General features: G+C 39.4%; 13 protein-coding genes across 23 annotated transcripts; 6 read left to right on the top strand and 7 right to left on the bottom strand.

Annotated features, from left to right (window-relative positions):
• Window positions 1-2,071: 2,071 nt before the first annotated feature.
• Window positions 2,072-10,682, bottom strand: LOC128229747 (COMM domain-containing protein 4-like). 2 transcript variants are annotated; one of them, XM_052941562.1, is made up of 9 exons: window positions 10,634-10,682; window positions 8,222-8,293; window positions 7,698-7,763; window positions 7,225-7,264; window positions 6,970-7,089; window positions 6,500-6,580; window positions 6,213-6,274; window positions 5,897-6,011; window positions 2,072-2,599 (listed from the first exon to the last, which is right to left on the bottom strand). In XM_052941562.1, exons 1-9 carry the CDS (start codon window positions 10,634-10,636, stop codon window positions 2,553-2,555), a joined length of 606 nt encoding a protein of 201 aa, XP_052797522.1. In that variant the 5' UTR covers window positions 10,637-10,682; the 3' UTR covers window positions 2,072-2,552. The 2 variants fall into 2 exon arrangements, with proteins under 2 accessions (XP_052797522.1, XP_052797523.1); XM_052941563.1 differs by lacking the exon at window positions 7,698-7,763 and having other exon boundaries at window positions 10,634-10,651.
• A 997-nt stretch (window positions 10,683-11,679) lies between these two features.
• LOC128229905 (uncharacterized) lies at window positions 11,680-20,019 on the top strand. Its single transcript, XM_052941808.1, has 8 exons — window positions 11,680-11,976; window positions 12,064-12,137; window positions 12,380-13,576; window positions 13,945-14,098; window positions 14,215-14,343; window positions 14,514-14,648; window positions 14,828-14,977; window positions 19,625-20,019. The coding sequence occupies exons 1-8, from the start codon at window positions 11,877-11,879 to the stop codon at window positions 19,789-19,791; spliced, it is 2,106 nt and encodes a 701-aa protein (XP_052797768.1). The 5' UTR covers window positions 11,680-11,876; the 3' UTR covers window positions 19,792-20,019.
• A 4,992-nt stretch (window positions 20,020-25,011) lies between these two features.
• Window positions 25,012-106,175, top strand: LOC128232430 (DNA helicase MCM9-like). Its single transcript, XM_052945973.1, has 18 exons — window positions 25,012-25,120; window positions 30,045-30,141; window positions 41,403-41,544; window positions 42,008-42,119; window positions 43,131-43,219; window positions 47,091-47,184; window positions 57,457-57,610; window positions 58,235-58,364; window positions 58,714-58,860; window positions 59,181-59,244; window positions 59,557-59,666; window positions 60,138-60,284; window positions 76,225-76,305; window positions 76,436-76,677; window positions 89,655-89,755; window positions 93,081-93,163; window positions 102,275-102,353; window positions 103,985-106,175. The coding sequence occupies exons 1-18, from the start codon at window positions 25,069-25,071 to the stop codon at window positions 105,718-105,720; spliced, it is 3,660 nt and encodes a 1,219-aa protein (XP_052801933.1). The 5' UTR covers window positions 25,012-25,068; the 3' UTR covers window positions 105,721-106,175.
• Window positions 106,176-106,873: 698 nt separating this feature from the next.
• On the bottom strand, window positions 106,874-107,728 carry LOC128231109 (uncharacterized). Its single transcript, XM_052943529.1, has one exon. The coding sequence runs from the start codon at window positions 107,726-107,728 to the stop codon at window positions 106,874-106,876; it is 855 nt and encodes a 284-aa protein (XP_052799489.1).
• A 4,500-nt stretch (window positions 107,729-112,228) lies between these two features.
• LOC128229739 (uncharacterized) lies at window positions 112,229-118,572 on the bottom strand. The gene is made up of 6 exons (XM_052941551.1): window positions 118,509-118,572; window positions 117,042-117,107; window positions 115,710-115,754; window positions 114,553-114,798; window positions 113,888-114,364; window positions 112,229-113,356 (listed from the first exon to the last, which is right to left on the bottom strand). Exons 2-6 carry the CDS (start codon window positions 117,100-117,102, stop codon window positions 112,491-112,493), a joined length of 1,695 nt encoding a protein of 564 aa, XP_052797511.1. The 5' UTR covers window positions 117,103-117,107; window positions 118,509-118,572; the 3' UTR covers window positions 112,229-112,490.
• Window positions 118,573-135,173: 16,601 nt separating this feature from the next.
• On the bottom strand, window positions 135,174-165,567 carry LOC128231500 (TNF receptor-associated factor 6-like). 5 transcript variants are annotated; one of them, XM_052944420.1, is made up of 8 exons: window positions 165,509-165,567; window positions 153,048-153,165; window positions 152,447-152,606; window positions 151,412-151,568; window positions 145,386-145,547; window positions 141,490-141,561; window positions 139,762-139,839; window positions 135,174-137,396 (listed from the first exon to the last, which is right to left on the bottom strand). In XM_052944420.1, the coding sequence occupies exons 2-8, from the start codon at window positions 153,133-153,135 to the stop codon at window positions 136,164-136,166; spliced, it is 1,950 nt and encodes a 649-aa protein (XP_052800380.1). In that variant the 5' UTR covers window positions 153,136-153,165; window positions 165,509-165,567; the 3' UTR covers window positions 135,174-136,163. The 5 variants fall into 5 exon arrangements, with proteins under 5 accessions (XP_052800380.1, XP_052800375.1, XP_052800379.1 ...); XM_052944415.1 differs by having other exon boundaries at window positions 165,505-165,533; XM_052944419.1 differs by lacking the exon at window positions 165,509-165,567 and adding an exon at window positions 164,799-164,891.
• An 11,106-nt stretch (window positions 165,568-176,673) lies between these two features.
• Window positions 176,674-198,385, top strand: LOC128231499 (E3 ubiquitin-protein ligase SIAH1A-like). 2 transcript variants are annotated; one of them, XM_052944413.1, is made up of 7 exons: window positions 176,674-176,757; window positions 184,139-184,241; window positions 184,628-184,789; window positions 187,833-187,965; window positions 188,259-188,365; window positions 192,732-192,924; window positions 193,865-198,385. In XM_052944413.1, exons 2-7 carry the CDS (start codon window positions 184,148-184,150, stop codon window positions 194,046-194,048), a joined length of 873 nt encoding a protein of 290 aa, XP_052800373.1. In that variant the 5' UTR covers window positions 176,674-176,757; window positions 184,139-184,147; the 3' UTR covers window positions 194,049-198,385. The 2 variants fall into 2 exon arrangements, with proteins under 2 accessions (XP_052800373.1, XP_052800374.1); XM_052944414.1 differs by lacking the exon at window positions 176,674-176,757 and adding an exon at window positions 176,767-177,133.
• Window positions 198,386-200,491: 2,106 nt separating this feature from the next.
• On the bottom strand, window positions 200,492-205,517 carry LOC128230004 (uncharacterized). 3 transcript variants are annotated; one of them, XM_052941975.1, is made up of 3 exons: window positions 205,416-205,505; window positions 204,022-204,498; window positions 200,492-201,470 (listed from the first exon to the last, which is right to left on the bottom strand). In XM_052941975.1, the coding sequence occupies exon 3, from the start codon at window positions 201,327-201,329 to the stop codon at window positions 200,697-200,699; it is 633 nt and encodes a 210-aa protein (XP_052797935.1). In that variant the 5' UTR covers window positions 201,330-201,470; window positions 204,022-204,498; window positions 205,416-205,505; the 3' UTR covers window positions 200,492-200,696. The 3 variants fall into 3 exon arrangements, with proteins under 3 accessions (XP_052797935.1, XP_052797934.1, XP_052797936.1); XM_052941974.1 differs by having other exon boundaries at window positions 204,022-204,515; window positions 205,416-205,499; XM_052941976.1 differs by lacking the exon at window positions 204,022-204,498 and having other exon boundaries at window positions 205,416-205,517.
• Window positions 205,134-219,020, top strand: LOC128230003 (uncharacterized oxidoreductase YrpG-like). Its single transcript, XM_052941973.1, has 8 exons — window positions 205,134-205,490; window positions 208,471-208,613; window positions 208,728-208,881; window positions 209,988-210,161; window positions 217,335-217,432; window positions 218,016-218,197; window positions 218,406-218,545; window positions 218,757-219,020. Exons 1-8 carry the CDS (start codon window positions 205,383-205,385, stop codon window positions 218,865-218,867), a joined length of 1,110 nt encoding a protein of 369 aa, XP_052797933.1. The 5' UTR covers window positions 205,134-205,382; the 3' UTR covers window positions 218,868-219,020.
• A 5,016-nt stretch (window positions 219,021-224,036) lies between these two features.
• LOC128230294 (protein FAM124A-like) lies at window positions 224,037-227,817 on the top strand. Its single transcript, XM_052942448.1, has one exon. It carries the CDS (start codon window positions 225,373-225,375, stop codon window positions 226,738-226,740), a length of 1,368 nt encoding a protein of 455 aa, XP_052798408.1. The 5' UTR covers window positions 224,037-225,372; the 3' UTR covers window positions 226,741-227,817.
• A 9,910-nt stretch (window positions 227,818-237,727) lies between these two features.
• LOC128229651 (cryptochrome-1-like) lies at window positions 237,728-252,310 on the top strand. 3 transcript variants are annotated; one of them, XM_052941429.1, is made up of 11 exons: window positions 237,728-238,351; window positions 242,695-242,923; window positions 243,154-243,348; window positions 243,563-243,678; window positions 244,306-244,460; window positions 244,896-245,039; window positions 245,316-245,480; window positions 246,454-246,616; window positions 249,619-249,748; window positions 249,976-250,178; window positions 251,585-252,310. In XM_052941429.1, exons 2-11 carry the CDS (start codon window positions 242,709-242,711, stop codon window positions 251,698-251,700), a joined length of 1,602 nt encoding a protein of 533 aa, XP_052797389.1. In that variant the 5' UTR covers window positions 237,728-238,351; window positions 242,695-242,708; the 3' UTR covers window positions 251,701-252,310. The 3 variants fall into 3 exon arrangements, with proteins under 3 accessions (XP_052797389.1, XP_052797388.1, XP_052797387.1); XM_052941428.1 differs by having other exon boundaries at window positions 237,728-238,113; XM_052941427.1 differs by lacking the exon at window positions 237,728-238,351 and adding an exon at window positions 238,398-241,349.
• A 1,643-nt stretch (window positions 252,311-253,953) lies between these two features.
• LOC128232951 (uncharacterized) lies at window positions 253,954-266,337 on the bottom strand. The gene is made up of 5 exons (XM_052946761.1): window positions 265,982-266,337; window positions 259,989-260,051; window positions 256,682-256,885; window positions 255,962-256,507; window positions 253,954-255,043 (listed from the first exon to the last, which is right to left on the bottom strand). Exons 1-5 carry the CDS (start codon window positions 266,013-266,015, stop codon window positions 254,115-254,117), a joined length of 1,776 nt encoding a protein of 591 aa, XP_052802721.1. The 5' UTR covers window positions 266,016-266,337; the 3' UTR covers window positions 253,954-254,114.
• A 17,908-nt stretch (window positions 266,338-284,245) lies between these two features.
• On the bottom strand, window positions 284,246-286,062 carry LOC128232483 (collagen alpha-3(VI) chain-like). The gene is made up of 4 exons (XM_052946057.1): window positions 285,697-286,062; window positions 285,203-285,399; window positions 284,909-285,092; window positions 284,246-284,807 (listed from the first exon to the last, which is right to left on the bottom strand). The coding sequence occupies exons 1-4, from the start codon at window positions 285,920-285,922 to the stop codon at window positions 284,515-284,517; spliced, it is 900 nt and encodes a 299-aa protein (XP_052802017.1). The 5' UTR covers window positions 285,923-286,062; the 3' UTR covers window positions 284,246-284,514.
• Between the last annotated feature and the right edge of the window lie 2,296 nt (window positions 286,063-288,358).

Raw genomic sequence — 288,358 nt, forward strand, 5'->3', positions numbered from 1 at the left:
GTATGATACTGAGACATTATACAGCTGTGTATGACACTGAGACATTATACTGCTGTGTATGACACTGAGACATTATACAGCTGTGTATGATACTGAGACATTATACAGCTGTGTATGACACTGAGACATTATACTGCTGTGTATGATACTGAGACATTATACTGCTGTGTATGACACTGAGACATTATACTGCTGTGTATGACACTGAGACATTATACTGCTGTGTATGACACTGAGACATTATACTGCTGTGTATGACACTGAGACATTATACTGCTGTGTATGACACTGAGACATTATACAGCTGTGTATCATACTGAGACATTATACTGCTGTGTATGATACTGAGACATTATACAGCTGTGTATGACACTGAGACATTATACTGCTGTGTATGACACTGAGACATTATACTGCTGTGTATGACACTGAGACATTATACTGCTGTGTATGACACTGAGACATTATACTGCTGTGTATGACACTGAGACATTATACTGCTGTGTATGACACTGAGACATTATACAGCTGTGAATGATACTGAGCCATTATACTGCTGTGTATTATACTGGGCCAGTATACTGCTGTGTATTATACTGGGCCATTATACTGCTGTGTATTATACTGGGCCATTATACTGCTGTGTATTATACTGGACCATTATACTGCTGTGTATTATACTGGACCATTATACTGCTGTGTATTATACTGGGCCATTATACTGCTGTGTATTATACTGGGCCATTGTACTGCTGTGTATTATACTGGGCCATTGTACTGCTGTGTATTATACTGGACCATTATACTGCTGTGTATGATACTGGGCCATTATACTGCTGTGTACTAGGCCATTATACTGCTGAGTATGATACTGGGCCATTATACTGCTGTGTACTGGGCCATTATACTGCTGGGTATGATACTGGGCCATTATACTGTTGTGTATCATACTGGGCCATTAAGCTGCTGTGTATGATACTGAGCAATTATACTGCTGTGTATGATACTGTGCCATACTGCTATATTATACTCAGCCTACACACAGCAGTGTATGATACTGAACCATTATACTGCTGTGTATGATACTGTGCCATTATACTGCTGTGTATGATACTGAGCCATTATACTGTTGGGTATGATACTGGGCCATTATACTGATGTGTATCATACTGGGCCATTAAGCTGCTGTGTATGATACTGTGCCATTTTACAGCTGTGTATGATACTGAGCCGTTATACAGGGGTATGATACTGAGCCATTATACTGCTTTATTATACTCAGCCTACACACAGCTGTGTATGATACTGAACAATTATACAGCTGTGTATGATACTGAGCAATTATACTGCTGTGTATGATACTGAGCCATTATACTGCTGTGTATGATACTGAGCCATTATACTGCTGTGTATGATACTGAGCAATGATACTGCTGTGTATGATACTGAGCCATTATACTGCTGTGTATGATACTAAACCATTATACTGCTGTGTACGATACTGAGCCATTTTGCTGCTGTCTGTATTCTGCGTTCTAAAAGCGTCTTAAAGCCATTATACTTATGTGTATGATACATTTAAGGAGTACGCAAGTGAAAGACGGCATATTGCCTGTAAGTGCATGCTTGGTGTCAATCAACCTTTTTGAAGATGGAGAAAATGATTGCTACCTGAATGAGGGTCAGTTTGACAATTTTGCTTTGACTGCTTCCTGCAGCTGCATTGAAATGTAGTCGGGATCTGTGTGATCTGAGGTTAATTAGTGCAAGCCCTGTATTATAGTGGCTGTAATGCTGGAACTTCTATAGATCTGACTGGTTGAAAACTGACCTTGATGAACGTTTGTATGATCACTTTGTAGGAGGCCACATTGGTAGGAGGAGCTACTCCTTTGTTTCCTGTCCCGTCACTTCAATCTGTTTGTTTTACACAACCCAAACTTGTTTGGTGATGACTGCAAATTCTCAGACCACTATTACTACATTGTACCATTTTTAATCCAATCAAAACATAACATTTTTCAAAGGCATAATGGGCATATCTGAAACTGTAATACATTTTACCAAGCTGTTATGTTATTACAAATTTTTATTCAATAATATACAAGACACAAAATATTGCACTTTCAGCATTTTAAAATATATTTGACAGCTGCTGCAGCCTAAACAACAAAATAATACAAACATTCATCAGCATTTCAGTTCTAGTTCTTCAGTAATCATTGGATAGAGCTTTTGACTGAACGGATCAGGGTCACTTGTAGGTCAACGGATATTTATATAATAAGACTGAAAACACAAATATTTCTAATTCTTTTCTTTGTGGCCTGATATTCATTCTATGACAATTAAACACTTGCATAATAAATTATTGTTGCTCATACGTTCAAAGATGTATGGTGCAGCTGTCTGCCAACATTTGAAGCTTTGAATGCAATCACATTTGGAATGTAAAAACTGGCACTGACAGAACAATTGTTTATGTCTGCATGTGTACAATATGTGATCATGATCACAGTGAGTCCTTCATCTTAAATCCTACACTTCCCAGATCAGGTCGAGGCTAGGTTGTCCATCATAGCACCAGCCTGCTTCAATTCTGAAAAATGAAGCAAACATGTATAAACTATAAAACTATAAAACACATCACTGTATACAGCAAACACATCATGGTGATGTGTTTGCTGTATATGGTGATGTGTTTGCTGTATACTGTGATGTGTTTGCTGTATATGGTGATGTGTTTGCTGTATATGGTGATATTTTTGCTGTAAACAGTGATGTGTTTGCTGTATACAGTGATATGTTTGCTGTATATGTTGATGTGTTTGCTGTATACTGTGATGTGTTTGCTGTATATGGTGATGTGTTTGCTGGATTCTGTGATGTTTTTGCTGTAAACGGTGATGTGTTGGCTGTATACAGTGATATGTTTGCTGTATATGTTGATGTGTTTGCTGTATACTGTGATGTGTTTGCTGTATGTGTTGATGTGTTTGCTGTATACTGTGATGTGTTTGCTGTATATGGTGTTGTGTTTGCTGGATTCTGTGATATGTTTGCTGTATACAGTGATGTGTTTGCTGGATACTGTGATGTGTTGCTGTATACAGTGATGTGTTTGCTGTATACTGAGATGTGTTTGCTGTATATGTTGATTTGTTTGCTGTATACAGTGATATGTTTGCTGTATATGTTGATGTGTTTGCTGTATACAGTGATATGTTTGCTGTATATGTTGATGTGTTTGCTGTATACAGTGATATGTTTGCTGTATATGTTGATGTGTTTGCTGTATACAGTGATATGTTTGCTGTATATGTTGATGTGTTTGCTGTATACTGTGATGTATTTGCTGTATAAATTGATGTGTTTGCTGTAAACTGTGATGTGTTTGCTGTATATGGTGATGTGTTTGCTGGATTCTGTGATGTGTTTGCTGGATACTGTGATGTGTTGCTGTATACAGTGATGTGTTTGCTGTATACTGAGATGTGTTTGCTGTATATGGTGATGTGTTTGCTGTATACAGTGATGTGTTTGCTGGATACTGTGATGTGTTGCTGTATACAGTGATGTGTTTGCTGTATACTGAGATGTGTTTGCTGTATATGGTGATGTGTTTGCTGTATACGGTGATGTGTTTGCTGTATACAGTGATGTGTTTGCTGTATACAGTGAATTGTTTGCTCTATATGGTGATGTGTTTGCTGTATACTGTGATGTGTTTGCCATATAAATGCCATGTGAACTGTGATAGGCACACCATGTAACTGCCGTGTGAACTGTGATAGGCACACAATGTAACTGCCATGTGAACTGTGACATGCACACCATATAAATGTCGTGTGAACTGTGACATGCACACCATATAAATGCCGTGTGAACTGTGACATGCACACCATATAAATGCCTTGTGAACTGTGATATGCACACCATGTAACTGCCGTGTGAACTGTGATATGCACACCATGTAACTGCCGTGTGAACTGTGATATGCACACCATGTAACTGCCGTGTGAACTGTGACATGCACACCATGTTACTGCCATGTGAACTGTGATATGCACACCATGTAACTGCCGTGTGAACTGTGATATGCACACCATGTAACTGCCGTGTGAACTGTGATATGCACACCATGTATCTGCCGTGTGAACTGTGATAGGCACACCATGTAACTGCCGTGTGAACTGTGATAGGCACACCATATAAATGCCGTGTGAACTGTGACAGGCACACCATATAAATACCATGTGAACTGTGACATGCACACCATATAAATGCCATGTGAACTGTGATATGCACACCATGTAACTGCCGTGTGAACTGTGATATGCACACCATGTAACTGCTGTGTGAACAGTGATATGCACACCATGTAACAGCCATGTGAACTGCCATGTGAACTGTGATATGCACACCATATAACTGCCGTGTGAACTGTGATATGCACACCATGTAACTGCTGTGTGAACAGTGATATGCACACCATGTAACAGCCGTGTGAACTGCCATGTGAACTGTGATATGCACACCATATAACTGCCGTGTGAACTGTGATATGCACACCATGTAACTGCCGTGTGAACTGTCATGTGAACTGTGATATGCACACCATATAACTGCCGTGTGAACTGTGATATGCACACCATATAACTGACATGTGAACTGTGATAGGCACACCATGTAACAGCCGTGTGAACTGTGATATGCACACCATGTAACTGCCGTGTGAACTGTGATAGGCACACCATATAACTGCCGTGTGAACTGTGATATGCACACCATATAAATGCCATGTGAACTGTGATGGGCACACCATATAAATGCCATGTGAACTGTGATGGGCACACCATATAAATGCCATGTGAACTGTGATGGGCACACCATTTAAATGCCATGTGAACTGTGATGGGCACACCATATAAATGCCATGTGAACTGTGATGGGCACACCATATAAATGCCATGTGAACTGTGATGGGCACATCATATAAATGCCATGTGAACTGTGATGGGCACACCATATAAATGCGGTGTGAACTGTGATAGGCACAACATATAAATGCCATGTGAACTGTGATGGGCACACCATATAAATGCCATGTGAACTGTGATGAGCACACCATATAAATGCCATGTGAACTGTGATGGGCACACCATATAAATGCCATGTGAACTGTGATGGGCACATCATATAAATGCCATGTGAACTGTAATGGGCACACCATATAAATGCCATATGAACTGTGATGGGCACACCATATAAATGCCATGTGAACTGTGATGGGCACACCATATAAATGCGGTGTTAACTGTGATTAACACACCATATAAATGCGGTGTGAACTGTGATAGGCACACCATATAAATGCCATGTGAACTGTGATGGGCACACCATATAAATGCCATATGAACTGTGATGGGCACACCATATAAATGCCATGTGAACTGTAATGGGCACACCATATAAATGCCATATGAACTGTGATGGGCACACCATATAAATGCCATATGAACTGTGATGGGCACACCATATAAATGCCATGTGAACTGTGATGGGCACACCATATAACTGCGGTGCGAACTGTGATTAACACACCATATAAATGCGGTGTGAACTGTGATAGGCACACCATATAAATGCCGTGTAAACTGTGATAGGCACACCATGTAACTGCCATGTGAACTGTCATATGCACACACTGTGACTGCCATGTGGACTGTGATTAAACAGGAAACAAAAAGCATTTAAACGATAATTTTGATTGGATAAAAATTATTTTAAGTTGTATACATGAGTTTCTGTTAAGATCATATTCAGAGACAGCTGATGTATTAAATCATAGTAAACACAGTATATATTGAAATACATTTAAAGATGCTTAACTTACCATTGAGGAAGACACGGAATTTGTCGGAGGTGGCTGTGAAGGCGACAGGCTCTGCAGTCCCCGTCGCGACTGACTTCACGTTCATCTTCATCTGTACACAAGGCTCGTTTATCTCCTGAGATGCAAACAATCATGCAATATTTCTCATACACTGCACATTTAGTTATAATATAATCAATGTTACTTAGCAAATGACAAAAACATCTATAAGACTGACGAAACATTTTTATGAAGCGCTGCTGTTTTACAATGATAGTTATTGCTCGTTAACAAAACTTTGTATTATTTATGAAGTACTAGATGGATCATTGTTTACCTGGAGAAGACTGGAGCTGAGGATGTAGTCCACTCGCCACTCCACCCCCTCAAGCTGTGACACTGGAACAACACAAAAGTAGGGCAGGGATGGACGGGAGAATAAAACACCAACCATGCATACACAAGCATATGTGATACCATTGTTTGAAGACTGCCAAAAACATCAAGATAGGTCACCACAATTTTTTCTTTAAGTATAACAGAAATTAATTTCAAAAAAGAAAGAACACAACAATACTATTCTGAAGAGGCTCATGTGATTGTGTGGCACGTTTAACTGCTTACATTTGAGGCTCTCCTTCCCAAACTGCTCCTGGAGCTGGCACAGACTGTCCCCATAGGACTTCCCCAGGGAGGCTGTGTGCTCTATGATAGTTACAAACTATATATTTTGCCGTTACACAGATACAGTTTACAGTCTAGATCACTGTCACAATTCAGAATACAAGTAAATATAAAATTATATATATATATATTTACAGCGGAACCCCATTCCATTGGTTCAAACTCTCTTGGATCAAACACCTGGTAACTTATATGACATATACCAGGTAATTTATACAGTATATTAATTTCTTAATAGTACTATTATTATTATACTCCTAATTTCTATGCACAAGCAAACACTATGATGCCATGTCCTACCTGTTTAAGTGACTGATGACTGGCTTGAAACAGGCAATCCCCCATAACAAACCAAACCAAACTATCGAATACTTTGATAATACTTGTAGCACATATCCAAACACACAAACCTTTCGGAAGGCCGAGCTGCTGCAGCTCGTTGGCAAGGGAGTCTGCGTCAACAGCATATTTGGCAGCGCTGGCCAGTATAAAGTGCAGGGCCGATATACTCGCCTTCACATCACCCTCCTCTGCAACATACAGCTACAATAAAACACACATACACTACCTACACACATTAGCAATACTTTTAATTAGAGTAAAAAAAAATACAAATTAAAATTTATTGTATGACAAACATATGTTGATTTAAAGTGAAAACTTACCAAACTTGGCATCTGCTGTAAGCTTGTACACTTTGTCATACTGTGAAAAAAACACATATCAAATATAATACATGTGGTGCGTTTTTCAAAATTTTCCAGGCAAATTCAATGCAATAAGATGCACATAATAATTTTAAATAGGATGTAAACAATATACTTGTTAAACCATTCTGTCTATCCAGCTGAAACCTGTTGGCTTGATAGCAATATCAATATCAATGTTGATGGATCAATTTCCTCGTTGGCGCGAACTTGATGTTAAGGACTGATTTTGTTTTACTCATTATAAGCATTCCCCGCTTGGCTCGATATTCGTGAGGCTCGAAGTTTTTTAGCCTGTCCCTGGGATATCAACTGTATGGGTTTTCACTCGAATACGTAAACTTGCTTTAATTAACATCATCAACGGAGATATAAAAATTAAAGAAAAAATACCCTCCTGCATGATTAACTGAGAATACATTAAGTCATACATCAATCTCTTGTCCAAGCATCATCTTGATGACCTGCACACATAGCAGCTTCATCTTGATTGATGTCTGAAATAAACAACTTCTCCTCAGCCTATGGAACAAGTTTTACTAAGAACTGAAAGAATATCAAGTATACTGGTCAAGTACATTAATCTCGCCATTTTTTACATTTTTCGTTAACATCTTTCTTAATTTTCAAAGGGTTTAATCAACATTTGCTATGAATAATCTTTGTACTGCACTCATGTCTTTTACTTATTTCATTTGAGAATGGAAATAATATTCAAAAGACTAGCCAGTAAAATTGATGCAAAATCAGTTTTGACGATCTCTTTGATGGTATTTTTTTAAATCGTAACTGAGGCTGCGAAAGCACTCTAGAAGGGGTGATTGCTAGGTGGAAATAACAGTTATTCTATTTAAGATTCTAACTGTAAATCTCTTGTTTCAAACTTGTCTTTGGGACTTTTTCCACTCATAAACTGTAATCAGTATAGTCTATGATCATTATAAAGTTCACCTACCATTTTGGAAAGTATGCTTATTTCTGCCAAGACCCAGTCCGGGCAGTCCAAATCTCCACAAAATCTGAACCTCTGAAAAAATACAGTATTTTACATTTAAAATGTTAATTTTTCAACCAACATAGTTTATTGAAAGCAAGGGGTGGTTAGTCTGTCACTCTGTTTTGTATTTTTTTGAGCCTTTTAAACCCAATGGCCCAAAAAATATTAACAACATGACAACTGTAGCAGGTATCTGATGTTTATTTTACACATATCAGATGTCTATGGCCACTTATTGAAATCCCTGTATCAGACATCTATGTCCACTTATCGAAACCCCTGTGTCAGACAGTGAGGTGCAAACCTAAATGTAGGCTGCAGGTAAATCTGCAGTGTGTCCTGGCTGAATTTTGGTGTCTTTCCATGTACTATTATCTTAACTTGTTATAAAGGCATGATAACTTTTGCATGAGGGTACGGTACATTAAGACACATGACACCTCTCCTGCTCCCATTCACAATGTGACATGAAACACCTCCTCCTTCTCTACGAATTCACAATGAGACATGACACACTCCTGCTCTCATTCACAATGTGACATGACAACCCTCCTCCCCCATTCACAGTGTGACATGAAAAACCTCCTCCCCATTGCTAAATCACAATGAGACATGACAACCCTCCTCCTCCCTTCCCAATTCACAATGAGACATGACACCCCTCCTGCGCCATTTCACAGTGTGACATGACACCCCTCCTGCCCGATTTCACAGTGTGACATGACACCCCTCCTGCCCCATTTAACAGTGCCACATGACATCCCTCCTGCCCCCTCCCAATTAACAATGAGTCATGACACCACTTCCCCATTCACAATGTGACATGACACCATCCTGCTCCCATTCACAATGTGACATGACACCCATCCTGCCCCCATTCACAATGTAACATGACACCCATCCTGCTCCCATTCACAATGTAACATGACACCCCTTATCATCCCATTCACAATGTGGCATGACTACCCTTCTCATTCACAATGTGACATGACACCCTTTCTGCTCCCATTTACAATGTTACATGACACCCCTTCTGCTCCCATTCACAATGTGACATGACACCCCTCCTGCCCCCATTCACAATGTGACATGACACCCCTTCTGCTCCCATTCACAATGTGACATGACACCCCTTCTGCTCCCATTCACAATGTGACATGACACCCGTTCTGCTCCCATTCACAATGTGGCATGACACCCCTTATTTTCCCATTCACAATGTGACATGGTGCCCCTCCAGCCCCCATTTACAATGTGACATGACACCCTTTCTGCTCCCATTCACAATGTTACATGACACCTCTTCTGCTCCAATTCACAATGTGACATGACACCTCTTCTGCTCCCATTCACAATGTAACATGACATCTCTCTTTTGCTCCCATTCAATATGTGACATGACACCTATCCTGCTCCCTTATCAAAAATATTGAAATTGTATTAAGTGAAGTATTTTATGTTTGAAATGGATAATAAGGTTTATATTAATATTTGACCATGTAAGAGCAAAGCTATTTTGCACAAAACAAGCATTAAAACACATGATTTACCTTTCCAATAAAACAGAACTTGACTGACACAGACAAGAATTATGCCAAGCGGAACAACACGACCTAATCGTAATAACTCGGCCACCTCTGACAAGCTTCGAGATAGACCTTGTAAATACAATCATAACAACTCGGCCATGGCTGAAGTGTTCCGATTATTGTAAAGCTGTGAAGTGCAGCCCTGCAGGTTCCGTTCATGTATATATTGTTATGTTTTGACAGAATGAAATGAAGAAAAACCCCATCAAACTCATAATTATTTGTTGGATATTTATTTTTAGTGTACGGAACTTATATAAAATAACATTATCTAGTAATATTTCTTGTTTATAGGATATTTGACGGACGCAATTTGCTTTAACCTGAAATCCCGATCAGAATAACTACCCACTTTTGGTACAAATTGATTGGTATGTGAATGATTTGCCATATCAAATATCGTAAAAAAATATGTCAACGTACAATTATGTGGACTAGACACCCCTACTGCCCTCATTCACAATGTGACATGACATTCCTTCTGCCCCCCTCCCCTATTCATAACGGTACACTTCTGTCCTTTCACATTTGACATGACGATAGGTCCTCGGTCACCTATCGTATTTTTCTAAATACGGATAAACTGTATCCGAGTATAATATCCGAAATCACAGTCAGATGTCAATCTGTCATTATCTAGCACTTAATACAGTGAAAAATACATTATGTTTTACAAAATACTATCAATAAAAACGGCCCACTGGAATATTTTCTTCGTGTTTCCTAACACACACTGAAGAAAAATACTAAAAAGTATATAACTAAATCTTGTTCCACCTACCATTTTAACCCCAAGTAACTTTAACCGAACGAAAGAAAGTCCAGAAAGTAAGTGATGGGGTAGCAGTCAACCAATGAACACCATGTTGCTTGTTGGTCGCCCTGTCCTGTGAAATGCTGTTTTATTTGTCAGCCAGATTCCCATAGACCCACGCCGAACCCAAGTCGGCTGGTACGTTTTGGGCGGTAGACCTGTACCAGGGTACGTGACGTGCGCCGGTGATACACTTTAAACAATCCTTGTAGGCCAACTGGTATTGTCCATCATCATGATTTCCATTGAAAGTACTATTATACAGTATATTCTGTCGGGAAAATACTCCTGCGTACGTGTTAATGTCATTGTTATGAAAGCGGCTTGTCGTTACATGAATATTTTTTCAGGTAATTCTGTTCAAACAATATCACATAAGATTTCAGAGAGATACAATATATGTACAACGTACATTTGAGCAAAAAGTCATAGTACATTCAGGCATATATGTATGATATTAATAATGTGTATGATCTTGGACCAATTTTACTCCCAGGTTTTATATAGTTTTTTTAAAACATTTGGAGATTGAAATCGCCAGGAAGAAATTTTTATTTAAACTTATCTTATAAAAATAACGTAAGACTTTTAACGAACGTCGTCGATGACAAGTTACTTTTATTTGAAACCTATGGTTTTAATGTCTTAACAACGTCAAAGCACGTGCGGTAAGATTTACTGAATAATCAAACATGAACACGACGATACCGTTAGATCTAGTGTAATGATGAACAGGTACATGACATGGGTATATTAATAGTGTTCACGTTTTGGCACACATCCCAGACACATGTTACCTCCGGCTTAATTCCTCGTGCCGTAGACATCGAAAGCGCAGCGCGTATTCTTTTTGCGTTGCCTGTTTTAAAAAGAATTTAAGAACTATCATTAACGTGTTGCGTGGCACGGAAGAAGAAACCAATTAGAAAAGAATAAATATGCCACACAAGTTTGTTCGACTCTTTTCATGATTGTAAAATAAACTCGCACTAACATAGCCTCTTAGGAAATAGTGAGGGCACACGGTATTTCGGCACTGGCTCACCTGTCGGATATGCCGACAGGAATTCCGCGATAGATCTACCGGGGAGACAAGCCATAGGATATTGCGCAATTATTCAGGAATTAATCTCCATGTTAATTACAGTGGAATTTCAAGTGTTAACACTTCCTTGAACTTAACACGGATTTATAACTAAGTGCTAACAGCATGCATCTGGAAATTATGGATACATTTCTGTTAGTTGTGCTTTGTACTTTGACACTTTCTTTAATAGCTGAATCTAAGTCTACAAAATTGGAAAATGAAGGTAACAACAATTAAGTTAATATTTTGGTTTGTGGATTTGTGAAGTTATATGTGTCTGCAATGAAATACATTCATTTGTTATTTTAAGGCAGCGACTTGCCAGCAGTGAACATAGAGCTGAGGGTACTGACCAAACGGGAGGCCCCGGACGACATACACAAGGTAAACTCCACGCAACGCTTCACTGCTTTGGTCATTTACTTTACACACAGAAAATTTAAGCTCAACAAATAACGCATTTTTTTAACACGTGTCTTAACATTCACTAAAAGATATCATGATGAAATTATTAAACATAAACTTAACAAAAATAACTACTACATGTATATTTTATGGACAAAGACTCATGAAGAACTAGCAGTAATATGTATTGTCATTTTTGTAAATACGGTCGTGTGTTTTAGGCCGGATATCCACATGTAACTGGCCGCACATTCCGCGCGTCTGATCCGCTTGACCCTAAGCTTGAATCGGACAAATCTGTACAACAGTCAATTCCACAAGGGTTCAGCGCGTTTGAGACTGTCAACACAATCTTCCAGCCGGAGATAGAGGAGGGTGGGTATGAGGAGAGCGAGACAGGGGCAGAGAGGCGGCTTGCGGACATGGTGGCGACAGACAGGGGGGAGCAAACCGCAGAGCTCCAGGGCATTGACCGTCTCGAGGAAGATGGTGCCAACTCGGCGAGTGAGAATGTTGTTACTCACATAAATCCAAATGCACATGACGACGATGGTGATGGTGATGATGATGATGATGATGATGAAGATGATGATGATGAGGTGGGGGATGAGGAGGAGAAGAGACGCCAACCCTACGCCGCCCAGTATCCATATAGACAAGTCACATCTGAGGAGTACGGTCGGGCCGAGATCTATCCGACCACTGTTGGCGGGGACGGTGGAGATAACTCAGACTCCGTCATCAGAAGACAGGTCGTTGTCACCGGAAGTGGCCATGAACAAGGCGCCACAGATACTCGCTACAGTGGTCAGTCTGGATATGTTTCCGGAGACCGCCGATACAATTACGGGTCATCTGGCTCACAAGGTGCCGGAAATCCATACCAGACCCACAGACAAACCGCGTCGCAATATCCACAAACGAGCAGGACACAAACAACATACAGTGGACAAGATGGAGCCCGTCAGTCAAGTGATGTTTACTCCCAATTTCAAGATAGGAATGTTGGTTACCAGAGCTCCCGATCCGAGGTGAGAGGGTCGTATTACGGTGGGCAAAGATACGTGGACAATAACGGCCACTACGTTGACGCACAGGGCCGGCATCTGGATTCGACTGGTCAGTACTACGATATCAGTGGAAGATACCAGGACGCCACGATGACTCACCATGTCAACTACCCTTCCGGGGATCCACGCCGCACCCAAGGCGGCCGGTACGTCTCGGGCGGCAGATACGTATCGAGCGCCGGAGGTACAAGAACTCCAGAGAGCGGGAGATCACAGCCAGGTTTGGGGGAGGTGGACCCAGCTCGCAGCCGTCCCGTCAACAGCTACGGCGGCACGCAGTTTTACAGCGGCGGTTCCACCTACAGGACCACGTACGACCCCATCGTGTCCCAGATATCCTCAGATCCGGTAACGATCGTATCCGTGAATGTTTTCACAGTATAATACTAGTGGTGTAGCTCATTGATAATTTGATAATAGGATTATGAAAGCAATACTCAATTTATATTAAGGTAATTTGATGGTTATGCAGTTATCGCCAGTAAGTTTTGTCGTTTTAAAAATCGTAAATATTACTGTATATGATTAATTATGGCTTATATGTAGCAAATAGCAGCTTTTGTTTAGTTTCATAAAATATCTTGAAAATAAATTTAGCAATCCTATTAAAATTTCCCAAAAAGTCTTTTTTTCAGTCTCTTACACAACTATAAAACAATGAATAGCTCATTCACTTTAGGATCTGGTCACTCATTCATGCATTGTTTTTCTTTCAGTCGTGCCCTGAGACGGCGACGCGGGTGACGATCAACGGGCTTGAGTGCAGCGCGGCTGTGGCGCAGCTCGGCCGCTACGTCTGCTACAACTACGAGCGCGTCTCCACCGAGTGCTGCCAGAGCTGCATTGCCGTAAAACGTTTTGATGAAGTTGGTAAGTATTAGGAAACTTGTTGCGGTGTGTGAATCATTATCGGTCGATGCTTGTGGCTTGTTGTTCCTACCATTTCTTACATACTGCCACTGCACGTGTGTATGTTTCTTGTGCAGGTTGCGAGTACGGGGACCGGTCGACCCAGTGCAGGGACCTCCAACCGTTCGATTGCTACAACGACCGGAACAGGCAGATCTGCTGCGAGCGCTGCGAACAGTTCCGCTCACAGATGTCGCAACAACAGGGTAATCCGCCACACAATATTACTAACTTAGAGGACTTTGTTTATGCTTTCCTGTCTTTCTAAAATCAGTTGTAAAACACAGGTAGTCCTCACTTTTGTAAACGCTATACATTTTTTGTCATATTTAAGCTTATATGGTTATTAATATGTGTATATACGCCCCGCTCGCAGGTACATCATGTGACTACGGTGACTTGACCCCTCGCTGCCAGAATATCCGACAGATGCCGTACCTGTGTTACCTGACCGAGAACCAGCGTATATGTTGCAGCACGTGCCCAAGACTAGCATACTCAGAACGCTCTGGTACAACCACCCGCGCACCACTGGATCACAACACAATTATTTAATGCATTGGGCTATACTGTAATTAAAATAACTTGAACATCTTTAACTTTACATTCAATACAGTTGGGTACCGTAAACACGTGTTAATTTTGTATTACTTGGATGTCTTCACCCGTATGTTTTTAAATATTGTCCAGATTGTCAGTGGGGCGACCAGAGTCCGGAGATCTGTGAGCCGTTTGACGCGAACCGGAGACTGAAGATCAACTGCTACCTGGAGAGCGTCCGCCAGCTGTGCTGCGCCACGTGCCCCAGTCTTGCCGCCAGGATGCCGGAACAGGTTCCAGGTAATTCCACGCATAGTTGTTGATATGTAGTTGTTCACCTACATTGAACTGTTTTCTAAAAACCAATATCATTTATTCTAGGTCAAAAGTATGTTTCCGTACAAGAATATCCACTGTGTTTTTATTGAGTACTGCATATTCTCCCTATAACAGGCTATGAGAGCGGCTTATTGACCCTATTGCAGGCTGTGTGTGCTGTATATTCTCCCTATTACAGGCTGTGTGTGCTGCATATTCTCCTTATAACAGGCTATGAGAGCGGCTTATTCTCCCTAAAACATGCTGTGAGAGCAGCTTATTGTCAAATTACAGACTGTAAGAACGGCTTATTGACCCTATTTCAGGCAGTGTGTGCTGCATATTCTCCCTATTACAGGCTGTGAGAGCGGCTTATCGACCCTATAACAGGCTGTCAGAGAGGCTTATTGACCCTATTACAGGCTGTGAGTGCGGCTTATTGTCCAGTCCCTATAACAGGCTGTGGGTGCTGCATATTCGCCCTATTACAGGCTGTGAGAGCGACATATACTCCCAATAACAGGTTGTGAGAACTGCATATTCTCCCTATAACAGGATGTGAGAGCGGCTTATTGTCCCTATAACAGGCTGTGAGTGCTGCATATTCTCCTTATTACAGGCTGTGAGTGTGGCATATTCTCCCAATAACAAGTTGTGACAGCGGCTTATTGTCCCTATAACAGGCTGTGAGTGCTGCATATTCTCCCTATTACAGGCTGTGAGTGCGGCATATTCTCCCTATAACAGGCTGTGAGATCGGCATATTCTCCCTATAACAGGCTATGAGTACTGCATGTTCCTCTCTATAACAGGCTGTGAGAGCGGCTTATTGTTTCTATAACAGGCTGTGAGTGCGGCTTATTGTCCCTATTACAGGCTGGGAGAGCGGCTTATTGTCCCTATTACAGGCTGTGAGTGCTCCATATTCTCCGTATAACAGGCTGTGGGTGCTGCATATTCTCCCTATTACATGCTGTGAGAGCGGCATATTTTCCCTACAACAAGCTGTGAGAGCAGCATACGGTATTCTCCCTATAACAGACTGTGAGTGTTGCATATTCTCCCTATAACAGGCTGTTAGAGCAGCATATTCTCCCTATTACAGACTGTGAGTGTTGCATATTCTCCCTATAACAGGCTGTGAGTCTCCATATTCTCCCTATAACAGGCTGTGAGTACTGCATATTCCTCCCTATAACAGGCTGTGAGAGCGGCTTATTGTCCCTATAACAGGCTGTGAGTGCGGCTTATTGTCCCTATTACAGGCTGTGAGAGCGGCATGTTTTCCCTACAACAGGCTGTGAGTGCTGCATATTCTCCCTATTACAGGCTGTGAGTGCTGCATATTCTCCCTATAACAGGTTGTGAGTGCTGCATATTCTTCCTATAGCAGGCTGTGAGTGCTGCATATTCTCTCTATAACAGGTTGTGAGTGTGGCATATTACCCTATAACAGGCTGTGAGTGTGGCATATTCTCCTTATAACAGGCTGTGAGAGCTGCATATTCTCCCTATAACAGGCTGTGAGAGCAGCATATTCTCCCTATAACAGGCTGTGAGTGTTGCATATTCTCCCTATAACAGGCTGTGAGTGCTCAATTATCTCCCTATAACAAGCTATGTGAGCTGCATATTCTCCCTATTACATGCTGTGAGAGCGGCATATTTTCCCTATAACAGGTTGTGGGTGCTTCATTTTATTCCTATTCCATGCTGTGAGTGTGGCAAATTGTCCATATAGCAGGTTGTGAGTGTTGCATATGGTCCCTATTACAGGTTGTGAGTGCGGCATATTCTCTCTATTCCAGGCTGTGAGAGTGGCATTTTCTCTCTATTACATGCTGTTAGAGCTGCATATTCTCCCTATAACAGGCTATGAGTACGGCATCTTTGCCCTTTTACAGGCTGTGAGCGCTGCATATTCTCCTTATAACAGGCTGTGAGTGTTGCATATTCTCTTTATTACAGGTTGTGAGTGTTGCATATTCTCTTTATTACAGGTTGTGAGTGTGGCATTTTCTCTCTATAACATGTTATGAGTGTTGCATATTCTCTCTATTACAGGTTGTGAGTGTTGCATATTCTCTCTATTACAGGTTGTGAGTGTTGCATATTCTCTCTATTACAGGTTGTGAGTGTTGCATATTATCTCTATTACAGGCTGTGAGTGTGGCATATTATCTCTATTACAGGTTGTGAGTGTTGCATATTATCTCTATTACAGGCTGTGAGTGTTGCATATTCTCTCTATTACAGGTTGTGAGTGTTGCATATTCTCTCTATTACAGGTTGTGAGGGTGGCATATTATATCTATTACAGGCTGTAAGTGTGGCATATTATATCTATAACAGGTTTTAAGTGTGGCATATTCTCTCTATTACATGCTGTGAGTGTTGCATATTATCTCTATTACAGGCTGTGAGTGTGGCATATTATCTCTATTACAGGCTGTGAGTGCGGCATATTCTCTCTATTACAGGTTGTGAGTGTGGCATATTATCTTTATTACAGGTTGTGAGTGTGGCATATTCTCTCTATTACAGGTTGTGAGTGTGGCATATTATCTTTATTACAGGCTGTGAGTGTGGCATATTATCTCTATTACAGGCTGTGAGTGCGGCATATTCTCTCTATTACAGGTTGTGAGTGTAGCATATTATCTTTATTACAGGTTGTGAGTGTGGCATATTCTCTCTATTACAGGTTGTGAGTGTGGCATATTATCTTTATTACAGGTTTTAAGTGTGGCATATTCTCTCTATGACATGCTGTGAGTGTTTCATATTATCTCTATTACAGGCTGTGAGTGTGGCATGTTCTCTCTATTACAGGCTGCGAGTGCGGCATGTTCTCTCTATTACAGGTTGTGAGTGTGTAATATTCTCTCTATTACAGGTTGTGAGTGTGTCATATTTTCCATAGTACAGGCTGTGATTGCTGCATATTCTCTCTATTACAGGTTGTGAGTGTGTCATATTCTCTCTATTACAGGCTGTGAGTGTGGCATGTTCTCTCTATTACAGGCTGCGAGTGCGGCATGTTCTCTCTATTACAGGTTGTGAGTGTGTAATATTCTCTCTATTACAGGTTGTGAGTGTGTCATATTCTCTCTATTACAGGTTGTGAGTGCTGCATATTCTCTCTATTATTGTATTACAGACTGTGAGTGTGGCATATTTTCCATAGTACAGGCTGTGAGTGGTGTTGCATATTCTCTCTATTACAGGCTGTAAGTGTGTCATATTCTCTCTATTAAAGGTTGTGAGTGCTGCATATTCTCTCTATTACAGGCTGTGAGTGTTGCATATTATCTCTATTACAGGCTGTGAGTGTGGCATATTATCTCTATTACAGGCTGTGAGTGCGGCATATTCTCTCTATTACAGGTTGTGAGTGTGGCATATTATCTTTATTACAGGTTGTGAGTGTGGCATATTCTCTCTATTACAGGTTGTGAGTGTGGCATATTATCTTTATTACAGGCTGTGAGTGTGGCATATTATCTCTATTACAGGCTGTGAGTGCGGCATATTCTCTCTATTACAGTTGTGAGTGTAGCATATTATCTTTATTACAGGTTGTGAGTGTGGCATTTTCTCTCAATTACAGGTTGTGAGTGTGTCATATTCTCTCTATTACAGTTGTGAGTGCTGCATATTCTCTCTATTATTGTATTACAGACTGTGAGTGTGGCATATTTTCCATAGTACAGGCTGTGAGTGGTGTTGCATATTCTCTCTATTACAGGCTGTAAGTGTGTCATATTCTCTCTATTAAAGGCTGTGAGTGCTGCATATTCTCTCTATTACAGGCTGTGAGTGTGGCATATTCTCTCTATTACATGCTGTGAGTGCGGCATATTTTCCATATTACAGGCTGTGAGAGCAGCATATTCTCCCTATTACAGGCTGTGAGTAAGGCATATTTGCCCTGTTACAGGCGATTAGTACGCCATATTTGCCCTATTACAGGCTGTGAGTGCTGCATATTTTCCCTATTACAGGCTGTGAGTGCTGCATATTCTCCCTATTACAGGCTGTAAGTGCTGCATATTCTCCCTATTGCAGGCTGTGAGTGTGGCATATTCTCCCTATAACAGGCTGTAAGTGCTGCATATTCTCCCTATTGCAGGCTGTGAGTGTGGCATATTCTCCTTGTTACAGGCTGTGAATGCTATATATTTGCCCTATTACAGGCTGTAAGTGTGGCATTTTTGCCCTATTACAGGCTGTGAGTGCTGCATACTCTCCCTATTACAGGCTGTGAGTGCTGCATACTCTCCCTATTACAGGCTGTGAGAGCGGCATACTCTCCCTATTACAGGCTGTGAGTGCTGCATACTCTCCCTATTACAGGCTGTGAGTGCTGCATACTCTCCCTATTACAGGCTGTGAGTGCTGCATACTCTCCCTATTACAGGCTGTGAGTGCTGCATACTCTCCCTATTACAGGCTGTGAGAGCGGCATATTCTCCCTATAACAGGCTGTGAGAGCAGCATATTCTCCCTATAACAGGCTGTGAGTGTTGCATATTCTCCCTATAACAGGCTGTGAGTGCTGCATATTCCCCGGTGTTGCATATTCTCCCTATAATAGGCTGTGAACGCTGCATATTATCTCTATTAAAGGCTGTGAGTACGGTGACTCGCCTATCCAGTTCAACACGGGCCGTGGAGTGTTCGGCTGCGCGGAGTACATCCGTCAGTACGGGGTAGACGAGTGCGACAGCCCGGAACTTAGTCGTGAGTGCTGCTTCACATGCTATCGATACAGGCAGCACATGCGCCGGGGCTGATCAGGAGCGCAAACCATCGTCAACATCTCATCGACTACACCCTATCATTGTTTTTACAAGTCTGTGTTAATCTGGCCTGTGTTAGCAAATGTAAATACTGACATGACCTTACATTTATCATATGCGTATATTAAATGGAATTATAACTTTAACTATTGCCTTGCGATAACGAGATATAATGGCAAGTTGCTGTGATGACTTGTGAAGAGAAAAATAAAATACTTTTGTTTAAAACAAGACTGGGTTGGTATTCCTAAAACGAAACGTGCTGGATCTGTCCGGCTTTAGGATTTGTTCGAGAGCACCGAGCCAATTGGTAGAACTCCGTGCTATTGTTCCAGCGGGCGTGGGTACGAGTCAATTGGTAGAACTCCGTGCTAGTGTTCCAGCGGGCGTGGGTACGAGCCAATTGGTAGAACTCCGTGCTAGTGTTCCAGCGGGCGTGGGTACGAGCCAATTGGTAGCACTCCGTGCTAGTGTTCTAGCGGGCGTGGGTACGAGCCAATTGGTAGAACTCCGTGCTAGTATTCCAACGCGTGGGTACGAGCCAAATGGTAGCACTCCGTGCTAGTGTTCTAGCGGGCGTGGGTACGAGCCAATTGGTAGAACTCCGTGCTAGTTTTCCAGCGGGCGTGGGTACGAGCCAATTGGTAGAACTCCGTGCTAGTTTTCCAGCGGGCGTGGGTACGAGCCAAATGGTAGCACTCCGTGCTAGTGTTCTAGCGGGCGTGGGTACGAGCCAATTGGTAGAACTCCGTGCTAGCGTTCCAGCGGGCGTGGGTACAAGCCAATTGGTAGAACTCCGTGCTAGTGTTCTAGCGGGCGTGGGTACAAGCCAATTGGTAGAACTCCGTGCTAGCGTTCCAGCGGGCGTGGGTACGAGCCAATTGGTAGAACTCCGTGCTAGTGTTCTAGCGGGCGTGGGTACGAGCCAATTGGTAGAACTCCGTGCTAGCGTTCCAGCGGGCGTGGGTACGAGCCAATTGGTAGAACTCCGTGCTAGCGTTCCAGCGGGCGTGGGTACGAGCCAATTGGTAGAACTCCGTGCTAGCGTTCTAGCGGGCGTGGGTACGAGTCAATTGGTAGAACTCCGTGCTAGTGTTCCAGCGGGCGTGGGTACGAGCCAAATGGTAGCACTCCGTGCTAGTGTTCTAGCGGGCGTGGGTACGAGCCAAATGGTAGCACTACGTGCTAGTGTTCCAGCGGGCGTGTGTACGAGCCAAATGGTAGCACTCCGTGCTAGTGTTCTAGCGGGCGTGGGTACGAGCCAAATGGTAGCACTCCGTGCTAGTGTTCTAGCGGGCGTGGGTACGAGCCAAATGGTAGCGCTCCGTGTGTTCCAGCGGGCGTGGGTACGAGCCAAATGGTAGCACTCCGTGCTAGTGTTCTAGCGCGCGTGGGTACGAGCCAATTGGTAGAACTCCGTGCTAGTGTTCCAGCGGGCGTGGGTACGAGCCAATTGGTAGAACTCCGTGCTAGTGTTCCAGCGGGCGTGGGTACGAGCCAATTGGTAGAACTCCGTGCTAGTGTTCCAGCGGGCGTGGGTACGAGCCAAATGGTAGCACTCCGTGCTAGTGTTCCAGCGGGCGTGGGTACGAGCCAATTGGTAGAACTCCGTGCTAGTGTTCCAGCGGGCGTGGGTACGAGCCAATTGGTAGAACTCCGTGCTAGTGTTCTAGCGGGCGTGGGTACGAGCCAATTGGTAGAACTCCGTGCTAGTGTTCCAGCGGGCGTGGGTACGAGCCAATTGGTAGAACTCCGTGCTAGTGTTCTAGCGGGCGTGGGTACGAGCCAATTGGTAGAACTCCGTGCTAGCGTTCCAGCGGGCGTGGGTACGAGCCAATTGGTAGAACTCCGTGCTAGCGTTCCAGCGGGCGTGGGTACGAGCCAATTGGTAGAACTCCGTTCTAGTGTTCCAGCGGGCGTGGGTACGAGCCAATTGGTAGAACTCCGTGCTAGCGTTCCAGCGGGCGTGGGTACGAGCCAATTGGTAGAACTCCGTGCTAGCGTTCCAGCGGGCGTGGGTACGAGCCAATTGGTAGAACTCCGTGCTAGCGTTCCAGCGGGCGTGGGTACGAGCCAATTGGTAGAACTCCGTTCTAGCGTTCTAGCGGGCGTGGGTTCGAAACTCGCAACGCATATCCAATTTATGATTACTTAGCCACCAAATATTACCCAAAGTTAGAATCCATGCTCGAGCGCTCCCATATAACTTTGTGGGACCTAACAATCCACTCTCCAAAAAGAGTGCGCATGTCCCACCACTAGTTTGACCAATGCATGTATTAGCTGGTAATATGGCACCATACAGGAATTGAACCATCTATTTCCCTCGATGGTTGTTCTAGATATACAGATTTGACATCATGTTGATTAGACAAATACGCAGTCGTATTTTTAGGTGTTTATCTCTTCCCCCTACACCGTTATTTTTAACTAACAAACACATTTTTTCAACAAACAAATTCTTTATAATATACAGCGGTATTTTATTATTTCTTTGGTTTATAAGCACGAGATAAAATTTATCTAAATAATTTTCTTAGATTCCTCTTAAGTTATGAACCATAATGCTAAATTGAATACCTGTTGTTTAAATCCCGTACATTAATATAATTGCCAGTCATCCACTACCATACCTTACTTGTAGAATCTGACATTTTATTCTTAATTGTTAAAAAAACATACAAAAATAACAACAACAACCTGGAATGTAAAAGTATTTTTGAAAACATGTATATATATATATATATATATATATGATTTAATAAGTAATATCTGAAAGACAAACATGTATTACTAGTATACAGTAAAGATATAAATTCATATTATGATAAAATATTTCATTTCAGTATTAAAAACATAAGTCTAAGTCACTCCAGTATGGATAACAGAAGTATAGCATGTTATAAAAAGTCTACTATCACATGCATAAGTCGAAGTACCACTAAGGATTAAATAATTAGAGAAAAATAAAAGTGCGTACATGCAACTATGATAAAGTCTCAGGTTATGTTTGATAAAACCCTTAAAATGCTTTTAAAGGGCCTCCCACAATGCAAAGTAGGTGCAGAAGGCAAACAAAACACACACAAAATGTTTCAAAAGTTCATGTGCTATTTAGTTTTGATGAACAATCTTTTCGGGATTAAGCCATACGTTCTTTGTGACATGTTTTTGGGTAATAAGGAGTGGACCAAATTTTTTCGAAAGAAGATTTTTTTTTTATCAGATTTTGGATATTGTAACTACTTAATCAACAATGTATTCTAGGTTCTTGGTGATATATTTTCAAATAAGAAAGATATTCAATCAAATTATGAAAAAGTGGATTAAATTTATTCCTGGTAACAAAAATGCAAACATCTTTCTTTAAAAAGCCGCAATCACCACGAATCCTCAAGGCATTGTAGATTGACAATTCGACACAGAAACATTTACATTTTGTATTAAGACATTTCCGGAAAAATGTAAAAAAAAAATCAAAATCTGATAAATAAATATTCTTTCGTAAAAAAAATTCACGTCCTAATTACCGTTATACATGTTGAAAGGGATTTACGAGTTACACTTGCTAAATATTGTACCTAAAAACTAATTAAAAATCGATTTTTTTTTTAACATTTTTAGATTTAGTCATTTAAATGGCTTTTGCACTGTGGAAGGCGCATAAACAGAAATGAATGTGAATCAAGGGAATCCCTAACTCAACCACTGACCACTATAATTATGCTAATGAGTGAAATGAGCCGCGGGCGGGGCATAGCGCTTCGCAAACAGTACCTAACAAATAACTGTTAGTAATGTTAGTAATGTTTGCTTGTTTGTTTTATATAGAATTGAAATCAGATTGCTCCATCAGTGAAATCTGGGAGTAGGGTTGTTAATGGTCCCAGGTAAAATCCGGAGTGCCAGGAAATAGCCCGGAATCCCACTTGCCAATGGAGTGAACGGGTTGGGTGCGGTTGAATGCTGATGGACTGAGTGTGGGTGACACAAGTTCTTCATGTGCCGTCCCTAAATAAATAAATATTTATTTTAAAACGCATTTCCTTCAAGATATTCTAAAAATGAATTAAGAATTATTAAATTGGTTTAGAGCTTTTTATTTAGGACAAACAACAAAAACAAACACATGTAGGAAATCGTTACGTTTCATACTGAAACGCCATTATAATTCCGCCTCTCAGCACCTCTAGGTACACGTCAACAATGAAATGGGTTGTACTAATCGAAAAACGCCTAAAATTTCACGGATTAGGTTTTTATAAAATATAAGCATCACAAGCATGGCGGCGTCGGTGCCCGCCTGCGCTGATGAACGCAGCACACACAGGTCGGTTCGCCGCTCCCCGCACAGCACATATACACATACACCTCACGACAAGAATGGAAAAAGTGCCCGTCTGAACCCGAGCAAATCTCCTAGACGAGAGGCTATGTCTCAATAGGTCGCAGCGTTGTACGACACCCCGACGCGGAAAACGGGTAGAACTTCATGGTTAAGGCTTTTATTGCTAAATATTTCTAAGTCTATAGCCGGTTCAAAAGCTCGCATGAGCTTATGTTGCCGTATTGTTTGTATGTATGTATGTATTTCTTTAAACCTTACGGTCAAGGATAACCCGTGAAAGTGCAAGCACTTATTTCCATCGAGGTCCTTTGTTTTTGCTGAAGGGACAGCACGCCGAAGAGACAGTGGTGGGATTCAAGAATGTCCGGGAGCTATACCCTAGCTCTTTTTCTTTTTCCTTGGTTCTTTTACGTCGCGGCTCAGCGGTGTAAAGCATCGATACACGGCCGGGGTACAACTTTCTTGGGTCAAACCAGAACTAAGTACACCACTTTTCCAAGCACTACCATTTAAATGCCAGGCGTCAGGCAAGGGAGCTACTTGTACCAACTTTTAACATATTTTGGTATGACGCGGCCAGGGATCGAACCCACGACCTCCCGCTCCGTAGGCTGTAGCTTAACCACTAGGTCACGGAGACGGTATCTTGCCGACTCAAAATAAAAAAAACCCATATCATATCTTATCTTAGCTCATAAACAGCAAAAGCCTCTATTTTGCGATATTTCACTTTTTACATGTATTAATGATATTAATTTGTTATACAAACTGCATAAATATGTGAAATATCACTTTTAAAACTAGTTGTATGTAGCCTAAATCTCCTTCCTTCCATTACTCTGCTTCCGAAGTAATAATTTATCGCACCGGTAGAATTTGCGGGAAAATTTAACTATAAACAAAACTTGACAACATAACAGCTAATGAGTCAATTATTTAAACCGATAACGTCTCTGGATGAAGTGGCCCTTAAAGGTTGGCTTATATCTATATACTTGTTTAAGGTGTAATCTGATGAATGCTATACTGTACCTGGTATCACTTCAATCAAATGAAATATTTTGTCATCCGAATTGGTAACAACATTTTCATGATTTATCTGTAAAAACCATTGCAATGAATAATATAAATGAAAGTGAAGTCATGCACACACAGCTATTTCTTACCCACACACACACTACAGAAGTTATTGATTTTTTACACACTTGACATACCTAACGAATTCCTGATCACTGAGTATAGGTTCTGACCAAAGTAGGAGTATTTTCAGAGCAGCAAGGTATGAATGTTGCAGCGAAACTAAGAGATTTAACTAGAGTAATTTCCAGTTATGTTTCTCCAGTTATGTTTCTTTATGTTCAAAGTAAAGACAAGGCTGCCACCTTTTTCCTAGTCTAAAATAATAGACGTGTTATACGGGATTCTTCCAATCCCTAACGTCTAAACGGGAATGTGCAAAAAACGGGGGTGTTTTAAAAATATTGAAATTGTTTTAAGTGAAGTATTTTATGGTTGAAATTGATCATAAAGAGTTATATTCATATTTTGCCATGTAAGTGAAATGTTATTTTGCACTAAACAAGCATTTAATCCATTAAAACAAGTTGTTTACCTTTCCAATAAAACGAAAGTTGACTGACACAGATAACAATTATGCGAAGGGGAACAACTCGATACAATCGTAATAACTCGGCCTCCTCCGACAAAGCTTCGAGATAGACCTCGTTATACAATCGTAACAACTCGGCCATGGCCGAAATGTTCCGAGCGATTTAAAACTGTGCCCTAAAGCCTTGCAGGTGCCCTTCATGTATATATCGTTATGTTTTGACAGAATGAAATGAAGAAAAGCCGTCAAATTCATAATTATAAGTTGGATAAAAAAAAAATTGTGTACGGAACTAATATAAAATAACATTATCTGGTAATATTTCTTGTCTTTATGATATTTTATAGACGCTATATGCTTTAACCCGGAATCCTGATCGGAACAACTACCCACTTTTGATACTAAACAATTTGTACGTGAAGGATTTGCCATATCAAAAATCTAAAAAAAAATCCGTCAACGTACAATTATTTGGACTACCTTTTTCCTAACTCCTACAAGAAAAGAATTGGCTATAATTTCTGATTGCCCATATTAAAAATCTGTTTTCATAGGATTGCGGCGCTTCTAGTTCTAGTTTGTAATTAGGCGAGTGAAAAGCTTTTGGGCTTAGGTTTTTGCTCAGGTACTAACCTGAAAGGGCTTGTAAATCGAAAATTTAGTCCTGTCGTTTGATATTTTTTTAGCAAGACCAACACAGAAAAAATGCGAAAGATTCACATACATGCCATATTTTCTGGAGACCATTCAGGGGGATTTGTTCAGAAAGGCTGAAATTTAGGGGGATTTTGGTAGTATTCAGGTGGATTTTTTTAGCAGGTTTAAGTTGGCGAAATTTCAAAGTATTTTTAGACACAAGTACGAAAAAATGTATTCACATATGAGCAGCAGGGTTCCCGCTGGCGATCGCCATTGTCGCCATTTGCGACAAAATCGCAAAAGTGGCGACAACTTTTCAAATTTGGCGAATTTATGGCGACAACGATTTTTTTCTAAAATATTTTCTTAAAATGACGTCAGTGGTGATCATGCGGCCTGCATGATAATCGATTCTGTCACTGTCATAAATCAAGCGCATCTGCTGGTGCGACAACAAAAATTAATCCGATAATTAGGGCAAGCAGTCACGGCCCAGTCAACACCTCGCTAATTATTGCAGAATTTTATTGCTTTCACGGATAAACAATGACATCCTTTAACTGTTATGTCTCTTATTAGCTAACAATTTTAATATTTAGCTCAACAGCCTTGTTGTTGCGTAATTATCGTGTTAGTTTTAAATATGCAAATCATAGAATTTTATGTTGTCGGAAAGTCACGTGATATGCAAATTTCGTAATGACGTTTACGCGCTAAAAATAGACTTGCTTTCGGTTTTGTCGCAATTTGTAATTGCTATAAATGCAGCATTCTAAGAGTTCAAAAAGTGTCAAAAAGATTAACAGAAATCAAATAAACAGGATTAAACCCCATTTGATAAGGCTTCTAATATGTTGGCTGGAGTAAAGAGTAGGTAGACAAATTTCTATTAGGAAAGTTATGGCCCTAGTTTGACAATGTATATTTCTTTGAGTTTCCATTTATTTTAAATTTATCTCATAATTTCACAAATGTATTCTTTTATTGTATGCAGGCATTAGACTGAAATCAACATATTGATGTTTATGTCACATTTTTTGCAATATTTTTTTATTTATATACTAGTCCATATACAATGAATTTTGTCAACAGAATAACAATTTGCTATTAATATCTTGTGCTTCATGTACAACAACAACAAAATGTTATGTTTTTGCACGACAATGTGCTAATTAAATGCAATTTAAGGCTCTTAAAATGCTTAAACCCCATGAGCTTCAGGGGGCTTCGCCCCCTTGGCCCCCACAAGGGCGCTGCCCTGGACCCGTAAGGGGGCCTATCACGGCCCCCTTAACCCCCCGCGAAACAGTGGCGACAACTTTTTAGAACCCAGCGGGAACCCTGAGCAGCATCGCGTGATTTTGGGCCTTCGGACATAACTATTACAAATGAAATAATCATAAATAAAAGATGCCAAAAATAATGATTTTTGCTATTTATATCAATTCATTCCAAACTCCTTTCTTTTAAAGGTATTTATTGGAGCATCATTTTCCTGACAATTTATGACCGTTGGTTTACTCATGTTTCCATAGCAACCATGGGCTTCGTCCCAACATATTTTGACTGCATTAATAGTCTTTGTTTATCTATTAAAGATGCAAAAATTATTCATAATTTTCATCTTAAATTATGTTCCTTAAAGATATTGTGTTAAGAAAATAATTTAAATCATAAGCTAGTTGTAATATTGATAGGTTAATTATGCACGTCATTTGAATAATGTCCTTTCATAACGACGCCATATGAATGACGTCAAATTAAGTATTCAAAATGCGCAATACATGGTCTCACTTGTAAACATGTATCTCATGAAATTTAAGTGATTATGTCATGAAGTTTTCAGAATTTCTTTCTGAAATATTATTTAATTTAAATACCATAAAACATTATAATAGCAAGTATATGTCCGAAGGCCCAAAATCGCGCGATGCGGCTCATGTATTTGGCTATGAAAACCTCTTAACTTTTTCATTATACAGAATTATTTTATGTCATGATTTATCATATTCTTATGATACACTGTCATGTCATACTGTAATACTGTAAATTAAATTTACCACCTCCAAAGTCTTTTAAAAAATTCTGCTTAATACTATCAGCTATGATTCATTTATTAATTTCTTCCTTTTCCAAAATAGTAATATTTCTTTGCCTTTGATCATTACTTCAAATTAATTGATCACTTGTTGTTTAGGTTTCCTTTTGGCATTTTTTTAAAACAGTCATTTCACGCTTGCGGAGTTGTTTCTTTACAAACCACTTTGTCATTAATGCCTGATGTAAAATCTCTAAAAAAAAATTTTTTTTTTTTTTTTTTTTAAATTCCGGGGGATTTTTACCTTTCGCCGGGAGACCGGGGGATGGATCGAAATTCCGGGGGATTTTTACCTTCCGCCGGGGGATATGGCATGTATAGATTCAATACAGAGCTTTAAAATTGTTTTTTTTATGATTACACCTCAACTTACAAAAATCTTCTTCATAGAGTTCAATTGCCAACATTACATTTGACACTTACAAATGTCTGTATGTCACCTCACCAAAATATTTCAAAACCTTGTAGCTTTTAAGACGTGTTATTTTACTAGATATGGGAAAAACTCTCTGCTTTGAGGCCAGTTAGGTTTGGAACAGCCTCCCAAAGGAAATAAGGTGCTCCCAAAACTACCTGGTATTTAGAAGGCTGATCTGCAACTGGACAGGTCCCTCTTGTAAATGTTCAATGTGCAAATAATTGCCTATTGCTTTATAATTAAAATTGAAAATTATAAGATGTTTCACTCAATATCTTTTATCCTTTGTCGTAACTGAAAATTAGTTTTGTTTTTAGTGGGATGGCTTACACCCACTGGACAAGATATGGCATCCAAATACCAGAAAAGATTTCAGCGGACATTTTGAATAAAATAACAAATTATCAAATTAAATACATGGGCAAATATCTATTTTTGATTGTTTCAAATTTATATAACATCTGTCAAACACATACAACTACTTGCGTTTTTCTTTTGGCTAGTATTTTGTTTAGGTGTAACAACTTTCCTTTTCAATTAACATTCTTTTACAGTGGTAGTTGTTATGTCAAAATTACATGATTAATATAATGCCTCCTCTAAGCTATACTTTCCAAAGATTTTCCTATCAAGCTAGATTAGTTATAATTTTTTTACCAACTACACATCAATGTACAATGCTGTTATTCCCTTGTATATTTTGCTACTTACAATTTTGTTACCGTATTTCAATGTATAGGATTATCCTTTAAGTTATACTCTTGAAAGAACTAAATGGAGCATGTGTGGATTGCCCGTACAGCCGGGAAAACTTGGTGATGTTATCACTGCTTTCGATGCTGTAATCCAATTTTTACTATTTGTAATTGTATGCATGAATATGATAACGAACGGCTTTTGTAAATACTTGTTCCAATATGTGTTCATATGTTATGTATGTCTGTCACACAAACCCGACTTTAAATAAAGATTCTTGTATCTTGTATCTAAAATAATTGGGACTGTGTCACAAGTTTGTAAGTACACAATTGTAATTTGTATATACTTTAACTACCGTACATTAGAATATTTGAGGACAGAACATCTCAGCGGCTTTCGCCATGTTACCCAATTTCCTATTTTACATTGTTTTCAGAGACTCTGTGCTGTTATGTGCTGGAGAGACATGAGGTGGACATGAGAAGTGTTTTGGCTGCTGATGATCAAGAGGAACATTATGCTGTGAATATTAAGTATGCACCATTTCATCTGTGATTTAAATTATTTAACTGAACTTAGTGAACCATTTAAATGTGTAATATATGATCTTCCTTTATTTCCTAACTTCATGTATAAGTGTAAAGTGTACCCATGGCAATTCTGATGGACACTATTCTTAGGCCTAAAAAAAAAATATGTCTGTTTCGGGTAACCCGACCCTACCTTTAAAAATGTGCCAACCCTAACTATTTTTTTCCGTTTCTGAGCAAAATAAATATTCGTTAGCGAATAGAGAGTTACGAAGGGCGGATAAATGCAGATTTTAATCAGAATTATTGTTTATATGATAAAACAAAGTCAGGCAATGACAGTAATGTAGGAAAGACTGCCATGTGCAAGAAAACACTCTGAACTTACGACAGATTTTGAAAAAAAAAATGAAAAAAAATCCCTACCTACCCTACCTAGAAATTTTGGGAAGGTTACCCTAAACAAACAATTTTTAGCTCTACTGGCCAAAGGCCAGAAGAGCTTATGCGATGGTAATGTGTACGTAGTATGTGCATCCGTGCGTCTGTAAACAATTGCTTGTGAACACTATACAGTCTTCAGTTTTGATTGTATCTCGATGAAACTTGTACAGTATCTAGATATCCATTTGAGCTTGGTTGAGTGGTTCCTTTCGAAAACCAGCCAGATCCAACCATGCATGCCTAGATTATGGCCCTTGAAAGTATTAAAAAATCAGTTTGTCTGTAAACAATTGCTTGTGAACATGATACAGTCTTCATTTTTGATTGTATCTCAATGAAACTTGTACAGTATTTAGATATCCATTAGAGCTCGGTTCCTTTCCAAAACCAGCCAGATCCGCCCATGCATGCCTAGATTATGGCCCTTGATATTATAAAAAAATACTATTGTGTAAACAATTGGTTGTGAACACGATACAGTCTTCATTTTTGATTGTATCTCAATGAAACTTGTACAGTATTTAGATATCCATTAGAGCTCGGTTCCTTTCCAAAACCAGCCAGATCTGCCCATGCATGCCTAGATTATGGCCCTTGATAGTATAAAAAAATGCTCTTGTGTAAACACTAGCTTGTGAACATGATACAGTCTTCAGTTTTGATTGTATCTCGATGAAACTTGTACAGTATTTAGATATCCATTAGAGCTCGGTTCCTTTCGAAAACCAGCCAGATCCAACCATGCATGCCTAGATTATGGCCCTTGAAAGTATTAAAAAATCAGTTTGTCTGTAAACAATTGCTTGTGAACATGATACAGTCTTCATTTTTGATTGTATCTCAATGAAACTTGTACAGTATTTAGATATCCATTAGAGCTCGGTTCCTTTCGAAAACCAGCCAGATCCAACCATGCATGCCTAGATTATGGCCCTTGAAAGTATTAAAAAATCAGTTTGTCTGTAAACAATTGCTTGTGAATATGATACAGTCTTCAATTTTGATTGTATCTCGATGAAACTTGTACAGTATTTAGATATTCATAAGAACTCGGTTCCTTTTGAATACCATGGGTGTTGAAAGTATAAAAAATACTATTTTAAGCTAAGTCTATTTTAAGCCAAGTTGACATGAGCGAAGTCTATTTTTAGCCAAGTTTACACGTAAAGTCACAATTGCTTGTGAAGGTTTGTTCAAATTATGCCCCCCCCCCCCAAACAACCCAGCGACAATGGCGGAGGCCCATGGAAGAGTTCTCTTTTCTTTGTACGGGAAGGACTCCCCCCCCCCCCCCCCCCCCCCCTTACATTGGGTAATTATTATTTTTTTATTTTTTTTGTGTGCTACCTTTTATTTTCCCCCGTACATTTATGGTATGCGTGGTTCGGGGCACACCACAGGAACTGACCTCACAAAACATTTCATAAATATAGGGAATTTTGTACATACTAGTGTATTAAATTTCAGTTATATCAATAATGATACCATCTTAAACAAAACATCATCTATAATTTGAATTATTATATTACATCCTTGTCTTTTTATTTCTATTTCAGATGTTAAAACAAGTATGACATAACTAAAAGGGTGAACACTCATCTAAGTATATATATATATATATATATATATATATATATATATATATATATATATATTTATTTATATATATAAACAAAGCAAAGAGGTGAAAAAAGTAAAGAAAATATAAACACTATGTTCTTGTACAAAGTATATTAGTTTTTACTGTTTTTAAAATGTATGTGGTCTAGATAAACAATTTTACAACTGACCAATTTATAAGTTCTGTTTCATTAATATTTGATTTTTCATAAATATTCCAAGCAAATTTTAAACTACTCTTTAAACCAATAAAGGATGGTCTTATTTTTTTCCTTTTACAGAGATATATGTATTTTTTAATTTCATAACTAAGTATATTATATTTAATTGAATTTTTACAAGTGGTTCCCAACAAAAATGTCTGGCAATTTAATGGGAAAAAAACATTTAGGGCTGATAAAAACTCTTTAACACAGTTTATTAAGGTTTGAATAATCTCACAATTCCAGAATATATGAATCAAGGTTTCCTCTTCAGACAAACAAAATGTACATAATCTATCATTAACAATATTCATTTTAAACAAAAGTGAGTTTGTAGCTAAAATCCTATGTATGATTCTTGTTTGAAACCATTGAATATATGTATCTCTTGTAACACTAAATACCAATCCATAGATCTTTTTCAAATTTACATCCTGGAAAACAATGTCCCATTTAGCCTGACATGTTGGAGTATCCTTATTTTTTATCAATTCATTATAAACTGTTTTACTTCCTTTGGTTTCAAGCAAAATTTCCTTAACATAACATGACATTGATGGGTTTTGAGTTCTATCATTATTACTAAATGTAATTTTACATGTTTTAATGTAGTTCTTAACAACTCTAATTAAACCTTCAAACAATATGAAATTTATATTTGTCCCTGTACAATTCTCTAAGTATCTCTTTGTTACAAATGTGCCTGTATCATCAACAATATCTTTAATAAAATGTATTCCTCTATTATAAAGACTTTTGACAAAAATACCTTTATTACCAATCTTCAAATGATGGTTGTAAAACAAAGGTGTATCTAGTATACTCTCAACAGTATCAGTGGATAATTTATCAATGTAGCTATTAAATATGTTTAGAATTAAAAAATGTTTTTTTTGCATCACGTGACTGAACTGTGAAGACAAGGATTTTACCGTGCTCGAAATAACTTAAATAACAAGGGAATTATCTGTGTTTAATTGTGGAAAATTTTGGATTATCATGTTTACGAATGCATTAGCTTCATGTCAGGTGAAAATTCAAATCAAAATTCTAAACAAGGCAGCAAAAAACAACGAAAAGCAAAACGGAAAGCCACCTCCCCATTGTGTGAAGAAAGCGGACATTTTGACCATCTTTCATGCACGAGCGCATCGAGTGTACCGCGTTATATACCAGCTCAGGTAAACAATAGTACATTTACACCTGAACTTTATACGTCAAATATGAATTTAAACATGACCTCTCCTATTGGAAACTTCCAACAACCGTTCGCCTATGGTATGCAGCAGTCACCAGGGATGTTTCAGCCAGCACCCCCGGCGCCGTCAACGCCGCCAAGTTGGGCTATACAGATCATGGAAGATATTAAATCCATTAAAACTTCACTTCCGAATATTGAAAAGACAGTTAATACCATCAATCTCAAAATATCGGACATGGATATTAAAATCAACAATCTAGAGTCAAAGGTTACGGAAGTAGAAACATCATGCAGCTTTATCAGTAATGAGTTTGAAAAACAGAAAAATGAAGTGAACGAGGCAAAAATTGAAATAAGAAAATTGCAACAAACATGTGGTGACTTAAAAAAATCAATCGCACGAATTTGAAATCCAAAAAGATGAAATGAATGACAAGCTCTTAGACTTAGAATCAAGATCAATGTGGGATAATTTGATTTTCTACGGAATACAGGAACATGGTCCCGAGGAAAACTGTGACACTCTTGTAAAGGATTTTATAGCCTCTAAACTCGGCATTGAAACAAAAGACTTGTTATTTGACCGCATACATAGATTAGGTTCAAATAAAGCACCAAAACCCCGACCGATCGTGGGTAAGTTTCACTATTACACCGATAGAGAAAAGATATGACAAAAATCGTACGACGAAGGCGTAAAAAAACAACTCAAAGAGGCCAGGCAGGGGGTCGGTGTTCAGAGACCACAACAGACCAGGGATGCCAGGAAAGCGTTATTTGATATCATCAAAGCCGAAGAATCAAACGGGAAAACTGTAAGGCTTGCTGGAAATAAACTTTACGTAAACGGCAACCTCTTCAAGACATACGTCAACGGGAAAGTATGCGATCCTCCACGTTACAACGCACAGGGCAATAACTAGGGATGTCAGGAGAGTGATTTAAAGATCCTGTCATGGAATATTAATGGACTTTCACGAAAATTAGCAGACCCAGACTTTTTTAATATATTATTTAACTATGATGTAATTTTTCTATCTGAAACTTGGTTATCCAATAACAACAAGATTAATTTAAACATTAAAGGATATCAAAGTGAACATTTATGTGGTAATAAATCATTTAATACAAGGAAAGGTAGATAAAGCGGTGGTATTTCAATTTACTATAAAGACTGTTTAAGGAGTAAAATAAGCATTGTGAAGAAACATCAGTGCGGTATAATATGGGTTAAATTATGCAGTTCATTGTTTAAGTTTGATCATGATGTATACTTCTGTAACACATATATTTTACCGCAAGGTTCCACTGTTTTAAACCAAAATGATAATAGATTTTTTCGATATTATTGAATCTGATATTGAAAGTTTTAAACCTCATGGCAAAATATTTATTTCAGGTGATATGAACTCAAGAACAGCGGATTTATCCGACATATTAGATTTTGACAAATACATTGATTACGATGACAGCTATATGTCAAATATTGTTGATATTAAACCACGTGTCAATAGGGATCAAGTGATCGATTCGCACGGGCAACGTTTGATCGAGCTTTGTAAATCTACCTCGCTTCTTATTGGTAATGGTCGGTTACACAATGATAACGGCGACTTTACATTTCATTCACTAAATGGCTCGAGCACAGTGGATTATTTGTTATTAGATAAACATGATTTTGAATACATAAGTGACTTTAAGGTATTAGAACCGAATGAATTCTCGGATCATAATGGAATTAAAATACATTTACAATGTTATATTTACCAGCAGCCCGCGACTAATGTAAAAAATGCGGAACGATTTATTAAATGGGATGAGTCTAAGATAAATGCTTTCCATGATCTTCTTTTAAATAGAGAAAATGTCGAATCTATGCAAACTCTTACAGAGCGTATTGAAAACTACACTCCAGACGAAAATTTAGATAATATTGTTATACAGTTTACTGATCTCTTGCAAGAAAATGCATTGAATATTTTCGGTAAAACTCGTCGTAATTTTGATAAGAACATAACTAATCATGCAAAAAAGAAAAAATGGTTTAACGAAGAATGTTACAGCGCTAGAAAACAATATACGATTGCAAGAAATGTGTTTTTAAAAAATAAAACAAACGAAAATAGACAACATTTTGTAAACACTAAAGCTAATTATAACCGAGTTAAGCGAAGAGAAAAGAATAAATTTAAAACTAGAGAAAAGAATACACTACGTAATTTAGCAACAAAACAACCAAGACAATTCTGGAAAAAGATCAAACAGCAATACAAAAGCAATAATAGTAATGCCGAAAATCTAAGTGTTGACGACTTATACTCTCATTTTGAGACCTTGTATGGTACTGAATCATATACTAATGCTGACAATGATACCCATAATCCGATTATTAATTATGATGAGGAATTGGATATAGATATAAACTACGATGAACTTAAACACGCCGTTTTTTCTCAAAATAATAATAAAAGTTCGGGCAATGATAACTTAATCGCAGAAATTTTTAAACATTCTTTCGATCAAACATCTGGATTTCTACTCAAACTGTTTAATACTCTATTTAATAACAGCGAATATCCAAACTCATGGGGACTGGGCATAATTGTACCAATCTTCAAAGGGGGGGACATAGAGGATCCCAAAAACTACAGAGGAATCACTCTGATAAATATTATAGGAAAAATATATTCACAGGTACTATTAAATAGGCTCACAAAATGGTCAAAAGAACATGGAAAAAATTATAACGAATCAGTTTGGTTTTCAAAAGGGAAAGTCTACAGTTCATTGTATTTTTATTTTACAGTCAATTATTTCTAAAACACTTAGCTCGAAAAAGAAATTGAATTGTGCGTTTTTAGATTATGAAAAATGTTTCGATAAAATAGATAGATTACATCTATGGCAAAAACTACTAAACGAAAATGTGAGTTCAAAAATGGTAAAGGCGCTTCAAGCTATGTATAGCGTTGTCAAATCTTGTGTACGGTATAATTCGAACACATCACGGTATTTTGAATCAAATATCGGTGTTAAACAAGGGGATCCAAGTTCCACTCTAATGTTTTTATTTTTCGTGAACGACATTATAAATAATATTAACGCTGATATAGCTGGTATTTTTACAGCAAATGAAATCAAGATATTTCTGTTACTCTTTGCAGATGATGCGGTGTTATTCGCTCAAACACCAGAAGCATTACAGTCTATGTTAAATGACCTGGAACGATATTGCAATGACTGGGGACTAAAAATAAATACCACCAAAACAAAAGTTATGATATTTGAAAATGGACGTCACACAAACAATGAATTCTTACTCTGTAATACTATACTAGACGTTGTAAAATCCTTCAAATATTTGGGCATCCACTTCTTTAAAAATGGCAATTGGTTTAGAACACAAAAGCGACTAGCACAGCACGCTTCATACGCACTCCATAACTTATTTATCGTTTTCAACCAAATCGAGTTACATTCAATTGATAAATGCAAACTATTCGACAGTCTTGTTTCACCAATTATTAACTATAGTGCAGAGGTATGGGGAAATCACGAATCTAAAAATATAGAAATAATCCATTGTAAATTTCTCCGAAAAATTTTAAACGTAAAAAAGTCGACCAATTTAGACGGATTATACGGTGAACTTGGGCGCTTCCCTATGATAATAGCTAGGCGATTAATAATGATAAAATATTGGATTAAAATATTAAAATCAAATAATGCGTTATTGGTAAATGCATATACACTTCTCAAGACTGACGCTGATAACAATAACATATATGGAGGCAAAAATTGGGCTAATCAAATTAAAGTAATATTAAACCAAATAGGTATGACAAACATCTGGCAAAATCAATACACTGCTGATATCAGCTTTGAATTAATTAAACAACGCATCGTCGATATATATAAGCAAACTTGGTATGCAAACATTAACAACTCAAGTAGACTATCATCATACGCAAGGTTTAAGCATGACTTTCAGTTTGAAAAATATCTAAACTGCGTTAATGAAAATAAATATAGAATAGCTATTCCAAAATTTAGACTTTCGTCACATGACCTAGCCATTGAAACTGGAAGGTATATAAACATTATAAGATCGGAACGTATATTATGCTTACACTGTAACATGAATGTAGTAGAAAGTGAATATCATTTCTTACTCGTATGTCCTAAATACAAACTCCTCCGACAACAATATCTCAAACCTTATTATAACTCGTGGCCGAATCTTAATAAATTTGACAATCTTTTGTCATCAACATCTGTTCACTGTATTAACAACTTAGCGAAGTTTATCTATTTCGCATTTTGCCTTAGAACAAATGCTACAGCAATAACACTTCATTATTGATCATTTATCTGAATGTAAATCTTAGCGTATTGAAATATGTAAATTGTTACTATATCTTTTTGTAACATGACACCTACTTTCTTGAATGTTTGACCTCTCAAATAATCTGTGTCTTCATTGTTCCATATTGTACTTTATTATATGGCTATAAATGTGCACATGCCGTTTAATGCTGAATAAAGATATGTTATGTTATGTTATGTTACATCAATCCAAAAATTATTTTTTAATTTCTTTATTATACTTTCAGCAAACAATTTTCCTGTATTAAATACTTTACAGACATCAAACAATGAGTTCATTAACACATAACATTTTCCTTCACTATTCACAAATTTTCTAAGCCAAGAGAGTTTTAAGCTATTACAATATGCTACAACATCTATCATTTTTAGACCTCCATTTCTGTACTCTTTTACTAAAACAGAGTTTTTTATCTTATGAGGTCCATCCCAAATGAAATCATAGAACATGTTTATGATTTTATTGAACACATGTGTACTAGGGTTTGGCAATGACATAAAAAGATGTGTAAAAATGGGTAATAGCAATGATTTTACAACAGTGATCTTTCCAATTGGAGTTAACTTCCTTCTTTTCCAATAACTGATACATATCTTCACCTTTTCTAGTTTGCTAGTAAAATTTAATTCTATCATTTTGCTAAGATCTACATCAAAAATTAAACCTAATAATTTAAACTGTGTAGCTCCCCAGATCAATTTATATTTTGTTATGCCCCCACAAAGTGGCGGCATATAGGGTTGCCCTTGTCCATACGTACGTAAACACCTGTTTGTGACCATAATATCTTGATCAAGTTCGAAAGTCATGGAAATCTCTTTAGTCATTTAGGAGTTACGGCCCTTTTTTGCCAAAAATACTTCAAAAATATATGTTTCCAATCTAATTCTTGAAAAGTATGTGTCCAATCCTCACCAAACTTTACATACATGATTGTGACCATAATATCTTGATCAAGTTCGATAGCCATGGAAATCGCTTTTGTCATTTAGGAGTTACGGCCCTTTATTTGCAAAAAAAGACTTGAAAAATACGTCCTGAAGATTGTTTCCGATCTAATTCTTGAAAACTGTTTGTCCAATCCTCACCAAACTTTAAACACATGTTTGTGACCATAATATCTTGATCAAGTTCGATAGTCATGGAAATCGCTTTAGTCATTTAGGAGTTACGGCCCTTTTTTGCCAAAAATACTTCAAAAATCATTATGGCTTATTTTCTGTGACAAAAAACCGAAGTGGGGGCATCCGTGTCCTATGGACACATTTCTAGTTTTAATTGACCTTGTGCTATATTTTAGGGAACCAATCCATATTAAATGTGTCTTATCAAAGTTAATTTTCAAGCCAGAATATAAAGAAAAATCATGTAATAATTTTAAGGTAGCATTCAATGATAAATCTGATCCATCAAGTAACAGAGATGTATCATCTGCAAATTGAGATATTTTGTATTCAACACCGTCCACTGAAATGCCCTTGATAGATTTACAATTTCTTATTTTTATTGATAAAATTTCAGCACACAAAATAAAAATATAAGGGCTTATCTCCCTGTCTACACCCTCTCCCAATTTTAAAGAAATTTGACAGAAAACCATTCATTTGAACAGCAGTTTCAGTATTATTCAGAAACAAAGAAATCCACTGTATAAACATTGGTCCAAAATTAAAGAAAGAAAAAGTTTTTTTAATAAAACTAAAAGACAAAGTATCGAACGCTTTCTCAAAATCTATCATCATTAACAGACCAGGTATATTATTATCCTCAGTGAATTTCATCAAGTCATATAGTAGCCTAGTATTTTCACCAATGTTTCTTCCTTTTATAAAACCAGTTTGGTCTTTTGCAACTAAAAAATCTAATACAGTCTTTAATCTGTTTGCAATGGAACCAGATGCAATTTTATAAACTGTATTGAGCAAGGTAATAGGTCTAAGGTTTTTAAGAAACTTCCTTGGTTTATTATCTTTTGGAATACATGTAATGATACCTTGTTTTTGTGTAATAGACATTGAACCATTTTCTAAAGCAAAATTTACAGCTCTAACTACAAAATATCCAATACGAGACCAAAAAGCCTTAAAATAATTTGCAGTGAATTCATCCGAACCCGGGCTTCTATCATTTTTCATATTTTTTAAGGAAGAAGAGGCTTAAGACCTTCTAAAGACTGTGCCTGATCAATTGACAGTTTAGGAACAGAACTTTCATTCATGTCATCTTCAATATTATAGTCAACTTCTGAAGTACTCTTAGAGTATAATTTTTCATAAAACAAGGATGTCATTTTGCTCATATACAAAACAACCATCTTCCTTCTCAATAAAAGGAATGCATTTACTAATAGAGTAATTCTTTTCAAGCCGACAAAAAAAACCTGTTGGCTTTTCACCATTATCAATAAATTCTGCTCTTGATCGGATAATATGTCCTCTTATTTTCTCTGTTCTTAATGTACTTAATTCATTCTGTAAAGCCCCTAATCTATCCTTATTTTCATCATTCAAATTCTTTTCTATATTTCCAATTTTTGTTAAAATATCATTTTCCTGAGTATTTTTACTTTTAGCTTTATAACTTGAATAGGAAATACTTTTACCCCTAATTTCCATTAACAATGTTTCTAAAAATAGCTGATCATTTATCACAAATTGAATTTCATTATTATTGATTTCGGACAATTTATCCAAGCAATATACAGGTAAACAGTACTGTTGTTTGATTTCTTCAATCTTTTGGTCAATACTATTTAAATATTCTATATCACTTAACAACGAATTAATTAAGACATATTTAAGAAATATTTTCAAAATATTCTTGTTTCAAACCACAAGGCCCATACCTTTGATATTTGTTGTGGAGCATCATATGATGTAATTGAAAACATTTGAAATAATGCCCCTTGGGCAAAAGCTGGCCCCACCCCTTTTGACTTACTTATTAATTTTTAAAGCTACAGTAATGAAATTTTGACTATGTGAACAGTTTTGCAAACAAGCATTAATGTTGTCCTCGGATGTCCTTGACTTTGACCTTTGACCAACTTTTTATTTTTAAAGCTAAAGAAATGAAATTTTGACGCTGAGTACAGTTTTGAAAGCAAATATTTTTTACCCTCAGATTACCTTTACTTGGCACATATTAAAATAGTTCATGCAACTAATCTGCTTACAACACTTCCTGTCCTCAGATGTTGAACGTGCAGCGTTTTCAGCTAACCAAAACTCTAAAAGTCAACTATATATTTGTTGCCTATTACTCAAACGTACATGCTCTGGATTGAAAATGACCACAAGAGCCATGCCAGTAGAGCATAGGCCCTTTTGGGCCTCTTTTTTTTTTTTCCTTATCACTAAAGCAACCATTTCAGATATCTGTTTGACAAACTTCTTTCCTGCTATTTCAGTGCCCTGTCAATGTTTGAGCGGTGTATGGAGATCTGCCCTGTGCTGATCACATCTCCCCTCGTACTGCTCCCAGCCTTCGACTCTGCCCTTGTTCATGCACAGACCCTGCTCCTGGACCAGCTCAGTGACAAAAATGGACATGTATGTGTAACCCAGGGCTGGCTTACTTGTTCATGATTTTGGTCATTGGGAATGTTTCATCTTAGTTCTTCCGTTTATCGCAGAAAAAATTGTTGCCATAAAATTTATGGGATTTTGCCCTTAATTGTTGAAAAACCTGTAATTCTTACGGAATTCATTTGCTGTACATGTAGAGTCACCCTATATTGGAGTTGGGTGAATCAGGATCATTGAACTGCGTTATATTGTTATCAACCCATGAAGGAGGTCAGTTTTATTTGATTTTCAGGGATTTTTTATAACATGGCATAACATATTCGAAATGGTGCAGCGACGATCCCATTGGTTGCAAATTTTATGTGATGTTTCTTCATTCTATAGGCAATTAACACAAATCACATGGATTATCCCAGTCATTGAACTTTGAATTTAGATTCTGAAGAGTTAAATAGTTATCTTCATTGATTGTGCATTTTCTTTATAGAGTGTGAAGGCAAATGTCCATGCGAGGATAACATCACTGCCAGTCCAGCCAGAATTCACCAGATCTACTGTGCCAAAGACTTCCGACATTGGGAACTTTCTCGCTCTCACTGGTCAGTTATATTGTATATCACTATACATATATATGGTCAGGTTTGTCCATTTCAAACAGACACTCTCGTTGGTCTCATTTTGGTGACAATCTGTTTTAAGTGTTTTCATAATGAGTAATTAGATTGTGTTTTAGTGTGTAATAGCCTTGGTGTCATACAACATTGTATGTGGAGGTGGCATGCATAAATTTAACCTTGATACAAGTGTTGCCAGTGTTTATATGTTTAGCAAGGTCCATAACTCTGGCTTTAGAAATTGTTGTTACACACCTTTTTTGACTGAAAAAAGCAACAATAGATAACCATTGGCATTCACCCTGTAGCACTCTTGTTTTATTTAGTATTATGAAAGAAACAGCAACTGATTGCTTATTGGACAGAAGTCTTAGTAGTATAAAATCCTATTTTCAATAATGTCACTATTAATAAACACATTTTTGTAATATTGTCAATTTTTATAAATAAACAAACTCTTATAAGCTGCTCTGTTTATAACTGATAAAGTAGGTCGTGATAGCATAGGTCGTGATAGCGTAGGTCGTGATAGCGTAGGTCGTGATAGCGTAGGTCGTGATAGCCTTCGGGCAGTCGTTGTTGGCTTTGTCCAGCGATAACTTTTCAGGATTCGGACTGAATAACAAGAACAGTCTAGCGTTGGTGTTCACTTGGTAGCACTATTGTTCGAACTTGTAAAGACAATTAACCATCAGTTTGATCATGGTTACATGAAATAAACCCTATTTAATGTGAATGTATATTGCAGAGATTGCAATGTACTTTCCAGATTTATGCAATGTATTTTCCAGATTTATGCAATATATTTTCTAGATGGTTGCAATGTATTTTCTAGATGATTGCAATATATTTACCTTAAAGTAAAAAAAATCTACAAGTTACTACTAAGTATCCAGTTCATTATGTTTTTAAGATAATATGCAAGGTTTTTTATATACCATACTTATCCATGTGCGAAGCAGATTTTAGAATATTTTTAGAAAATATATATTCCAGGCACTGTTATAAGGACAACAGTTGTGAAAGTACTGGAATATGAGAGGGACTACATCTGTGCCAAATGCAAGGCTGTTATCACTCAGAAGGTGACGTTCTGTCTTTATTCTGTGATTAATAGATAATTGAAGAGTAACAATATGCTACATTGAGAAGGAAACACTGAACATTTTTTGGTTAATTTTCGAATACTTTGTGTTTTAGTAGATTAACAAATATGATACCAACATATTGGTTGCAGACATTGGCTCCTTGTAAAAGTCTAGATCATTCAAGCTATTTTGTTGAGTTACATGTATTGCGGTGAGCGAGACATTGTTGTCACAGTGGCTGTTCCGTGTATGTGCTTGCGTGAGTGTCTCGGACTAAATTTGTCCAGGCTGTATCTTGACCTGGCATTTTAGAATGTTCATAAAAATTGCGTTAAAGGTTCACAATGATGAGGTGGCGTGTTGCCTACCCAGGTCTGTACCTTAAAGGTCAGGGTCATGCTTAGGGGTCATGCTTAGGGGTCAAAGGTGGAAATGATCCTTGTTCGGGCTGTATGGTGACCATACATTATAGGATTTTCAAAAACTTTTCATGAAGGTTCACCATGACAAGGTGTCACAAGACCAAGGTCTGTACCTCAAAGGTCAAGGTCATGCTTAGTGGTCAAAGGTGGAAATGAGTGCTGTTGATAGGAATGGTCTGGACTGAACTTTATGCAGGCTGTATCTTGACCATGCTTTATAGTATTTTCAAAAAGCTTTCCATGGTGCCTAGTGTTGCAGGTTCCATATATTGTTCAACTTCATGTTGTTCTGTGTTGCAATTGCATGGAAGAGCATTGTGTCTGTGTCAAAGGCTCTTTCAAAGGGCTAGACATTTTGCCATTTGGCATCTAGTTTGAACCCCATAATTTAAATGGATATGTATAGGTTAAGGATTGTAGTTTAGTTTGCATTTAGCTTAACAAGATAGCTCAGTTAGTTGCCCTACTAGCTCATAATCTGGGTCAAAATCTGGGTCATAATCTGGGGCTCAGTGGGTCGAGTCTCACACTGTGCACACCTTTTTATGTGATAAAGGTTGACCTATTAAAATTGCACCATTTGTCAGTGTGTTTCTGTCTTTCCATCGTCTTTTGGGGTCCGGGCGATAACTTGTTCATTGTGATTTTGAAATAATATGGCACTGATGTTCAGCACATAAGGACAACGTGTCACATGCAAGACCCATGTTCCTACCTTGAAGGTCATGGTCACACTTAGAAGTTGATCATAATGGAATGCTGCATATATGCACATATGATATAGGATGTCATGTTCGGCCTGAAACATTGTCATGCTCGGTGGTATTTTTAAGAAAGTGGCACAGATGTTTGGCACATAACAGTGAAATGCATGTCACTTTTCTTCTTTAAAAGATAAGGTGTTATTTGGAGGTGAATCCTTGTTAAGAAATGCTGCATTTATGTTCATTAAGTGAAGGTGACTGTGTCTGAGCTGTAATTTTGTCATGCAAGGGAGGATTTGGAAATAACTTGGCACAGATGTTCGGCACAGAAAAGCATGATGTCAAGTGCAAGACACAGGTCCTTATTTCTGCATGTGTTGCGTACATGTTCCAGGACCTTACCTCTCAGTCCTTGCTCACCCTCACTTGAAGTCAACATTCATGGGATCCTGCATATATGCTTATAGTTAGTTTAAACTTATTTAATTTTACAACGATTGTGAAACAAGCTATTACAATTTAAATGAATCACTCTTGTTGACACGATGTTGCGCGAGAGTGTTGTCTTGTGTTGTGGGGGAAACCGGAGTACCCGGAGGAAACCCACTTGTCCGACTTGGTGACCACTAACCAAACTCACATGCGCCCAGGCCGGGAATCGAACCCAGGTCGCCTTGGTGAGAAGCGAGTGCGCTAACCGGACAACCAAATTGAATCTGTAATGCTTATAGTTTATGTTAGCCTTTCCCAAATATAGGCATATTAAATTGATCTGTCCGACACATCATGGACATTTGTCAATTACAGTGACAGCTCTTGGTTGTATCTGAATGTAAAATGTTATAATTATCTGAAATCCTGTTGTATTTAACTAGCTGTTAAAAGAATTGGTAGAGATCCGGAAAATTGACTTCTATGGATTTTTTGAGAAAATATACTTAATCATACAAGCAGGTTTCTCAAATATTCTGGAATAACATGACCTTTTTTTCATTAGTATGTATTTGAATGTTCTGATGCATTATGTGAATTGCATATATTCAGGGGGGACAAGCATGTCAAACCCAAGTCTTTTCCCACATTCAAAAACCTGTCAAGATCTAAAAAAACACTTACAAAATGATATTTTTTTTTTGGAACAAACAAAAAATTAATTACCATGTTTCAATTATCAAAATATGGCGACTGCTATGTATTAATGGAATGGATGATTATAGTGAAATGACAAATACATGTAATGACTGCTCAATGTTCATGTTTAGGGGTGGCACTATGATAATGTAATGACTGCTCAATGTTCATGTTAAGGCGGCACTATGATAATGAAATGACTGCTCAATGTTCATGTTAAGGCGGCACTATGATAATGTAATGACTGCTCAATGTTCATGTTAAGGCGGCACTATGATAATGTAATGACTGCTCAATGTTCATGTTAAGGCGGCACTATGATAATGTAATGACTGCTCAATGTTCATGTCAAGGCGGCACTATGATAATGTAATGACTGCTCAATGTTCATGTCAAGGCGGCACTATGATAATGTAATGACTGCTCAATGTTCATGTCAAGGCGGCACTATGATAATGTAATGACTGCTCAATGTTCATGTCAAGGCGGCACTATGATAATGTAATGACTGCTCAATGTTCATGTCAAGACGGCACTATGATAATGTAATGACAGCCCAATGTTCATGTTAAGGCAGCACTATGATAATGTAATGACTGCTCAATGTTCATGTTAAGGTGGCACTTTTGTTATGTAATGACTGCTCAATGTTCATGTTAAGGTGGCACTTTGATAATGTAATGACTGGTTAATGTTCATGTTAAGGTGGCACTTTTGTTATGTAATGACTGCTCAATGTTCATGTTAAGGCGGCACTATGATAATGTAATGACAGCCCAATGTTCATGTTAAGGCAGCACTATGATAATGTAATGACTGCTCAATGTTCATGTTAAGGTGGCACTTTGATTATGTAATGACTGCTAAATGTTCATGTTAAGGTGGCACTTTTGTTATGTAATGACTGCTAAATGTTCATGTTAAGGTGGCACTTTTGTTATGTAATGACTGCTAAATGTTCATGTTAAGGTGGCACTTTTGTTATGTAATGACTGCTCAATGTTCATGTTAAGGTGGCACTTTTGTTATGTAATGACTGCTCAATGTTCATGTTAAGGTGGCACTTTTGTTATGTAATGACAGCCCAATGTTCATGTTAAGTTGGCACTTTTGTTATGTAATGACTGCTCAATGTTCATGTTAAGGTGGCACTTTTGTTATGTAATGACTGCTCAATGTTCATGTTAAGGTGGCACTTTTGTTATGTAATGACAGCCCAATGTTCATGTTAAGGTGGCACTTTTGTTATGTAATGACTGCTCAATGTTCATGTTAAGGTGGCACTTTTGTTATGTAATGACTGCTCAATGTTCATGTCAAGGCGGCACTATGATAATGTAATGACTGGTTAATGTTCATGTTAAGGTGGCACTTTTGTTATGTAATGACTGCTAAATGTTCATGTTTAGGTGGCACTTTGATTATGTAATGACTTCTCAATGTTAATGTTAATCTGTTCCATCTGTAAATCATTAAATAGACAGCTCTGTGTGATGTTATGACTGCTTTTTTAATTATAATACTACTTTATATCATCAGCTTAATCCAAACCCTTACTCCTTATGGAATTCTTGTGTAAGAGTGATATTGTGATACGGTATGTGTTTGCAGGCAGATGTGGAGCAGTACAGCAGTGTTGGGAGGCCGGCTCGGTGTGTAAACGATGTGTGTAACTCTACCTCCTTCACACCACTTTCTGACAACAGTATGTACTCTCACTACTGTGTGGTAAATAGTATTCAGAATTGAAAATATGCAAACAGGAATCATTCATATTTTGTACACTTACAAGGTTAAAAAAGTGAGACCGCAATGTCAACAAGACTTAGTTGACAAGTGTTATGTATAATGTTTCCCGTAATACAATTTATCCTGTCATTTGCAGGATGTTTATCTACAGCCAGTATGTCATGTGACCGCGAAAACGGACTACTTTCTATTCTTAAATGTCAGAGGAAAAGAACAAATAATGCTTCAGAATCATATCAATAATCTGACATCCAAGAACCAACCTTAACAATCATTCTGCATGATAATGACACTGGCAAAGAAAATCGGCCAGTAAATTTACATGTTCACTTACCCCACCCGCAAATGCGGAAAAATGTTCAGCATTCAACGATAGTTAAAACTATTTTTGTAGTGCATGACAAAATCACACTTACAACAGAAATTAATCTCTCTTAGACAGTGCAATTCTGAATAACCAACAATTTATCCTTTAATATGCACATAATTAAATCCATTGAACATGTTGCGATTGTTTGTAAACACTCGTGATCTTGAACCATAACCTTTCACAGTGTGTAGTCCGTGACTTACTGAATAATTGTGGGTACATGATTAGATAAGGTTTGGTGACTGATCCATATTTTTGCAATTTAAAGTTTTTATGTTTTGAATTAATATTGACACATTAAAATGCAATTACTTTGATAATAAATGTATTGAATACAATTGAACAGTTTTGAGAACTATATTTTTGGGCACATTGAACATTGGTATCCGGTGCGGAGTGATACAGGAATCCAGTGGATTTCACGTGAAATCCACTCAAAATGTGAAATCCACTCATAACTCATTTATTTTAATTAACAAATTATTGTTTTTGTATACATTTTGGAAAGTGCCTTATGAAGAGTTTATATTTCAAATTTTATTGAAATTGGTCTAAAAATGAAGAAGTTAGAGCAATTTTTCGATTTTTTTCAAAAATAGATCGGAAATTGAGGTGAAATCCAGATTTCGAGAAGTGAAATCCACTCATAACTCTTTTATTTTAATTAATAATATTTATTTTTTTGTAAAAATATTGGAAAGTGCCTCATAAATGGTTTATATTTCAAATTTTATTGAAATATGTCAGAAAATGAAGAAGTTGGAGAAAAATTTCGGAAATCGAGGTGAAATCCACATTTTGACAAGTGAAATCCACTTTTTGAGACGTGAAATCCACCCATAACTCATTTATTATGCCCCCGAAGGTGGGCATATTAAAATCGCACCGTCCGTCCGTCCGTCCGGCTCTGTAACTTTCCCTTGTATGGACAGATTTTAAAATATCTTGCCACATGTGTTCCACATACCAAGACGACGTGTGGCGTGCAAGACCCGTGTCCCTACCTCAAAGGTCAAGGTCACACTTAGTGTTTATTCACAATGGAGTGCTGCATATAAGGACATAGAGTATAGGTTGTCGTGTCCGGGCTGTAACTTTCCCTTGTATGGACAGATTTTAAAATAACTTGCCACATGTGTTCCATATACCAAGATGACGTGTCGCGTGCAAAACCCGTGTCCCTACCTCAAAGGTCAAGGTCACACTTAGTGTTTATTCACAATGGAGTGCTGCATTTAAGGACATAGAGTATAGGTTGTCGTGTCCGGGCTGTAACTTTCTCTTGTATGGACAGATTTTAAAATAACTTGCCACATGTGTTTCACATACCAAGACGACGTGTCGCGTGCAAAACCCGTGTCCCTACCTCAAAGGTCAAGGTCACACATAGTGTTTATTCACAATGGAGTGCTACATATAAGGACATAGAGTATAAGTTGTCGTGTCCGGGCTGTTACTTTCTCTTGTATGGACAGATTTTGAAATAACTTGCCACATGTGTTCCACATACCAAGACGATGTGTCGCGTGCAAGACCCTTGTCCCTACCTCAAAGGTCAAGGTCACACTTAGTGTTTATTTACAATGGAGTGCTGCATATAAGGACATAGAGTATAGGTTGTCGTGTCCGGGCTGTAACTTTCCCTTGTATGGACAGATTTTAAAATAACTTGCCACATGTGTTCCATATACCATGATGAAGTGTCGCGTGCAAAACTCGTGTCCCTACCTCAAAGGTCAAGGTCACACTTAGTGTTTATTCACAATGGAGTGCTGCATATAAGGACATAGATGATAGGTTGTCGTGTCCGGGCTGTAACTTTCTCTTGTATGGACAGATTTTAAAATAACTTGCCACATGTGTTCCACATACCAAGACGACGTGTCGCGTGCAAGACCCGTGTCCCTACCTCAAAGGTCAAGGTCACACTTAGTGTTTATTCACAATGAAGTGCTGCATACAAGGACATAGGGTATAGGTTGTCGTGTCCGTGGTGTAACTTTCCCTTGTATGGACAGATTTTAAAATAACTTGCCACATGTGTTTCACATACCAAGACGACGTGTCGCGTGCAAGACCCGTGTCGCTACTTCAAAGGTCAAGGTCACACTTAGTGTTTATTCACAATGAAGTGCTGCATACAAGGACATAGGGTATAGGTTGTCGTGTCCGGGCTGTAACTTTCCCTTGTATGGACAGATTTTAAAATAACTTGCTACATGTGTTCCACATACGAAGACGACGTGTCCTGTGCAAGACCCATGTCCCTACCTCTAAGGTGAAAGATACACTAAGTGTTTATTCACAAGGGAATTCTGAATATAAGGACATAACAGTGTAGGTTGTCAAGTATGGGTGGTATTATTTTATGTTCAGAGGAAATTTAAAATAACTTGCTATATGTATTTGACACATAAAGGCAAGATCAACTTTTCATGTACTGACCTTGTTCGTAGGTCAATGTCACATTCGGGGGCATTCGTCACATACTGTGACAGCTCTTGTTAACAATATTTTTTTTTGTTAAACAAATAATTGAATAAGCTTCATAATAGGTTTATATTTCAAATTTTATCCAAATTGATCCAAAAATAAGAAAGTTGTAGACATATTTTGTAAAAAGATCGGAAATCGAAGTGAAATCCACTTTTTGAGACGTGAAATCCACTCATAACTGATTTATGTTTAACAAATGAATAATTATTGAACATATCATGAAATATGCCGCATAATCGGATTATATTTGAAATTTTATTCAAATTGATAAAAAAAATAAGAAAGTTTAACACAGAAATATTTTGAACATTGATCGGAAATCGAAGTGAAATCCACTTTTTGAGACGTGAAATCCATGTATAAATCATTTATTTTGTAACAAATAATTTTTTAAATTAAACATTTAATTGATTATGCATCATTATCTGATTATATTTCAAATTTTATTGAAAATGATAATACTTTTTTATTCTTGGGCATCTTTTAGGATGTAAATATAATCAACAAATTAGAACAAAAACATGTAAATCCTTGTTTCTTATTTTATTTATATATAAATATCATTATTAGTTGAATAAATTTATAATTTCAATTCAACGGATTACATAAGATTGATTTATGTCATTTAATGTTGATAGAAAATGCCATAACTATCAATTTGTCAATGAATTAAATGCATTTCACACTCCAATAAATTGTCCTATAACTAAACAAACATCGTCACTCGATATGCATGTCTACAAGGTACTGACTAATAATAAGCCGCGATAGTAATAGCTGATTATGTTAACGTACAAACACTTCTATTTTATTAATATCCAATACATGCTTGATTGTATTCATTTCCTTATACTAAGAAAATTTCCTTCTCCAAAACTGGATTTCACTTCTCAAAATGTAGCTTTCACTTCGATTGATCTTTTTTCAAAATATTTCTTCAACATTGGTATGAGACCTTTGCATTTATATGTTCAATTAAAAAATATTTGTTACAAAATAAATTGTTATGAGTGGATTTCAAAATATTTGTTTCAAAATAAATGTGTTATGAGTGAATTTCAATACTTAAAAATTTCACTTCAAATTTCCGATTGTTTTTCAAAACATTTATATATTTCGCTCATTTTTGATCATTTTTTTTTTATAAAATTGAAACATAAACCTATTAAGAAGCCTTTTGCATTTAAATTTTAAAATAAAATATTTGTTACAAAATGAATGACTTATGAGAGGATTTCACTTCTCAAAATGTGATCTACAACTTTCTTATTTTTGGATCAATTTGGATAAAATTTGATATTTAAACCAATTATGAAGCCTTTTCAATTATCTGTTTAACAAAAAAAAATGTTAAAAATAAATGAGTTATGAGTGGATTTCAAGTCTCAAAAAATGGATTTCACTTGTCAAAATGTGGATTTCACCGCGATTTCCGATCTATTTTAAAAAAATTGCTATAATTTCTTCATTTTTTTACCAATTTCGATAAAATTTGAAATATAAACCCTGTATGAGGCACTTTCCAATATGTATACAAAAAATAAAAAATATTAATTAAAATAAATGAGTTATGAGTGGATTTAACTTCTCGAAAACAGGATTTCACCTCGATTTCCGACCTATTTATGAAAAATTGCTCTAACATCTTCATTTTTTGACAAATTTCAATAATTTTTCAAGCGTTAACCCTTTATGAGGCATTTTCAAAAATGTATATGAAAAATAACAATTATAAATTGAAATAAATGAGTTATGAGTGGATTTCACTTCTCAAAATCTGGATTTCACCTTGATTTCAAATCTATTTTCGAAAAAATCGAAAAATTGCTCTAACTTCTTTATTTTTTGAACAATTTCAATAAAATTTGAAATATAAACCCTTCATAAGGCACTTTCCAATATGTATATAAAAAATAATAATTATTTATTTAAAGAAATGAGTCATGAGTGGATTTCACATTTTGAGTGGATTTCACGTGAAATCCACTGGATCCCTGTATCACCCTTTACCCCATTGGTATCTAGTGTGCCAATGTCAACAGAGAAAAAAACAGTTGTCTCCCTTTTTATAAAAGATACTTTAAAATTATTAATTTAATGTGTTTAAATAAACAAAATAATAGGATAAATAGAATAATAGGTTAGTGCCGTGGATATAGATAGTTTATCTGGCTCGGCTGTGGAATTTCTCTATATCTGGGTGGGTAAATCGCCCCAGTACATGTTACAATGCACAGGGAAACTGAAAGCTGTAATTAACTTATTATTATGTCTCCCCCTCTCTGGGGGAGACATATTGTTTTTGCCCTGTCCGTCAGTCCGGTAGTCCGTCAGTCCGTCAGTCCGTCCGTACGTCACACTTCGTTTCCGATCGATAACTGGAAAACCGCATGACCTAGGATCACCAAACTTGGTAGGGAGGTTGGTCATGAGGTGTAGAAGATCCCTATTGTTTTTGGGGTCACTAGGTCAAAGGTCAAGGTCGCGGCGACCCCCAATGTAAAAAACATTTCCGCTCAATATCTTGACAATGGTTTGACCTAGGTTCACCAAACTTGGTAGGGAGGTTGGTCATGAGGTGTAGAAGATCCCTATTGTTTTTGGGGTCACTAGGTCAAAGGTCAATGTCGCGGCAACCCCCAATGTAAAAAACATTTCCGCTCAATATCTTGAGAATGGTTTGACCTAGGTTCACCAAACTTGGTAGGGAGGTTGGTCGTGAGGTGTAGAGGATCCCTATTGTTTTTGGGGTCACTAGGTCAAAGGTCAAGGTCGCGGCGACCCCCAATGTAAAAAACATTTCCGCTCAATATCTTGAGAATGGTTTGACCTAGGTTCACCAAACTTGGTAGGGAGGTTGGTCGTGAGGTGTAGAGGATCCCTATTGTTTTTGGGGTCACTAGGTCAAAGGTCAAGGTCGCGGCGACCCCCAATGTAAAAAAACATTTCCGCTCAATATCTTGAGAATGGTTTGACCTAGGTTCACCAAACTTGGTAGGGAGGTTGGTCGTGAGGTGTAGAGGATCCCTATTGTTTTTGGGGTCACTAGGTCAAAGGTCAAGGTCGCGGCGACCCCCAATATAAAAAACATTTCTGCTCAAAATCTTGAGAACGGTTTGACCTAGGTTCACCAAACTTGGTAGGGAGGTTGGTCATGAGGTGTAGAAGATCCTTATTGTTTTTGGGGTCACTAGGTCAAAGGTCAAGGTCGCGGCGACCCCCAATGTAAAAAACATTTCCGCTCAATATCTTGAGAATGGTTTGACCTAGGTTCACCAAACTTGGTAGGGAGGTTGGTCGTGAGGTGTAGAGGATCCCTATTGTTTTTGGGGTCACTAGGTCAAAGGTCAAGGTCGCGGCGACCCCCAATGTAAAAAACATTTCCGCTCAATATCTTGAGAATGGTTTGACCTAGGTTCACCAAACTTGGTAGGGAGGTTGGTCGTGAGGTGTAGAGGATCCCTATTGTTTTTGGGGTCACTAGGTCAAAGGTCAAGGTCGCGGCGACCCCCAATGTAAAAAACATTTCCGCTCAATATCTTGAGAATGGTTTGACCTAGGTTCACCAAACTTGGTAGGGAGGTTGGTCGTGAGGTGTAGAGGATCCCTATTGTTTTTGGGGTCACTAGGTCAAAGGTCAAGGTCGCGGCGACCCCCAATATAAAAAACATTTCTGCTCAAAATCTTGAGAACGGTTTGACCTAGGTTCACCAAACTTGGTAGGGAGGTTGGTCATGAGGTGTAGAAGATCCCTATTGTTTTTGGGGTCACTAGGTCAAAGGTCAAGGTCGCGGCGACCCCCAATGTAAAAAACATTTCCGCTCAATATCTTGAGAATGGTTTGACCTAGGTTCACCAAACTTGGTAGGGAGGTTGGTCGTGAGGTGTAGAGAATCCCTATTGTTTTTGGGGTCACTAGGTCAAAGGTCAAGGTCGCGGCGACCCCCAATATAAAAAACATTTCTGCTCAAAATCTTGAGAACGGTTTGACCTAGGTTCACCAAACTTGGTAGGGAGGTTGGTCATGAGGTGTAGAAGATCCCTATTGTTTTTGGGGTCACTAGGTCAAAGGTCAAGGTCGCGGCGACCCCCAATGTAAAAAACATTTCCGCTCAATATCTTGAGAATGGTTTGACCTAGGTTCACCAAACTTGGTAGGGAGGTTGATCATGAGGTTTAGAAAACTCCTATATTTTGGGGGGTCACAAGGTCAAAGGTCAACGTCGCTGTGACCTCTAATGTAAAAAAAATATTTCCGTGCAATATCAGGAGAATGCTTTGATCTAGGTTCACCAAACTTTGAAGTGAGGTTGGTCATGATGTCTAGTTGATTTTGCAATCAGTTGGTCAAAGGTCAAGGTCACTGACCTTGAGGTGAAGAACCGGTTTCTGCTCAATAACTCAAGAACGTTTACACCCAGGAACTTCATACTTGGTATGCCAGTTAGTCATGACTAGTTGATGGCCCCTATTGATTTTGGGATCCATCATTGATTATTTCTCACCTACGACCACACAATGGGGGAGACATGCGCTTTTTCAAAAAAGCAATCTCTAGTTAATCAACTGTTACGTATTTGACGAGATACGGGGACAATCGCGGTACCAATACCAAACAATTGAAGACATTATATGCCAAAACTCGCTCAATATCAACCAAACTCGGCCAATAACAACCAAACTCGACTAATATGAGTTTCCTCCATTTTGATTGGCTTCAAAACTCGCCTTATATAGGATTTGGGAAATGGACCATTTTCATTGGCTGTCAAAACTCGCCTTATATGAGAAATATGCTGAAAATTATTTTAAAAGGTAGCCATTTTGTTTTCCGTTTTCTGACTGTTTTAAAAAAATTCTGCTTTGTATAAACCTATTTGGAATACTTGAACCTATTTAATTCTTGAACCACTTTGTACTAATTGATATTGCAGTTGTATTTAACCCATTGTTGGATTTTACGACTATTATGATTTTGTACACCAACAAAATGGAGGATGAAGGTGAAACATTTCACGTTTCGGCAAACGATTTACGAAATTAAGACGAAAAGACATGCTTCCTTTCACTGTACAGTGCTTTATTCATAAGCACGTGCAATGTCACTTTAAGGATGCATGTCAAATCAGCAAAGTCAAGTTAAGAAAAGCAGGGGTTCGAAGGCGACCGGGGTTCGATTCCGGGCCTGGGCGCATGTGAGTTTGGTTAGTGGTCGCCAAGTGGGTTTTCTCCCGGTACTCTGGTTTCCCCCACAACACAAGACCACACTCTCGCACAACATTGTGCCAACCAGAGTGATTAATATAAGTTGTAATAGCTTGTTTCACAATCGTTGTAAAATTAAATAAAGTTTAAACTAAGAAAAGCAGGCACCATTATTGAATAAGGGATAAATACGGCTTCAATGTGAACCTAAGGTAAGTTATTAGAATGTTTTAACCAAAATGGTTTAATATAGTTGATATATAAAATACTTATTAATTAGGTGATTTCATTTTGGCTGAGTTATTTGTCCACGGTTAGCTAACCTTGGACAAATAACTGGGCCAATATGAAATCACCTAATTAATAACATTATAATATCATGGCAGTACATGCATAAGACAGGCAAATTATTTATTTTGAACAAAATCAACAATGAATGAAATGATACATTATACAATTGTGTGGCACCCTTAACGGTAAATTTCCTTTTCTCAAGATGAAAAAGAGGTGCAGGAGATGGAAGTGGTGGTTAGTTGAAAAATTCTAAACAAATTGTCGAATGCTTCTATTTTGCCAAAGTAAACAAAGAATGTGGCTGAAACATTCTGATTGGTTTACAGAGGTCACATGAGAGATCTATTGACCTGATATGCAGATTAACACTGCTTGCCTAAACAAATCTGATTGGCTAATTGTGGTCAGCTTACTGATAAGGCGCTGCTAAAATAAATATTCTTTGCACAATGACATACAGAATTTTTGTTCATAAATTTTTTTTTATATATTGTACACATAAGGTTATAATGGAGACTACAAGCCGCTTGAACTCGAAATGTATGTACAGTCCAACCTGTATTAAGTGGCCACATTTGGTGAAAGGTAAAAGTGGCTGCTTACTACAGGTGGCCACTTAGTCCAGGTTGGAATTTTCTGACACTTTGGCTTTGTTCAAACAGAGGTCAATTATGTATCTTAACCGCCACCTCACACCACAATTAGTATCATCAGCACCATTACGAAGGTTGAATACAAATGCAGAAAAAAAAACTTTATTGCAAAATTACAAATAGAATGCAATAGATAAAAGCTAATACATAGCATAAACAAAAAAATACCAAAAATTAGTCCACACGCCTACATGAACATTTTTAAGTTCATTTTAAAGTAATCCGTCATTTTCGTTTGCTTAACTTTTGTCTTGTTAATTTAAAGTGCATTTACATTGAGCCGACATTATCATGTCAAGCATGTCACTGTGTGTGTAAAAAACCATGAATACACAAGTTCATTGAGTCCTTGTTTCCTGTAATATTCCTCTGTTTTTAGTGTTTGGATTTTCAATTGTTAGCATAAGCAAGAAATTGGCCTATTTTCTAATAATTTGCTACACTCGACATGTTCATTTAGGGTCAAACACTTCCAATTTGTTTTATTGTTAGCCATAATCAAAATTAAAAAGAATATCACAAACAATGCAATGTAAATAGCCGTTCGTCGATAAAGCCGTGCACTTTGAAAAATAATACTGAAATGAATACACATCGTTACTGGTCTGCACCATCAAGTGATGGTGCAAACTGTAAATTTATTATTATTATAACCAGCTTTCTTTGTCGGTATTTGTCGTAATTTATATAACGTATGGGGGAAATTGGGAGTGGCCCGATAAGGCAGGTGGCCCTTTAAAGCAGGTGAACGTTCAACCAGGTTTGACTGTAGTAAGAAAAACAAGAAAACATTATCACTGCAGAATCAGTGCATGACAGACCGTATGTACTGGTCAGAATCAGTGCATGACAGACCGTATGTACTGGTCAGAATCAGTGCATGACAGACCGTATGTACTGGTCAGAATCAGTGCATGACAGACCGTATGTACTGGTCAGAATCAGTGCATGACAGACCGTTTGTACTGGTCATAATCAGTGCATGACAGACCGTATGTACTGGTCAGAATCAGTGCATGACAGACCATATGTACTGGTCAGAATCAGTGCATGACAGACCGTATGTACTGGTCAGAATCAGTGCATGACAGACCATAATATGTGCTGCTAAGGTATACATCTTGGGATATAAAAAAGAATACATGTCTACCAGCTTCTAGAAGATACCATGATTGGATTGCTGTAATAAATATTTTGCTGTGTGTTCCAGGTGGTCAGCCTGTGAAATGCCAAAACTACCAGGAAATCAAGGTACAGGAACAAGTCCAGCGACTTGTCATGGGAACAATTCCCCGATCAATGTGGATCATTCTGGAGAATGATCTTGTGGACAGCTGTAAGGCAGGAGATGATGTGGTCATCTGGTAAGTTGCCATAGGAGCAGTTTCCTGGTCAATGTGGGTCATTCTGGAGGATGACCTTGTAAACAGATGTAAGGAAGGAGACGATGTGATCATCTGGTAAGTTGCCATAGGAGCAATTTCCTGGTCAATGTGGGTCATTCTGGAGGATGACCTTGTAAACAGATGTAAGGAAGGAGATGATGTGATCATCTGGTAAGTTGCCATAGGAGCAGTTTCCTGGTCAATGTTAATCTGGTAGGGGGGTGTATTTATGAAAAGAACCATATTTTTATGCTCCCAAAGGGAGAGCATGTATTTGCTGCTTTGTCCGTCTCTCTGTCCTTCTGTCCCTTTGTCAGTCCATCACACTATTTTCAAGGGAATAACTTTAAAACTACTGATGGGATTGAAATAAAACTTGGTATTGAATTATGAGGGTTATTACACATACCTTGCAGGCTGGTCTAGTTGACATGCTTTTAATTATCACATATCTCAGAAGTCGCTAATGTAATTTGGTTAAATGTCAATTAATTGATCAAGTAGAACAAAATACCTAGCATGCTGTGTTTTGCAGCTCTTGTTTATATTCATTCTTAGTTTTAGTAATCAAGAGAGGATAGCAAACTGACATTTCTGATTCAGTGGTGTGGTAATGCGCCGGTGGCGAGGGCTGGCTGGGGAGGTCAAGTGTGACATAGAACTGGCAGTGAAGGCCAACAGTATCCTGGTCACCAATGAGATGCGGAGTGCTAGCACCATCACACAGGAACTGGTCAGTGTTCATGTACTGTTATGGTTGAGGATTCAGTTGTAATGTTTAAAAATTAAATGTTATGAGCTTTTATTGGATACATTTTCTTAAAAATCAAGTTTCGAGTTAAGATCAAAGGCCTTTTTCTTGGCATTCCACAGGGTGAAGATTCACATCCATTTCCAGTGTGGAAATTGTTTGAATTTTGGTGAAAAAACTTGTTCTCAAATTGTCAAGGACTGAATTATCTTCTTTTTTTTTTATTAGACAATTATGCTCAGGGTTGAGTTTATTAGTGGTTTGATTATAGTGTGCGTAATTAATTTTAAGATATAATTTCTTGATTTAAACATCATAATGTCCTGTGTAGCGTGATGAGGTGGCTGAGTTCTGGCAGGAACATGAGTTTTCTCCCCTGACAGGCCGGAACGTGATCCTGGCCTCCCTGTGCCCCCAGGTGTATGGACTGTATGTCATCAAGCTGGCTGTCGCCATGGTGCTCGCTGGAGGGGTCAAGGTAAGGAGAAAGGCAGTAGGATTGTGTCAAGATACCCTCACTGTGTACCATGAAAGGCATGAAAATGATCATGTATTTCCCAGAGGCTAAACTGTAGTCTGTTAAATGAACGTGTGAATGCCAATGATTGTTGAATTGCCTTTAATTGGAGACATTATAATCCTTCAAAACGTAAGCGTCCATTGAGAGTCAGTATGCACTAAAGTTTATCAATGTGAATTGGGAATGAACATAAATGATAAAAATGATAAAATTGAAATACATTTGACAACACTGCTTATGTGTAAAATGAAAGTTATTACTCATTGCCTCAATTTCAGCGTGAGGATGAGGGAGGTACATGTGTTCGTGGGGAGATCCACATGCTGCTTGTTGGCGACCCCGGTACGCACCTCCATGTAGTGCTGGAATAATGCCTCTGACCTTATCATAATCTATCTACATTCTTATCTGTACATTGATAATATTTCTGGAACATCTTATTTAGATTTTTTTATTATACAGAATTTTGTAAGAAAATATTGTTATGCATTTGATAATTTTGAAGCTTAATGCTGAAAAGAAAAGTCCTGCATTGGTTTTTGTATAAACACTGCAATTGTAAGGCTATTGATGTACCAGAGTTGTGAGTTCGAAATAGGTTTGAAATTTATAAGACTTCTTTACAAGAGATATTGTTATTGTTTATGGTTTCAGGGACGGGTAAGTCACAGTTCCTGAAGTATGCGACGAAGGTGACGCCACGCTCTGTACTCACCACGGGCATTGGCAGCACCAGCGCTGGGCTCACTGTCACAGCTGTCAAGGTACTGAGCTACATGGGCTTGAATAATACTACCAAGTGTTTCAAGTGCAGACAATTATTGTGTTATTTTAAACTCTCCCCTTCGGTATTTTACAAAAAAAAATAAACTTGGCCATAACTTTAAATTGTTTAAAAAATCCAAGTGAAACTTTTTACACATGTTGCGAGAAACAAAAAGCTGACCAACTGTTTTATAATTGTTGAGTTATGCCTCTTGTTCCTCTGAAAAACAACAAGACAAGCATTGTCACTAGATCTGCAGCGCTACCCTTTTTGTCAAAGATCTTAATGAATGTCTTTATTTTGTTATTCTAAATTGCAGACTTTATACTGAGGAATTTCCTGGATATATAAGATGTTAAAAAAATCCTTTAGTTCATGAAGCTATAAGTGCTTAGGTAAGATGTTCTAAAGGTTGATTAATTGACTGTTACAATTGTATGTATGTTTTAATCTGTATAATGTATTGCAGGACAGTGGTGAGTGGCAGCTGGAGGCGGGGGCTCTTGTGCTGGCAGATGGTGGCCTATGTTGTATTGATGAGTTTAACAGCATTCGGGAACACGACAAGGCAAGCATTCATGAGGCCATGGAGCAGCAGACCATCAGTGTAGCCAAGGTACGGGAGATAAAGACTGGTTGACTGTAGACCATCAGTGTAGCCAAGGTACGGGAGATAAAGACTGGTTGACTGTAGACCATTAGTGTAGCTAAGGTACGGGAGATAAAGACTGGTTGACTGTAGACCATTAGTGTAGCAAAGGTACGGGAGATAAAGGTTGGTTGACTGTAGACAATTAGTGAAGGGACTGTAGACCATCAGTGTAGCCAAGGTACGGGAGATAAAGACTGGTTGACTGTAGACCATTAGTGAAGGGACTGTAGACCATCAGTGTAGCTAAGGTATGGGAGATAAAGGTTGGTTGACTGTAGACCATCAGTGTTTTACTAAGGTACGGGAGATAAAGGCTGGTTGACCGTAGACCATCAGTGTAGCTAAGGTACGGGAGATAAAGGTTGGTTGACTGTAGACCATCAGTGTAGCTAAGGTACGGGAGATAAAGGTTGGTTGACTGTAGACCATTAGTGTAGCTAAGGTATGGGAGATAAAGGCTGGTTGACTGTAGACCATCAGTGTAGCTAAGGTACGGGAGATAAAGGCTGGTTGACTGTAGACCATCAGTGTAGCTAAGGTACGGGAGATAAAGGTTGGTTGACTGTAGACCATTAGTGTAGCTAAGGTACGGGAGATAAAGGCTGGTTGACTGTAGACCATTAGTGTAGCTAAGGTACGGGAGATAAAGGCTGGTTGACTGTAGACCATTAGTGTAGCTAAGGTACGGGAGATAAAGGCTGGTTGACTGTAGACCATTAGTGTAGCTAAGGTACGGGAGATAAAGGTTGGTTGACTGTAGACCATTAGTGTAGCTAAGGTACGGGAGATAAAGGTTGGTTGACTGTAGACCATTAGTGTAGCTAAGGTACGGGAGATAAAGGCTGGTTGACTGTAGACCATTAGTGTAGCTAAGGTACGGGAGATAAAGGCTGGTTGACTGTAGACCATTAGTGTAGCTAAGGTACGGGAGATAAAGGCTGGTTGACTGTAGACCATTAGTGTAGCTAAGGTACGGGAGATAAAGGTTGGTTGACTGTAGACCATTAGTGTAGCTAAGGTACGGGAGATAAAGGTTGGTTGACTGTAGACCATTAGTGTAGCTAAGGTACGGGAGATAAAGGCTGGTTGACTGTAGACCATTAGTGTAGCTAAGGTACGGGAGATAAAGGTTGGTTGACTGTAGACCATCAGTGTAGCTAAGGTATGGGAGATAAAGGTTGGTTGACTGTAGACCATCAGTGTAGCTAAGGTACGGGAGATAAAGGCTGGTTGACTGTAGACCATCAGTGTAGCTAAGGTAAGGGAGATAAAGGTTGGTTGACTGTAGACCATCAGTGTAGCTAAGGTACGGGAGATAAAGGCTGGTTGACTGTAGACCATCAGTGTAGCTAAGGTACGGGAGATAAAGGCTGGTTGACTGTAGACCATCAGTGTAGCTAAGGTACGGGAGATAAAGGCTGGTTGACTGTAGACCATCAGTGTAGCTAAGGTACGGGAGATAAAGGCTGGTTGACTGTAGACCATCAGTGTAGCTAAGGTACGGGAGATAAAGGCTGGTTGACTGTAGACCATCAGTGTAGCTAAGGTACGGGAGATAAAGGTTGGTTGACTGTAGACCATCAGTGTAGGGACTGTAGACCATTAGTGTAGCTAAGGTACGGGAGATAAAGGCTGGTTGACTGTAGACCATTAGTGTAGCTAAGGTATGGGAGATAAAGGTTGGTTGACTGTAGACCATCAGTGTAGCTAAGGTATGGGAGATAAAGACTGGTTGACTGTAGACCATCAGTGTAGCTAAGGTATGGGAGATAAAGACTGGTTGACTGTAGACCATCAGTGTAGCTAAGGTATGGGAGATAAAGACTAGTTGACTGTAGACCATTAGTGTAGCTAAGGTATGGGAGATAAAGACTAGTTGACTGTAGACCATTAGTGTAGAAAAGGTACGGGAGATAAAGGTTGGTTGACTGTAGACCATTAGTGTAGCTAAGGTACGGGAGATAAAGGCTGGTTGACTGTAGACCATCAGTGTAGAAAAGGTACGGGAGATAAAGGTTGGTTGACTGTAGACCATTAGTGTAGAAAAGGTACGGGAGATAAAGGCTGGTTGACTGTAGACCATTAGTGTAGAAAAGGTACGGGAGATAAAGGTTGGTTGACTGTAGACCATCAGTGTAGCTAAGGTACGGGAGATAAAGGGTGGTTGACTGTAAACCATCAGTGTAGCTAAGGTACGGGAGATGAAGGTTGGTTGACTGTAGACCATCAGTGTAGCGAAGGTACGGGAGATGAAGGTTGGTTGACTGTAGATCATCAGTGTAGCTAAGGTACGGGAGATGAAGGCTGGTTGACTGTAGACCATTAGTGAAGGGACTGTAGACCATTAGTGTAGCAAAGGTACGGGAGATAAAGGCTGGTTGACTGTAGACCATTAGTGAAGGGACTGTAGACCATCAGTGTAGCTAAGGTACGGGAGATAAAGGCTGGTTGACTGTAGACCATCAGTGTAGCTAAGGTACGGGAGATAAAGGCTGGTTGACTGTAGACCATCAGTGTAGTTAAGGTTCGGGAGATAAAGGTTGGTTGACTGTAGACCATCAGTGTAGCTAAGGTACGGGAGATAAAGGCTGGTTGACTGTAGACCATCAGTGTAGCTAAGGTACGGGAGATAAAGACTGGTTGACTGTAGACCATCAGTGTAGCTAAGGTACGGGAGATAAAGGCTGGTTGACTGTAGACCATCAGTGTAGCTAAGGTACGGGAGATAAAGGCTGGTTGACTGTAGACCATCAGTGTAGCTAAGGTTCGGGAGATAAAGGTTGGTTGACTGTAGACCATCAGTGTAGCTAAGGTACGGGAGATAAAGACTGGTTGACTGTAGACCATCAGTGTAGCTAAGGTATGGGAGATAAAGGTTGGTTGACTGTAGACCATCAGTGTAGCTAAGGTACGGGAGATAAAGGTTGGTTGACTGTAGACCATCAGTGTAGCTAAGGTACGGGAGATAAAGACTGGTTGACTGTAGACCATCAGTGTAGCTAAGGTACGGGAGATAAAGGATGGTTGACTGTAGACCATCAGTGTAGCTAAGGTACGGGAGATAAAGACTGGTTGACTGTAGACCATCAGTGTAGCTAAGGTACGGGAGATAAAGGTTGGTTGACTGTAGACCATCAGTGTAGCTAAGGTACGGGAGATAAAGGCTGGTTGACTGTAGACCATCAGTGTAGCTAAGGTACGGGAGATAAAGGGTGGTTGACTGTAGACCATCAGTGTAGCTAAGGTACGGGAGATGAAGGTTGGTTGACTGTAGACTATCAGTGTAGCGAAGGTACGGGAGATGAAGGTTGGTTGACTGTAGATCATCAGTGTAGCTAAGGTACGGGAGATGAAGGCTGGTTGACTGTAGACCATTAGTGAAGGGACTGTAGACCATTAGTGTAGCAAAGGTACGGGAGATAAAGGCTGGTTGACTGTAGACCATTAGTGAAGGGACTGTAGACCATCAGTGTAGCTAAGGTATGGGAGATAAAGGCTGGTTGACTGTAGACCATCAGTGTAGCTAAGGTACGGGAGATAAAGGCTGGTTGACTGTAGACCATCAGTGTAGCTAAGGTACGGGAGATAAAGACTGGTTGACTGTAGACCATCAGTGTAGCTAAGGTACGGGAGATAAAGGCTGGTTGACTGTAGACCATCAGTGTAGCTAAGGTACGGGAGATAAAGGCTGGTTGACTGTAGACCATCAGTGTAGCTAAGGTATGGGAGATAAAGGTTGGTTGACTGTAGACCATCAGTGTAGCTAAGGTACGGGAGATCAAGGTTGGTTGACTGTAGACCATCAGTGTAGCTAAGGTATGGGAGATGAAGACTGGTTGACTGTAGACCATCAGTGTAGCTAAGGTACGGGAGATAAAGGTTGGTTGACTGTAGACCATCAGTGTAGCTAAGGTATGGGAGATAAAGGCTGGTTGACTGTAGACCATAAGTGTAGCTAAGGTACGGGAGATAAAGGTTGGTTGACTGTAGACCATCAGTGTAGCTAAGGTACGGGAGATAAAGACTGGTTGACTGTAGACCATTAGTGTAGCTAAGGTACGGGAGATAAAGGTTGGTTGACTGTAGACCATCAGTGTAGCTAAGGTACGGGAGATAAAGGCTGGTTGACTGTAAACCATCAGTGTAGCTAAGGTATGGGAGATAAAGGCTGGTTGACTGTAGACCATTAGTGAAGCAAAGGTACGGGAGATAAAGGTTGGTTGACTGTTGACCATCAGTGTAGCTAAGGTATGGGAGATAAAGGCTTGTTGACTGTAGACCATTAATGAAGGGACTGTAGACCATTAGTGTAGCAAAGGTACGGGAGATAAAGGCTGGTTGACTGTAGACCATTAGTGAAGGGACTGTAGACCATCAGTGTAGCTAAGGTATGGGAGATAAAGGCTGGTTGACTGTAGACCATCAGTGTAGCTAAGGTACGGGAGATAAAGGCTGGTTGACTGTAAACCATCAGTGTAGCTAAGGTATGGGAGATAAAGGCTGGTTGACTGTAGACCATTAGTGAAGCAAAGGTACGGGAGATAAAGGTTGGTTGACTGTAGACCATCAGTGTAGCTAAGGTATGGGAGATAAAGGCTGGTTGACTGTAGACCATTAGTGTAGCTAAGGTACTGGAGATAAAGGCTGGTTGACTGTAGACCATTAGTGTAGCAAAGGTACGGGAGATAAAGGCTGGTTGACTGTAGACCATCAGTGTAGCTGAGGTACGGGAGATAAAGGCTGGTTGACTGTAGACCATCAGTGTAGGGACTGTAGACCATCAGTGTAGCTAAGGTACGGGAGATAAAGGCTGGTTGACTGTAGACCATCAGTGTAGCTAAGGTACGGGAGATAAAGGCTTGTTGACTGTAGACCGCAAGTGTAGCTAAGGTACGGAGATAAAGGCTGGTTGACTGTAGACCATCAGTGTAGCTAAGGTACAGGAGATAAAGGCTGGTTGACTGTAGACCATCAGTGTAGCTAAGGTACGGGAGATAAAGGCTGGGTGACTGTAGACCATTAGTGTAGCTAAGGTACGGGAGATAAAGGCTGGTTCACTGTAGACCATTAGTGTAGCAAAGGTACTGGAGATAAAGGCTGGTTGACTGTAGACCATTAGTGTAGCTAAGGTACGGGAGATAAAGTCTGGTTGACTGTAGACCATTAGTGAAGGGACTGTAGACCATCAGTGTTTTACTAAGGTACAGGAGATGAAGGCTGGTTGACTGTAGACCATTAGTGTAGCAAAGGTACGGGAGATAAAGGCTGGTTGACTGTAGACCATTAGTGTAGCAAAGGTACGGGAGATAAAGGCTGGTTGACTGTAGACCATTAGTGAAGGGACTGTAGACCATCAGTGTGGCTAAGGTACAGGAGATAAAGGCTGGTTGACTGTAGACCATTAGTGTAGCAAAGGTACGGGAGATAAAGGCTGGTTGACTGTAGACCATTAGTGAAGGGACTGTAGACCATCAGTGTGGCTAAGGTACAGGAGATAAAGGCTCGTTGACTGTAGACCATCAGTGTAGCTAAGGTACGGGAGATAAAGGCTGGTTGACTGTAGACCATTAGTGAAGGGACTGTAGACCATTAGTGTAGCAAAGGTATGGGAGATAAAGGCTGGTTGACTGTAGACCATTAGTGAAGGGACTGTAGACCATCAGTGTAGCTAAGGTACATGAGATAAAGGTTGGTTGACTGTAGACCATCAGTGTAGCTAAGGTACATGAGATAAAGGTTGGTTGACTGTAGACCATCAGTGTAGCTAAGGTACAGGAGGTAAAGGCTGGTTGACTGTAGACCGTTGACTGTAGACCATTAGTGAAGGGACTGTAGACCATCAGTGTTTTACTAAGGTACAGGAGATAAAGGCTGGTTGACTGTAGACCATTAGTGTAGCAAAGGTACGGGAGATAAAGGCTGGTTGACTGTAGACCATTAGTGTAGCAAAGGTACGGGAGATAAAGGCTGGTTGACTGTAGACCATTAGTGAAGGGACTGTAGACCATCAGTGTAGCTAAGGTACAGGGGATAAAGGCCGGTTGACTGTAGACCATCAGTGTAGCAAAGGTACGGGAGATAAAGGCTGGTTGACTGTAGACCATTAGTGTAGCTAAGGTACGGGAGATAAAGTCTGGTTGACTGTAGACCATTAGTGAAGGGACTGTAGACCATCAGTGTTTTACTAAGGTACAGGAGATAAAGGCTGGTTGACTGTAGACCATTAGTGTAGCAAAGGTACGGGAGATAAAGGCTGGTTGACTGTAGACCATTAGTGTAGCAAAGGTACGGGAGATAAAGGCTGGTTGACTGTAGACCATTAGTGAAGGGACTGTAGACCATCAGTGTAGCTAAGGTACAGGGGATAAAGGCCGGTTGACTGTAGACCATCAGTGTAGCAAAGGTACGGGAGATAAAGGCTGGTTGACTGTAGACCATTAGTGTAGCTAAGGTACATGAGATAAAGGCTGGTTGACTGTAGACCATTAGTGTAGCTAAGGTACGGGAGATAAAGGCTGGTTGACTGTAGACCATTTGTGTAGCTAAGGTACGGGAGATAAAGGCTGGTTGACTGTAGACCATTAGTGTAGCTAAGGTATGGGAGATAAAGGCTCGTTGACTGTAGACCATCAGTGTAGCTAAGATACGGGAGATAAAGGCTGGTTGACTGTAGACCATTAGTGTAGCTAAGGTATGGGAGATAAAGGCTCGTTGACAGTAGACCATCAGTGTAGCTAAGGTACGGGAGATAAAGGCTGGTTGACTGTAGACCATCAGTGTAGCTAAGGTATGGGAGATAAAGGCTCGTTGACTGTAGACCATCAGTGTAGCTAAGGTACATGAGATAAAGGCTGGTTGACTGTAGACCATCAGTGTAGCTAAGGTACATGAGATAAAGGCTGGTTGACTGTAGACCATCAGTGTAGCTAAGGTACGGGAGATAAAGGCTGGTTGACTGTAGACCATTAGTGTAGCTAAGGTACGGGAGATAAAGGCTCGTTGACTGTAGACCATCAGTGTAGCTAAGGTACATGAGATAAAGGCTGGTTGACTGTAGACCATTAGTGTAGCAAAGGTATGGGAGATAAAGGCTGGTTGACTGTAGACCATTAGTGTAGCAAAGGTACGGGAGATAAAGGCTGGTTGACTGTAGACCATTAGTGTAGCAAAGGTATGGGAGATAAAGGCTGTTGGACTGTAGACCATCAGTGTAGTAAAGGTACGGGAGATAAAGGCTCGTTGACTGTAGACCATCAGTGTAGCAAAGGTACGGGAGATAAAGGCTGGTTGACTGTAGACCATCAGTGTAGTAAAGGTATGGGAGATAAAGGCTGTTGGACTGTAGACCATTAGTGTAGCAAAGGTACAGGAGATAAAGGCTGGTTGACTGTAGACCATTAGTGTAGCTAAGGTACGGGAGATGAAGGCTGGTTGACTGTAGACCATCAGTGTAGTAAAGGTACGGGAGATAAAGGCTGGTTGACTGTAGACCATTAGTGTAGCAAAGGTACAGGAGATAAAGGCTGGTTGACTGTAGACCATTAGTGTAGCTAAGGTACGGGAGATGAAGGCTGGTTGACTGTAGACCATCAGTGTAGTAAAGGTACGGGAGATAAAGGCTGGTTGACTGTAGACCATTTGTGTAGTAAAGGTACGGGAGATAAAGGCTGGTTGACTGTAGACCATCAGTGTAGCAAAGGTACGGGAGATAAAGGCTGGTTGACTGTAGACCATCAGTGTAGAAAAGGTACGGGAGATAAAGGCTGGTTGACTGTAGACCATTAGTGAAGGGACTGTAGACCATCAGTGTAGCTAAGGTACATGAGATAAAGGCTGGTTGACTGTAGATCGTCAGTGTAGCTTAGGTATGGGAGATAATGACTGGTTGACTGTAGACCATCAGTGTAGCTTAGATATGGGAGATATATGCTGGTTGACTGATGTATGACAGAAGATAAGATTGTAAGTGATGTATGACACAAAATAAGATTGTTTGCAATGTATAGCATAAGAGAATATTGTATGTGATAAATGACACAAGATAAGATTGTGAGTGGTGAGTGATGTATGACACAAGATAAGATCGTGAGTGATGTATGACACAAGAAAAGATTGTAAGTGATATATGACACAAGATAAGATTGTGAGTGATGTATGACACAAGATAAGATTGTAAGTGATGTATGGCACATGATAAAACTGTATACAATTTGTGACACATATTAAAGTTATATGCAAAGTATGACACAAGATGAGATTGTACATACTATAAGACACAAGATAAAACTATACAATTTGTGACTCATATTAAAGTTACATGCAAAGTATGACAGAAGATAAGAGTGTACATACTACAGGGTTCCCACGCTACCGGGAAAACGGGAAAAAGTCGGGAATATCGAAAAGTCTGTTCCTGGTCGTGAAAATGCCTTGATTTTTGCGATATCGGGTTAAAATCGGTTAAAAGCAGGTAAAAGTACTAAAGTTCGAACCGATTTGGGTACGAAAATAGTTAAAGTTATTAGTCTCGATCATATAGACGCTTGTATCTAATACCGTTCTGTATTGAATTGACTCTGATCAGAGCGGCTGAATGATTGAGACTAAGAAGGTATCTGTTACCACATGTAAGCGTTTATTGATCATGAACAGTAGCTGTGTGCATTGCCGTCTGCATTCAAAAGTTATATTAAACGAGAAATCGGCAGCAGTTCATCGAGATTTGCTTTATATCTGCTGTCAGTAACACTCGTGGATGCTATCTACAACGATCTTTCTAGTCTACAGTATGCTATTGATCATGGATAGTAGCAATCTCTGCATTCATCAAAAGTTATTTTAAACGTGAAATTGGCCGCAGTTCATTGAAATTCACCTTACATACGCTGTCAATAACAGACATGGATGTTAATTACAATTATCTCACTAGTCTGCCTAGTGTTACTCATCTGACCAGCCTGACATTAAAGTCCAAATATTTGCTATTAAAGTGTGATTCTATCAACGATGCCTTGAGACTAAATACAGCTATCGTGAATACTCTGTGTACACTGACATTGTCGTATTTATAAACATTGAGAAGACCACCTTTCTTTGGCCAGTAGACGTCATAAAAGTTTTAAACTTGTGCAAAAAAGTCATTTATTTTGCATTTCCACCCAAATGTATGAAGAGAAGAACATGGATTGATGAAGATTGATGTTCAGATATATAGCTGAATTGCATGCTCACTGATGCAAGTAAATCATAAAACAGTTTTGTTCAGAATGTTAATTTTTTTAAAGAGATTTAAACTCTTTTATAATGACACTGGATGTTATGACAACTTTTTTTTTTTTTTTTTTGGAATGAGCCAATTTTGGCGAAAATCCATGAAAACCAGTGATAATAGATTGCTGACAAAAAATTAGAACGCAGATTTTTATATTTAAGTTCAAAAATTGATGTTTTATGCATTTTTCTTAAACTGTTAGTAAGCCATAAAACATAAATTTTCAAATGGAAATGTGAAAATCTGCGATCTGATCTTTTGTCAGCAATCTTTATCATTGGTTTGCAGATATTTACGCAAAAATTAGCTCTTTCCAAGACAAAAAAAAAAGTTGTTAAAATGGTATATCTGTGAGAGTGCAGCTTTAAAAATTGTTCAGAAAGTTAAAGTTTTTGTTCAGAGAGTAAAACTTTTTTAATGTGATTATATTAGCATGCATTTATCCACCAATTACAACAATATGTATTGTAAACAGAGATCAGCCGGCACCAAACCATGCTGGCTGATCAGGGTTTACACTGCTCTATTCACAGATAGTAGGTAGCAAACAGCCTAGATCCTGATCATGTCAGCTGATCCGTGTCTACACTGGTCACAGAGGCCAATAGTATTCAGCATGCTAAATGTTAATCAAGTAGTTCAATAAATGTCTGAAAAGTTCAGAAAGTGAAAGGTTTTGCCAGAGTTTGAAACCCTTTTAAAATGACATTTGATGTTATTCAACAAGTTGTTTAAAATGGCCAATAAGTTTCGTTGCAAAAACAGTGAAAAAAGGTTGGGAGAAGGTCTGGAATTTGAAAAAAAAACCTTGAACAAGTCTGGAAAAAGTCTGGAATTTTACTTGCAGAAAAATGTGGGAACCCTGATACTATATGACACAAGATAAAACTGTATACATTTTGTGACACATATTAAAGTTATATGCAAAGTATGACAAACGATAAGATTGTACATACTATATGACACAAGATAAAACTGTATACAATTTGACACAAGATGAGATTGTATGCAATGTGTATCACAAGTTAAGATTCTATGCAATATGACATAAGATAAGATTCTATGCAATATGACATAAGATAAGATTCTATGCAATATGACATAAGATAAGATTCTATGCAATATGACATAAGATAAGATTCTATGCAATATGACATAAGATAAGATTCTATGCAACTTATGATTCTATGCAATATGACATAAGTTAAGATTCTATGCAATACATTGAAATCATTTATATTCGTTGGCATGAAATTTCGTGGTTTGCTGAAAAAATACAATTTCGTGGGTACTTGAATTCGTTGTTTTTCATTTTTGAAAAAAAAATCGAATATGCGATCGTCCTAAATTGTCTGCATACCCGCCATGTGCTCGCCCGTGATTTCCGTCTTCTACGTCACACGGTTTATGACACTCGCTATAGTGGTACGTGCATATACACATGTCAATTATCGATTTAATTGGGAATTAAGGTCATAAAAGAAGATGTACCCTGATGATAAATACAGATAGGGGAAGCCATTGAATACCAATTAAGAATTTTGCAAACTGTGAAAACACCGAAAAGGTGCGGATATTTGAGTAAACAAGATCATTTCAATATTTATTCACACGTTTTTGTTTAATAAATATATTGAACGCGTTGTTTTGTACTTTGTCACGTTGGGTGCTCAGTAACCTCAACTGTAATCCATTAATTATTTCATTAAATAAAAAAATCGAGTACCGACACTCATCACGCACATCTTGTAAACCTTGAGATTTTCATTTACAGCACACGTTTAAACACGTGCTTCTGTCATTTGGTTCATTAAAACATATTTAATTGATTTGGTTTATTATTTGTTAAAGGCAGAAATAATATATTAACAAAACAATGATAGTAAAATATACAGTGAGACAGGTATAAACACTGTAAACTGCGACTTTTGTAACGAATAAACTAGTATGTACATAACATGGCAGTTGAAAAAGTGAATAAAGGGTCTATATTTCGTGGGATCTTAAATTTGTGGATCACCCTACCCACGAAAACCACGAACATTAATGCCCCACGAACATTAATGATTTCACAGTATGACATAAGATAAGATTCAATGCAATGTGTGACAGATGATAAAGATTGTTTACAAAGTATACCACTATATAAGATTGTATGCAATGTATGACACAAGATAAGATCGTACACAATTTGCTTAAACCAGAAATGAAACTTCAACTATCAATTTTGTACAACATTTGAATAGATATTAGAATCATGCAATTCCCAAATAAAGCCAGGCAAAGGTAATGGTCAATTAAAAGATTTATGTCGCCTGATCAAGGAACAGAACCTGAGATTCTCAATGAAGAATTTATCTGTATATATCTGTATAATTGGATTGGTTCTATCATTAGAAATATTCTACAGGCACATGTCATATATCATAAACCAGCACAACAGTGCTGTAGTGGAAATGACAAATGGAATATCATATCTACGGCTTTTATCTCTGTTTGTATCCTACTTCATGGTTGAAATTCTTAAGTACATTACTTGTCAGTTGATAATATGGATCAGACATTAGCATGTCAGAAATAATTCATTCTGAGACTTTGTCAAACAATTGAGATAGTTTATGTTGGTACACAGTTGTCAGGGGTCGATAACCTGGAACAGTGTTTGAAACTTAGATGATTTATATCAGAAAATCCATTCATATAACAACTTTAATATTTCTTGATATGTCATTGTCTGAGCAGTGTCTTTGTCTGTGTCACACTTTCATTTGTGGTAAATAGCTTTTGTTTGTTGTCTAGTGCTTTAAATTTTTATGCACATTGACATTAGAGCGTTAATGATTTTGGGGTCAGAGCAGGGCTTCTAAAAGTTTGGAACCTCAATCGGTCTGGACCCGGTGACAAAAAAAAGACCTGTTCAAATAATTTGGTTTATATGGAAATATCACACATTTTCACATGTACATTATGTCAATATTTTTCGCGATGTGACACTTCGTGGGAGGGCTGAATCAAGAGTAATTGATACAAACTTAATTTCAAATGAGATTCTCATGGAGTTCTGTGGTGTTTCTAACAAGAAACGCTGCAAACGAATTAACTGCGGCCGGCGGGAAGCGGTCAGACGACAAATAGTTAAACAGTATTATGATTTATTTGCTTAATGCTACTACAGTGGGTCAACATTCAGCTGATAATCTTGAATAATCTAGATTTATTATCGGGGCTTCTAGCTTTAAGTTTGATATCGACAACGAATTTTTCATTAATTTACAGTTGATTCAAATGACGTAAGCGGCGAACTCAGCTTTCAGACTCTGTAGTTAATCAAGCGTGAACTGTTGATATCCTATAGGACTAGGTTAATTAATTTGGAATTTTAATCCTTTCGTGGATTAACAATTAACACCTAATGAGGATAGCTGTAAGCTCATAATTTGTTTAATTATGTCTTGGGACAGATTGCTAGTGTCTGCTAAATTAGACACTAAATTAAAAGATATCGAAGAGTTCATCGTAGCTAAAAAAGCAGCTGGTCGCATTGGTCTGATGGTAACTAGGACACTTTAATTGGGGGTAATTTTGAATGTGTGAATGACCCAAGAATGTTTGTGTATTACAATTTCTACAGTTTTTACTGACTTAGTCGTTTTGGACAGAAATTAAAAAAAAGAGAGAAAATTTCCAACTGATTTTTTCGACACTTTTTGAAACTGAAATCGGTCTGACTTGGTCAAAATCAGTCAAGGCAAATTGCCGGTTTTTAGAAGCCTTGGGTCAGAGGTTAAGGTCATGTTGACCTTAAATTAAAAAACAAACGGTTTGTGTTAAATAACTTCTGAATGACTTTTGTAGAGTCCTCTAACATTGTTTGCATATTGTCCTGGTAAATAGATGACCTTCATTTTTAGCTCTACTGGCCAAAGGCCAGAAGAGCTGATGCGATGGTAATGTGTACGTAGTATGTTTGCCGTGCGTCTGTAAATAATTGCTTGTGAACACGCTACTGTCTTCAGTTTTGATTGTATCTCAATGAAACTTGTACAGTATTTAGATATCCATTAGAGCTCGGTTCCTTTCCAAAACCAGCCTGATCCGACCATGCATACCTAGATTAAGGGCCTTTATTTTTTAGCAAACCTAGTTTTAGCCAGGTCTGCATGAGCGAATTCTATTTTAAGCCAAGTTTACATGTAAAGTCAGGGCTAGGATGAAAGGGAGACAAGTTGCTTTTTGGTTCTGCAGTTGATTTTGTGAATTACTCTGCCTTGTTCTTGTTGAAAGCCCAAAGGCCATTTTTTAGCTCTGAGTGTCTGTAGTTCATGCATTCATCTAACCAAAATTGGTTGTAAATGTTTTTTTAAATTATGCACCTGGGGTCATTACTGATCAAGCCCAGGGTTCACATGTTTGGTAAACTTAAATTGGGTAATGTTTGAAAATCTTTTTGTGTGTTCCCGCATCCATCTCAGCACAATTGCTTGTGAATGTTTGTTCAAATTATGCCCCTGGCCATCCCCCGGGGTTCACAGGTTTGGTATACTTTAATTGGGAATTTTTGAAAATCTTTTTGTCGGAACCAGCTATGCAGACACTGGATATTTTGAATAAAGCACAATTTAGTGGTCTGCTACCATGGTTGTTCAAATTATGACCTTGGGGTCAAAACTGGCACTGCCCTGGGGGTTACAAGTTTTCTAGAGACTTATTTAAGATTTTTTTCAAAGTCTGCCACAAGGCTCATACCTTTGATATTTGTTGTTGAGCATCATATGATGACTGTCAAGCAAATCAGTTAAAATATGCCCCTGGTGCCAAAGCTGGCCCCACCCCTTTTGACCTTCCTTTTTATCTTTAAAGCTACAGCAATGATATTTAGACCATGTCTACAGTCTTGCAAATGAGCATCAATGTTGTCCTTGTATGCCCTTGACTTTGACCTTTCAACCAACTTTTTTTATTTTTAAAACTACAGAAATTTTGAGCATGAGATCAGTTTTGAAAGCATTTTTTTTGTCCTTTACTTGGCACATATTAAAATAGTTCATGCAACTAATCTGCTTACAACACTTTCTGTCCTCAGACGTTGAATGTGCAACATTTTCAGGTTACCCAAACACAAAACGTGAACTATGTGTCTGTTGCCTTTTACCCACACATACGTGCTCTGGATTAAAAATGACCACAAGAGCCATGCCAGTAGAGCATAGGCCCTTATGGGCCTCTTGCTTTCATTAAGTTGGTCTATGGTAAAGGTTGGGATGACCTTGAGTTGAAAAATGGTTTTGCTCAATTATCCAAGATGTTTAATCCTACAGTCCTCAATTTTAATAGGGTTAGTGGCCATGATTAGCAACTGTTATTGATTTGAGGTCACTAAATAAAAAGTCAAGGTCATAGTGATATGAGTGAAATGGTTCCTGTTTAACATGTCCACATATTTTGGTTGTACAGTCTTCAAACTTGTTTTTAAAAATTGTTTTGACAAGTAGATGACCCTGTTATATTGAAGGTGAGTTGGTCAAACATCATTTTCTCCTTGAGACACAATATATTATGATAATTTATTCTCTCAGCATGTCTTTTATTCCTAAAGGGTACTGGTTAAACAAAACACAACTACAAATTGCAGGTACCTAAACTGCTTGGTTTCAAGGTTAAGCACAATGAGATACCAGTGCGATGTCACTGGTACTGATCGCTATGATAGTTATAAGGTGGACTTTGACAGTATATTCCTGTTGATTAATAGAACTCAGATAAAACTTTTCGGAATAGAAAACGACCAGAATTGTGTCACTGAATGTTTACCATAATAAAATTAAGATATTAAAGTGTGATTTGTGCCAATTTTGCATCACTGCAACTGCTTTCTTTATATTCATAGGCATTTATTGTTATTCCTGTTTACACTCCTGCCTGTGAATAAATATAATAATAAACCTTTTGCCTACAACTCTGCTGTTGTGTTTAAAGTTTGTTTGTCTTGTTTTTACAACGATTTGCCTATACTGCCAGAGATGTGAATGTGATGACAATACATTAAACACGTGTCATATGACATTTAGGGACATATCGTTGGTTACTATAAAAAGTCCCGTAATTTTACAATAACTTGCTATAAGACAAGTGACACAAAAAATTCAATGATTTTTGGTAAATTTAAATGCCTTTGAAAATTAAGGAATAAACTAGTTCTCGAGTTGGTTTGGTTTTTCCATAGTTTTATTTAGTAGAGGTCAATCCCAGATGGAGGCTGCTCATCCTACGGAAGACCCTCAATTGGCACATGACACAATTTGACCAGAAATCCATCTAAGTTCACATTGTTGATAAATATGAAGGCAGAGGAATATAAATTAAAATATTTTTATTTATTTTTGTCTTTCTGAGATGAGGAAATTCTGAGGCTCATTTGGTGAAATTCAGTGTCTGCCTCGCGTAGTGGTTACAACAAAGTAGGGCTATAATGCCCCGGCTATTACTTTAGTGAATATTATAATAGTTTACTACAACTTTTAAAAGATGCATTTTGGTATTTGAAAATTCATTCGAAAGAATTACCGAATATTCAAATATCAATTTTGCCATTCGCTTGCATGCCTGGTATTTATTGCACCTATATGTTGACAGGCGGGGATGGTGTGTAAGCTGAGCACGAGAACCACGATCCTGGCTGCCACAAACCCTAAAGGACAATATGACCCAAATGAGGTAAATGCAGTTGTTGTTTTTTGCTATGAAATCTAAGTTGCTAAGCTGAGTAGAATATTTTATACTCAAATTTATAGGGGAAAGTTTATTTTTCTCCATCCCTTGTACATGTGTGTTGTTGATTCTGCAGTCACTGTCAGTGAACATCGCACTGGCAAGTCCGTTACTGAGCCGTTTTGACCTCGTTCTTGTGCTGCTAGACACCCAGAACGAGGACTGGGACCGTGTCGTCTCTGACTACATCCTGCTGGGCAAGCATCCAGCCCACATTGAGGGAGACAAGCCTCCACTAACCTGGAGCATGGAAAAGATGCAAGGTTACATATCACTGATAAAGACACTCAGCCCAGAACTCACTCCTGGAGCAACCAGGTAAAACATAAGTGGGATAAATTCAACACAAAACAAAACAAAGATCCAGTTTGCACCCTCGTACACTTACCCATAACAACTTTCAGCTGATCAGTCATGTCAATAACAGAAATTATTTGTAAGTCAATGTATCTTAAGCGCTCAAAATAGCTGTTAAATGTTTGATTTCTCTACGAAATTAGACTCCAAGACAAAGAGACTTATATGTTTTTTATCATCTTTTATAAAATTTAGGTTTTTTTTATATTAAAAATCCAACTTAAATGAGGTTTCCATGGCAACCCCATGTTCAATTAAGATTCACTTCAATGTTTATTGTACATGGCTGTCTATTGTTAGCCTTATATAAGTAAAAATTGCAGAATACAAAAAGTAAAGTACATGACATGACAAAAATAATGAAATAAAAAGTTTTTCCTTAATTACTCAAAATGTAATTTAAATCTAGATGGAACTAGATGTATGGCTTCACCACAAACAGAACCCCAGGTGTGCAACTTCACATGCAAATTATTATTGGTGAAACTTTCATGGCTGTAGCTCAAATACCTTTCCACATATTATAATTGTAACTTGTAAACGCCAATATCTCTGCGGTAACTGGAGACAAAACTAGTGTTCTAGTTTTTTATAAAAACTTTTTTTTTACGCAATAGAGGCCACACTTTTAAACCAATGGTTCTAAAGATTGGTCGGACTGATAGTCTTGATGCAATATTCATTATTTGCTTGAAGCTTTTACTATTGTCTTGATAAATAGCAATAATAACACTATGTTTTCCAACACCTCACATCTGTTATAAATTCAGATGGTTCTACCAAACAGTTTTTGTTTCGCCTGAAAAGGTGACATATAGGTGTTACTTTTGTCGGCGGCAGTGGTGGTGGCTGCGGTCAATGAAACTTTATAGGTAGATAGAACTCTGTCAGGCAAGTGCAGTTCACAAGAACCGTAACTCTTGCTTCCATATTTTTAGAGCTATTGCCCTTTGTTGGAGTCAGCGTCCCGTTCCTATATTATTGAACAAAAGTAGGATACAAATGCTGTGGTCATCACTAGGAAATCTAAGGTAAATTGTTATGGAAATAGAGTACTACTCAGGTCAGCTTTCTAGCAATGCTATTTAAAAAAGTTGGTGTCGGATGTTGGATCAATAGTTGATGCATGTTGCACCTCGACCTCTCTCAGCCTCTACTGGCAACATGTTTCATAAGCCTTTATTTCCCCAATGTATTAAGGTGTTGCTATGTGAGCTTGATACTTTATACTTCTATCAAACATACCAATTTGCTTAATACAAAAATATCACAGTTTCCATGGAAATAATACAAACTTAGTAGCAATCTGAAACCATGCATGTATTCCAAGAGAAATTATGTGGTTACCAGGCATTCATGATCAGAAAATGGTTTTGATTTATTTTTTTGAAAATTAGAAGGCAAAAAGAAAAGCCTATGTCCAGCAACAACACAGTCATGGAATTCAAACTATTGTTATGTTTTCAAAAACCTGTATTATAGGTCATCACAGTGTACATGAGGTTGCCTTGGTTTCAAACAAAACAAGCTTGTAAACACTAGTCCTGTTTTTAGATCACTTGAACACTTTATCATAGTTAGTGTTTATTTTTGGTCTTGTAAACAATTAAGTTGGCACTGACTCTTCATTTAGAAGACAAAAATGATTATTAACATTCTTAGTGTTCAGTTGGAAATGCCACATGAATGGCTTTAGATTAGCCAGTGCGTATTGTGAGCTTCTAAATAACACACTTGATAAGACCAATAAATCACTAAATGCAAAGTTGGTAGTTGTATTTTCATTACTTCAGTGAAATTGTGATCGTTTGAACAGGTGGTTGTTTGATAACTAGAATCAGTTGAGATCGAGGCTGTGGCCCGACCATAACTCCTTCTATTTTCATACTGACGATGGACCTCATGAAGTCGAGGACTTCAGCACCATTGCCAGTCCCAAATTCACAAATTCTCGGCAAAACCTCATGATTGCCTTTGTGGTCATGATTTCACACATTTTCCGAAAGCATGTTCCAAAATAAGCAAACACTTGCCAGGCATTAAAGTTTTCACAAGTTCTAAAATGCAATGCCAGATGAAAGGAAATTTGATAAGGTGTGAAAAAACAATTATCACGATTTACACATGACCACTTTTACTTGTGAAGGGCATTTGAAAAGATAATTTTTCATCATTGATTTTGTAAAACTTAAAGTTGACTTATATCATTATATGCATTGTCTTGTTGCTTGTTTAGGAAATATGCTTTTTTTTATTTTAAGTCATTTCATAGACGACTAAAATGGAAACTTGGGTTGTAAGAAACATCGGATCACTCGAGGTTTGAGCTCAGGCTCTGGCGTCCTGGAGATGGAGATTTGGCGGTTTTGAAATCTGCTTAATGAATTTTTCATTGTTAGAGCTCTTCTAATCGATTAAATGTGAATCTGTCAGGAGGTCCCATTGGGGGTGCCATGAGCCTGAACACTAAGGTGTTTCCATGGTGATCACTGGAATGATCCTGGGATCTTCTTGTTTATAAAACAGGGTCGTGATAGCATGACCATAAACATTGTCAATATCTTTGGTAAGGATTGGATACAAAATGTCAATAAAAGAGGGCCAACTACGTGACTGGTAACATTTTGATAATAGTTTGGTATATGGTGTGAAGAATGGGATCTTATTTATCTCTCAACACAGTCACAGTCACACATGGGAAATTTGTGAATTATGCCAGATTTTGGTGTGCCTTGAAACACCTTGAAACGCATTCTCCACATTTCAATATCAATGTGCAATTTTACCAAAGATGTGCATTTTTACATCTTTTTACAACTAATTTTTCACATATTTTTTGTTTAGGCCAAATAAAAAAATAGGTGCGTTTCAGGTAACGCTGCCAAAAAAAATAGGGTAGGTAGGTCGGAATATTTTTTTATTTTTTTATATATTTTTTTACGAGGGGTGATCCAGAATTACGTGGACTTATTACATATTTTCTATATTTTTCGTCCAAATGATTTTTTAATTCATGAATATCTTATTCAAAGTATTCTGCATAGACGGTATGAAATTTAGGTCTGTAAAATTAATGAGTATTGCAAAATTACGGAATGTAAAATAACAGGAACGCACGGTCGGCACACCGTCTTATTTTAACGTTTACAATCTTTTTATGTATCTCTTACAACATGCTTTTCTTCCATGTTTATCTATGAAATTCCGCCAAATTATGTCACGTACTACATTGACTTCATACTAATATACTGTTCAAGTTTCTTACGTTTGAAAGTTGTTATATTCTGACTTGATTACAAGCACAGTCTAGGACACAACATGGCGTCATCAGACTTTGTGGAAGCGCGAGACGATGAAGTTTTGCATTTAATTGGGGAAAACATGGACACAGATTATGATAATGATGGCCGAGGTGAAAATGAAGCAACATGTGTCGTTCATTAGTATTTAACTGGCATTAACGTTTAAGAGAATGATGATATTCCATAGAAGACGATAAGGAAAAATTCAGATGAAGACGAGTGGCACGACGTTTTTGACGTCGGTAAAGAACGTCATCAGAGGGGATCGCCATTTGACGGTTTTTGTTGAAGAAAGCATCGTCGGGGCAGGATACGGAAGTGCAAAGAGTTTTAAGAGACGATTTAGGGGTTCATTTTTTCTATCTATTTATATTTTTATAATATATGCAGTGGAGTACGCGCCATGTGTCAGTGTTGGTTGGTAATACTTCGAAAAAATATAACGCTTTATGAGCACAACGTCATTGACGTCATTGGACTGTGCCGGTCGGGTTCAACCATGTATCGTAATTTGATTGCAATTCAGCGAAAATTCAATGTTTTGCTCTGAAAATTGCAGGAATTATGTAGAATATGTTATATGTATTGAATATGAAGTTTTTATGTTCTATGTGAAATGATGTTTGAATTATTAAAAAAGTCCACGTAATTCTGGATCAACCCTCGTATATATTGATTTCAGTAACTGTTGACTCAGGTAGTTACTACCCATCCTTAACGATTTATTGCCTGTTGAAAAGGATGTGTGATATATTTAATGGAGGATTAAAGAAACAACAAGGGCAATCAAGAGATTAAGAAAACACAGACATGACATGTTTGTAAAACGATCCGCCAATAAACTTTGAAACTTGTACCACACTTTTAATATAGACTTTATGAAGCAATAATCGTACAGTAATACTCATTGTGACATCAATAGAATAATAAAAGTCAACACATTCAATGCTACAGGTAACTATTTAATGTGATGAATTAAAGTTAGAAATGCAATACTTAAGTTACAATCGAAAACACCACTCAGAAACATAAATCCTGCATAGCAATATCCATTCTCTCCATGAGATCCTCGTGGGTATAACTGAGAGTTATGTGACGTCACACAATGTGACTGTTTGATCTGAAGCCGATAAAAGGTGTTTATTCATTTCAATGCATGTATAAAATGGTGTTGAATGGGATTTTAATTAACTTGATGAAGGAGTTACACTTATAGGCGTAATAACCATTGATAACTACAGATACATTAGTAAGTGGTAAAATGCAGACATGAAGAAAAAAGGCAGGTTTACCATACATGTAGATAAAATGTAAAAATGGTTATTTTCTATGAATTCGGAGAGCGAAAAATTAATTATTTTAAGGTGTCGGAACTCTATGGTGAAGTACGGTAAATACATTCAGAAATCTAACTCTAATATTGTCAACTTTATGTACATACATTTCGTAACAAATGCTTTTCGTACCCAAATCACATTTTTTCAGGGGAAAATAGGTTAGGGTCGGCGGGAAAAAATAGGGTCGGTCGGGTAACCTGAAACAGACCTATTTTTTTATTTGGCCTTATAAACTCTGGTTTGATTTTACTGTAGTCGTCTGCATTTATGTTTGTTTCCATAGAAACTATGTAAATAAATTTATAACAAATGGTAAAATAAATATTCCTTCATATATTATTGGCACACACTGTAGGTTGATGCACACACTGTAGGTTGATGCACACACACTGTAGGTTGATGCACACACTGTAGGTTGATGCACACACTGTAGGTTGATGCACACACTGTAGGTTGATGCACACACTGTAGGTTGATGCACACACTGTAGGTTGATGCCAGTTATTATGTTTTTAATTTTAATGTTAAACTCATTGGACTTTTATGATCAAAGGAAAAAATGTGTACCGATAGAAAAATATTAGCCGTTATAATTGTTTTATTTTAGTTAATAGCTACGTAGCCAAAAATTCCAAAGCACAAAAATATCGATAATTTTTTATTTGTACCTAAATCATATGCATTTTTACCTCGACTATATGCAGAATAAGGAGGTTTTACTACTCGCCTAGACGTCGACATCGGCAATAGCGTCTGCTTCAAGTTTTAGTGCAAGTTGGCATTTTCATGTATAACTCCAATACCCTTCTTTCGATCTACTTAATACGTTACACACTTGTTCAGGACCATCACACAATGAGGATACATAACTCAATATTATCCTTAATACAAATTATGGCCCCTGTTTGACTAAGGAACATAGGTGAAAGTTTTAGGGCACATTGTGTCAGGTTCAAGTTTTAGGGCAAGTAAGTACTTTACACAATTATTGAAGTCCATCATACAATAAGGTTACATAACTCCGTATTTACCCTAAATATAAATGATGGCCCTTGAGTGACATTTTTGTTGTTGACTTTTTTATTATTTTTGACAAGCACATTTTTATATTTTAAAACAAGTTTTACAAAGAGAAATCTGGTTATTAGAATGACATGCATCGTTGTTCAGAAGGGTTGTGTATATAGGAAGAGTTTATGGAGACCTTTCATGGGATTGTGTTTGGGGCTCCGAGATTAATGGTTCATGGTCTAGGTCACTTTAGCTTAAAATGGTTAGTACTGAATAACTGAAGTTAGGGTTGACCTATTGTTTACTTTTTAATTTGACATTTTTTATTGCTTTTTACAGGCACATATGACATAATAATTTTATTAATTTCTATGATAAAGCAGCGTATAGAGTTGAGTGCTCTGTCCTATGACAGCTGTTATTTCTGTTTTGACATTTAAGTCGAATGTGTAAAACACGATTATGGATTAAAGTTAGATTTTGGCATAAACCTATATTCTGCGCCGTTAATATTGAAAAATCACAGCATACCACTCGCTTGTGACTCGATATGACTGGCACATGACCAACAATGCATACAATGCATGGAAAGTGTTACTGGCAAATGACCAACAATGCATACAATGCATGGAAAGTGTTACTGGCACATGACCAACAATGCAGACAATGCATGGAAAGTGTTACTGGCACATGACCAACAATGCAGACAATGCATGGAAAGTGTTACTGGCACATGACCAACAATGCAGACAATGCATGGAAAGTGTTACTGGCACATGACCAACAATGCAGACAATGCATGGAAAGTGTTACTGGCACATGACCAACAATGCAGACAATGCATGGAAAGTGTTACTGGCACATGGTATTTATTATCAAATTTAATGGATTAAAGCCGCACTCTCACAGATTGAACTTTTTAACAACTTTGTTATTTTTTGTCTTGGAACAAGCCAATTTTTGTTAAAATCCACGGAAACCAGTTATAAAAGACCGCAGACAAAAAATTGATCGCAGATTTTTATATTTTAGTTCAAAATTTGATGTTTTGTGCATTTTTCTTAAAACATTAGTAACGGTTTAAGCCATAAAACATTAATTTCGATCGGAAATATGAAATCAGTGATCTGGTCTTTTGTCAGCAGTCTTATATCACTGGTTTGCTGATAATTACTCAAACATTTGCTTATTCCAAGAAAAATAATGAAAATGTCAAAACTGTGAGAGTGCAGCTTTTACTGTTTGAACAAACATGCCATCACTTTAAGCCTCTCTCTAATTGTTATCGTTATCCATGTATACATTTTAATGCATTTTGATTCAACATTTGCATAAAATATTGAGCTGAGTGTTTTTCTCAATGGATGAATTCTTACAAATTTCAAAAGCTGAGTACCGGTAATCTTGAGAAGGACCCTGTACAACTGGGAGGGGCGGGGGCTGATATCTAGATCAACAACCCCAAAGGTTTCTGCCTTAAGAACTAAAGGGAAAAAGAGAACACTGCTTAATATTATCTTGAGAAGTATGAGGCCATAATGGCTGTTGAAAGAGGACGAACATCTAAAAACCAAAATGCAGAAGACTTCAGCATTCTGCAGAATACTCTTTCAACTTGGTTGAAAAACAAAGATCAAATTAAAGCCAGATTTCTCGCCGGTAACATAGAGCCCGAAACGTAAGCTAGCTCTTTTTTGTGGAGATAGCATAGCAAATAGTTAACGAGGTAACAATTCTGTAAGTAATCCCTGTTGGCTCAACATTCTCGAGGCTCGAGGTATTTTGGCCGGTCCCTAGAATATGGAGCCAACAAGTTTCGACTGTAAATCTTTTAGGCATTTTTTAATAAAATCTACTCTTCACCACACACATGACTTAGTCATATTAAATTATCTACCATGGTATACTTGCTAAACCAAATGCATTCAACAAAACTTATTGGACATGTTTATAAAGAGTGTGTCTAAGGTCTTTTTCTACAATGACAGGATATTCGCGCAAAATTCCTCTGGATCAAATCAACCACATTCTATTTATTCTCTGTATGTTGTCAAGTTTTACCTATACAATGGAACAGGCGAATGTAAATATTTTGTTAGTGATAGGCCCAAGTGGATCATTGTCACTTAGTGAAACCCCGAGTGGCTCATTGCCACTTGTAAGTTAGTGATAGGTCCGAGTGGATCATTGTCACTTAGTGGAACCCAGAGTGGATCGTTGCCACTTGTAAGTTAGTGATAGGTCCGAGTGGATCATTGTCACTTAGTGAAACCCAGAGTGGATCGTTGCCACTTGTAAGTTAGTGATAGGCCCAAGTGGATCGTTGTCACTTGTAAGTTAGTGATAGGCCCGAGTGGGTCATCATCACTTGTAAGTTAGTGATAGGTCCGAGTGGATCATTGTCACTTGTAAGTTAGTGATAGGCCCAAGTGGATCGTTGCCACTTGTAAGTTAGTGATAGGCCCGAGTGGGTCATCATCACTTGTAAGTTAGTGATAGGCCCAAGTGGATCATTGCCACTTGTAAGTAAGTGATATGCCCGAGTGGGTCATTGGCACTTGTAAGTTAGTGATAGGCCTTAGTGGGTCATTGGCACTTGTAAGTTAGTGATAGGCCCGAGTGGGTCATTGCATACATGCCATATCCCCCGGCGGGGGAAAAAATCCCCCGGAATTTCGATCCATCCCCCGATCTTCCGGAATTTAAAAAAAAAAAAAAAAATTTTTTTTTTTTTTTTTTTTTTTAATTTTACATCAGGCAATAATGACGAAGTGAAACCACAGTATGTGAGTGAAACTCTCCAAAAGGAAACTTTTACAACAAATGATCAATTAATTTGTAGTAATTATCAAAGGCAAAGAAATATTACTCTTTTGGAAGGAAGAAATTAATAATATTTATTCTATTCTCTTATTGTCTGAAAGTCATCAAAGCTGATAGAATTAAGCACAATTTTTTTAAAGACTTTGGAGGAAGGTAAATTTAATTTAATTGTCTCGAAAACATATTTTTCCAATGACGTATTTTGTTCTGCAAGTGCATTACAGTATGACATGACAGTGTATCATAAAAATATGATAAATCATGACATAAAATAATTCTGTATAATGAAAAAGTTAAGAGGTGTTCAAAGCAAACTATATGTGAATACATTTTTTCATACTTGCGTCTAAAAATATTTTAAAATTTAGCCAACTTAGACCTGCTAAAATAATCCCCCTGAATACAACCCAAATCCCCCTGAATTTTCAGCCTTTTCAACAAATCCCCCTGAATGGTCCCCAGAAAATATGGCATGTATGGTCATTGGCACTTGTAAGTTAGTGAAAGGCCCGAGTGGATCATTGGCACTTGTAAGTTAGTGATAGGCCCGAGTGGATCATTGGCACTTCTAAGTTAGTGATAGGCCCGAGTGGGTCATTGCCACTTGTAAGTTATTGATAGGCCCGAGTGGTTCATTGCCACTTGTAAGTTAGTGATTGGTCCGAGTGCATCAATGTCACTTGTAGGTTAGTGATAGGCCCGAGTGGTTCATTGCCACTTGTAAGTTAGTGATAGGTCCGAGTGCATCAATGTCACTTGTAGGTTAGTGATAGGCCCTAGTGCATCAATGTCCATTGAAAGTTAGTGATAGGCCCGAGTGGGTCATTGCCACTTGTAAGTTAGTGATAGGCCCAAGTGGTTCATTGCCACTTGTAAGTTAGTGATAGGTCCGAGTGCATCAATGTCACTTGTAGGTTAGTGATAGGCCCAAGTGCATAATGTCACTTTTAAGTTAGTGATAGGCCCGAGTGGTTCATTGCCACTTGTAAGTTAGTGATAGGCCCAAGTGGTTCATTGCCACTTGTAAGTTAGTGATAGGCCCGAGTGGGTCATTCCCACTTGTATGTTAGTGATAGGCCCAAGTGGTTCATTGCCACTTGTAAGTTAGTGACAGGTCCAAGTGGATCAATGTCACTTTTAAGTTAGTGATAGGCCCGAGTGGGTCATTGCCACTTGTAAGTTAGTGATAGGCCCAAATGGTTCATTGCCACTTGTAAGTTAGTGATAGGTCCGAGTGCATCAATGTGACTTGTAGGTTAGTGATAGGCCCAAGTGCATAATGTCACTTTTAAGTTAGTGATAGGCCCGAGTGGTTCATTGCCACTTGTAAGTTAGTGATAGGCCCAAGTGGTTCATTGCCACTTGTAAGTTAGTGATAGGCCCCAGTGGGTCATTCCCACTTGTAAGTTAGTGATAGGCCCGAGTGGTTCATTGCCACTTGGTCATTCCCACTTGTAAGTTAGTGATAGGCCCGAGAGGTTCATTGCCACTTGTAAGTTAGTGACAGGTCCAAGGGGATCAATGTCACTTGTAAGTTAGTGATAGGCCCGAGTGGGTCATTGCCACTTGCGAGTTAGTGATAGGCCCAAATGGTTCATTGCCACTTGTAAGTTAGTGATAGGCCCGGGTGAATCATTGTCACTTGTAAGTCAGTGAAATGCCCGAGTGGATCAATGTCACTTGTAAGTAAGTGATAGGTCCGAATGGATCTATGTCACTTGTAAGTTAGTGATATGTCCGAGTGGATCAGTGTCACTTGTCAGTTAGTGATAGGTCCGAATGGATCTATGTCACTTGTAAGTTAGTGATATGTCCGAGTGAATCAATGTCACTTGTCAGTTAGTGATAGGTCCGAGTGGATCATTGTCACTTGTAAGTTAGTGATAGTCTCAAATGGATCATTGTCACTTTTGAGTGAAAAACCTTTAAATACTTACCGTATTATATCATGTATAGGACGCTAGCATAGATAGGACGCAGGCAAAAAAATTGTTGAGAAAACGGGTAAAACCCCTTAATATATAAGATAGGACGCAGCGGAAAAATTTCAAAATCGGAGCCGAAAAATTGAGGTTGGTAAAGTATTAATAACATATATTGAAGTAAAAAAACAAACAAAAATTGTATATTAGGCATATTTCGATAATTGTCTTGTGTAGTTCGATAATTATCGTCCTAATTCGGTAATTAAGCGTACACAACAATGATATATGTCTTGACATTTTGAGAACATTCACGCATAATATAAGACTTATACAAATGCTGTAATAGACTAGTTCTGACTGACAGTCAACCGTTGCATCTCCCGACATGCCTTCTGAATGACAGTCAACCGTTGCAAAACTGTGTATTGTCAAAACTAATGTTTGTTTTGATAAGGCTTGTCGCTGCGCGGATTAAAGCATGTCAGCATAATTATTGCGTGTCGGTAATTAGCCTTGCCAGCAGAAGGCACCTCGGGTCAAGTGCGAACAAACAAACAACAATACGGTATTACCATCGCAATAGTTTGTTCTATTGATGTTTTTCTAATGACAGACAGCGGGTGTTTTTCACACCTTCGCACATTTGAAAAGATTTGATAGTGACAATAATGCTACTTTGCGTTATGCACATTCCTTTATTAATTTTTTAAAACAGTAACATACAACAAAATGTTTTGTAAAATATCGAAACATTAAAATCATGAAAACGATTAATTGATAAATACCTCCTTTCCCGATTTTCCGTTGCCGTTATAACTCAATCCAGTTAAAGTGCTGACTCACATCGAGTTTTTGTGAGTAGCGTCCCTTTTGTAAAAAAGTAAACACTGGTGTTTGTTTTCAATTTATTTCTCAATAAATCATTTTAAAGTAAACATTCAATATATTTCTGCGTGTGTTAACTTGCGTGATTTGACCTATGTCAGTTGTTCTCTTCGGTGACGCAGTACAGATACTATTATTACCGCGTTCTTCCCCGGTTCGATATTTTCGACCTGAAATGGACTTGGAAAAAAACAGATGAAATTCTAATAGCATAGAAAGGACGCAGGCACTTTTTAAGACGAGAATTGGGGGTAAAAAATTGCGTCCTATGCATGATATAATACTAAATTATGCATTTATAGAAAATATTTATAACTGATAACAAGATTATAACTGTGTATTTAATAGCTGAAAATGCAATTATTGGTGAGTGCTAAAAGATTTACTCTGATCAACTATCGTTTCATAAGGTAGAAATACCGTCTTTTCTGCAAATTAAACTCAGTTTCCTTCATAAGAAGCATTGTTTCCGACATTTTTTGCATCTGTATTGATATCTTTAAACAGTTTTATTTATTTTGGTTAATCTTATCTGGGAGTAAGAGTGCATCTTTAAGTAAGGAAGCTTGTAGTGAATTGGTATAGTAGTAAGAAAGTTGGAGTCCAATTTATTGTGTGATGGGTTGGGGAAGCAGAAATAGTTCATCTGAGCATGTTGCTATGGCATGCTGCAAGGTTTTTAAGCAAATTAATTACTTTATGACTCCTAGTAGCTATTTGGACAATTCTACATTTGTAACTTTCTCAATCAGTAGAATTATTGTGCATTTTGCAATGTAATAAATTTCAAATAGCTTCATAAAGCCTGTCAAGTGTTTGACAAGTGATCACCACTGAATGGGCATTGTGTATGGATATTAAGTGAGCGGGGGATGCAGTATTACCATAGCCACCATGTAACAAAGATAAAGTGCCATATTATGGGTTTCGAGATAACTATGTTATAATTTCCTCATTACGGTTTATCTAAGGACATTCAATTAAGCCAGTGAGAGTGTGCACTTTAAGCTGAATGCAGACTCATAAATATGTTGGAATTGTCCTTAAGAATCATTTTAATGGAAAGCATAATCATTAATGATAACCAGACATTTAATAAAGCTGAAATGATTGTAAACTTGTAGGAGCAAGGTCAACCTGTTTATTAACTGTTTAATGTTTTACATTGGGCTGGGTGATGCTAGTTTGGCTAATGAAAACTTTGAATGAGTATGATTTTGAAAGGACCGGGCGCATATTCATTACTCTCTTAAGTCTGAGTTTGAAATCTGGGCTCAGAAAAGTGATTTCTAAATATTTCAAAAAATCTTTGTAATAACCATTCGAATTTCTGTCATAATTACTCTTGAGAGTTCAATTTTACAAAAGATTTAATATACGGTATGCAGTTTGAAGATTTTAGATTCAAAATCAAACTTGTGACGTTAGTTCATATTATGGGCCCTGGTCACAGGATCTGAGTTTAACCCCTTTCCTAGCTTGTACTCAAGCTGGGCCTATGCGAGTTTGGTTAGTGGTCAACAAGCGGGACATGTGGGTTTCTTCGGAGTGCTATGGTATACCACACAGCACAAAAGCACATGAAAGTGTGCTATTGAGCTTGATTATGACAATGTTATAAGAACTTGTTCACCCCTGGTTCTCTCCCCTGACAGGGTGTTGCGGCAGTACTACCATGCCCAGCGAGGCTCGGATGACAGGAACGCCGCCCGCACCACCATGAGGCTTCTACAGAGTATCATCAGGCTCGCCCAGGGTGAGATATCTGGCCCCAAAGTTACAAAATACTAAATCGCAAGTCATTTTACCACTTAAAACGTTGTTCAAAATCGTATTTGGTTTTAAAATTGCACTGTCAGTCCATCTGGTTTTCCATGTCCAGCCTGTATTTTTGTCAAGCAGACAGGGATTTTAAAATCACTTGGCACAGTGTTCAGTACAGCAAGACCCATATCCCTACCACAAAGGTATAGGTCACACATTGGTTTCTTGTTATGGAATGCTGCCTATATGCATAAACAGAACAGTATGTCATGTCTGGGCTGTACATTTGTCATGTACAGAAGGTTACAATTGACTGGTGCATTATATAATGCTGCACTTACAGGTTTATCATCATTTATGGAATGCTGCATATATTAACATTGATAGAACATCCACCTGCGTCATGCCTGGAGATAATTTAATGTTACTTTACACATGTGTTTCGGTACATAAAGGTGACGTGTCAGATGCCAGACCAATGTCCCTACTTCTTAGGCATTGCTCCTCCACACTTCACGTCAACCATCATGGGGACTGGCATATGCTTATAGTTTATGTATAATAACTATTTCCGAATGTATGCTTATTCGTTATTGCATACCGAATTATACTGTGTATAGGACACACTTTTTCCCCCAGAAATTAGTAAAAGAAAATGCCTGGGATAGTATTAGGATTCTGACAAAAAAATAATCAGAGTCCATTTTAGGCTGAATTTTGAACTTGCAATGAGGAAGGGGTAGTACAGTGGTCATCGAAGAAAATAACTGACATAAGTATACACAAGTCATATAAATAGATAAAAAATGGTTACTTCAAATCATTAAATGAGAAATAAATGGAGAACAAATAGTTTGTTTACTTTATACTTTCAAAGGGACATAACTCACATCTCATGGATTGAGTTACATCGACAGTGTAAAATCAGAATATATGGTAAGTGCAGGGTGAGTGAATAAAACATAGTTAATTATTTTAAAGTTTTGATATTGTACTATAGATTTTGTAGTACAATAAATTTCTGTATTAAATTTTAATAAATATACATACATACTGTGAAGTGGAATCATTGTCACTATCAGTGTTGTTCTCAATGTGTGAGGGTACAAAAATATCCCTCTAACTATAACTAGAGTAACATACCAATAGATAAAATTGTTGCAATGCCAAACATGTTTTAATACTTAGCTGAAGGTGTTGACATGTTGAGAACTTTTGCGTACTATATCAAGCTGTTGCTTTACATGGTTTGCCATTGTCATGAGCCAAAGAAAATCATATTTAAAACAAATTCTGCTGATTTTGACATTTTTCCACTGCCTCCTATCTATGGTGAAAAGGATTTTACCTGATTTTCCTCTTAATATTTTTCCTGTGTCCGATCTATGCTAGTCTTCTACACACAGTATAATTTGGTAATCTATTGAACTGTATGGCACTTTGGGGGCATTTATCACTAATTGTAACAGCTCTTGTTTAATGTGCATTCTCCAATAAAATATGTTTAATAAAGACTTAAGTCAAGATTCCAAAGAAAAAATAGTCAACAGCAAAAAATGTAAATGTGTAAACTCATTGTTCTTTAACAAATACTCAAGGACAGTTTTTGCTCTGGAATTATTGAAAACAGTTTTCTATCAACACATTCTGTGAGAAAATATGTTTTTAAAAATGGTAAAATCATTTTAGATTTTGAGTCGTAAAATGCTTCTATGTGGTAAAATGAGTGGAGATTGAGCTTGGGTGATGAGGCCTTTTTTATGATGATACAGAAATGTTGATGAGGCCTGTTGTGATGATACAGAAATGTTGATGAGGCCTGTTGTGATGATACAGAAATGTTGATGAGGCCTGTTGTGATGATACAGAAATGTTGATGAGGCCTGTTGTGATGATACAGAAATGTTGATGAGGCCTGTTGTGATGATACAGAAATATTGATGAGGCCTGTTGTGATGATACAGAAATGTTAATGAGGCCTGTTGTGATGATACAGAAATGTTGATGAAGCCTGTTGTGATGATACAGAAATGTTGATGAGGCCTGTTGTGATGATACAGAAATGTTGATGAGGCCTGTTGTGATGATACAGAAATGTAAAGATCATTTTGAAGGTGATTCTAATAAAGTAATGAAGTAATTAGTACAGACTGCCAGTGATATAGTGCTTAAGGTATATATTCATTTCAATGAAAACAATATACATATGGTTTTAAATGTATTCTGAAATATTATATGACAGTTATCTAGAAGTTTATATGACAGTTATCTAGAAGTTTATATAACAGTTATCTAGAAGTTTATGCTTTGTTAGAGCCATTTTATAATGTAACTAAAAGCTGTAGATAATGTTCGTCTCCATCATATGACACAATGAATACCAGAACTTTATCTGTAAAATAGATTATGAAAGGGCTGTACTGCAGCAAATGATAAAAATAATGAAAATTAATTACTAGCTCAGTTGACAGTATCATGGTATTAAGAATTCCTGTAAAATACCAATAAACTGCAAAAGAAGCCTTCCAACAACACTGCTGTTACTGTTAGAAATGGAGAAAAAAAGAAGAAAAAAATTTGATAAGAATTAAGTGTCGTCTGATATATGTATTGTCAGTATTGTTATTAAAACCTTGACCGGGGAGATTCTTAACTGCGATGTTATTATGTCTATGTCCATCTGTCATCAGTCCGTAGGTCACACTTCGTTTCCGCTCAAAAAACCCTTGCACCAAGGAACTTCATATTTGGAATGCCAGTTGGTCATGACTAGTAGATGACCCCTGCTGATTTTGAGTACAGTACAAAGGTCAGGGTTGCACTGACTTTGAGGTGAAAAACTATTTCCGCTCAATAACTAAAGAATGCAATGACATGCACCCAGGAACTTCATACTTGGTTTGCCAGTTGGTCATGTTAAGTAGATGACCCCTATTGATTTTGAGGTCAAGGTCACAATGACATTCAGGCGAAAAAAATAATTTTGTCACCAGTCTGTATTAATTTAATACTAGGTATGCAGGTTGGTCATGACCAGTAGATGTCCCCTATGTTGGTTAATCTCCAGGCCAAAAGTAAAAATTTCATGTCCATTATTGATTATTCCTCACCTACAACTACACTATGGGGGAGACAAGCACTTTTTCAAAAAAGCAATCTGTAGTTGGTTATTGTGTTTTTAAATTCTCTTAAGTTAAATGTTGATGTTAACTTGAGGTGAGCCCTGTCTGCATCAGATGTATCACTTATTAATGAATGTCCTCATTTGGAAAGGAAAATTGTTATTTTTATTTGTCCTGTCTTTTCTTGTTTATCAGCCCATGCCAGACTGATGTTGCGAGTCCATGTGAGCGTGCAGGATGCAGTGGTCGCCGTGACGTTAATGGAATCCTCCATGCAGGTACAAGATAACGTTCCGACATCCACCACTGATATGCTGATTGTCAGACCTCAATTATCTTAATGTTTCCTGTAAAAATGATTAACATTAGCCCTAATTTGTTTATTGATTCATGCTTTATAGAGGAAGTTCTTAATATGTTGTCTTTATAAGGATTCAGTTTTGACAGATACATACATAAAACATTTTAAATTGATACTTGCAACTTAAAAGATATTTTTAATGTTTAACTGCCAGTTCATTGGTGTTAAAATCAGCTCATAAAAAACGCTTCACATTTCAATATTGTCAGATGAAACAAACATACCTTAAGAATTTTAAATACAGAAACATGATAACTTTGATGGTAGAACTTTGATTCTTCATGACTATTATCTCACATTTCTTCATTATTGATTTGCACATACAGTCAAACCTGTATTAAGTGGCCACCCTTGGGAAATGATCAAAGTGGCTGCCTAAGACAGGTGGCCACTTAATCCAGGTTTGACATTTCCGCCACTTTAGCTTTATTTAGAGATGGAGTATGTTTCTTAACCACCACCTCACACCACAAGCAGTAACCTCTGTATCAATATATTATTGAAGAAGGTTGAAAACAAATACATTTGTATAGATAAAATAACTTTATTTTAAATTTATAAATAAAATACATTAGATAAATGTTGATACAAGGCATAAACAAAACACACCTAATATCAGTCTACACATTTACACAACTACATGTACATTCACATTTTTGAGTTCACTTTTTAAAGAAGTCTGTACATTAGATAAATGTTGATGCATAGCATAAACAAAACACACCACATATCAGTCTACACATTTACACAACTACATGTACATACACATTTTAGTTAATTCAGTTCCTCATTTTCTGTCATTTTCCTCTGTCTTTTTGTGTTTGGATTTCTATTGCTTTCATATTCCTCCACAATTAAGAAAAGTAAGAAATTTATTTGAGTCCTTCCACAGTTAAAATCCTTGGCAGCACTTCTTGCACTACGGCCGTTTTCTAATAACTTTATACACTCGACACGTTCTTTTAGTGTCAAACACTTTCGATTAGTCTTATATTCAGCCATAATCAAAGTTAAAAAATATCAAGAACATTGCATTGTAAATATCCGTTCATAGAAATTTAAATCCATGCACTTCGAAAAATAATATTGAAGTGAATAAAAATCGTAACTAGTTTCACGCCTTCGAATGACAATGCAAACTGTGAATTCATAATAACCGGTGTTTTTGTCGGTATTTAATAATTAACTTCGTAATTATTTAATTATCTTATTAATTGTGTCATTAATTGTGTCAATTCTGATCAAAACATTTGCCTATGTGAAATAAACAATATTTCTCGATGAGTAAATACGCATGGCAATTGTGTGATGCAATATTCATTTTCATTGGATGACGGAGATACCCGAGGCGGTCGTTCTTTTCCGTAAACTTCTATACCCAATTAAAGCTGTGTATTGGAAAAATTGATACGCGGAAGTGTCAGTGACAAGGGATTAGTGGCCGCTAATTAGTGTTTATATGGCTTCATGGGGACAAAAATTAGTGGCCGTGGCCGCGTTAGACAGTTGGCCGCTTAATACACGTACATTATATAGTAAAAATGTATGGGGGGAATTTGGAGTGGCCCGTTAAGGCAGGTGGCCATTTTAAGCAGGTGACCGTTCAACCAGGTTTGACTGTACTGTACATCAAACATTGGAAGTTTTAAGACGCTGGAAGGCCTCAATGATACCTCCTTATTAAAAAAGTGTGCAAATAGGTTTGCAAATTTCAGTTGGAGCGTAGATCAGTTGCAAGACAAAGTCAGCAAAATAACCAACCATGTCCCTTGGTGAAACCTTTTAAATTTAAACAAAAAAAAACTTTATTTTTTTCTTATAATCCTGTAATTCACCTTCCAAACCTTGAGATTGTTTCACTCAGTTTGCTGCGTCGTTTGGGAGCAATAAGCATGACATTGTATTGAACTGTTCACTTGTGAAAACAGTGATTTCATACAACAAATATTGATTGAATTGCATTGTCTTTATATTTTAACCCTTTTTTGAACATATTCAAGAGTAATGGTATTTGTGACACCACAAGGATATGAATCTATTCTTTATGGTACTTTTAGATTTTTATGCCCCCTTTTGAAAAAAGTGGGGTATATTGTTTTGCACATGTCGGTCGGTCGGTCGGTCGGTCGGTCGGTCTGTCTGTCTGTCGGTCGGTCGGTCGGAATACCAAATGGTTTCCGATCAATAACTTGAGAACGCTTTGACCGAGGGACCTCATACTTGGTATGTGTATTGGTCATCACCAGCAGATGAACCCTATTGATTTTGAGGTCAGTGGGTCAAAGGTCAAGGTCAGTGTGACCTTTACATGAAAAACGGTTTCCGATCAATAACTTGAGAACGCTTTGACCCAGGAACCTCATACTTGGTAGGTGTATTGGTCATGACCAGCAGATGAACCCTATTGATTTTGAGGTCAGTGGGTCAAAGGTCAAGGTCAGTGTGACCTTAACATGAAAAACGGTTTCCGATCAATAACTTGAGAACGCTTTGACCCAGGGACCTCATACTAGGTAGGCTTATTGGTCATGACCAGCAGATGAACCCTATTGATTTTGAGGTCAGTGGGTCAAAGGTCAAGGTCAGTGTGACCTTTACATGAAAAACGGTTTCCGATCAATAACTTGAGAACGCTTTGACCCAGGGACCTCATACTTGGTAGGTGTATTGGTCATGACCAGCAGATGAACCCTATTGATTTTGAGGTCAGTGGGTCAAAGGTCAAGGTCAGTGTGACCTTTACATGAAAAACGGTTTCCGATCAATAACTTGAGAACGCTTTGACCCAGGGACCTCATACTTGGTAGGTGTATTGGTCATGACCAGCAGATGAACCCTATTGATTTTGAGGTCAGTGGGTCAAAGGTCAAGGTCAGTGTGACCTTAACATGAAAAACGGTTTCCGATCAATAACTTGAGAACGCTTTGACCCAGGGACCTCATACTAGGTAGGCTTATTGGTCATGACCAGCAGATGAACCCTATTGATTTTGAGGTCAGTGGGTCAAAGGTCAAGGTCAGTGTGACCTTTACATGAAAAACGGTTTCCGATCAATAACTTGAGAACGCTTTGACCCAGGGACCTCATACTTGGTAGGTGTATTGGTCATGACCAGCAGATGAACCCTATTGATTTTGAGGTCAGTGGGTCAAAGGTCAAGGTCAGTGTGACCTTAACATGAAAAACGGTTTCCGATCAATAACTTGAGAACGCTTTGACCCAGGGACCTCATACTAGGTAGGCTTATTGGTCATGACCAGCAGATGAACCCTATTGATTTTGAGGTCAGTGGGTCAAAGGTCAAGGTCAGTGTGACTGTAAGCTGAAAAAAGGTTTTCTGATTGTCCATATTTTTTTAATGCATGCACAGATGATTGGGATTGATGTATAAATGTTTGTATAGAAATGATTTTCTTTTATGTTACTATTTTAGTTGGGCATTTATTTGCCTTCTTAAGTTATCATAAGTAGATGACCTGCCTCATATGCATCCAATGACAAATCAGCTGTCATTTCAGTCCATGCATATTTCATTCAATTGTCCAAATATTTCTGGCAACTTGGCGCTCAGGGGGCATAATGTTTGACAAACATCTCTTGTTAAATATTATCTAGCAAAAGTTAAGCAATTTTCAATGTTATGAAAATCCTCATTCTAGTCTTCATACAACGATAGAATATACTGAGAGGAAGTGCAGTGTACAATAACCTTAACTGTATTTTAGCTAATTACAGAGTTTTTGCCCTTTATTACTCTTTCATGTCCGGAGCATAACTTCAGAACTACTGGATGAAATGCAAAAAAACTTCATACAGTGATAGAAAATAATGCAAGGATGTGCAGTATGTAAGAATTATAACTCTATTTTAACTTATTACAGAGTGATAGCCCTTTGTTACCTTTTTCTTGTCTGGAGCATAACTTGAAATCTACTGAATGAAAATCAATAAGACTTCGTTGATAGAACATACAAATGCGAGGAAGTGCAATATTATTGTTTAATACAAAGTTATTGCCCATTGTTACTTTTTCTTGTGACTGTCCAAAGTATAACTTAAAATCATGATGGAATTAAATTAAACTGCAAACAGTGGATAAGCACAATGAGAGGAAGTGCAGTATACAAGAACAATAACTCTGTTCTTCCTTATTACACAGTTATTGCCCTTTGTCACTTATTCTTGTCCCAAATATAACTTGAAAACAAAATCAATGGAATTAAACTGTCTACAATGGTAAAGTACAATGATAGGAAGTGTAGTGTCAAGAATCATAACTATATTCTACTTGATTACAGAGTTATTGCCCTTTGTCCCTTTTTCTTGTCTGCAGCATAGCTTAAAAACTACTGGATGGAATTCATTCAAACTGTATTCAATGTTGAAGCACAGTGATAGGAAGTGCAGTGTACAAGAACCATGACTTTATTTCAGCCAATTACAGAGTTTTTGTCCTTTTTCTTGTCGGGAGCATAACTTCGAATGGATTTCAATTAAACAAAACACTTTGGTTAAGCATGATAAGTGGAAAAGCTGGTTAAGCATGATACGTGGAAAAGCATTGCACAATAGCCTCCAAGTTATGGCCTATTTTCAAAAATAGTTTGCCATTCTTGTGTCCAGGCGGAATTTTGGGTTTTTCATCTGTCCTGTTACAGCTCTAGTTTTATCCAACCTCTGTCTGTTTCTCATTCCAGAAACCATAGAATTATTGTAGGAATTTCGAGAAATCATCCTGAAGCAACATTATTTGGCTGAATTTTAACTTTTATAAAACTTATTGTATCACCACACAAAAAGTTGTGGGTGGGGTGTATACAGGAGTGAGTTTGTATAGCTTCTGATTTCTGTTTTTATACCCCCGACAAACGAAGTTTGAAGGGTGTATATTGGAGTCACCCTGTGGTCGGTCGGTCCGTCTTGTTTGTCGGTCGGTCCATTGCAATTTACCTTGTCTGGAGCATAACTTAAAAACTACTGGATGGAATTGGATTAAACTCCATACAATGATAGAGCATAATGAGAGGAAGTGAAGTGTACAAAAACCATAATTCTATATTTGCTTATTACTGAGTTATTGCCCTTTGTTACTTTTGTTTGTCTGGAATTCATTGGAACTTCATACAATGGTAAAGCACAATGAGAGGAAGTGCAGTGTTCAAGAACCATAACTCTTTTTTAGCTAATTACTGATTTATTGCCCTTTATTTGTTTTTTTTGCTGTCAAATATTTTTCCAGACATTAACTTGCAAACTACTGGATGGAATTTATTAAAACTTAATGCAATGGTAAAGCACAATGAGAGGAAGTGCAGTGCACAGGAACCATAACTCTATTTCAGCCAGTGACAGAGTTACTTCCCTTTGTTACTTTTTTTCTTGTCCGGAGCATAACTTGAAAACTATTGGATGGAATTTAATAAAACTTCATACAGTGATAGATCATAATGAGCGGGAGTGCAGTGTACAGAAACCGCAATTCTATTTCAGCTAATTACAGAGTAACTGCCCTTTGTTACTTTTTCTTGACCGGAGTATGACTTAAAAACTATTGAATGGAATTTAATAAAACTTCATACAGTAATAGATCATAATGAGAGGGAGTGCAGTGTACAGGAACCGCAATTCTATTTCAGCCAATTACAGAGTTACTGCCCTTTGTTACTTTTTCTTGTCCGGAGCATAGCTTGAAAACTATTTGATGGAATTTAATAAAACTTCATACAGTGATAGATCATAGTGAGAGGAAGTGCATTGTACAGGAATCGCAATTCTTTTTCAGCCAATTACAGAGTTATTGCCCTTTGTTACTTTTTTATTGTCCTGAGCATAACTTGAAAACTACCGGATAGAATGTAATAAAACTTTATACAATGGTACAGCACAATGAGAAGGAGTTCAGTGTACATGAATCATTACAGTATTTTAGCAAATTACAGAGTTATTGCCTTTTTCTGTGTTTTTTTTTGGTCAAACTTTTGTCCGTACAGTAACTTGAAAACTAATAAATGGAATTTCATAAAACTTCATACAATGATAAATCATAATAAGAGGCGGCGTTCTGGGGTATTAATCACCTTCAGTGATAGCTCAAGTTTAAAATTTGTCAACACAATTCCAAAACAGTTTGACCTTGGACCATAAAAAATTCACTGGAAGGCTACCCTAGGCCAGCAGATATTTAAGGTCAGTAGGTCAAGCCACAGTCATCAGACTTATGAAAATTTTGTTTGCAAAATAAGCTGAGAACAGAGAAATAGGACTATGAAAATTCAGTAGTTTGTTGCCACTGATCCCTTTATGACCCCTATTTTTATATTGTTTTTAGTTCAGTAAATAAAATGTGTCTCATATTGCAGAGGTAGGTTTACACAATTAATAGTCCTAAAGCTTTCCTGCTGTGTGTCACTTATTGCAAAGGTAGGTTTACACAATTAATAGAGTCCTGTAGCTTTCCTGCTGTGTGTCAAAAATTGCAGAGGTAGGTTTACACAATTTATAGTCCTGTTGCTTCACTGCTGTGTGTCACATATTGCAGAGGTAGGTTTACACAATTTATAGTCCTGTAGCTTCCCTGCTGTGTGTCACATATTGCAGAGGTAGGTTTACACAATTTATAGTCCTGTAGCTTCACTGCTGTGTGTCAAATATTGCAGAGGTAGGTTTACACAATTTATAGAGTCCTGTAGCTTCACTGCTGTGTGTCAAATATTGCAGAGGTAGGTTTGAGCAATTTATAGAGTCCTGTAGCTTCACTGCTGTGTGTCACATATTGCAGAGGTAGGTTTACACAATTTATAGAGTCCTGTAGCTTCACTGCTGTGTGTCACATATTGCAGAGGTAGGTTTACACAATTTATAGAGTCCTGTAGCTTCACTTTAGTGTGTCACATATTGCAGAAGTAGGTTTACACTATTTATAGAGTCCTGTAGCTTCCCTGCTGTGTGTCACTTATTGTAGAGGTAGGTTTACACAATTTATAGAGTCCTGTAGCTTCCCTGCTGTGTGTCACATATTGCAGAGGTAGGTTTACACAATTTATAGAGTTCTGTAACTTCCCTGCTGTGTGTCACATATTGCAGAGGTAGGTTTACACAATTTATAGAGTCCTGTAGCTTCCCTGCTGTGTGTCACTTATTGTAGAGGTAGGTTTACACAATTTATAGAGTCCTGTAGCTTCACTTTAGTGTGTCACATATTGCAGAAGTAGGTTTACACAATTTATAGAGTCCTGTAGCTTCCCTGCTGTGTGTCACTTATTGTAGAGGTAGGTTTACACAATATATAGAGTCCTGGAGCTTTCCTGCTGTGTGTCAAATATTGCAGAGGTAGGTTTACACAATTTATAGTCCTGGAGCTTCCCTGCTGTGTGTCACTTATTGCAGAGGTAGGTTTACACAATTTATAGAGTCCTGTAGCTTCACTGCTGTGTGTCACATAATGCAGAAGTAGGTTTACACAATTTATAGAGTCCTGTAGCTTTCCTGCTGTGTGTCACATATTGCAGAGGTAGGTTTACATAATTTATAAAGTCCTATAGCTGCCCTGCAGTGTGTCACATTTTACAGAGGTAGGTTTACACAATTTATAGAGTTCTGTAACTTCCCTGCTGTGTGTCACATATTGCAGAGGTAGGTTTACACAATTTATAGAGTCCTGTAGCTTCCCTGCTGTGTGTCACTTATTGCAGAGGTAGGTTTACACAATTTATAGAGTCCTGTAGCTTTCCTGCTGTGTGTCACATATTGCAGAGGTAGGTGTACACAATTTATAGAGTCCTGTAGCTTCCCTGCTGTGTGTCACTTATTGCAGAGGTAGGTTTACACAATTTATAGAGTCCTATAGCTTCCCTGCTGTGTGTCACTTATTGCAGAGGTAGGCTTACACAATTTATAGAGTCCTGGAGCTTCCCTGCTGTGTGTCACTTATTGTAGAGGTAGGTTTACACAATTTATAGAGTCCTGTAGCTTCACTGCTGTGTGTCACATATTGCAGAGGTAGGTTTACACAATTTATAGAGTCCTATAGCTTCACTGCTGTGTGTCACTTATTACAGAGGTAGGTGTACACAATTTATAGAGTCCTGTAGCTTCACTGCTGTGTGTCACTTATTGCAGAGGTAGGTTTACACAATTTATAGAGTCCTGTAGCTGCCCTGCTGTGTGTCAAATATTGCAGAGGTAGGTTTACACAATTTATAGTCCTGTAGCTTCCCTGCTGTGTGTCACATTGCAGAGGTAGGTTTACACAATTTATAGAGTCCTGTAGCTTCACTGCTGTGTGTCACTTATTGCAGAGGTAGGTTTACACAATTTATAGAGTCCTGTAGCTCCCCTGCTGTGTGTCACATATTACAGAGGTAGGTTTACACAATTTATAGAGTCCTGTAGCTTTCCTGCTGTGTGTTACTTATTGCAGAGGTAGGTTTACACAATTTATAGAGTCCTGTAGCTTTCCTGCTGTGTGTCACTTATTGCAGAGGTTGGTTTACACAATTTATAGAGTCCTGAAGCTTTCCTGCTGTGTGTCACTTATTGCAGAGGTAGGTTTACACAATTTATAGAGTCCTGTAGCTTTCCTGCTGTGTGTCACTTATTGCAGAGATAGGTTTACACAATTTATAGAGTCCTGTAGCTTTCCTGCTGTGTGTCACTTATTGCAGAGGTAGGTTTACACAATTTATAGAGTCCTGTAGCTTTCCTGCTGTGTGTCACTTATTGTAGAGGTAGGCTTACACAATTTATAGAGTCCTGTAGCTTCACTGCTGTGTGTCACTTATTGCAGAGGTAGGTTTACACAATTTATAGAGTCCTGTAGCTTTCCTGCTGTGTGTCACTTATTGCAGAGATAGGTTTACACAATTAATAGTCCTGTAGCTGTTGTTTGTCACATAATGCTGAGGTAGGTTTACACAATATTAAGAGTCCAGTAAGTTTTCTATAGTGGCTCTCTAATTGCAGAGATTAATTGGCACAATGTGTTCTGCAGTGAGGTATTATGTTACCACTGTGTGTCTGTTGTTTCAGGGATCTGCCTTACTTGGTGGGGTAAACGCCCTCCATACGGCCTTCCCTGACAACCCAGAGCAGGAATACAGGGTGCAAGGTAAGATAGAGTGTGTAAACATGGTTAGTTATATAAACAATATCTAGGCTATATTTATATTGAGCTTTGAAGCTGCACTCTCACAGATTAACCATTTTTACAACTTTTTAGCTCTACTGGCCAAAAGCCAGAAGAGCTTATGCGATGGTAATGTGTACGTAGTATGTGCGTCCATGCGTTCGTGTGTCTGTAAACAATTGGTTGTGAACACGATACAGTCTTTAGTTTTGATTGTATCTCGATGAAACTTGTACAGTATCTAGATATCCATTAGAGCTCGGTTCCTTTCGAAAACCAGCCAGATCCACCCATACATGCCTAGATTATGGCCCTTGATAGTATTAAAAAAATGCTATTGTGTAAACAGTTGGTTGTGAACACGATACAGTCTTCATTTTTGATTGGATCTCGATGAAACTTGTACAGTATCTAAATATCCATTAGAGCTCGGTTCCTTTCGAAAACCAGCCAGATCCACCTATGCATGCCTAGATTATGGCCCTTGATAGTATAAAAAAATGCTATTGTGTAAACTATTGGTTGTGAACACGATACAGTCTTCATTTTTGATAGTATCTCGATGAAACTTGTACAGTATCTAGATATCCATTAGAGCTCGCTTCCTTTCCAAAACCAGCCAGATCCGCCCATGCATGCCTAGATTATGGCCCTTGATAGTATAAAAAAATGCTATTGTGTAAACAATTGGTTGTGAACACGATACAGTCTTCATCTTTGATTGTATCTCTATGAAACTTGTACAGTATCTAGATATCCATTAGAGCTCGGTTCCTTTCCAAAACCAGCCATATCCGCCCATGCATGCCTAGATTATGGCCCTTGATAGTATAAAAAAATGCTATTGTGTAAACACTAGCTTGTGAACAAGATACAGTCTTCAGTCTTGATTGTATCTCGATGAAACTTGTACAGTATTTAGATACCCATTAGAGCTCGATTCCTTTTGAAAACCAGCCAGATCTGCCCATGCATGCCTGGATTATGGGTCTTGAAAGTATAAAAAAATGCTATTTAAAGCTAAGTCTATTTTTAGCCAAGTCTATATGAGCTAAGTCTATTTTTAGCCAAGTTTACATGTAAAGTCACAATTGCTTGTGAAGATTTGTTCAAATTATGCAAACCAATGATATAAGATTGCTGACAAAAAATGAGATCGTAAATTTTCATATTTCTGTTTGAAAATTAATGTTTTATGACCTAGATCATTACTAACGGTTTAAGAAAAATGCATAAAACTTCATTTTTTTAACTTAATAATAAATATATGTGATCTATTTTTTGTCAGCAGTCTTATTTTAATAACTGGTTTCCACGGATTTTTCGCAAAAATTGGCCCGTTCCAAGACAAAAAATAAAAAGTTCCAAAACATTCAATCTGTGAGAGTGCAGCTTTAAACTGAATGATTATGTTTAGTAAGGTGGTTGTCTTTAAGGATTGTTCAAATAACATAGGCAACTGCCATTTTAACTGATCCTTGTCTGTAGGTTGCAATGTAGCTTATTCTAGCAAATGATGAATGTAAAATTAATAAAAATCACAACCAAGTGTTAACATTGCATTAATGAGCTAAACCATTTATTTTCTGAATATAATGTGTTGTCAATTTCAGCCCAGCTGATACTGGAGAGGTTGGGCTGCCCTGATCTGCTGGAGGAGGAAATGAAGGCTATTGATGAGCTGGAGAAAGTGCATCATGAGAAGGATGCTAATTCTGCTGTTACAAACCACACAGGGGAGAGGGGCTCACAGCCAGACCAGGTAGAGGTCATTGACTTGGACACTGTTAAAGGTACTAAACTACCTGAAGCTGTGACTGGCAATGAACAAACAGTAAAGACTTTGGATAGTAAAAGTAATGGAGTGTATGGTTTTTTAACACCACATGCTGATGGAAAACAGACAAACAATGGAATGCATCCACAGAATGATTTGAATGTCACTAATGTTTCTCTATCTGATATTTTGGAATCTAGCAATGAAAGTAGCCATGAAAATGTCATGGATGGAGCACATGAATTTCCAAAAATTGTACCAAGCTTAGGGGAGATTTCTCAAAGCCAGAAAAGTATCAGCATTCACAGTTTTAATGTTTTGCCTTCCAATGCGTCCACTCCAGTAAGAAAGTCCGTGCAGAACGCTGGTGATGCTGCAGTTGTTCTAGAACCTGGAGTGGAGACAAATGTGAATAATGGGAAAAGTTTGATCAGGCAGACAATAGAAAACAGATTGACTCAAGTTCAGTCTAGAGAAACATTAAAATCTCCTGAAGAAGAATTGCTGGACACATCTAATATTGACTTAAGGAATGTTCAAAAATTGGTGTGCATTAAGAAGCCAACATCAAAGAAGCTTGGTGGATTTATTAAAATAAAAGGTAAAACAAAACATCTCACAAAGAAGTTGAACAGGCGTGAAGATACTGGCAATCATGAAGGCAAGGAATGTGAGGGACAGAATGGCAATCATGAAGGCAAGGAATGTGAGGGACAGAATGGCAATCATGAAGGCAAGGAATGTGAGGGACAGAATGGCAATCATGAAGGCAAGGAATGTGAGGGACAGAATGGCAATCATGAAGGCAAGGAATGTGAGGGACAGAATGGCAATCATGAAGGCAAGGAATGTGAGGGACAGAATGGCAATCATGAAGGCAAGGAATGTGAGGGACAGAATGGCAAGAAAAACACAGAAAAGAAGAAAAGAGCTGTGATTAGTGACTCTGATGATGATTGTATCAATGTGCAGAACACCAAGAGGTCAAGGTCAGACACAAATCAAACGGTCGATACGAATAAAAGATGCTCTGGAGACAGTAAAACAAGTGTTTTGTCTTTACATGGTGGTGTTTCAAAGTCAACGTTGTCCAAGTTAAAACAGTTCCAGTTTGATGAAAGTAAGAGTAGTTTTATAAATAATCCTACAACTGACATTGGATTGTCTGAAAGTATACTTTCTGGTAGCATGTGGGTAGATGAGGATGATAAACTAGGTAGGTCTGAAACGTCTTTAACAGATACTGATGATCTGGTCAGTGAAATGAATAACACTAAAGGTATCTCAGGTATCTCAAAAAAACAACACATTAACAATGAAAATGACATATCTAGAAGTAAATCTGGCAGTGGTCCTGCCTGGTTGCTTTCCCTCAAAAAGAAGTTTTCTCCACAGTCTCAAGGTGTAAAAACACTGATAAGGCCCTCCTGTGAGCTGCAAACTTTTAAACCTCAGAGTGGCATACAGGTCAGTGCTGGTGGCTGCATCCAGCCAAACACTTCACATGCTTCTGTGGCAGGGAAAGGGACATTGTTCTCCATAAATGATGAACTGGACTTCGATGATCTGTGATAAAAGTTGTTGATATTGTTAAGAGTGATTGTAAATCTTTTGTATTATTGTATTTTATAAGAATACTGGTTTAAGCTCTTCATATTACCATGACAAACTGGATGATATGATCTGAGTGTTGTTTCCTAAACTTAATAAAGAGGGGTACAATATAAACCGAGCAATGCCCCACTATTGTGAACCTATCATAAGTTCTAACAGCCATGTTTTACCAAATCTTTGTGTAGACTCTAGGTGATGTTCGATTTTAGATCATGGGCATTCAAAACCTAGCTCCTATGTTCTAAATCTTAGATTTGTTTCACTTGATAAATAATGACTAGCACTATCTGTATGCGGAATTATTTTGTTTCCGTTACTGTTTTCTGTAGATACTGTACCAATTTTAATTAAGTCGTGTTTTTCTTCAACAATAAATCATGGTAACCAGAATCACTGTTGTCGTTTTTGGCGAAACTTTTGGGGCCTGTCTGCTTATGACAAAAGTGTTTGTTTTTTCATTATTTCCTTTTGGTCATAGCATATATATAATTGTGCATGTAGTTAATATTTAGCCTTTAATTGATATAACAATGTTGTATTTTTATTTAAAATATTTAGAATTGCATTGTGTTGCAAAGCATACCTTTGGAAAATGTGTCAATCATAGAAACATCTATGAACATATACCTACAGAGTTGTAAGTAATTAATTTTTACCAAAAATTTAAACATGAAATATTTTGCAAAAGCATACTTTTTATAGTTCAAATATTTAAAAATATAGTTTTGAATTAGAGGTAGGCAGGAAAAAAAATGGAAAAAACTTATGAAGGCAATTACTCTGTCAAAAAATAACGGATTTAAAAATAATTTCAAGCATATGCGAATTTGTAATGGTTTAGCCTCAAACATAATGTATCACATGACTATAGCACTTTCAATATTTGTTACATTATCATTGATACTGTTAGGCGCCTACAAAGCATAATCGACATCGGGGTATTTCCGTTGTCCGTGATACAACTTCAGACTAAACTCCTTGAAACTTGACAGCAAATCTAATTGCTTTTTGAAGTCAATACAAAGTTAACAATATTGCATGTATAACGATTGAGTTAAATGTATTGCCCTTTAGATGTAGCAATATGCCTTACCTTACGGCGTTCTGGTTCTTAAGTGTTCACATGTAAATATTGCCGTACCTCACGGTGTTCTGGTTCTTCAGTGTTCACAGGTGAATATTGCCTTACCTCACAGCGTTCTGGTTCTTCAGTGTTCACAGGTGAATATTGCCTTACCTCACGGGGTTCTGGTTCTTGTGTGTTCATAGGTGAATTATGCTTCACCTCACAGTTTAATGATTCTTCAGTGTTCACATGAGAATAGTGTTTTACATATCGTTGTTTGGGTTCTTCAGTGTTCATAGATGAATAATATTTGACTTCACGGTGTTCTGGTTCTTCAGTGTTCACTGGTGAATATTGCCTTACCTTACGGCGTTCTGGTTCTTCAGTGTTCACAGGTGAATATTGCCTTACCTGTGAATATTGCCTTACCTCACGGCGTTCTGGTTCTTCTGTGTTCATAGGTGAATTATGCTTCACCTCACAGTTTAATGATTCTTCAGTGTTCACATGAGAATAGTGTTTTACATATCGTTTTTCGGGTTCTTCAGTGTTCTTAGATGAATAATATTTGACTTCACGGAGTTCTGGGTCTTCAGTGTTCACAGGTGAATATTGCCTTACCTTACAGCGTTCTGGTTCTTCAGTGTTCACATGTGAATATTGCCTTACCTCACGGCGTTCTGGTTCTTCTGTGTTCATAGGTGAATTATGCTTCACCTCACAGTTTAATGATTCTTCAGTGTTCACATGAGAATAGTGTTTTACATATCGTTGTTCAGGTTCTTCAGTGTTCATAGATGAATAATATTTGACTTCACGGTGTTCTGGGTCTTCAGTGTTCACAGGTGAATATTGCCTTACCTTGAGGTGTTCTGGTTCTTCAGTGTTTAGAATTGGCATGTAAATAATGCCTCTGGTGCTTCAGTGTTCACAGGTGAATATTGCCTTTCCTCACAGTGTTCTGGTGATTCAGTGTTCACAGGTGAAAATAACCTTACCTCACAGTGTTCTGTTTTTTTTTCAGTTTTCACAGGTGAATATTGCCTTACCTCACAGTGTTCTGGTTTTTCAGTGGTCACAGTTGAATATTGCCTTACCTCACAGTGTTATGGTGCTTTAGTTTTCACAGGTGAATATTGCCTTACCTCACAGTGTTATGGTTCTTCAGTGTTCACAGGTGAATATTGCCTTACCTCACGGCGTTCTGGTTCTTCAGTGTTCACAGGTGAATATTTCCTTACCCGTTTTGTACTGGTTCTTCAGTGTTCACAGGTGAATATTACCTTACCCGTGTTGTTCTGGTTCTTCAGTGTTCACAGGTGAAGAATGCCTTTGGTTCTTCAGCATTCTAAAGATATCATTGCTCTGTTCTTGTTCTTTAGTGTTCTCTCCCACCTATTATTTCAAGTGTTTGTAATCACTAAAGTACTATAATTATCAAAATAACCTCACATCTTAGTTATTAATGGACAACGCGTTTCTTTGAATGAATTCATATGGATGAATTGGTAATGATGAAATGGAAAGGACTGCAAAAGAGATTAATACACGTAATCCGATTACCTTAACGATTCGTCTTCGCAATCTGCACCAATATAGACGTTGATGCATCGAATTGGATGAAAGCAAGTTTGAAACGTAAATGAAGCATTGGCGTATTTCTGCTCTGCTGTCTAGTTAGCTTAATTAAGTAGTGTCCATATCTCGATTGGAGTTGAGCGGACATTTGCCGCTGGTGACGTTACCTTTATTTTTCAAGAAAAGAATATAGTTTTTTAGTAAGACTATTCGCGTAGTTCATTATGGTATCCCCAACATGTCAGAGTATGGCGATTGCCTCTCTAATGTATGTGTTTTAACATTTCTCTTCTGAGACACTCCAGTGGCACCAGCACCGGTTTCTCAAAATGTTTTGGACGGAAATCTTTATCTTAGGCCAATTTTTGTTATGTGTTGTCGTCATATTGCAATTGTTTTTTTAATGTATCGTTTATGGAAGTAAAAATGGCCACCACTTTGGAGGTCTTTCAGACAAAACCAGTAACCATCGTTGGTAATAAAACATTATTTCAGTTGGAATACTTAGGCTTTAATCATGTATTACGTCTTATTAGTAATCTTCATGTATTCTATTTTACGAATTGAATTGAAAAAACTTAAATATTGCCGCGTGTTTAACTGTTTCCATGACAACGGTCCCCAGTATCGAAGTCATTTTAATGAATGGAGTGTAATAAAATAAGCATATTTTAGAAACTCTTCGGAAATGACGTTGCTTCAGTCTGTTTAGTGCGTAATTACATTCGAACATGCCAATATTTTATTGCAGTACCGGCCTGTGCACGATGTTAACAATTAACCGCTCATATGCAAACTGTATCTGTTGGTCTTCACTGGACTTCTCTACCACTGGACTTCTCTACCACTGTACGAGGAATGATCCAAAATAACGAAAATAAAACGAAGACTTTTCCAACAAAACCCAATTGTTTATATCCAAGGTAAAATAATTTACATCATTGTAAACCGGAACATTGCTAAGACATTAGGGAGTATAGTCAGCACATTTGTTTAAACGGACTCGCTTATGTTTATCCGTAAATAAAAAGACTAATGCCACGTAAGTTTTTGTATTATCAATCGTTAGATAAGCGGCATTGTTACGTTATATAATTCATGTAGGAAATGTGAAAACACATCTGGACTACAGTGCATGTTGACAAAACACTCTACTGCGGACGATGACTGTACGTTAACGTTATGATACGAGATGATCGAAATCATTGTATACCTGATGTAATCATTGTATACCTGATGTAATGAAAATACCTTTAAAGGAACTCGCTCATGATTTTGGACCAAACATACCATCATTAGCGCTAATGAAATATTTGGTTTTCAAAGACGATATTTGAGCAAATATGAACATTGTCTGAAGGGTTGAAGCTTTTAATGTCTTAAGTTTTAACACTCCTTATGAGGTACCACACACTGTCGGTATTCAACAAAAGTGCACTTTAATGTAAATGTGTAGGGTTATATGTAGGTTCGCACATGGACATCATATGTATGTAAACGGGGGGAATATAGTACTTCGACCCAACACTTCTCAGGATTCGATATATTTATTTCTCAATGGTCGTATAGAAAAACCTATAAATATAATAACATTATGACAGAAACAATAAACATTTGTAAGACACAATACAAAACATACAAGATAAAAGCAAGTGCCATGCCCTTCATGAAATTCAGTAAATACAATTAAGCAGGTTATCTCTAATTACAGCTTTTCGGATTAAATACAAATGAATACTAATATGAATGTAATAAAGAAATACACTCACCAGACTGTGAAACAGTACACTATTAAATATGAATATATAAACTATAAAGTTTTGTAACAATATAGAAATGACTTTGAAGGAGAAGCGGACCTCGCAGTCTGACTTCTAGAAAACAAGTGATAGCCAAAATGAAGGAAATTAGTAAGGGCGGTGAGATAAAAATAGGAGAGCCAATGAAACTGTTAGTTAAATATAAATATACCCGTTTGACCACTTTCATACGTAACCTCATACACTCATTTACATAAACATGAGAATCACATGGACAAACAAGTGGCAATAACAAACAGGACAGTTGGGGTGGAGTTATAGTTGAAAATGGCCTATTCTACATGTATGTTGTTCTGCTTGGGCTTTGTGCACTTGCCAGTTTTGTCAAATTTCACTTGGCTAACAAGAGTTATGGCCTCTGACTTAGTAAACAATGGAATGAAACGTAGTGTGGCATTTCTGTCACAGTTATGTCTCGGTGTAACAGGAGTTATTGTCCTTTAATTGATCAATCTTTTTCGCATGTTCCTCCATAAGTATTGCACATACACACATGAAACTTAAGAATAATGTTAGCCATCACGTAAAATTGTGCACCTCTAATTTTTAGACTTCACTTTGTTTAAAAATTTAAGAGTATAGTCCTTTAATCATTTGAACAAAAATGGTATAAAAAATGTTTATGTCGGAGTTACAAAAACATTGCATCTACACTCATGGAACTTTACAGGCATGTTGGTAAGCAAGGGAAATTGTGCACCTGCGATGGTTTTGACCTTTTAATTATCTTACAAGAGTTTTGTTCCTCGACATAAGTCGCGTGTAGCTTCCAAGGTATGGAACCTGTACATATGGGACTTCATAGGAATGTTGGTCACCTGTCATATATTACACTTTTTACTCTTGAACAAGTTTTAGTCCCCAAATTAGTAAAAAAATGGTGTGAAACATATTGTGTCGAATGAATCGCCACAGTTAGTGCACCTAAACTCATGAAACTTTATAGAAATGTTAGTGGATATAGGCTGCTGTGGACCTGCCATCTCTTTCACATTTTATTCCTTAATTGCACATCTCAACACATAACCATTCCTGTGTCCAAGCATCTTCTAGGAGTATTAACATCGACCGTGATTGCTCTAGTTAACATTTCGTATCAAAATCAAGACCAATGCCTTCTTCAACGACTGTTCTGATATGTTATCTATCACGATATTGGTTTACCGTTTTTCCCTTATATTCTGATTAATTCTAGTCAATCAAATAGTCGAACTCTGTATGCTTCATTAGGAAAGATCCTTTAGGGCAGATCTTTTCAAGTTGTAATACAGAAGCAATTAGCTTGGCTTGGCCAAATATATCTTGCCTAGTTTACTAATTAGTAAGCCGATGGATTTCGAAGTACTTCTCGGTGATGGTAATCCGTGTACATGTCATATGGACGAGTTTTCACACGCGTTTGGAGGAAAACGGTAAATATAATTTAATCACCCGTGGAGAGCATCGGCGTCCATTGACGTTGTCCGCTCTTTTTCTTGCCCATTTTTCATCTAATCTTTACCAAATTTGGTCTTAATATGTATTGGCATTCTATCACAGACAACGAGGCGGATAACTAGCCTAATCTCTCTAGTAACAGCATGTAGTTATATACATGTAGTTATATACATGTAGTTATATACATCTGACCAAATTGATTCTGTCCGCTTTGTAACTATCCAATCTAAACACAACTTGGTTAAACTTTCAATAGGCATCCCGACTCGGACGAGTTCAATAACCAGACAAATCACTCGTTATGACTCTTAAATGGATCACGTCCATGTACACATATAAAATCTAGTTTGAATCACGTATTGTATGAAATGGTGTTCTGTCTACTCATGCAGAGGCCACCCTTGACGCGCCTTGCGAGTTTGTTTGGTTTTATATCACTCAAAAGTTAAAAAAAAATACACAAACGTTTTTGTCATTTATTCATGTACAAACAACCTGCGAGAGACAAAACGATGGTATGACAATGATTGCAAATGTACGAAAGAATGCTTGTAACTTCTTTTTCTATACGGAATCGCGATTTCAGTATGAAATATGAAGTCACCGACGGTCTTGCGTGCAGTCAACAATGTGTCGGTTCACTAACTGCATTTAATAACATAGGATTCATCATGCATCTGTGCTTAAACTTCAGAACGTCAAAAAGAAATAACTATACTATTTTGATTTCTTATTATAAAACTTATCATTATCCTTTGCATATTTTCGGACTCTAAATATACAACCAAGTATTAGCTGCCTTTTAATCGTAGTTATTTAAAACTCAGTCAGCAAATCGGCGTGACCCGAGAACTGCTAGCGCTTCTGCGGACCTTCTCCGCCAACAGCATGCCGCCAATGAAACAGACGACCGCCGTAATGGCCACAGATATGGAGATGACGATGCTGATGACGGAAGTGGAAAAACCGGTATCCTCCGGCTCGCTGTTTCGCACGTGGTACTCCCAGGGCGTCTCCCGGACCGCCCCTTTCACCACCAGCCCTGAGTAGCGCACGTCTTCGTCTACCCGGCCGTCGCCGTCGTCGTCAACGTGGTTGAGCGTCTCCTCGTCTATGACGTTATCACAGTCGTTGTCGAGGCCGTCACCATTACCGCCGTTCGGTCGCGGGGAGCAGGCCGTATATATTCTCGTTACCCGGGCACTTAAGGCGTACATATAAGCAGACACGTTCGTCCTGCTGTATACACTACCGTGAAAAGGCACTGAACTTTGTTCGGAAATCTTTAACTGATTTGGGGGCAACAAATTTATATTTTGAGAAATAAAATAATTCCAATAAAAGAGCATGACCTGGTCAAATGGGTTTGACACAGTTTTGTTCAAGGTCACGAGTGGAAATGTCTCCTGAGTCAAGATAAGATTGACTGAGACTGTGGCGGCCTCGTTTTGGAGATTGAAGTTCGAACGAGTGTGGTAGAGGGCTTCGGGTGTCAAGTAGATCAGGGCTGGGTGGCGACCGGAATCGGCGTCTAACAGTTCGTGGACGATCGCACACAATACTGATGCCGTGCTTACCACCGACATGAAGCCATTAAGTTCTAGATCGAAAGAGACTTTGACAGGATAACTTAAGTTTGTTCTTATCGTATTATCACCGGTGGAAATAGTAATTCCTGCATTCATCTCCGCTCCTGAAAAGATAGATAGACGCGTTCTATGCGGGCCTCGAATTTCAAAGAAAGCTGTTATAAACCATAATAATGTCTGAAACTTCGCGTAAAAGTCATGGAAATAAAAGTGGTACATAGCATTGTTTTTTAAAGCATCGGATCAGGTTTTCGCTGAAACTTCAAAAGTCACTTTCGTAGAAAATAATGCATTTTATTACACCAGACCGCACCATTTTATACTGATATATAGCACTGTGCATTAGGGCAAATACACGATTTCCAGCTTATAGAAGTCTTCACAATCGTGCTAAAATATATCAGTACAAACTAGCTTGGTCATTTAGTCTAAATAATCGGTTTCTGAATATGACCTTTTCTGTCTCAAAATAGCAGTTATATCAAGATGGCTTTGTCTGCAACATATTACTTTAATTTCGAAATTGTATGAAATTATCCATTTAGAACTCAGCACGAATAGACATCATACGCGTTTCAGCTGATGTAAATGTAAGTTAATGTTCAATATTACTGCGACGCAATTTTTGCTTTTACCTGTAATTATCACAGTAATGTTTGATCTAATCCACGCATGCGCAGAGTACAGGAACCTCCTGCCGGCCGTGTATAGTGGGGGCACCTGTTCAATCATGCCGCCGGACACACTCGCCCGGTTTGTGGCTCCAGAAAACACTTGTGTTGGAAGATCAGACTTGATATGAGCACCAGTAATATCACAATTAAATAAAATCCCCAAAACACCATTATCAGGAAGAACAACTGTCAATTTTGATTGTCCGGCTATCGTCTGACCGTCAATCTCAATCGTTGACGACACACAGTCGCCAGGAAGCGTTACATTCACAGTAGTTTTATCACCGTGAATCACCACGAAAGTCTCATTTAACATTGACGTCAGACGTGACGTTACAACGTACTCCGTGCCGCTGACGTCTGTGGGCAGAAGAGCGAGATTGTCGTGAAGGAAGTTGATATACACGAACACCTCCGCCGTGGACACAAGCTCGTAACCTGGAAAACCCCAACAAGTAAACACAGTCCAGACCAGAACAAATTCGACTACTGATTAAGTTCCTTCTATAGCCATCTAGGAAATTCGAACACGTTATGTTTTTAATAATTAAAGAACGAAACGCTAGTAATAGACGAAATGTTTACAAAAGAAATGTGTGAAGAATCGGGACCATCCTCATTCTTACCCATGGATGTGTATACGCCCCATTGGAAGTCATGACAGGGAAGGTCCACACTCAGTGACATGTCTGCGTCTATCAAGTAGTGTGTGCGGTCGGATGTGACTGTGGGGTCAAGGGATATAAGGGTTACGTTGACGGCCTCGGTCGTCTGGGGAACCACGTGAACGATAGCCGGGGTGTCCTTGCTACACAGGGGGGCTGAAAACCGGAAATGTAGGCCAGCACTGTCAGGTACGCTTTTTTTGTCAACTGAAATAGAAGATGTTGATAAAAGTGAAAATCTTTGATCAGGTCCTGGTTTCTGACTCAAACTGACTCGGTGTATCAGGCCCTGGTAACCGACTCAAACTGACTCGGTGGGGGTACCGACTCAAACTGACTCGATATATCAGGCACTGGTACATACTCAAACTGACTCGGTGTATCAGGCCCTGTTACCGACTCAAACTGACTCGGTGTATCAGGCCCTGGTACCGACTCAAACTGACTCGGTGTATCAGGTCCTGGTACCGACTCAAACTGACTCGGTGTATCAGGTCCTGGTACCGACTCAAACTGACTCGGTGTATCAGGCACTGGTACCGACTCAAACTGACTCGGTGTATCAGGCCCTGGTACCGACTCAAACTGACTCGGTGTATCGGGTTCTGGTACCGATTCAAACTGACTCGGTGTATCAGGTCCTGGTACCGACTCAAACCGACTCGGTGTATCGGGTCCTGGTACCGACTCAAACTGACTCGGTGTATCGGGTCCTGGTACCGACTCAAACTTACTCGGCGTATCAGGTCCTGGTATCGGACTCAAACTTACTCGGCGTATCAGGGACTGGTACTGACTCAAACTGACTCGGCGTATCAGGCACTGGTACCGACTCAAACTGACCCGGTGTATCAGGTCCTTGTACAGACTCAAACTAACTCGGTGTATCAGGTCCGTGTACCGACTCAAACTGACTCGTTGTATCAGGCACTGGTGCCGACTCAAACTGACTCGGTGTATCAGGTCCTGGTACCGACTCAAACTGACTCAGTGTAACTCATGCCTGCGATATGACTTACGAGAAATAGTGCAATGACACACTCCAATGCCCATGGATGGTTTAGTCAGTGACACAAACGTATCATGATGTAATATAACGGACAACTGCGCCTGTATACCTGTTAGGGCGACGTGGATCAGCATCAGCAACACCGCCACCACTCCTGCAACCAAAACACGCAACTGACATTAGCTAATTAAAGGTAAAAATCAACGGAATTGTTCAGAGGTAACGACTTACAGATTTGAATGTGGAACAGCTATATTGTTTTGTTCAGTTTTCTTACAGACAACTGAAATGGTCATTTTACTGAGGAGTTGGTTTGGACATGCTGCATTACTTTTTAAACATTTCTTAGGGGCACTTCAAGATGTCACCTTGATATATGACTACACGTAAAACAACTAAGTATTTTCTTGAAAATCGATGAAACAAAGTGATAGTAGGTAAAATGTTTTGTACGTTACTGTTACTAGGATTGTATAAGAAATGCCTGCGTATAAGAGGATAGTCAAGGTCAATTTGGTCAAAAGCTTGTTTTATTAAGGGCCTTCGACAGAATTTGCACATTGTGCTGCTATACTTTTTTAATATAGTGTTCATATATATTCTCTCCAAAACCCCTACGGATTTATTGGTGTAAATATAAGGAATGAATAACTTCGGACTCCACACACTTAGACCAGCCCAATTGCGTTCATACCCCGATAATGACATCAGCCCTGCATTTCATTCCTTAAATGAAAATAGCCTGACATGCATCCCTAGACTCAATATACTTAACTCCTGTGAAGTTACATTCAGATCTGGCCCGCAGAGGTTTTGGAGAGAATATATATGAACACGATATTGAAAAGAGTGTAGCAGCACAATGTGCAAATTCTGTCGACGGCATGTACCACTCTGCTTGGTACCAAACACCATTATGAGGTCGAAATCCGGCCAGGGATTTTAGAGATGAAGTGCGCACAAGATTGTATCTACAGATAGACAGACAGACGGACAAGTCGAATCCAGTATACTCTACCACTGAGGTATCACCTTGAGGTGAAAGTAACCCCAGTATGTAAGGCAGCGCCGTTTTACATATAGTAAATGGCACAACAAAAACACATATGGTGCAGACTGTTATACATATGGTGCAGTATGACTTTTAAAATAGTTCAATCATGGTGGTTTAATTACAAATGGTGCAGCGTTTACATATGGTGCATTTAACATACGGAATCGTAAAATACATATATACATATATAGCAACATGAGCTATCGTAACACAGCTGATCGTATTTCGAGCATGCCCAAGGCGTATATTACGTTAAATATTTAATGTTTATATTATATCGATGGAGCGATTTTAAAACCAACCAACAGTGGTGAACGATGAGTATGTGTGTGGATACTGTTATGAATGCCTTTTTGTATTTGTCTGTAATGAGAACAGCACTTTTACCTAGCACGTATGTACCGCTATGTAGGAAGTAATGCTGGAACTGGCGCCGGCGTTTACTCATGCTCCCTGCAATTATACAAAACCTATGTCCTCAAATTAAAGCAAATACACGCGTACATAAATATGTAGGGAAACAAAGTGTGATTCCTACTGGGTTAACAATAACACAAATATAGTAGTTTAGACGTCACTGTATTCTATTGTTGAGGGACTAATTATTATTCCACATGTTATTGCCGGATGGCACGCCAGTCTCCACCACATTGCACATTGTCATTCGGCCTCATTTACATTGAAATTTCCATATTAAATAATCTGGGAAGTGCGACTGTATATTCATTCCGGTTATGGTATTAATTTCCTTGGAGATATTAATAAAATCCGTAGGTTTAATGGCCTGGTTTTCGTTACAACATTTATTGACGTACACAATAAACCTACTGAAGGCAGCAAGCGGTAACTGTTGGCTACGAGTACGATATTATTTGCCATGTTGAATCCGCCTTAATCCCGAAAGCTGGTTAAACATCGTCATATCTTTGCATCATGCGCAACTCTATTTGTAGACGTGCTAAAGTAATATGCCAATCGGTGTGTTTGCATCTAATATTATGACAACCAGATGATCTGTATTAAAACTGATGTACTTGAATGATAACTTAATTATTGATCACGAATACAAATTGTTTAAAGACGTTGCTATGCGACCGTTATTTTCTGATCTGACGCAGTTATTCTACTAATTTGCAGTGACATAAAACAATGCAAAATCCAATTAATTTGCCAATTATTAAAGACACAATACGAATAGTTTACTGAATTGAAAGGTAAAATAATGGTAAATATATGGGTTCAGATTCAACACTACTTTAGCTCCCTCGTAGAAATTGCATGTACGTATTATACGTTTGATTTTAAAATTCAGATGGGAATGCCCGCAGACATAAGAAACTATGTGATGTTTGTTTGGAAATGACCACTTCCTACGCAATCATAATCGATCAGTTTCCGCAGGGACCAGAGAGTGCTAATGAAAATATTTAGCGAAATGCAATCATGGCGAGCAAGTTTGCTGGCTTGTTTACTGAAAGGAAAATGCCAATACTGGTTCATGTACGGCAACAGCCTAAATACTAATACACGCATCTTAAGACGCAGTACTAATCACAGGTCTTTTAATCAGTACGTCGGTGCAAAATGTATCACTGCCCCTTATACTCATGCGAAGCGGTGTAGTTATTCTAACACGTATAGACACTTTCCATATTTGGATCATTTGAATATACAAGATCTAGAGTCCAACTACCAGGTAACTGCTACAACACGTATTCTGTTGAACCATTTCAAAGAACAGACACACTTGAATAAATATCACGACAAGCGTTGCCTTTCAATATCAACTGATATTGCTTAATTTCTATATATTCAATAAAGAAAACAACAAGAGAAAGGTAAAGCTAAACAAACCTCTGTATCCTTCAGATGGAATTCACAGTGTCAATTATATCCATCGAGAGCGTGAATGTTGGAGCGGACGTCGCGAGATATTAGCGCGGTATGGAGTCACCACTATCTTCGATGGCTTTATACAAGCGCGGTAAACCGCACACCTGGCTATCGATATAACGGATACTGTATTGTAATGAAAGCATTTGCACGGGCAACAAGGGCGAAATTGTAATTATTAGTTCATACACTGTGACATGTGATGATGATACATCTGACTGTGTCTTAAATAAATCGCACATGGAAAACTTTGGTTTGGTTGTCTTTACACCTTATAATACATATTCTTGGGACCTGTAAGTCTCAATGGATCGAAGCACCGACCCCTTAAAAAAAACCCAGTGAGCAGCACAGTGACCTAGGTTTTGATTCAACAAGACCCATATTGGTACTGGACCTAGACGCACGCAATCTTTCAATCACTTATTGACTTGATAGTAAATGCTGCCTTTAAAACAAGCGCCAACAATTCCCATCTAAGTATCATTACCAATCGTTCGAACTGTTCACCTAATGACCCAGTGAGGACACAACATAACCTATGACCCAGTGAGGACACAACATAACCTATGACCCAGTGAGGACACAACATAACCTATGATTGAACTTGACCCAGTGAGGACACAACATAACCTATGACCCAGTGAGAACACAACATAACCTATGACCCAGTGAGAACACATCATAACCTATGACCCAGTGAGAACACAACATAACCTATGACCCAGTGAGAACACAACATAACCTATGACCCAGTGAGGACACAACATAACCTATGACCTAGTGAGGACACAACATAACCTATGACCCAGTGAGGACACAACATAACCTATGACCCAGTGAGGACACAACATAACCTATGACCCAGTGAGGACACAACATAACCTATGACCCAGTGAGGACACAACATAACCTATGACCCAGTGAGGACACAACATAACCTATGACCCAGTGAGAGCACAACATAACCTATGACCCAGTGAGAGCACAACATAACCTATGACCAACATAACCTATGACCCAGTGAGAACACAACATAACCTATGACCCAGTGAGAACACATCATAACCTATGACCCAGTGAGAACACAACATAACCTATGACCCAGTGAGAACACAACATAACCTATGACCCAGTGAGGACACAACATAACCTATGACCCAGTGAGGACACAACATAACCTATGACCCAGTGAGGACACAACATAACCTATGACCCAGTGAGGACACAACATAACCTATGACCCAGTGAGGACACAACACAACCTATGACCCAGTGAGAACACAACACAACCTATGACCCAGTGAGAACACAACATAACCTATGACCCAGTGAGAACACAACATAACCTATGACCCAGTGAGAACACAACATAACCTATGACCCAGTGAGAACACAACATAACCTATGACCCAGTGAGAACACAACATAACCTATGACCCAGTGAGAACACAACATAACCTATGATTGAACTTGACCCAGTGAGAACACAACATAACCTATGATTGAACTTGACCCAGGCTTTAGGGCTAAGGCTTAGTAGGTGTATGATACAGTTTTCAAATAAGTGGTTGCAGGACTTCGGCAAATGCTAACAGTGCTTTAGGTGCATTTGAACAATCGACTTCATTTTCATATCCGAATGATTCATGCGCACTCTGGAATACAAAGACCAAGTTTCATAAACGTGAGACACAGAATGTGGCCAAGACAATACGTGTAGTATTGACATAGAACTCATGAAAGCAACCATTTTGAAATAGTAATTTAGGGACTGATTCTCATTTCTAGTTCGTTCATGAACGTTTGGCCGCAATTCTGCAAATTTTCCGAAATGCGTGCGTTTTCATGCGGTATAAACGTTCGCCCGTGATTTTGCAAATCCATAAAGCACACTTACGTGTCTTGGAAAATTTACAAAATCTCGGCCGAGCGTCAATACTGCATTAACGGACAAAATACGAGAATCAATCCTTATGTTTACATTTCCCCTTTTCATTGCTTCATTAATTATTTTACTTAAAACCATTCGCGAACAAAAAGCCAACATCTATCAGTAATGTACGTTACTATATTTAGTAATGCGGTAGATCTTAGTACTTAAGATCTCTTCGCGTGCTGATTCACAAGCGTCCAGCCAGAGCTCTGCTTTCTTGCGCAACTCCATTCGGAACTCCTCGGCCATTTTATCGAAAACAACTTTTTTCGATAAAATGGCCGAGGAGTTCCGAATGGCGCAACTCCGCCTTAACAGATGTCACGAAAGATCAAACGGTTCATGCAATAAACGCAGATTTTCAGAAAATCAAGTGTGGATGTAAATATAAACTTGTGGTAGAGAATGTGGCCTCCAGAATGTTATTAAAGTTCTATGATTAGTTAATGTTCATACAATTATCACCATATGATTAGTTGAACAAATTTTAACAAACTAGAGCTGTAATAGGAGTGACGAGTGGGCTCGGATTCGGCCTTGACACAGAAATGGCAAACCATTTCTTTAAACAGATGCCATAACTCCGAGGTTATTGTACACTGCATTTCCACTTATCATGCTTAACCATATTGTGTTGTTTAATGAAAATCAATTGAAAATTTCAGAAGTTACACTGCTGACAAGAGAAAAGCAAATGGCAATATGTCTGTAGTTACCTGAAATAGTGTAATAGTTTTTGTAAACTGCACCTCGTCTTATTGTGCTTTACCATTGTATGAATATAAATAACACCCAGTAATGTTCATGTTCTGCACACTGCATTTCATCACTATGTGATTTACCGCTGTGTAAAGTTCGTTTAAATTCCAACAAGTAGTTTTCAAATAATGCTTTGAACAAGAACAAATAACAAAGGGCAATAACTTTTTAATAAGGTTGAAAGATGTATGGTTCTTGTACACTGCACTTCCTCTCATTGTGCTTCACCATTGAGTTTAATTAAATTTCATCTAGAAGTTTTTAAGCAATGTTTCGAACAAGAAGAAGTGACAAAGAGCGATAACTGTAATAAGGTAGGATAAAGTTCTTACATGGTATATCCTCTCATTGTGCTTTAACATTGTATGACGTTTAATTAATTTCCATCAAGTAGTTTTCAAGTTATGCTCAGACAAGGAAAAGTAACAGAGGGCTTATTGTTCTGTGATTAGATGAAATAGAGTTATGGTTCTTGTACACTGCAATTTATTTCATTGTGCTTTACAACGGACAAACAAACTGACCAACCAACCACAGGATGACCCCAAAATACCCTCTCAAACTTCGTTTGTCACGTCAAAGGTATTACCATGGTCCGCAATGAAGTTTGACATTGATCATGAAGACGAATAGTATTCTATGCAAATTTGATGAAGTATCCTATTTTACCTGACATGACCTGCAATCAAATTGGACGTTGCAGAGTCAAAATAGCTCACCAAAGCATGGTCACAATAGTACAGCTAGGTCAGGTCACAATAACACACCTAGGTCAGGTCACAATAGCACACACACCTAGGTTAGGTCACAATAGCACACACACCTAGGTCAGGTCACAATAGCACACACACCTAGGTCAGGTCACAATAGCACACACACCTAGGTCAGGTCACAATAGCACACACACCTAGGTCAGGTCACAATAGCACACACACTTAGGTCAGGTCACAATAGCACACACACCTAGGTCAGGTCACAATAGCACACACACCTAGGTCAGGTCACAATAGCACACACACCTAGGTCAGGTCACAATAGCACACACACCTAGGTCAGGTCACAATAGCACACACACTTAGGTCAGGTCACAATAGCACACACACCTAGGTCAGGTCACAATAGCACATACACCTAGGTCAGGTCACAATAGCACACACACCTAGGTCAGGTCACAATAGCACACACACTTAGGTCAGGTCACAATAGCACACACACCTAGGTCAGGTCACAATAGCACACACACCTAGGTCAGGTCACAATAGCACACACACCTAGGTCAGGTCACAATAGCACACACACCTAGGTCAGGTCACAATAGCACACACACCTAGGTCAGGTCACAATAGCACACACACTTAGGTCAGGTCACAATAGCACACACACCTAGGTCAGGTCACAATAGCACACACACCTAGGTCAGGTCACAATAGCACACACACCTAGGTCAGGTCACAATAGCACACACACCTAGGTCAGGTCACAATAGCACACACACCTAGGTCAGGTCACAATAGCACACACACCTAGGTCAGGTCACAATAGCACACACACCTAGGTCAGGTCACAATAGCACACACACCTAGGTTAGGTCACAATAGCACACACACCTAGGTCAGGTCACAATAGCACACACACCTAGGTCAGGTCACAATAGCACACACACTTAGGTCAGGTCACAATAGCACACACACCTAGGTCAGGTCACAATAGCACACACACCTAGGTCAGGTCACAATAGCACACACACCTAGGTCAGGTCACAATAGCACACACACCTAGGTCAGGTCACAATAGCACACACACTTAGGTCAGGTCACAATAGCACACACACCTAGGTCAGGTCACAATAGCACACACACCTAGGTCAGGTCACAATAGCACACACACCTAGGTCAGGTCACAATAGCACACACACTTAGGTCAGGTCACAATAGCACACACACCTAGGTCAGGTCACAATAGCACACACACCTAGGTCAGGTCACAATAGCACACACACCTAGGTCAGGTCACAATAGCACACACACCTAGGTCAGGTCACAATAGCACACACACTTAGGTCAGGTCACAATAGCACACACACCTAGGTCAGGTCACAATAGCACACACACCTAGGTCAGGTCACAATAGCACACACACCTAGGTCAGGTCACAATAGCACACACACCTAGGTCAGGTCACAATAGCACACACACCTAGGTCAGGTCACAATAGCACACACACCTAGGTCAGGTCACAATAGCACACACACCTAGGTCAGGTCACAATAGCACACACACCTAGGTTAGGTCACAATAGCACACACACCTAGGTCAGGTCACAATAGCACACACACCTAGGTCAGGTCACAATAGCACACACACTTAGGTCAGGTCACAATAGCACATACACCTAGGTCAGGTCACAATAGTACAGCTAGGTCAGGTCACAATAGCACACACACCTAGGTCAGGTCACAATAGCACACACACCTAGGTCAGGTCACAATAGCACACACACCTAGGTCAGGTCACAATAGTACAGCTAGGTCAGGTCACAATAGCACACACACTTAGGTCAGGTCACAATAGCACACACACCTAGGTCAGGTCACAATAGCACATACACCTAGGTCAGGTCACAATAGCACACACACCTAGGTCAGGTCACAATAGCACACACACCTAGGTCAGGTCACAATAGCACACACACCTAGGTTAGGTCACAATAGCACACACACCTAGGTCAGGTCACAATAGCACACACACCTAGGTCAGGTCACAATAGCACACACACCTAGGTCAGGTCACAATAGCACACACACCTAGGTCAGGTCACAATAGCACACACACCTAGGTCAGGTCACAATAGCACACACACCTAGGTCAGGTCACAATAGCACACACACCTAGGTCAGGTCACAATAGCACACACACCTAGGTCAGGTCACAATAGCACACACACCTAGGTTAGGTCACAATAGCACACACACCTAGGTCAGGTCACAATAGCACACACACTTAGGTCAGGTCACAATAGCACACACACCTAGGTCAGGTCACAATAGCACACACACCTAGGTCAGGTCACAATAGCACACACACCTAGGTCAGGTCACAATAGCACACACACCTAGGTCAGGTCACAATAGCACACCTAGGTCAGGTCACAATAGCACATACACCTAGGTCAGGTCACAATAGCACACACACCTAGGTCAGGTCACAATAGCACACACACCTAGGTCAGGTCACAATAGCACACACACCTAGGTCAGGTCACAATAGCACACACACCTAGGTCAGGTCACAATAGCACACACACTTAGGTCAGGTCACAATAGCACACACACCTAGGTTAGGTCACAATAGCACACACACCTAGGTCAGGTCACAATAGCACACACACCTAGGTTAGGTCACAATAGCACACACACCTAGGTCAGGTCACAATAGCACACACACTTAGGTCAGGTCACAATAGCACACACACCTAGGTTAGGTCACAATAGCACACACACCTAGGTCAGGTCACAATAGCACACACACCTAGGTCAGGTCACAATAGCACACACACCTAGGTCAGGTCACAATAGCACACACACCTAGGTCAGGTCACAATAGCACACACACCTAGGTCAGGTCACAATAGCACACACACCTAGGTCAGGTCACAATAGCACACACACCTAGGTTAGGTCACAATAGCACATACACCTAGGTTAGGTCACAATAGCACACACACCTAGGTCAGGTCACAATAGCACACACACTTAGGTCAGGTCACAATAGCACACACACTTAGGTCAGGTCACAATAGCACATACAGCTAGGTCAGGTCACAATAGCACACACACCTAGGTCAGGTCACAATAGCACACACACCTAGGTTAGGTCACAATAGCACACCTAGGTCAGGTCACAATAGCACATACACCTAGGTCAGGTCACAATAGCACATACACCTAGGTCAGGTCACAATAGCACACACACTTAGGTCAGGTCACAATAGCACACACACTTAGGTCAGGTCACAATAGCACACACACCTAGGTCAGGTCACAATAGCACACACACCTAGGTCAGGTCACAATAGCACACACACTTAGGTCAGGTCACAATAGCACACACACCTAGGTTAGGTCACAATAGCACACACACCTAGGTCAGGTCACAATAGCACACACACCTAGGTCAGGTCACAATAGCACACACACCTAGGTCAGGTCACAATAGCACACACACCTAGGTCAGGTCACAATAGCACACACACTTAGGTCAGGTCACAATAGCACACACACCTAGGTCAGGTCACAATAGCACACACACTTAGGTCAGGTCACAATAGCACACACACCTAGGTCAGGTCACAATAGCACACACACCTAGGTCAGGTCACAATAGCACACACACTTAGGTCAGGTCACAATAGCACACACACCTAGGTCAGGTCACAATAGCACACACACTTAGGTCAGGTCACAATAGCACACACACCTAGGTCAGGTCACAATAGCACACACACCTAGGTCAGGTCACAATAGCACACACACTTAGGTCAGGTCACAATAGCACACACACCTAGGTCAGGTCACAATAGCACATACACCTAGGTCAGGTCACAATAGCACACACACCTAGGTCAGGTCACAATAGCACACACACCTAGGTCAGGTCACAATAGCACACACACCTAGGTTAGGTCACAATAGCACACCTAGGTCAGGTCACAATAGCACATACACCTAGGTCAGGTCACAATAGCACACACACCTAGGTCAGGTCACAATAGCACACACACCTATGTCAGGTCACAATAGCACACACACTTAGGTCAGGTCACAATAGCACACACACCTAGGTCAGGTCACAATAGCACACACACCTAGGTTAGGTCACAATAGCACACCTAGGTCAGGTCACAATAGCACATACACCTAGGTCAGGTCACAATAGCACACACACCTAGGTCAGGTCACAATAGCACACACACCTAGGTCAGGTCACAATAGCACACACACCTAGGTTAGGTCACAATAGCACACACACCTAGGTCAGGTCACAATAGCACACACACCTAGGTTAGGTCACAATAGCACACACACCTAGGTCAGGTCACAATAGCACACACACTTAGGTCAGGTCACAATAGCACACACACCTAGGTTAGGTCACAATAGCACACACACCTAGGTCAGGTCACAATAGCACACACACCTAGGTCAGGTCACAATAGCACACACACCTAGGTCAGGTCACAATAGCACACACACCTAGGTCAGGTCACAATAGCACATACACCTAGGTCAGGTCACAATAGCACACACACCTAGGTCAGGTCACAATAGCACACACACCTAGGTTAGGTCACAATAGCACACACACCTAGGTCAGGTCACAATAGCACACACACCTAGGTCAGGTCACAATAGCACACACACCTAGGTCAGGTCACAATAGCACACACACCTAGGTCAGGTCACAATAGCACACACACCTAGGTCAGGTCACAATAGCACATACACCTAGGTCAGGTCACAATAGCACACACACCTAGGTCAGGTCACAATAGCACACACACCTAGGTTAGGTCACAATAGCACACACACCTAGGTCAGGTCACAATAGCACACACACCTAGGTCAGGTCACAATAGCACACACACCTAGGTTAGGTCACAATAGCACACCTAGGTCAGGTCACAATAGCACATACACCTAGGTCAGGTCACAATAGCACACACACCTAGGTTAGGTCACAATAGCACACACACTTAGGTCAGGTCACAATAGCACATACACCTAGGTCAGGTCACAATAGCACACACACCTAGGTCAGGTCACAATAGCACACACACCTAGGTCAGGTCACAATAGCACATACACCTAGGTCAGGTCACAATAGCACACACACCTAGGTCAGGTCACAATAGCACACACACCTAGGTTAGGTCACAATAGCACACACACCTAGGTCAGGTCACAATAGCACACACACCTAGGTCAGGTCACAATAGCACACACACCTAGGTTAGGTCACAATAGCACACCTAGGTCAGGTCACAATAGCACATACACCTAGGTCAGGTCACAATAGCACACACACCTAGGTCAGGTCACAATAACACATACACCTAGGTCAGGTCACAATAGCACACACACCTAGGTCAGGTCACAATAGCACACACACTTAGGTCAGGTCACAATAGCACACACACCTAGGTCAGGTCACAATAGCACACACACCTAGGTCAGGTCACAATAGCACACACACTTAGGTCAGGTCACAATAGCACACACACCTAGGTCAGGTCACAATAGCACACACACCTAGGTTAGGTCACAATAGCACACCTAGGTCAGGTCACAATAGCACATACACCTAGGTCAGGTCACAATAGCACACACACCTAGGTCAGGTCACAATAGCACACACACCTAGGTCAGGTCACAATAGCACACACACTTAGGTCAGGTCACAATAGCACACACACCTAGGTCAGGTCACAATAGCACACATACCTAGGTCAGGTCACAATAGCACACACACCTAGGTCAGGTCACAATAGCACATACACCTAGGTCAGGTCACAATAGCACACACACCTAGGTCAGGTCAGAATAGAACAGACACTTAGGTCAGGTCACAATAGCACACACACCTAGGTCAGGTCACAATAGCACACACACCTAGGTTAGGTCACAATAGCACACACACCTAGGTCAGGTCACAATAGCACACACACTTAGGTCAGGTCACAATAGCACACACACCTAGGTTAGGTCACAATAGCACACACACCTAGGTCAGGTCACAATAGCACACACACCTAGGTCAGGTCACAATAGCACACATACCTAGGTCAGGTCACAATAGCACACACACCTAGGTTAGGTCACAATAGCACACACACCTAGGTCAGGTCACAATAGCACACACACTTAGGTCAGGTCACAATAGCACACACACCTAGGTTAGGTCACAATAGCACACACACCTAGGTCAGGTCACAATAGCACACACACCTAGGTCAGGTCACAATAGCACACACACCTAGGTCAGGTCACAATAGCACACACACCTAGGTCAGGTCACAATAGCACATACACCTAGGTCAGGTCACAATAGCACACACACCTAGGTCAGGTCACAATAGCACACACACCTAGGTTAGGTCACAATAGCACACACACCTAGGTCAGGTCACAATAGCACACACACCTAGGTCAGGTCACAATAGCACACACACCTAGGTCAGGTCACAATAGCACACACACCTAGGTCAGGTCACAATAGCACACACACCTAGGTCAGGTCACAATAGCACATACACCTAGGTCAGGTCACAATAGCACACACACCTAGGTCAGGTCACAATAGCACACACACCTAGGTTAGGTCACAATAGCACACACACCTAGGTCAGGTCACAATAGCACACACACCTAGGTCAGGTCACAATAGCACACACACCTAGGTTAGGTCACAATAGCACACCTAGGTCAGGTCACAATAGCACATACACCTAGGTCAGGTCACAATAGCACACACACCTAGGTCAGGTCACAATAGCACACACACCTAGGTCAGGTCACAATAGCACACACACCTAGGTCAGGTCACAATAGCACACACACCTAGGTCAGGTCACAATAGCACACACACCTAGGTCAGGTCACAATAGCACATACACCTAGGTCAGGTCACAATAGCACACACACCTAGGTCAGGTCACAATAGCACACACACCTAGGTCAGGTCACAATAGCACACACACCTAGGTTAGGTCACAATAGCACACACACCTAGGTCAGGTCACAATAGCACACACACCTAGGTCAGGTCACAATAGCACACACACCTAGGTTAGGTCACAATAGCACACCTAGGTCAGGTCACAATAGCACATACACCTAGGTCAGGTCACAATAGCACACACACCTAGGTCAGGTCACAATAGCACAGACACCTAGGTCAGGTCACAATAGCACACACACCTAGGTCAGGTCACAATAGCACACACACCTAGGTCAGGTCACAATAGCACACACACCTAGGTTAGGTCACAATAGCACACACACCTAGGTCAGGTCACAATAGCACACACACCTAGGTCAGGTCACAATAGCACACACACCTAGGTCAGGTCACAATAGCACACACACCTAGGTCAGGTCACAATAGCACATACACCTAGGTCAGGTCACAATAGCACACACACCTAGGTCAGGTCACAATAGCACACACACCTAGGTCAGGTCACAATAGCACATACACCTAGGTCAGGTCACAATAGCACACACACCTAGGTCAGGTCACAATAGCACAGACACCTAGGTCAGGTCACAATAGCACACACACCTAGGTCAGGTCACAATAGCACACACACCTAGGTCAGGTCACAATAGCACACACACCTAGGTTAGGTCACAATAGCACACACACCTAGGTCAGGTCACAATAGCACACACACCTAGGTCAGGTCACAATAGCACACACACCTAGGTCAGGTCACAATAGCACACACACCTAGGTCAGGTCACAATAGCACATACACCTAGGTCAGGTCACAATAGCACACACACCTAGGTCAGGTCACAATAGCACACACACCTAGGTCAGGTCACAATAGCACACACACCTAGGTTAGGTCACAATAGCACATACACCTAGGTCAGGTCACAATAGCACATACACCTAGGTCAGGTCACAATAGCACACACACCTAGGTCAGGTCACAATAGCACACACACCTAGGTCAGGTCACAATAGCACACACACCTAGGTCAGGTCACAATAGCACACACACCTAGGTCAGGTCACAATAGCACACACACTTAGGTCAGGTCACAATAGCACACACACCTAGGTTAGGTCAAAATAGCACACACACTTAGGTCAGGTCACAATAGCACACACACCTAGGTCAGGTCACAATAGCACATACACCTAGGTCAGGTCACAATAGCACACACACCTAGGTCAGGTCACAATAGCACACACACCTAGGTTAGGTCACAATAGCACACACACTTAGGTCAGGTCACAATAGCACATACACCTAGGTCAGGTCACAATAGCACACACACCTAGGTCAGGTCACAATAGCACACACACCTAGGTTAGGTCACAATAGCACACACACCTAGGTCAGGTCACAATAGCACATACACCTAGGTCAGGTCACAATAGCACACACACCTAGGTTAGGTCACAATAGCACACACACCTAGGTCAGGTCACAATAGCACACACACCTAGGTCAGGTCACAATAGCACACACACCTAGGTCAGGTCACAATAACACACACACCTAGGTCAAGTCACAATAGCACACACACCTAGGTCAGGTCACAATAGCACACACACCTAGGTCAGGTCACAATAACACACACACCTAGGTTAGGGCACAATAGCACACACACCTAGGTCAGGTCACAATAGCACACACACCTAGGTTAGGTCACAATAGCACACACACCTAGGTCAGGTCACAATAGCACATACACCTAGGTCAGGTCAGAATAGAACAGACACCTAGGTCAGGTCACAATAGCACACACAGCTAGGTTAGGTCAAAATAGCACACACACTTAGGTCAGGTCACAATAGCACATACACCTAGGTCAGGTCACAATAGCACACACACCTAGGTTAGGTCACAATAGCACACACACTTAGGTCAGGTCACAATAGCACACACGCCTAGGTCAGGTCACAATAGCACATACACCTAGGTCAGGTCACAATAGCACACACACCTAGGTCAGGTCACAATAGCACACACACCTAGGTTAGGTCACAATAGCACATACACCTAGGTCAGGTCACAATAACACACACACCTAGGTCAGGTCACAATAGCACACACAGCTAGGTTAGGTCAAAATAGCACACACACTTAGGTCAGGTCACAATAGCACACACACCTAGGTCAGGTCACAATAGCACACACACCTAGGTCAGGTCACAATAGCACATACACCTAGGTCAGGTCACAATAGCACACACACCTAGGTTAGGTCACAATAGCACACACACCTAGGTTAGGTCACAATAGCACACACACCTAGGTCAGGTCACAATAGCACACACACCTAGGTCAGGTCACAATAGCACACACACCTAGGTTAGGTCACAATAGCACATACACCTAGGTTAGGTCACAATAGCACACACACCTAGGTCAGGTCACAATAGCACACACACCTAGGTCAGGTCACAATAGCACACACACCTAGGTCAGGTCACAATAGCACACACACCTAGGTCAGGTCACAATAGCACATACACCTAGGTCAGGTCACAATAGCACACACACCTAGGTCAGGTCACAATAGCACACACACCTAGGTCAGGTCACAATAGCACACACACCTAGGTCAGGTCACAATAGCACACACACCTAGGTCAGGTCACAATAGCACACACACCTAGGTCAGGTCACAATAGCACACACACCTAGGTCAGGTCACAATAGCACACACACCTAGGTTAGGTCACAATAGCACACACACCTAGGTCAGGTCACAATAGCACACACACCTAGGTTAGGTCACAATAGCACATACACCTAGGTCAGGTCACAATAACACACACACCTAGGTCAGGTCACAATAGCACACACAGCTAGGTTAGGTCAAAATAGCACACACACTTAGGTCAGGTCACAATAGCACACACACCTAGGTCAGGTCAGAATAGAACAGACACCTAGGTCAGGTCACAATAGCACACACACCTAGGTCAGGTCACAATAGCACATACACCTAGGTCAGGTCAGAATAGAACAGACACCTAGGTCAGGTCACAATAGCACACACACCTAGGTCAGGTCACAATAGCACACACACCTAGGTCAGGTCACAATAGCACACACACCTAGGTCAGGTCACAATAGCACACACACCTAGGTCAGGTCACAATAGCACACACACCTAGGTTAGGTCACAATAGCACACACACCTAGGTCAGGTCACAATAGCACATACACCTAGGTCAGGTCAGAATAGAACAGACACCTAGGTCAGGTCACAATAGCACACACACCTAGGTCAGGTCACAATAGCACATACACCTAGGTCAGGTCACAATAGCACACACACCTAGGTCAGGTCACAATAGCACACACACCTAGGTTAGGTCACAATAGCACATACACCTAGGTCAGGTCACAATAGCACACACACCTAGGTCAGGTCACAATAGCACACACAGCTAGGTTAGGTCAAAATAGCACACACACTTAGGTCAGGTCACAATAGCACACACACCTAGGTCAGGTCAGAATAGAACAGACACCTAGGTCAGGTCACAATAGCACACACACCTAGGTCAGGTCACAATAGCACATACACCTAGGTCAGGTCAGAATAGAACAGACACCTAGGTCAGGTCACAATAGCACACACACCTAGGTCAGGTCACAATAGCACATACACCTAGGTCAGGTCAGAATAGAACAGACACCTAGGTCAGGTCACAATAGCACACACACCTAGGTTAGGTCAAAATAGCACACACACTTAGGTCAGGTCACAATAGCACACATACCTAGGTCAGGTCACAATAGCACACACGACTAGGTCAGGTCACAATAACACACACACACCTAGGTCAGGTCACAATAGCACACACACCTAGGTTAGGTCACAAGAACACACACACCTAGGTCAGGTCACAATAGCACACACACCTAGGTTAGGGCACAATAGCACACACACCTAGGTCAGGTCACAATAGCACACACACCTAGGTCAGGTCACAATAGCACACACACCTAGGTTAGGTCACAATAGCACACACACCTAGGTCAGGTCACAATAGCACACACACCTAGGTCAGGTCACAATAGCACACACACCTAGGTCAGGTCACAATAGCACACACACCTAGGTCAGGTCACAATAGCACACACACCTAGGTCAGGTCACAATAGCACACACACTTAGGTCAGGTCACAATAGCACACACACCTAGGTCAGGTCACAATAGCACACACACCTAGGTTAGGTCACAATAGCACACACACCTAGGTTAGGTCACAATAGCACACACACCTAGGTTAGGTCACAATAGCACACACACCTAGGTTAGGTCACAATAGCACACACACCTAGGTTAGGTCACAATAGCACACACACCTAGGTTAGGTCACAATAGCACACACACCTAGGTCAGGTCACAAGAACACACACACCTAGGTCAGGTCACAATAGCACACACACCTAGGTTAGGGCACAAGAACACACACACCTAGGTTAGGTCACAAGAACACACACACCAAGGTCAGGTCACAAGAACACACACACCTAGGTCAAGTCACAATAGCACACACACCTAGGTCAGGTCACAATAGCACACACACCTAGGTTAGGGCACAAGAACACACACACCTAGGTTAGGTCACAAGAACACACACACCTAGGTCAGGTCACAATAGCACACACACCTAGGTCAGGTCACAATAGCACACACACCTAGGTCAGGTCACAATAGCACACACACCTAGGTTAGGTCACAATAACACACACACCTAGGTCAGGTCACAATAGCACACACACCTAGGTCAGGTCAGAATAGCACACACACCTAGTTCAGGTCAGAATAGCACACACACCTAGGTCAGGTCACAAGAACACACACACCTAGGTCAAGTCACAATAACACACACACCTAGGTCAGGTCACAATAGCACACACACCTAGGTTAGGTCTTAATAACATACCAACAGCACCAAATGTTCAGTTGAGCTAAAAACCCGTAATGTCTCTTTTTGTTTTACAATTTATTTCAAGGATGAATAACAAGTTTTAGCCTGTATGATCCAGTATAAATACTAAAATAATTATGTAAATGTAATAAAATGGAACAAATGATTCAAAAACATAAATCTTACATACATACTAACATGGTTAGTAACATATACATAAAGGTATCACAAAGATTATATTTATTTTACATGTTTGATGCCGAGCCCCACCTTCTCTCCAGTGACCCCCACCTTCTCTCCAGTGACCCCCACCTTCTCTCCAGTGACCCCCACCTTCTCTCCAGTGACCCCCACCTTCTCTCCAGTGACCCCCACCTTCTCTCCAGTGACTCCCACCTTCTCTCCAGTGACCCCCACCTTCTCTCAAGTGACCCCACCTTCTCTCCAGTGACCCCCACCTTCTCTCCAGTGACCCCCACCTTCTCTCCAGTGACCCCCACCTTCTCTCCAGTGACGCCAGCTATTTGGTATTAATAAATTATCAGCCAAAGTTGATCAATGCTTACATGTTTATTGCCAGAGTCAAATACATGACAAAGAGATGGGTTTTCCAGGATAGAACATTCTTGTGAAGACAGACCTACTGTTGGACATCATTACAGACTAAAACTCTCATACAGGCTACATACACATAGCAGTGTTTTCCACCACCATTTTGGGGCTGGGGCCTTTCTAATTGGGAAAATGCATCATTTTATATCAACTATACTTGGGAATTTCAAGGACCTCAGTCACTATATATGTATGATTCTGCCTATTTTTCAGTGCACAATATTTCAATATATGAAATTAAGCTCAAAATATTGAATTAAGTAAAATATACCTTCATCCGTGTTCCGCCTATACATATTAAAGGGCATTTAAAGAGTTCTGGTCAATCCCACAAAATATCCTTAAACTAATCATTCTATAAGTGTAACAGTGGACAGTCATGTATGCTATAGTTACTCAGTTGTTGGACTTATGCCATTGAATAGATAGCTATCATTTACTCAGTTATTGGACTCATGCCACTGAATAGATGGCTATCATTTACTCAATTATTGGACTTATGCCACTGAATAGATTGCTATCATTTACTCAGTTATTGGACTTATGCCATTGAATAGATTGCTATCATTTACTCAGTTATTGGACTTATGCCACTGAATAGATGGCTATCATTTACTCAGTTATTGGACTTATGCCAGTGAATAGATGGCTATCATTTACTCAGTTATTGGACTTATGCCACTGAATAGATTGCTATCATTTACTCAGTTATTGTGTTTATGCCACTGAATAGATTGCTATCATTTACTCAGTTATTGGACTTATGCCACTGAAACTATGGTTATTTCAATAAAAACAAATTCATATAGTGAAACATATCTTTAAGATGTAAAGTTATTGCAATATATTTCATGTTCAAAGTTTTAAATTGTTTGAATAATACTTGGTTTATTTAATGTAATATTATAAAAGCCTATCATTGTAAAGGTTCACATTTTATATTTATGATCTAGGCAAATTCATGTAGTGACCGACCAAGGTCTCTTCGCCTCGAAATGAACAAGAATGCTGTTAAAAAGTAGACAGAAAAGTTTAAAGAATGTGCTAAAGTTTGTTTATTTAAGAATACACTAACTTTTCCATAAACAAATGGTTTGGTGTCTAAATCTTTATTTGTTTTTTTTCAAAACAAATTTTAAATTTTATTTTTACATTTTATTTTTACATTTTGGAAATAAATATTTGTTTCAGCATGGAATGGGGCCAAAATCGGTCAAAAAAAAACAATATAGCGGGGAATAAGTGAACCTGACTGCAAACGTGCAGCTGCGTTTTGTTCTCGCAGGTACACAGAATCAAAAATGAACAAAAACTTCTTGAATTGTAAAGGTTAGTTGTTATCTTTGTAAAATGACCAGAAATCTGACAATCATAGTGTTCACTGTTTGCATAACAAAATCGGAGACATTATACAAGTCCAGTTCATGCACAACTTCCAGTAAAACAGTCAACATACACGATATCTCTCATTCCTTCCCTGATCCGTTGTAACACTCAAGTACAAGTGTGTATACAGCACACAGCACAAACAATGCAAATACAGTTTGGAAGGAATGTTTAGCGAGCTCAAAAATTATCTTTAGAAATAGTCATCACAAATATATTTATCACAGAAGAAATCAAGGATTTGGAATGACCATAGCTCTTATTATTAAGGTATCATTTCTAACATAAGTTGAGCCGTCAATAACATTGAGTGGCAAGAACTCCATGTAACCGAAGCCTTTGTGATTTCTGTTACTTGTTGGTTTCTGGAAAGCTGCCAGGTTAGGTTTGGACATGAGGGTTTCAGAGATGTGACTGCGCATCTCACAGATAGGGTTTTGGTCCATCACTGTGAGCACAATCTTCCCACTGAATGGCCAGTCCAACATCTCATCATACTCTCCCTGCATAAAGTGAATGAATAATGAAAGATGCGTGCCTTTGGCTGAGTCCACTCCATTTAAGTTCACCCGTATACACAGTTTATATCCATAGAAACTAGAATAAAATGATCCACTATGAATGGCCGTCACATCACCCTTTTCTGCATCTCTTCGCAGCTTCATGTAATTCTTTATCTTCCACACATACACACCATTACCATTTCTGCCTTCAAAGTCCTGCACTGTACTCTCAAGGGTTTTCACTTTTGATTTCAAATCACGAATGATTTTTTCATGATACTCACACTGGTGCGATATATCCATCAACTGTTGATCATGGCGAGCTAAGCTTTCATCCTGAATGTCATTTTGGCACTTAATCGAGAGCAGCTCCTGCATGCTGAGTCTCGGCACTTCCTCATTGTTCTCGAAGTCTGAAGCCTTGGGATGTGAGGTAAAACTAGTTTCATTCACTCTAGTTCGTGTGGAGCTTGTTGTTTGTTCGTCAGTTTGAGGGGAGTTGTTTCTCTGCTCTGTTCGAATTTCTGTCAAAGCAGTGGGTTGAGGGACAAGGCTGTCTACCAGAGAAGCATGCACTAAGCCCTCTGCTGTACATGTTACAGAGGAACACGTAGCCTCGCTGGTGAACGATACAGTCTGTACAGGAAGGCTGTGTGCAGGGCTTGAACTACCAGGACTTGCCTGTCCATGAACATGAGACAATAACTGCTGCAGTGTGGAGAGGGTATTGCTTGAAGGCTGGGCCCCAGGCCGGAAGTATGAGGGGAAGCTGGCAGCCCCCGAGCCTGTCATCGAGTTCTCTGTCGGCAGGAAACCCAGGGATGACGGATGTCGTGGACCTGATGTGCCCGGGTGTGGTTGGAGCCCAAACAAGATACAAAAACGCATCAGGGTCTGGTTGATAAGGGACATGTGGTACGGCATCACAGACGCCTCATGATCCGGCAGGCCCTGTCTCTCTCCCTGCAAACAACAAAAAAACATTTACACCTATATTTTTCATAACCTCTTAGTTTTTAAACCTCCACAACAAATGATGTATGGCTAAAAAGCTTAAGAATTAGAATCTCCTTTGTTCAATAGACTTCAAGGCCTAGTTTAAGGAATGTTTGGCATGATAATCCCCTGCTGTGCATCTCCTGCTAATTGCACTGGTGTCACAGTAAGGGCCAATTTCCTGTGTATTCGTTTATTGGCTCAGGGCCTTTTAGGGTCCATTTCTATAATGAAACTTCTAAAACTGCACAGCAGGATACACAGATCGGAGATCTGATAAGAGGGATCAAGGCAAATAGATTAAGATCAATAAACGTACTATACACAGTTGTTGTTTTTTTTGGTTGTTTTTTATGGGGGGGGGGTCACTTATAGAAGGCTTAAACTATGCCTTTAATTTGCAAGAATTTAGCGGTTACACTGTAACAGTAATGCATGATGAATATGCTGCTTCTAAACTTCTAAAGGTGACATTTATCTTCCATCCATAACCTTGTTCTAGCACAGACAATATTCAAAGCTCAAACAAAGCTTAGACCACTAACGGAGGTTATTCATCTCAGAAGAAAATGTACTCTAGGGCAACAAAACTTAGTATGAAATTAGCTTGTGCAGATTTTGCCCTTATTTGAAATGAATGAGAATACTAGTGCAATGCATAAAGTTAAAATTTATGAGGGGGACAATGGGAAATGAATTTCATTTTGTAGCGTCTGTGCGCTCTGATGGACAGCGAAACCTTGATGGCAGAAACACTATTGTATATTTTTAAGATTTATAGAGTGTACAAAAGTATATATTGCAATACACAACAAGATTAACAAGATACATACTATGATTTACTGCGATACCAAGCAAAGTATCCCAAAACATTTTACCTTATATTGCAAAACATAAGAATAATACATGAATTATGACCTTAGGCGCAAAACAAAACATGGATAGAAATAGCAAACAGTAATACACTATAGATTGCTTTTTAGAAAAAGCGGATGTCTCCCCCATTGTGTAGTCATAGGTGAGAAAAAATAAATGGACATAAAATTTGTACTTTTGGACTGAAGACAAACAAACATGGAGGTCATCCACTGATCTTGACCAACCACCATACCAAGTATTGAGTTTTTATACTTGGTTTGCCAGTTGGTCATGACTAGTAGATGACCCCGATTGATTTTCAGGCCAGTAAGCCAAAGGTCAAGGTGACCTAGAGGTAAAATAACGTTTTCTGCTGAATAACTAAAGATCGCTTGGGTCTAGGAACTTATACTTGGTTTGCTAGTTGGTCTTGATAAGTAAATGACCCTTATCTATTTTGAGGTCAGAAGGTCAAAGGCACAGTGACCTTCAGTTGAAAAAACAATTTGTTGGTCGCCAGTCTGTAAGTCACACTTCTTTCTGCTAAATAACTAAAGCACGCTTGGGCCAGGAACTTCATATCATTTTTCACCCGACGGTCACCTCGACCTACCTTTGACTTACTGATCACAAAATCAATATGGGTCATTTTTCGTCTTGACAAACTTGCATACAAGGTATAAAGTTCCTTGGCCTAAAGGATTTCAGTAATGGAGCTAAATCGTTTTCCACCTTATGGTCACTGCAACCTTGACCTTCTGATCTAAAAATCTATAGGTTATCTACTGGTCATGACCAACATGCATTCCAAGTGAGAAATTCCTGGGCTTTAGCGTTCTCAAGTTATTGAGCGGAAACAAAGTGTGATATACAGACGGATCGACTGACGGACAGAGCAAAAACAATATGTCTCTGCAAATATTGCAATCTGTAAAATTTGCACCACAAATGTACTAACATAGTGGTGGTGGAACTAGCAACACCCCTATAACACTCATTGTCATTTACATCTTAATGGATTCAAAGTGTTGCTTTGTTTTTAAGTGACATTCTAGTCCAAAGTTCCCCATAATATTTTCATTTCAGCCTTTTTGTTCCGAACCAATTTCTTTTTGGTGTTCTTCTTTTCAGATCTATCATTTTTATCAGCCATATTGGTTACATTCCAATTCTTGTCACTAAACATGTGTTTACCCGTAAATTGCAACAGTTACAAACATCTGCATGACCAGGGATAAGATCCAGTTGGTTTATGTAACTGACTCAAAATAATGTTATTTCTCTCCAAGTACCATTTTAAGACCAAAGACTTTCTAATTTACTTTAATAAAGGAAAGTTACATGAGAAACCATCAAATTTGAGCTTGTACAATATATTTTGCTTCATACCAAATATACTTGTATGCTGGTATATCGAGAAACCCCTAATATACAAACATAGAGGCTGCATGTATTGTTCGTATAACAGTTTTACCTCAAAGTCACATCCGAGCATGTTGTACTGACACTTGGTGATAGCGCGTGGACATTCTGACAGCATGTGACTCGTCAACTGAAACACAAACATTCATAACTGCTACTCACTTTTATATGTCTAAATTATCAATCAAATCATTAAAAAATTTAAATGTATATTTTGTAGAGAAATGTAAGGGACTTTCATTTTATTTTCAATACTCATTTTTCTACTATTTTGGAAAATAAATAAAAAATAATTCCAACTTGAAGACCAAGTGTCAGAAATACTGCTGGCATAGAACAACTGAAGGGATCAGAATGGAACGTGTTTCACTGAAGGTCAACGTGCCACAGAATTGTCAATAATGTAGAGACATGAGGAAGATTGGAAAATACTGGTACTGTTATGTGACCTTGACCTTGAAGGTAGGGAGATGGCTCTTGTGGTCAACACATCCTCATGCTATATTTAAAATCCTACCATGGATGGGAAAGATACGGACCTGACACAAACTATTATCGGTAAGGCTTATATAGGAAAACATTCTAAGTTCAGAAGATTGCTTTGACCTTGACTTTGAAGGTAGGGACATGGGTCTTGTGCGCGACACATCATCATGCTATGTTGGTCACTTCTGCCATACAAATTTAAAACCTGACAATGAATAAGAAAGATATTGACCAGACAAAAATGGGACCTCCTTGACAACATACATGATTCCTATATAGCCCCCAGTTCATTCGTTAAGTGGGTGTATAATTTTTTTATCTCTTTGTGACCCACAACGATGCACAATAGCTGGTCTTATAAAAATCTTATAAAAAATTGTATTTGTTTTAAGTCACCTGTCAAAAAACAATAGGTATATTTTGACAAAATGGCAAATATATATTTTTTTTCTTTTTATCATTTTATATTCCCCCCCCCCCCCACCCCCCCAGGACAATTTATTTACATGTTAGAAAGAAAAACAAGAAATGCCACAATGTGACGAAACCTGGTTCTCAATGATTGACAGAAGAACTTCATGTGTTGTGAGAATTATAACTAAGCTGATTTGTTGCATGTTGGGTGTATTTAAATGAACAAGGATTAAGTATACCAAATGAACAGTATCTAAAGATGTTTAGTTTCAACTGTATGTTCTATTTTTAGTTACAGTGACATTGACCTCTTCCCTATGGGCCTCATCAAATGTTCCTATAAGTTGGTCCACAATTAGTCAACCCACACGAAAGATAATCAGTTTCATAGGTGAGTTAGATGTCACCTGCCCATCCCAACATTAACATACGTCATGCTAATAACCAGGTTTCACAAAAGTGACTATAGGAAAATCTGGTTAAAGTTGTGTATTTTCTCGGGTGTGTCTGTCTCTCATTTGTCTCTGGTTATGTGAATATATTTTTGGGATAACATTTCCCACTTCTAATTGCAGTGGATATGATTTGTTCCTGTTTTTCCATTAAATGATACATAACAAGTTTTATTCCTCTAACATACACTTACATTTGTTTGGAGATATTAATTGTGAACTTCGTGAAGCATCTTGACATTAATAAACAGATTCTGAAACAAGTTTTTACTCAAGATGCTTCTACCAGTGCTGAAACTAACTATAAATTAGTAAACAAAAATAGAGTCATGTTATATTGAATACATGTATCAAATACAGGGCCATTGCTTGGCCACTTCTGATAAATGCAACTTGAATAGATAATTCACAGAGGAAATAGTTCTTACCGTGCTCCTGATGAGTGACTGTTGACAGTTGGGGCACAACATTGAGGCCTCCGGGCAGTTCTCTCCATGATCCTGAAACACACACACACACACACTGTTCTACAATGGAATTCACAAACCATACACATTACAAATAGAAATTTCATATTGTTTCAGAATGTTTATTCTCAATCAAAGCTTGTATATTCCATTTTTTTATCTTGATTACTCATGGATTCTTACAGCATTATGAATGGAAAATTGACATTAGTCAGGGCAAGCTGACTGTTACCAGTGTGATAAAACTATAAGCACTGCCCAAAGAGAGGCAAAGCATTGCATACATCAAACATTGTAGAAACAAAGCATTGCATAGACCAAACATTGTAGAAACAAAGCATTGCATAGACCAAACATTGTAGAAACAAAGCATTGCATACATCAAACATTGTAGAAACAAAGCATTGCATAGACCAAACATTGTAGAAACAAAGCATTGCATAGACCAAACATTGTAGAAACAAAGCATTGCATAGACCAAACATTGTAGAAACAAAGCATTGCATACATCAAACATTGTAGAAACAAAGCATTGCATAGACCAAACATTGTAGAAACAAAGCATTGCATACACCAAATATTGTAGAAACAAAGCATTGCATACACCAAACATTGTAGAAACAAAGCATTGCATAGACCAAACATTGTAGAAACAAAGCATTGCATAGACCAAACATTGTAGAAACAAAGCATTGCATACACCAAACATTGTAGAAACAAAGCATTGAATACACCAAACATTGTAGAAACAAAGCAAACATTGTAGAAACAAAGCATTGCATACATCAAACATTGTAGAAACAAAGCATTGCATAGACCAAACATTGCATAGACCAAACATTGCATAGATAAAGTATTGAATAGACCAAACACTGCATAGACAAAGTATTGAATAGACCAAACACTGCATAGATAAACTATTGAATAGACCAAACACTGCATAGATAAAGTACTGCATAGACCAAACACTGCATAGACCAACCATTGCATAGACCAACCATTGCATAGACAAAACACTGCTAAGACCAAACACTGCATAGACCAAACATTGCATAGATAAAGTACTGCATAGACCAAACATTGCATGGATAAAGTACTGCATAGACCAAACACTGCATGGACCAAACACTGCATAGACAAACCATTGCATAGACAATACACTGCTAAAACCAAACACTGCATAGACCAAACATTGCATAGACCAAACACTGCTAGGACCAAACACTGCATAGACCAACCATTGCATAGACAAAACACAGCTAAGACCAAACACTGCATAGACCAACTATTGCATAGACAAAACACTGCATAGACAAAGCATTGCATACACCAAACATTGCATAGACCAAACATTGCATAGACCAAACACTGCATAGACAAAGCATTGCATAGACCAAACATTGCATAGACCAACCATTGCAAAGACCAACCATTGCATAGACACAACACTGCAAGGACCAAACACTGCATAGACCAAACATTGCATAAACAAAACACTGCATAGACAAAGCACTGCATAGACCAAATATTGCATAGATAAAGTATTGCATATACCAAACACTGCATAGACAAAGCATTGCATAGACCAACCATTGTACAGACCAAACATTGCATAGACCAACCATTGCATAGACCAACCAATGCATAGACAAAACACTGCTAAGACCAAACACTGCATTGATCAAACATTGCATAGACAAAAAATTGCATAGACCAAACATTGCATAGACAAAACACAGCTTAGTAGTGTTGGGAATCGGACAGAAAAATTACTATCGATAATTGGTTTATGGAACAGCTCAATAGGCTCTAATTTTTGTCATACATTTAGTATTGTAAACATGTGTAAAATAAACAAAGAAAGATATCAATTTCTTTAACAAGTGTAACGGTCTGCTGTAGGCAGCGGATGTGCGATCATAGTAGAACATTCCGTTATAGACGGAAGTACGTTCATACGTAGTACGTATGTTTACTTGGTTGGTGAAATGTAAATTAGCAAAGCCCAGGCTCTGTGTGATTAGAGAATTTAGTGTATATAAAGACCAGTGGACCCCTTCAGGGTCGAGCATGCTTTTCTCTGAAGGGATCTGTTGGTGTTTGTTTGGTCTCGCACGTTACACAAGTACAAGCAGTTAAATATTCAGTATGTTTTACAAGAACAGTTTCTTTGAGAAAACTGAGAAAACTAGATTCTTACATGGTAAGATATAAATGGTAACATGTTTTAAAAATTACTTTTAAACCACAAACATGAGAAGTTAAAAACCAATCCTTGAGCAGTTACAAAGAAAATTTGTAATAAGGTACTTTAGTGACTACCTGACTTGATAAGAATATGAGTACATAACTTAACATACCTTAACATTTCAACATAAGCTAGCATTTAACAAGATATAAATAAATTAGTCAGCAGCGGTTATGTCCCTTGTTTCTATCATCGATTGTTGAAATTTCACTATCGATTGTCGCCGACGTAGGCCTTTCCGATCAGTTGTCGATTATAATCGATCATCGGCACAACACTTCTGCTTAGACCAAACACTGCATAGACCAAACATTGCATAGACCAAACATTGCACAGACAAAGTATTGCATAGACCAAAAAATGCATGAAGAGATAAAACATTGCATGAGAGAGACAAAAACATTGCACAAGAGAGACGAAACATTGCACAAGAGAGATAAAAACATTGCACAAGACAGAAAAAAACATTGCACAAGAGGGATAAACACATTGCACAAGACAGACAAAAACATTGCACAAGACAGACAAAAACATTGCACAAGAGGGATAAAAACATTGCACAAGAGAGACAAAAGCATTGCACAAGAGAGATAAAAACATAGCACAAGGGAGATAAAAACATTGCACAAGAGAGACAAAAACATTGCACAAGAGAGATAAAAACATTGCACAAGAGAGATAAAAACATTGCACAAGAGAGATAAACATTGCACAAGAGAGACAAAAACAGTGCACAAGAGAGACAAAAACATTGCAGGTAAAACAATCTGATTGCTTATTAAACTCATATGTAATATCATGCTCAAAATATTTGTCACCAAGGTTAGCTAAGAGTGTATGAACTGTTTAAGTTTGTAGATGCCTCCCACATATGCCCCATTAAATGTTGGGCGTATAAAAGAAATAACTTCAACCTACAGTTTGACACATTTCTTTAGTAACTGTAGAGGCATATTCTATTTCAAATCAAATCGTATTGCTGTGTTTCAAAGAATTCTTGTTTAAACTCAATTATGTTGAGCAAATACCCGTTCATATCTGGTTTCTATTCATGGTATCACATTGCGGGGTATGCTTTATAACTAATACCTAACAAATGGTCTGAATTTTACCTAGTTCAACTTCCTGTTTCATATAATCTTTACACCACTTTTACCCTGTGGGTATAAATATATCCGTGCTCTGTGGAGAGGCTTTTTGTCTGCACTCCACAGGGCAAACACATTTTAAACAAACCCAAATGTTGAACTACATGGAAAGCCAATGAGTGCTTTTTTCAATACCGTGGTTTACCTAAATACATGATGTAAACTTTTGAGTAGTAAATTATTAGATTATGTATAGATAAATGAACATTGTGTAGATGGCATATAAAACACAATTTTTTCTTTATCTCTTATTCTTTATCTCTTATTCTTTATCTCTTATTCTTTATCTCATTTAGAGACGTGTGCAAAGCAATATTTCTGTTTGAAAAAAAGCCTGTGAAAAAAAGAATGCAAATTGTTCCATAAAATTATAAACATCAATACAACTAGAACCCCTTCTCCCATTCTTAAATATCCCAACAGACCAGTTTTAAGTCCTGTCAATCTTCACATCCACATACCTTCTCCTTGTCTGCAGGCATTTCCTGGTGACATCGTTCACATTTGAGGCGTCGCCGGGTACACAAGGTGGCAAGATGCTCGGCCAGATCCCCACGAGCCATCCGCTCCGAGCAGCCATTTATGCATAGTACCTGCGTATAGCTACACTCCTGGTAGTGGGACTGAAACATGTGAGACACAGATATAGGCTACCATTCCCGGATAAGGGGGCCAACCTTTCACAGATACAGGCTACCATTCCTGGGTAAGGGGGAAAACCTGTCACAGATATAGGCTACAATACCTGGGTATGGGGTGGGGGGGCAAACCTGTCACAGGTACAGGCTACCATACCTGGGTAAAGGGGGGCAAACCTGCCACAGACACAGGCTACCATACCTGGGTAAAGGGGGGCAAACCTGCCACGGATACAGGCTACCATACCTGGGTAAAGGGGGGCAAACCTGCCACGGATACAGGCTACCATACCTGGGTAAAGGGGGGCAAACCTGTCACAGATACAGGCTACCATACCTGGGTAAAGGGGGGCAAACCTGTCACTGATACAGGCTACCATACCTGAGTAAAGGGGGGCAAACCTGTTATAGATATAGGCTACCATACCAGATACAGGCTACCATACCTGGGTAAAGGCGGGCAAACCTGCCACGGATACAGGCTACCATACCTGGGTAAAGGGGGGCAAACCTGTCACAGATACAGGCTATCATACCTGGGTAAAGGGGGGCAAACCTGCCACGGATACAGGCTACCATACCTGGGTAAAGGGGGGCAAATCTGTCACAGATATAGGCTACCATACCAGATACAGGCTACCATACCTGGGTAAAGGGGGGCAAACCTGCCACGGATACAGGCTACCATACCTGGGTAAAGGGGGGCAAACCTGTCACAGATACAGGCTACCATACCTGGGTAAAAGGGGGCAAACCTGTCATAGATATAGGCTACCATACCAGATACAGGCTACCATACCTGGGTAAAGGGGGGCAAACCTGCCACAGACACAGGCTACCATACCTGGGTAAAGGGGGGCAAACCTGCCACGGATACAGGCTACCATACCTGGGTAAAGGGGGGCAAACCTGTCACAGATACAGGCTACCATACCTGGGTAAAGGGGGGCAAACCTGTCACAGATACAGGCTACCATACCTGGGTAAAGGGGGGCAAACCTGTCACAGATACAGGCTACCATACCTGGGTAAAGGGGGGCAAACCTGTCACTGATACAGGCTACCATACCTGGGTAAAGGGGGGCAAACCTGTCACAGATACAGGCTACCATACCTGGGTAAAGGGGGGCAAACCTGTCATAGATATAGGCTACCATACCAGATACAGGCTACCATACCTAGGTAAAGGGGGGCAAACCTGTCACAGATACAGGCTACCATACCTGGGTAAAGGGGGGCAAACCTGTCACAGATACAGGCTACCATACCTGGATAAAGGGGGGGGGGCAAACCTGTCACAGATACAGGCTACCATACCTGGGTAAAGGGGGGCAAACCTGCCACGGATACAGGCTACCATACCTGGGTAAAGGGGGGCAAACCTGTCACAGATACAGGCTACCATACCTGGGTAAAGGGAGGCAAACCTGTCACAGATATAGGCTATCATACCAGAAACAGGCTACCATACCTGGGTAAAGGGGGGCAAACCTGCCACAGATACAGGCTACCATACCTGGGTAAAGGGGGGCAAACCTGCCACGGATACAGGCTACCATACCTGGGTAAAGGGGGGCAAACCTGTCACAGATACAGGCTACCATACCTGGGTAAAGGGGGGCAAACCTGTCAAATATACAGGCTACCATACCTGGGTAAGGGGGGCAAACCTGTCACAGATACAGGCTACCATACCTGAGTAAGGGGGAAAATAACCAAACCTGTCACAGATATAGGCAGCTCTGGCTACCATACCTGGGAAAGGGGGACAAATCTATTAAATATGAGAATCTGTCAAAAGATTTGCATAACTAGTTAAACTAAATCACAAATAAATTGTAAAGTTTACATCAATACACATACATAGTCTCCAACATAAGGTCAATAGGATTAATGGTACACATATATGCGACTTTTTTAGATATTATGACCCTGCAGTGTTTGTATCAGACAGTAATATTTAGCTTGATTTTTGTTTACTTTTAAACTTTTAATTAGCCAAGTAAACTTGTATTTCTATACTTTTTGTTTCGATACAGTAATGAAGAAAATATTGATTTTACTGATGCAAGGAAAAATATTAAATATTTATATTAAAGAAATCAGGAAGAATTTCCCATAAGCTTTCATTTATCCTATTTTATGAACTGTTAGATCATAAAGGTATTTTTTCAGATTATATAATAATTGTACAAAGCAGATAATTATACAAATCTGGAAGAATGACGCTCACTCACAGGTCTTATCCAATGGTTAGGATTTGTGAGCTCGCAAATTCCAACTATTCATTTCCCGTTTAATATTAAATTCAACCAATAGCAATATTACTGATCACTTCCTTGTTATGATAATAAAACCATGTACCCATAACTGACTACAGAGCATTCAGACTGACTTGCTATCACTTCCTAGTTCACACATTAACATTATCACTGTCAAATACAAACTTTTGAGAGATTGCGTGTGTATTGAGTTTATATATTAGGCAATTTGCAAGTTTGTAAATTAATGGAATGTTTAACAAAAGAAATTTTGTTGATTCATCATAATACCAAGGCTCAAATATTTACTGTTCATATTGACTTGTATCCTGTCACATTTTCTTTCTGTGATTAAATGAACAAGAGGCCCAAAAGGGCCTATGCTCTACTGGCTGGGTTTGTGTGGTCAACATTACTGTTTTCGAAAAGAAACAACCCCTTATGGGTATCTGAATACTCAAAACTGAAGACTGTATCATGTTCGCAAGCATTTATTACACAATATCATTTTTTTTATACTATCAAGGCCCATAATCTAACCATTTCTAGGCCCATAATCAAGTCATGCATGGGCAGATTTAGCTGGTTTTCGAAAGGAACCGAGCTCTTATGGATATGTAGATACTGTACAAGTTTCATCGAGATACAATCAAAAATGAAGTCTGTATCATGTTAACGAGCAATTGTTTACTGACACACTGATTTTTTTTATACTATCAAGGCCCATAATCTAGGCATGCATGGCCGAATCTGGTTGGTGTTCGAAAGGAACCGAGCTCTTATTGATATGTAGATACTGTACAAGTTTCATCAAGAAAAAATCAAAACTGAAGGCTGTATCGTTTAAACAAGCAATTGTTTACAGGATTTTTATACTATCAAGGGCCATAATCTAGGCATGCATGGGCGGATCTAGCTGGTTATCGAAAGGAACCGAGCTCTAATGGATATGTAGATACTGTAAAGGTTTCATCAAGATACATGTACAATCAAAACTGAAGGCTGTATCGTGTTAACATGAATTGTTTACAGACGCACGGACGCACATACTACGTACACATTACAATCGTATAAGTAACCCCCTTTGTGCTGTGACCTATTTCAGTGTGTTTTCTTACCATTTGAAGAATGGGGGCTGACTCTGTTTGATAGGGAAAAATGCGTCATTTCAACTAAAATTAGGAATTCCAATTTTTCACTAAAATAAAACACACTGGGTTTCCAAAATATCTCTTCCCTGGCTGCTAGGCCATCCTGTGACGTATTTCTCCACAAAACTGCCCCTGGCTGCAACAACAATGACCCTGGCTGCTGGGCCTTTTTATGTTATATTTCCCCCACAACAATGCCCCTGGCTGCTGGGCCTTCCTGTGATCTATTTTCCCCACAACAATGCCCTGGCTTCCACAACCATGCCCCTGGCTGCTGAGTGATGGGCCTTCCTCTCAACGCCCCTGTGTGATGGGCCTTCCTGTGCCCTAATTCCCCACAACAATGCCCCTCTCTGTTGTGCCTTCCTGTGACCTCATTACCCTACAACAATGCCCCTGGCTGTTGGGCCTCCTGTGACCTCATTCCACCTCAACAATGCCCCTTATTATGGAATAAGGGCATAAGAAGGCCCATTAGCCTGGGGCATTGTTTTGGGGGATTAAGGTCACAGGAAGGCCCAGCAGACAGGGGTTATGTTGGAGGTGGGGGAGTAGGGCAGAGGAATGCCAGAAGGCACAACAATGTCCCTGGCTGCAGGGCCTTCATGTGTCCTTAATTCCCCACAACAATGCCCCTAGGTGATGGGCCTTCCTGTGCCCTAATTCCCCCACAACAATCCCCCTGTGTGATGGGCCATCCTGTGAACTAGTTCCCCCACAACAATGTCCCTGGCTGCTGGGTGTTTCGGGTGCCCTAATTCCCCCACAACAATGTCCCTGGCTGCTGTGCCTTCCGTTTGCCCTATTCCCTCACAACAATGCCCCTGTGTGATGGGCCTTCCTGTGACCTATTTCCCCACAACAATGTCCCTGGCTGCTGGGCCTTCCTGTGACCTATTTCCCCACAACAATGTCCCTGGCTGCTGGGCCTTCCTGTGACATATTTCCTCCACAACAATGTCCCTGTGTATTGGGCTTTCCCGTGACCTATTTCCCCACAACAATGCCCCTGTGTGATGGGCCTTCCTGTGACCTATTTCCCCACAACAATGTCCCTGGCTGTTGGGCCTTCCTTTGACATATTTTCCCATCAACAATGCCCCTGGCTGTTGGGCGATCCTGTGACCTATTTCCCCACAACAATGCCCCTGTGTCGGACCTTCCTGTGACCTATTTCCCACAATGCCCCTGTGTGATGGGCCTTCCTGTGACATATTTCCCCACAACAATGCCCCTGTGTGATGGGCCTTCCTGTGACCTATTTCCCCACAACAATGCCCCTGTGTGATGGGCCTTCCTGTAACCTATTTCCCACAACAATGTCCCTGGCTGTTGGGCCTTCCTGTGACATATTTCCTCCACAACAATGTCCCTGTGTATTGGGCATTCCTGTGACCTATTTCCCCACAACAATGCCCCTGTGTAATGGGCCTTCCTGTGACCTATTTCCCACAACAATGCCCCTGGCTGTTGGGCCTTCCTGTGACATATTTCCTCCACAGCAATGTCCCTGTGTATCGGGCCTTCCTGTGACCTATTTCCCCACAGCAATGCCCCTGTGTGATGGGCCTTCCTGTGACCTATTTCCCCACAGCAATGCCCCTGTGTAATGGGGCTTCCTGTTACCTATTTCCCCAAAACAATGCCCCTGTGTGATGGGCCTTTCTGTGACCTATTTCCCACAACAATGCCCCTGTGTGATGGGCCTTCCTGTGACCTATTTCCCCACAGCAATGCCCCTGTGTGATGGGCTTTCCTGTGACATATTTCCCCCACAACAATGCTCCTGTGTATTTGGCCTTCCTGTGACCTATTTCCCCACAGCAATGCCCCTGTGTGATGGGCCTTCCTGTGACATATTTCCCCCACAACAATGCTCCTGTGTATTTGGCCTTCCTGTGACATATTTCCCCCACAACAATGCTCCTGTGTATTTGGCCTTCCTGTGACCTATTTCCCCACAGCAATGCCCGTGTGATGGGCCTTCCTGTGACCTATTTCCCCACAGCAATGCCCCTGTGTGATGGGCCTTCCTGTGACCTATTTCCCACAATACCCCTGGCTGCTGGGCCTTCCTGTGACATATTTCCCCCACAACAATGCCACTGGGCCTGGGTGATGGGCTTTCCTTTGACCTTATACCCCCTGGCTGCCACAACAATGCCCATTTTTCCTTAAAATATCAGTTGTACATGTATGTCCAAGCATCTTATATAATATTTAGTTTACAATTGATTCATTGCAGCAATTTTATCTACATTTAAGACAAACACATCATCTCCCCAACAAAACAAATCAAACTAGGTGAACATTTGCACCGCATAAACCATCTAATTTTAAAAAAGATTGTGTATTTTTTTGTTGATGATTTTATATGAGATGAGCCAACTTGAAGTGATGCTATATCTGCCCAGGGACTTAATGACTAGAGACTTGCCTGTAATTGTTTTAGGATTATGATCTGGTCACAGCCGTCCTTGTGGTTTGGGCAGTGGACGGTGAGCTGGAGGATCTCACGCTTCGCAAAGTTGTCCGGGAACAGTTGACCTTCATCCAGACGCTGATTGTCCACTGGGCACCGGCTGTCTGACTCCCTGCAAACACCAACACCATCAACCAAATATACTGATAATACTCAATGTCGGTAAGTATCAATGAAATAGTGGTGTGATATACCTTAACTTACAGATGTCACAAAGTTTGTACGTGTGAAATCTCCAAACCTGCAAGAGTGATTTTGATGAAACTTCATAGGAATGATTGATCCTACGACTAGTTTTGCATTAACAAGAACATTTTCACAGATCTATGGCCCTTTCTCTTTAACATAGCGTGCACATAGAGATAAACTTTGTTTGCACAAAATCTCCCAAAATTTCAAGAGGGATTTTAATGAAACTTCACAGGAATGACAAGTACCAAACATAGTATTGTATTTACGTTGTTTTGTTCCGCTCAAGTAATCTTTTTACAGAGCAATGACCCTTTTATTTCTTTTTCCATATCAAGAGGTGCCTGCAAGACTGTAGTAAATCCTTCTATAAATTCAGATAGTTACTACAGTCATGCAGGTATCCCTCGATATAGCGCACATAGAGATGAGTTTGTTCTCGCATTATCTCCAAAACTGCTGTAGGATTTTCATATAACTTTCCAATAATGATAAGTATAAGCTTAGTTGTGCATAAACATTTGTATCTTCTGCTTGGGAAAATTTTCATGGAGTTATGGCCCTTTGATTTTTTTACATAAAGGGCATACTGAGGTTAAGTGTCTGCACATTCTCTCCAGAACATGATTTCATTAATTTTTTTCTACCTTGGCACAGTGACTCAACCTAAGTTACTATAAATGAACATTACATAGAAAGTACCTAGAAAAAACTCTAGTCTTCATTCTTCTGACTCTAGTTCTGACTGTTCTCCAGATATGCTACATGTGGCAACATGGGTGAATTGGGTGAGTGTGTTACCTGAGCCATCTAGTGATGCAGGGTCGACAGAAACGGTGTCCACACTCAGTCTGTAATGGCTCGCGCAGCAGGAACATGCAAATCACGCAGGTGTACTTCTCGGAGATAGACGGCACCACCTCCACATCCCAGCCTCGGGACGTGTCAAACACAGGGTTGTCTGAGTACAACAAAGAATACATGTTCACATCATTCGTTATAAAGGTTTTACTAATCAAGTCATAGATTTAAATTTACTAATCATTTAATTAAAAGTTTCAAATAGTTGTTCCTCCAGTCATCTAAATAAGACTTTTGGCTGAACAAGCCGGAGTTCTTACACTAGTGCTTGGCACAATTTATTAACAAGTCCTGCTATTAAAAAATCTTTAATTTGAGCAAGCATGGTAAACATTTAACCAGCTAATGCTTGTGGGCTTGTACTATTTTTTACCACTGTTTCTCACGATGACATCTGTGCTGACATACAAGCAAACTGTACAATTCTATCCTCGCCTTTGTAAATTGAAAAGTGAATATTAAATGACTCCAATCCTACGGGATAGCAATGTAGTTTTGTTCGTACTGCGCTTCAGTAATAAAGGCTATGAGACTGTGTTACCTGGAGAGAAGGTGGCACTGTCATTGCTGCTGCTGCTGCTGTATTGGCCTGTGATGGGCGGCGTCCACGTGTGGCTGTTGCCCGACATCACACTCAACTCTCCCACCCGCCCTCCGGCCTGGAATCCAAACATACACACTACATGTAGTTCCCAGTGAAATGACACAAACAGGAATGTGGATAGAGTTCGTCAAATGAATTAATATTCTTCTTAATAGCTTTTGTTAAAAACATTTAAATATAAATTTTTAATAGTTTAATTTCTTTATGCCACTCACTGGTTGATAACCATTATAAATATGACGGGAAACATAAAATTGGTTTACATTTGCCCCTTGATTTTTTTCCTTTATTTGTTTCCAATGTTCTATGTATCATTTATACAATGATTGCTTCATTCATATCAATTAGCATGTCTTGCTCCATGATTGCCAACAGTAAGATAATAACCAACATTTCTAGCCATTGCCCTACAAGATGTACTGAGCTTAATTGTTATATAAAATCAAACATTAAACCTAAACAGACATGATGGCATGATTTGGTTCCTGGCTGCTGAAAACACACATTCGAATATAAGTCAGTTAAAACACTTCATTATACATTGTCAAATCTTAATGACTAAGAAGGGTTCAATTACTTCGCTCGGTCCTTCATAATCATTAAGACTTTAGATTATATGTTAAAACAATTACAAAGCATTTAAAGACATTTGGTATTGAAGCTCTAGTAAGATCTGAAGGCAATACAGCAGCAGACCTAGAGCCGGTCATTTGTTGAACGTGATGCTATCTTAGTAAAGCAGTTTGTACAGTGCATGTACATTGTAACATTCACTTATTAACTGAAAGAGGAAACTATTATAAACAATGTATCATGGGGAAATGACCACGACCTTTGAAACATTGTCTTGATATACAGCCAACTGTTCCGACCAATGATGAGCTATATAATCTTGGTTGAACAACCACTGAAGTGCATTTCATTCTGTTTCAAAGGAGTGCTTTACAGTGAGTTATTCACTTACAAACATCAGTAAGCTATAAAGCAAAAATATACCATAGTTAACTGTCAAATTGTGAATAATAATTATTATAGCCGAGATTTTATAGCCGAGATTTTAAAATTATTTTTTTAAATTTCAGTTTATTTTTCAACAGAAAAGTTGAAAATAAAACTGCAGTACATGTATATATAAAGATTTCAAATGAATGACATGGTAAAAACTATATAAACAATAAACATCTGACCTTGTATCACATGTGAAAACTATTATTTCTCCTACAAGAATATTGAATCATTCAACCCAAACACTCAAATTTCAGATAATGTTCATGGAAGCACAAGAGTTGTGTAAAATCAGCACTGTCTCTCTCAGTCACTGCAGCCAGAAAGCTTGCATTGAGTATAAACAAAACTTAAAAGAAATTATTCCCATTTACGATTGTTTACAATATTGCATCAGCACTGTGAGCTTCATAACAAACCATTCTACTCTCTGGTCAGTTTTCCTTGTTGAGAAATGTTATTTAACTTTTCTTTGCATTTTGAAAAGAAATTAAAAATTTCCCAATTCAACATAGCAAAAGTAGACGTATATGGTTTAGGTAAACAAAAATTGATTTGTCTTTTATTTGTAAAAATCTTTCTTTCAGACAAATCAATAAACTTTATCTATGAGTCAATGACAATGTTAAAGTCAGAATTACTTCCTGTTTAAAGATATCAGCTATTGACAGCTGGCTTGTAGACAATGCCAGCTAGTATAGAAATCATACCATGCTCAATTTACAGATATTATCACAATATGTAAAGTTTAACATTCAATTTCTAGGATATTCATAAATTTAGGTGTCAGATACAAAACATTTCATCTTTGTATAGCAAACAAATAATTGATGGGTTTGATATAGGAATAAATAATTTGTGTTGACAACATAAGGGCCATTATTGACAGCATAAGGGCCATCATTGACACCAAATTGACCATCATTGACAGCTTATAGGCCATCATTGACAGGTAAAGGGCCATTATTGACAGCAATGGCAAATAATGACAGCAAGGGCCATTATTGACAGCAAGGGCCATTATTGACAGCAAGGCCATCATTGACAGCAAGGGCCATTATTGACAGCGATGGCCATCATTGACAGCAAAGGCCATCATTGTCAGCAAATGCCATTATTGACAGCAAGGGCCATTTTTGCCAGCAAGGGCCATTATTGACAGCAAGGGCCATTTTTGACAGCAAGGGCCATCATTGATACCAATGGCCATTATTGACAGCAAGGGCCATTTTTGACAGCAAGGGCTATTATTGACAGCAAGGGCCATTATTGACAGCAAGGGCGATTATTGACAGCAAGGCCCATTTTTGACAGCAAGTGCCATTATTGAAACAAGGCTATCATTGGCAGCAAGGGCCATTATTAACTGCAATGGCCATTATTGACAGCAAGGGCCATTATTGAAACAAGGCTATCTTTGACAGCAAGGGCCATTATTGAAACAAGGCTATCATTGACAGCAAGGGCCATTATTGAAACAAGGCTATCATTGACAGCAAGGGCCATTATTGAAACAAGGCTATCATTGACAGCAAGGGCCATTATTGAAACAAGGCTATCTTTGACAGCAGGGGCCATTATTAACTGCAATGGCCATTATTGACAGCAAGGGCCATTATAGAAACAAGGCTATCTTTGACAGCAAGGGCCATTATTGAAACAAGGCTATCATTGACAGCAAGGGCCATTATTGAAACAAGGCTATCATTGACTGCAATGGCCATTATTGAAACAAGGCTATCATTGACAGCAATGGCCATTATTGAAACAAGGCTATCATTGACAGCAATGGCCATTATTGAAACAAGACTACCATTTACAGCAAGGGCCATTTTGACTGCAATGGCCATCATTGAAACAAAGCTACCATTTACAGCAAGGGCCATTTTTAACAGCAAAGGCCATTATTGAAACAAGGCTATCATTGACAGCAAAGGCCATTATTGAAACAAAGCTATCATTGACAGCAAGGGTCATTATTGAAACAAGGCTATCATTGACAGCAAGGGCCATTATTGAAACAAAGCTATCATTGACAGCAAGGGCCATTATTGAAACAAGGCTATCATTGACAGCAAGGGCCATTATTGAAACAAAGCTATCATTGACAGCAAGGGCCATTATTGAAACAAGGCTATCATTGACAGCAAGGGCCATTATTGAAACAAGGCTATCATTGACAGCAAGGACCATTATTGAAACAAGGCTATCATTGACAGCAATGGCCATTATTGAAACAAAGCTAACATTGACAGCAAGGGCCTTTTTTGACAGCAAAGGCCATTATTGAAACAAGGCTATCATTGACAGGTAAAGGACCATCATTGACACCACATGGACAATCATTGACACCACATGGACCATCACTGACACCACATGGACAATCATTGACAGGTAAAGGACCATCATTGACAGGTAAAGGACCATCATTGACACCACAAGGACCATCATTGACAACACAAGGACCTTCACTGACACTGCATGGACCATCATCAACATCACAAGGAACATAATTGACAGCAAAGGGTCCATCATTGACACCACATGGACAATCATTGACACCACATGGATCATCATTGACACCACAAGGACCATCATTGACAGGAAAAGGACCATCATTGACACCACATGGACAATCATTGACAACACAAGGACCTTCACTGACACTGCATGGACCATCATCAACATCACAAGGAACATAATTGACAGCAAAGGGTCCATCATTGACACCACATGGACAATCATTGACCCCAAAAGAGCATTCATTGACACCATTAACGCCATCATAGACTTGAAAACAGCTAATTGACACCATCAGGGCAATGGTGTACAACACAAATTACCATCATTGACTTTTGCAAGGGCAATCATTGCCACCATAATGAACATCCTTAACACCATAATGACCAGAACAGACATACTTAGGGCCATCATTGACCCAATTATTACAATCAAATACACCATAAGGGCCATCATTGACCATCACTTATATCAGATATGGCTTCATTGACAAAAAAGACCATCATTGACACCATAAGGGTTAACACGTTAACACTGACACCATAATCAACATAATCAACACTTTAAAGAAAATTAATGAAAGCATCAGGGTTGTAATTGACAACATAATACCTGGCAATGACATCATAATCACCATCACTTACACCATTGGGGCCAACATTGACTTCATAATCACCATCACGTACACCACTGGGGCCAATATTGACTTCATAATCACCATCACTTACACCACTGGGGCCATCATTGACATCATAATCACCATCACTTACACCACTGGGGCCAATATTGACTTCATAATCACCATCACTTACACCACTGGGGCCAATATTGACTTCATAATCACCATCACTTACACCATTGGGGCCATCATTGACATCATAATCACCATCACTTACACCATTGGGGCCATCATTGACATCATAATCACCATCACTTACACCATTGGGGCCATCATTGACATCATAATCACCATCACTTACACCATTGGGGCCATCATTGACATCATAATCACCATCACTTACACCATTGGGGCCATCATTGACATCATAATCACCATCACTTACACCATTGGGGCCAATATTGACTTCATAATCACCATCACTTACACCATTGGGGCCATCATTGACTTCATAATCACCATCACTTACACCATTGGGGCCAATATTGACTTCATAAACACCATCACTTACACCACTGGGGCCAACATTGACTTCATAATCACCATCACTTACACCATTGGGGCCAACATTGACTTCATAATCACCATCACTTACACCATTGGGGCCAACATTGACTTCATAATCACCATCACTTACACCATTGGGGCCAACATTGACTTCATAATCACCATCACTTACACCATTGGGGCCAATATTGACTTCATAATCACCATCACTTACACCATTGGGGCCAATATTGACTTCATAATCACCATCACTTACACCATTGGGGCCAATATTGACTTCATAATCACCATTACTTACACCATTGGGGCCATCATTGACTTCATAATCACCATCACTTACACCATTGGGGCCAACATTGACTTCATAATCACCATCACTTACACCATTGGGGCCAATATTGACTTCATAATCACCATCACTTACACCATTGGGGCCAATATTGACTTCATAATCACCATCACTTACACCATTGGGGCCAATATTGACTTCATAATCACCATCACTTACACCATTGGGGCCAACATTGACTTCATAATCACCATCACTTACACCACTGGGGCCAATATTGACTTCATAATCACCATTACTTACACCATTGGGGCCAATATTGACTTCATAATCACCATCACTTACACCATTGGGGCCAATATTGACTTCATAATCACCATCACTTACACCACTGGGGCCAATATTGACTTCATAATTACCATCACTTACCCCATTGGGGCCAATATTGACTTCATAATCACCATCACTTACGCCATTGGGGCCAATATTGACTTCATAATCACCATCACTTACACCATTGGGGCCAACATTGACTTCATAATCACCATTACTTACACCATTTGGGCCAACATTGACTTCATAATCACCATTACTTACACCATTTGGGCCAACATTGACTTCATAATCACCATTACTTACACCATTTGGGCCAACATTGACTTCATAATCACCATTACTTACACCATTGGGGCCAACATTGACTTCAAAATCACCATCACTTACACCATTGGGGCCAATATTGACTTCATAATCACCATCACTTACACCATTGGGGCCAATATTGACTTCATAATCACCATCACTTACACCATTGGGGCCAATATTGACTTCATAAACACCATCACTTACACCACTGGGGCAATATTGACTTCATAATCACCATCACTTACACCATTGGGGCCAATATTGACTTCATAATCACCATCACTTCCACCACTGGGGCCAATATTGACTTCATAATCACCATCACTTACACCACTGGGGCCAATATTGACTTCATAAACACCATCACTTACACCATTGGGGCCAATATTGACTTCATAAACACCATCACTTACACCACTGGGGCCAATATTGACTTCATAATCACCATCACTTACACCATTGGGGCCAATATTGACTTCATAATCACCATCACTTACACCATTGGGGCCAATATTGACTTCATAATCACCATCACTTACACCATTGGGGCCAATATTGACTTCATAATCACCATCACTTACACCATTGGGGCCAATATTGACTTCATAATCACCATCACTTACACCATTGGGGCCAATATTGACTTCATAATCACCATCACTTACACCACTGGGGCCAATATTGACTTCATAATCACCATCACTTACACCACTGGGGCCAATATTGACTTCATAAACACCATCACTTACACCACTGGGGCCAATATTGACTTCATAATCACCATCACTTACACCATTGGGGCCAATATTGACTTCATAATCACCATCACTTACACCATTGGGGCCAATATTGACTTCATAATCACCATCACTTACACCATTGGGGCCAATATTGACTTCATAATCACCATCACTTACACCACTGGGGCCAATATTGACTTCATAATCACCACCACTTACACCATTTGGGCCAACATTGACATTTTAAAAATCATCATAAGCGCTCTAGGGGTTATAATATACACCCCAAGGCCCCTCATTTACACCACTGGAGCCATCTTTGACACAATAAGGGCCATTTTTAACACAACAAGGGCCATCATTGACAACATAATGTGTATCCTGGACATTATGATAGGCATCGTAGACACCATAATGACTATAATAGGCACCATTAGGGTCATCATGCTAAATGTTTTTCAAATTTGGCATACAAATTCAAAGCATGGCATGACCAAAAAAAACTCAGATTTAGAAAGAAATGTCAAATTGGAAGAAGGTGAGACAAACATGATGAATGGTCTCATCAGATATCACTGTCCCCACTCAGATTGTGGACAACATGAAGCTATTGGCTAACATTATTGTTTTCTAAATAACCAGAGTCACTACTGAATTCAATGTTCATCTAACATCAACACAAACTCCTATAGATATATTCTTTGCTCCCTCATAAACCTTCATCACTTCCTAGTTGGTTATCTTACAATTGAACTAGCCAATTATCTGATACAGGTTCTAGATGGAACAGTACTATAAATATAGTGTCCTGTAACACCAGTATTTTCTGTATTTCACATTGACGATTGAAAATTAAGTTTTAACACATTTGAGATAGTATGCCCATAAACATAATAAGTAACTGAAAATGTCTTAGTTTGGTATAAATATCTTAGGCTAAACCACTAAACAGAATAACAAGTGTCCATTAATATTTATTTATAGAAGTTTCTTAACATTAATTTCGGTTGAAAACAGATGAGGAAAAGAAAAAACACTATTTGTCAAATAACTGCAACATTTCTACAGATTTAAGATTTTTGAAAATCAATATTCTTTAAGAGGCTTTCAACCTTATTCTGGATGCAGAGGTTTAGGAAATAAATGCTCTGGTTTCCCGAACTACCCTTTTTAATTCTCGCACCAAAACTGAATCTTTACAGCCAGCAGACAAAAAAATCAGAGCATTATTTTTTTCTCCTCTTGGGCTACATTCTTGGTACGATTTCAAGACTTTACTTAAATAAAATTAAAAAAAAAACACAACATATTATTCCTTATATTTTTGGCCGTGAAATTAGAAACAAACACATTTATTCTTTTAAGCCTAATAGAGCAAACTGGATTAGAGTTCCTAAAAAACACACAAGCATAACAAAACTACTTTCAGTTACAAATAATTGGTCAATTTGGCAACTTTTTCAAAGAACACATACAGATTTTTCTCTGGGTAGTGCTTCTGACCACCCCACCCCATAAAACATTTAAACCTATATTATTTTGCTATTCATAATTGGGAAGGGGTATGTTCCAAGTTATCCGACACTTCGAAACATTACAGTAAATCAAGAAATTGTCAGACTAGATATACACAAAGGTTAGGTAGCATTCCCAACTTGTGTTGCTTGCCTGCCATTTATATAATGTATACAACAGAAACCACAGGAACATGCCCAGTATGCAACAATTAAAATATAGACCCTGTGTAGAGGCACATGGTTATGGTGACACTTAACAAAATCAAATAAATCAAATTTACATGATTGCATTTCAAAGGTACACTGTATTAATATTCAACAAATAGTATTTTTTACATACATACTCTACCAGAAAATATGTTACTCATTGTGTTTATTAAACCAGAAAACACTTTTAAGGCATCCTTCGATAGAAATGTTTATGGACCTGTACAATAACTGGCCAGTAACTGCCAAATGTAAGAAATGACCCGAAACAGAGATACGCTCCTTCATTAAAACAGGGCATAGTACTTTAATTTTACTTACAATCTTATGGGAAAAGCAGACATCCAAGGAAGGCATTAAAGATGACTTATCATACCTGGCAAACAAAATCAAAATGAAGGACTCCTCCATAGAAGATTCCTGGGAAACATTAAAGACCACCAAATACAAAACAATTGAAAAGCATGTCTCTTCCAAAATGACGACATAACTGCATACAATGTAAGGATGAACACCAAAATTAAGAAAAATGTCCAAAGAAAACAGCAAGCTAATAGGAAAGGAAGCAGAACAAACAATGAAAGGGACCTAGACTGGTACAAAGAGGCTGCAGAAAGTGCAATACCAAATATGCAAGGCAACAAGAAATATCTTGTGGATACAGTCAGCCAAGACTTAAGGATAACTCCAAGAAGGGACAAGAAGCTTAACTTAAAGAACAAAAATGGTTTCCTCCAGATGGCTCTAACCAATGCAGTACCGGCATACATTCTTAAAAACAGTTTATTTTGCATTTACCCGAGAAAACACCACTAAATCCCAGATATAGGACAGAGCGACATGTAATCCATGGAAAGGTGTTCACAAGCTGCTGATTTAAGACCAATAAAGCCACTGGCCCAGATGAACTTCTAGCTGTCGTCCTTTAAGCACCTGCTACCAAATACGCCCCAGCTTTAGCAAAGCTGTTCCAGCTCTCGCTCAACCTGTATGAAGTACCTAATGACTTTTCAAGAAGGTAGTACACAGTAATGTTTTACGGGACTGTGACACGCACAACGTTACAAGAAACAACCAGTATGGTCCATCTCTCACTTGAGAATGCTGCCACCATTTGAGCCCTGCAAAACAACATCAAAGTAATTTAGCAGGTTCAGCCTAGAGCAGCCTGCTTTGTCTTCAACAACTAATCTACAAGAACCGCTGGATGCATCTCAAATATAACAGAAGTGCTCAACTGGGAATCCTTCAAACAGCGCCAAAAACAGTCTGTTGTCCATGATGAACAAGATTTGCAACAGCATTGTAGACATCACACAGACAGATACCTCCAATATGGCAATGCAGAAACCAGGGGCAAACACCGGATATTCCAGGAGCAAATTACAGACCAGTTACATGTACTTGCAAACTCCTTCGAAAGGACAGTATGGAAATGGTACATTCTCCCAGCCAGCACAATATCTGCACAAGGATATTTATGTCTTATTCTTAATTTTCTATGCGTCAACACAAATTGTTTTGTGCTACAGTCCACTCCATGTGGAACTTCCACTTTCCTCAGTAGCTATGCAGGTTTTACAAGTAAATCACAGAATTCAGCTAAGTACTTAACCCATTTTCTGCGAAAAAATCTGACAAGAATCACCAAGTTGCTGATTTATTCACACCTCTAAGTCACTGATCAGCTGCGGAAGGTGAGAGTGTAAAGGTCGAGGAAATTGGACAACATTAAAATACATTTCATGTCCACTATGCCGAAAATCCGCAGAGTAAAACGAAAAGTGGAAGTTCCACATGGACTGTACTTGTACTATATGCAATATATTTTAGATGTGTATATACTATTTTTTTATCACCATGCATGGCTATTCCACGTAACTACTTATATTTGCTTTTAGGCCAAAAAAATGATTTGGTAAGGGTTTCATCCTTATCAAAAACCGTAAAGGGTCGGTAGACTTTAAAAAACATAAAAATAAACATTATGTAAGAAAGTTTATGTCACCATTGATGAATGGTGTTAAAGTTAGCTTCCGTTAAAAGCTTAAAAGGTTTGAACAACATATTAAAACAAACACTTAAGAAATAAAAATAAATACCAACTGATTATAAAAACAAAAGGGTCGGCGCCCATTACGTAGTTAGGGTCAGGTTACCTGAACAAAATGTAATTTTTTATTGGCTACATAAAGGATGCCTGTTTTACTTTTTACATCAATCAGTTTTTAATATATGTTTACATGCATCGTATAATTGAATATTTTTCTCAAATTATTATGTGTATTTATTTTGTACAATTGGTATCATCAATGCTATTTTTGCTTGTAAATAAACATTAGGTGGATGCCTATTTTACTTTATTTTTCAACCCACTGTCAACAATTTATTACCTTCAATTTAGTCTAAAATATTAGACGTGTTATGCGGGATTCTTCCAATCCCTAACGTCTAAACGGGAATGTGCAAAAAACGGGGGTGTTTTAAAAATATTGAAATTGTTTTAAATGAAGTATTTTATGGTTGAAATTGATCATAAAGAGTTATATTCATATTTATCCATGTCAGTGAAATGTTATTTTGCACTAAACAAGCATTTAATGCATTAAAACAAGTTGTTTACCTTTCCAATAAAACGAAAGTTGACTGACACAGAAAACAATTATGCGAAGGGGAACAACTCGATACAATCGTAATAACTCGGCCTCCTCCGACAAAGCTTCGAGATAGACCTCGTTACACAATCGTAGCAACTCGGCCATGGCCGAAATATGTTCCGAGCCATTTAAAACTGTGCCCTGAAGCCTTGCAGGTGCCCGTCATGTATATATCGTTATATTTTGACAGAATGAAATGAAAAAAAGCCGTCAAACTCATAATTATAAGTTGGATATTTATTTTTTGTGTACGGAACTAATATAAAATAACATTATCTGGTAATATTTCTTGTTTTTATGATATTTTATAGACGCTATATGCTTTAACCCGGAATCCTGATCGGAACAACTACCCACTTTTGACACTAAACAATTTGTACGTGAAGGATTTGCCATATCAAAAATCTAAAAAAATCCGTCAACGTACAATTATTTGGACTAACCTTCAATTATGAAACTATGCAAAATGTTTTCTTTTGTGTTCCCACGATTAACCATGTCACAACTTGATCACACCTTACCTAGACTATCGCCTATATAACTTATATATGGGGTGACTTCTCCGTATATGCCGCAACTTTGTAGTGGTGTGAGTTTGTGTTGGAACGACTTCTCCTGTAACACTTTTAACACGACCGTTTGAATGTGTCATTGTCATTTCGACATTCTCCTTCTTCGAGAAACCATTGTTGAACAAGAACTTATTTATAAGCTTTCACAGTCATTTGTATCGGTATATGTATACAGATATTATAAATATTATGCAATTATTATCCCCAGAACGTTGTTGGAACACTCCATCATACATGTAGCTGTCAAACGGCGAAATACACTAGTCGCGAAATTATATGACAAACCACAGCAGAAGAACTAAAGAATTATATGGATATACAATAAGGACATTATTAATATATTTGCATACTTCCTTAACTGATTGATATACATCATGCACTATTCCACTCGTTTTCGTTAAATAGGATTTTAATTTCAAAGCATCTACTTTCCAATCGATGAAACCCGGAAACAGCCGATCAATGAATCGTCGGTAACCGTGAAGGTCTTAATAGATATCCGGATACTTCCGAAAACTACCGAACTTGCCCATTGGCTGTGGGTTTTCTAGGGTATCCCCCTTCTTCCTTGTTAGACGGGGTGCATGTACACTAAATATTCAACAATGTCAATGATACAGATCCTGTGTTTGTATTTTTCTACATTACCAGGTTTACTGAAGATGAAAATGTCCAGGCGCTGCTGTATTGATCAAGATGTAGAAAGTCTTGATAGATACACAAAAGAAACATATCAATTTTAATGCAATATTCATACAGGGGTTGGGGGTTGGGGGGGGGGGGGGTACTGGTGGGTCGCATTATGATATAATGTTTAACTGTTGAATTTAATGATCGGAAACATTCATATGATTTGTGTTCAGATAAAAAAAAACTGTATTAGCCTGTATACATTGGGTTTTCATTCATAGCTACGTGGCCACAATTTCCCAAGTTAAATAAGCGCCAATATATCCGGCTAATATCTTTTTATCTGTACACAAATCACATGCTTTTCTCGTGTTGATCATTGAAGTGAAATGAATTAAATATAATAATGTATTAAAATTCACTTACATACATTTCTTTTGATGCTGCATATATATCTGAGACCTGGGGTGCCGGGACCGTGACTGCATATATGCGTACGTTGATGCAGACACCAATATAAATAATCGACTTTTGTACCACGAGTTGAAATTAAGTCGCCTATGAAATTAAGTCGCCTAAGTTTAATTGGTGCTCGCAAATATTAGTGGGCCAATGAAAATCGAGGAATTACCAAAATTACTATAGCTCCCGTGACATCATGTAGAGCAGGTCTGACGGTGACTACAAATATTTATTTTCGTAGAGTACTTTGTACGGTCTACATGATTGGTCAAGTTCCCTCTGCACATGCGCGAAAGCATGACTGACAGCTAAGGGTGTCGTTGTTTGGAAGCAGCATGAATATGAATTTAAAATAATTATGTAATCAGCTATCGAATCGTATTGACAACTATTCAGTACACATTTAAAATATAATCCGATTGGCTACATCAATCTTATATCACTCAAACCGTAGTCGGATAAACTTTTACGCTGAAAATTGACCCAAATAGTCGCATACAAGGTACTTATAACCACGCGCTACAAATTTTAGTCGATATATTTTTAGTGAAACGTGTGCCTCAATCTGCAATATATGTTTTTGCATAGCCTATATTGCCATATCCCTGCTGATTCTAGTCAGAAAAGTTAGATAATTGTTGGTTCATGGCTGTTTGATGGTCTTAAACAGAACTAGTGGTGTCTACATTCTGTAAATCCCTGGTCTGTGGATTTCTACGCATTAAAACCCGATCTAGAAAGTTGTAGATTCGAGCTCGGACTCGGCAAGGTCTGTAGAAAAAGGTAGCAAGTAAAATTGCGGCTGTCGCTGGTTCTTTTCAAGTTTTTTCATCGCCGATCTCTGACGTTTATTTTAAATTGTATCAACTATTGCAAATGGCCCCATAAATGATTAAAATTTAGCACTGATCAGTTTTCCACGACTGTTTTTTTTATCAAAATGTAATGTTTAAATGTTGTCATGTTGAAAGATAGCCATTTGGGTCAATTTTCAACGTGCCTCTCCCACCATCTTGTATTTATGCAAGTTAGGCGCTGCTGCGGCTTTCCTACTTTTAGAGGTGGTAGTTCTAGTTGTTTAAGCATGTTGGAAAGTAGCCGTTTTGTCTTGATGGATAGTAATTGTGGATGAATCTTGCAGCTGTTGTTTGAAAACGTTTTAATTTGTCGAGCTTTTTTTCGTGTGGGGATTCCATACCAGGCTGCCACAAGTTTGGACCGTGCAAGTGTGAGATAACCGGTTTTCCGGCATGCTCTTTTCCTGATGTTATTTATATGTGTTCAGATCTTCCGAGAAGCCTATTCCCAGGTATGGTATTACTTGGACTTGATGGAGTTTGTATTTTCCGATGATATAGGAGTGGGTTGATTTGGTCTTTAAAATAAGAAGAACATTTTTATGGAGTTGAATTTCTTTCCCACGCTGAGTGCCCATGCTTAAAGTGTGTTGAGGTCTTTTTGAGGTTGTAGATGGTCTCTTTCTGGTTATTGATGCTACGGGTAGCGTAGATAGTCGTCCGCACATATCCTAGTTTGGGACTTTACTTGGTCTGGGTGGTCGTTCAGATGATTAGGAAGAGCAAATCCCTTCATTGTGCCTTGGGGGTTGATTGTTCACACTCGACTACTACGCGTATCTCTCTTTGCAAAAGGCTGGTAGGCGACCTTTGATAACATATGCTTAGAGCGTATATGAACGTTTCTTGTGAGACACGGTGTAGTTACATTCAGTTAATATTCACAAGATTAGCCGCTTCTGAATCCATGGTTGAAAACAGTTAACGCTTTATGATTTTCAAGTTTAGCCATACCGTGACGATCGATGTCAGAGGCGTTCTTGTAGTTTTGATATTAAAGTAAACGGGACTGTATTTTTCAGTGGCGGTCGCCCCTCTTAAAATAGGTTTTACGGTGGCGTTTCTACAGACAGATGGAAGATGGTCGGAGTTAAAAGATCGTTTGAATATTGTAGTAATTACAGGAGATAATTAAGCCGTCCACTGTACGTTGTTGTAATTCATTTGATAGTTCTTCGGGACCTCAGACTTTGCTCACATCTACGGTTTGTAGTTATTTCTTCTATCCCTGTTAGGAAATAATGTGTTCTGGAAAAGTATCTGTCATTCTAGTTTGTATTTTTGTGATAGGATTTTCAACTTCTTTGGTATATACATATTGGAACTGTTATGTTAGAATTTAAGCTTTGCTTTTACTGTCGATTTGAATTGGCCGTTGTCTTTAAATGAAGCAACTCAATATTGTCTTCTTTTTTCTTACTGCTGTTGTTCTTTTACACTTTTATCCCCTCGGTCACTTCAACAGTTAATAATTTAATATTCGTTATTTTAAGTTCCTTTCTGACGCACGGTATGATGATGATATTTTAATATTACTTGTTGACGTTGTTGATGAAGTACATGCTATTTTGAAGTTTTGGTGTTTTATCGCCCGGCGTCTGAAGGAAGGGACTAAAAGGGCTCAAAGAAACTGCTGTTATGGTGAAATTCCTAAATGTGAAACCAGAGTAACAAATGCATCCCCATAAAGCACATCTTTGCCTTCCCGACTTCGATGTTTGTTTCCAATAGAGCCATGCTTACAAAATATCTTCAAACCATGGAAAATGTTCATTTTTACTTCCAATTATTTTACAAACCTCAGCCGCTCTGTAGCCTTCTTTGATCATTTGAAAATACATGTACAGGTAGATGCTTTTCGCATTCTGTCATTTATTTTCCATACATACACATATTTATAACATGTACAATTTAATTGTAGACAGTCAACAGAAGATGACATAATTTTGAAAAGATATTAAGATTACTAGATTTATTTCACTTTGTTCGATTTAATGAAACATAACTTAAACTGATGAGATAAGCTATTCAATAGCACATGCCACCATTGAAAACGTTCAGTCACCTGCTGAATGGCTTTGTTTATGTTTATGCATTATGCAAGTCGCTAAGGCACCCAAACAAGCCCAACATGGTCCCCGAACGGGTTCCGTGCACGAACCATTTGTCTACGGCCCGAACAGGTCCGACTGTACCCGTATGAACCGCGTCTGGAAGTTGTTCATGTCGCAAGTAAACGTCAACCGTTGTGCCATATGATCGATTTCTAGCACACCGGATAGGCATTTCCGGTGAATTCAGCCATGCTGGAAAACTCCATCTGGCATCCCCCCATGCCAGATGAGTCACGCGCTGTGACGTAATACTTTCAATTTATTTTATTAAACACTTATTGTAACTATAGTTATGAGATTTCAATAGGTGAGTTCCGTTAACATTAACTTTACAAAAATATTCCTTTAAAACAAAAGAAAATAACCCTTTAAAGACGTGATATCGAAGGAACTTATTGACGTATGCAGTGGATAAAAATTACTGCGCGTAATGACGTCAGTAAACATAATCGCATGCGCTTTTTGGTGAAATGTACAAAAAGGCTCTTTCTTATGTATTTTCTACACACAAAAAAATGTAATCTAAGGTATGCTAGAAAAAATATTTATCATGTGTGTCCATTCCGGATAGAAAAATCCGACCCTCGGGCACGCTGCGTAGCCGGTAACTCTGCAAGCCTCGTTACCAGGCAACGCAGGTGCCCTCGGGTCGTATTTTTCTATCCGGAACGGGAACACATGGCAGATATTATCAATACATACGACGCTAAGTGTTATTGGGTTAAAAACCCTCGATTTCCCACTTGTTCTTAGGGTTTGGCCCTAACAAGTTTGTCGATGAGCTGACCGTGGGTCATATCACCTCCGTACGGGCCGTCTTCGAAACCCAAACGGACACCGTGTACGGTTCCCACACAGACAGAATGTCATGATTCATATATGCTTACGGGCCCAGAATGGATGGCCAACACTATGCCACACCGTAAATGCACGGGATATGGTTTTGCAGTTGTTGTTTCGCAGTGCTTCTGTTGATACTTGGACGATGACCGGCTGTAGTTTGAAGAGCATCGTGAGTCTTGAAATGATCGTTTAAGTTAGTCCCTGCATATACGTAGATCATGCACCATCTTGTTGACACAAACTGGGGTTCTAGCAGTGTATGTTTTATGCCGGTCGAGACGAGCTTAGTGCGGCTGTCGAGAGTTGTCAGGTCGCTGAGGAGATTGTTCCCGAAAATGGGAGCTTCACTGACTGAGCTGAATAATAAAGTTTGTTTGAAAATCAAGTCCTTTATTTGAAAGCAAACACACACACACACACACACACACACACACACACACACACACACACACATATATATATATAACCAATTTGGGGAAATTAGTATACAATTCGCTTTTAAAAATGCATGTGAAAGGTTAACTGGTTGACAACATTTCATATTACAATTAGTTTTATTTAATAATTGTTTGTTTAATAGCTTTAATAAAATGAACTTTATAAATACTTGCAAACAGAAATAACATCTGTACATTTCTAAGTGAGTTCATATTTTAAGACAAATAATTGAAGAATATAATTTCCACATAATGCAAACTTCTTATTATATGAATATAACTTCTAAATGTTTTAACAATAAATTCACAAAATATTAAAACTATTATATTTAAAAGTACTTTGATAAAATAAATTGAGTTAAACACAAAAAGTTATATATAAAAATAATAACAACATACCTGAATAATGAAGATGAAGCTTGTTTAAATATCAAGTCCTTTATGATTCTCAGGACACAGGCTTCATCTTAAATACTAAGTTTTTAACAATATGATACAGATCTCAGATTTGATAAGCATCATTAAATCATTAACTTGTCAGTACAAAAATTCTAAAATTGAAGCTGAGTAGCCTGAGGGATTGTGCTACTGTTTTGAAGAAAAATATATGATAGGTTGACATCAATTAATGTAATTAAAGGAAACCACTTAGCCTATGGTGGCCAAATTATTAAACTTAAAAACAAGTTAAGAATCTAAAAAGATATTTATTAACTGCCAAAAATATTATACAGGCTGCAGGCATTAATATGTTTACATGATTTATAGACATGCAAAGTTCGATAAGGAGTTTTTAGTCATAATAGTTATTCTTAAACTATATATAAATAAGTAATTCTGAGTTATTTAACAAAATATACATATTATCCAAATAAAATAAATATTTGTAATTTTCAATTATCATTTTCACATAAATTTATATTTAATTTATGTAACAAACATGTGGGGCATAATATTCCCCCCTTCTACGGAGACTTTGGTCCCCAAAGTTTGAAAAGTGTTGAACATTTAGGTCATAATATTAAACATAAACATAGTAACGCAAAGGCAAATCAAATTTACCTTAAACATGTATGCAGTGACATATATGTAGAGAAACAAAATAATACATAGTTATATATAAATCGATGACTATGGCATGTCGTCTTGTTGGTATTAGTATATCATGTCATGAAAATGTCTAACTTCCTTTTATTCATTTGTTATAGGCAGCATAAAAGTTGAAGAAAACAGGGTATTTTGTAGTGTGACCTCAACAATGAGGACATATTGACTTCTGCATGTGATTTCTAAACACAGTTCGGAATCTAAAATACATATTAGCATATAATTACTAGCATATAATTACTGAAGTGAAGAAATAACAATAGCACAAGAAAAACAATAATGTCAACATGAGAACTGGTAAGATTCATACAACACCTGGTATCACTGAAAGTTAGAAAGGGTTTTAAAACACCAGCAACGATTCTGAGAAAGAAGAGAGAGAGAGCTAGAGCACTTATTTATTTCAACAAGCTTGTCAAAAGCACCTATATATTGCAATAGGTTTGTCAAATCAGAATCATTACTGAGTTAAGATAGAAGAAGATAAGACAGAAAAGCGCCCATAAAAAATAAAGGGGTACCTAGTCATTTGTAAACTTACAGAACATCACGGTATATTGAAATCTTAATGCAACATTGTTTTTCTTCTGAGCTTTTCATTCTTATGATACGTTTGAAGAAATTCTTGCTCGTACTTCATCTTCTCTTCAGCCCATTCAGTGCATCACACTTGCCAGTCTTCTTCCCTGTTCTTTGGGTTTCCAGAAAACTTTGGCAATGTGATTGCTCCCATTTCGGTTTCCTCTTCCCTAATTACCTCAAAGACGATAGTCTCTTCGACAGCCGAGTCACTGATATCACTAAGGTGAAGTGAATCCTCGTAGGCAGTTCCTGTCACAGCGTCTGGTGGCTGTTGCTCACTGACTGTACTGCGCAGGTAATACTGTCGATTTGCTGGCGTTGTCATTAATCGCCGGTTTTCCCACCAAATCTTTTATGCCGGTCGTGACGAGCTTAGTGCGGCTGTCGAGAGTTGTCAAATAGGTGGTTGCGGGAGTTGTCGGGTCGCTGAGGAGATTGTTCCCGAAAATGGGAGCTTCACTGACTGAGCTGAATAATGAAGATGAAGCTTGTTTAAATATCAAGTATTTTATGATTTTCAGGACACAGGCTTCATCTTAAATACTAAGTTTTTAACAATATGATACAGATCTCAGATTTGATAAGCATCATTAAATCATTAACTTGTCAGTACAAAAATTCTAAAATTGAAGCTGAGTAGCCTGAGGGATTGTGCTACTGTTTTGAAGAAAAATATATGATAGGTTGACATCAATTAATGTAATTAAAGGACACCACTAAGCCTATGGTGGCCAAATTATTAAACTTAAAAACAAGTTAAGAATCTAAAAAGATATTTATTAACCGCCAAAAATATTATACAGGCTGCAGGCATTAATATGTTTACATGATTTATAGACATGTAAAGTTCGATAAGGAGTTTTTAGTCATAATAGTTATTCTTAAACTATATATAAATAAGTAATTCTGAGTTATTTAACAAAATATACATATTATCCAAATAAAATAAATATTTGTAATTTTCAATTATCATTTTCACATAAATTTATATTTAATTTATGTAACAAAAATGTGGGGCATAATATTGGCGCTCATCACTGACTTTGTGAAATCTCCAAGAATGAAGATGAATCCCAGGATCTGTTGGACTTGGCAGTTGTCTTGCAGAGATTCTTTTTAAGCTTCAGATTTTCATTCAATGTGACGCCTAGGCTTGTGTCGGTGGTCTGCCGTGGAGACTGTATTCAGTATTGATAGTGTATCGAGAATTGTTTTTGATACAAACAAACATTATTCTCTCTGCCAATCGTGTTACCATTTCTCTGCACATTAGCAGCGAGTTTCAACAACACGGTGGATATGTCGGGATAAGTGTCTTTGCATTTTTTAAGACCAGAATTATTTTTTCGAACACCGGCTGTGACTATTGTAATACAGTCCATGTTTGGGAAAAACGGACTTACATGCGTTATTGAATATCTTGGCCTTTCTGTTTTTGTCACTATGAATGAAGCTATCCAGATTCTTTAGCGGTGAATATCCGGTGTGTTTTTGCTTCTCAACCTTATAAGGCATGTAGACAGTCCCGCGGGTCTCCTAGGGGCCAACAAGTCTACAGCGTGTGACTTATATATGAAACGCATACGTGTATGTCACTGCGGGCCGTGTACGGTTTGGAACCCCAAAACGAGCTCATTTACCGCTTGCGTAGTCAAAACTTTTTGCGGTCGGTTTGCAGATGAATGAATTTACGGACGTTCCTAAACCAATAACGCAATTCATGGTACATGCATGCACATCCGCGGCGTGTGTACACGGATATGTATGGTTTCTGGAGATCACTTAGTCAGATAATCGTAAAGAAAACCCGTAAAACTCACGTATGCATGTGACTACCACATCGCAGGAGGTTCATGTCCCTTAATTCGTCTTACCACGTCGTGCAGGTCATCCGTAGCTAGGTCTCGTCTGATCTGCGAATAAAGTCGTTTGGTGAGATCTGTTTTACGCATACTTGAGCATACGAATGCCACCAAGCCCGTACGAAATCCGCACGAGCTTTTATTGTTCATAACTATATCTTCAACTTTGTTCGTGCCATAACGCTTTAATGAATTATTAAGGCCGTGTCCTATCACCGCCAATGAAAGAAAAGGGGTTGTTCGTTGGCTTGGTATCAACCGTTTGAGCAGAAAATGCTACAAAAACACCATCTCTGACTTGAATGCAATCTAAAGGTCTGCTGCTCTATACTAGTATATAAACGACCTGCCAGACGTCTCAGCAACGTCTATCGCACGCCTCTTCGCGGATGACCGCCTTTTTGTATTGGAAGAAAAGGGTATACCAAATTGAGTCTTCTATTTTCAAAACCAATTTATACAGCAGGCGTTTGGAAAAGCAATAAGGCAATGTAAATCCTTAAAATAAAGCTATATATTTGCATTTTCATAAAAAAAATTAAAGCAAGATACTAGTTTACTCAGTTTAACTTGTTTCATGATTATAATATGATTATAGCTTTAAACACGCAGTTTTCTTAATTTGGTTTTAATTTTAAAAACACTCTGTTGTTTTGTATGGTTCTGGTGGCGTAGAACCTACCAGACCCTGAGTAAATTTGGCCTATAAGAATGACAGACGAAGCTATAAAAGCACTGCCACCTTGATCAGCTTGAGCCTTGGGAAGCCGAGGCATACCAAATGCCATGCCATGCCATGCCACTATGTTTAGCGTCCGGCCTTAATCAGCTTTAACAGTCTCAAGCCTAAATCACTCTCCTCCGAGAGACCAAAGATTTGTGTCATGACATTCAAGGAATATCAATGGTTCCCTCGACGTACAAAAAATACCCCATATCAGATCGAAATGGTTCAACACAGAGCGGCACGAAAAGGTACGGTATTGGTAACTGAGGAAGTCATGCTAAAAACTTGAGTACTCAGAAATGGTTAAACCCAGGAAACTTAACTTGTATCCCGTTTATCGATGCTTTACACCGAACCAATGGGTATATTCGAAAAGAGCTCGAGAATCTCCATGACACTATATATATATATATAGCCGTGATGAAACACGGGATCAAGCCATAATGCGAGTTTGGTTTGTTGACACCAACCCGGAAAAGTTGTAGACAAGAGATTGTTTTCTCGAGGAAGTACCCCCCCCCATGTCACTTCCAACCAACTAGATTTCGGTTCTGAGGAAGGGGCACAAGTCAAAAGGTTACGCCCCTATGTTACGCCGCTATTTACGTCAAATCCTGGACTCGCCCCTGTACAGTTGTCAATTGCTTTAAAGAAGCCCCTATAATCTCACATCGACAATTACTGCGTGTTGAAAAGAACATCCTTTTTTTGCTAACCTTTGCCAGAGCACTTATACATTTTTAACTAATGGCGTCAGCTTTAATATGGAGCTCATTACCAACTTATGGATAGTTCCGATACTCAATTATGGTTAAGAAGTATGGTATTTGTAACAAAATAGATGGCATTGACAACATTCAACTGAATCTCTTTAAACCATTGCATGGCGTCAACATCCCAACACAACACAGCTTTATGTATGGATAATTAGGTAGACTTAACATTATATGTCCATCGCTAGACATCGATCATCAGGTTTTTTATTGAATGTAGCAATGACGAAAGAAAGACAAATGATCAAACTTGCCTATCAAATAAAAGTTAACTGACACACAATATAATGGCGTAAATCAACTGGACATTCAGAGTGAAAACTTTACTAGAATCTCGAGGGATTTTCTGATGTTTAGCTTAGAGTTGGAATCATCAAATTTGTTTACATTTCTTTATGTTAAGGGCTAGATTATATAAAATGCTTAAAGCAAAAATGGAACAAAGAATAATTATCTCGGGAATCATCAAGAACGTGAACATATATACTAGATCTTTTTTCAAACTTTAATGTTCAGTTAATTGTAATTCCATTGCTTGAACGCCTTGGTCAAGAATAACCATAGGCTTCCCGAAAGATTAAACAAAAAGGCGTTTTAGAATACTTGTCAATGAATAGTAACAGCAATATTGGTCAACAGAGAAGTGGTGGAGGTGTCATTGAGCTGATATGGTTGGTGATATGCAAAGTAGCAAAGTAGCAAAGCCAGGGCTCTGTGTGAATAGAGAATTTAGTGTATATAAAGACCAGTGGACCCCTTCAGGGTCGAGCATGCTTTTCTCTGAAGGGATCTGTTGGTGTTTGTTTGACGTCGTACGTTACAGTTGTTAATTTTAAGTTTCTGTAGCATATCAATGTTACATGAATCGTAGCGTTGCATATTTAAACAAGAATACTGTTCCAAATGTAGTTTGTTCACTTCCCTTCAAATTGTTGTATCGGAACTTTTGGTGAAAATGAACATGTTTTCATCAAATCAATGTAACTCGTGGGCGTATAGTTAAATGAATAAATTAATTTATAGATGATGTTCTAGAATGCCAATGAAGAATGCTGAATTGGTTGGCCAGTTCGTTTCGTATAACAAATCAGGCCAACTTCGCTGGAAACTCACATGTATACGGACTGTTCTTAAACGCATGTAAGGCATCTGAGTTGTTATGTTGACCGTCCAGATAGCTTAAATTAGTGGTAGAGCTGTCACTGTGGATATGGAATGTCCCGGTTCAATCCCGAACTGCGTCATGCCGGAAGTTAATATATTGGTACCAAATAGCTCCCTTCCCTGGTGCTTGGCATACGCAGGTAGAGTACTCAGTACTTGCTAAACGTAGGAGGTGCTCTCCGATTTATCGGTCCACGTTAAAAACCAAGAGCTCGAAAACAGCTAGATATCGCACCCGTATCTCACTGTATTCCACTCTGCTTCGTTGACTCTGAAAATATAAAGATGAGACTGGATTCACTTTTATCTGATATGGCATTTACAATCACTTGGAATCGTGATTGCATCGCGGCGGGGTCAAGCTAAAAATTTAAATTGGCGCGGAATGTCCTTCATAAAACGTTCTCAGTATTCCACATGATGTACTGTACAGTCACTGAAGGTATGAGCGATAGTAAAGGTTTAGTACCACACTCTGGTATCGGTAGAAGAAGACAGTACGTATTCATCTCATATGTACTTATTGCCACCTGTCCAAGTGTTTCCTCTCCATTTCTTTGAAAGTTTTCATTTGTGAATGGATTACGTACTACTCCGGATAACTCTTGAAAATGACTATTTTACATCAGGACGTTTTGACTATAAAGGATACACAGCTACTGATGACGTAGAACGCAAAGGAGAATTGTCTCTCGAAGAAGAAAACAAAAGCAAAATATTCCAATAAAAATGTTCTTGTAGCATTTCCCTGGTAATATATTTGGGTTTCTCATTTGTATTTCCATTGATATTTGGCAGAAATGATATTAAAAATTACAGTATAGATTACTAAGTTCTAAAATGTCAGGTGTTTTCTTGCTTCATTGTGTCATTGAAGATGTAGAATCGTTTAAAGTAAGGTTGGACCGCCACTGGCAAGGAGACATGCTGTACCAGTTTTGAGACCTGTATCAACGTTGTCTATGGACAGCTGTAATTTAATCATATATACTCATAACTGTTACCAACAACCTTTACACGATAAGATTTTATGAGCTCCGAAGATAGATCGTGACGAAACAAGTTTAGACGAAGAGGGGTTTAAAAAGGGCACAAGTCCTTATACAGAACCCAAAATCATCCTACAGGTATTTGTACATGTAATTATGTATTGCTATTACCAGTATTTGTTATGAGTTTATGTCCGGTTTGCAACTAAATTGTCCGCCACTTAAGTGCTTCAAAAGGGTGTCAGTATAAGAAATTGCCGGCCGATCAACAGAACGTCCACATTGTATAAAACAGTTCTCCTCCACATTTGGGCACAGGACTTTTCTAGTCTAAAATAATAGACATTTTATACGGGATTCTTCCAGTCCCTAACGTCTAAACGGGAATGTGCAAAAAACAGGGGTGTTTTAAAAATATTGAAATTGTTTTAAGTGAAGTACTTTATGGTTGAAATTGATCATAAAGAGTTCTATTCATATTTTACCATGTAAGTGAAATGTTATTTTGCACAAAACAAGCATTTAATGCATTAAAACAGGTTGTTTACATTTCCAATAAAACGGCCATGGCCCAAATGTTCCGAGCGATTTAAAACTGTGCCCTGAAGCCTTGCAGGTGCCCTTCATGTATATATCGTTATGTTTTGACAGAATGAAATGAAGAAAAGCCGTCAAACTCATAATTATAAGTTGGATATTTATTTTTTGTGTACGGAACTAATATAAAATAACATTATCTGGTAATATTTCTTGTTTTTATGATATTTTATAGACGCTATATGCTTTTACCCGGAATCCTAATCGGAACAACTACCCACTTTTGATACTAAACAATTTGTACATGAAGGATTTGCCATATCAAAAATCTAAAAAAAATCTGTCAACGTACAACTATTTGGACTAGGGACTTTTCAACCACTAGATTTTTCAACCCCTTCTTGAAAGGAAAACTGTTCAACCCTTAGACTTTACAACCCCTAGTTTAAAGACTTGTCAACCAACCACTATCTGGACTTTTTAACCCTTATAATGAAGACATCAATCCCTACTGCAGTGCTCCAGCTAGCCCGTTTTTCAATGGCGCAGCGCCCGTGCCCCTTTTCTTACCGCCCTGCCCCTTTTTTGAGTAGTGCCCTTTTCACAAATGCTCTATTAGCGCCAATTATCCCGTTAGTGCCCTTTTTACTATTTAAATCATTATTAAAGATCGGCAGCCGCTGTCATAATTGAGACAAATTACGTAATATGTCACCATGCTGCCCCATTGCCGACTGCTTAAAATATGCCGTACTGCCCTTTCATCTTCCCATGTGCCTTGACCAAGTCATATGACAGCTAATTGTGTATTTGTGTAGTTAGCAGACGACCTGTGTTTTCATAACCGGTCATCTTTTAATCCGATAATTAGGAAAAGCCAAATAGGGAACATCGGCAGGAGGCGGAGCTATTGAATACCAGCCAATCAGAATATACATTGAGAACTCGTTTATTCAATGCTGAAAGTTCGTAAAATGCTATAGAAAATGTGAGGGGATGGTGAAAAATGTTGTCAAGCACAATTAAATATTTTAAAATAATTGTTTATTAATTTGTGTTGTACAGACGAGACTCGCCATTTTAAACAGTGTTGATTTGAAGCAGACGGTCACTGCCGATTTATAAACACAGGAAAAGTGGCGCTAACACAATCAAATACATCACTTATTCAGTAAATGTTTTGAAAGTTTATTTTTAAAATATTGATGATGAAAATTTCTTTGTAACCCACAAAAATATGTTGATGCTTTATATAGTGTTTACCTATCATGTCCACGATCTTGTCAAAATTCGCCGAAACCGCCATTTTGTCAGACCGAATTTCGGAGTTATTTTATCAATGTTCTATGTTTTATAAGTGACTTTTTAAGCAAGGGCAGTGATTTTTATTGTCATTTTATTCTAAAACATCAGCATATTAAACATTATTTTACTAAAGACAATTAAATAACAGCCAGGCTGAATGTAACATTCGTACCCAATCCTGAACGTACCAAATTAACATTCGTCCCTTACATATTTGTTTTTGTGTGTTTATTTATTTGATTGCTTCAAATGTTTAACTGTCTTTGTTTTTCTCTTCATTTTACATGATTTTTAGGAGAAATATGTGACATTGCACTAAAGATGACTCCAGTCAAGTACAATCACACTATACCACAGACAATAAGACAAATTTTAATTTTGATATTAAAACACACCCTTCTAAATTTTGAGAAAAAGACCCATTTTGTTCAAGTCTGAAAATCATGGAAAATGATTTAAATTGAGTATGAAAACAAAACAAATTCTAGGGTGAGACCTCCCCCCCCCCCCCCAAAAAAAAAACCTTGTGACAGGGGTGGACCCCTCCCACAACCACCCCCAATCGCCCCTACACGACTCATGTAGCTTGCCCTTTTCAAAACTCCACCCTGCCCTTTTCAAATCCTGGCTGGAGCACTGTACTGCTTAGCCACAATAATGCGGGTATAGGGAACTTTTTTAACATTTGGATATTCATTTTCGACTGATTCATACCAATATAAAATATATTCTTTAACTGTAACTCAGCAATATTTATCACTGCATTGTTTAATAAAAACACAAAAGTTAAACATAAATTATTTTTAGCCAATACTCTTATTACATTTAATAAAACACAAATTTAGATTGATCTGTCAACAAAGCATCGCCAATTTTTAACTATCTAGCAAGTGCCTGTTATCTTTCTGCTTGATATACTTAGAGCTGGAATCTGTCATTCTTGGCTAGGAAAACAAGAAGTGGGATATGGACACGTAGAGTCGCCAACACAAAAATCGTCAAAGACTCTGAAGCGGCTGTTTATATCAGGGCTTCCATTTAAGAAAGTTTGGAAGTATATTACTCCCTAGAAATGGGTTAAAACTTCCAAAATTGATTCCTTGGAGTTACAAAAACTTCCATAGTTTTGAAGAAAACTTCCAAAGTAAAAAGATTTGAAGTTCAAAATACCAAAACCATGGTCAATATTACTTACATAGACACACTTTCAATCAGTCTCTAAGTAAAATGAATGATTATAATATAAGTCATTAAATTTGGTGTGTTAAAGTTGCAAGTTATATTTTTTTAACATACTACTTGAAAACTAGTGGAAAAAGATATCGTTTTTGGGAGACTAAAACTTCAACATTTCAGTGAAAAACTTCTAAAATTGATGAAAAGGAAGTTCATACTTCCTGTTTCAAATTCTTAATGTAGGCCCTGTTATATGGACTAAATCCCTAATTGAAATATTTTAATAGCTATATTGATGACAATTGAATTCAACCCCTATATAAAAGACATTTCAACCCCTATTATTTGTTAGTCATCCATGAAACAAGTAAACAATTTTCATATTGTTTTAAACAGTATTGCTTGCTACAAATATGGAAGCGAACAAATTCATATGTATTTTTGACAGAGTTTTGACCATTCATACTTTAGTTTTATAAATATTTTTTTGTATGTATATGGTATAGTTGTAAAAGAAAGTAATTGCATAGAACAATTTTTGGCACAACAAATATCCATATATTATCATTAATGTAGCACAATCCTAAAAAGCTCCACTTGAAACATTTAAAAAAAATCCTTTGTTTAAAAAAAAATGTTACACGTTTAAAACATTGTTAGAATATGGCTATTTTAGTACAGTTTAATTATATTTGTTACTGATGTGATCAATTATGTTTTATTTCTTGAAGCAAATATATTTCTTGCCACACTCATACCAAATTATTACAAAAATGTTGAAAAGTAAATGACATAAAGGATATTCTTTTTTCCATGGGTGATGCCATTTTAATTAATAATTCTGAGATTGGGGTAGGGAAATAAGTTTAAATTAAATTTGATGGTAAGTTTCTATTATATTTTATTTTAAATCCAGGAAATGATACACAGGTATTATATTAATCATATTGTCAAGCTGATTATAGTTTGAAATCATGCCCAGATCTTGCAATCTTAGTTGTTTTTCTGTATTTTTTTTTCAAGACCAATAAAATGTCATCTTTTGTATACAACATTAAACAAACAATGCCCTGAATACATGAAAGAACAGGTTTCTTTTTCCAATAACTAAACTTACATTTTACAAACATCAACTAAAAGGATATTGCGAAAAATTCAGATTTAAAACACAACACATGAAACAATCATTGACTTATTATAGCAGACTCCATAGAACAATTTACCTGAAGATATGCACTCCACTTTGACGGAACAATGTTTCAAATTAAAATACAAGTAATATTAACTTAATGTTAATTATAGTCTGTTTAATTCAAAGTTATCGGACAATAATCTTAGTCATCATGATAACATTATGCCTACGTTTTCTATTTGTTTGTTTGTTAAATTAATACTGGCATGAATTTAAAATACAAATAGGTATTGTCATTATTCAAACACAAAAATACACCAAACAACAACAACTTTTAATATAGATTTGTCAACAGTTTTTATTGTTCAGAGTCCATGTACATATGGGTATTCGTTGCTTGATTATCTATTATGTTGGTTTAATATAGTTGGCCACACAAGATGTGTATGATATTGAATATGTCTGATGATGTTAAAATATTATGTCTTAATATTGTTTTGTTTCAATACAAGGTCCTAATACATTTCACCAAGTGAGTGGGACAAGACAATATTTCACGAGTGGCAAAGCCTTTATTATCATTGTCAAACATGCAAAGCAAATCTAAAGAAAACAACCAAAATGTCTCTGATTGGTTGAATTTCCTTGCTGTTTTTTAATCAGATTGACCAGAGTGTTGTTCGCATTGCATCATCACTCTGGTGAACGAGAAGGCCAGAATGCATACAATAAATATAATATTGTTATTATTTCTATCTTGTGCTGTTTGTATGTCTTTTTAATGTTTTTACATAAAATGGAACTATTAACTCAGAAACTTGGTACGAACGATTTGTTACTGCAGGGCTCATCCTAGACAGAAATTTGAGGGAGAAGTGCGATCGGGGGAGGGTGTTGGAGAGAGTTCCCCCCCCAAAAAAAATTAAAGTCGGAAAATTTTGAGATTTTAAATGTCAAATGGTGGGTTCTTGTGTGTCCTGGACAACTTTTCTATGCATTCAAATAGGTGTTGTACTTGTTTTAAAATGGTCATACTGGTTGTTTTTAGTTGGTATTAATTTGTTGTATATACCTTTTAAAAAATAATTCATGTTTCAGACATTTTGTTATATGCAAACCTATCATGCATACATAAATATATCAGAATTTAAATACTGCATAAATAAATCAAATAAGCTAATACAAACAAAACTAGCTTATTGCAAACAACATGACATCAATAGTAAAAAAAAAAATAAAAAAAAATAGTCAATATATCATCACATCTTAGCTCTCAAAACAAGAAGCACTATATACTCAAGCAGTCTACACTATGTAGGTCTCAAGATGAGAAGCACTATATAATATACTACAGGTCTGCATATGATAAAGTTTTCTTTGTTTAACACTTTTCCACTTGAGTAGGGCTCTGTTGAAATCAATCTGATTCAGGGGTGGTCCATCCTCCCTGATTCTCATCAGAGTGTCCAGGTTTTTGTTGTTCAGCGAGGTTCGAAGCCGTGTCATAATGCGATTCTGTGAAGAGAACCCACAATCGCACTAAACACTTCTCATGGGAATAACTGAATAGCACTTTAGGATAATAACAATGTTTGGCAGTTAGCTGGCAAACTTGCACATACACACTTTGGTAATATCCAACAGTCCAAGCGTAGGGTAGGCCTTGGCCACTTGTCTCTTGTACTCAGAGTACTAAGACAAGCACATCTCTGGACTGCCTATGTAAGGTTTAAAGTGTTCAAACAAGGCACTTAAACTGGACTAATCCATACTTGGCGATTGACACAGAACTGGCAATACCTTTAGGCACCAACACACTCATATTATCCACAATCGGTACGGTATGTCCTGGAAACGTTCCTGCACATTCTCTGCAACTCTGGATATATACTGTGATCCCAGGTTCCCTAACAGTCCTTTCTGTTGAGTGCAGTAGCTCAGCTCTGGCTTGAACCCCGCCTCATCCTGGTCCTCCAGTATCTCCTCGGGTTCATCATTTAAACAGTAACTGATTCTCTGACAGAAGCCAGCATTTTAACAATGCACTGGACAAAAAATGCAACCAAATACAGAGTGACATGATTCAGACCTGAACACTTTAAACTGCTTGAACAACACATTATAAAATAAAGACAATTATAATTAAGAAACATGTTGTTGAAATTCAACTTCTTGTCACTAAACACTTGTTTACACGCAGAGATCACCAGTTGCAAGTGCCTGCATAACTGAATATAAACAGTGGTCGAAATTAGCACAAGCCCGCAAGCCCTGCACTGGTTAAATGTCTTTCGGGCTTGCTCAAATTCTGAATTTTATATAGCAGGGCTTGTTCAAAATTTTGATGCCAAGCAATAGTATAATAATTTGGGCTTGTTGATCCAAAAGTCTAATTTCGATGACCGTATAAATCTAATGAAATTATGTTCTTGACTCGAAATGCTTCTCTCTATCTGAGCAGTACATGAAAAGACGGAAATGTTTAATAATTTACCAATAAATGGAAATTTAAATGAAAATAATGGTTCTGAGTCTGTACTGTATATATAATTTTTTCTTCATAATTATACCGGTAATTCGTGCCATCCCTTATATTGGGTGACCTGGAATATTGTTTTTCATATTTACTTCATTTACACCTGACCAAAAATGTTTCACTTTTTTAATGTTGATTGTGAATCTAAAACAAGGTGGATGCATGACATGTTGCAGTATGTGTTTGCATGCGTAAAACAAGTTGTATGGTAGATCAAGTAGAACACATGCTGTTGAAACACGCAGGTTTTACTTCAACCTGGATTATGCTGAATGAACAAACGCATTTCATCAAACTTTCGGCAATATTTTTTTATGAGTCAGTTGTGGGTGGGAAGACATTTGATGTTTATTTAAATTTAAGTTTATTTTAAAAACGCTATGGTAAGGATAAGGTTGCAAGTTTGGTAGTTTTTGTACCTATATAATGTACACTATCTTGTTTCCTCTGCTTGCAGCACAGGACAATGAGTATGAAGCAAAGTGGATCAGGGAACAAATCACGGGGCCTCCTGCCCCAGCCCCAGGCCTCTGTCACGGCTGCTGCTGTCGCCGCAGCAGGTGAGCAACTAGCCTCAGGGAGCCTCCAAGCTTGTTTGAGGACTTTTTTTGCCCTTATATTTAGAGGTCGTCTATGTTCACTATAAACTGGATAATGTAATGAGTTTACTTGAAATCTAGTTCTGTACGCTTTTAGGATTAACATACAGTAAATTAAAGAGTAACTTTAAATTTTAGCTTACACAAAGTTAATTTGCCAAAATGATGACAGACTTCATTTCAATTTTTTTGCCAGCTTTTGTTAGGGATGAGGTACTTGAATACTCGGAGCTTGTTATTTAAGTAAATATTATTTGAGTAAGACTTGTAAGTACTAAGTAACTGAAAATAAATGTTTTAAATGAAATAAGCATGCAATTCATAAATTTGTATCGATTCACCTTCAGGGAATGCTACCTCGAGCAATCAGGAACTAGCGAGCTACTTTGAGTGCCCGGTGTGTTTTGACTTTGCTCTACCTCCAATCATGCAGTGCCAAAGCGGCCACATTGTCTGCCAGAGCTGCAGACAAAAGCTCACAATGTGCCCAACATGTCGCGGCCCGCTTGGTGAGAATCTTTCATTTGTAGCTGGCTGCTAGGTGAGAACCTTACACACATCGCTGGCTGCAAGGTGAGAATCTTACACATGTCGCAGGCTGCAAGGTGAGAATCTTACACATGTCGACTGCTGCCAGGTGAGAATCTTACACATGTCACTGGCTGCTAGGTGAGAATCTTACACATGTCACCGGCTGCAAGGTGAGAACCTTACACATGTTACTGGCTGCCAGGTGAGAATCTTACACATGTCACCTGCTGCCAGGTGAGAATCTTACACGTGTCACCGGCTGCCAGGTGAGAATCTTACACATGTCGACTGCTGCAAGGTGAGAATCTTACACATGTCACCGGCTGCCAGGTGAGAATCTTACACATGTCGCAGGCTGCAAGGTGAGAATCTTACACATGTCGACTGCTGCCAGGTGAGAATCTTACACATGTCACCTGCTGCCAGGTGAGAATCTTACACATGTTGACTGCTGCCAGGTGAGAATCTTACACATGTCACTGGCTGCCAGGTGAGAATCTTACACATGTCACCGGCTGCCAGGTGAGAATCTTACACATGTCACCGGCTGCCAGGTGAGAATCTTACACATGTCACCTGCTGCCAGGTGAGAATCTTACACATGTCACTGGTTGCAAGGTGAGAATCTTACACATGTCGCCTGCTGCCAGGTGAGGATCTTGCACATGTCGCAGGCTGCAAGGTGAGAATCTTACACATGTCCCAGGCTGCCAGGTGAGAATCTTACACATGTCGCAGGCTGCAAGATGAGAATCTTACACATGTTGCTGGCTGCAAGGTTAGAACCTTGCACACATCGCTGGCTGCAAGGTGAGAATCTTACACATGTCTCAGGCTGCAAGGTGAGAATCTTGCACATGTCGCAGGCTGCAAGGTGAGAATCTTACACATGTCACTGGCTGCAAGGTGAGAATCTTACACATGTTGCCTGCTGCCAGGTGAGAATCTTACACATGTCGCAGGCTGCAAGGTGAGAATCTTACACATGTCCCAGGCTGCAAGGTGAGAATCTTACACATGTCACTGGCTGCTAGATGAGAATCTTACACATGTCACCGGCTGCAAGGTGAGAACCTTACACATGTCACTGGCTGCCAGGTGAGAATCTTACACATGTCACTGGCTGCAAGGTGAGAATCTTACACATGTCACCGGCTGCAAGGTGAGAATCTTACACATGCCACCGGCTGCTAGGTGAGAATCTTACACATGTCACTGGCTGCCAGGTGAGAATCTTACACATGTCACCGGCTGCCAGGTGAGAATCTTACACATGTAGACTGCTGCAAGGTGAGAATCTTACACATGTCACTGGCTGCTAGGTGAGAATCTTACACAAGGTGAGAATCTTACACATGTCGCTGGCTTCTAAATGAAAATCTTACACTTGTTGCGGGCTGAAAGGTGAGAATCTTACACGTGTTGCTGGCTGCAAGGTGAGAATCTTACACGTGTTGCGGGCTACTTGGTGAGAATCTTACACATGTGGCAGGCCGGTAAGTGAGAATATTACATCATGAGTCGTTTTCGGGATTGTTTCAAGTAATGCCAAATGCTCCAAATCACTTATGTGCAATAGTTTGTCAATACATTGCTAATATGTTTAAAGCTGCACTCTCACAAATTGGAAGTTTTGACAACTTTTTTATTTTTATCCCCCGCCTATGAAATAGGGAGGGGGATATTGAAATGGCGTTGTCAGTCCGTCCTTCCGTCTTTCCTTCCGTCCGTCCTTCCTTCCGTCCGTCCTTCCTTCCGTCTGTCCATCACCTGCGTTTTCTCAGTAACTATCCGGTATAATTTCATGAAACTTAAAATAAATATGAACCACTATACTGGAATGATGCCCGTCCAAAAAAAAATTTGATTGGTCAATTGTCCTTGGAGTTATTGCCCTTGATTTTTTGAAAAATGCACATTCACAGCCATTTCTCAGTCACTAGCTGGCAGAATTTCATGAAACTTTGAATAAATATGAATTACTATACTGGGATGATGCCTGTTCATTTTTTTGGATTGGTCAATTGTACTTGGAGTTAATGCCCTTGATTTTTTGAAAAACTCATTTACAGCCATTTCTCAGTAACTAGTTGGTAGAAATTCTTGAAACTTGAAATAAATATGAACCAACATACTGCGATGATGCCTGTTTATTTATATTTTGGATTGTGTAATTTCTATATGAGTTATTTGCCCTTGATTTATTAAAAGATCCATGTTTGCAGCCTTTTCTATGCAACTAGCTGGTAGAATTTCATGACACTTGGAATAAATAAGAACCAACATACTGTGATGATGCCTGTCTATTTTTCTTTTGGATTGGTCAATTTTCCTTAGAGTTATTGCCCTTGATTCATTAAAAAATCATTGTTTGCAGCCGTTTCTCAGTAAAACCAATGTGCTTATCTTATTCTTTCTGAGATTTTTTTTAACCTTCAAGCACAAACAAGCCATCAAGCACAAACAAGCCATCGTTGGCGGGGGATATCTTTTCACTGAAAATGCTTGTTTGTCTTGGATTGAGCCAATTTTTGCGAAAATCTATGGAAACCAGTGATATAAGACTGCTAACAAAAGATCAGATGGCAGATTTTTATATTTAAGTTCAAAAATTAATGTTTTATGCATTTTTTAAATTGTTAGTAACGGTCTAAGCCATAAAACATTAGTTTTGGAACGGAAATATGAAAATCTGCGATCTGACTTTTTGTCAGCAGTCTTATATCACTGGTTGGCAAATATTTAAGCAAAAATTTGCTCATTCCAAGACAAAAAAATAAAAAAGTTGTAAAAATGGTAAATCTGTGAGAGTGCAGCTTTAAGAGAAATACAGAAGAATAACTCACATCAACTTATGAATATGTTGCTGTATGGTTATCATAGAACACTGCTCGATAAATAAATGAACAATAGAATGTATCATTGTTTACCCAAACATTTTATAAACTATAAAATAAATACAGAAATCAATTTTAAAGTAGATAATGATAGATGAATTTCAAAACTAGTGTTTTTTTGCAGGAAATATACGGAACCTGGCCATGGAAAAAGTGGCTGCCACAGTAAACTTCCCCTGTAAATATGCAAACAATGGCTGTCAGACCACGCTACTTCATACGGAGAAACCAGAACATGAAGAAACCTGTGAATTCAGGTATGATCAACACATGAAGGCATGATTTTGTATGATGTGCTTTGATAATTTAAGTGTGTGAATCAGTACTTTCAGTATATTATTCTGCAAGAAATGTCAGATTAAAGCATTCTTTTCAAGTTTTGTTGAGTTTTTTTAAAACTTCAAATTTTGGAATAGTATTCTACTATTGTTAAATTGTTTGTTGTATAGAAATAATTTTACTATGTTTATTTTATTGGTTTAAGAAGTGAAAGAAATCGGAGCATATCCGCTTCATTTTTCTTTCACTTTACTTGGATACTTTATTGCAGACCGTACTGCTGCCCATGTCCGGGGGCATCATGTAAGTGGCAGGGCGGGCTGGAGCAGGTAATGCCACACCTCATGTCCTCACACAAGAGTATCACCACTCTCCAGGGTACGTAACTCACTCACTTGTAACAACAGATTCATCAAGTTTTACTGAAGTCGTCCATTTTTAGCTCGACTATTCAAGAACAAGGAGAGCTATTCTTCTCACCCTAGCTATTGAATGAAATTCTGGTTATGGTTTTGTAGGTAACAACATTAAGGCAATATCTCAGCAAAAACATCATGTATTACATTAGGCCACACCAAATTAATGTTAAGTTCCTCGGATTTTTGCCAAAAAAAAAATTGGAGCGAGCGAGCACAAAAAAAAAAAAGTTTGTCAGTTTTCATAAAAACCGAAGCGAGGGATGAGCGAAAAATATATTTTTCCTTATATTCAATATAAATAAGAAAGATTGTTCAAAATAATTGCCCTAAAACCCATTTTAATGCCATCTTGAACTGCACCTCTAATGGACATTGGGAAAATGTCAGAAAACATACTATTTATTCATCCGTGTTTAGTACAAACATTATATGGATAAATCTAATTTCTTATATAATTCAAACGTACTTTAATATGAGGATCATTCATAATAGTAAATAACCCTGCTTTTAGTAAAAAGTTTGAAACGACTTATATAAATCTACCTGAATCAGTTAAACATCATAATTATGCAACTGTATTTAGACATAAGTTAGGATTGATTTTGAATTTGTAAAAAATGATCACTTACACAGGCATCATCAAACATCAGACTCCATATAACATAGACTAAATTTTGTTTTTATTGTCACAGGAAATGCAATGACATGTGCTTATTAAAACAAAAAGAACAAGGGTATTTTTCAGAGTACTTCTTTAATTATTTAGATGTTTTTATGCACCAGCCAATTGTATATGCCCCCCCCCCCCCCAATTCCGGAATAATAGTTGGGACTTTGACTTCCGGTCTCTCAAAACCCGGGTAAAATACCCGATCTGCAGGGACACACTGCTGGTAAAATCCCTGCCAAATGGCCCCGCAACCCCGAATACCTATGTGAGGCCCATTCCCGACTATTTTCAATATGAAGACAAAACCACATTCACTAGGCACTGCAGGGCCACCTGAAAGGTCAAAACACAGCCCATTGCCTCTGTTGTCCCCGGTATACTCCTGGAACAAGGGCAAGGGGTGGGCGGGGCAGTGGTTACAATTGACAAGTGCATTACAATCCCAGATTATGCTGCAAATAAAAACAAAATATAAGGTGATAAACTTAGGCTTACTTATGTTGAGGTATATCCAGACCAGTGTTTATATCGCTATTTGTGAAGATATTTGTTCAAAACTTGTTTTGTCAGAATTTGATCAAAAATGAGCTTGATACATCAATTTGGACCAAACAATGACTCGTGTTACAGTTAAGTTGACCTGTCCGATTTCCATTCAAAACGAGTCACTAATTACGCAATAAAATCGCAACCAGTCACAGATACACATGCTTTATTGCATAATGATTGCTTTAAATAATGATCCTTTAGTGCATGAGACGATCAACAATGACTTCAAGCATGCTCAAAACATATTTATTGTCAAAAATAAGATTTAATTTCCAAAATTCGAGCCACATTGTTTATACCGGAAGCCGCTATTTTGATTGAATTTATTGAAACCCATGCTAAACCGATCTATATACAGTATAAAAACACTACGCATCGGTAACTTCCCTTTACAAAAACAAGAAAACTAGCGTAGAAAAATTATACTTGATTATTTTTAGCCTTTTAATAAATTATTACCTGAAAAAAATCTGCTTGGTGATCAAAATGAAGGTGCGGGCGCACAAAAAAATAAAAATATTTTTTTACATTTTCAAAAAAATAGGAGCGGTAAATCCGCGGAACGAAATATCAATCTGGTGTGGCCTTAAGACTTTATACATGTATATCAAGTGTGTTAACTCAGTATTGCATATAATGCCAATTACTGCCCTTATTATTTGACTTTGAAATACTGGTTATGGTTTTGAATATTAGCACATTTAAGTCGGTACATATATATAGTTTCAATGCAATACATAATATTATGTTGCCTGTTGATTAATTTCTCATCAAGTACATGATTTATTGCATTGAGACTTAATGCATTTATATTCAACAATCAGAAATGCTTAATTAATCAAGTTAGATAACTCTGTTTTGCATACCATAAATGCCCCTTCATTATTTGATTTTGAAATTCTGGTTAAGGTTTTGCATGTAACCACATTTAAGTCATTATCTCAGTTACTTCTTCATGTATTGCATTGAAACTATAACATGAGCTATTAAACATCTATTATACTTTATTCATGAAGTTAGATAACTCTTTTTTTTGCATATAATGCAAATTATGGCAGTTTATTATTCAGCTAAAAATCTCAATAAGGTTGTGCCTGTAATGTAATTTTACTGTGATCCATGCATGTTGCACCAAAACTTTGCAATCCTTAAACTTAAAAGCTTTCTCTTTGACAGCTCTTGTTCAGGAACATAATAAGCCATGTGCGTACTATCAATTTTAAAATTAGGATAAAAATGCACCTATCTAAATCTTACAACTTAATCATGGCAAATTGCAGTTGTCGAAATTAGCACAAGCCCGCAAGCCCTGCACTGGTAAAATGTCTTCCGGCTTGCTCAAATTCTGAGTTTTATATAGCAGGGCTTGTTAAAATAATTGATGCCAAGCAATAGTATAAGAACTCGGGCTTGTTCATCCAAAAGTCTAATTTCGATGACTGAAAATGTATCATGTAAGTATGTAGCATTTCCTATTTACTAAGAACACCCCAAATCATGGAGTTACACCTGTGACCATATTGACTTGGATTCGACCGGAATATCTTGTGTGTATAATTACAAAACAATTCTGATTTGCAGTTCCACATGTGCAAGATAAGATAAAGTTTATCTCCAATCATGAGTCATTTGAAGAATGACATGCAAATCACAAAATAAATAATGCAGAAGATAAAAAAACACACAATAACTTAAGTTTTTAATGCAAATCAAGCTTAATTCTTATTTTCGAACACAATTTTTTTAAAGATAGTAGTTGGTTAATACCATTATGCATATTTCCCATTATTTCTGTGTAAACCGGGAATGTAATTTAATATATTCATTGTATTAATCTGACTTGAAGGTCTTATATTATTGATATAATTTGTAAATGTTAAGTCAATGTCATAAACTTTTAAATATATAAAGACATATGATGGGAATCATGTTTGATATGTATGATATAATCTGACTTCGATATCAACAGAATCAGGTATCATTACAAACCCCAGAAGTGACCGTCCTAAATTCAGAAAGGTTAAGTAGGACTGATTATAAAGTCTATTTTTGGATACTGGTATGTCAAGTGGCACTTCAAAATGTTAAAGCAGACACTATATAGTCTTAGTGACTACTTGTGATAAATAATCCGACAAATACCTTGATCTATTATTAAAAATAATCTAAGGTGTCATTTCAATCAATCATTGACGTCATAAAGAAGCTGATTTGTGTGTTAAATGGACAGAGATGTTGTACATGAGTTATCTAAATGTTTTATAGAATGACATTCCAGCTCTTGTAGCACGCCAGTAATAGCTTTATGGGTGTGAATAACTGACAACCATGGACAGAAAGCTTATTATAACTGTGTTTTGGTTTGCTTATTTCATAAAATTTCTATCTTAAGATGTCATCGTATTATCACTAGATTTCAACGATGAAAATGTTTGTTATTGTGAACAAGTAAGAAGTGATATTAATTTTTTGAAAATCAAAATTGATTATTGCCAACTAAAGACTGATTTCAACAATACTCGTTCAATCCCTAGTAACAATACCTTATAACAATAACAACAATAAATCACATATATAAGCAATAACGTACACACCATATATAATATACCAGATCTATTGCATTGAAAGATACATGTATATATGCTCTCTGATTCTTGCTAATCTCTATCAGTGACTTCATGGATTTGGCTGGTTACCAAAATTCAAAACTGACAATGCATTTATTTAAACATCGATAGACACTGAGTAATTATTCCCATCTTGAAACCTTGCACAAAATCTCTAGTTGCAGAAATCTATGACACAAACTAATTAATTCAACCAAATGTCAACATTCTGATCAACACATCACAAAAATATGACGAATTAAACAACAAATGAAAATAAATACAGATCATTATGACTTCCTTATTGAGTTCATTCATCAATGATAGAACTTACAAGATTCTTTAAAGTAAGTGGGCAAAGTTATGTGACCAAACTGATTGACTGTCCTCACAAAGGAAGCATTCAATATATTGGAAATACCATGATCCATCAATGGTTGTCTCATATTATCCAAGCTACAATTATACAATGTTCATCTTGTTCCTTTCTTTGCTCACAGGTGAGGACATAGTGTTCCTGGCGACGGACATCAACCTGCCCGGGGCTGTGGACTGGGTGATGATGCAGTCATGTTTTGGCCACAACTTTATGCTTGTCCTTGAGAAGCAGGAGAAGATGGAGGGACAGCACATGTTCTACGCCATTGTACAGCTCATAGGCACTCGCAAACAGGCAGAGAACTTCGCATATAGGTTAATATAGTACCTCTTACATTGTACAGCTCATAGACATACACAAACAGGCAGGGAACTTCACATATAGGTTAATATAGTACCTCTTACATTGTACAGCTCATAGACATACACAAACAGGCAGGGAACTTCACATATAGGTTAATATAGTACCTCTTACATTGTACAGCTCATAGACATACACAAACAGTCAGGGAACTTCACATATAGGTTAATATAGTACCTCTTACATTGTACAGCTCATAGACATACACAAACAGTCAGGGAACTTCACATATAGGTTAATATAGTACCTCTTACATTGTACAGCTCATAGACATACACAAACAGTCAGGGAACTTCACATATAGGTTAATATAGTACCTCTTACATTGTACAGCTCATAGACATACACAAACAGTCAGGGAACTTCACATATAGGTTAATATAGTACCTCTTACATTGTACAGCTCATAGACATACACAAACAAGCAGGGAACTTCACATATAGGTTAATATAGTACCTCTTACATTGTACAGCTCATAGACATACACAAACAGGCAGGGAACTTCACATATAGGTTGATATAGTACCTCTTACATTGTACAGCTCATAGGCGTACACAAACAGGCAGGGAACTTCACATATAGGTTAATATAGTACCTCTTACATCATTCAGCTTATTGGCACACGTAAGCAGGCAGGGAACTTCACATTTATGTTCATATATTACCTCTTATATTATTAAGTCTTCTAATCCATCAGTGATATTAAGTCAGTATGGCCATGCACCAACCAGCGAGTGCAAGTGATAAACTAGTCAAGTCACTGGAGTTAATAAGATAATCTTTATCCATTTTATAAAGCCTTTAGTTATGTTTCTGTCGTCAAAGCACTAAAAGTCCTAAATGTATCTGATGTACTCTTCTTGACAGTCACCTGGTCATTGTTACCTTCCAGATTGGAGTTGAACGGTCACCGTCGTCGGCTGACATGGGAGGCGACACCTCGCAGTATACACGACGGCGTCCAGTCCGCCATCAGTGCCAGTGACTGTCTAGTGTTTGACACTAATATTGCACAGCTCTTTGCTGACCACGGCAACCTAGGAATTAACGTCACCATTTCCATGTGCTCCATGTAAACACCACACATATGTGCTGTTATGTTATTTGTGTAGTGCTTGTTATGTGGCAGTCTGCCTCAGTCCGCCAGGGTGATGATTGTGTCCAACATTAGACCTCTTTAATCTTCATCTTTATGTGAAGCCTGCCGGAATTTACTTGCCTCATCTAAATAACTAATGCATTTACTTCTTGTTGATTCTCAAAGATGTTAAGGCCAATAGAAATTAAGTGCTAGATTTTCATCCATTTTTTTTTTAATGGGGGCGGGGGGTGACATTTTATTTCTTTATTTTTCTAAGATGACTGTTTTACCCTTGAATTTTTGTTCATGCAATTTCTTATGGCAAAAGGGACCTTATGCATTGTTTCTAGATGAACCATGAACAAGATTGTAACAATTCTTTTTTACATGTGAATGTTACACATCAACACCATAGGTATGAATAAACACCATTCCCGGACAGCATAGGACCAATACGCAAATACAGAGCCCAGTTAAATATTTTTATTTGAGTCAATAAAATTTAAGGGTGGCAGCGAAAAAAATAGGGGGCGGTCCGGGATGAAAATTTAGCAATTAATTTATAGTCGCCTTACTAGTCCTACATTTAATTTGCAGTGAATGTTCTATTTTTAGAACACATTTGACTGCAATGTGAGCAATGTCAGCTCAGAATCTTCCTTTGCGAGTGTTTGGAAGAATCTTTCTTGAAACAAAACTTCCCTCATATATAGTTCTGTGGTTAGTTACTTGAACTGATCTGCCAGGCTTGATGAGGCTTATCCGAACATCCACCATGTTTTTGATTTTGGTACAGTAATTACTTGTTATTGCTTGGGCGGGGCCTGAATACAAAACCCGATGAACTCGTTTATGCAGTATTGGTAACAGTGATATGTTGGTGTGTCATGTCATGACGATAAGGTTGCAAGCAATCACCTTTGACTGCTCAGAAAATAGATCAGTGAATAATGTCAGGATATCGGGAACTGATCAGTTCCTCTCGTCTAACATTTCTTCCATTTTAAAAGTTAAATACAGATATTGTAATTATTGGAGTATGTTGAATTATTTTAAACATGTACATATAGACAGGGACTTTTAGATTTCTTTCATTAATAGACTGTGTATGTTAAGAGTAAAAGTATTAAATTAGAAAGGCATCCATTTTCATCCATGGTCTGTGGTGGAAATGGCTACCATCTAGAACTAATGAGACTTATTTCATGGCAAATTGTTAAGTATAAAAATATGTAATAAAATACAAGTTTTAGGTTATTAATGAAGGTGACTTTGAAAGAAGATTATGTGTTGAGCACATTTAGATGTATATTTCAAATCTATGTGACAAGCTAAAGAAATGTGCTAATGTGAATGATTGTTGTTATGTTTTATGTATCTTCGACTTGACCCACTATTAAGTGAAGCATGTTTTTTTAGCATAAATCTAAACGTATAAGGAAACCAACGTTACATGTAGTTTTCACGACCCATTTTTCAGTGGTGCGCTTGTTAAAACCAGATTGCAGTAGTTCTGTTTGGTAACTAAAATATGATCTTCTAGTTTTGTTATCTAACTGTGATATAAATTGGCTGTTGTGAGGGACAGTTTTATAGGATTTTTCTGGTAAATATGCAAGCATGCTCTAGGAAATATAACTTTGTTCTAAAGAGTCAAATGGACAGTGTTGATCATTATTAGCCATTACCTACCTTAACTTTTCAGTGCACATTTCGTTTGAAATCAGTTCATATTCGTGACTATGTACCAGAGAAGCGAGCCTCATTTGGAGTTCAGCTTCACCGTAATCTAATTACACATCTAAAGAATAAACTGTAAATCATGACAAAATAAAATCCTAAAATCCTCTTCAAATTATAGGTGATTTTGTGAAGCACTATTAACACCGTGTAAAACAAAATGTATGAATTTCGATTGCCATATAAGAGTGTTGTTTTATCTCTGACCATACAGGTATCTTCAAAATGAGAAATTTCTGTCAGGCAATTGTGTGTAGAGTGAACGAAAATAATTTTTATAGTTGGTTTGTGGAAATAATTACAGTTCATGACTAGTAGATACTAGATACAAACACAGAGTTCTGGGACGTCTGTAGGTAAGAGTAGGAAATTACCCTTCAAGCACTTCTGTTAGTGTATTCAAATGTCCGTCTTGTGTACAAGCATTTTATTCTGTTGTGTGACATGAATGTGTCTCTTTACGTGTCATGTTACATTCTGTGTTAACTGTTAAGGTTTTTGTAAAATACACATTGTTTTTTTGTATATGAAACTTTGTAATTGTAGATATTCTGTCAATCTGAAAATGTTCAAAGTTGTAAATGGAATCAGTTGTTTATATTTTCTTTTGATATTGGAACGCAGACATGTTTGTTAACTGGTATTTGTATGATATGGCAGTGATGGCACACATGCCATATATTGTCTAAAAATAGCTAACGGCTCATGCATATTCAAAATTGATTAAGTCTTGTTAGAAATTCCCTTACTTTTTTGGCTGGTTTCTCTGAAGTTTTGCTGTTATGTAAATTATGAATGTAATATATACTTAAACTAATTGAGACCATATCTTGCTATTTTTTAGCTCCACTATTAGAATAAGGAAGGCTATACTACTAGCTCCGGCATCGGCATCTGGTTAAAAGTTTGAGGGGAAAGTCAGTTTTTCCTTATAACTCTTAATACCCCTCATTCAATTCACTGATTCTTCATACAGTTGTTCAGGACCATCACACAATTAAGTTCCATAACTCCATATTATCTTAATATGGCCCCTGGGAACTTTGTTAGGGCACATTGTGTCAGGTATTAGTTAAAGGATAGTTGGCATTTTCACTCATAACTTCTATACCCTTCATCAAACAATTAGGTTCCATAACTCCATATCATACTAAATACAAATTATGGCCCTTGATCTACTTAGGAGTTTGGTTAAAGTTTTAGGGCAACTTGAGGTTTAAACTCTGATCTCAAATAACATTCAATCAATGGACTTCGTACTTCACACAGTTGTCCACAAGGTTACATAACGCCATTAGGTTACATAACGCCATATCATCCTAAATACCAATCATGGCCCCTGATCGACTTAAAAAGTTCCAGTTTAGTTTAAGATCAACACAGGGTTTTAATATATTCAAATAATGATCATTCAATGGATTTTATACTTCACACAATGATTGTTGTTCACGGCCACAACACAATACTTCACACAATAACTGTTGTTCACGGCCATCACACAATAACTGTTGTTCATGGCCATCACACAATACTTCACACAATAACTGTTGTTCATGGCCATCACACAATACTTCACACAATAACTGTTGTTCATGGCCATCACACAATACTTCACACAATAACTGTTCTCCATGGCCATCACACAATACTTCACACAATAACTGCTGTTTATGGCCAGCACACAATACTTCACCAATAACTGTTGTTAATGGCCATCAGACTATACTTCACACAATAACTGTTGTTCATGGCCATCACACAATACTTCACACAATAACTGTTGTTCATGGCCATCAGACTATACTTCACACAATAACTGTTGTTCACGGCCATCACACAATACTTCACACAATAACTGCTGTTCACGGCCATCACACAATACTTCACACAATAACTGCTGTTCACGGCCATCACACAATACTTCACACAATAACTGTTGTTCACGGCCATCACACAATACTTCACACAATAACTGTTGTTCATGGCCATCACACAATACTTCACACAATAACTGTTGTTCATGGCCATCACACAATAACTGTTGTTCACGGCCATCACACAATAACTTTTCACAGCCATCAGACAATACTTCACACAATACGGGTTGTTCATGGCCTTCACACAATAGCTGTTGTTCATGGCCATCACACAATACTTCACACAATAACTGTTGTTCACGGCCATCACACAATAACTGTTGTTCACGGCCATCACACAATAACTTTTCACAGCCATCAGACAATACTTCACACAATACAGGTTGTTCATGGCCTTCACACAATTAGGTTATGCAGCTCCATTAATCTAAATACAAATTATGGACCTTGATTGACTTTGTTTTCTTAATTGTTTTTGACAAGCACATATAACATCATTAATGCATTCATGCATTCATTTTTAAGACAAAGCAGCATATAGTTGAGCACACTGTTCTACGACAGCTCTTGTACTAATACTCAATAACATTAAATATTTAATATGAAGGATGAAGAATGAAAATACATTGTTTATTGTGTCATATTTGGATTTCATTATTGTACATTAGAATATACTTCATATTACTTGATTTATTTCTATAAAAGATGAAAATTGTTCAGGGTTTTATCTATATTGGCCTAGTTAGGTATAGAAGCCAGATAGATGTAGAAGACTGCTAAATATAGCAGCCAGTTAGATGTAGAAGCCAGGTAGATGTAGAAGCCAGTTAGATGTAGAAGCCAGTTAGATGTAGGAGCCAGTTAGATGTAGAAGTCAGTTAGATGTAGCAGCCAGTTAGATGTAGAAGTCAGGTAGATGTAGAAGCCAGTTAAATGTAGCAGCCAGTTAGATGTAGAAGCCAGTTAGATGTAGCAGCCAGTTAGATGTAGAAGCCAGTTAGATGTAGCAGCCAGTTAGATGTAGAAGTCAGGTAGATGTAGAAGCCAGTTAGATGTAGCAGCCAGGTAGATGTAGAAGCCAGGTAGATGTAGAAGCCAGTTAGATGTAGCAGCCAGTTAGATGTGGAAGCCAGTTAGATGTAGAAGCCAGTTAGATGTAGAAGCCAGTTAAATGTAGAAGCCAGTTAAATGTAGAAGCCAGTTAGATGTAGAAGCCAGGTAGATGTAGAAGCCAGTTAGATATAGAAGCCAGGTAGATGTTGAAGCCAGGTAGATGTAGAAGCCAGTTAAATGTAGAAGCCAGTTAGATGTAGAAGCTTGTTAGATGTAGAAACCAATTCTACCAGGTAGATGTAGAAGCCAGTTAGATGTAGAAGCCATATAGATGTAGAAGCCAGTTAGATGTAGAAGCCATGTATATATAGAAGCTAGTTAGATGTAGAAGACTGTTAAATGTAGAAGCCAGTTAGATGTAGAAACCTGTTAGATGTAGAAGACTGTTAGATGTAGAAGCCCGATAGATGTTGTAGTCAGCTAGATGTAGAAGCCAGTTAGATGTAGAAGCCAGATATATGAAGAAGCTTGTTAGATGTAAGTCTGTAAGATGTAGAGGTCTGTTAGATGTAGAAGCCAGTTAGATGTAGAAGCTTGTTCAAAGTAGAAGCCAGTAAGATGTAGAAGCCAAAAAAATGTAGAAGCCTGTTAGATGTAGAAGACTGTTGAATGTAGAAGCCAGTTAAATGTAGAAGCCAGTAATATGTAGAAGCCAATAAGATGTAGAAGCCGGTTTTATCTGTTGTTAATGTGCATGTGTTCGTCTGTCCATAAACACGTTCTTGTTGGTACCAGGCTATTGAATTAAGTTGTATTTTTCAAATGAACTGTTGCTATGTTCATGCTCACCATGTTCAACTGTAGCAGCAAGTCATTGCTGGACATGGAACAAGGAACTTATTTAAACCGGGAACTTAGTTGAACCAGGAACATAGTCGAACCAGAGTCTTAACTGAACCAGGGACTTAGTTGAACCTGGAACTAATTTGAACCTGGAACTTAGTTGAACAAGGAATTTAGATGAACCAGTCAAACAATGAACTTAGTCAAATGTGAAACTAAGTTGGGATAGAGACTTAGTCGCAGTTAATTATACGACCACAGTAATATTCCCTGCAGGTTCCTGTATTTATACATTGTTTGACATGTACGACGAATATAAAGGGGTTCTTTATTCAAACGTAATCTACACAATTTGTGCTTTATTTTGGTGTAAGATCTAAATTTAGAGCAATAATTTTACGAATGGGTCAGACACTGATGAAAAAACTATTTTTATGATCACGAGTTTAATAGATTTAATATCACCCCGAAAATAAACAAAATAATTATGCCAAATAAGGCAACACGGGAGCCACGATGTATGTGAAGTGATAATAGAAAAAATCTGTGAAATAAAGTTGAAAACACGGAAAAAACAGGATATTTCAGCATAATGCAAAAAAAAGCATAATGGAAAGTTCTATTAAGTGGTGCTGACCTTTGAATTAGATTAAACAACCTTGGAAGCTAATATCATCATGACTTCCGCAACGTTTTCTCTAACGAAGTTTTGCATCCTTTATACTTTGTAAATTCATATAAAAAATGAATTAATATATCATGCCAAGTAAAAGGCTGCGCTCTTGTTTAATTAAATATATCTACTAACATTGAACAAATAGTAAATTGTCTCAAGATCTCTGAATGTAGCCATGCAACGTTTTCCGAAGACCACGCCCTCGATATATATGGAGTTTAAAAAAAAAAAAAAAAGAACAATCGGAATATTGCATTAACATTGTATTTTCAAAATCCCAATATACAATTACATCCATTAACAAATATTTTTGAGAGATTCAAGTAACAGTTCGAAAGACCACAAGTACTTAATTACCCGAAACAATTTTGGCAGTAAATATGAGATTTCTAGTTCGGTATCATCAATCAAAAAATGTCCTGAAATTGATACTGTCATAGTTCTAATGACACCACTAAGAGTACGTCTGCGTGAGGCCCGCTGACTGTAACACGCACGGGACGGCGGCCACACAACCAACAGGAAGTCTTACTTTTTCATAGCACTGGTCGGGCTCATCCTGGCAGAACCGGCGTTTAAGAGTTATTTCTGAGTAGATCTGCTCACAGACCACCAACAGCTCACCGAGCTGGGTGGTGCCGCTGTTACAGACGGCAACCCGCACACGGGGCGGCTGGAAGGTGGGGTTGACGCGCGTCTCGTATACCCAGGGGCACAATGCCCGCCGCCGTAACCCCGGGCACTCGGCGTGGCGCTTACTCACGTGGATAATCTTAGGCAAGTCGGCCGTTCCGTTCATACTTGCAACTTGTTCTAATGTCGGTAAAGCATTACCGCTGACTGTTAGCACTATAGAGTCCTGCTTACTGTTTGTGTCCCTCCTACCACGTGTAGTGCTCAAACGGTCTGACGTCACATGGCGATGATACTCTTTCAAATTTCGTAGAGATTTTAAACTTTTGTTGTGCAGCATAACACCATTACGTGTGTCGATGAGTTTGGCTGTTTCTTTGGCGAGTAGCTGTTGTCCAAAAAGCACTGGACGAGTTTTCATTGCAAGATGTTTGGTAAGCTCGCGATCGTTCATTTCCTCACTTTTATTGGATCGGTCTAATACATCTTTTCTGTTCTGTGCACGCTGGGGTGAAGACGCGCCCCCGCCAAGGGCTGGTGATCGCAGAGTAGCGCACACGTGCACCAACACCAACAGCAGTACGCACTCGTGAATCTGGAAAATACCATTCTTATTAATCAAGATCATGATACTACATATCGAATATCGCACTCATTTATTTAAACACACGAAAGAAAAGAAAATAAAATACTAAAAAGGTAAGAAACAATAACAATTCACTTTGCAAAATATTACAATAGGTATTACCATTATATTGCTCTTGAGTGAATAGTGACACGAGTAAAAATTAGTTTGTGTGATGTCCTTTTCGGATTTATATTGCAGACAAATGCACCTATCGTCCAATACCCTTTGATCAATTTCTGTTTTGAAATTCATATTCTAATAATAGATCTAGGAAGACAAAAGTGACGAGAGGACTCTAAGATATGACAACAGCGACAGCTCTCCACTTTCCAGATAAAAGCACTACGATAACAGCAGGAAATGTCTATGTCCATCGTAAGCGGAAGGGACGAGCTCTATGTGAAAGAGATGGAGAGGGCACCATCAAATTACCCTCTGACTTTAATCGCTAAAGCGATGATATCTGTTAAGAAAGAAGGAACGGAATATTTAAGTGATATGCCAGGTAATCCCCTTGCCGAAGTGTTGTTGAAGCGAAGGTGATTCACCGACGAAAGCGTTCATATTTTCTATTTTGGTGGATAAACCAAGGGGTCCCGATAATAAAAGAAAGCCATTCATAGCTAATCGTTGATGTGAGCAGTGACCAGGCCATCTTCGACAGGCTGAGCAATCCTTCCGGGGTAGTCAGGACAACGTGTGGTTTTGTTACTGTTGCTTCAGTCCTTCCGGGGTTGTCAGGACAACGTGTGGTTTTGTTACTGTTGCTTCAGTCCTTCCGGGGTAGTCAGGACAACATGTGGTTTTGTTACTGTTGCTTCAGTCCTTCCGGGGTAGTCAGGACAACGTGTGGTTTTGTTACTGTTGCTTCAGTCCTTCCGGGGTAGTCAGGACAACATGTGGTTTTGTTACTGTTGCTTCAGTCCTTCCGGGGTAGTCAGGACAACGTGTGGTTTTGTTACTGTTGCTTCAGTCCTTCCGGGGTAGTCAGGACAACGTGTGGTTTTGTTACTGTTGCTTCAGTCCTTCCGGGGTTGTAAGGACAACGTGTGGTTTTGTTACTGTTGCTTCAGTCCTTCCGGGGTTGTAAGGACAACGTGTGGTTTTGTTACTGTTGCTTCAGTCCTTCCGGGGTTGTCAGGACAACGTGTGGTTTTGTTACTGTTGCTTCAGTCCTTCCGGGGTTGTAAGGACAACGTGTGGTTTTGTTACTGTTGCTTCAGTCCTTCCGGGGTTGTAAAGACAACGTGTGGTTTTGTTACTGTTGCTTCAGTCCTTCCGGGGTTGTAAGGACAACGTGTGGTTTTGTTACTGTTGCTTCAGTCCTTCCGGGGTTGTAAGGACAACGTGTGGTTTTGTTACTGTTGCTTCAGTCCTTCCGGGGTTGTAAGGACAACATGTGGTCTTATTACTGTTGCTACAGTCCTTCCGGGGTAGCCAGGACAACGTGTGGTCTTATTACTGTTACTGCAGTCCTTCCGGGGTAGTCAGGACAACATGTGGTCTTATTACTGTTGTTGCAGTCCTTCCGGGGTTGTCAGGACATCATGTGGTCTTATTACTGCTGCTGCAGTCCTTCCGGAGTTGTCAGGACAGCATGTGGTCTTATTACTGCTGCTGCAGTCCTTCCGGGGTTGTCAGGACAACATGTGGTCTTATTACTGCTGCTGCAGTCCTTCCGGGGTTGTCAGGACAACATGTGGTCTTATTACTGCTGCTGCAGTTCTTCCGGGGTAGTCAGGACAACATGCTGACCCTATACCGCACAGCTGAGTTTATATAAAACAAGTAAACCCTAGGGCGGGGCCTATGTTGAACCCAGTACCACCATTTGAACACACTTTGTAGAGAACCATTTGACAATGTTATATACCAAATATGTTAACTCTAGCCACTGTACATCACTAGAAGTGGAAGATCTTCCGAGTGTTTTGTAAGTCTGTTTAGAAAACAAATGACCCCGAATGGCGGATCAGTTTTAATCACATGGTCATCACTTGAACATACTAATTAGAGGACCAATAGACGATGAAGTATATCAAATATCTTAGCTTTAACCTAAGAAAATGTTCATATGTGTTTCTAAATATAGAATTGGTTGCCCTTAGGCGGTGCAAGTTTTCACCCCAGTATCACTATTACAAATTTGGTAGAGAGCTACTTTACAATGCTTTATTTGCATGAGTAGATGTTGAATGTTTTTCCTAAACAGGTGGTCCAGATGGCGGGGCCAGCTTTGACCCCAGGTTCCTCATTAAAACAAATTTAGTGTTAGACAAGGCTTTGTACCATATATCTTAGCTCGGTTGGAGAGAAGAATATTTTTTGAAAGTTTTTCTCTAGTTTTAGCTCTGTGGTTACTAATGTTTAATGAACAAGAATCATCTGAACAATTTTGGGATCAATACCAGGATATGTTTGAGCCAGATCTTAACGACGGACACAACTAGCTTACATTTACATTTATTAAAGATTAACAACATAAGCAACAACATAATCAAGAATGGCAAAGACTCACCCTCAAGTGCTCTTTCAAAATTGTTCAACGGTCGTGGGAGAGAGTCCAACACCGGGAAAGCTTTTCCTCCCAAATTTACTTTACCAGTGTCAGAAGACAAAGGCAAGCGTGCTGGAGTTCCGGCGGTCGTGGGAGAGAGTCCAACACCGGGAAAGCTTTTCATCCCAAGTTTACTTTACCAGTGTCAGAAGACAAAGGCAAGCGTGCTGGAGTTCCGGCGGTCGTGGGAGAAAGTCCAACACCCGGCAAGCTTTTCCTCCCAGGTTTATTTTACCAGTGTCAGAAGACAAAGGCAAGCGTGCTGGTGTTCCGGTGGTCGTGGGAGAGAGTCCAACACCGGGCAAGCTTTTCCTCCCAGGTTTATTTTACCAGTGTCAGAAGACAAAGGCAAGCGTGCTGGTGATCCGGCGGTCGTGGGAGAAAGTCCAACACATGGAAAGCTTTTCCTCCAAGGTTTATTGTACCAGCGTCCGAAGACTAAAAGGCAAGCGTTCCTAAAAATATTATTGAGGAACAGTGAAGTGTTTTTGTGGGGGGGGGGGCGGTTAAGTGTTCCGGTGGTCTTTGGTTCGAGCCCCTTACCGGTAGCGCATTTCCTCCAAGGTCAAATTAACTTACTAGTGCCGGAAGTTAACGGCAAGAGTGCCTGAATTGGCCTTAAAGTAAGAAATGTTTGATACTATCCAGTCAAAATACCTTGTTGCTTTGTGGTGATTGCTTCAATCTTAAAAAGATATTTGCATTTTCGTAATCAGGAAGTAATTAAAAGATATCATCATAAGGCCACGATACTTTGTTGAATGAAGTCTGGAACATTTTGACCCCAAAACATATTAATATCATCACCAGAAGACCATTATTTCCGGAAAAAATCCAAACGGGTTTCAGCAATTGTCTGATTTTTTCCCCGTAAAATTGGCACAACTCCGTATTACACCAAATTATGTTGAAAAGGGTGTATGTTTTACTCTTTTGAAGAATTATAAGTCAAAACTAAATAATTACAAAAAATCGAACGTCTTAATTTTTGACCTTTCCCCCACTGAAGGCCCAACAATATTTATATTTAACTACAGGAGCATGTAATTTTAAAGTACACTTATACATAAAAATGAACTACTCTGTGTACATGTGCAAGCGGAAATTTTTCCGATTTATCAAGCGAATATAATGACTTGCATTCACATGAAAGTCATGTTTATATAGTACACTAGTAAACGAACACATAAAATAGATCCAGTTTCTTTAATAATTGTAAGGTAGTGCAGGACGTTATCAGTGGTGACATAGATAACAGTGGTGGTGTCATTACCCGTTTGTCACTTTAGTCTGTTCACTTACATTTCTCAAACTCGGATTACATGATGACAGAGGCCCGGTTGGAATATAATTACCTCGGTAATTCGGGGGTGCGGGTCTCGAACCTGTGTCTTGGCACGATGACCTTTGGCAAGACTGCAACAGGAACCGTAAGTACACCAAGGTCGTTAGCTTTGCTTACACATAGGTTCAGTACTTCTGTTCCATCTTATGTTATGCCGCTAGGGGTGGGGGTGGAGACGTCTGGAGTATCGTTATACAAAAGTATATGTATGACGAATTTCTCAAGCCACCTACTTATTGCTAGTACACAAATATTTCCGATCACCCGCCGGGGCCCGTCACAGTGTAGGACACGTGGGAAGTTCTGACCATCTGCAACAGCACTGGTGCATGTAAATGTCGCGACTGTGGAGGGCTCGTGGAAAGTTCTGACCATCTGCAGCAGCACTGGTGCATATACTAGTAAATGTCGCGACTGTGGAGGGCCCGTGGAAAGTTCTGACCATCTGCAACAGCACTGGTGCATATACTAGTAAATGTCGCGACTGTTGAGGACCCGTGGAAAGTTCTGACCATCTGCAACAGCACTGGTGCATATACTAGTAAATGCCGCGACTGTGGAGGGCCCGTGGAAAGTTCTGACCATCTGCAGCAGCACTGGTGCATATAAATGTCGCGACTGTTGAGGGCCCGTGGAAAGTTCTGACCATCTGCAACAGCACTGGTGCATATAAATGTCGCGACTGTTGAGGGCCCGTGGAAAGTTCTGACCATCTGCAGCAGCACTGGTGCATATACTAGTAAATGTCGCGACTGTGGAGGGCCCGTGGAAAGTTCTGACCATCTGCAACAGCACTGGTGCATATACTAGTAAATGTCGCGACTGTGGAGGGCCCGTGGAAAGTTCTGACCATCTGCAACAGCACTGGTGCATATAAATGTCGCGACTGTTGAGGGCCCGTGGAAAGTTCTGACCATCTGCAGCAGCACTGGTGCATATACTAGTAAATGTCGCGACTGTGGAGGGCCCGTGGAAAGTTCTGACCATCTGCAACAGCACTGGTGCATATAAATGTCGCGACTGTTGAGGGCCCGTGGAAAGTTCTGACCATCTGCAGCAGCACTGGTGCATATACTAGTAAATGCCGCGACTGTGGAGGGCCCGTGGAAAGTTCTGACCATCTGCAGCAGCTCTGGTGCATATACTAGTAAATGTCGCGACTGTGGAGGGCCCGTGGAAAGTTCTGACCATCTGCAACAGCACTGGTGCATATACTAGTAAATGCCGCGACTGTGGAGGGCCCGTGGAAAGTTCTGACCATCTGCAACAGCACTGGTGCATATAAATGTCGCGACTGTTGAGGGCCCGTGGAAAGTTCTGACCATCTGCAACAGCACTGGTGCATATACTAGTAAATGTAGCGACTGTGGAGGGCCCGTGGAAAGTTCTGACCATCTGCAACAGCACTGGTGCATATACTAGTATATGTCGCGACTGTGGAGGACCCGTGGAAAGTTCTGACCATCTGCAACAGCACTGGTGCATATACTAGTAAATGTCGCGACTGTTGAGGACCCGTGGAAAGTTCTGACCATCTGCAACAGCACTGGTGCATATACTAGTAAATGTCGCGACTGTGGAGGGCCCGTGGAAAGATCTGACCATCTGCAGCAGCACTGGTGCATATAAATGTCGCGACTGTGGAGGGCCCGTGGAAAGTTCTGACCATTTGCAACAGCACTGGTGCATATACTAGTAAATGTCGCGACTGTGGAGGGCCCGTGGAAAGTTCTGACCATCTGCAACAGCACTGGTGCATATACTAGTAAATGTCGCGTCTGTTGAGGGCCCGTGGGAAGTTCTGACCATCTGCAACAGCACTGGTGCATATACTAGTAAATGTCGCGACTGTGGAGGGCCCGTGGAAAGTTCTGACCATCTGCAACAGCACTGGTGCATATACTAGTAAATGTCGCGACTGTTGAGGACCCGTGGAAAGTTCTGACCATCTGCAACAGCACTGGTGCATATACTAGTAAATGTCGCGACTGTGGAGGGCCCGTGGAAAGATCTGACCATCTGCAGCAGCACTGGTGCATATAAATGTCGCGACTGTGGAGGGCCCGTGGAAAGTTCTGACCATCTGCAACAGCACTGGTGCATATACTAGTAAATGTCGCGACTGTGGAAGGCCCGTGGAAAGTTCTGACCATCTGCAACAGCACTGGTGCATATAAATGTCGCGACTGTGGAGGGCCCGTGGAAAGTTCTGACCATCTGCAACAGCACTGGTGCATATACTAGTAAATGTCGCGACTGTGGAGGGCCCGTGGAAAGTTCTGACCATCTGCAACAGCACTGGTGCATATACTAGTATATGTCGCGACTGTTGAGGGCCCGTGGGAAGTTCTGACCATCTGCAACAGCACTGGTGCATATAAATGTCGCGACTGTGGAGGGCCCGTGGAAAGTTCTGACCATCTGCAACAGCACTGGTGCATATAAATGTCGCGACTGATGAGACAGAGGTGATTACCCGGTCGGGAAACAAGTGGACCACCCTTCTGTATCGGTAAACCCGATTTTAAACTGAGTTCGAGAAACAAAGCCTTCAGTTTCCTTAAATTGTCCTCCGCATAAAGATACATGTCTACGGCCAGTCTCAAACAATGTTGTGTCCTCGGATACTTCTTAATCGCCCAAACCTTGAGAAAATGAGATTTTTTCGTGGTGTTTCACGATCTGGAATCATTAACTTCCCAACCGGCAGGAAAAACAGCAACCATGCAATGAAAACACATATTCAGAATGTTAGGGTCGGAAAAGGTAACCGGTTTGATAACTATTACGACTGATTTTATTTTTAACAAAATACCAAATGTTTGCCCCCAAATAATAGTTTAAACGGTAGGATTTGATATATATCTGTCTATTAAATAATAAATACATATATTTTCCGATCGTACTCCTGATCACTGGTAGCTTAGCAGAGGTTAGGTGGAATATTTTCTTTATTATTTAATGGCTACTATAATGAGCATCGAATGTATTCACAGATGATCCACTCTACCTGTATTACAGAGCGTGCCCTCGACCCAGGCTGATCCACTCTACCTTTATTACAGGGCGTGTCCCCGACCCAGGCTGACGAGGAGTTGTCATTTAAGATCATGGACCGGTTCGCCGAGATGGGCGGAAACTTCCTCGACACCGCCAACGTGTACGGCTTGGGCCTCTCGGAAACTATCGTCGGCAAATGGCTCGCTAAGTATGTTCTCTGTGGATTCTGGCTGAAATGGTCTTCATTGTATGTCGTTGAACGTCGTTGACTTTTTTTTCTTGGAAAGTCGTTAAATCATAGTTTTTTCTTCTCAATATAAAGACACGAGCGGAAGCTGTTCGTATTAGCGACGAAGGTCCGGGGGACGATGGACAAGGACAATGTGAACGCCGTGGGGCTGAGCAGAAGGCATATCGTGGAAAGCTGTGAGGAGAGCCTGGCACGCCTCCAGACCCCGTACATCGATCTGTACCAGGTCAGAATATGATTATTTTTATAGTTAATTACTTGCGTCCGTCTGTTATCTGGTTAACTTGTTGTTTGTAAGGTCATGGGTTACCTTTGGTGTTGAATAAGTCTTGAGTAAGCAGATGAATTACCGGCGATATAAATCGCATCGTCGGATACCCCCCGTCACACACTACGCTTTGCTTCGCTGTGTATGAAGTGTAACAGAAGAAAGTACCGTGGTTGCCGACGATGTATAAATCGATCTCACTCGAATGATCGTTTCCAGGTACATGTACATATTTGTTGATCCGTGGACTACCGTATACATGCCACATTCTGAATTGTTTGTACATACATTGTAATAATTATGGCTCTTGTTTTGGTTAAGGTCCTTCCACAGTGCAAAAATTAGTTTGAAGGACCAAAACATAAATGTTTATAAAAATAATTTTATATTTAGTTTTGAGTTTCAATATTTTGCAAGCATAATATATACATATATACATATATATATATATATATCCGTTGCAACATGTATAGCTGTAATACGGAGTTGAGCAAGTTTTAAATCACATTTTATCCGATTTCAATAAAAAAGTATTTACATTTTTACGAAAATGTCTTTATATAAAATAACTATGTTTTGTGTGAAGATAGTCAGGGCTACTTGATGTCTTGCGGCTTTGTAGTGATTGCAGGTATCTTGAGAAAGATAACTGCATTTCTGTAACTATGAATGGAATTTAATTATATTGCATTATTTTCTCGAATATCTATCTTAATTTAAAAGATGCTACGTACTACCCAATCAAAAATGTTTTGTAACAGACTTTTCCGATGCAAATGCAAATGCTTTATGAACAAAAGTCTGATAAAATCTTCTTTCGTAAAACTAACTTAACCCCTTTTCCCCAAAACATATGTTACAGAATGTTTGTTCTACACCTGAAAAAACTGTTCCTCAGACCTAAGTCAAACATGAACTTTTTTTTATTTTTTTTATTTTTTGGCCTTCCCCCTCCACTTTTGCATTGTGGCCGTTCATCAGTTGAGCACCGGGAGCACACCGAGACTAAGGGTGACAACTTGTAGTGAACTAATTACACGCCTTTCCACGGTTCCTTTCTTCAGTCTCACGTCTGGGACAATGCAACCAACCTGGACGAGACGTTACGTACGTTCGACGACTTGATACGGTGCGGAAAGGTGCGCTACTTCGGGGCAAGTAACGTGTGTGGCTGGCAGCTGCAGAAGATCGTGGACAGGATAGACGCCATGGGCCTCAACAAGTGCGTGTCCCTGCAGGTGAGCGGACTGCTTGACATGGGTGCTCGTCGAGATTATCCTTGTCGTGTTTTGCACAGAACATTTCAGATGTTTATTCATTTCTGGTCAAGGGCATGGTAGTAACATGTGTTGGTCTATGTGGTTGGTAGTAACATGGATTGGCCTAGGTGGTTGGTGTTTGCCTAGGTGGTTGGTGTTGGCCTAGGTGGTTGGTAGTAACATGTGTTGGTCTATGTGGTTGGTAGTAACATGGATTGGCCTAGGTGGTTGGTGTTTGCCTAGGTGGTTGGTGTTTGCCTAGGTGGTTTGTGTTGGCCTAGGTGGTTGGTAGTAACATGTGTTGGTCTATGTGGTTGGTAGTAACATGGATTGGCCTAGGTGGTTGGTGTTTGCCTAGGTGGTTGGTGTTGGCCTAGGTGGTTTGTGTTGGCCTAGGTGGTTGGTGTTTGCCTAGGTGGTTGGTGTTGGCCTAGGTGGTTGGTAGAAACACGTGTTGGTCTAGGTGGTTGGTAGTAACACGTGTTGGTCTAGGTGGTAGGTGTTGGCCTAGGTGGTTGGTGTTGGCCTAGGTGGTTGGTGTTGGTCTAGGTGGTTGGTAGTAACACGTGTTGGTCTAGGTGGTTGGTAGTAACACGTGTTGGTCTAGGTGGTTGGTAGTAACACGTGTTGGTCTAGGTGGTTGGTAGTAACATGTGTTGGTCTAGGTAGTTGGTAGTAACATGTGTTGGTTTAGGTGGTTGGTAGTTACATGTGTTGGTCTAGGTGGTTGGTAGTAACACGTGTTGGTCTAGGTGGTTGGTAGTAACATGTGTTGGTCTAGGTGGTTGGTAGTAACATGTGTTGGTCTAGGTGGTTGGTAGTAACATGTGTTGGTCTAGGTGGTTGGTAGTAACATGTGTTGGTCTAGGTGGTTGGTAGTAACACGTGTTGGTCTAGGTGGTTGGTAGTAACATGTGTCGGTCTAGGTGGTTGGTAGTAACATGTGTTGGTCTAGGTGGTTGGTAGTAACATGTGTTGGTCTAGGTAGTTGGTAGTAACATGTGTTGGTCTAGGTAGTTGGTAGTAACATGTGTTGGTTTAGGTAGTTGGTAGTAACATGTGTTGGTCTAGGTAGTTGGTAGTAACATGTGTTGGTCTAGGTGGTTGGTAGTAACATGTGTTGGTCTAGGTGGTTGGTAGTAACATGTGTTGGTCTAGGTAGTTGGTAGTTACATGTGTTGGTCTAGGTGGTTGGTAGTAACATGTGTTGGTCTAGGTGGTTGGTAGTTACATGTGTTGGTCTAGGTAGTTGGTAGTTACATGTGTTGGTCTAGGTGGTTGGTAGTAACATGTGTTGGTCTAGGTAGTTGGTAGTTACATGTGTTGGTCTAGGTGGTTGGTAGTAACATGTGTTGGTCTAGGTGGTTGGTAGTTACATGTGTTGGTCTAGGTGGTTGGTAGTAACATGTGTTGGTCTAGGTAGTTGGTAGTAACACGTGTTGGTCTAGGTGGTTGGTAGTAACATGTGTTGGTCTAGGTGGTTGGTAGTAACATGTGTTGGTCTAGGTAGTTGGTAGTTACATGTGTTGGTCTAGGTGGTTGGTAGTAACATGTGTTGGTCTAGGTAGTTGGTAGTAACATGTGTTGGTTTAGGTAGTTGGTAGTAACATGTGTTGGTCTAGGTGGTTGGTAGTAACATGTGTTGGTTTAGGTAGTTGGTAGTAACATGTGTTGGTCTAGGTGGTTGGTAGTAACATGTGTCGGTCTAGGTGGTTGGTAGTAACATGTGTTGGTCTAGGTGGTTGGTAGTAACATGTGTTGGTCTAGGTAGTTGGTAGTAACATGTGTTGGTTTAGGTAGTTGGTAGTAACATGTGTTGGTCTAGGTGGTTGGTAGTAACATGTGTCTGTCTAGGTGGTTGGTAGTAACATGTGTTGGTCTAGGTGGTTGGTAGTAACATGTGTTGGTCTAGGTAGTTGGTAGTAACATGTGTTGGTTTAGGTGGTTGGTAGTAACATGTGTTGGTTTAGGTAGTTGGTAGTTACATGTGTTGGTTTAGGTAGTTGGTAGTAACATGTGTTGGTCTAGGTGGTTGGTAGTTATATGTGTTGGTCTAGGTGGTTGGTAGTAACATGTGTTGGTCTAGGTGGTTGGTAGTAACACGTGTTGGTCTAGGTGGTTGGTAGTAACATGTGTTGGTCTATGTGGTTGGTAGTAACATGGATTGGCCTAGGTGGTTGGTGTTTGCCTAGGTGGTTGGTGTTGGCCTAGGTGGTTTGTGTTGGCCTAGGTGGTTGGTGTTTGCCTAGGTGGTTGGTGTTGGCCTAGGTGGTTGGTAGAAACACGTGTTGGTCTAGGTGGTTGGTAGTAACACGTGTTGGTCAAGGTGGTAGGTGTTGGCCTAGGTGGTTGGTGTTGGCCTAGGTGGTTGGTGTTGGTCTAGGTGGTTGGTAGTAACACGTGTTGGTCTAGGTGGTTGGTAGTAACACGTGTTGGTCTAGGTGGTTGGTAGTAACACGTGTTGGTCTAGGTGGTTGGTAGTAACATGTGTTGGTCTAGGTAGTTGGTAGTAACATGTGTTGGTTTAGGTGGTTGGTAGTTACATGTGTTGGTCTAGGTGGTTGGTAGTAACACGTGTTGGTCTAGGTGGTTGGTAGTAACATGTGTTGGTCTAGGTGGTTGGTAGTAACATGTGTTGGTCTAGGTGGTTGGTAGTAACATGTGTTGGTCTAGGTGGTTGGTAGTAACATGTGTTGGTCTAGGTGGTTGGTAGTAACACGTGTTGGTCTAGGTGGTTGGTAGTAACATGTGTCGGTCTAGGTGGTTGGTAGTAACATGTGTTGGTCTAGGTGGTTGGTAGTAACATGTGTTGGTCTAGGTAGTTGGTAGTAACATGTGTTGGTCTAGGTAGTTGGTAGTAACATGTGTTGGTTTAGGTAGTTGGTAGTAACATGTGTTGGTCTAGGTAGTTGGTAGTAACATGTGTTGGTCTAGGTGGTTGGTAGTAACATGTGTTGGTCTAGGTGGTTGGTAGTAACATGTGTTGGTCTAGGTAGTTTGTAGTTACATGTGTTGGTCTAGGTGGTTGGTAGTAACATGTGTTGGTCTAGGTGGTTGGTAGTTACATGTGTTGGTCTAGGTAGTTGGTAGTTACATGTGTTGGTCTAGGTGGTTGGTAGTAACATGTGTTGGTCTAGGTAGTTGGTAGTTACATGTGTTGGTCTAGGTGGTTGGTAGTAACATGTGTTGGTCTAGGTGGTTGGTAGTTACATGTGTTGGTCTAGGTGGTTGGTAGTAACATGTGTTGGTCTAGGTGGTTGGTAGTAACATGTGTTGGTCTAGGTAGTTGGTAGTAACACGTGTTGGTCTAGGTGGTTGGTAGTAACATGTGTTGGTCTAGGTGGTTGGTAGTAACATGTGTTGGTCTAGGTAGTTGGTAGTTACATGTGTTGGTCTAGGTGGTTGGTAGTAACATGTGTTGGTCTAGGTAGTTGGTAGTAACATGTGTTGGTTTAGGTAGTTGGTAGTAACATGTGTTGGTCTAGGTGGTTGGTAGTAACATGTGTTGGTTTAGGTAGTTGGTAGTAACATGTGTTGGTCTAGGTGGTTGGTAGTAACATGTGTCGGTCTAGGTGGTTGGTAGTAACATGTGTTGGTCTAGGTGGTTGGTAGTAACATGTGTTGGTCTAGGTAGTTGGTAGTAACATGTGTTGGTTTAGGTGGTTGGTAGTAACATGTGTTGGTTTAGGTAGTTGGTAGTTACATGTGTTGGTTTAGGTAGTTGGTAGTAACATGTGTTGGTTTAGGTAGTTGGTAGTTACATGTGTTGGTCTAGGTGGTTGGTAGTTATATGTGTTGGTCTAGGTGGTTGGTAGTAACATGTGTTGGTCTAGGTGGTTGGTAGTAACACGTGTTGGTCTAGGTGGTTGGTAGTTACATGTGTTGGTCTAGGTGGTTGGTAGTTACATGTGTTGGTCTAGGTGGTTGGTAGTAACACGTGTTGGTCTAGGTGGTTGGTAGTTACATGTGTTGGTTTAGGTGGTTGGTAGTTACATGTGTTGGTCTAGGTAGTTGGTAGTAACATGTGTTGGTCTAGGTGGTTGGTAGTTACATGTGTTGGTCTAGGTGGTTGGTAGTAACACGTGTTGGTCTAGGTGGTTGGTAGTTACATGTGTTGGTCTAGGTGGTTGGTAGTTACATGTGTTGGTCTAGGTGGTTGGTGTCGGTCTAGGTGGTTGGTAGTAACATGTGTTGGTCTAGGTGGTTGGTAGTAACATGTGTCGGTCTAGGTGGTTGGTGTCGGTCTAGGTGGTTGGTGTTGGTCTAGGTGGTTGGTAGTAACATGTGTTGGTCTAGGTGATTGGTGTCGGTCTAGGTGGTTGGTGTCGGTCTAGGTTGTTGGTGTCGGTCTAGGTGGTTGGTGTCGGTCTAGGTGGTTGGTAGTAACATATGTCGGTCTAGGTGGCTGGTAGTAACATGTGTCGGTCTAGGTGGTTTGTGTCGGTCTAGGTGGTAGGTGTCGGTCTAGGTGGTTGGTAGTAACATGTGTCGGTCTAGGTGATTGGTGTCGGTCTAGGTGGTTGGTGTTGGTCTAGGTGGTTGGTGTTGGTCTAGGTGGTTGGTAATAACATGTGTCGGTCAAGGTGGTTGGTGTTGGTCTAGGTGGTTGGTGTCGGTCTAGGTGGTTGGTAGTAACATGTGTCGGTCTAGGTGGTTGGTGTCGGTCTAGGTGGTTGGTAGTAACATGTGTTGGTTTAGGTAGTTGGTAGTAACATGTGTTGGTCTAGGTGGTTGGTAGTAACATGTGTTGGTCTAGGTGGTTGGTAGTAACATGTGTTGGTCTAGGTGGTTGGTAGTAACATGTGTTGGTCTAGTTGGTTGGTAGTAACATGTGTTGGTCTAGGTGGTTGGTAGTAACATGTGTTGGTCTAGGTAGTTGGTAGTAACATGTGTTGGTTTAGGTGGTTGGTAGTAACATGTGTTGGTCTAGGTGGTTGGTAGTTACATGTGTTGGTCTAGATGGTTGGTAGTAACATGTGTTAGTCTAGGTGGTTGGTAGTTACACGTTTTGGTCTAGGTGGTTGGTAGTAACACGTGTTGGTCGTAACACGTGTTGGTCTAGGTGGTTGGTAGTAACACGTGTTGGTCTAGGTGGTTGGTAGTAACATGTGTTGGTTTAGGTGGTTGTTAGTAACACGTGTTGGTCTATGTAGTTGGTAGTAACATGTGTTGGTCTAGGTGGTTGGTAGTAACACGTGTTGGTCTAGGTGGTTGGTAGTTACATGTGTTGGTCTAGGTGGTTGGTAGTTACATGTGTTGGTCTAGGTGGTTGGTGTCGGTCTAGGTGGTTGGTAGTAACATGTGTCGGTCTAGGTGGTTGGTGTCGGTCTAGGTGGTTGGTGTCGGTCTAGGTGGTTGGTAGTAACATGTGTTGGTCTACGTGATTGGTGTCGGTCTAGGTGGTTGGTGTCGGTCTAGGTTGTTGGTGTCGGTCTAGGTGGTTGGTGTCGGTCTAGGTGGTTGGTAGTAACATATGTCGGTCTAGGTGGCTGGTAGTAACATGTGTCGGTCTAGGTGGTTTGTGTCGGTCTAGGTGGTTGGTGTCGGTCTAGGTGGTTGGTAGTAACATGTGTCGGTCTAGGTGATTGGTGTCGGTCTAGGTGGTTGGTGTTGGTCTAGGTGGTTGGTGTTGGTCTAGGTGGTTGGTAATAACATGTGTCGGTCTAGGTGGTTGGTGTTGGTCTAGGTGGTTGGTGTCGGTCTAGGTGGTTGGTAGTAACATGCGTCGGTCTAGGTGGTTGGTGTTGGTCTAGGTGGTTGGTAGTAACATGTGTTGGTCTAGGTGGTTGGTAGTAACATGTGTTGGTCTAGGTAGTTGGTAGTAACATGTGTTGGTCTAGGTGGTTGGTAGTAACATGTGTTGGTTTAGGTGGTTGGTAGTAACATGTGTTGGTTTAGGTAGTTGGTAGTAACATGTGTTGGTCTAGGTAGTTGGTAGTAACATGTGTTGGTTTAGGTGGTTGGTAGTAACATGTGTTGGTTTAGGTAGTTGGTAGTAACATGTGTTGGTCTAGGTAGTTGGTAGTAACATGTGTTGGTTTAGGTGGTTGGTAGTAACATGTGTTGGTCTAGGTGGTTGGTAGTTACATGTGTTGGTCTAGATGGTTGGTAGTAACATGTGTTGGTCTAGGTGGTTGGTAGTTACACGTGTTGGTCTAGGTGGTTGGTAGTAACACGTGTTGGTCGTAACACGTGTTGGTCTAGGTGGTTGGTAGTAACACGTGTTGGTCTAGGTGGTTGGTAGTAACATGTGTTGGTTTAGGTGGTTGGTAGTAACACGTGTTGGTCTATGTAGTTGGTAGTAACATGTGTTGGTCTAGGTGGTTGGTAGTAACACGTGTTGGTCTAGGTGGTTGGTAGTTACATGTGTTGGTCTAGGTGGTTGGTAGTTACATGTGTTGGTCTAGGTGGTTGGTGTCGGTCTAGGTGGTTGGTAGTAACATGTGTCGGTCTAGGTGGTTGGTGTCGGTCTAGGTGGTTGGTGTCGGTCTAGGTGGTTGGTAGTAACATGTGTTGGTCTACGTGATTGGTGTCGGTCTAGGTGGTTGGTGTCGGTCTAGGTTGTTGGTGTCGGTCTAGGTGGTTGGTGTCGGTCTAGGTGGTTGGTAGTAACATATGTCGGTCTAGGTGGCTGGTAGTAACATGTGTCGGTCTAGGTGGTTTGTGTCGGTCTAGGTGGTTGGTGTCGGTCTAGGTGGTTGGTAGTAACATGTGTCGGTCTAGGTGATTGGTGTCGGTCTAGGTGGTTGGTGTTGGTCTAGGTGGTTGGTGTTGGTCTAGGTGGTTGGTAATAACATGTGTCGGTCTAGGTGGTTGGTGTTGGTCTAGGTGGTTGGTGTCGGTCTAGGTGGTTGGTAGTAACATGCGTCGGTCTAGGTGGTTGGTGTTGGTCTAAGTTGTTGGTAGTAACATGTGTCGGTCTAGGTGGTTGGTGTCGGTCTAGGTGGTTGGTAGTAACATGTGTTGGTCTAGGTGGTTGGTAGTAACATGTGTTGGTCTAGGTGGTTGGTAGTTACATGCGTTGGTCTAGGTGGTTGGTAGTAACATGTGTTGGTCAAGGTGGTTGGTAGTAACGGTATTTACATGTATTACAATACGAATAATATGAATCGACAACCTAAGCTCATATGACGACACATTTTATTTCCCCAGCAACAATACAACTTGCTGTGTCGCCAATCCGAGTTTGAGGAGTTCATGGTGTGTGAGAACGAGGGGATCGGCATCCTACCCTGGAGTCCACTCAAGGGGTGAGACACGAGTAACAGGGGAATGTCCATAACGAAACTATGTAGGGGTGAGACACGAGTAACAGGGGAATGTCCATAACGAGTAACAGGGGAATGTCCATAACGAAACTATGCTTAATTCGTTTGCGAAACTGTTTAATTTAAAGCAGGAACTGGCTTGCCATTCATATGATATCGTAGTATTTTTGAGCTTTATGCTAAAGATCTAAGTAAAATGATGATGACATCTACAGAATTATGTAATCCCTTCTCAGATAAGTAGATCCAAATATATGGCCATGCTGAAAACCCTTTTCATGCACACGGGCAAAAATAAAAAAAGTTTCGATATGTAAAAAATCTAATATTTTCGTTTAACAGGTGTGGGAGAAAAAGCATATACCATTGCCGCTCGAGTAAGAGACAGGTTCACCCCAACCAACGCGCAGGGTGTTCTGCGGAAACTCGGTAAACTTCTACAAGTTGGGGTGAACCTATCTTACATCAGCGGCCATGAAAGATACCTATAATTTCCCGATTGGGTTTAATATACTAACTGTGACGACAACTTGACGTTATTACAATTCGAGTGATGCGATTTCAGTGGGATGCTGACGGGAAAATTTAAGCGTGACTCGAAGCCGGACCCGACCGGAAGCAGGATCGGGTTCGTTCACACGGACGAGGCGAAGGCGATGCAGTCGGCGCCGGCCTGGAGCAAGCTAAACGGCGATGAGGGCTTCTGGGCGCTTATTGATGTTATGGAGGCGGCCGCCAAAAACCATGGTACCGATATATAGAATATTATAAGTTGCGAATAGTCGTTATACAACGTTTCATGAAATAAGGCACTACTGCATATGCCTGGAAGCCCTGTATGGGTTGAGCGAGCGTTTGCGCATATTGACCGGAACGATGTGATGACTCAGTTTCTTTGTAAGTCCCTTGAAATAAGTAATTATGTATTGCATAAGTGCCGCCCTTTGTCGTTCAGGTCAGACTGTACCGCGGGTCGCACTGCGCTGGCTGCTGCAGAAGCCGCGGGTGTCTTCCGTCATCATCGGCGCCACTTCCGTCGCCCAGCTGGAGGACAATGTGGCGGCAAGTAAGGGCTGGAGCCTAACGGAGGAGGAGGTAAGGCTTACATTGAACAGTTTGTTCTCGGGCTAGAATTGCACGCATTGATTGTGAGGATTTTAAAAAGGAATCTGTATACTTTTACCGATTTAGGTAGTCGTATTGGCTTGGCCCTGATCCATATTAAAAAGCATGTAGTTAAATAAATTATAATTGCGATATGCTTTTAAGTTTTCCATTTACACGCATTAACATATCTGTGTTTCAGATGAGTCAGCTGGACGCAGTTAGCCCGCGTGTTACCTTATATCCATACGAGATGATCTGGCGGATCAATGGCCCCCGAAACAACCCATTCGCCCGTTCCTCCCAGCCCTGATCTCACAATTCAGGAAAACACATTCGGTCGGACCCTGTACGGGCAAGATGGACATCACGAAGGCTCTAAGCCTTGTGTGCTTGTGATCCATTAATAAGAATCAGTTGCAATGTAAATAATAATTTATAGAAATAAATTGAAATATTCGTATAAGGCGTGATTTTTTTCTTCTCAAGAATTAGTTAATGTCCTGAGCAAGAAGTAGTTCAGGTACTTAGAACGAAGTAGTCCAGGTACTTAGTTAGAAATAGTTCAGTTTGAATTAGTTCAGGTACTGAGTAAGACGTAGCTCAAGTTCTGAGTAAGACATAGTTAAAGTACTGAGTAAGAAGTAGTTTAGGTACTGAGTAAGGAGTAGTTCAGGTACTGAGTAAGGAGTAGTTCAGGTACTGAGTAAGGAGTAGTTCAGGTACTGAGTAAGAAGTAGTTTAGGTACTGAGTAAGAATTAGTTTAGGTACTGAGTAAGGAGTAGTTCAGGTACTGAGTAAGGAGTAGTTCAGGTACTGAGTAAGGAGTAGTTCAGGTACTGAGTGAGGAGTAGTTCAGGTACTGAGTAAGAAGTAGTTTAGGTACTGAGTAAGGAGTAGTTCAGGTACTGAGTAAGAAGTAGTTTAGGTACTGAGTAAGAAGTAGTTTAGGTACTGAGTAAGGAGTAGTTTAGGAACTGAGTAAGGAGTAGTTTAGGTACTGAGTAAGGAGTAGTTCAGGTACTGAGTAAGAAGTAGTTTAGGTACTGAGTAAGAAGTAGTTCAGGTACTGAGTTAGGAGTAGTTCAGGTACTGAGTAAGGAGTAGTTCAGGTACTGAGTAAGAAGTAGTTCAGGTACTGAGTAAGGAGTAGTTCGGGTACTGAGTAAGAAGTAGTTCGGGTACTGAGTAAGAAGTAATTCGGGTACTGAGTAAGGAGTAGTTCGGGTACTGAGTAAGAAGTAGTTCAGGTACTGAGTAAGGAGTAGTTCAGGTACTGAGTAAGGAGTAGTTCAGGTACTGAGTAAGGAGTAGTTCAGGTACTGAGTAAGACGTAGTTCAGGTACTGAGTAAGGAGTAGTTTAGGTACTGAGTAAGACGTAGTTCAGGTACTGAGTAAGGAGTAGTTTAGGTACTGAGTAAGGAGTAGTTCAGGTACTGAGTAAGGAGTAGTTCAGGTACTGAGTAAGGAGTAGTTCAGGTACTGAGTAAGGAGTAGTTCAGGTACTGAGTAAGGAGTAGTTCAGGTACTGAGTAAAAAGTAGTTCACTTACTGAGTAAGGAGTAGTTCAGGTACTGAGTAAGAAGTAGTTCAGGTACTGAGTAAGGAGTAGTTCAGGTACTGAGTAAGAAGTAGTTCAGGTACTGAGTAAGGAGTAGTTCAGGTACTGAGTAAGGAGTAGTTCAGGTACTGAGTAAGGAGTAGTTCAGGTACTGAGTAAGGAGTAGTTCAGGTACTGAGTAAGGAGTAGTTCAGGTACTGAGTAAAAAGTAGTTCACTTACTGAGTAAGGAGTAGTTCAGGTACTGAGTAAGAAGTAGTTCAGGTACTGAGTAAGGAGTAGTTCAGGTACTGAGTAAGAAGTAGTTCAGGTACTGAGTAAGGAGTAGTTCAGGTACTGAGTAAGGAGTAGTTCAGGTACTGAGTAAGGAGTAGTTCAGGTACTGAGTAAAAAGTAGTTCACTTACTGAGTAAGGAGTAGTTCAGGTACTGAGTAAGAAGTAGTTCAGGTACTGAGTAAGGAGTAGTTCAGGTACTGAGTAAGGAGTAGTTCAGGTACTGAGTAAGAAGTAGTTCAGGTACTGAGTAAGGAGTAGTTCAGGTACTGAGTAAGGAGTAGTTCAGGTACTGAGTAAGGAGTAGTTCAGGTACTGAGTAAGGAGTAGTTCAGGTACTGAGTAAGGAGTAGTTCAGGTACTGAGTAAAAAGTAGTTCACTTACTGAGTAAGGAGTAGTTCAGGTACTGAGTAAGAAGTAGTTCAGGTACTGAGTAAGGAGTAGTTCAGGTACTGAGTAAGAAGTAGTTCAGGTACTGAGTAAGGAGTAGTTCAGGTACTGAGTAAGGAGTAGTTCAGGTACTGAGTAAGGAGTAGTTCAGGTACTGAGTAAAAAGTAGTTCACTTACTGAGTAAGGAGTAGTTCAGGTACTGAGTAAGGAGTAGTTCAGGTACTGAGTAAGGAGTAGTTCAGGTACTGAGTAAGGAGTAGTTCAGGTACTGAGTAAGGAGTAGTTCAGGTACTGAGTAAGGAGTAGTTCAGGTACTGAGTAAAAAGTAGTTCACTTACTGAGTAAGGAGTAGTTCAGGTACTGAGTAAGGAGTAGTTCAGGTACTGAGTAAGGAGTAGTTCAGGTACTGAGTAAGAAGTAGTTCAGGTACTGAGTAAGGAGTAGTTCAGGTACTGAGTAAGGAGTAGTTCAGGTACTGAGTAAGAAGTAGTTCAGGTACTGAGTAAGGAGTAGTTCAGGTACTGAGTAAGGAGTAATTCAGGTACTGAGTAAGGAGTAGTTCAGGTACTGAGTAAAAAGTAGTTCACTTACTGAGTAAGGAGTAGTTCAGGTACTGAGTAAGAAGTAGTTCAGGTACTGAGTAAGGAGTAGTTCAGGTACTGAGTAAGAAGTAGTTCAGGTACTGAGTAAGAAGTAGTTCAGGTACTGAGTAAGGAGTAGTTCAGGTACTGAGTAAGGAGTAGTTTAGGTACTGAGTAAGGAGTAGTTCAGGTACTGAGTAAGAAGTAGTTCAGGTACTGAGTAAGGAGTAGTTCAGGGACTGAGTAAGGAGTAGTTCTTGTACTGAGTAAAAAGTAGTTCAGGTACTGAGTAAGGAGTAGTTCAGGTAATGAGTAAGGAGTAGTTCAGGTACTGAGTAAGGAGTAGTTCAGGTACTGAGTAAGGAGTAGTTCAGGTACTGAGTAAGAAGTAGTTCAGGTACTGAGTAAGGAGTAGTTCAGATATTGTGTAAGGAGTAGTTCAGGTATTGTGTAAGGAGTAGTTCAGGTACTGAGTAAGGAGTAGTTCAGGTATTGTGTAAGGAGTAGTTCTGGTACTGAGTAAAAAGTAGTTCAGGTACTGAGTAAGGAGTAGTTCAGGTAATGAGTAAGAAGTAGTTCAGGTACTGAGTAAGGAGTAGTTCAGGTACTGAGTAAGGAGTAGTTCAGGTACTGAGTAAGAAGTAGTTCAGGTACTGAGTAAGGAGTAGTTCAGGTAATGAGTAAGGAGTAGTTTAGGTACTGAGTAAGGAGTAGTTCAGGTACTGAGTAAGGAGTAGTTCAGGTACCGAGTAAGGAGTAGTTCAGGTACTGAGTAAGGACTAGTTCAGATACTGAGTAAGAAGTAGTTCAGGTACTAAGTAAGAAGTAGTTCAGGTACTGAGTAAGAAGTAGTTCAGGTATTGAGTAAGGAGTAGTTCAGGTACTGAGTAAGGAGTAGTTCAGGTACTGAGTAAGAAGTAGTTCAGGTATTGTGTAACTCATTCACAAGTGGACAACTCCATTCAAAGTACATGCACTTTTTCTGTTTAGATATTTTTTATGTGTACACGCGTTATTTAAAAGTTTAGGTACTGAGTAAGAAGTAGTTTAGGTACTGAGTAAGGAGTAGTTCAGGTACTGAGTAAGGAGTAGTTCAGGTACTGAGTAAGAAGTAGTTCAGGTACTGAGTAAGGAGTAGTTCAAGTACTGAGTAAGGAGTAGTTCAGGTATTGTGTAAGGAGTAGTTCAGGTACTGAGTAAGGAGTAGGTCAGGTACTGAGTAAGGAGTAGTTCAGGTACTGAGTAAAAAGTAGTTCAGGTACTGAATAAGGAGTAGTTCAGGTAATGAGTAAGAAGTAGTTCAGGTACTGAGTAAGGAGTAGTTCAGGTACTGAGTAAGGAGTAGTTCAGGTACTGAGTAAGAAGTAGTTCAGGTACTGGGTAAGAAGTAGTTCAGGTAATGAGTAAGAAGTAGTTTAGGTACTGAGTAAGGAGTAGTTCAGGTACTGAGTAAGGAGTAGTTCAGGTAATGAGTAAGAAGTAGTTTAGGTACTGAGTAAGGAGTAGTTCAGGTACTGAGTAAGGAGTAGTTCAGGTACTGAGTAAGGAGTAGTTCAGGTACTGAGTAAGGACTAGTTCAGATACTGAGTAAGAAGTAGTTCAGGTACTGAGTAAGAAGTAGTTCAGGTATTGAGTAAGGAGTAGTTCATGTACTGAGTAAGGAGTAGTTCAGGTACTGAGTAAGAAGTAGTTCAGGTATTGTGTTACTCATTCACAAGTGGACAACTCCATTCAAAGTACATGCACTTTTTCTGTTTAGATATTTTTATGTGTACACGTGTTATTTAAAACAAGTGTAGCGCTATTGTAACCACTACCATGGCAAGACATGGGTATTTCTACTTTGCGTGCATTCGATTCTTTACGAAATGAAACATTTAGGAGTAACAAATGCACAGCTCTGTACACTATAATTATCACCAATAAGTGTCAGCGTTTATCATTGAATAGCTTTGAGATAGCAATTTATGTTTTATGGTTTAATTACAGAAGTCATTGGACGTAAATACTGTTGTATTTGCTCGTCGTAAAATGGGTGGCAAACTATTGATTGGCATGATTGTGTTTGCGGCTCGGGGCGGGCTCTATACATTAACCTGAATACGGTCACTCAATGTAACAACAGTCAACAAGACAGCTATTTGTATGGCTGTCATGTTTTATTTCCACACACAGCAATCTTTAAGACCATTTATACGCATGGAATTTCAAACGCCTTTCCGCCGTTTCCTGTTTAATATGTCATGACTGAATTCTAGAAATATCCAAACGCTAGGCAGAAGTTCAATATAAACGGTTTTGAAATACAATGGTTTTTCGTGCAAGAAAACTGATTTTCAGGTTTTCCGGCGCATATACTTCATGAAAACTTACCTAAATAAATATATGTTAATGATAAAATACATCAATATCATTTTCTTATTTGCGTATTTTCAAACAAATGTGAATTCCATTTACATATCTGTGCGTTATTTAAAGACTAGATTATCCATTATGCGCAAATGATACCAGAGATATTGTGTTCGCAAATGAGCAATATATAAACAAACGCGATTAAATTACTATTGTGACAATTGTTTCCCATTGCACGGTGGATGATTTGAATACACCTTTGTAACATTTAACATCAATGGGTTTGACATTACATGCTTTCAGAGCCGTTTAAGATTTCAGAGAGGTTTGTTGGAGATTGGGGAGGGTTCTTGTTGCTGTAACATACACCGGGCATTGTTCTCGCGGGTAGATGTCGCCTTACAAGACGGCTAGCATGGCGTGACTGATTGATCGGGCTGGCAACATAGAACCCCATCAAACAATACCGGCCACCTCTGCCGGGAGGGGAACATGTATTTGTGGAAACCTTTTGTTTAAATTGTTCAGATTGATACAGGCGAGACATGTGAGGTATCTCTAGTTCTGGACGGAATTAGCGCTTCATTTTCGGAACATTGGAGTACATAAAGCTTCGACAGACCTGGGTTGATATCGAACCGGGGCGTATCGCTTCCTGCAACCTCGTGGCGGACATCATTTGAGGGGGAGATGAAACCGGCCAGGGAGTCTTTCGGCAGATTTCAATAATCTAAGGACGAGACATTGATTCAAAACCAACTGGAATAAACTAGGTATAGAAGTGACAGGATAGACCTAGGTGACAAATTTAAATATTTGGCCATCGTTGTAAAACGACAATATCGTGGATATTTGAAATTATAGTGTTAATAACAAAGGCACTTTCACGGGCCATAAAGTTCAAATTGTCGCCGAAAGTACATAAAATTTTATTGCTTATTTTCAATTTATCAATATTACGTGATGAAAGAAGAATCGAATATCAGAGACGTGTTGTGACACTGCTAAATGTTAATCATACAAAGTTCGGAATTTAGTTAAAGTGAAACGTTTCTTAAAATAAACCTGCATATTTTTATTTGTGAATTTTATATTCCGCCCTCTATTTATTAAGCTCAAATTTGGAATTTAGCGTATGACAAATTAGTTTTGTGTGTATAGTAAGTTGGTACAAGTGAAGCTCATTGTTGGGGCCTGAAACCAAACAACGGACTGGTCGTGATAACGTCAGCGGGTAATTGAACAAAGCGTCACAGCATGAGAGTAACAAGCACAGCGTGAGATTGGCTTACAAAACCCTGGCTTTGTCTTCACACTGCTCGAACAATCCCGGAAACGGAAATACACGCCTATTGGACTCAATCAATCATGGATTATATTTATTTATCATTCTACGGTGAAGTTAGGTAAACTGTAGCAAAGCATGTCTTCGAGTGTCCATGTACTATGTGATAGGAATTCTAAAAATGAACTATCGATGATACGGATGTGTGAACCTGTATGATTTGGATAATAAGAGCGTTATGAAACATTTCCTTCACATTGTTATTTTCCTAGAACAATGATGGAATATATGGTGCCCAATATCTGAACTTCATCTAATACATTCTATATATTAAGTTGTGTACAAACCTGGGTGGAGGGCTGTGTAAGCCGGATGGCTGCGGGTATGGGTGACAGCGAGGAGAGCAGCGGGAACGCGTACAAGTGCCGGGTGACGTTGCTGGCTTCTCAGGGCCGGGGCCGCGCACTGGAGGGCATCATGGCCGCCCTTACCGATTGGGTGGACCCCTACAGGCAAATTATTGACGTTGACGAGAAAATTCCGGACGAGAACTTGTACAAGGGGCGGAGAGCGGAGCCTCCAAGAGTAAACGGGATTCTCGTGACGCCATCCCTCAGTATTATGTTGTTTATGAAAGAAGATGGTGACATGTGTGTAAGTGACATTCAACGTATTATAGAAAACCCGCCTTGGCAGTTCCACCATAAGGTAGAGTTACAAAACAAGAGTGCTCCTGATAAGCCCGTAGCAAAGCAAGAGTTTTACAAACTGTCCGACGATTTGCCACTGTTTGCCGCCTGTCCAGTGCTGACAAACACGGAACATTTACGTATAAACATGTACGTGCACAGGTTTACAAAAATGGTAGAATTCTACAGGAGTATCACTGAAACAGAGATTGAGACGAGTAAACCGGAGTTTTGTATATTTGAACTCTACCAGCAGCCGGGCCTAAACATACAGCTATCATTAAAACACTCTCCTTATCTGTATCCGGTGCCCGTAGAGTCTGCCTACATTAGTTTTAACGTCCGAAGCGTCGAGGACATCCGGGTGGCAACGGGTGTCGCCGACATTGAATGTGTCGGTGGCAACGTGTACACGACACGTGACCCTGACGGCAACCTCGTGATTTTATACGAGAACGACCACGTACAGCAGGCTTTGTTTTGTGATCTGGCAAACGCTGCGTGTAACCACAAGCTCGCTGTCTCCCCACTCTGCCTCGCCTGTGACAACTTCTCATTCGACGACGGCAAGAGTCTCCACAGCACCGCAGAGAGTCACGACTCTGGCCGCTTCTCGGACCTGGAGGGCGGCAAGGCGGATATCGGCACAAATCAGAGGGACAAGAGAAACAAACCGGGGACTCGAGACAAAACAAATCGTGTGAAAAGTGAAGGATACGCTAGCTCAGATAGCAGTTCGAGTTTAACGCCAGTCGAGAGGCAGGGAAACCAGACCATACACCAGCCTAATAACCTACCACAGAACAGCAAATCACGTATAACCTCTGGATCAAGGACCCCCCAGGATCAAACTAAAACTAACGTTAATCCGTCTCAACAACCAAAGTCTTGGGCCAGCAGTGAGAGTCCAGTGGAGTTAAAACAAACTATAACTTCTAAGTCAAGAACTCAGCAGCCAAGCAGTAAGTCCACCCCCCGTGGACGTATTATGAGAGATAGTGAAACTGTAGCAAACAAGCGTGATACACGCTTCACTCCGGCGTATTTATGATTTTTAGATTCTATTTCAGAGTGGTGACTGTATTATGCAATTGTAGTCAACAAAAGTAGAACATACGATAGTTTTAAATTCTTGCCATTCACTAATTATTTTTCATTTATTTTTTCCATTATTTATATGATTGAAATAACAAGATGTAGGCGTTTTCTTCGGACAATTGCAAAAATAGTCGATTATTAGATGTGAACTTAATTTGTTGAAGGATTGTGCAATTGCCGATGCCAGTAACCATGAAAATGCCCAGTTATCGAAAGTTTAAAGTGACACTCTTATTCAAAATCAATACATTCACATGTATAACAAACATCAATTTTGACTGATAAATCTTTAACTACTTACTAAATAATGCATTTATGGAAAATATAAATTACTGATAACAAGATTCTAACCTTGTATTTAATAGCAGAAAGCGCAACAATATTAAATGATTGGTGAATGCTAAAATATTTACTGTGGTGTACTATACATGTAGAAATAGCTTTTTTATGGTCTTTTCTTTCAAATTAAACTCGGTATCCTTCATTAGAAACATTATTTTCGACATTTATTCATCCTTTTTGCAATATTAAAACAATATTATTAATTGTGGTTAATCTTATTTGGGAGTAAGAGTGCATCTGTTAAACTGTTAAGATGCAAATGGCAATTAATGTGTCATACGACAATGAACTAGATACGACAATGAACTAGATACATAAACGTACATACATAAACAGGCCACACACGCATCAAATAGCTTTACCGACAAATGATGGGACTACCGCCCAAGGATATTATAACATTATGTGCTTGTGAAAATATCCTGAAGTAGTCTTTTTCACTGGAACACGAGTCTACCGGGTGTTTAAACTAGTTTGTATGGCCATAAACTTGATCATTTGCCCCTGCATTATTTATCAATAATTACAGAATTAAAAACAATGAAGAATAAAGTAATAAAAATAACATATAAACTGAGACTCCAGTCACAATCTGTCTCCAGGAAGGTATCGTATGTTTCGACTGTTGTGACCTTGACCTTTGACTGCTGTAACCCATGACATTCGTGTAATGGCCAAGGCTTGCATACTTCACTCGTGTCAAGTTTATGTGACAGTATATACCCTGTAAAAGAATCAATATGTGACCTTGATCTTATCCACTGAGCGAAATAGACCACACAAAGAAAACACGTGTTCCATGACTTCTCACTTGCTTTTCTTACGTTTGGTAAACCCGTGTAATTGACATGTGTAAACCACCTTTAATATTTTAACACTGAACTCAAAGGGTAAATTTCAAGCCGATGTAAACCCCGCGTCCTCAGGATTAGACCAACGATACTTTGTTCATCGACCAACCGAATCTTCAAGAACGACTGATCGACATTTAAAAAATAAAACTACATGTAATATTAATAGTGATGATAATTAGTCGATCGGTCGTTCTTGAAGATTTGGCTGGTCGATGTACAAAGTATCGTCAGTCTAATCCTAAACTGACTCCTGTTCGTTAATGTTCGAGTTGAAAAAGGGATACAGCGCAGATTCAGCATATTATAATATCAAAAAATTGTTATAACCTGTACCGTTCTGTTCAATTTTCTCTGTTTTTGAACTTGCATCAGATATAGTTTACTGAATTAAATAGAGTATTCCTGAATGATGAGACATAACGTTTTGTCAAAATGCACAATACCCGGGGTTGAATTGAAATTTGATACTAGAAAAGGGTTATACAAATCGGATAAAGTCAACGATGAGAAAAAATCATGTTTCATAAATTTGTATCACATTTGGAAAAGAAAGATATACCGCGGTAAAAAATATGCAAATGTTTCAATACCCTACATGCAAAATAACAAAGATTCCATGCCCGAGATATAATTGAATTAGCCTCTCTCGACCTTTAACGTATTGAATTGCAATGCTCACACATCGCTCAGTTTTTAAATAAGACCTTAATATGACGTGGGCCATGAATTGCTAATTAGCTACAATATTGATACCTGGTTCTTTAAGGTAGCCACTTCACAGATAAGTTTTTAATTGTACAGAGCCATCGACCATACTTGTATATGTAGGTAATATTATCACAACCACACGAACTATTGACATCATTTGAAACGGTATTATTTACTGATTAAAATATCAACTTGTATATTATTTGAGATAATTAGTTATGTCATTGCAGCTTAAATTTAATATGAAATTACCTTTAGTAAAACTTTCAGTGCCTTTAGTGTAAGGACGTAATATGGTGTAACACGTATTCTTACTCAACCTGCAGGGACGTAAGATACTCCTCAATAATGCACACATCACATGATACTCCTCAATAATGCACACATCACATGATACTCCTCAATAATGCACACATCACATGATACTCCTCAATAATGCACACATCACATGATACTCCTCAATAATGCACACATCACATGATACTCCTCAATAATACACACATCAAATGATACTCCTCAATAATGCAAACATCAAATGATACCCCTCAATAATGCACACATCAAATGATACCCCTCAATAATGCACACATCAAATAAAACTTCTCAGTTGTGTACACATCAAATGATACTCCTCAATAATACATTAATAACATGGTACCCCCCAATAATGCACACATCACATGATACTTCTCAATAATGCACACATCACATGATACTCCTCAATAATGCAAACATCAAATGATACCCCTCAATAATGCACACATCACATGATACTCCTCAAAAATGCACACATCAAATGATACTCCTCAATAATGCAAACATCAAATGATACCCCTCAATAATGCACACATCAAATAAAACTTCTCAGTTGTGTACACATCAAATGATACTCCTCAATACTACACTTATAACATGGTACTCCCCAATAATGCACACATCACATGATACTTCTCAATAATGCACACATCAAATGATATTCCTCAATAATGCACACATCAAATGATACCCCTCAATAATGCACAGATAATATGATACCCCTCAATAATGCACACATCAACTGATACTCCTCAATAATGCACACATCAAAATGATACTCCTCAATAATGCACACATCAAATGATACCCCTCAATAATGCACACATCAAATGATACCCCTCAATAATGCACACATCAAATGAAACCTCTCAGTTATGTACACATCAAATGATTCTCCTCAATAATGCACACATCAAATGACACCCCTCAATAATGCACAAATGATACTCCTCAATAATGCACACATCAAATGACACCCCTCAATAATGCACACATCAATGATACTCCTCAATAATGCATAATTGATACTCCTCAATACACGTCAAATGATACCACTAAATAATGCACACATCAAATGATACTCCTCAATAGTGCACACATCAAATGATATTCCTCAATAATGCACACATCAAATGATACCCATCAGTAATGCACACATCAAATGATACTCCTCTGTAATGCACACATCAAATGATACTCCCCAATAACGCACACATCAAATGATACTCCTCAATAATGCACACATCAAATGATACCCCTCAGTAATGCACACATCAAATGATACTCCCCAATAAGGCACACATCAAATGATATTCCTCAATGATGCACACATCAAATGATACCCCTCAATCATGCACACATCAACTGAATCAATAATGCACACATCAAATGATACCCCTCAGTACTGCACACATCAAATGATACTCCTCAATAATGCACACATCAAATAATACTCCCCAATAATGCACACATCAATGATACTCCTCAGTAATGCACACATCAATGATACTCCTCAATAATGCACACATCAAATGATACCACTCAGTAATGCACACATCAAATGTTACTACCCAGTAATGCACACATCAAATGATACTCCTCAGTAATGCTCAAATCAAATGATACTCCTCAATAACGCACACATCAAATGATACTCCTCATTTATGCACACATCAAATGATACCCCTCAGTAATGCACACATCAAAGGATACCCCTCAGTAATGCACACATCAAATGATAGTCCTCAGTAATGCACACATCAAATGATACTCTTCAATAATGCACACATCAAATGATACTCCTCAGTAATGCACACATCAAATGATACTCCTCAGTAATGCACACATCAAATGACACTCCTCAATAACGCACACATCACATGATACTCCTTAATAATGCACACATCAAATGATACTCCCCAATAATGCAGCCATCAAATGATACGTCTCAATAATGCGCACATCAAATGATACCACTCAGTAATGCACACATCAAATGTTACTACCCAGTAATGCACACATCAAATGATACTCCTCAGTAATGCTCAAATCAAATGATACTCCTCAATAACGCACACATCAAATGATACTCCTCATTTATGCACACATCAAATGATACCCCTCAGTAATGCACACATCAAAGGATACCCCTCAGTAATGCACACATCAAATGATAGTCCTCAGTAATGCACACATCAAATGATACTCTTCAATAATGCACACATCAAATGATACTCCTCAGTAATGCACACATCAAATGATACTCCTCAGTAATGCACACATCAAATGACACTCCTCAATAACGCACACATCAAATGGTACTCCTTAATAATGCACACATCAAATGATACTCCCCAATAATGCAGCCATCAAATGATACGTCTCAATAATGCGCACATCATTTGATACTCAATGATACTCCTCAGTAATGCACAAGTATTTGTGCATAAGATACCTTAATTGAATAATTAAAGCGATCTGAAAGAAGTCACCCCTGAACTGAAGCACATTAATAACGACAAAGTGAACTTAAGATTGCTATTCAGATTGTATAATGATAGCCACCGTGAGAATATCCAGTAATTCTTTCTACTATTAATTCAACTATTTATTGTAAGATCTGAACGTACACTATTTTAGTACAATTTTGTCATTCCTAATCTATCTGAATAATACACTAAGTGAAACTTGTTACATATTACATATACCAAAGGAACTCATCATCAGTGCGTTATAGTAGCAGCAAGTTTACAATACATTTACGATAAGCCCTTTTGAGTCTTGAGACCCTCGTCCATTACATTATTTTCTGCATGTTCACCAATTTTAGATACTTTCAGATACCATGTATCATATGCTCGCTTTCTGCAGTCCGCATACGTAAAAGACCACGTTGAACTAGTTGAATCTCGTTTGGTCTTTTCCATGTGATAAAATTCACATGCGCATCCGATCCGCCATTCGGAACTTCTTGACCATTTTTCGCGAAAACAACTCCAAATGCCGATCCGCGGAAGCAGCCCAAAAGCAGACCAAGTTCGGCACAAAAGGAAAACAAAAACATAGTTTGTGCACCACCAATCTGAACACAAGTGTCAGGGCTTTTTCTATAGTACCCACTGGTCCGACTTTCGGACCCATTCCCAAAGCAAAATATAATATATTTTTCCCAATTTTCAGAAAAAAAAATCCCAATAAATATTTTTTTTTTTAAAGTCTGTTTACCTGTACTGGTACATTTTCAACATCCTTATAAATTCTCGGAAATTATTTATTTTTGTTACATTCAGTGATCAGTACGAAATATTATCCGTCATGATTTATTGCAATAGATATTTACACCCAAAGGATTTATATTTATTTGGTCTTTTAAAGGGAACATAAACTACATTTTAATATTAAATCACTTCCTAATTCGCAGGAGACTAGACAGCTTTTTCTTTTTACTGTAAAGTTTCCCAATTTTGGCATTTTCAAAATGTCTAAGGTCTTTTTCCCAAAATGGGCAGAAAAAGCCCTGAGTGTGCACAAGGAATCACGAGATCCTTGTGCACTACCAATCACGAGATCCCTGTGCACTACCAATCACGACTTCCTTGTGCACTACCAATCACGACATCCTCGTGCACTACCAATCACGACATCCTTGTGCACTGCCAATCACGACATCCTTGTGCACTACCAATCACGACATCCTTGTGCACTACCAATCACATGACCTTCCTGTTCACCACCAATCTCTACACTTTCGTACACTACCAATATTGACACTAGTATTCTTGATAACATTGTTCACTAACAATCTTAAAACTTTCGTCAATTACCAAACTTGACACGCCTGAAGATTACCAGTTTTGACACGCCTGAACATTACCAATCTTGACAGGTCTGAACAATACCAGTTTTGACACTCCTGAACATAACCAATCTTGACACGTCTGAACATTACTAATCTTTACACGTCTGAACATTACCAATCTTAATTGACACGTCTGAACATTACCAATCTTTACACGTCTGAACATTACCAATCTTAATTGACACGTCTGAACATTACCAGTTTTGACACGTCTGTACATTACAAATATTAACCCGCCTGAACATTACCGATCTTGACCCGTCTGAACATTACCAATCCTGACACGCCTGAACATTACCAATCTTGACACGTCTGAACATAACAAATGTTGACACGCCTGAACATTACCAATCTTGACACGCCTGAACATTACCAGTTTTGACACGTCTGTTAATTACCAATCTTGACCCGTCTGAACATTACCAATCTTGACAAGCCTGAACATTATCAATCTTGACACATTTGAACATAACCAATCTTAACCCGTCTGAACATTACCAGTTTTGACACCTTTGTACACTACCAGTCTTGACAACCCCGTAAACTACCAATCTTGACACCCACGTACACTACCAATCATGACACCCTCGCACACCACCAATCTTGACACCCTTGTACACTACCAATTATGACACCCTCATACACTGCCAATCATGACACCCTCGTAAACTACCAATCATGAAACCATTGTACACCTCCAGTCTTCACCCTCGTACACTACCAATCATGACACCCTCGTACACTGCCAATCATGACACCCTCGTACACTACCAATCATGACACCCTCGTACACTACCAATCATGACACCCTCGTACACTACCAATCATGACACCCTCGTACACTACCAATCTGGACATCCTCATACACTACCAGTCTTGACACCATTGTACACTACCAATCATGACACCCTCGTACAACACTAGTCTTGACACCCTCGTACACTACCATTCATGACATTCTCATACACTACCAATCATGACACCCTCGTAAACTACCATTCATGACACCATTGTACACCTCCAGTCTTGACACCCTCGTACACTACCAATCATGACACCCTCGTACACTACCAATCATGACACCCTCATACACTGCCAATCATGACACCCTCGTACACTACCAATCATGACACCCTCGTACACTACCAATCATGACACCCTCGTACACTACCAATCATGACATCCTCGTACACTACCAGTCTTGACACCCTCGTACACTACCAATCATGACACCCTCATACACTGCCAATTATGACACCCTCGTTAACTACCAATCACGACACCATTGTACACCTCCAGTCTTGACACCTTCTTACACTACCAATCTTGACAACCTCGTACACTACCAATCTCGACACCCTCGTACACCACCAATCATGACACTCTCGTACACTACCTACCGTGACACCCTCGTACACTACCAATCATGACACCCTCGTACACTACCAATCATGACTCTCTCGTACACTACCAGTCGTCTTGACACCTTCTTACACTACCAATCTTGACATCCTTGTGCACTACCATTTACGACATCCTTGTGCACTACCAATCACGACATCCTTGTGCACTGCCAATCACGACACCCTTGTGCACTGCCAATCACGACATCCTTGTGCACTACCAATCACGACATCCTTGTGCACTGCCAATCACGACATCCTTGTGCACTACCAATCACGACATCCTTGTGCACTACCAATCACATGACCTTCCTGTTCACCACCAATCTCTACACTTTCGTACACTACCAATATTGACACTAGTATTCTTGATAACATTGTTCACTAACAATCTTAAAACTTTCGTCAATTACCAAACTTGACACGCCTGAAGATTTCCAGTTTTGACACGCCTGAACATTACCAATCTTGACAGGTCTGAACAATACCAGTTTTGACACTCCTGAACATAACCAATCTTGACACGTCTGAACATTACTAATCTTTACACGTCTGAACATTACCAATCTTAATTGACACGCCTGAACATTACCAATCTTAATTGACACGCCTGAACATTACCAATCTTAATTGACACGTCTGAACATTACTAATATTGACCCGCCTGAATATTACCGATCTTGACCCGTCTAAACATTACCAATCTTGACACGTCTGAACATAACAAATGTTGACACGCCTGAACATTACCAATCTTGACACGCCTGAACATTACCAGTTTTGACACCTCTGTTGATTACCAATCTTGACAAGCCTGAACATTACCAATCTTGACACGTCTGAACATTACCAATCTTGACCCGTCTGAACATTACAAATCTTGATCCGTCTGAACATTACCAGTTTTGACACCTTTGTACACTACCAGTCTTGAAAACCCCGTAAACTATCAATCTTGACACTCACGTACACTACCAATCATGACACCCTCGTACACTACCAATCTTGACACTCTTGTACACTACCAATTATGACACCCTCATACACTGCCAATCATGACACCCTCGTTAACTACCAATCATGAAACCATTGTACACCTCCAGTCTTCACCCTCGTACACTACCAATCATGACACCCTCGTACACTACCAATCTGGACATCCTCATACACTACCAGTTTTGACACCCTTATACACTACCAATCTGGACATCCTCGTACAGCACTAGTCTTGACACCCTCGCACACAACCAATCATGACATCCTCATACACTACCAATCATGACACCCTCGTAAACTACCAATCATGACACCATTGTACACCTCTAGTCTTGACACCCTCGTACACTACCAGTCATAACACCCTCGTACACTACCAATCATGACATCCTCGTACACTACCAGTCTTGACACCCTCGTACACTACCAATCTTGACACCCTCGTACACTACCAATAATGACACCTTCGTACACTACCAATCATGACACCCTTGTACATTACCAATCATGACACCCTCGTACAATACCATTCATAACACCCTCGTACACTTCCAATTATGACACTCTCGTACACTACCAGTCTTGACACCTTCTTACACTACCAATCTTGACAACCTCGTACACTACCAATCATGACACCCTCGTACACTACCAATCATGACATCCTCGTACACTACCAATCAGGACACCCTCGTACACTACCAATCATGACACCCTCGTACACTACCAATCTTGACATCCTCGTACACTACCAATCATGACACCCTTGTATACTATTAATCATGACACCCTCGTTCACTATCAATCATGACAACCTTGTACACTACCAATCTTGATAACCTCGTACACTACCAATCTTGACACCCTCGTACACTACCAGTCTTGACACCTTCTTACACTACCAATCTTGACAACCTCGTACACTACCAATCATGACAACCTCGTACACTACCAATCATGACACACTCGTACACTACCAATCTTGACACCCTCGTACACTACTAATCAGGACATCCTCGTACACTAACAATCATGACACCCTCGTACACTACCAATCTTGACACCCACGTACACTACCAATTATGACACCCTTGCACACTACCAATTATGACACCCTTGTACACTATTAATCATGACACTCTCGTACACTACCAATCATGACACCCTCGTACACTTCCAATCATGACACTCTCGTACACTACCAGTCTTGACACCTTCTTACACTACCAATCTTGACAACCTCGTACACTTCCAATCATGACACCCTCGTACACTACCAATGATGACACCCTCGTACACTACCAATCATGACACCCTCGTACACTATCAATCATGACACCCTCGTACACTTCCAATCATGACACCCTCGTACACTACCAATCATGACACCCTCGTACACTACCAATCTTGACACCCTCGTACACTACCAATCATGACACCCTCGTACACCACCAATCATGACACCCTTGTACACTACCAATCAGGTCACCCTCGTACACTACCAATCATGACACTCTCGTACATTACCAAACTTGACACCCTTGTACACTATCAATCATGACACCCTTGTACAGTACCAATCTTGACACCATTTTACACTACCAATCTTGATACCCCTGTTCTGTAACAACCTTGACACCCTCGTTCACTACCAGTCTTAACACACTTGTACACTTCCTCCTTGTCACCATTGAACACTTCCTCCTTGCCACCATTGTACACTTCCCCCCTTGCCACCATTGTACACTTCCTCCTTGTCACCATTTTACACTTCCCCCCTTGCCACCATTGTACACTTCCCCCCTTGCCACCATTGTACACTTCCCCCCTTGTCACCATTGTACACTTCCCCCCGTGCCACCATTGTACACTTCCCCCTTGCCACCATTTTACACTTCCCCCCTTGCCACCATTGTACATTTCCCACCTTGCCACCATTGTACACTTCCCCCCTTGCCACCATTGTACACTTCCCCCTTGCCACCATTGTACACTTCCAACCTTGCCACCATTGTACACTTCCCCCCTTGCCACCATTGTACACTTCCCCCCTTGCCACCATTGTACAAGTCCCCCATTGTCACCATTGTACACTTCCCACCTTGCCACCATAGTATACTTCCCCCCTTGCCACCATTGTACACTTCCCCCCGTGCCACCATTGTACACTTCAATCCTTGCCACCATTGTACAATTCCCCCTTGCCACCATTGTTCACTCCCCCCCCCCCCCCTTGCCACCATTGTACTCCCTTATTTTGAGATTTTCGGTAACCTACAATGTATTATAATTATATTCCATTAACGTTCAACAGCACCTAATTATTCTAGTCTTACACATTATTTCTTAGCTTTATTCTAAAGATTAGTGAAAATGTCAAGATCGTCCCACGCAGTGTTATCTACTTTGAAGCCAGGGGAGTTCATTGTGTAGGAAACTGACTGGCATTTAAGCAAACTCCGCGCAGTGTTACTTCCCTTGCAGTACAGTAATCACTGCCACCACAAGATTTTCATCCAAAATTGGATGAAAACTTTTAATGGCATTTTTTTAATCATATATATTTATTCTTATATCCTTTCTTAAATAATTACTTTACGCCAGTTGATAGGCATAATATGTTTTATAAAAAAATAACAATTAAAAAAAACATTCGGAAATGTTCGGTCTTTTTTCAAATTGAAAGTAGGATTTACAAATTACAATATCAACATGGATGTGTTGTTAGCTATTCAGACATGTATCGAACGTTTTGAACCAGGATTGCAAGCAAAACCAAGACAAATCGAATGTTGGCGGCATGTTCTTGCAGAGGAAGACAAAACATGTTGCTGGAATTTCTTTTAAAGGTGTTCCGTCCATTTTGTAAATTGCAATCACGTGCCGTTTTATCTATCATCACGTGATATTTGTGAAGGCAGTGATTACTGTACTGCAAGGGAAGTAACACTGCGCGGAGTTTGGCATTTAAGTAGTGTCTAGTTTAATGTAACCACAAAGAGTTATTTCCCTTATTTGCAAAGTTTCATTTCTAATTTACGTAACGTTCACATTTCGACAAACTAAAATAAGATATTAAGTTACGTTGTAAGTATCCCTATTAAAGAAATTTCATTTATCTATTTAGTGAAGGAGGTTTATGTTTTTTGTTTTTTTTTCAGTTTGATTTTTTTCAATTTAAAGTGTCAGGTTGAATGTGAAATGAAAACGGGTATATTGTTGCATCGGTGTTGTCTTTGCCGCGGCTTTAGGTGGACTGGGCCAGGCTTAATAATTTAGTATTAATAGCTTTAAATGTTGCAGTACTCATCAGTGTTAATAGTTATTTATTTTATATATGAAATGAAAAGTAAGGCCAAATAAAAAAATAGGTCTGTTTCAGGTTACCCGACCGACCCTATTTTTTTCCCGCCGGCCCTAACCTATTTTTCCCTGAAAAAAATGTGATTTGGGTACGAAAAACATTTGTTAAGAAATGTATACGAAAAGTTGGCTATATTAGAGTTGGACTTCTGATTGATAAAGATCAATAATCTTTGTCTGTGAGACTTAGTAACTGTAAAAGTCATAATCGATGTCCTTTGGATGTCCGAAAATTAGGTAGTCAGTATGCAAAATAAATTATTTTTGAAATTAATAATGGGTGTCCGAATTTTTAGAGTGTCCAAACTCTAAGGTGAAATACGGGAAGTTTGTGCTTGTGTGACAGGTATATTTCAATTCTTGAACTTTATTTTCTTGTCAGATACAAATGTGTCAGATACTGACTTTCGGATTGATATGTCAGACTTAAGTGTGCAATTTTGGCAATAAAACCTGCATGCTACTTGTTCTTCAAACCTGAACCACCAGGTCCTCTTGACAGCATTGAGGTTTCCTTGGCTGATGGCTTGTATGGTAAATTTGCTGTCCCACTCTCCATTTAATTATGTAACAGGCAGGTTAGCATACTACAGCGGGTGATTGAAAGCAAAAGGGTGCATAAAGAAAAGTAAAACCGTTCCTGGAAAGTCTTTAATAATAAAAGAGTGGTGTACCATATCTTAGTTGAAATCCAACCATCATTGTCAAAGTATTTAACCAGACAAATAAAGATTATTTCCTTTGAAGCATGGAATATGTTTAAAAACTGCTGATAAACCTGAAAATTGATGACTTATATTTTTGGTACAGTCTGAGTCAACAGTTACTGAAATCGATATATCAAAAAAAATACCTACCTTTTTTTTTTGGCAGCGTTACCTGAAACGCACCTTTTCTTATTTGGCTTAACCTGAGCGGAAAAATAGTCCACTTAAATGGCTAGTCCACCTAAAAGGCAGTCAACTAGTCTTTTGATGATTTTTTTTAACCATCGCAGACTCGAGACGTCCACCATACCAGCAAAAAGTAGCGAACGGTCCTTGCCCAAAGAATCCTCGCGGCAACAATTTTAAAGTTATCTCCGTTATAAATTCAAATTTCTACAAAAACATTATTGCCTACTATTAAACACATATTTATTTATTCATGTCGTTATGCCAAAAAACATGTTCAGATATCACAAAACACTTACATGTGTTGATTGTTTATCATGTATCCCGATATCTAAAAATCTCAAGACAAATCTGACAGGTTGTGTACATGTATATTCGGGACCCAGAATATATTTATGTGAAATAACGTCTAATGACAAATTCAATCCAGTTTAGATCACTGTCGGGTATACATTAAACAATGTTGTCATTATTATACAACATCGATGCATAATATTACTATATGTATATTCTTTATCCCGGTGTTAAATGGTAGAGAGTTGTAGCGTTACAGGGATACATAAGAAATGTCAAAATAGTAAAAAAGTATCCCTGATCGCAAATTATTGTAGCTACTAAAGGGCCCACAATGAGTCTTCCCACGATTTTTTTTACTATGGCAGACTAGAGACAGGGATACATAAGGAATGTCAAAGTAATAAAAGAGTATCCTTGATGGCTCATTATTGTAGATAGAGTGGAAAAGTGTGCCCAGTGTGGCGCTCAAACCCACGATAGCCTACTCCCCCATTAATCTTTTTAGACCGATACAGGCACTTTTATTGAATGTATTCACTTTGCCTTTTACTTTTGACACTAGTAAAGTTAGCTTGAGAGGAAAGGTGTGCTTGGTGTTGTGATCGAACCTATGACCCCTAGAACACTATCATAGCATTCTAACCAAATTAGCTACAAGTGAACATTTATTATAGTCACTACAATTATGACATGCTCACACATAGTTACATGTAGATTTGTTTATGGCCTTCTGTCAGTCCTATAAACATTTACACTTCATTATAAAGTGATGTCCATTATTAATCTGTTATTTTGATGAATTTGACATGTACGTTGAGTGAAATTTTGTACATTTTTGACATCAAAAAGTGTCCAAATTTTTCATTGGTATAAAAGAAAATACAGATATTATTAGGAGAGAAGTGCTAGCATATTATGGTATTGAATTGATTCTGAATATGACAGTGATTAGGTTCATAAGTTGGCCCTCACTGTCATACTCAGATTCAGTATCATATTCAAGTACAGAACATTTTTGTTATGGTTCACTGTTACAGACTTAATCAGTATATTTACATGATTTACATGATGAATGTGCTTCTGAATGAAAATAAATATGAAAACATGCACTAGAAGACTGGAAGTTTTTGTTTGAAAAAGGTTTAAATACATTTTTGGTCAGGGAGCAGGGGAGGTCCCCAGACCCCCTGCCTACTTAAGGGCTATGCCCTGCTATTTAAATTTATTTCTACACACCTGATGTTGTATGTAAGTATATTTATAATGATTCATGTATGCACTATTTCGAATGACATGTTTGTGTTATTTATGAATGTTCTGATTCTATATGAATTATTCTTAAGAGTGATTTTAGTTAATTCATTTATATTTCTCTTTTTCCAAATAATAACCAGCCTTGGAGTATTGCGCACATGAATTGTACAGCATTGAAGTAATATTCGTGAAGAAGATGAACATGAATATGTAGCTACATGTACATGCAATGGGGGCCCAGCAGGCCATCCTTATTGGGGGCAATTATAAGCTTATGGGTATGTTGGAGGCTAAGATGAAATCATTTAACTTAAGCATCTATGTAGTCCAAGAGTGTTAGACTCTTCCTCGCTCAGAAGGATCCAGTTGAATCCATTTGAAACTCAACACATTTGAGACTGGATTCTGGCTTTGCTGGTTATTTAAATGTACTGTGTGGCCTAAAAAAGAAAATTGTTTGGTTAGGGTTACATCCTTTTCAAAAATAGGTAGGGTAGGTAGGCTTTTTTTTTTTTTTTTTTTTATTAGGCTATATATATAAGAATGTTATTTTCATCATTGGGGAATGGTGTTAAAGTTATCTCCTGTATAAGCATTTAAGGTTTTAAACTACACATTGAAAAGCAATTAAAAAAAAAAGAAATTATTATTTTTATTTTTTTTTAGTTTTTCATTTTTTGTGCAAACTGACTATAAAAACGGTAGGGTCGGCGCTTATTCCGTAGGTAGGGTTGGGTAACCCGAACCAAATGTTTTTTTTTAGGCCTGTGTAACAGCATTTCTTCATTAAAAACGCATTGACTGTTTTGAAAGATAAATATGTTATTTTTATAGACATGTAGTACAAAAAAGTCCCATTTAATTCAAGTAAATCAAACACCTGTTTTACCCGTCATGATAAGCAGATAACATTACTAGCAGTTGCAGCATTTTCACTTCAATAGCTGTTTACATGTTGACTGTCGCCATTTATAGTCATGTAGTCCTGCTGTCATCACTCATTAAAACCTACTCAAAATTGAAACGAAAGTGTCTGGTAGAGAAAATTGACAGGGGTTGAAATTAAGTGGTAAAACATGTGTTTTATTTGCTTTTATGCAAATTTTTTTTGCAATGAATGGAAAGATTTCATATTTATCTGTTTAGAATTTATTATATTTATTTTACATGTACGTATAACGATTGTGAAACAAGTTTTTACAACATTATATTAATCACTCTCATTGGCATGTTGTTACATGAGTGTGGTCTTGTGTTGTTGGGGAAACCAGAGTACCCGGAAGAAACCCACTTATCTTTTTAGTAGTTAGTTTTTGTTTATGCTGTTTAGTAAATTCACCAGCCACACCCAGTGAGGTAAATGTGTTGGGTTTAAAAGAACGCAAGTCTAAGACTTGGTTGGAGCCTTATGAGCAAAGAAGCGTCTAACAAGCTTGGAATACTGTTTTACCAGATAGTTTCAACACAATTCAACTTGGTATGGTGACCATTCATGTGCAGATTTTTATAAGTCATGACTTTATATAAATGGCCACCAGTCAGCATATAAATGATATTATGGTCCATATAATCATGACAAGCTTCTTTGGCCATCGTCTCCCAGACTTTTTGCTTCATGTCTAGGATTGAAGAAGACTATGGCACAGAGGTCTATCCACTGGTTCCGGAAAGGTCTCCGTCTCCATGACAACCCTGCATTGATGGCGGCATGTGACGGGGTGACTCACATGCGTGCTGTGTTTGTGCTTGATCCCTGGTTCGCCACCCAGGCAAACGTGGGAGTCAACCGCTGGCGCTTCCTCCTCCAGGCACTTAAGGATCTTGACAACAGCCTCCAGAAATACAACTCAAGGTAGCAGGGTTAGAAGAGGCAATTCGTGTCTTCAGAAAAAAGCAATACCCCTATCCAATCCTTAATGTATTAAATTTGGTCAATAAACTAATGGTTTGCCATTGAATAAAGCATTAAATATTTCATATTTTTGATTATTAAATTTATTAGCAGCTGGTAGCAGATAAATTCATTTCGTCTGTCTTGGATGCTGCAGTTTTGAAACATTGTCCATGACCTTACAACTGTAGGCTGTTTGTGGTTCGCGGGAAACCAGCAGATGTGTTCCCAAAGCTGTTCAAGGACTGGGGCATCACCCTGCTCACGTACGAGGTGGACACAGAGCCGTACGCTGTCTCGAGGGATGAGGAGATAGACAGGCTGGCTCAGGGGGCTGGAGTGAAGGTCACAAGATGTGTCTCCCATACACTGTATGATACACAAATGTAAGTAACCTTGTGTGTTATTAGTGAAAAGTGACCTTCATTTTGCCCTGTCATGGAAATCATGATGATTTCGAAATTACAATAAACATATTTTTACATCAAAAGAATCTTATTGGACTTTCTTCTGTCCAATATACATAGATTATTGATTGGTTAGTCAGAATTAGCATTTGCAAAAATCCTTGTAAATGTATATGATTACTTGTGACTTAAGGACCATAGCGAAGAATGGCGGGAGTCCCCCTCTCACATACCAGCGGTTACAGACTGTACTCTCCCAGTTGGGTCCCCCACCTAAGCCAGTAGAGATCAAAGAGAAACTTCTCAAAGGTAACTATAACATTGTCTGAATTATTTTCATTATTATAGCTAGATTTTGTTCAATGAAAGGAAAGGGCCAGTGTACTGTCATAGTGTCCATGTTGGTGCCACATTGGTGCTAGATGAAGCTATTTGATAAAAATACAATGTTGACTTATAAAACTTTGTATGGATAGTTACTATAACAATGCATATTTCATTCATAATGGTTAACTAGTCATTACGGCTGAAACAGTGGAAGAGTTATGTAACTTGACCAACATTCAAAAACAGACTAAAGGAAAAACAGACTAAATGACTAACAAACAAACAGACTTATATACAAACAAACTAACAAACAAATATACTTACAGGCAAACATACTAACCGACTTACAAACAAACAAACTAACAGGGTAACAGACAAACAGAGTGCAGAGTAACCAACTAACAAACAAACAAACTAACAGAGTAACAAAATAACAGAAAAGCAGACTAACATGCAAACAGAATTACATACAAATAGACAAACATACTAACATTGGCATCTGTGTGTGATGTTCTTATTGGTATGTAATGGCTTTCAAAATCCAACTACTCCATTCTTTGAGTTTCCTGTTATTTGTTGTAACTGAAGTCAATACTTGCCTGCCCACAGCCTGCAGCCCAGTGTTAGAGGAGGAGCATGACAAGCAATATGGAGTGCCCAGCCTGGCTGACCTGGGAAAGGACCCTGCAGACTGTGGGCCCTGCCTCTTCCCTGGGGGAGAATCCCATGCTCTCGCCAGGATGGACACCATGCTTAAAAAGACTGTGAGTAGTTACCACCCAGTGTAGGCTATGTACAACTAATTAAGGATGCCTGATGACCCCATATCATTTCAAAGGGTTTACCAGTAGAGAAAGAATATGTAAAAAATGAATTAAACAAAAAATTACAAAAATGTTTTTTAGGCCTAGAATGATTGCAAAATAAGTTATTTCATATCCGATTTCAGTTGAAATACAGAACAAAGAAAACAAACTGCCATATCTTTATATGTACAAAGTGTATTTTTGGTGTATTATTTCTTAACACAGAAGAAAGATTTCTCTGTTGTTGTTGTTGTTGAGTTCGTCCAATCCTTGCCTTAAATGTAAGCAGAGAGTGAAGTATTTCACAATGTAACACAAAGGAATGGTAATTTCCATAATATATATATATGTTTTCTACCTAAACAAATGTAACTGTTGCTTATCTGGAACCAGAACTGGGTGTGCAGTTTTGAGAAGCCCAAGACAGAGCCCAACAGTTTGGAGCCCAGTACGACTGTCCTCAGTCCATACCTCAAGTTTGGCTGCCTCTCACCCAGGATCTTCTACTACGGACTGGTTGATGCCTACAAGGGGAAGGTAACAATGCATGAAGCCTTTACTCCCCTAGTTTCTTTACCAGTGTGAGATTTGCACGTGTATTTTGTTTTCATTTCATTCCATGTTAAACCTGAGATAATCATTCATTAGCTTATTTCTTGATCCATTGATGGTTGTGTTCTGTTCACCATTCTGTTATTTAATTTCGATATAGATGTACATCACAGTACATGTACATTTATACTTATCAAACTCAAAGTATACACTTACGTTTTACTTTCTTGATATCCACTGTGTACATGTATGTATGAACAGAAGCACAGCATGCCGCCCGTGTCACTACATGGCCAGCTGTTATGGCGGGAGTTCTTCACGACAGTTGGCGCCGGCACACCAAACTTTGACCAGATGGAGGGGAACCAAGTTTGCACACAGGTGGATTGGGAAGAGAACACAGAGTGGCTTGAGGCATGGAAAATGGTGAGTGCTTGTCCATATTTATTGTGTTAAAATTTTACATTTCACTTACTGTAATATTGGAAGGGGAAATTGATTTGTGTTTTATGTTTTATTGAACAAATATTTTAGTCTAATAGTTGGGCTGTTTGTGAAGTTTTTTAAAGGGAGCAAAGTCATTCCACCAATGATTAATGTAAACAAGATAACATATACAACACGTTCTTCATTTTATCATGAAGAAATATTGAAAATTTCATTCAAAAATGTAGATTGGAAGCCTTCCTATGTGCAGTTTTTAACGGCATGCAGCTGGTCATGTTGGGAAGTAAATAATGCAGGATATTTCCAAGACTGTAATCTGTCTATATTTTTGCTTTGCTTTATCTTATTGTGTGACTTCTTCATCATTTTACATTTTGATGTTACAAAGATCAGCAAATTGTTATTAAAACCTCATATTTGGATGTTTTCTTCTGTTTTTCTCACGTCTTATTAGTTACTATGTAAGTTTCTTTGGGGTATGCAATGCTGATGAAAACTCTTGTTCATTTAAAAATAGTTTCGAAGTCAGAAGCATTTCATTTTTAAGTCAGAACTAGATAAAATTTATATCTTATAAGGATAAATCATCTATACATTCCTATGAAATGTAATAATGATCATGTGTGAGGAGTTAATGTTACGAATATGAGTTTTTCGATCCCATAAAAACATTACAACTTTGATCACATTCAAATTTTGTGCAACGTTTCAAGAGGTATTAGGGTTATTTAATAACAATTTTATGATAAGTTGTGTTTCCTAGCAATGGTGCCTAGAACACGATATAGTCATATCTACACAATCAGTTTCTTAAATGATCCAAAATAGATGACTCTTATACCAACATATCATATAAACTATTTATATTATATTAAAGCCTGTCCATGAACTTAACGAACAGACCTTTTGCATGTGTATTACTCGAAGTACTGAGGTATAAGCCATGTTCCAGGGCCGGACTGGTTACCCATTCATTGATGCCATGATGACACAGCTACGGCTGGAGGGGTGGATCCACCACCTGGGTCGACATGCGGTTGCCTGCTTCCTCACACGTGGGGACCTCTGGGTCTCCTGGGAGCATGGCCAGCGAGTGTTTGAAGAGTATCTAATTGGTATGTATATCCCTGGTTTGACGACTATCCAGTAGCTTTCAGTATTACTATTGTTACTTAGAAAATTTAACTATAGTTCTGCAAAGTCAGATAATGTTTAGTTGCAAGTGCATTTAATTTTAGCTCTAATGGCTGAAGCTCATGTGATGCCACAGTGTATGTTGTCTGTGCGTGTGTCCATATACAATTTCCCGGTAAAGTCAACAGTTTTGATTGTATCTCAATCAAACTTATGCACTAGAATGTTATCCATAGCTTGATTCCTTTCTTAAACCAGTTAGATCTGCCCATGCATGGCTGGATTATGGCCCTCAGTTAGATCTGCCCATGCATGGCTGGATTATGGCCCTCAGTTAGATCTGCCCATGCATGGCTGGATTATGGCCCTCAGTTAGATCTGCCCATGCATGGCTGGATTATGGCCCTCAGTTAGATCTACCCATGCATGGCTGGATTATGGCCCTCAGTTAGATCTACCCATGCATGGCTGGATTATGGCCCTCAGTTAGATCTACCCATGCATGGCTGGATTATGGCCCTCAGTTAGATCTACCCATGCATGGCTGGATTATGGCCCTCAGTTAGATCTACCCATGCATGGCTGGATTATGGCCCTCAGTTAGATCTACCCATGCATGGCTGGATTATGGCCCTCAGTTAGATCTACCCATGCATGGCTGGATTATGGCCCTCAGTTAGATCTACCCATGCATGGCTGGATTATGGCCCTCAGTTAGATCTACCCATGCATGGCTGGATTATGGCCCTCAGTTAGATCTACCCATGCATGGCTGGATTATGGCCCTCAGTTAGATCTACCCATGCATGGCTGGATTATGGCCCTCAGTTAGATCTACCCATGCATGGCTGGATTATGGCCCTCAGTTAGATCTACCCATGCATGGCTGGATTATGGCCCTCAGTTAGATCTACCCATGCATGGCTGGATTATGGCCCTCAGTTAGATCTACCCATGCATGGCTGGATTATGGCCCTCAGTTAGATCTACCCATGCATGGCTGGATTATGGCCCTCAGTTAGATCTACCCATGCATGGCTGGATTATGGCCCTCAGTTAGATCTACCCATGCATGGCTGGATTATGGCCCTCAGTTAGATCTACCCATGCATGGCTGGATTATGGCCCTCAGTTAGATCTACCCATGCATGGCTGGATTATGGCCCTCAGTTAGATCTACCCATGCATGGCTGGATTATGGCCCTCAGTTAGATCTACCCATGCATGGCTGGATTATGGCCCTCAGTTAGATCTACCCATGCATGGCTGGATTATGGCCCTCAGTTAGATCTACCCATGCATGGCTGGATTATGGCCCTCAGTTAGATCTACCCATGCATGGCTGGATTATGGCCCTCAGTTAGATCTACCCATGCATGGCTGGATTATGGCCCTCAGTTAGATCTACCCATGCATGGCTGGATTATGGCCCTCAGTTAGATCTACCCATGCATGGCTGGATTATGGCCCTCAGTTAGGTCTGCCCATGCATGGCTGGATTATGGCCCTCTAATCTGCCCATGCATGGCTGGATTATGGCCCTCTAATCTGCCCATGCATGGCTGGATTATGGCCCTCTAATCTGCCCATGCATGGCTGGATTATGGCCCTCAGTTAGGTCTGCCCATGCATGGCTGGATTATGGCCCTCTAATCTGCCCATGCATGGCTGGATTATGGCCCTCTAATCTGCCCATGCATGGCTGGATTATGGCCCTCTAATCTGCCCATGCATGGCTGGATTATGGCCCTCTAATCTGCCCATGCATGGCTGGATTATGGCCCTCTAATCTGCCCATGCATGGCTGGATTATGGCCCTCTAATCTGCCCATGCATGGCTGGATTATGGCCCTTGAAATTGTCAAAATTGCTATAATTGAGATTGTGAACACAATAGAGCCTCCATTTATTATTCGATGTTTACTTCATAAACAGTAGTCAGACAATTGACTTAATCATAGTTCCTTTTGAAAAACAGCCAGGTCTGCCCATGCATGACTGGGTTATGGCCCCTTGAAATAGACAAAATTGTTATAATTGAGATTTTGAACAGAATATAGCCTCTAGTTTTTATCTCATCTTACCTAATTTTGAACAGTATGGTATTTATTATGGCCCTTGAAATTGGCAACAATATTGCGATCAAAAGAGCCTCCATATTCACATTGCATGTTATATGTTAAGAGAAAAATGGTGGCGCAAATGAACTTGCACAAATGTTTTGAAGTAAACTATCAGTATGTTTCCTTTTACCCATACATACATGTTCCGGGTAGAAAATGAACAAAAAAGCCATGCAAGTAGAGCCTGGTGGGCCTCTTGTTGTTTCATGCAAGCCGAATGAAAATTCAAAGTAATTTAAGGTAGAATCCAACCCTGAAATGGTTGGTACACATATATAACATTATGATGCTTATCAATATATCTGTCAAAATTATTTGATGGATAAGGTGTTTTTGCAAATTCAAACGGTTGTATAAATGATTCAACATTTAAAAACTTTAAACATCTTCTCTGAAACTACATGGTCCAGACCCATTATAGTTGGTGCAGGTTCAGGTAGTGGTCCATTACCAGTATTGTTCAATGATGTCCCTTGGGTTAAAAGTGACCACGCCACAGGGATCACAAGTTTTCAATAAACTTATATACTAGTAGTAAAATCTTTAAAAATCTTCTCTGAAACTGCAAACCCTAGACCTTTGATAATTTGGTATGCAGTCTCATGTAGTATCTTAAAATTTGCCAAAAATACAAATACTGTGTCCTGTCAGTAACTCATGAAGAAGTTGGCGGATTGAAATGTTTTTTGTACAGTGTTAAACACCATTATACACAGGTCAAGTTTAAATTCAAACTAATATTGATGGAGTTATGGCAACTTTTAAATGTGTTCTGACGATCATTTGTGTTCAGGCGGCATGTGGGGGTCTTCGTCACTTCTGTAATAGCTGTAGTTGTTAATGTTGTCCTGTATTCCCAGACGCAGACTGGAGCCTGAATGCAGGCAACTGGCTCTGGTTGTCGGCCAGCGCGTTCTTCCACCAGTACTTCCGAGTCTACAGCCCTGTCGTGTTTGGCAAGAAGACAGACAAGAATGGAGACTTTATCAGGTGGGGCATCAAAGTTGTGTGGTTTTAAAGAATTGCTTTTGTTCAATCTCACACATAGTAGTAGAATTGAAGTCTACAATTTACATGAATATTAGATATGATTTTTTTAAATGTTAAACAAAATAAATGTGAATACTATATGGCATTGATGTCATTGGTTGAATTCATGAGGATCTTTGATCATCATGTCCTGGTGTTTTGGTCTGAAGTTGTTGCATACTCAACAGGAAGTACATACCTAAACTGAGCAAGTTTCCTGAGAAGTATATCTACGAGCCGTGGACTGCGCCCCGCGCAGTACAGGAAAAGTGTGGCTGCATCATTGGCCGCGACTACCCCAAACCCATTGTGAACCATGATGAGGCCAGGAAGAAGAACATCGCCAGGATGGCCGCTGCATATGCCAGACGGAATGGGGCAAAGGAGGCAGGTCAGTAGTTGTTGGCAGAATTAACTACACAGCCTTTCAAGAGGACCCTTCTTTTCCTACTTTTCCCTACATTTTCTTGAAAAACCCTACTATCCCTACCTTTGATTTGTGAAAATAGTTTGAGAAATAATACAAAAGTTTTAACTTAATGCATTGATTGAAATCATCTAAATCTTGACTTTAATAAGAAGCCATTTCTAGTGTTTCTGTAGGATTAGTTTGATGCAGTAGGTCTCAAGTGCTGTAAGAGAGGTTCTATGATGGGAATGAGTGGTGTACGTTGACAAGTCAGATACACCAATTCCAGGTTCATCTCCTCATCCTGTTCTTGAATCCCTCTTGAAGCACTGGTTTCTAATCAAAGATAACTACATGTACATCACAATTGAATAGGTTTAGTAGTATTTATTTGCATCCAAACAGGTAAGTAAAGAGCCCTACTATCCCTACTTTTTGCTCTACTTTTAAGAAAAAATCTTCCTACATTTTTGTTATTGGTCACTTGAAGGCCTGCCTACATGTAAATGTGGGCAGGTAGTTCGATGTGGCTTAAGGAAGACAATGGTAACCCTTCAATGAAAACCTACTGTAACTAAACCCGTCCCTGCATTTTTTTATGAAAAACACTTTCGATTAGTCCTTCATACATAAATACACCCAAAACTAGCTCTATCTGATAGTCTGTGTCTTCTTGCCAAAAATGACACTTTTAAACAAAGCAGTTTGGTCCCTTTTAGGTTACACACGACCATTGTCATTTCCTCTATAATTCAATGTGAAATGATTATTTTTAGACAACATTTAAAGGCATTTCGAGCCAATGCAGACTATGATAAACATATATATTCTTAAAGTACAAGCTTTAAATTACCTTTTAAGCCAATATAAAAGGGGGGTCAAGTTATTCCTAAGAAAATCTCTCCACTTGAAAAACAAACTCTAAAAATTGCACAGTCCACCATGACTGTTTTTCCAAAATGACCTTTCAACTAAAGGGCAGCAGTTTATGCTTAACTCTCTATTCTAAATGATAAATCAAGCAATAATAGATACTCAAGGTGTAAAAGTTTCAGGAATAATGATATTTTTGATTTACAGTGTATTGAGCATGTGAAAACATGTCTATCAGTCATAAAAACATTATTTTTTTTATTGAGAATTTTCCAACGGAAGTACATATGACACAGTTTTATTTTGGCAGTGCTTATTAAGGCTACTGTATAGTTAACCTACATTTGTGATAAATGAAACATTTCTGCTAATTCTAAAGAATTGATAAATGATTTTTGACCCCAATGGGTTGATGCATATTGCCCAGTGATAATTGATAGCCAAAGACATCATACATGTGTTCATTTTCTGAGAGTGTGATTCTTCTGTTCATAATTCCTGTACCTTGGTTCCAGCTGCAGGAGGCAAAGGAGGCAATAAGGCGGGAGGTAAACGGAAGGCTGAAGGTGGAGGGAAGAAGTCGAGCAAGAAGGCTAAGGTGGAAAAACACATTACCGACTTCCTTATGTAGGGGACATTTATGGGGTCCTGTTCTGTGAAGTTCTTCAAGGGAAATCCTGTGCCAGCTAACACTTTGGCTTGAACACATTGTGACAAGCCAGCACAAAGTTTGCTGGGAGACGTAGGAACATGCTGGCTAACACTCGAGTTGTGGTGTACTTTATGTACAGATACTGGACTTGTCATGGAAGGGGAGATGACCGTGGAAACAAGTGTATGGAGAGAGATACAGTGATGTGATGAGTTATATCACATGAAACGTAATTGTGAACTTTGAAACATTTAACTGTACATATTAACTCCTATTGAAATGTAAGTTGTGTTTTTGCCATTAGAAATAAACATGAAGAGTAAACCTTGGAGGTACATGTACATATAGGTCATATTTCGTCTAAGGCATTTAAATGTGTATTTAAAAAATACGGACACCACTGACATACTGCTGTATATTACAGATATTTACCGTCATCACTTTGACAAACTGTTAACACGTTCAATAATAAAAATGCGTAGGATCACATTTGACAAACACTTATACAATTACCTTAATTTTGAAATTAATGTTTTGTCTTGGTTATAGTGTAGTTGAGAAAATGAAAGTATGATTGAATAAAGCAACACTTTTGCAAGATGGCAGATTGACTATTTGCTATATTCCAGAACATAAAATGGTAGGATTTCCAAGTGATGTTGATGGGTAAAACATGTGATCCAGGATAAATGTTGTGACGACGCTTTGTCACTTAGTTGTATGTAACCCGGCCGACTATAAGGAGGCGTTTTGTAGAGCCTTACGGTGCGATCAAAAGACTGCGCATGCGCTCTCTTTGGATGCAGCCCGCGAAGACACGAGACATATGAAAAAGTGTTCTGTGTTCTAAGAGAAAACAAGAGTGTTTAAGTGTGATTTAAAGGGTTCCTACTGAGTGATAAAGGTTATCTAGAACTAGTAGAGCCAGTAGATGCGCTAAACACTTTATAAATCATTCCAGGTGATATAGAAAACATGGAAGCGATAGACAATGCAAACTGCTACCTTGACATTGCGCTTGCTCAATCCAGATTTGGAGTTTTGATTTGTTTAGTAGAACATGACTTTTTTGTGAATCCAGTGTTGTTTATGGCCTTCAATGGGTGTTGGAGAAATGAAGCGGAACTGCAAGGTCAAAGCCCTGCACCAAGTTCTTTGATGATGACCTCGGGCCGACATCATGCAAGGTCAAAGCCCAGGACCAAGTTGATGACAACATGCCGACATCATGCAAGGTCAAAGCTCTGGACCAAGTTCTTTGATGATGACCTCGGGCCGACATCATGCAAGGTCAAAGCCCTGGACCAAGTACTTGAGGTGATGACCTCGGGCCGACATCATGCAAGGTCAAAGCTCTGACCAAGTTCTTGTGAAGATGACCGTGGGCCGACATCATGCTAGGTCAAAGCCCTAGGCCAAGTACTTGTGGAGTTGACCGTGGGCCGACATCATGCAAGGTCAAAGCCCTAGGCCAAGTACTTGTGATGATGACCGTGGGCCGACATCATGCAAGGTCAAAGCCATGGACCAAGTTTTTGTGGTGATGACCGTGGACCGACACCATGTTTCAGTATCACTGTATGTACAAGGTCAAAGCCCTGGACCAAGTACTTGTGGTGATGACCTCGGACCGACATCATGCAAGGTCAAAGCCCTGGACCAATACTTGTGGTGATGACCGTGAGCCGACATCATGCAAGGCCAAAAAGCCTGGACCAAGTTCTTGTGGCGATGACCATGGGCCGACATCATGTTCCAGTATCACTGTATGTACAATGTCAAAGCCCTGCACCAAGTACTTGTGGCGATGACCATGGGCTGACATCATGCGCCAGTATGTGTTTTGCACATTGCATTATAACAGTTGATTTGACTATGATGAGTGCTCTAGATAGGCGACGCATCCAATTTCCTGGAATTCCATTTAAAGGTATGAAGCAGTGAAAAAACGAGCGGCCTTAAACGAAATGACATTCCTACATTCAATTATCTATATACCTTGTATATTACAATTTGTTTAAAACATTCCACCAAGAAGTATGATAGGAGCAGCTTGTGGACGCATGTTACGTTTATGAAAACAAATGTTATAACACCCTAGTCCCTGAAAAGTCCCTGTGGAATCGTCTAAATGTCATATATTTTGTCCTGATTGCGTCATATTAAAACCAGATACGTCTCAACAGGGGTAGCATTTAATCCCAAATATTAATCTACTGAATAGGTCGCGTTCTTAATAAACGAAATACAGTAGTTAATCTATCAAATGCATTTTAAATGACATTTTAATAGATATAGACTACTTGAACCATATCCAGATGTTTAAGGCTAATGACTGTTATCACTGTTACATACTGCGAGCGTATGTAAGTTAATCATGCGAGTATATGTTGTCAGTAAAAGGAAATAAAGGGTCGGATGCGGGTGTTGCGGCCATGGCGGCGGTGAGATAGCGCGTCCCCGACGGCGAAGGCGAGGATGAGCAGTGCTACGGCTGCCAGCGCCGCCAGCAGGCTCGCCACCACCGCCATCACTCCCCCGTCTTCCCCCAACTGTCCTTGGCTAGGTAATATCCGATACCCAGTATCAATGTTTCCGGGGGAATCAGCCGGCTGGTCAAGTCGAAACTGCTGACCGTCATCACTGTGTAATATATCCAACACCATGGTAAAGTCATGGTTCATGGCTAACGCGTCTCTACGTGGTGCGGAGGGGACCCTCGGCGCCTCCCTAGGTTGCATAGAAGTCGCGGGAACGCCGGTGACCGGCCGCAGGTCTCCCGAGTGTTTCAAAAAATGTGGCACAACAGTCTCGCTACCTGCCGTCGGCGTATTTGTTTCAATAGGCAACGTATATTCACAATGGTGGGAATTGAAGCTGAGCTTTCCGACACTGTTATAAGGAGTGGTGTACGCGTATACGTGATACATGGTGTCGTTAATGGGATTCATTACAAATGATCTACTGGGAGTAATGCTTTCTCTGGTCTTGGAGATGAGCGATACGTTTCCGGCACAGACACAAATTACGAGGAGCGACAGGTCCGCCTGTAGAGGCAGCCACTGGAAGACAAAGCCGTCCGTTGAGTCATTACACGCCGCCCTGTCAGGCCGATCCAGATTTATGGCCACAATACTGCGACCGATATGACGCGTGTGGCCGCTGATGGTCGTGTAGCGAACGTTGGCGAGGCCGGAGGTCTCCATATACCAGCCGTCCGAGGGTGACGTCAGGTTGTTTATGACGAGAGGCTCCCCGGGATCCGCCGTATAGTGCAGCACTTCTCTCTGACCGCTCAATGTGATATTACATCCGGACAATGCTGAAATGTAATGTACATACCTCGACACAATTGTTATAATCATGAATAGGAATAAATAATATGTAATAGTTATCTACTGGAAATGGTACGAAATAGAATCTCACTATTAAAGAAGAGCCTTGTTGGCAGTAATCCTACATATCTTAGTACTTATATCCTAAAACTGAAATGTAGTTAATGGTTTGGGTACTTGAAACGTAACCATAAACAAAATGTTTCACGCGTTTAGTCACGTATCTAAATAAAATTCAACGCAACTCGAACTGTAGGTATTAAACAAATAAACATGCACGTAGATAAACGGAAGGACACACACACACACGCACGCGCGCACGCACGCACGCACACACACACATCACGCACGGGCACTTGGAGGAAAACACATCGACATCATTTTCAGTTAATCGTTTATGAATGGTCGGCGAAATGACTTCTCTGATGATCTATGATTTCGAGGACTATTTATATACATTTTCGTACATTAAATAATGTACTTTTTCTCGTATAGTGTTTAGTTCACTAACCACTTCCATGTGGTGTGTGTATTGGCCAACTATGGTGTCTAAACTGGGCCTGGACTCACATTGCCCTCATGCTGATTTTCCAAATATTTCTAATTCATAATTCCGTTTATTATACTTTCCTTTATTGTTCTAACGGGAGTTCGGTATGATGAATACTGACCTTAGTGCTCATTTGCAATTCGTATGTAGCTGGCTGCGGCGTTATATGTCCGAAATAGAGGTTGCAAATGGTATTAGCACTAAAGAATTCCGTTATTGGCATTTAAGTACTTACGATTTAATGTCGGACCAATTATCAGAAATGTGTTTTTCACCAAATCCCATAGCATATTATGTTGATTGATTTGATTAGGGAGAAAACATTTTTGTTTCAGCCATTTACGCACATACTTACACAAAATAGAAAGGTTGAACGCTGGTACTTCGCTGCTTGATAATAGAAGAAATTGATTCCCGAATGAGTCGAGCAAGTGACGGGCGCTCCCCCAGATTAGAGGGGAGATAGGCTGCGGAGCGGTGCCAGCGGCCAGGTCGGCCCCGGACGCCGATGACAAATTGCTTCTCCAGCCCATCAGAATACCGACCGGCTTATCGGCGATAATTTCCATTCCCCGCAACAATGATACATTATTTAATACAAATCCATCATCCCGGCCAACCTCCACTTGCCTACACTTAATCGCATCTGGGATTAGCCGAGACAAAAACGTCGAATTAGCATTTAAGTTCTTCTTTATGCGGACAAATGGACAGATATTTGTCGTGGTATTGGGAAATGCTGGCAGAATTAATAGGGTTAAGGTGTCTGTATTTTCCAATTTGTCGCCGTGGGTAATCAGCTTGTGGACCCTAGTGAAGGTTTGTGTCGCCTCTAGCAACACGAGGCTTCCCGTCAGGTTTATGGCGACTATGGAGTCTGCCGGTACGCGCAGATAATATTCTGAAACACAATGTTGATTGTTAATAAATGAATTTTATTTTTCTTTGAATCGCCTGAAGCTTGATTTAAAATTTTCAGACATCTGGTATGCCATCAACATAGTTGGTTGAATATAAAACATCACATCACGTAAGAAATTATTTGTTCTCATCGAAATGTGAACATTTTTCAAACCTGTATATCTCGAGATAGGTTCTTCTATCTGTATGCGGAAGTCGGTCCCGGTATTCGCCTCCACCCGATTTTCCCGTCTGCCGTCCGCGTCCACAACCGTTACATTCACTGCCTCAACATTTCTGGGAAGAACGAGGACGTCATTCAGGATGTAGTTTGTGGAGGGCAGCATCGGAAGAAGAAAGTCCATTGTTCGCTTGTTGTCTACAATTACGAGTGGTAAACAAAGTATGTACAGTACATCCGGTGACACGATCGATAACAAAGGTTTTCACATACAGTGATTGAATCACTGATGAATTGAGTCTTAACTAAGTCGTTTACGTATAGAGTACCCGGTCACACGAGTAGCAACAAAGTGTTTCCCGTGCAGTGTACCTGGTGACACGAGTAGCAACAAAGTGTTTCCCGTGCAGAGTACCCGGTGACACGAGTAGCAACAAAGTGTTTCCCGTGCAGAGTACCCGGTCACACGAGTAGCAACAAAGTGTTTCCCGTGCAGAGTACCCGGTCACACGAGTAGCAACAAAGTGTTTCCCGTGCAGAGTACCCGGTCACACGAGTAGCAACAAAGTGTTTCCCGTGCAGTGTACATGGTGACACGAGTGGTAAACAAAGTGTTTCCCGTGCAGAGTACCCGCGGACACGGGTGGTAAAAAAAGTGTTTCCCGTGCAGTGTACCCCGTCACACGAGTAGCAACAAAGTGTTTCCCGTGCAGTGTACCCCGTCACACGAGTGGTAAACAAAGTGTTTCCCGTGCAGAGTACCCGCGGACACGGGTGGTAAACAAAGTGTTTCCCGTGCAGTTTACCTGGTCACAGGAGTGGTAAACAAAGTGTTTCTCGTGCAGTGTACCTGGTGACACGAGTGGTAAACAAAGTGTTTCCCGTGCAGTGTACCTGGTGACACGAGTGGTAAACAAAGTGTTTCCCGTGCAGAGTACCCGCGGACACGGGTAGTAAACAAAGTGTTTCCCGTGCAGTTTACCTGGTCACAGGAGTGGTAAACAAAGTGTTTTCCGTGCAGTGCACCCGGTGACACGAGTGTCAACAAACTGTTTCGCGTGGAGAGTACCCGCTGACACGAGTTGTAAACAAAGTGTTTCGCGTGCAGTGTACCCGCTGACACTAGTGGTAAACAAAGTGTTTCGCGTGCAGTGTACCCGGTGATACAGTGTAAACAAAGTGTTTCGCGTGCAGTGTACCCGGTGATACAGTGTAAACAAAGTGTTTCGCGTGCAGTGTACCCGGTGATACAGTGGCAACAAAGTGTTTCGCGTGCAGTGTACCCGGTGATACAGTGTAAACAAAGTGTTTCGCGTGCAGTGTACCCGGTGATACAGTGGCAACAAAGTGTTTCCCGTGCAGTGTACCCGGTGATACAGTGGCAACAAAGTGTTTCCCGTGCAGTGTACCCGGTGATACAGTGGCAACAAAGTGTTTCTCGTGCAGTGTACCCGGTGATAAAGTGTCAACAAAATGATTCCCTTGCAGTGTACCGGGTGGCACGACTGGCAACAAAGTGTTTCGCGTGCAGCGTACCTGGTGACACGAGTGGCAAACAAAGTGTTTCGCGTGCAATGCACCCGAAAACACGAGTGTCAACAAAGTGTTTCGCGTGCATTGTCTCCGGTGACACGGGTAGCAACAAAGTGTTTCGCGTGCAGTGCACCCGAAAACACGAGTGTCAACAAAGTGTTTCGCGTGCATTGTCTCCGGTGACACGGGTAGCAACAAAGTGTTTCGCGTGCAGTGCATCCGGTGACACGAGTGTCAACAAAGTGTTTCCCTTGCAGAGAACCCGGTGACACGGGTGTCAACAAAGTGTTTCGCGTGCAGTGCACCCGGTGACACGGGTGTCAACAAAGTGTTTCGCGTGCAGTGCACCCGGTGACACGGGTGTCAACAAAGTGTTTCCCGTGCACAGTATCCGGTGACACGGGTGGCAACAACGTGTTTCGCGTACACAGTATCCGGTGACACATGTGGCAACAAAGTGTTTCGCGTTGACAGTATCCGGTGACACGAGTGACAACAAAGTGTTTCGCGTGCACAGTATCCGGTGACACGAGTGACAACAAAGTGTTTCGCGTGCACAGTATCCGGTGACACGAGTGGCAACAAATTGTTTCGCGTTCACAGTATCCGGTGACACGAGTGGCAACAAAGTGTTTCGCGTTCACAGTATCCGGTGACACGAGTGGCAACAAAGTGTTTCGCGTTCACAGTATCCGGTGACACGAGTGGCAACAAAGTGTTTCGCGTTGACAGTACCCGGTGACACGTGTGGCAACAAAGTGTTTCGCGTACACAGTATCCGGTGACACGAGTGGCAACAAAGTGTTTCGCGTACACAGTATCCGGTGACACGAGTGACAACAAAGTGTTTCGCGTTGACAGTACCCGGTGACACATGTGGCAACAAAGTGTTTCGCGTTGACAGTACCCGGTGACACGTGTGGCAACAAAGTGTTTCGCGTACACAGTATCCGGTGACACGTGTGGCAACAAAGTGTTTCCCGTGCACAGTATCCGGTGACACGAGTTACTACAGAGTGTTTCGCGTGCACAGTATCCGGTGACACGAGTGACAACAAAGTGTTTCGCGTTGACAATACCCGGTGACACGTGTGGCAACAAAGTGTTTCGCGTACACAGTATCCGGTGACACGAGTGACTACAAAGTGTTTCCCGTGCACAGTATCCGGTGACACGAGTGACAACAAAGTGTTTCGCGTACACAGTATCCGGTGACACGAGTGGCATCAAAGTGTTTCCCGTGCACAGTATCCGGTGACACGAGTGACAACAAAGTGTTTCGCGTACACAGTATCCGGTGACACGGGTGGCAACAAAGTGTTTCATGTGCAGTTTACCCGGTGACACGAGTGACAACAAAGTGTTTCCCGTGCAGTTTTCTCGGTGACACGACTGGCAACAAAGTGTTTCCCGTGCAGTGAACCCGGTGACACGAGTGGCAACAAAGTGTTTCCCGTGCAGTGTACCCAGTGACACGTGTGGCAACAAAGTATTTCGCGTACACAGTACCCGGTGATACGAGTGACAAGAAAGTGTTTCGCGTAGAGAGTACCCGCTGACACGAGTGACAATACAATGTTTCTCGTTCAGTGTAACCGTTCACACGAGTAGCAACTAAGTGTTTTGCGTACAGAGTACCCGGTCAAACTAGTGGCAACAATGTGTTTCGCGTACAGTGGTGATAAGTGTACTTAATGATGCATAGAACATGGGGAAATCATGCGTTATCAGCTTAAAATTGAGATCACGACCTTGTCGATAGACTCACCTGTCGACATGGAGGCCATTGCAGTTAAGACCAGCACAGATGCTACCACAGCGATCCTAGCACCTGCAATCAGAGCAAAAGAAGATGTCAACACCAAGTGTACGTTTCCATTCCGCTATTGAGGTCCGACCAGACAAAAACTAACGGATGTAATTTCTATGTTGCTGTGCTTACGGTCTGAGTTGTCATGTTGTTTGTGCTTACGGTCTGAGTTTTCATGTTGGTTTTGCTTACGGTTTGAATTGTCATGTTGGTTGTGCTTACGGTTTAAATTTTCATGTTGGTTGTGCTCTTACGGTTTGAATTGTCATGCTGGTCGTGCTAACGGTTTGAATTGTCATGCTGGTCGTGCTAACGGTTTGAATTAGCATGTTGGCCGTGCTTACGGTTTGAATTGTCATGCTGGTCGTGCTAACGGTTTGAATTGTCATGCTGGTCGTGCTAACGGTTTGAATTAGCATGTTGGCCGTGCTTACGGTTTGAATTGTCATGTTGGTTGTGCTTACGGTTTGAATTGTCACGATGAATTGTCATGTTGGTTGTGCTTACTGTTTGAATTGTTATGTTGGTCGTGCTTACGGTTTGGGTTGTTATGATGATCGTGCTAACGGTTTGAATTAGCATGTTGGCCGTGGTTACGGTTTGAATTGTCATGTTGGCCGTGCTTACGGTTTGAATTGTCATGTTGGCCGTGCTTACGGTTTGAATTGTCATGTTGGTCGTGCTTACGGTTTGGGTTGTTATGATGATCGTGCTAACGGTTTGAATTAGCATGTTGGCCGTGCTTACGGTTTGAATTGTCATGTTGGTTGTGCTTACGGTTTGAATTGTCACGATGAATTGTCATGTTGGTTGTGCTTACTGTTTGAATTGTTATGTTGGTCGTGCTTACGGTTTGGTTGTTATGATGATCGTGCTAACGGTTTGAATTAGCATGTTGGCCGTGCTTACGGTTTGAATTGTCATGTTGGCCGTGCTTACGGTTTGAATTGTCATGTTGGCCGTGCTTACGGTTTGAATTGTCATGTTGGCCGTGCTTACGGTTTGAATTGTCATGTTGGCCGTGCTTACGGTTTGAATTGTCATGTTGGTCGTGCTTACGGTTTGGGTTGTTATGATGATCGTGCTAACGGTTTGAATTAGCATGTTGGCCGTGCTTACGGTTTGAATTGTCATGTTGGTTGTGCTTACGGTTTGAATTGTCACGATGAATTGTCATGTTGGTTGTGCTTACTGTTTGAATTGTTATGTTGGTCGTGCTTACGGTTTGGTTGTTATGATGATCGTGCTAACGGTTTGAATTAGCATGTTGGCCGTGCTTACGGTTTGAATTGTCATGTTGGCCGTGCTTACGGTTTGAATTGTCATGTTGGCCGTGCTTACGGTTTGAATTGTCATGTTGGCCGTGCTTACGGTTTGAATTGTCATGTTGGTTGTGCTTAAGGTTTGAATTGTTATCCTGGTCGTGTTAAGTTATGAATTGTCATGTTGGTCGTGCTTACTTCTTGAATTGTCATCTTAGTTGGGCTTACGGTTTGAATTGTCATGTTGGTTGTGCTTACGGTTTGAATTGTTTTGTTGAATTGTCATGTTTGTTGTGCTTACGGTTTGAATTGTCATGATAAATTGTCATGATGGTTGTGCTTACTGTTTGATTTTGTCATGTTGAATTGTTATGTTGGTTGTGCTTACGGTTTGAATTGTCATGATAAATTGTCATGTTGGTTGTGCTTACGGTTTGAATTGTTATGTTGGTCGTGCTTACGGTTTGGGTTGTTATGATGATCGTGCTTACGGTTTGAATTGTCACGATGAATTGTCATGTTGGTTGTGCTTACGGTTTGAATTGTTTTGTTGATAAACTGTCCAAACCAAAAGTAAGATGTACACTCAAATGTATTCGAACAAGGCAAACGAGAAAACTGTGTACACGTTACGCTGTTAAATGTAATAACAATGTATAAAGTCAAAGTCTTTAACTTGCATACATGTGGTATATCAGTAATAATTTCGTTTTAAATGATTAAATAGAAGAAAATTGATTAGTATAAAATTTATTTCGACAAATTAAATTGACTTCATTGTTCTCTTCGTAAATGTAAATTGAAAGATCATCCCTGGACCCGTGTTTACTTAAGTAGATTAAAAAGGCAACTGTAATACATATTCCCGATATTTTCTTCATTTCGGGTCTATTTACTTGGTTACTCCCAGATTATATGAACTATCGGAAATATATGGATGAGCCATCATTGCGTCTGGAACCCACAAAAGACGTTTAAAACAGAAAACAATTGAAGAAGTTGTTAATGGCTTTCGTCTTTCTGTATATTCGATTACACGATAATGGACCTAATACAGATCTGGGTTAATATAACGTATATGAGTGGGAATGTATACAGATCTGAGCTTATATAACGTATATGGATGGGAATGTATAGATATCTGGGTTTATTTAACGTATATGGATGGGAATGTATACAGATCTGAGCTTATATAACGTATATGAGTGGGAATGTATACAGATCTGAGCTTATATAACGTTTATGAGTGGGAATGTATACAGATCTGGGCTTATATAACGTATATGAGTGGGAATGTATACAGATCTGAGCTTATATAACGTATATGGATGGAAATGTATACAGATCTGGGCTTATATAACTTATATGAGTGGGAATATATACAGATCTGAGCTTATATAACGTATATGGATGGGAATGTATACAGATCTGAGCTTATGTAACGTATATGGATGGGAATGTATACAGAACTGGGCTTATATAACGTATATGGATGGGAATGTATACAGATCTGGGCTTATGTAACGTATATGGATGGGAATGTATACAGATCTGAGCTTATGTAACGTATATGGATGGGAATGTATACAGATCTGAGCTTATATTACGTATATGGATGGGAATGTATACAGATCTGGGCTTATATTACGTATATGGATGGGAATGTATACAGATCTTGGCTTATATTACGTATATGGATGGGAATGTTTACAGATCTGGGCTTATGTAACGTATATGGATGGGAATGTATACAGATCTGGGCTTATTTAACGTATATGGATGGGAATGTATACAGATATGGGCTTATGTAACGGATATTTTGGGAATGTATTTGTATTATTGTCATGGTTTTACTTGCTTTACACCTACTATTTTAGAAAAAAAGGAACATGCCATTCCAATGTATGCCACATATTTAACAGAGTAATATGCGTATTTTGTATTGGCAGCACTCGATGGGTTGCTGCCACGCTTTTTTGATAGCGGCGACTATTGATAGTGACTTCCAAAAGTTGTTTTAATTTTATTTTTGTTGTGACAAATTTCGTTGGAAGGGTAAATTACATGACGTGTGACTTGTGATTTCAAGTGTTATTACAATAATGGGGAATTAAGACTCGCCAATAGGTTTTTATATCTTGGTGTGGTGTTTAGTAAAGGAGGAACCTTTTTCGTAGCTACTTTGGAAGGCCAAGCACTGAACACATTTTTCAAATGAATAAGTTTCTTTATAAGTTCACCTGCCTATCAGTAAAGCATAGACATGATCTATATATTCGACAAACTCAATGTCCAGCTTTTTAATTATGCACGAAAAGTTTGAGTTTTTAATTACGAAGAGTTTTAAAACAATAAAATATGTGAATATGATTAAATATTGGGTAAAACTGTTTGATGGGACGATATGGAACGATATGGAACGATATGGGACGATATGGGACGATATGGAACGATATGGGACGATATGGAACGATATGGAACGATATGGAACGATATGGGACGATATCCAAACAAATCGAATTGGTGTTCACTCACCAAAGACCTTCCTTGTATTTTAGATTTATTTGATGCATGGTTTTCTCAAGAAGTAGGTAATGTTGAACTTTTTTTGTCATTAGTGAAACAGCGGCTGAAAGATAATTTCATTCAAGTTTGTCATGGTATACTTATTACGTCGAGAAGAGCAAAGTTTCGGAAGCCAATGTCTAAATTACGGCTATCCTCACACATGTAAGCATTAAACAGGTAGATGGAATAGATCACTACCAAAACCCTTAAACGAACGTATATATATACCATTTGTAACTTATAAGAAAATGAATATCATTTTGTTTTAGAGTGCACGTTGTATAATGAACTATGAGTTAGATGTCTACCCAGCTATGATAAACAACGTTCCAGTATGCATAAATAAGTAGAACTGTTAAACATCGAAAATAAAGTTATTTTGAATAGATGTGTTTTGATATTTTAAGCATTTGAGTTAAGAAACACTACGTTATACTCCATGTAATATATATGTATATATTGAGGTTAGGTGTTATTGTCATTTATTTGATGTTGTTTGTGTTGAACAATTGCACTATAACTTGAAATGCATAAACTACTCGTATGAAGCTAAAGATAAACATAAACTCGTAGCGCAACTCTTTATGTCTGCATCCACGTGATTTGTTTTCATATTACATCATTATGTAATGTTTTCGCATGAATTGTGTTTATCGTGCTATTGCTGCTTTTCGGGTCGTTCAATGGAATGTTTTGAGTAAACCATCATTTTCACCATTATTATGATTATAATCATTGATGCAATTAACACCAGTAATAAACGTCCCCTTGATGATGATGATGCTGATGTTGTTGTTGTTGTTGTTGTTGCTGCTGTTGCTGTTCTTGCATTTCTTCCACCCCAGGTCATGATTGAGGTGTCCCCCCTGGAATCCGGAATAACTTTTATTTCAGGAGCTGTGACACCCTCATGACTTCTATTTTTCGATCAGTATGACCATATCAACCGAGTTTTGGGAATTACGAGTTTCGGCAACATACGGCGTAACAATGCACTGACTCTTGATACTAAACTGCGTAAAACGAGCTCGCGAATCAGTTAGTAAAACAAAGCACGGCCAAATTTTGTACCGCCTCATGTGAGGCATTTTAATCTTTTAAATTAAGTATATTATTATGTTACTGTTCAATTTCATCTTTCCGTTTGTAGTGTTTTACTGTGTATATCTGGTTCGTGGTGGTATTGGCAGTATTTCAATTACGGTTCAGGTTTAATAGCAACTTTGCGACCGAAGAAACTCAATACTGTCAAAACCGTCAACGTACCATTGTGGTCCTCCAGCACTCCTTCCTATGTATGAGATCGCGGCCACATTGTATTATAATGTTCATAGTGTAAATGAACATAACTAATAATACGTTTATAACTTCTTAAATTGTTTTTATTGTAATAATAATAATAATAATAATAATAATAATAATAATAATAATAATAACAATTATTATTATTTGTATTTGTATTTGTATATGTATTTATATTTGTATTTTTCCCCTATTTTCTTGAATAATAATAATAATTATTATTATTATTATTATTATTATTATTATTATTATTATTATTATTGAATTATAATAATATTATTATTATTATTGTTATTATTATGATTATGATTATGATTATTATTATTATTATTATTATTATTATTATTGAATTATCATTATTGAAAGTATTTATTTATTTATTATTATTATTATTATTATTATTATTATTATTATTATTATTATTATTTTTATTATTATTATTATTATTGAAATTATCATTTATATTATTATTAGTAGTAGAAGTTGTTGTATTATTAGTATTAGTATTATTAGTATTTATTAATAATAATAATATTTTTATTATTGAAATCATCATTATTATTATCATTATTATAAGTAGTAGTAGTATTAGTATTAGTATTAGTAGTTATATTATTCAACGTTTTCTTGTTTGCCTTAAAACTTTAATATTCTAAAATGAAAGTAAGTTAAAAATTAATATTCAAAACGAGGAATAACATGTTACTTCCGAATGTTATTTTGAATCGAATGTTGTTCTATAGATCCGTATATACTCGTTTTTGGACATTCAAAATCTGTGACAACAACAACAAAAACAACAACAACATTGGTACTCACATTCCACCGTCCTTCGCAGCCGAAGTGCGCTCATATCGTCACATCGTACACCGCTGTTTTCCCAGCCGTTTGTACCTATCCAAGAACTGATTGTTTCCAAAAATTCCCCGCCAGTCTCTCGTTTAGAGGGAACCACCGGCAGCACGCCCCGTATATCGGTCGGCCAGTAGTTTGCCTAATCCTAAGTGTACCGTTTAATCAATTTAGTTGCCGTCATTTTTGAGTGTCGTATTTACGTGATATCCCCCTAAAGGAATCACTTTTGTTGGTAGTAAGTCTGTGTATTTCACATGCCATTTAATATGATCCAGTCCAGGCCCCTCACACTCAAGCATTCTGTAGAAAGCATGTTTCGCCTTCCATTTATCGGCTAATAACTGAACAGAAGCTTGAAAACAGTGAGGGTCTGTTGGGATATTCGCGGATGGCTTACATGTTTATATTTGTACAAGTATATATTACAGTCGAACCCCGTTGGCTCGAACTCCCAGGGACCGGCGAAAAAAACCTCGAACCTCGAAAGATTCGAGCCAAGCGGGATTGTTTATCTTCAGTTTAAATAAATCGGTCCTTTACATCTAGTTCGAGCCAACGAGGAATTCGAGCCAATGGAGTTCGACTGTATATACATTCACAAATGCATCAATCTTTGAAGTGCTAGTGACTGTTGGAACACATCCCAGTTTCATAAATAAGTATAAGCATTTTGGTAACATTTAAATGGCTTACTAGTACCTTATTAAGTTTAGCTTATTTTGCATTATTGCCTCATATCCAACCACCACCAACAACATCAACACCAACAACTCTTGCTGCAATGCCTGGCGTAAAATCCATTACCTGATTTCAGTATTCAAGTATACTGTTTGCCAGTAGGATCTTGCACTTTAGTCAGGTCTTGTCTTCAACTGTCAGAGGTGATATTCACCTGAGGTTAGCAACATCAATATCATTGAAAACCTGAGTGTGCACAACTGGCCTTTTATGCACGTTTTCGTGTTGTACGTCTTCACTTTATTGGTATGTGTAAGAAATGGGCGGACCCAGGGGCTCAGCGAAACCCTTCCAAGTACAAATTGATCATACTGGCAAACACGGCCATATCATATATTTATATTTATGATTGTAAGACCGTTATACGAATAACTGAAGAAAGAAGTCGAGAGTCATTGAGAGATTTAAAGCAAGGGGATCTGGATTTAGAATTAAAAAATCGGGAAAGAACAATACGGCCCGACAACATTGTATAGAAGTGTAGCGTAACCGCATATTTGCACGATTACCGCTTTGTTATAAATTTGCCATTTGCGTTAACGAAGTTAAATGTCTGGCGGTGTTTTTCAAAGGTTAGCTTTATATTTCAGGCTTATTTATTCCATATGTTACCGGAGGTCTAGCTCGGGTTCGTATTATTGACGACGGGTTGCATGGACAAAGCGACTGCAATATATATATATGTATAATATATATTTGAATACGATGCGTTATCGTCAAGTGTCAAGCATAGAATGGCCAAATAATATAAAGAACAATGTTCTGTCGACGGCAAAATGCATAAATACAAATGACATTACGAATTGATACAAATGACAAACAATGGGAGTTGTAAAATGATAACGATAAACATACCTGCAATATATATGTATAATATATATTTGAATACGATGCGTTATCGTCAAGTGTCAAGCATAGAATGGCACAGATCTACCCTATTCACGCTTGACCAACTGTAGTATTAAGGTGATAAGGTATAGGGTATAATACTGTTAATAACAATGGTATTTGCATGCAGGTATTAAGTGACAAAGTAAGTACTATACTACCTTAAATGAAACTACACTGTATTATCGTAGCTTAACACCCCAGTGAACACAATGCTGTTCAGAACATTATAACGTCTTAAATGTTGATTATGAATGAGGGAAATAATAACTTAAGAGACAATAAAATAGTCGTTTCTTTATTTCAACAGATACAAATAAGGGTTACATGAATCTCAATACACTCAAATAAAACACCCTGTGACATATTTCCCTCCTCTGGAATATTGTCGTCCTCGACAATACCATACATAACAGAACAATTCCAGAAATAAAACAATACCATACCTATATACTGCGTTACCTAAATATATAATCTAGGTTAATCAATCACTTACTATGACTCATTTGCAAGCTATCTCTCATATTATCGAATCAGTACATTCTAGTTGTATCTATAAACTACCTCAACACAGCAATACAATTTTCCTGTATTTTTCTAAACAAATTTTTCAACTGCTGAGAAAAACAAAGCAATTTGTAATGTGATACTGGACAAGACATAAATTTCAAATTAACACTTAACATGCGTTTCAAACAATTCAATAGTTTTCGAATCTCAACAAAGAACACAACACAGAAACATCACTGTTTAATTTGTCACTTAAGTGATCACAAATTCTCCTGTCTGGTGCCACACTGGTGCTCGTCGAGTTCTTGTGGACCTCCGCGGAAGGACCCCTGGTTGACCTGCCTGTCGTCGATGTGGAGGACGATATAACCCAACACTTATGTCACTATCAGATCTGCTGGAGAGTATGGCAACATGACTACTGGTCTCAGTAGCTGGCGACGGTGTAGGTAATCCACCATCTGATTCCTCACTGCCTGATGTGCCAATTGGTAAATGTGGAACTGGGAGCAAAAGGTTACGGTGGAGGGTTTTAGTGCCACCCTTCTGATCTTCGCGACACACACGAAATACAGGAACATTAACATCTGGCTGCTCTACAACCCTGTACACACTTTCGCTCCAAACATCTGCAAGTTTGTGCTTTCCCTGAAATCCTACGTTTTTCACCAAAACACGGTCGCCAGGACAAACCTTATTCTCCCTGACTCTGCGGTCGTAATAGTGCTTGGCTTTGTGAGCACTTTTTAGAGCATAATCATTGACAGCTTTATACGCAGTATTCAGATGTTTCTCCAAGTTTTGAACATAACGTGATGGAGGACTACCCGAAATATGTTGATGTTTAAGCCCTAATACTGCATCTGTGGCTAAACGTGGTCGACGCCCGAACATGAGCTGAAAAGGTGAAAAACCGGTCGACTCGTGCATGGTTGCATTATATGCATGAACCAAAGCCGGAATAGCGTCTTTCCATGCGCTTTTCTTGTCATTTGGTAGGGTACCGAGCATTTTTAATAGTGTCTGGTTAAAACGCTCGCACTGACCGTTGCCCTGTGGATGATAAGGAGTAGTTCGCGTCTGTCGAATCCCAGCTATTCTGCAAAGGCGCTTTATGACCTTGGAAAGGAAGTTCGTACCCCTGTCACTATGTAGCTTTTCTGGAAAGCCGTAATACACAAAGAAGTTGTCAAATAAGACTCTCGCAGTTGTCTTGGCTGTTAGATTACGCGTGGGAATCGCTTGTGCATAGCGCGTAAAATGATCAGTGCTTACGAGTACGTTCTCGTAACCACCCTTTGAGACCTCAAGCGACAAAAAATCAATACAAACCAACTCCATAGGACTCGACGAATTGATGTTCACTAGATTTGTTGCTATCGGTTGAGCTGTCTTCCGGCGAACACATCGGTCACACTGTTTGACCCACTTTGCAATGTCGGCGTCCATGCCAGGCCAATAAAACCGTTCTTTGTGAAGAGCGAGAGTTCTGTCACGGCCCTGATGGCCAAGGTCGTCATGTAATGAGTGAAAAATAACCCGACGAACTGATTCAGGTAAAACAACTTGCTGTACTTTCTCACCCTTCTAAGTGCTGGTGCGTACAAGAATACCATTCTGAAGTGACAGACATTCAAAAACACGCAAGTATTTCAAGGCTCCAGACGAAACATGTTTTCTGTCCACAACATGCCCAAGTGCAACAAGATGGCGGACCTCGGAAAGGACAATATCTGCCCCTTGACCTTTTACCCAATCTTTAAATTGGAAAACCTGAGGAATTGCGCGGTTGTCAAAGCTATCGTCGTTGATATCAGATGATGCAATGGAGGGCGATGTAGAAACAGAATGCATCTGTGCAAAAGCTCTGATGACATCTACATCAATAGCGTGCGCTGGTATCTCTTCACTGTCATCACTAGAGGACGTTCGTTGCCTAGATAACGTGTCAGCATCAATGTTTATCTTGCCGGGCCGGTAAAATATCTTGAAATCATAGACAGCAAGTGAAGCGATCCACCTTTGACCACAGGCATCAAGCTTCGCAGTAGTCTGGACATAGGTGAGTGGGTTGTTGTCCGTAAACACTTCGAATGGGACACCATACAAATAGTCGTGGAACTTATCACAAAGAGCCCATTTAAGTGCCAAGAATTCCAGCTTACTTGAATGATAATTCCGCTCAGGTTAACAATCTTTAAATTGGAAAACCTGAGGAATTGCGCGGTTGTCAAAGCTATCGTCGTTGATATCAGATGATGCAATGGAGGGCGATGTAGAAACAGAATGCATCTGTGCAAAAGCTCTGATGACATCTACATCAATAGTGTACGCTGGTATCTCTTCACTGTCATCACTAGAGGACGTTCGTTGCCTAGATAACGTGTCAGCATCAATGTTTATCTTGCCGGGCCGGTAAAATATCTTGAAATCATAGACAGCAAGTGAAGCGATCCACCTTTGACCACAGGCATCAAGCTTCGCAGTAGTCTGGACATAGGTGAGTGGGTTGTTGTCCGTAAACACCTCGAATGGGACACCATACAAATAGTCGTGGAACTTATCACAAAGAGCCCATTTAAGTGCCAAGAATTCCAGCTTACTTGAATGATAATTCCGCTCAGGTGGTTTGAGACTTCGGCTAGCAAAGGCCACAACCCGATCTACCCCATCGAACTCCTGGTACAACACGGCCCCAAGACCACTAGAAGAGGCGTCAGTGTGGACCTTGAATGGCTTGCTGTAGTCTGCGTAGGCTAAAACAGGCGCACTGGATAGCTTCTCGACAATATTATCGAATGCTTTCTGCTGATCGTCTCCCCAGCTGAAGACTAGCTTCTTCGACTTCTGACTGGCACCAGAGTTTCCAACGAGGAGGTTATTCAGAGGGCGAACTATGGTAGAGAAGTGCTCTATAAACTTCCGGTAGTATCCGGCAAACCCTAGAAAACTTCGAACCTCCTTAATGGTCTTATGGATAGGCCAGTTTTTCACAGCTTCTGTCTTGGTTGGGTCCGTCTTGATGCCATCTTCGGAGACAACATGTCCAAGGTAAGTAACCTTCTTTCTTAAAAACTCACACTTCGAAGCCTTGAGCTTTAAATTGTGTGAACTCAATTGCTGTAAAACAGACTCTAGCCGTTCCAGGTGTTCGTCGAAGGTGGAAGAAAAAATGATGACGTCATCGAGGTATATAAGACATTCTTTAAGGTTAAGTGTACCCATGCAACGCTCCATCAGCCTCTGAAACGTCGCTGGAGCATTAAAAAGGCCGAAGGGCATACGATTTGCCTCGAAGAAGCCCAAATTGCCAACCTGGAACGCCGTTTTCTCCTTATCGGCCTCTTCCATCTCAACCTGCCAGTATCACCTTGAGGTCCAACTTGGTAAAATACTTGGAACCAGCAAGAAGGTGAAGAGTATCATCGATACGCGGAAGTGGATATGCGTCCTTGTGAGTTCTTGAATTCAACTTCCGGTAGTCGATGCAGAACCGGATGGTTCCGTCTTTCTTGCGAACAATGACAACATTTGATGCAAACGGACTTTGTGAAGGTCGTATGGCTCCCATGGACAGCATCTCCTGCAGATGTTCGCGCACTTCATCTATCAGTCCTGGGGGTACTCGCCTATAGGGTTCCTTAAAGGGCTCCGGGGTATCAAGTTTGATATGATGCTTCACAAGATTTGTGTTGCCTAAGTCTAGAGACCCTTGGGAGAAGACACCTTCCCATTTCCATAACAAATTTTCAACATGTTCCCTCTTGTTTTCATCCAAATGACCCAAATCTACATTAATTTTGTCTAGGAATTCCTGTTTTCCTTTTGCAGGCGGATTGTCTTCGGAAGACTTCTTTGAAGGCTCGGGTGACCATGACCGCAACACTTTAGCTTCCTGGAGATCACACAAAATACTACTAGGTCGTATATCCATCACCTTTGCAGACATGTTGTAAACCCGAACAGGTACTCGACATGAAGTAGTTTCACCAAGTCTCACCACTCTCGGACAAATACCTATCCTAGTTGATGCTGTAGGAGATTGTTCAGTTACTGCCGTAACACAATCAGAATTCTTCCTGACAAAACCCGAAAGAATAACTGTTTCAAAGGGTTGAACATGTATAGGTCTACTATTCGTACTTCTCATGGTCCCAACTGGAATATGGGCAGAAATGGCCATATAAGCAGAAAGCCATTCAATGGGAAGGGATTCACGTTCAACATGAGACAATAGGCGTATAAAGTTAGTTCCAATAATTACAGGTACAGACAAGTTGTATTCCGTGTTGTTTACAACCAAGACTGGGACAATAAACGCTTCCTTGGTTATATGAGGAACTTCAATATCCGCTTCAAAATAACCCAAGTATGGTATCTCATTACCATCAGCCCCCGTCAGGCGTAACTTGTCTATAGAATGAAGTTCAGGCATTGGATTTATCTTTTCAAAGAAATCTTCACTGACTGTCGTAATCATTGACCCACTATCAATCAAACCCTTAACCACATTACCATTCATGACTATGTCTGCTTCATTAGCATAACCAACTAATCTATCAAAAATATTTGGACAATTCTTAAGGCTTTTATTCATGTTGTCACCATTTTGCCCATCAATAGTGACACCTACATGTTTAAAGCTTTCTCTCTTATCTCCTTCTCTACAGCACCTTCTATCTCTTCCTTTCTATCTTCTTGGTCCCCTTGACGTTCTCCATATCCACGACCACGGCCTCTATAATTTCCCCGAAATCTTGAATTCTTATATCCCCCTCTGTAAGGCTTTGGTTCTTTTTTCTGCTCTTCCTGTTTCTTTTTCATATCTTCAAACATCATATCAAGATCTTCAATCTTCTTAACAAGATTCATGAACATGTCATCCGTCCTCGATGCATCTCTTGCTATTCTATCAGTGTTCTGCATATTGGCGGATGTTTGATGAATTTTCTGCGTCCTTTGTCGTGCTCCTGACCGATCAGTTTGTAACTTAATCTCATACTCTTCTGACCTGACTTTGTTACGTAACTCCTCGTAATTCATTCCACTATCATAGTAAGTTCTGGTGGCTTGTTTGAACTCCTGATTCCTCAAACCCCTCCAAAATCTATTCTTCAATTCTCTCTCTCAGCCATAGTTGATCTCCTGCACACCTGCAACAACATCTCCTCTAACCTCAAACCCCATCCAATGATCGTCTCATCCTTTCCCTGCTCAGCTGAAAGAAATCGTAACAAGATACTATCTTCACTCGCTACATTCCCAAAACTTTCCTCCAACCGTTTCATAATATGAGACACACTGACTTCCGTTCCCAAATGTAATTAAGTTTTCCTGGCTTGATCGTTCAATGCTTTTCTCAGCCCCTATTTTATTACTTCGTCAGAGTAAGTATATCTTACACTTTCAAATTCAAGTTTAAACTCTTCAAATGACGATTCATATTTGGGAACTGGTTCTCTTCCAGATAATGGTGTCAAATTCAGTTTCACATTCAGATTGATGTTATCTTTGACAATGGGCTTCACTGTTCTATTCTCTTATAAATATCATCCGTGATTCTGGTTTCAGACATGCGTGGTGTATACTGATTTGAAAAACCTCTCCTCGCTATTTCTATGGCAATCATTTTTCTATCTAGCTCTTCTCTCTCCTTCTCTATGTGCATACGATCATCCTCAATCTGCCTCAAATGTTTAATGAAATTATTCTCTCTCTCTCTCTAAAACGACATTCCATTTCATCAAATCGTTCAGACATTTTCTTCTGCATCTGTGTAAATCTTTCTTCATATTGCAGAATCTTCATATCTCGTTGGTTCAATTGGTTTGTTATCCCGTCAACCTTCTTTTCAAATTCAATTCGCCTCTCGTCTAATGCCTTTTCTTTCACTTTCAGTTTCAAGCTCCATTTCTCAAACTTCTCCATCTTGTCGTTAAAACTGTTTCTGCCAGAATCCACGTCATTGTTCATCCGACTGCTGGGTGAAGAAACATAAAGCTCTTTTCTAGACGTGTGATCTTGAAGATACACGTTCTCTTCTAATTTGTGTAAACTATCTTCAAGTTGTTTCAAGCTGTTGGGTGTATCTTCAAACTGCGTAAATTTAAAGTCTGTATTTATTTCTACCTCTTGAAGCTGATCTTCCAACTTTCTAGTTTCAAGTGAAAAGTCAATATCCCTCTCTTCAGGTACAACTAGTTCGTCTATGGTGACAAATGACGTGTCTTTTCTATGCGCAGGAGTGGATTGTAGTAGCTCCTCTGGTCTGGTACGACTAGCAATTACTCTTTGCCTTTGTTCACATAAAAGCTCTAACTCTTCATTCCGCCTCCTTCTCTCTTGCAATTTTAGAAGTCTACTTTGAGCAAGTTCCTCTTCTAGACGATCCCTTTCTCTCCTTACATCCATTGTTGTGTCCCTAAAACTATACGGTAAACCACCTTCAGCCATATCAAAAACACTTTCAATTTCCCTAGCACTACTTCAATAATACACTTTCAAGAACACTTTATAAACTTCCAATTTATAATGGCAATGATTAAATGTTTAAGCACGTTTTTATGTCCACTTCAATTTCACAAATCGATCAACAGTTGTTTTAAGATCACCACTAATCACATCCACTTCCGTTAGCACATAACATCGGCAATACAAAATTCATATCAATCATAACAAAAGTGTATATGCAAAAGCAACACAACAACAATCACAACGTCTTATCAAATGTGAAATATCAAAACACAAAACATACAAGCACATGTGCATATAAATTGGTTGAAACCAATATATTTTGCATCCAACAAATCATAAGTCCCAATAAGTCACCTTTTCAATGAATTATCTCCCTTTCACATAACTACATAATGTGCTAGCTTAATAGTACTTAAGTTTGACGTTTCTGATTACTTCCCTTTTTTAACTACCTGACAGTCTATATTCTATGGATGTCAGTTCTTACTTCCCTTTTACACAATCACTCAACAAAGACTAGATTATCTCCCTTTCACTAGAATTTGCCATTTACAACTGCACCGCATTGCACACCTCAATAACTCTCTAATATTAATCACAGAAATCGTAATTCTATATATATTCTATCTATTGCTAGGCAACTGATATCCAGTATCAACTCATACAAACAACTACCTTTCACAAATAATCAGCCGAGAGTTGTTTTCATAAACAGTATTAGTAAAAATAGAGCTGTCTCCCTTCAAGTTTTCGCAAAGTGGAATATACCCATTTTACACATGTCAATAATGAACTCGTTCGCCCGGGGAGTATATAAGCGCGTCGCTCAGCTGAAAGTGGCGGATCCGTGGTCTAGTGGTAATACACTTGACTATCAATCCAGGGGTCGCAGGTTCGATTCCCCGCATCACTAAAACATACTAATCGTCTTCCGGGAGGGACGTTAAATGGGGCCCCCGTGTGACAGTGCTATACACTGGTGCACGTTAAAGAACCAGGGTAGCTCTAACCAGGGTTACATTCTGTCTATACTATGCTCCAAAAAACCTAAAATGACTAACACTTTTAACGGAGCACTCACCGAATGGGCAAGGCCCGAGTGCGAGTATAAATAAGCTTACACACACCCGTTTCATTAACCGTCTCCGTGGCCTTGTGGTTAAGGCGTCCGCCTACGGAGCGGGAGATCGTGGGTTCGATCCCGGGCCGCGTCATGCCGAAATACGTTATAAGCTGGTACAAGTAGCTCCCTTGCATGGCGCTCGGAATTTGAAGGGTAGTGCTTGGAAAAGTGGTGTACTCAGTACTGGTTCAACCTAGGAAAGTTGTATCCCGTGTATCGGTGCTTTACACCGAGCACGTTAAAGAACCAAGAGGTTTCTTTGCAAAGAGATAGGGTATCGCACCCGGATCTGTTGTATTTCACTCTGTTTCTTCAAGTCTTCCAATGTCAGGATTTGACTGCGAATTGCTGTCAATTCTATCTCATGTCACTTATGGCATTTAAACACAATTTAAGTCGTGATGGCGTCACGGCCGGGTCAAACCATAATGCAGCCAATGGACACGGGCAGGCCTTGATAAACTCAAATAAACAAACGAAAGTTTCATTCTGTGTTTGACCGCCGTCGGGGTAACATCAAGCAGTAAACGGTTATCGTCTTTTGAAGGCAAATAATTAGATTCTTGACCTTCTGGCTGTTTAGTTTGGAACACAGAGCATTGCGATCTGTGGGATAAAATGGCACCAGGAACATGACATCTATATGGTTATCTAGCGTTCCAGTTCAAGTAGCCAGATACATAGAGCATTGCGATCTAGTCTGGTGAACGGAGCTGGTGGTTGGAAACTCTAGTAAGCCTCATACCTAGCATCTGCCTTGGCCACAGAGCATTGCGATCTGTGCGCTGACAAAGGTTCAGGTATTTTACATCGCTAATAAACAAGCTCCCGTAGGAGAAAGCCATTCATCATTAAGGTGATTGAACTTTATATAAACCAATTATAATCTTTGAACCCTGATTTTTTGGTTAATTATGTTTTAACTCACCAATCATTTTTCGAATAATTTGTTTCAATCATAAGGCAAAGTAGCCCGAGGACAATTTATATAAGAGCGATCCATATAGGCTCTACGGCACCGATTGAACACACAGCCGGCACGTTACTGAAGGTTGAAACATCAGCTATATCTAAATGTTTATCCTCTCTCTCTCTCTCTCTCTCTCTCTCTCTCTCTCTCTTAAGGTTCTTATGAGGGATACCCAGTTTAATTTGAATGATATATATATATATATATATATATATATATATATATATATATATATATATATATATAAAACACGGTATTTCTACCTTATGAGACTGTAGTAGACCTCAGTAAATCATTTAGCATTCACCAATCATTTAATATCTTAGCAGAAAGCGCAAAATTATTAAATGATTGGTGAATGCTAAAAGATTTACTGTAGTCTACTATAGTCACATAATGTAGAAATACCGTGTTTATACTCATTTCTTTCAAATTAAACTTGGTATCCTTCATAAGAACAATTGTTTTTGACATTCATTAATCCTTTTTGGAATATTAAAACAATAATATTAAATGTAGTAAATCTTATTTGTGAGTAAGAGTCCATCTTAATTAAACGGGTAAAAAGTGTACCTAACTTCTAATCAATCATGAATCAGAATGTATTTTATTTGGAATTAAACAAGTAGTTTATCATCCATAAACATGTAACAATAATATGTTCAAGTCAATAGCAAATAAATACAAAAACAATACAATAAACATGTTATGTTAACCTATAATGGTATAATATATACAGCAGTATACTGCATATAGTTACTTTTAAGTATTGTTATTTACTTCAAACTCAATGAGCAAATTTAATAACAAAAAAATCGCAAGAATGAAGATATTAAAGAAATAACTCATCATAATCCGTTAAAAACAAAATTGAAAAAATAACACTTTGCTGGAGGGTAAATTAATTAAATTCAAAACAAATACCTTCGAGAGGGAAAACAATAACAATACATAGAAATGTTAAAACAATGACAATCTTAACCTTGTCATACATTATCTCTAAATTTAATAGCACAACGTATATAAGTAATCATTTTATATAATCCATCAGAGTTCTTGCATACAACAAGTACAAGAAATTTGACCATATTTGGTCTTTGAATAACATGCGCCGGTAAATAGCGTTTACGGATAGTTTGATATTTTTGACAAACACACATAAAATGGAATTCATCTTCTATGTCCACAGAATGACACACTTCACGTCTCTCATGTCTCTCTATACAATTGCGACCGTATCGTCCAGTTTCCATCCGTAGTTTATGGCAATATATCCTTATTTGTGTGAACAGTTTAAGTAAATGCGTAGGAATACTCGCACTTAGATATATTTCATATTCGAAGTCACTTTTTATTATCTTATAAACTGTTAACACAGAGTTTGATTGTAAATTACTTGTCCAGTCCTGGATAAAACAGCCTTTAATTCTTTGCTGGAACTCGTTTATAACTAGTTGTGTGTTTATATGTGAGGCATTCTCCCAAACGCCACCAAAGCCGTTCTTAAATAATAAGTTCTTAACAACAAATAACCAATTTTTCTTATTTGATTCTAAGTCACACAAAGACATCTCATATAATACTTTTTAGAATACAATTTTTGGTACATAATAGTGTTGCCCAATAGTTGATGATACGTGTGTAACGGTTAATGAATAGTGGGTATTTTCCTAACTACCCACATATTGCCGCATTGCTTGCTGATGGTTTAACACTCAGAATCCGTTTGCAAAATTTTAAGTGAAAACGTTCAATGTCCTCCGATTTAGAAAACCCCAAACTTCAGATGAGTAATTTAGAATTGCCGTTACAAAAGCATCAAACAATTGACATTTTGTTTTAGGACTGAACGTAAGCTCTCTCAATTTATTAAGAAGAACAGTCATTGCTTTTAATGCCTTACCATATAGCAATTGTATATTTGAAGAAAAAGATCCACGACAATTAAACACAGTTCCCAGGTAATTGAAATTATCAACAATCTCTAATTTCCAGCTCTCGTTAGCACGAACATCTCCACGACGTCTGAATACCATAGCCTTACTATTTTCAACGTTCACTTTTAGCTCCCACCTATCACAGTAGGTTTTAAGATTAGTGAGTGTTGACTGCATCTCTTCAGGAGTTTCTGCAAATATTGCCATGTCATCAGCATACAATAATCAAATTAATGTTATGTCATTTAGAGATATTCCACTTGTTATATTATTTTCCAGATATGGATAGATTTGTATTAGTTCTCATACTCAATTTAAAGTGTAAGAAACAAGGCAACTGTATAAAAAATAAATGTTAACTGTATAACTTTATGAATAAAAAACAAACAAACATAAAAAGCCTATAAAAATAAAAAAGATCCGAAATTGATCTGGAAAAAAATAAGCTTGTCATCACCCTTGTTTGTAGATTAGAAAAATAATGGAGTAATGATGTTATATGTGCCTGTCAAAATAAAAAAGTGAGAAAAAAATCAATCAAGACTTTCTAAGTCGATCGAGGGCCATATTTTGTGTTACAGATAACATGAAGTTATGTAACCTAATTGTATGGTGGACGTAAACATGATTTAAACAAGTGGTCTGGACCGGCTATGATTTGTTTTAATTTCTATAAATATGTGGGGGGATATGCACACAAAGTATTGCCTCAATAATAGACAGATTATGTTTCTTGAGAAACTTAAAACGTGCAGGAGTATAACCATTTCTTTAAATCAGGTCCAATATGATTTTTTTTAAAAGACGCGTTGACAAACGAATTAAGTCATACCTTCATAAAACACATATAATACTTAAAAAACAACCCGGTTTCGTAAAGAAGCATACATGTAATACCGCTTTAACAAATCTGATAGATGCCTGGGTTACAGATGTAGACAGCGCCAACTTTATAGGGTGTCCTTGACCTTAGAAAAGCATTAGATTTCGTGGATCACGTAGTTGCATCAACTAAAATTGTATCATATTGCACACATCTTTACATTTAAAATATGCCCTGAGTTCGGTAAAAGCAAACAAGACAGGGCCGGTGTGAGCTAACAGGCGAGCTGCCCTGAGTTCAGTAAAAGCAAACAAGACAGGGCCGGTGTGAGCTAACAGGCGAGCTGCCATGTGTTCAGTAAAAGCAAACAAGACAGGCCCGGTGTGAGCTAACAGGCGAGCTGCCATGAGTTCAGTTAAAACAAACAAGACTGGGCCGGTGTGAGCTAACAGGCGAGCTGCTCTAACTTCAGTAAAGGCAAACAAGACAGGGCCGGTGTGAGCTAACAGGCGAGCTGCCCTGAGTTCAGTAAAAGCAAACAAGACAGGGCTGGTGTGCGCTTACAGGCGAGCTGCCCTGAGTCCAGTAAAAGCAAATAAGACAAGGCTGGTGTTCGCTAACAGGCGAGCTGCCCTGAGTTCAGTAGAGACAAACAAGACAGGGCCGGTGTGAGCTAACAGGCGAGCTGCGCAGAGTTCGTTATAAGCAAAAAGACAGGGCCGGTGTGCGCTAACTGGCGAGCTGCCCTGAGTTCAGTAGAGGCAAACAAGACTGGGCCGGTGTGCGCTAACAGACAAGCTGCCCTGTGCTGAGTTCGGTATACGCAATCAAGACAGGGCTGGTGTGAGCTTACAGGCGAGCAGCCATGAGTTTAGTAAAGGCAAGCAAGACAGGGCCGGTGTGAGCTTATAGGCGAGCAGCCATGAGTTTAGTAAAGGCAAACAAGACAGAGCCGGTGTGCGCCTAAGGCGAGCTTCCCTGAGTTCAGTAAAAGCAAACAAGACTGGGCCGGTGTGCGCTTACATGCGAGCTGCACTGAGTTCAGTAAAGGCAAACAAGACAGGGCCGGTGTGAGCTAACAGGCGAGCTACCCTGAGTTCGATAAAAGCAAACAAGACAGGGCCGGTGTGAGCTAACAGGCGAGCTGCCCTGAGTTCAGTAAAATGCAAACAAGACAGGGCCGGTGTGCGCTAACAGGCGAGCTGCCCTGAGTTCAGTAAAAGCAAACAAGACAGGACCGGTGTGAGGTTACAGGCGAGCTGCCCTGAGTTCAGTAAAAGCAAACAAGTCAGGGCCGGTGTGAGCTAACAGGCGAGCTGCCCTGAGTTCAGTAAAAGCAAACAAGACAGGGCCAGTGTGAGCTTATAGGCGAGCTGCCCTGAGATCAGTAAAAGCAAACAAGTCAGGGCCGGTGTGAGCTAACAGGCGAGCTGCCCTGAGTTCAGTAAAATCAAACAAGACAGGGCCGGTGTGCGCTTACAGGCGAGCTGCCCTGAGTTCAGTAAAAGCAAAGAAGACAGGGCCGGTGTGCGCTTACAGGCGAGCTGCACTGAGTTCAGTAAAGGCAAACAAGACAGGGCCGGTGTGAGCTAACAGGCGAGCTGCCCTGAGTTCGGTTAAGGCAAACAAGACAGGGTCGGTGTGAGCTAACAGGTGAGCTGCCCTGAGTTCGATAAAAGCAAACAAGACAGGGCCGGTGTGAGCTAATAGGCGAGCTGCCCTGAGTTCAGTCAAAGCAAACAAGACAGGGCCGGTGAGCGCTTACAGGCGAGCTGCCCTGAGTTCAGTAAAATCAAACAAGACAGGGCCGGTGTGCGCCTAAGGCGAGCTTCCCTGAGTTCAGTAAAAGCAAACAAGACTGGGCCGGTGTAGGCTTACAAACGAGCTGCCCTGAGGTCAGTAAACGCAAACAAGACAGGGCCGGTGTGCGCTTACATGCGAGCTGCACTGAGTTCAGTAAAGGCAAACAAGACAGGGCCGGTGTGAGCTAACAGGCGAGCTGCCCTGAGTTCGATGAAAGCCAACAAGACAGGGCCGGTGTGAGCTAACAGGCGAGCTGCCCTGAGTTCAGTAAAATGCAAACAAGACAGGGCCGGTGTGCGCTTACAGGCGAGCTGCCCTGATTTCAGTATAAGCAAACAAGACAGGGCCGGTGTGAGCTAACAGGCGAGCTGCCCTGAGTTCGATGAAGGCAAACAAGTCAGAGCCGGTGTGAGCTAACAGGCAAGCTGCCCTGAGTTTAGTAAAAGCAAACAAGACAGGGCCAGTGTGAGCTTATAGGCGAGCTGCCCTGAGTTCAGTAAAAGCAAACAAGACAGGGCCAGTGTGAGCTTATAGGCGAGCTGCCCTGAGTTCAGTAAAAGCAAACAAGTCAGGGCCGGTGTGAGCTAACAGGCGAGCTGCCCTGAGTTCAGTAAAAGCAAACAAGACAGAGCCGGTGTGCGCTTACAGGCGAGCTGCCCTGAGTTCATTAAAAGCAAACAAGACAGGGCCGGTGTGCGCCTACAGGCGAGCTGCCCTGAGTTCAGTAAAAGCAATCAAGACAGGGCCGGTGTGCGCTTACAGGCGAGCTTCCCTGAGTTCAGTTAAGGCAAACAAGACAGAGCCGTTGTGCGGCTACAGGCGAGCTGCCCTGAGTTCAGTAAGAGCAAACAAGACTGGACCGGTGTGAGCTTACAAACGAGCTGCCCTGAGTTCAGTTAAAGCAAACAGGCCTTGTGTGAGATAATGAGCCGCACTGCGTTAAGTAAAGGTGTTTGTGGTTTGCCGTTTGCGATTTGGTTCCTTTTCTGTTCAGTGCACGCTTTTCGATGCAATAGGAATACAAATGAAAACAATTTGCTAACGCAATCAAGCTCAAGTGATCTACTGTATTTGTTAGCCTTAAATTGACGCAGGTTAGGTTACGTTTTCGAATGCTCAAATAATACAAGCAAGGGCAAGCGAGAAAACTGTTCGTACTTATTCTCGCTATCTTCCAAACAGAGCTATAAATGTCATTTTTCGGTATACGGGAATGTGTTCACGTAGCAAACAAATTCGTGAAAATCTTAAAACTTCTTTGATAGGAAGTTCATAAATTATACTAGTACCTCGTTGCGGTATAACGCTCTTTTTAACCTAAATCTAGTCATATTATTTGTACAAGTTTGATTTAGCTCACGATACGGTGGTTAAATATATTTTTGGATGCTTAATTAATATGCTGAGATAATTGGTGACAAGAGCCGGGACACCCCCGGGAGTTTGACGGAGGTTGACGGATTGCTGCCTGCGCCCTTTGCGGCCTGCCTCGCATATCTCACACTGATGAATGCGGGCAACACACTGTACGGGCAATCTTCTCTTCCGGCTTAGGGATAATGCAACAAAAAATCACACACTTCAATAACACACAAATGTATTTTTTTCAGTTGCAATATAAAAAAGTATATTCATTGATAATCATTGAAATAGAAACGGCGGGGACTGAGCCCTGTACCTAATCGCACCCCGAAGAGACTGGAGGGTTGTCAGAGGGGTTAACAACGACGGGAATCACAGTCAGGCAAACGTACCACCCGCTTTATTATTGAATATATAGAATATGTCTGGTTTCTATATTTACAACATTTGGCAACCAATTGCGGACTGCCATTATTTAATATGGATTCTGGCAGTTCTAAACTGAGGTGACTGTTAGTTAACCTGCGTAGACAGCCGCCGCCCGTATCTCCAGGTGGAGGCGTCAAAATCGCTTGACGGAACCACGCGCTCTGACGGCAAATATTTCGGGAAGATTGCTTCGGAGGGAGGGAGGGAGGGGGGATTTTCAAATTTCAGAACATTCAAAAATGAAAGTCGTGCTGGCACGACATTGGACATTGGACATTCAAAAATGAATGTCGTGCCAGCACAACATTGGACATTAGACATTGAAAAATAATATGAAAGTCGTGTTGGCACGACATTGGACATTGGACATTCAAAAATGAAAGTCGTGCAAGCACAACATTGGACATTGGACATTGAAAAATAAAATGAAAGTCGTGTTGGCACGACATTGGACATTGGACATTCAAAAATGAAAGTCGTGCAAGCACAACATTTGACATTCAAAAATGAACGTCGTGCAAGCACAACATTGGACATTCAAAAATGAAAGTCGTGCAAGCACAACATTGGACATTCAAAAATGAATGTCGTGCAAGCACAACATTGGACATTAGACATTCAAAAATGAATGCCGTGTCAGCACAACATTGGACATTCAAAAATGAATGTCGTGCAAGCACAACATTGGACATTCAAAAATGAATGTCGTGCCAGCACAACATTGGACATTAGACATTCAAAAATGAATGCCGTGTCAGCACAACATTCGACATTAGACATTCAAAAATGAATGCCGTGTCAGCACAACATTGGACATTCAAAAATGAATGTCGTGCAAGCACAACATTGGACATTAGACATTCAAAAATGAATGCCGTGTCAGCACAACATTGGGCATTAGACATTCAAAAATGAATGCCGTGTCAGCAAAACATTGGACATTCAAAAATGAAAGTCGTGCAAGCACAACATTGGACATTCAAAAATGAAAGTCGTGCAAGCACAACATTGGACATTCAAAAATGAATGTCGTGCATGCACAACATTGGACATTCTAAAATGAAAGTCGTGCAAGCACAACATTGGACATTCTAAATTGCTGTTGCTACATTATGTTTGAACTATTTAAAAAGAAGAAGATGAGAAACATGAATAAAATTTGACTGCAAACCACGAATAGCAATTTTATTATCACCGCTCCTCCAATGTACAGAAGCAAATTCTCATTACATAAGAGGCCGTGTGGAATTGCTATTTTATATAGGGTAAGGGTTCTAACAAAATGAACTCAAAACACTTCCATATCACATCGGTGCTTCGGTATAATTGAAAACGTTTTAAAGTCGTTTTACATTAATAAAATATATAAAACAACTGACCAGTAATCAAAACAAGAATACAATTAACAATAGAAATATGATATAAGGACATTGGTCGCGCTCAGAGGTCGAAGGGGGCACAGGGGACGGACTTGAGCTGCTGCTCCAAGAGATCAACGAGCTGACTCAGCTCACGTGCGTTCTCCAGGGTAAACAGGTGCTGGTTCTTCGGCGATGAAACGTAGTTTGACAGTTCATGCATGCCGGCCGTGCTGTGGCGGCCGATCAATAGCCCGTAAACATTGGCTGTCTTGTCGAGCAGCTTAGCGGCATGTACGGCGTCCCCGCCGCAGTTCGATTGTCCGCCCGTTAAGATAAGCACTACCTGTTTCACGTCTGGTCGGCTCCGCATACCTGCACATATTTAACAAAAATACATATTAATAGTAAGAGCTTTTACGTGATCAAAAAAGAAGAAAAAAGACGCAATGAAAGTTCTGCTAGTCGGTGCATACCTTTAGCGGCGGTAAACATTGTGTTACGGGCGTAGTTGAATGCGGTGGCGGTGCACCTGTCGCCTCCGGAATAAGGCGTCCCCTTGACGCCCTGTTGCACAGCCAGTGTGTTTGTCTTATCATTGAAGTCGAAGATCTCCCGCACAGTGCTCGAGAACTCAATCAGCGCCGCCTGCTGGTACCCCTGCAACAAAAGTCAATCTGTTGGTGATGGAACTTGACTACTTGTTCCTGGTTTTTAAATATATTTGAATAACCGGACGTATTGTGCACATTTACATTTCAACATATAACCTTAAAGGGGTCCGGTGTGGGGCACAGCATACCCAAGAGGCGGGCCAGTTGGTTCTTCGTGTCCTGGAAGTTCGTGGCTCCTATGCTTCCCGACCCGTCCAAGATGATGAGCAAGTCCAGACCACCTTTAAGCTTGTTCTTGACCATAAAGTCGGTCGCGTTTGGTTTCGCAGTGGACTGGATACTGGCTCGTCGACCTGCAATATTTACGGTACTCATCTAGAGAAATAACCATCAATTCTGCTATTGTAGCCTTTCATCATCCATGCTACATTGTTTCACTGACTCTTCGCTCGTTACCCTTTGTATATAGGAAAGTTTATCCCTCACATTTGGTATCAAAGCTTTTACTGTTATATTTACTTTAATATTCGTCTTTCCTTCCTTTCGTTCTCCATTTAGTCTTTTTTCACATACGCTTAAATGTTAAAAAGACAAACGACCACAACTGAATGGTACTTATCATGAAATAAATTTATACATCCAGCGGGTACCTGTGATTTTGATATTCTCCAGTTCTGGCGGGATATGGGTGTCGGCGTTGGTCGGCTTGAGGAGGATGGTCCGCTCTCTGGGCACCTGCACGAACCCGATCGGATCGGACCACGGCGACCAGGCCGACACCTGGCGATCCGTCCGCCGGAAGGGGAATACACGGGAACCCACCACCCACACGGCCGTCACCAACACACGCAAAAACATCCGATCCAAGTGTACCATTGTCAGTGTCAGATAGAGGAGTTTATTTGTGTGTTTTGCAAACTAACAAATAACATATAGATGAATGACCGTTTTACAAATTAAGTATGAATTGTTGTGTTATCTTTGTTTTATAAACAGTCTGCATCCTGAATTCCACGAATCGACAAGACGCGCATGCTTTCAAACGTATTATGTTTTTTTCCCTTCAGTAATTAGTTGTGGGAAATAGACGTAATCAATCAAATAATAAAAGTGCATAACACCATAATCTATTGAGATTTGTAGATTCTCAACACAGTGTTATTTGGCCTGAGAATATTTATTGCATAATAAGCCATATTGTTTTAAGCTCACCTGAGCACAAAGTGCTCAGCGTTGTAACGCCGCATAACGTGTTTTTTTTTTTCGTTTATGCGGTGATTTTCAACGCATAAAAAGGATTTTTTTATGTGGCAAAAAGGCACACTTTCGCCGCATAAAAAGCAATTAAAACACATACTAGTACAATAGTGGTTGATAAAGTTTCATCAAGATCGGTCTTAGTTTTTTGTTTCCACTTAACCAAGCTTTGAAATAGACTTTTAGAGACGTAAATTCTGACAAAGATTACTAAGATCGGTTTAAATGTGAACCAAACCAATTGATCTTTCTGCGAAAACGTTTGAAATGACGTTTAACCCGACTAAAGGCTGGAATAAATGTTATGACAAAGCACAACACCGTCATTTGGGACAATCAGAAAACTGAATCGTCGTATGACGTAACATATATTCTCGCCTTATTGTCAGATTGACGGGCATGTACCCTTGACAATGCGCACTTTCAACATGCACGTGAAGTTAGCGGCCTAGCGGCCTAGCGACCTAGCGGCATGCAGTTGGCGGCCTAGCGGCCTAGCGGCCTAGCGGCTTGAAGTTAGCGGCCTAGCGGCCTAGCGACGTGAAATTGGCGGCCTAGCGGCCTTAAATTGAACCCTATTTCAAAGCATGTATATACACGCATTTTATCCTAAAACAATGACATATTAACTGTTTTTATGCACAAATTAACACATTGAAGCTATTATCAACTTTTTTTTTCAAAAACGTCGATAAAGCAGTCAGCTATTTAAAAGCATTAAACATGCCTGCTCTTCTAAAACAATGATATATTTACTGTTTTATGCACAATTTATCACTCTTAAGCACCTATCTTCTTTTTTTTTCAAAATAGTCGATCAAGCAGTTCAGCGGCCTAGCGGCCCAGCGGCGTGAAGTTAGCGGCCTGGCGGCCTAGCGGCCTAAATTTGGCTTCTATTATAAACCATTTATACATGCCTTTTCTTCTTAAAAAATTGACAAATTAACGGTTTCTTTTCACAAATCACCGTCCTTTAGCGAATGTCTGCATTTCGCCCACAACTCGACTAAGCTGCCTAAAAAATCCATCATAGCGAATATCAGCATTTTCATTTTTTGTATTGAGCAAAATTGTTAAACCATAGATTTATCATTGTTTTGGAAGAAAACGCATGTTTACATACTTTGAAATAGGAAACCATTTTAGGCCGCTAGTCCGCCAGGCCGCTAACTTCACGCCGCTAGGCCGCTGAGGTGCTCGATCGACTTTTTAAAAAAAAATGTGTATAATTGCGTCCGTCGTCAACATTTCCTTCAAACAAATTCCAACCTTAAACCACTGTGGCAATTTTAACCAATCTTCACGAGAATGTTCCTTGGGTGGAATCTGGAATATTCCTTCAATACAAAAAGTTCAATGCATAACTCTGGTTTCCATGGCAACCGAAAGGAAAAACTTCTTTTCAGAAACAACGGACCGATTTCAAAATAATTTCTCAGAACTGTTCTTTAGGTGACCCTGTATCAAATCCTTTCACCCCATGTTGATTCGTAAAAACGCATGGCCACCAGGAGGCGGGGCTACTTTACACTATACATGTCTTATGGAAAACTTTGAAAATCTTTTACTTAGAATTCGTTGAACCGATTTTGAAATAATTTCACAGAAATGATCCTTAGATGACCCTCTATTGAATTTCTTTACCCTTTTTTCTTTGTAAAAAAAATGGCCGCCAGGGACGGAGCTACCTTTAACTACATGTATATGTCTATATGGAAAACTTTGAACATCTTCTCTTTAGAAACTCTTGGCCTGATTTCAAAATAATTTCACAGAAATGATCCTAAGTTTACCCTCTGTCAAATTATTTCACACCATGTTGATTCATAGAATAAAATGACCACCAGGGTCGGAGTCACTTTTCACTATATGACTGTATCAAACACTTTGTAAATATTCTCTTCAGAATCTGTTGGCCCGATTTCAAAATACTTTTAAAGAAATGTTCCTAAGGTGCCCCTATGTTAAATTCCTTTACCCCATGTTGATTAACCCAGAGCATGGTTACCTGGGGCGGGGCTAATTACCACTATTCAACAACTATTGACCCGATTT

This window comes from Mya arenaria, chromosome 4 (assembly GCF_026914265.1).
Source record: "Mya arenaria isolate MELC-2E11 chromosome 4, ASM2691426v1".
Taxonomy (NCBI): Eukaryota; Metazoa; Mollusca; class Bivalvia; order Myida; family Myidae; genus Mya; species Mya arenaria.

What these genes read in the sequence shown, in the direction of transcription:
- LOC128229747 (XM_052941562.1), bottom strand. An exon ending in TACAGCAGATGCCAAGTTTG is followed by an intron (nt 7,090 to 7,224) that starts GTAAGTTTTCAC and finishes TGTATGTTGCAG; the next exon opens with AGGAGGGTGATGTGAAGGCG. An exon ending in ATTCCGTGTCTTCCTCAATG is followed by an intron (nt 2,600 to 5,896) that starts GTAAGTTAAGCA and finishes TTCATTTTTCAG; the next exon opens with AATTGAAGCAGGCTGGTGCT.
- LOC128229905 (XM_052941808.1), top strand. Translation starts at nt 11,877, where the DNA reads ATGCATCTGGAAATTATGGATACATTTCTGTTAGTTGTGCTTTGTACT. An exon ending in CCCAGATATCCTCAGATCCG is followed by an intron (nt 13,577 to 13,944) that starts GTAACGATCGTA and finishes TTTTTCTTTCAG; the next exon opens with TCGTGCCCTGAGACGGCGAC. An exon ending in ACAGATGTCGCAACAACAGG is followed by an intron (nt 14,344 to 14,513) that starts GTAATCCGCCAC and finishes CCCCGCTCGCAG; the next exon opens with GTACATCATGTGACTACGGT.
- LOC128232430 (XM_052945973.1), top strand. Translation starts at nt 25,069, where the DNA reads ATGAGTCAATTATTTAAACCGATAACGTCTCTGGATGAAGTGGCCCTT. An exon ending in GCACCATCACACAGGAACTG is followed by an intron (nt 58,365 to 58,713) that starts GTCAGTGTTCAT and finishes TGTCCTGTGTAG; the next exon opens with CGTGATGAGGTGGCTGAGTT. An exon ending in TATCATCAGGCTCGCCCAGG is followed by an intron (nt 89,756 to 93,080) that starts GTGAGATATCTG and finishes CTTGTTTATCAG; the next exon opens with CCCATGCCAGACTGATGTTG.
- LOC128231109 (XM_052943529.1), bottom strand. Translation starts at nt 107,728, where the DNA reads ATGCCAATTCTAAACACTGAAGAACCAGAACACCTCAAGGTAAGGCAA.
- LOC128229739 (XM_052941551.1), bottom strand. Translation starts at nt 117,102, where the DNA reads ATGAGTAAACGCCGGCGCCAGTTCCAGCATTACTTCCTACATAGCGGT. An exon ending in GGGCGTATACACATCCATGG is followed by an intron (nt 114,365 to 114,552) that starts GTAAGAATGAGG and finishes GGGGTTTTCCAG; the next exon opens with GTTACGAGCTTGTGTCCACG. An exon ending in CATTACTGTGATAATTACAG is followed by an intron (nt 113,357 to 113,887) that starts GTAAAAGCAAAA and finishes CTATCTTTTCAG; the next exon opens with GAGCGGAGATGAATGCAGGA.
- LOC128231500 (XM_052944415.1), bottom strand. An exon ending in AGTCACTCATCAGGAGCACG is followed by an intron (nt 139,840 to 141,489) that starts GTAAGAACTATT and finishes TTTGTGTTTCAG; the next exon opens with TTGACGAGTCACATGCTGTC. An exon ending in TGCTCGGATGTGACTTTGAG is followed by an intron (nt 137,397 to 139,761) that starts GTAAAACTGTTA and finishes TGTTGTTTGCAG; the next exon opens with GGAGAGAGACAGGGCCTGCC.
- LOC128231499 (XM_052944413.1), top strand. Translation starts at nt 184,148, where the DNA reads ATGAGTATGAAGCAAAGTGGATCAGGGAACAAATCACGGGGCCTCCTG. An exon ending in AACATGTCGCGGCCCGCTTG is followed by an intron (nt 184,790 to 187,832) that starts GTGAGAATCTTT and finishes GTTTTTTTGCAG; the next exon opens with GAAATATACGGAACCTGGCC. An exon ending in GAAGAAACCTGTGAATTCAG is followed by an intron (nt 187,966 to 188,258) that starts GTATGATCAACA and finishes ACTTTATTGCAG; the next exon opens with ACCGTACTGCTGCCCATGTC.
- LOC128230004 (XM_052941976.1), bottom strand. Translation starts at nt 201,329, where the DNA reads ATGAACGATCGCGAGCTTACCAAACATCTTGCAATGAAAACTCGTCCA.
- LOC128230003 (XM_052941973.1), top strand. Translation starts at nt 205,383, where the DNA reads ATGATGACAGAGGCCCGGTTGGAATATAATTACCTCGGTAATTCGGGG. An exon ending in GTCGGCAAATGGCTCGCTAA is followed by an intron (nt 208,614 to 208,727) that starts GTATGTTCTCTG and finishes CTCAATATAAAG; the next exon opens with ACACGAGCGGAAGCTGTTCG. An exon ending in GGAGCCTAACGGAGGAGGAG is followed by an intron (nt 218,546 to 218,756) that starts GTAAGGCTTACA and finishes TCTGTGTTTCAG; the next exon opens with ATGAGTCAGCTGGACGCAGT.
- LOC128230294 (XM_052942448.1), top strand. Translation starts at nt 225,373, where the DNA reads ATGGCTGCGGGTATGGGTGACAGCGAGGAGAGCAGCGGGAACGCGTAC.
- LOC128229651 (XM_052941428.1), top strand. Translation starts at nt 238,065, where the DNA reads ATGTTCTTGCAGAGGAAGACAAAACATGTTGCTGGAATTTCTTTTAAA. An exon ending in TTGATGCCTACAAGGGGAAG is followed by an intron (nt 245,040 to 245,315) that starts GTAACAATGCAT and finishes ATGTATGAACAG; the next exon opens with AAGCACAGCATGCCGCCCGT. An exon ending in GGCTTGAGGCATGGAAAATG is followed by an intron (nt 245,481 to 246,453) that starts GTGAGTGCTTGT and finishes GCCATGTTCCAG; the next exon opens with GGCCGGACTGGTTACCCATT.
- LOC128232951 (XM_052946761.1), bottom strand. Translation starts at nt 266,015, where the DNA reads ATGAGCGCACTTCGGCTGCGAAGGACGGTGGAAT. An exon ending in AATGGCCTCCATGTCGACAG is followed by an intron (nt 256,886 to 259,988) that starts GTGAGTCTATCG and finishes TCGTAATTGTAG; the next exon opens with ACAACAAGCGAACAATGGAC. An exon ending in ACCTATCTCGAGATATACAG is followed by an intron (nt 256,508 to 256,681) that starts GTTTGAAAAATG and finishes ATTGTGTTTCAG; the next exon opens with AATATTATCTGCGCGTACCG.
- LOC128232483 (XM_052946057.1), bottom strand. Translation starts at nt 285,922, where the DNA reads ATGGTACACTTGGATCGGATGTTTTTGCGTGTGTTGGTGACGGCCGTG. An exon ending in GGAGAATATCAAAATCACAG is followed by an intron (nt 285,400 to 285,696) that starts GTACCCGCTGGA and finishes TAAATATTGCAG; the next exon opens with GTCGACGAGCCAGTATCCAG. An exon ending in AATGTTTACCGCCGCTAAAG is followed by an intron (nt 284,808 to 284,908) that starts GTATGCACCGAC and finishes AAATATGTGCAG; the next exon opens with GTATGCGGAGCCGACCAGAC.